The sequence below is a fragment of the Cnephaeus nilssonii genome (assembly GCF_951640355.1).
Source record: "Cnephaeus nilssonii genome assembly, chromosome: 17".
NCBI lineage: Eukaryota > Metazoa > Chordata > Mammalia > Chiroptera > Vespertilionidae > Cnephaeus > Cnephaeus nilssonii.
The window spans coordinates 12,619,484-12,875,384 of record NC_137088.1 but is presented as its reverse complement, the minus strand read 5'-3'; the positions used below and the strand labels follow the sequence as shown (position 1 = coordinate 12,875,384).

Here is a 255,901-nt window from a genome sequence, read left to right as displayed (position 1 = left end):
AACCAAGGTACATGCCCTTGACCGGAATCGAACCTGGGACCCTTCAGTCCGCAGGTCGATGCTCTATCCACTGAACCAAACCGGTTTCGGCTTAAAGTAGGTTTTGAAGGCTGAGTAGTTTTCCAGTAAAAGGGAGTTGTGAGCAATAGTAGAGGGACAGTCTGCCAAAGCACAGAGGTAGGAGACAGAATGCAACTACTGGGCAATATTTGAGCAAGTGCCCATTGAGCAAAGGCAACAGGCTGGAGGCTGGACAAGTGAGTCATTGCTGGAAGGCTTAGAGGAGGCCAGGGTTTCTAAGCTGGGATTTGAAGAGGGAGATTGCCACGGATGCATGAAAACCATGTATTACACACAGATGGAAGGAATGTCTGGTCCAAAAGCACAGAGGTCAGCAATAAGCAAATCCCAAGGTGAGGGCTGGTAAACACCCTGGAGCCTGGGAGTCTGCACAAGGTGGGGTTGTGCAAGGTGTTTGCTTCTCACCTGAGCCTGCGTGCTTTCCTGTAAGACTTCAGCCTGGAGTCCCATGGTCAGGAAGAAGAAATGCATATTTACACAGAGGGGATTTAATGGAGGGATTTAATTGGACAGGTGATGGAACCCAGAGTTCAGCTAGAGCGGGAAACTGCTGACACTCGTTGGCTGGAAGGTCAAAAAGGAGGTGATGTTAGCAGAACCCAGGGGTGGAGGTCACCTGCTAGAAGATGAAGCCACAAACGGCATGAGAGATGTATCCACGGCTGGAGGCTGGTGTTGCGACCCAAGCCAGAAAGAGAAGGGGAGAAATACCATGGCTTTTCCCTTCTTCCCATTCTCCACTCAACTGCCAGCCTCCCGTTGCCCAAACCCAGCCAGCAGCCAATGACGCAGGAACCCGGGAGAACACTACTAGACTCAGCTCCTCTTGTGCTTCAGAGCACAGAGGGCAAGAAACAGATCTGAGCGCACTCAGGCCCAGAAGCAGCCCAGTTAGGACTTCTCCAGAAGTTGTTTTCTGTCCCAGATGTAAACTGCACAGTCCTTTTAGTAGTAGTAGCAGTATACACTCATTCAATCTCCCCAGCATTCTGTAGCTCAGGAAATGGTGCCACCATTTAACCAACTGCTCAGGCCAAAACGCTGGCGTTACCCCCACGCTCACTCTTGAGTTTCTCTCATTAAATCCATCAGCAAATCTTTCTGGTTTCCCTTCCTTCCTTCCTCTCTTTCTTCCTTCTTTCTTTTCTTCTTTCTCTTTTTCTGTCTTTCTTGTCTTTTTCTTTTAAGATATACTTGAGCCAAAGCAACCTTTAGAAAGAACAAAGCTGGAAGCATCACACTCTGTGATTTTATTTTATTAAATATATTTTATTGATTTTTTTACAGAGAGGAAGGGAGAGAGATAGTCAGAAACATCGATGTGAGAGAAACATCGATCAGCTGCCTCCTGCACAGATGTGCCCGCAACCAAGGTACATGCCCCTGACCGGAATCGAACCTGGGACCCTTCAGTCCCCAGGCCGACGCTCTATCCACTGAGCCAAACCGGTTTCGGCCACACTCTGTGATTTTAAACTCTATTACAAAGCTACAGTAATTAAAACAGACACATAAATCAATGAAATCGAATACAGAGCCCTGAAATAAATCCACACATACAGTATACGGTCAATGAAGTTGTGACCAAGGAGCTAAGAATATACAATGGGGAAAGGATAGTCTCTTCAATAAAAGGTGCTGGGAAAATTTGACAGCTGCAAGCAAAATAATGAAACTGGATCACTAACTTACACCACAAACCAAAGTTAACTCAAAAATGGATTAGACTTAAACATAAGTATTAAAACTATAAAGCTCCTAGAATACAACATAGGCGGTAAGCTCCTTAACATAGGTCTCAGAGATGATTGTTTTAAATCTGGCACCAAAAGCAAAGTTAAGAAAAGCAAAAATAAAAAAAAGGGGGGACTACACCAAACAAAAAGCTTCTGTACAGAGAAGGAAACTATCAAGAAAATGAAAAGGCAACATACAGAATGGGGCAAAATATTTGCAAATCATAAATCTGATAAGGGGCTAATACCCAAAATATATAAAGAGCTCATACAACTCAACAGTAAGACACACACAGACACACACACACACCACAATCTGATTTTAAAATGGACAAAAGATCTGAATAAACATTTTTCTAAAGAAAGACTTAGAGATGGCCAGCATCACTAACCATCACTAACCATTTGCATTTGGAAATGCAAATCAAAACAACAAGGAGAACCCTGCTGGCACGGCTCAGTGTTTGAACATCGACCTATGAACCAGGAGGTCATGATTGGATCCCAATCAGGGCACATGCCCAGTTGAGGGCTCAGTCTCCAGTGTGGGGCATGCAGGAGGCAGCTGATCAATGATTCCCTCTCATCACTGATGTTTCTATCTCTCTCTCCCTCTCCCTTCCTCTCTGAAATCAATAAAAAATAAAACAAAACAGCAGCCCATCCCCAGCTTTGGCCTCCTGACCCAGCTTTGCTTCATAGCACTGATCACAAGAAACGAATACACTCCACCTTCATTTATGTGTGCACTGTCTGTGTCCCCCTTCAAGGGAGGGACTGAGGCTCCCTGCTACATTCCCAAAGCCTGGCACACAGTAAGTAGGTGCTTAACCAATATGTGTTCATTGACCGATTTCACCTGTTGCCTCATTTCCTCACTGTATTACCTCGGGTAAATCACTCCTCCCGTCATTTGGCAGGTAAGCTGGAGGCCGGCCGCACTCACATGTTCATTAGTTGGCCATCCGTCAGGGGCGGTGGGTGAAGGGATTAACTGGGCCACATGTCTCTCATCCTCCAGCAGGTTGGCCCAGGTGGTCACAGGGGTTCAAGAGCAGCAAGCGGGCAAGCTCCAAAAGCTCAAATGCTTTCAGGTTTCTGCTTCTGTCACATGTGCTACTGTCCCATTAACCACAGCAAATCAAATGACTTCTGACCCGGGGTTATGGAAAAGCAGTGGCCTTTGATTCAGCCTCTAAAAGATGCGTGGATTTAGATGGATGGAGATTGAGGGCAAGGACATTTCAGATGATAGAGGATCAAAGTGTGTGGAGGGTAAAAGTATTACTGGTAATAATAATTATAACAACATAGGTCACTATCATTTTCTGAGCTTGATCACGCACCAGACTGAGTTACTGGTAAGTGCTTTGAAGGCGTTATCTCATTTAATCCTCACAATCATCCAGAAAGCTAGGGTCTATTTTCATTCCAATTTTATAGAAAAGGAAAACAAGGCCTAGAGAAAGGTTGTTTAGATACAACACTAAAACTACAATCCATAAAAGAATTAATAAACTAAACTTCACGGAAAAAAAATTTTTTTTTTAATGGAACGCTTCACGAATTTGCGTGTCATCCTTGCGCAGGGGCCACGCTAATCTTCTCTGTATCGTTCCAGTTTTAGTATATGTGCTGCCGAAGCGAGCACAGCTTCACGAAAATTTAAAATTCATTCAAAAGAGAATGAAAACACAAGCTACAGATCAGGAGAAAATCTTTGCAAAGTATGTATCAGATAAAGGGATTATACCCAAAATATATAAAGAACTCTCAAATAATAAGGAAATACTCAATAAGAAAAAAACAACAGCCCTAACTGGTTTGGCTCAGTGGATAGAGAGTCGGCTTGCGGACTGAAGGGTCCCAGGTTCGATTCTGGTCAAGGGCATGTACCTTGGTTGTGGGCACATCCCCAGTAGGGGGTGTGCAAGAGGCAGCTGGTTGATGTTTCTCTCTCATCGATGTTTCTAACTCTCTATCCCTCTCCCTTCCTCTCTGTAAAAAATCAATAAAACATATTTTTTTAAAAAATAAAAAAATAAAAACAACCCACTAAAAAAAGGCAGAAGCTTTGAACAGACACTTCACTAAAAATCTATGGTTTGCAAATAAACACATGAAAAAAATGCTCAACATCATTAGACTTAGGGACATGCGAATTAAAACCATAACGAGATATTATCATACACCTATTAGAATGGGTAAAATTAAATAAAACACAAAAATGATCATAGAAAATTTTGGTGGATAAAATTGAACTCTTATACATTGTTGGTGGAAATGTAAAATGATGCAACCACTATTTAAAACCATTTAGCAGTTCCTTGAAAAGATAACATATACCTAGCATATGATCCAACCATTCCACTCCTAGGTATTTTTCCAAGAGAAAAGATATACTTGTCCATACAAAGACTTTTTAAAAATATATATTTTTTATTGTTTTTTTACAGAGAGGAGGGGAGAGGGATAGAGTTAGAAACATCGATGAAAGAGAAACATCGATCAGCTGCCTCCTGCACACCCCCCACTGGGTATGTGCCCACAACCAAGGTACATGCCCTTGACCGGAATCGAACCTGGGACCCTAGAGTCCGCAGGCCGACGCTCTACCCACTGAGCCAAACCAGTTATGGCCATACAAAGACTTTTATATGAATGTTCATAGCACCCTTATTTGAAGTAGCCAAAATTTGAAAAAAAAAAACAACCAATGACCAACAGGAGCATGAAGCAACAAATTGCAGTGCATCCACACAATGGAATAATATTTGGCAATAAAAAGGAATGAATTACTGATGCACCAGTATGGATGAATCTCACGGTAATTATGCTGAATGAAAGAAGTCAGATCCCCACCCCGCAACCCCCAAAATGTACATATTGTACAAAAGAACACATATTATATGGTTTCATTTATAGAAAATGCAAACTAATTAATAGTGACTGAAAGCAGATCATGGTTGAACGGGATGCGGTTGAATAGAGGGATTATCAAGGGTCCTAAGAAAACTTTTTTTTTTTTAAACATCTTTATTGATTTCAGAGGGAGAGAGATAGAAACATCAATGATGAGAGAGAATCATTGATCGGCTGCCTCCTGCATGCCCCCTCCTGGGGACTGAGCCCACAACCTGGGCATGTGCCCTGACAGGGAATCGAACCTTGACCTCCTGGTTCAGAGGTCGATGTTCAACCACTGAGCCACACCAGCCAGGCCTAAGAAAACTTTTAAGGGTGATGGAAACATTCATTCTTGAGTGTAGTCATGGTTTTATGGGGGTATCCATATATCAAAACTTACCCAATTGTATACATTTTTTGATAAGTTTTACATTTTTATTTCTTTTTCAATTACAGTTTACATTCAATATTATTCTGTACCAAATTGTACACTTTAAATGTGTGTAGTTTATTTATTATGTGCCAATCATACTTCAATAAAGCTGTTTAAAAAAATAAAGAATAACTTTAGGGACTTAACCTGGCACAGCATATAGGGTAGGCTGGAGTGTGAGTGCCCTAGTTATTGCTGTGTAACAAAAGACCCCAAAATGAATGCTCTGGCTGGGCAGCTCAGTTGGTTAGAGCGTCATGCCAATACACCAAGGTTGTGGGTTCGATAGCCCAGTTAGGGCACACACAAGAATAAACCAATGAATGCATAAATAAATGGAACAACAAATCGATTTTTCATCAGTGTTTTTCTCTCTCCACCCTTCTTCCTCTCTCTCTCTAAAAATCAATTTATAGTAGTGCAATGGAAGGCACACTTCTTTTTATTTTATTTATTTTATTTATTTTTTAAATATATTTTATTGATTTTTTACAGAGAGGAAGAGAGAGGGATAGAGAGTTAGATCGATGAGAGAGAAACATCGATCAGCTGCCTCTTGCACACCCCCTACTGGGGATGTACCCGCAACCAAGGTACATGCCCTTGACCGGAATCGAACCTGGGACCCTTGAGTCCGCAGGCTGATGCTCTATCCACTGAACCAAACCGGTTTCGGCTAAAAATCAATTTAAAAAGACCCCAAGCCCTAATCGGTTTGGCTCAGTGGATAGAGCGTTGGCCTGTAGACTGAAAGGTCCCAGGTTCGATTCCGGTCAAGGGCATGTACCTTGGTTGCGGGCACATCCCCAGTAGAAGATATGCAGGAAGCAGCTGGTCGATGTTTCTCTCTCATTGATGTTTCTAACTCTCTATCCCTCTCCCTTTCTCTCTGTAAAAAAATCAATAAAATATATTTTTAAAAGACCCCAAAATAGAGTTCCTTAAAAGGACAATCATTTTGTTATATTTCACAATTTTTGTGGATCAGAAATTTGGGCTGGCTCAACTGAGTGATGCCCCATGACACCAACCTGGATGGTCTGGAGGTCCCAACATGCCTTCATTCCCAGGCCTGGCGCCTTAGCGGGGATGGCGTGGAGGCCGGACCCAATGCACCCCTTTCCCTCTCCATGTAGACTCAGCCACTCTCCCAGTGGTTCTCAACCTCCCTAATGCCGCGACCCTTTCATACAGTTCCTCATGGTGTGGTGACCCCCAACCATAAAATTATTTTCGTTGCTACTTCATGACTGTAATTTTGCTGCTGTTCATGAATCGTAATGTAAATATCTGTGTTTTCCGATGGTCTTGAGAACCGCTGCTGTAGAGCCTAAGACCATCGGAAAACACAGATATTTACATTACGATTCATGAACAGCAGCAAAATTACAGTCATGAAGTAGCAACGAAAATAATTTTATGGTTGGGGGTCACCACAACATGAGGAGCTGTTGAGAACCACTGCTCCATGTGATCTCTCCACGTGAATGAACATGGTGGTTCAGTCCATAAGAGATCAAGGTGGAAGCTGCTAGTTTTCTTAAGGGCTGAGCCCAGACCTGGCATAGCATCTCTTCTGTCACATTCTATCTGTCAAAGTAAACCCAGCTAGCCCAGACTCTAGGGTGGGGGCAATAGACCCTCTGCTCAGTGAAAGTCCTGGGGCTGGGAAGAGGCTGAGTTAAAAGAGTCAAGGCCAGGCAGAAAGCATAACAGGTCCTAAGCAGTTGAGTTTGGTAATATATGGGTGGTGGGCAGGGCTGTGTGGAACAGTAATGGAATAGACTTGGGACAGAGCAGAGAGGTGCTTGGCCGTCAGGTTAAACAGTGTGAGTTAACCTTTTTGAGGTAAGAGGAAGCCATTGAAGTCTAGAGCAAGGTGGAATGAGTGAGGGTCAAATCAAGGTCAGGCTAAAACAGGGACAACGTGAATGGCATAGAGTCTTTCAGCAACAACATGAGAGAGCATTTGGAATAAGAAGCTGTTCAGTCTTAACAGTATGTACTGATTTATATATCTCGATTTTCTGCTATTTTTATTTTAAGAACAACTTTTTATAGTTTTTGCCTCCTTACTATAAAAGACATTCTTGTTCCATTTAAGAAAATTGAGGCTCAGATTGCCACAGTGGGGTCTTGAGGTGAGAGTGAGAGGTGAGATTACAACTCTCTATTATGGATGGGAAGGAAGATGTAAATGAGTGTGTGAGATGTGAAGGTTCAGTGAAGGGTAGTGACTAGGCAATGACAAGGTTAAACGGGTGGGCAGGCAGTTTGGGAAAACAGTCTGTTGATTATGCTGAATAAGGATAATTTCAAAAAGAAAGAAGAAACAACAACAGAAAGCTAAGCCCTGGCAGAATAGCTCAGTTGGTTAGAGCATCATCCAGATATGCCAAGATTGTGGGATTTAATCTCTGGTCAGGGCACATACAAGAAGCAACCAATGTATGCTTAAATAAGTGGAACAATAAATATGTGTTTCTCTCTCTCTCTAAAAATCAGTCAATAAAAAATATATTAAAAATAAACCTAGAGCCCTAGCTGGTTTGGCTCAGTGGATAGAGAGCATCGGCCTGCCTACTGAAGGGTCCCAGGTTCGATTCCCGTCAAGGGCACATGCCCGAGTTGTGGGGCTCGATCCCCATTGGGGGGGCGTGCAGGAGGCAGCCAATCCATGATTCTCTCATCCCCCTTCCTCTCTGAAATCAATAAAAATATATATTAAAAAAAACACACCATACACCTAGAAAGCTAATTAGATGTGTGCTTGACATGTGATTGATACCATACCAAGAGTGTACATTTAACCCTGATGGGCTAGGTACGTGTATCAGTCATATTATATGCATGGGAAATCTGAGGCACAGAGAAGTTAAGTAACTTACCCTAGGTCACCCAGTTAAGAGTGATGAAACTGGGATGTCAGCCTAGCTGAGCTCTGAACGACTTTTAACTACTAAAGCTGGATATTGACTTTCAGCTTTCATAGGTGCAATTCAAGTTTCCCTACTGTAGTTTCTAGAGATCCAGGCGGCTAGCGCTTACACGTTATCATCTGACTTGCTGCTATTCTGACTTCTGGGATGTGGAAGGCACCTGACACACTCCCGTTCATGATTCCAAGGGCCAGAGTTAGGGCCGAGTCAAGAGCTGGCCCCAGTGTAGAGCTCTATCCCCCCTCAACTGGCAGGATGATGCAAACCACGATTCAACGGTTGTCTATTAGGCTGGTACCCACCCATCCTCATGGTTCAAAATAGTCATTGTGATGGAGTATTTGTTGAATGTTTTCAAAAATACTTGGAGAGTTATGCTTTAAAAATGTATATGAATACACTGGAGGATGATGGTGAAGGTGCAGTTTTGACATCAAAACAAGCAGGTGCATCAGATATTTAATGAAAGATCAGCTGAAAAAAGCAGATGCAAAGTCACTCTGATGGAAATAGGGTCTAATCCCCAACCCCAGGTCTGAGAGCAGCAGGGGAACAAAATATGGTTACAGATGAACTGGAGAAAGAATGCAAATTTATTGCCTACATAATGATTTCAGGGCTGGTTTCTTTTAAAAGGTGGTTATTATTAAAATACAAAATGATTTATGTTCAGGATTCGGGGAGGTATAGGAACTCCCTTTCTCACATTAAACTTGCAGAGAGAAAACTGGAAGGCTGTATGCTCCTCCCTTGCTAAGAAAGGGTGTTTATTAGCTAGGATGCAATGAAAATTTTAATACTAGTTTATAGCAGGGGACTCTCTCTGGCCTTTCATCTGGATAGATGGCTTTTGTTCCTCTCCTGGATAAGGCTAATTAGAGTCTAATCCTAATTTGTTATTTATCACTATCCAATATTTAAAAAAAAAATCGTAACTGTATTTCTGTACAATTAGGATTAAATTACTAGCTTTAAAGAGTTCCCTCTTTCCTATCTGTGGTACATTAAGTCAATGGAAATTAGGAATGTGCTAATTTGACAACTTATACCATAGCCCTGTTTCCCGTCAAATGTATCAATTTAAGAAAGGAAATATATTTGATAAAATCAAAACCTTTCTTCCCTCAACCCCCCTACTCTTTTTTTCTTTTTCTTTTTGGCTTATTCTGAAGCAATTGTTCCCAGGAAATTAACCCACCAACCGCTGTCAAGTCTGATTCCTCTTTCTGGAGTTACAGCCTTCCTGCCCCTCCATGATGTCTCAGCTGACTTCTCCTCTCATATCCGCTATCCACTTGCTGGAGATTTGAGAGTTAGGATCTGCAGGACTCTTCAACACCGTCCCACCCCCAGCTCCACCCATCGTCTTTACATTTTTTAAAGAAACCTTTTAGATGCTGGTGGGTGGGGCCAACCAAGAGGGAGACAGCAGGTCTGGCCCATCCTTTTTCTGACCCTCTGGGGCCATCTTCCTTCTGGCAATTCTCTTCCCCCATCTGTTTTCCTTTTTCTTTTTCTTTTATGGGGGGCGGAGGGGATTAAAAAACAATCAAAGAAAAGAAGCCAACCCCCCAAATACGTACAACACCTCCGAAGCAAGGCCAGTGTGGTAGAAAATTCTATAGCCCCGTGTAGAGTCATGTGTGACTGTGTGTGCATGTTTACACGCAGGTCTCAAACTAGGAAACGAAGAAACCCGTAAAGGCAGTAAATGGTAGCATGAGACGCTTGCTTCTATTTCATTGGCAAACAAGGAGCTGTTTTGTTTTTCCATTTTTATTGAGATATAATTGGCATGTTTTGCTTTTATTTGAGAGTAATTGCTGCACTCCCTACATATTTCAGTCCATGTTCACTGAGCTCCGATTGACTCCAGGTGTGGAGGACAGCGCTCCTGAGGGCAGCTGAGGACTTGGCCCTTCCCGGTGGGGCTGCCAGGCTCAGCACAGCACTTGGGGCCCACAGTGGCTTTGTCCCCTTAGGGAGAGGGAGGCGTTTCTGCACTATGGGATGTTCAGCACATTTATCCAGCTGGGTCGCTTTAAGGGCTCTTTCCAAGTTGATCTTTCCCTGTAAAACTCCCCAAATTCTGGTGAGCAAATTTAGAGAAGCTGGGGATATTTACATGGCTGTGTGTATTTTTTTTAATCTTTATAACCCATTCATGGTTATTCAGAGTGGACACTAAATTATTTTTTTCTTTCATTTTATTGAAACATAATTTACATACAGTGACCTGCACAGATCTTAAATGACAAGTTTTGACAGATGTAGACACCAATATATTTCTATATATATAATTATCCTAAGGTTCCCTCATCCCTGCCCTCCCAGTCAATACCCCCCCCCCCCCCCCCCCCCGCCACGGGTAATTTTCTTATCTCTAGGGCTTAGTTTTGCCTGTTCTATAATTTCCTGTAAATGGAATCACATAGTATGAACTCTTGTGTTTTTGGCTTCTTTCTCTTAACGTGATGTTTTTGAGACTCATCCAGGTTATTGCCTGTGCAAGTAGGACCCAACATGTCACTAACAGCTTGACTGCGTTTAGACCGGGACAACTGTTCAGCCCATTGGCCATCAGACCAGACCCCCTCTAAATCCTGGTATGTGGTCCTATCTGCTCTCCCAAGTCAGTCTCTTTCCAGGGCCAAGCAAGTTCCTCTCCCAGAACCGCCCAGGCAGCCTGGGGCACCACCCAGATGGCCGAGGGGCCATCGCCCGGGCAGCCTCCCCTGAACAGCTGCCCTCTGCCCCACACCCCTCATTAAAACTCAAAGGAAACTGGCCCCTCCGGAGATCAGAATTCAGGTTCGTTTAATTCCACCCATCCAACCGCACACAACGGCGTGATGTTTTAGTGTTGATCCCAGATATGCAGTCCTTAAGAAAACGTTAAAAGATAATAATTCCAAAAAAAAAAAAAAAAAAAGGTGGGGGGGAAAACACCCTAGGTTTCACGGGCAGGGATATCAGCTTCTGTTGAACCACGATTCCGAATGAAATATTTTCCTTTATTTTTTTTAAATAAACGGAAGAGTCCCTCTCCGCTCCTCGCTCAGAAGGTTTCAAAGGTCGTCACACTGAAGCCTGGGGGCGTTCGTCTCCCCAGCGGCCACGAGAAGGGAGGAGGTTGGAGGGAGGAGGGAGGGAGCACACAAAAGCGAGCCATGCAGAGAGGGCTAATGTTTCCTGTTTGCCTGGAACCCCCTCCCCTGTGTCCCCTCCCCCAGCCCCCTCCCAGCACTCGGGCGGAAGTGAGTTTGCTCCTTTGGAGATTAAAAGGATTCCGAATTCCGATCAGTCCCAATAACCAGCGAACTAAGAGGAGGAGGAGGAGGAGGAAGAGACGGCCAAGCAGAGAAAGAGGGGGGGCTCGCACGCGCGTGCACGCCCACAGCCCGAATTGGGGGAGTTGTGCAAAGCCCCAGGAGGTCAGGGCGCGCGGCGTGAGCAAAGCCCGGTAGGCGCAGCGCGGCCGGGGCCACCCTAGTCTTGCACGGCGACTCGTTTCTGAAAGATGACGCTGGCCGGCGGCGTTGGCCACGAGGCTCCCGAGCTCACCGCGCTGGGCCGTTGCCGGTTCCACTGATTCCTGCGCGCCCCAGAGGAGGCTCCGTCCCCGCGGCTTGGGATCGGAGGGGGGACTGAGGCGAGGGCGAAATGGCCCGATGACAAAGGAAATGTGATCCCCCTTTGCTGCCAAGGTTTCAGAGAGGACGGACGTGAGGAGGAGGAGGAGGGGCGCGGGGCGCGCGCGGAGCTCGGATAGCATTGCACGACGGCTCGCGCGGAGCGGGCAGCGGGTACATCTAATATCTTCCTGCCGATGAATAATTCAGGACGGCCCGCGGGGACCTGCGGCCCCGCGCTGCAGCGCGGCTAAACCGGAGGGGAAGGAGCGCGCGGGAGGCGCCCAGGCCGGGCGAGGCGGGGCACGAGGGCCCTGGGCCGCGTGGGGCGCGCGTGCGTGTTGAGCGCCGGCAGCCGCGGCCAGGCCAGGCAGGCGCGCGGGAGACTCGAGGCGCGTGGGACGCGCGTGCGTACTGCTACACGCGTGCGGCCGCGGCCCGGCCCCTACGACCTGCAGCTGCTGCGGGGCCGACCGTCCTGCAGGGGAGCCCGCGCCCGGCCGTGCGCAAGCCCGAGCGCAGCACGCCGGGCCACCCAGGAGAGTCCCTGGCCGCCGCGTCATGCGGTGGGGCGGCCGGCATCGCGCGGGGGGACACGGGCTTGGCGTCGCGCCGCTCCCGCCTTTACTAGTTTGGGGGAGCCATTCTCTCCCAAGAAGAGACTAAAACTAAATTCATTTCAAGAAAAGCAACGTACCAAATACTCGTCGAACCAAATTTCGCTTCTCCCGCCCGGACTGGGATTGCACAGCGGACTCTACTTTGGAGGACTTCCCTCCACGAGCGAGAAGCTAAGCTCCAGCTGCTCCAGGGAGTCCTCTGACCTCCCTGCCCCCGCTCTCCCCTCGCGAGTCGGGACTTGTTCCGGCGCTCCCGCTCTGCAAGGCACGCAGCCCCCACGTCCTCCGGGGAGAATCTGTGTAGCCTCTGGATAGTGGCATTTAATGCCCGCAGCGTCGGGAGTGGCAGCGCGCGGGCCGGACGCGGCGAGGCCAAGAGGGCCGCGCCGCTCTGGTGCGGGCTCCTGGATTGCAGACCTAATCGATGCATTTTTCTGAGTGAGTCGGCGGCTCCCCACCCACCTCGTCGGCGCTCTCCTCTCCTCCTCTTCCTCTCTGGTCTCCTCCCTCCTCCGGGCCTGGTTGCAAATGGCTTCGTTCCCCGAGACCGACTTCCAGATCTGCCTGCTGTGCAAGGAGATGTGCGGCTCGCCAGCGCCGCTCTCCTCCAACTCGTCTGCGTCGTCGTCGTCCTCGCAGACGTCCACGTCGTCGGGGGGCGGCGGCGGGGCCCCCGGGGCCGCGGCGCGCCGCTTGCACGTCCTGCCCTGCCTGCACGCCTTCTGCCGCCCGTGCCTCGAGGCGCACCGGCTGCCTACGGCCGGCGGCGGCGCGCCGGGAGAGTCACTCAAACTGCTTTGCCCTGTCTGCGACCAGAAAGTAGTGCTGGCCGAGGCGACGGGCATGGACGCGCTACCTTCGTCCGCCTTCCTGCTCAGCAACCTGCTCGACGCCGTGGTGGCCACGGCCGACGAACCGCCGCCCAAGAACGGGCGTGCCGGCACCCCGGCGGGTGCGGGCGGCCACAGCAACCACCGGCACCACGCGCACCACGCGCACCCGCGCGCGCCCGCCTCGGCACCGGCGCTCCCGCAGGCGCCGCCGCCGCCGCCCGCGCCTTCCCGCTCCGCGCCGGGAGGACCTGCCGCCTCTCCGTCGGCGCTGTTGCTGCGCCGGCCTCACGGCTGCAGCTCCTGTGACGAGGGCAACGCCGCCTCGTCGCGCTGCCTCGACTGCCAGGAGCACCTGTGCGACAACTGCGTCCGAGCGCACCAGCGCGTGCGCCTCACCAAGGACCACTACATCGAGCGCGGCCCGCCGGGGCCCGCCGCCGCCGCCGCCGCCGCGCAGCAGCTCGGGCTCGGGGCGCCCTTCACCGGCCCGCCCTTCTCCATCATCTCGGTCTTCCCCGAGCGCCTCGGCTTCTGCCAGCACCACGACGACGAGGTGAGTGCGAGGCGAATTCCGAGGGGGCTTCCCGGGGCGGGGGGGGGGGGGTCGCGTGTGTGTCTTTCCATCCGGGAGGCCTCGCGAAGGGCCGCGGGACAGTCCCAAAGCGGTGAGTGGTTGTTGGGTGGGGGGGTGTCTTCTCCTTTCGGGATGTCTTGTTTTCCCTTTGGCTCCATGGCGGTCCTCGCTACATAGTAGTAGGGCTATGTGTGTGTGTGTCCCAAAACGTGGATCCCCAAACGTGGAGTTACTCCCTTTTCCTCATCTTAATTTTCCGTGGGACAAAACGTGGCAACCGCTTTCTCTAACGAGGCATGAGCAGGGAAGAGAGAGGTGTGTGTGTCAGTGTAGACCTGGTTTCCTAGCGCGAGGGTTTCCGCCGCCCCCGTTCCCGAGGACCCCCCCTCCCCCTTTTTATGGATTTGATTTCCTTATTTGTTTGACAAGGCGAGCATGCTATTGTTTTAAGGAAGACCCGAGAGGGGGGAAGAGCATGTGCTGTGTGTCTGGAGATGCGGTTTCCTTGTGCGGGCACTGCGAGAGGCCTCCCAACGTGCTGAAGTGAGGGCTCTCTCGTAGCCTCTTTCCTCCTTTTTCGTAAAATTCATAGCTGGTGGCTTTTCAGTAGGGCGCATGAGCCAGGAGGAGATGGATGGCTGTGTGGGTGAGGAGTGGAGTGCGCCTACGTAGACCTGGTTTCCACGTGCGCGTTTCTAGGGGGAGGACTCTATTTTTTTGTTGGGACCCGGTAGCAGTCCTCTCCTGGTGTTGTATCTGAGAGCATCTGGATCTTTGAGGACCCAGGGGGGCCCCCCCGGTCTAAAGCGCTTCTCTTCTGCGCTGTTGTTTTCCCCGCACTGGAAAAAAAAACGTGTCCTGCTGCCTGAACCTGCCCTCCTGCCCTTCGGTCGTGGGCCCAGGTTTGCGCCTAGAGAAGCAGAATTGGGGGACTGTACCCATTGCCCTCTCCCAGCTGGAAGTCCCTTGGGCCGCTCCAGGCTGCTCCAGCTTTGATCCCTACTGGAACCGGATTGAGGGGGGGCTCGACTTCTCTTGGGGGGGGGGGGAACGGACCCAGCTGCACGCGGCTAGAACCTGAGGGTTCGCCAAGTCCGAGGGCTGCACTGCACAGTCTTTCGGGCTTGATTTCTCTGTGTGGGCTGTTAAATTAAAGCCTTAGTGTGACACCTTCCACTCCCCTCAGAGCAAAGGGCCGAAAGCTCTGTAAAGGTGGTCGGTCACCTACGCTGTGTGTACTTGCTCAAGTCTTTGCCTTGGACGGAGAGCAGGAGACGGCAAAGGCGTAAAAATCCTAGTGGGAGTTGCTTGCCTGCGAGTTGGAGTGGGCGTGCGTGCTGGTACCGAGCTGGGCAGAGGCTTGCAAAGCGCTGCCTTTTCCTCTCCTAACCTGTTATTTGGGGAGGAAGGCGGAGCTCGATTGCCTGATGTCCTTAAGCCGGCTTCTCCTAGTGGGAAAAAGTTGAAATTTTAATCCACTTGTTGTAGGTGCCTCACTTCATAAAGGTTTATTCTTCTAGGTTTGACGCCGGGGAACAGTTATTCTTTTCCTTTGTTTTTAAGCTTTGAATGGACTCACCTTTAAAGTTTTTCTACACATTCATGGGTGAATGTTTCTCCAAGTATGTTCTTGCGTCACTTCTAGAAAAACGATTGAGCTAAAATATCAATCCGGATCTCCGGAATGGAAAGGTGGGGATTAGGGTGAAATGGGGGTCGGGGGAAGTGTGCAGGGAAGAGGGCAATTCGAATCCACCATATTTTCCTCCTGGGATGCGTGTTGATTGAACCCTCCTTCCCAGCAGTTGATTTTAAATGTCAGGTTTTATTTATACCCCCAGTTAAAGATCCACATACGATTTATTTGGGCTAAAACAGTGGATGCTTAGTGTCACCAGACTTGTAAAAAGGTTTATGCACTTTTTAAATTATAAAACCATTCAGATGGGATGGGAGAGTGTAAAATTCCAAGTGACGCTCCTCTCACCCAGGGAGGTACCTGGATGCCCTGAAAAATCACTTTTCAACATGTGCCTACACTAGGTTAAAATTGTTTGGCAAAAGTGTTAAGATACTGCACTGTTAAACTAAAGGTCCTTTAAAAACATGGAACTTTAACGTTTTGAGCAAAATCTACCTCCCACTTTTTCCATTTTTCATTACAAAAAAAATTGGACATGAATTTTTTTCTGAATTTAGAATGCTAGAAAATTTGAGTTTAAAGATGGCAAACCAGTGCTGTGAATAGAGGAGTAAAGTGACAGACACCATGTTCTTTCATGAACATGGCCTAAATTCTTCCTTTCCTTCTAAGGAAGTGATGGGTCACAGTTTTTAAAATACTGTTCCATTGAAAAGTCATGCTTTTGACTGGCAAAGAGCATGGGGGCACTTTTGGAGGATGGCTGTCCTCTTCTTTGATTGTGACGGACTGAACACACAAACCCAGGTATTTGACTGTATGGACAAGTCTACCTTGATTTTTAAAATGTCACTGGAGGCAACTCAGCAAAGCAGCACAACAGGCTCCATTAAATAATTCAGGGTGCTCTAGCCTTATGGTGACTGATGCCACCTGACCTTGGGAAGGAGGGTTGACGCCTGGCTTTTCTCCTTTAATTTTAGGGCGGGTGTACCTCCAGCAGTTTGTCCCCTCAGGGGTGTGGGAGGCTTTTCTCAAGCACCCCCCACTCCCCCAGCGCAATGGCTCCTCTGGATTGGCAAATTGTTGTTTTGAGCGCTTGATTCAAAACAACTTTAAAACCTAACATGGGGGGTGGGGGAGTTGGGGTTTCCAACAACATGGTAAGAATTGCTTGCTTTCACGCACTTTGGCTCATAAAAAAATAATAGTTTGGGTTTTCCCCTAGTTGTGTGTCTGGATGGTCAGCCTTCAGTCCAAAAGGCGGAAGGCCTGCAGGCCCCGCGGCCCTGCGGACATCCAGGCCTGGAACTGGGCCGCGTTCCCAAAGAGGCCCCCAAGGTAGCCTGGCTGTGGGCTGAGGGCCTGCCCCTCCGCCAGCCTGGCGCCCCCAACCCACCTCCGCTCTGGTGACGCTGCTGGACCTGTGGCCGCTCCTCACCCGGCGGACACCCTAGGAAAAGGGTCTGCAAGGGTTCACGCGTGTTTGGGGTGGGGGAGAAGAGTGGCGGGGAGTTAAGTGGGACTTGAGCGCCTTGATCGCCCTGCCCCAGCCACTCCCCAGTTGCCCTTTAATGCTGTGTTATTGGCACTTAGGATCCTAGTGAGCCCTTTGCTGCCGTGGAGGTGACACTGGAGCAAAAAACTAGGGGGACCAGGGTGTGTGTGTTGTGTGTTAAAGGGCTGGGTGTCAGGACTCTGTAAATGGTGGGAAGCTGAATGTGGTCTAAGTGTGTTCCGGTTTCCAGGAAGGCCCTGTCACTAATTGTGTGTGTGTGTGTGTGTGTGTGTGTGTATGTGTGTGACACGCTTGCATCTTAGCCAAGACAAACATTGTAGCCCATCTTAATCGAAGATGGCAATGTTGCTTCCAGTTAGGCAGGCCAAGTGTGGGGTTTTCCTGAGTCCCCTGGATAGAAAACGGGGTGCAGATGTTTATACAGTTAATATCCAGTCCCCTCCTTGGGCTTAAAAGAAAACCCCACAAACTTTGGAAAGAGAAGTTTTAGAATTCCAACCAGATAAGATCCTGGCTATTGAACCATCTTAGACTTGGGGACTACCTTTCCCTGGGAAACCTTCAAAAATCAGCCTCAAACCACTTTGAGGAAGGCGGGTTTGCTGCCTAAAGTAATTGGATGTGGAATAAATTCTTGTTTTGTGTCTTATTTGGAATAAGTCACTGTGAGTGGGGGATATACCTGTGTTGGCACCAATATGCGTATTTTTAAATTGTGTATCCACAGTGTCTGAGCTTTTTCAGGCACGCATACCCAGTGTATGCATGTTTGTCTTTAAATTATATGTGTAAATTATAAAACCTATACCAAAAGACTTTCTGTGAGAACAGGAGAAAAAGTCAATAGAAGTGCGAATTCTGGTATTTCTGCACTACATTTTTGACCTGCTGTACCTATAGGAATTAGGTGGACATGTCTGCTTAATGCATACATCTCACCTATTTGCCAGGAAACCAAACTTTTCGTAACTTGGAAATACACTGGAGGTGGCTGCTCTGAATTGCGTTCAGCAGGTTTGTAGGTGGAAGTCTGTTGAAGGAAGAAAATGCTCGATGAAAAATATATGGAAGAGAAATGTTACTGATTTCTTAATTTCTTATCCTTGAAGGCATTCTGTTTGTGGGCTTTTAAAAAGTCACGTTTGAGCTGGGGAATGTGCCCGCGTAGTTCATTAAAGTGCATAGGGAATGATCTTATCAACATGGATCCCGGCGAAAGTGGGCCTTGCTGAATTTGGCAAACCTTGGCTCCTCAGGTTGCCTTGCAGGCAGGCATAACCCCAGCCTCGAAGTGTGCCGGTAATACCTGAGATTGCCGGTGCATCAGCACTGCCTTGGGGGACCTTTTGTGACTTTTCCCTCTTACAAAGAGTCAGCTACATTGGTTTTTCAGGTTGCATAGACTTCCTTTGGGTCTACAGGACTTTTATTTCCAATGCTAGGAATATATATTTTGGAAACCATGCAGATACTTTAGGAAGAAAACAGAGCAGGCACTTTCTCCCAGACTTCAGTTCTTCATTTGATATTACTACTATATGCTCTCCAGGATTCAGATGTGTTCAAGTTAAGTAGTTGTACGTGGAACAAAGAAGTCTTGACAGTGTTTGCAGAGTGAGTAAAATTTCCTTTTTGCACCAGAGTTCTTCCTCCCATTTTAGCTATTTATAAATTTCAGGACACTGAAACCAGCATTAAAATGTGTAGTTTCTTTAAAGCACTACCTAAAACGGAAGCAACTTTTCTCTTCATATGTAAAATTTTCGAGCGGAGCTGTTTCACTTTTTGTTTGAATTTTTAAAACTTTGCCTATATATATATATATAGGGAGTTAGCTTTTGGGCGAAAGCTATGAATGAGGTGAAGTTGTTAAAATTTATCCTCTCCAAATTTTTTTTCCTCTGGTGCTAACCTAAAATCTTACCATTTCTCCATCCAGTTACACAGGGCCAGATTTATTTTAGATGTATTATTCTTAGCGAATGAAGGACCCCTTGGTGTCATTCTTCATGACACTTTTAAGCAAAAGGTTGAGATGAATTCTACCAGGCAGGCGGTTTTCCAAGTGTAGTGTTCCCTCTCCACTCGCCCATAGCCCATAACGCTGACAAAGAGTTAAAGGCTTGGCTCACGGAAGGCTGTTTTTTGCCATCTCTGTTATTTTGGAAGAGAGCAAGAGGAAGATTGATAAAGGATTACAGTTGCCTAAAGGGAGCAGGCAAGAAACCACCCATTGCAGCCCACTCGGTTCCCCCTTCTCTTGACCTTTCAAGCATTGTGACTTGCAAGAGGAAGCTTGATCCATCTTTCCTCTTAAGTTGATGCGACCTCGTGCTTGTTCACTACTAAATTATTCTCCTCCCTTTGAGGTTTTGTCTGTACTTACAAACGGAGTTGACTGGAAGCAGATTGACTGTTTTGACTGACAAGACTCTGACTTGTTAACAGAAAAACTGGGAGGGGCGGGGGCTGAGCAATTTACATTTTTGAAACTATTTGATGTAAGCCTTATTCCACTGTAATTCCTTCCCACCTCAGATGCCATCTCCAGCTGCCCTCCTGTTTAGTAAGTGCTTGCAATGGGCGTTGAAGGTAGCCTGAAATGAAATGGGGGAAGACTCCAGCTCCTCCTGGGTCTCATCTCCCACTCAAATCCTATTTTGGGAAATCCATACTTATTATTTTTTTGTTATTAATCCTCACCCAAAGATGTTTTCCCGTCGAGTTTTAGAGAGAATTGAAGGGAGGGGGAGAGAGAGAGAAACATCGAGATGAGAGGATTGGTTGCCTTCTGCCGCTCCCTTACCAGGGCTGGGGATGGAGCCTGCAACCGAGGTACGTGCCCTTGACCAGAATCGAACCCGGGACCCTCCAGTCCGAAGGCCAAGGCTCTATCCACTGAGCCAAACCAGTTAGGGCGTGAAATCTATATTTAATCTGAAGTTATCAGGCCGGTATTTTGTTTTGTCCTCCTTAATGTAGAATTTCTTAAAAACTAATCCCAGACCTTTACCTGAGCACCAGTTCCCACCAAGTGAGTTTTTAGTTCATCTGTATAATGCTCCCAGATAAATAATCACTAGGTACAGCACCCTAAGAGAGTGGTAATTTTTAGTGATAAAGTTACTGCTTTCAGCAAATTGAAAGTTGTCCATTTTGGGAAGGGGGGGAGGCTTGATAAAGAAATATGAGGATAATTTTCAATTGTGAGTATTTACCTGGACAGGCTCCTGCAGAATAGCACATGCTGTCAACTTAAATGGAATTGGAATGAAGCGGAGCAGTATACACAAAAGATAATTAAGTCAGTCAAGGTTCGTAAGACTGAGGGCATCCCCTTATAGCTTGGCCACCCTGGGAATTTTGAGGCCCCTGAGTGGGCTTTGTAGCCTGAGCTGGTTGGTGAGGAACCCCTGGGAATGAGAGAGGAACCCCTGTGCCTTCCTAACATGTGTCAACAGCTGTATCCTTTAGTTGTTACTTCTGGGAAGCCTGGCCAGCCGTTTCCTTCTAGCCTTAACCATTTGCAGTTACACATGTTCTTCTTGAAATGTCAGTGGGCTTTGGGAATGTCTTTCCTATTCTGACTTAATTGGGATAATTATAAAAACTCTATTATATATATATAAAGAAACCCGCACTTAGATTTTGTTGCTAAACATGGATCAGATATGACTACTTCAGCACAGGTGTTTTAAAAACGAGAATTGTGAATAAGTGGCATCAGCAGGCATAATTATGATGTGTTCGGACCATGTCTGTAAATTTTTGGTCTGTGCCCTCTGTTTCTTTTGAGATCAATATCAGAGGGAGCTATTTCTTTCTCACTTGGGATCATCTATCTATAGGCTTGTACTGAAGACACACACACATGTGTGGGTAAGTGTTAGCAGAAAAGGATAAAAGAAAGTTTTAGTAGTGGTTGGAAAAAAGGTTTTTGTGATGTTTCTTATTAAAGGTGTCTATTTAGCTTTCCTGGAGCAACTCGGACAATGTGATTCTAGGTTGCGTTCTTGCTCTGCCTCAGTTTCCTCATTTGTAAAATGGCAGTGCCACTTTTCAGTGTTCTAGGGATTAGCGGTAACGCGTCTCAGCAGTGTCCCCTCATAGAAGGCAGTTGTCAACATTCATAATAGTTTTATTACTCAGCTACATATTAGGGGGTATAGAAGCAGACCCTTCCCTCCCTCTCCCCTCCTCTTTCGCTCAAAAGGGAGTGTTGTAGAAGAAAACTAATTTTCAATGGTGGACATTGTGGCTGTGCCTTTATCAGTTTACCAGGATCTAAATCAGGCTGGGAACCTTTTTTTCTGCCAAGGGCCATTTGGATATCTATACCATGAGGGCCATTCAAAATTATCAGCTTACTGGTAAAAATTAGCCAGCAGTATTTGGTCAAACATTCAATTAACTCACCCCTAATGCCTTGGCAGGGCCAGGCCAAATAACTTTGTGGCCTTATACAGCCGGGCGTTCCCCACCTCTGATCTAAATGAAAAGATAGGTAGTTCTTCCAGGTGATAGAAGGTGTACTGGAGAAAAATGCATAAACCCTGTTTCACTTTAGAAAAATTGGGTGTAACTTTTGGTTTAGACCCGTGGTCGGCAAACTGCGGCTCGCGAGCCACATGAGGCTCTTTGGCCCCTTGAGTGTGGCTCTTCCACAAAATACCACGGCCTGGGCGAGTCTGTTTTGAAGAAGTAGCGTTAGAAGAAGTTTAAGTTTAAAAAATTAGGCTCTCAAAAGAAATTTCCATCGTTGTCCTGTTGTTATTTGGCTCTGTTGACTGATGAGTTTGCCGACCACGGGTTTAGACCATTTTAGGGTTATAAGGCTCCGCAAACTGAGGAGAGAAGTTGGGTGCAAGTGTATTTAGAGGGTATACTAATGCCTTGAGCTTTTTTTTTTTTTCTTTTTCAGGCGGAAGGCCAGTGTACATTTTACGTATGATGTATTTGAGAACCATTAATCTTTGAAGCCATGATATATATTTTTTTTCCTTCCCGAAACTGTAACATATCAAGGAAACAGGTCACCTTGCTTAAGGGAAACAGTCTGATTTCAGGGACTGAAATATTGTATAAGCTTTAATTTCACGGGATTATCAGGTGTGTGTGTGTGTGTGTGTGTGTGTGTGTGTGTGTGTGTTTGGGGGAGGCATCTGAAGAGGAAACACATTATTACACGTTATTACAGGAAAGGCTTAAATCACCACAGGAAAAAAACGGCTACTCCACAAGCCAGGGATGGAGGTCAGACTCTTGTCACATTGCTCTTTACTCACGATATTTGTCAAGGTTAAGTTATTGAAAGTAGTCCTTAAACCATCGGCTATTTAATATTAAGTTTATTGGTGGACGATTTTAGCTGCTTGTGTTTTATTTTCTTAATTTTTTGATCTTTTCCAAGTTGTTACGTAGAAAGTTAAATATCATCCATAATGGGCCCTGACCTTGGGCAGAAACGAGTGTGACATCACTACTATGTGTCTCATTCCAGAATTAACTTAATGTGTGAAGTGATTCTCAGAACAATAATTTTGCAAGGATGCGGTCTGGAGTCTTAAGTTATCCTCTTGAAATTATTATTATTATTTTTTAAAAAATATATTTTATTGATTTTGTACAGAGAGGAAGGGAGAGGGATAGAGAGTTAGAATCATCGATGAGAGAGAAACATCGATCAGCTGCCTCCTGCACACCCCCCACTGGGGATGTGCCCGCAACCCAGGTACATGCCCTTGACCAGAATCGAACCTGGGACCTTTCAGTCCGCAGGCTGATGCTCTATCCACTGAGCCAAACCGGTTTCTGCTATCCTCTTGAAATTATAACTAAGTCTCAAAAGAGATCTCTGCAATATCAGTGAGAAGAAGGATGCTTCATCTACCAAGCCATTTATAATAGGCATGTTCTATTCTGGAGGCCACACCTCCTGCCTCCCCGACCCCAATTCCCCGGCACCCTGGCCTCAACACTTCAAAGCAAGCACTTTGGCATTAGTGGGTATGGGCTCTTAGATCTGGTCTCTGCTGATGTTAGTGGATTTAAGGACTAGTTCCAGAAATATTTTGCCCGATTTTCAGTGGTGATTGATGCAAATTGGGTTTGACCTTCAGAAGATGCTCATGTTGCTGCCATTTTATTCCTTTTGCCAGGAACAAAGGAGACTTCTTAGTTTTCAAGCCAAAAATGGAATGCCCTTGAAAAGAACTAGGTTTTGAAAGTTGGACCTTTCACATTATATAGATGGGAAGGGGAAATTTGGGGATGAGAAGGGGAAACAGAAAGTTGAAAAATGCTTGTAGCTTCTCAGTATAAAGATAAGAGCATGAGCTTTAGACTAAAAAGACCTGGATTTTAAGGCCCAGCGTTGTCCTGAAGTGGCTTTGTGACCTTGGACAAGTCATTTAATCTCTTGATCTCTGACCTTTTAGATGGGAGCCCTAGGAGTGGTTTCATAGGAATGGTTTTATAGTAGAGACCTATCTGTGGGGAGGAGCTGTAATTTACATGAAGGTGCTTTGAAGCAGGTAGAATTCGAATTTTAATCATACAGTAGATGCACATAATTGTGTAAATATCCTGGGGAAAGTTTTGGCTTCAGCTTTTCCTGGTGAAATTTCTTTTTCATGAAATTAAATATGCTGCTTATCTTGGTTAAATATTTCCTGGTGGATGGCCAAGCCATTATTTGATGTCACAAAATAATTTGGGCAGTTCCTCATTGCTGATAAGACCCTCGATGTGTTAAGATTTGTCATCAGATAGTTGAGTGTTAGCCGCCAGGAATTGTGCGCCCTGCTACAGATGTATGAGGGCAGTCTGCAACCTTGTCCCCTACCTGGGCTTGTGGCCTGTCCGTCTGAGAAGACAACTGAAAGGGAGAAGGTGAATGGAGGGGGGGGGATTCTCACCTTCTCTGTGAGGCTGCTTTACGTGTCTTTTAAAAAGGATCAGATGAAAGCAGTGTTAAAAAACTCAGGAAGAAGTTCCAAGGGGAAGATGAGTTTGAGCTGAAAGAAGAGGGGGTTTCTTGGAGAATTGTGGAATTTAGGGCAAAGGTGTGTTGATCAGGCAGAGTAGTTTCTAGGAGCCCAGAGTGGATGGGTCCATCTGTGACCTTATTTTTCCTAATCCTTTCCACATCCCTCAGGAGGGTGTTAGGGTCACCTCCTCTTACCCCCCTCCTAGGGGGGGTGGGTGGGATGGGTTACTGATAGGTAGAGGAAATAATTGGTGTGCCCGGCAGGAGCCAGAGCCACATGTATTTCTTGAATAGGTAATTGAATGCAAAGAATTGTTGACTGTTACAAGAACACTCGAGTATCTGGGAAGTAGCAACTGTGGGAAGCAGCTGCCATCCTGGGGTTGGGGGATCAAAAGGGAAGAGGTTGGGGTTATTAATACTTTCAGGAGGGTTCCTGTGGGTCTGGCCCCTCGGGGTGGGGGTGGGGAGGCAGGCTGAGAAAAGCTGGTTCCTCCACTGAAATGACCCCATGCTGCTGGGGCGAAGAGAAGTCTTTCCGGTGTGACCCAGGAAGCCGTGGAGAAAAACCAAAATCTTTCTTCCCTTAGCATATCCCCTATTGGCTGAGTAACTGTGACCCCGCTGACCACGCCGAGGTGTGCTTTGCACAGTCTCCGCTCCCCTTCCCCCAGGCACAAAGGGAGGGGGCAGGAGGAGGGTGGGTTTGCTGGGAAGATGGAATCCCATTTGGGCCACTGGCTCCCCCTGCCAGTACGACCTGGCTTGATTCCGTTGAAACTTCTCATGAAAATGTGGGGGGCGACCTCAGACGGATGAGAAGCAGAATGTGTCCCACGTGAAGGGAGCAGTGCTGTTTCTCTCAAGGGCCAGGCTCGGCCTACCCAGCCCTCCCCAGCCCTCTGCCAGCCCCTCTCCTTGCACCCAGCCCTCCCCAGTGGAGCTGTGCGCTTACCAAGAGAGATCGCTGTGTCCGTGTGTTGTGCTTGCTCACCCAATTGCACAGTTTATAAGGGAAGATGAAATGAGTGCAGGAAATGGTCATTTCAATGAAAACAGGCCTGAATTTCTGCGGGGAACCAATTTAGTGTCAAGTAGGAGGCGCTGGGAATACAGTAGCAGGCAAAATAGCCCCACATCCCTTTGCTCATAACCGTTGTGGGGTTCACGTCCCCGTCTTCCCGAATGGTTGGATTTGTTTCTGGCCTCAGAGTGGGGGCGGCTGCTGATCCACGGAGGGGACATCTGTGCACGGCTGCCCGTGGACGACCCTGGGTATCTCCCCGAGCCTGCACGTTGTGGCTGTAATCTTGGGAGTGAGCTGGGGAGGCTGGGAACCCGCTGTAGGAAGCAGCTCCCCCTCCCTCTCCTCAGCCTTGAGGTGGCCCGCCGCCCTTCCCCCATCCCACCGAGCTTTGTCCTGCCCCGCAGAGCGAAGGCCTCGCCCGCTCCTACTGGTTGGGGGCGTTTTTTTCTAATTTGTTTTTTGTTGAGGTATCGTTTTCATATTGCAAAATTCACCTTGGTTAAGGGTACAATCATGCACATTTTTAACACGAGTTTTACAAAGGCATAATTACGACAGTCAAGACAGCCAAAATGAGGAGGAACGGTTCCATCACCCCCCGAACGCCCACCCCACCCCAGCCTCAGACAGCCACCTCTTACTACAATTTTGTCCTTTCTGGACTGTCATAGAGTGGACCCAGGCGGTGCTCACGTCTCTCTCTCGGTTGGTTTTTTTTCAGTTGCCATAATGCGTTCAGGCGTCATCCCTGTTGGAGTATCAGTAGTTCCCCCTTTTTATTGCCGAGTAGTTTTCCATTGTGTGCGCCTACCAAACTTAACACATCCCCCCACATTCCCCCGTGGAGGGGCACTGGGGTTTCCTGTTTTTTGTTTGTTTGTTGTTTGGCGATTGTGAATGTCTCTTTGAATGCCTGGAATGCATTGGTGGTCACTGACTCATCCTGGAGTCCCTGCTTTGACCCAACACACACTCTGTGTCACGTTGAGCCTCAGTTTCCTCATGAGCCTCCTTGGTGTAGGCAGCATTCTCGTTCGTCGGCCTAGGGCTGACTTTTTTTGTTGGAAAATCAAGTGAAGTATTTCCTGATGAACGTTTTGCCGTGCGCCCCGTGTATAAATGTTAAGTGAAGAGATGGAAAGCGAAGGAACTGACTTGGGGCCTGTGCTGCAGGGGGTCGGGGAAGCACCTGCTAGTCCCACTCTATTTTAATAATCGTCCAGAGAGATTCCCCTTGGTTGGTTCCCTCCTTTGGTTCCTGTTGTTAAGTTTTATCATAGCTTTCAGGGATTTAGAGGGATGTTCGAAGAGGAAATTTTATTTCACCGATTTAACTAGATTTTTAAAGTATCACATGGGCTCTGGTTAGCTGTGGACCCAACCCAGTTATCTGGAGCTTTGAAGGGAGTCTTGGTAAAGATTAGTGTGGATAGAGGAAGGTTTGAGTTTCTCTACTTTTAAACCGAAGGTTAGTTCAGGAAGAAAAGGGTTTTGTGTTAGGGTTTATTTATGGTGGTAAATGGCAAACCTTTTATGAAGGGTAGCAAAAATCCTCTCTCTCCTAGGCGAGAGATAATGTAATGGTTACTTCTGGACAACCTTTGGGACTTGCCCGCAACAGCTACCAGTTTTTTTTAAAACCTTTTTCGTCCTTAAGTGTATCGTGCAATAAATAGATGTGCCTCGGTGACTGAAAACCTGACATTATTACCCGTTTTTCATCTGTAGCATCTTTCTTTACTGTTGGTTATCGGTAACTAAATGTGTGTTGGTTGTTCATTATACACGCAAAGAGAGGCACTACCTATATTTGGGCATCTCAGACTGAACGGTATGCCTCTAATGCAGAATAACTTTGAGAACCAACATTTCCCTCTTTCTCGAAAGGAGGGCTGGTGTTCGCATTTGGTTTTCAGCATATTAGAGCGTTTTTTTCCTCTGTTGATTGTTTAGCACAGAATTTGTCTGAAATTTATGACAATCTGCCTAGTTCCGTGGTCGGCAAACTGCGGCTCGCGAGCCACATGCTGCTCTTTGGCCCCTTGAGGGTGGCTCTTCCACAAAATACCACGGCCTGGGCGAGTCTATTTTGAAGAAGTGGCGTTAGAAGAAGTTTAAAAAATTTGGCTCTCCAAAGAAATTTCCATCGCTGTCCTGTTGATATTTGGCTCTGCTGACTAATGAGTTTGCCGACCACTGGCCTAGTTCATCAGTGCTTATTTTTTCCAGCCCCATAAACATTTTTTTTCAAGTTCCCTTTGTTTGCTTTCTAGGATGCAAAACAAATTTTCTTCTTCTTCACCAAAAAAAAAAAAGGGGGGGGGGAGAGGAGAAACAGGTAAATAAATGGGGATAAAATTAGAAAGCCATGGGTAAGATCAAATTATGCAGATGAGGAGGAGGTGGGCCAAAAACTAACTTGGAGGTAGGTCCCTGTCCTGCCTGCCAGGACCTGCAATTCCCTGACTTTGCAGGCAGCACTTACAAATGCTGTCACCGCGTGAGGGTTCCCACCCCCTCTGGATGCTAAAGGTAGACAGGTTTGCCCACAGTGAACAACAACAAAAAAGGAACCAAAAGAATGAGTGCTTCATAAAAACTATACAAGATTTGCAAACACTTGACAGGGATGAAAGGGGGGGGGGGAGAGACGAGGTAACAATTTTTGTATTACATTTGTGTTCTTTTAACAACATTTAAGTTTTTTTTTTTAACTGACATTTGGTTTGATTCCACAGCCCTTGTCATTTTGGGTTGGATTTTTTTCTAAATAGATACGTGCTTGTGTGACTCTATTTATTTGGCCTTTCATTTCTTCCTCCACCATCCTCAGCTTGTAGTTGCTGGGAGAATGGAAAAAAATGAGATTTTTTTTTTCCCCCTCAGGGTTACCTTGTATTCCCAGCAAGTAACCTGGACCAGTTAGCTCTAATCCTGCTATAATTATACAAGACACAAATATATCTTTGGATTACCTGTAAAAAAAAAAAAATGTGTGTTTCCCCCAGCCCTACTTCTTTCCAAATTATATGATCCTAAAAAACAAAACAAAAAACTAACAAAACTAATTATATGATCGGGGTTTGTGCATTTTCTATTAAACCTTATCACACACACACACACACACACACACACACACACAAATATGGTCATTTAAAAAAATTCTTTCAATGATCTCTTCTTTAAAAATTAGGTTTATTGGGACGACACTGACCTATAAGAAATAGTTTTAAAAACGTGGATGTTTCCCTGTACTGACGTGCTTGCTGGTCATTACTGCTCCGAACTTGGTGTTCATGCTGTTTAGCTTGGAATGTATTTAGCTGTTCCCTCATTTGGGTTTTCTCAACATTTGGCTACTGCCATTATCATCCTTCAGGTCTACTTGTCCCTGTTACTTCTGGAGGGAAGATCCCTCTCCACCCCCAGCCAGGGAATAGCTAGGAAGCTGGAGAGATGCATTTGAAATGTTAATTTTGCTCCTGAGAGCTTGCCTCCTACCAGCCACACTTCCTCCCACCGCACCCATCCTCGCTGCCATCAATTTAAAGGAGAAAAATGGCTCGAATGCCTCCGTCCTGTTGTTTTACTTTGCATTTCCGTGATTGTGGCTAGGTGGGCGTCCTTTCATATGTTTATTGGCCATTTGGGCTTCCTCCCTGGATTGCCTTGGTTCCTGGGCCTATCTCTCCTGGTTTTTTTTTTTTTTTTAAATCAATTTGTAGGATAAACACAGTACTAAGAACTAGCTGTTGCAAAGGATTTCTCTGAATCTGTGGCTTGCCTCAATTTCGTTCAACTCAGTCAACATTCCGAATTTCAGTGTGGTCGGTGATCATCATTTAAAAAAAAAAAAGATTTTTCTTTGCCCTCTACCAGTTCCACCCATCCCTGCCCGCCTCCCCTCCTCCCCAAATCACCACACACCACACTCTTGCCCACATCCATGAGCTCTCTCTCTCTCTCTCTCCTCCCCCCTCCCTCTCTCCCTCCCTCCCTCCCTCCGCCCCTCTTTCCCTCTCTCTTTTGCTCAATCCCTCCTGATCATTTACTTTCTCTATATCTTGAGTCTTTAATCCCTATTTTTGAATCTATTCTTGGTGTATCATATAAAGCTGTGTCTAATTTTATTTAGAGCAAATGATCAACCTAATGCCCTAACTGCTAGTGAATGGTCTCATTTCCCCTTTTTCTCTGAATCTCACATTTCTGGGAAACAGTTCTGAATATAGCTGATGGCTGGGGGAGAGGAATGGGTGTATTAAGGCCTTTCCCCTGTGGGTGTCAACTGGCAATACAGTTGAATGCATATTGCTTTATGGATATATACCAGTGATCTCTGGGAAAAAAAAATCTCGATACTTGGTAGCTGTTAAGGAAATAGATTCTCTGCAGATGTCCAGTTATTCTCAACAGATCAGTGGCAATGCTTATATTGATTGGTCTAGACCGGTTGCACACCAGTCCATTCTTCAGCACGTGTTGCACTGTTGCCTGCTGTATACCAATTACTGGTCAGGACCATACAGACCTGCTCTCATATATATATATATATATATATCTGTGGCTGCCTTTTCTCCCCTCAATGTTTCATCTTCATTCGATTTTTCAATTTCAAGAGAAGTATAGTCATTGTACCACAGTCAAATTGCTAAGTAGCTAAAAAAATACATAACGTGCTAAGTTCATTCCCTGGATGTAACTATTGTTAATAGTTTGGACTGTATCATTGGTCATATTTCCTATGTCACATTAGTTTTATGACTATCGTTTAATCATGTACACACTGATGATGATAAAGTTTTGAAATATATTTGTGTCCTGCAGCTGTAGTTCTTCATTTTGCTTGGTTACTTAAAGAACGAATCTGGCACACATCCTTTCGTTGCTTTTTAGGATGTAAAACTAATTTTCCTCTTCAAAAAAAGGGGAGGGACAGATAAATGGGAATAAAAGTAGAAAGCCACGTGTAAGATCAAATTATACAGATGAGGAGGAATAAAAGTAGAAAGCCACGTGTAAGATCAAATTATACAGATAAATGGGAATAAAAGTAGAAAGCCACGTGTAAGATCAAATTATACAGGAGGACTTGGTGTTTAACTCTTGCTTTAAATGAATCTGGCACATGCTTGCATGGCAAATATACACATCTATGTTGAGTTTAGTTTAGGCACAGTCAGACACTCATTGTAAGCACATAATTTGTTGAGTTCTGCCAAATTTATACACACGCACACACGCACGCACACATGTCATTGACAACATTTCTAGCATCCCAGGAAGTTCCTTTGCTGTAGTTCCTTGTAGTGCTGATCTGGAGAATTTGGCCTACTACGCTGGTCTTGGATTTTGAGAGGATAAACGGAAACTATGGGGCTTTGGATGTGAATGAGTTTTTACTGATGGGACATTGCCATGTCTGGTGTCGTGGGTTTTTGCGGCTGCAAGGATAGCTATGAAACCCCCTAAAATCTTTACCTCCGAGACATTTCAGCCTCTGTTATGAAGGCCCAGGTCCCCGCCCCCCCCCCCCCCCTTTTAAATATTTGCTGTCCCAGGGCCACAATGCAAATGGCCAGGGCACATTGTTTTCTAGTGAGCAGATGCCTGCTGGGAGGCAAATTCCTCAAGGATTGCTTGGAAAATGTGGAAGAGAATTCCGTTCAATCAACACACTTCCCATTGAGCATCTGCCGTAGGCCTGGCTCTCTCCTGGCTCTCTCCGGGTGTTTGGGGACACAAAGGACTAGAACAGAGGTTGCCTCTGGGGGACCCTTACATCACGATAAAGGGAAATAGAATTACGGGCACTGGGTCCTGTGCTGAATGAAGTACATGTAAAAGTACTAAGTTAATTTTGATTCTGTATGATAGGCTTTAAGAAAAAGAAATTCAAGGTCTCAAAAAATGGTGTATGCAGTATTGAAGTTCTAGGGACAGGGTGCCAGCTTTTCCTGTGTTCTTCCTGGGGCGTGAGTATAGGGGAGCTAAAGCTCTCTTGCCCTTGGGCCTACTTGGAGCCAAGGCCCGTGGTGGTGAACACTTCTGAGAAAGTTCATCGCTTCCCTGGCCTGCCGGGTCCCTTGGAGTTGACAGCTTTGGTGGCTTCCATTCCGAAGACTCTCTCGGAGACATTTTGGTTTTAAGTTTCTTAGAAAATGTTAGTTTATGGGGGAAATGCCACTTTGGGGTCGCGGGGAGTTCCTTGCATTGGACCAACTATTGTTATATGTCATTCAGAACTGCCTTTCGCTGATTGACGTGTGACCCCCCCCTCCCCCCAAGCCTGAGAACTTCACCCTGGGTTTTGGGCAGTTTCCTGTGGGCAAAATGGTTGAGACCTCAGGTTAGAACTAAAGGTTGATTATTGAGCGTTGTTGTGGGGGGAGGGTAAGTGCCCCACACTATGAGGATTCAGCATTGGTTTCTCCACGTTCCCCCACGTCAACTCTTTTTCGTGTCCTCTGGCCCTCGGTGGGAACTGGGTCTACTGAACAAAATAGCGGGTTGCCGAGCTGGAACGGAGTAAGGGTTGGACGTAAGCACACCGTTTGGGGGGTGTATGGGGAGAGAGAGGATCTCTAGTGGTGCTTCAGGAAGAAAGACCGGGGAGCCTCTGAGGAAAGCACTTCACTGAGGACCTACCTCACTGGCAGATTAGAACTTTATCTGCAAAGCAAATGTTCAACCCGTGTTTACGGAGTTAACGCAAACAGGCTCTGCTGGGCCCCATTGAAAACCTTTGGTTGGGGATGATGAAGGGTGCTTTTCACCCTCGGACTCACCTCATCACCCTCGGAAGCACCTCGGCCTCCCAGCAAAAGACAACCTTGAGTTGTAGTTGAGTAAGCCTGTCCCCACACTTCTTTACCGAGGCCTTTGAAAGCCCAAGTCTCCAGCAAAAGGGACCTTTGATTGGGACCTCCCTGAAATAATCTCCTATGCTAATGTAGAAGCTGCAGCTGAGAAACACACACACACACACACACACACACACACACACACACACACAAGCCAACAAAACCCACCTTCTGTGTTTGGAAAGACAGTAAAATGTTTGCATTGGTTTTACAGTAAGAGCCAGTACATAGCATGCATACAAAGAAGACCCTCAAGATAAAGTTAATGATTACATTCAGAGGTTTGGCTTGTGTCCTGGAGAGATTTCTCTCTCTCGAACTTTACTCCATTGCAGTTAGAGACTCAGCCCCCAAATTGCACGCCACATTGATAGGGTCCGATTTTAATATCCGTGCGGGAGCTGTGCCTTGGCCTCCTCATTCCTCTGACTTGGAGGGAATGGGCTTCTTAGGGCTCCGGGGCGGGAGTGGGGTGGGGGTGGGGGGGGGCACGACACTTTTTTCTGCCCAGTTTTGTTTGGATACCACCCCACCCCCCAGGCTTGGGGCAGCAGGAATTCCTCCCCGGGCTCTTTGTTCCTCCTGAAGGGCGGGAATGGCGGCCTCCTGGAATGTTGATCGCCTAGGCTTGAGTGGCGAGCACCCTGGAAGCCTTCTGTCTCCTGTTCCCGGGGAGTTCTCCGGGCTCACATGGGAGCTGGGATGGATGGGGGTCAGCCCTGGCCATGACTGGTGGCTTCCCCTCTCAGTCACCCCCTGGGCTGGAGTAAGAGCGAGATTTTGTTTTAACCACAGTCAAACTAACCTCCCCCATTAAGAATGGTTACTAAGACGATTGGTGCTTATTCCTATTCATTGGCTTAATAAGTTTATTGAAGTTCGGGACTTGTGGGGTCTCACCTAACTGGGACCCCCCAGGATTCACCAGGAAGCCTCCGACCAGCATTGCCAGCTTTAGTCCTTCCCCCTCCGTCTCACCCAGTTCATCAACAGTAAATACTTTTTTTAAAATATTTTTTTTATTGATTTCAGAGAGGAAGGGAAAGGGAGAGAGAACCATCGATCGGCTGCCTCCTGCACACCCCCTACTGGGGATCGAGCCAACAAACCAGGCAAGTGCTCTTGACTGGTTTCGAACCCAGGACCCTTCAGTCCGCAGGCAGATGCTCTATCCTCTGAGCCAAACCAGCTAGGGCAACAAGTAAATAATTTTTAAAGTATGATTATGCCCCATGAGTATTTGGTGCCGATTTATACTAAAAATGGTCTGAAATTTTAACTGGGAAGTGTTGTTGTTTTTTAATGGTAATGCTAGCCTGACAGTCCTATCGAGACTGACATCCCCCCCATCCCTGCCCATGACTCTGCATTTGGGTCCTACAGACCTTTTGTAGGGTTCTTTGTAGGTGACAGCAATTTGTCACAGGACACTATACCTGGAATAGGACCCCTCTGGCTCTCTCCAACCCTAAACACCCCCCTTCCCCCCCCCCCCCCCCCCCCCCCCCCCCAGTCACCAGGTTCTGGTAAAGGAAGGGAGGGTGTCCTGGCTAACAATGGGATGGGGAGATGGATGCTCACCTTGGAAACCGAATGCCAGCCAGGAAGGGAGCAAGCTCCCCAATTCCAGGTCCATTGCTGCCAAACACTCCGTGGAGTCTTAGTGTCCCACGGGCCAGTGTGTTTATGGGGGTGGCGTGTCCCATTAAGACACCCCCCCCCCCCCCGCCCCATCCTAGTCCTGTTCCCAGGGTTTCTGGAAGAGGGTTTTTAGGATGCACACCTCCTTTGGTTCTGGGCACAAGAAACATTGTTCCTGTAGGGTTTTTAGCAGGGCTTTCCACAGCCCAGAGAGCAGGTTATATCTGTGTGTTTCTAGCTGTGTGTTTGGGGCTGCCCAGGAGCGGTATTTACTACTCTGTAGGATTTGCTGCCAGGAAAAAGCATTGGCTCTCTAAGGGGTGGTTTGACAATGACATAATTGTACAGTGTTGCTCATTTTGCTGTGACTGCCAGGAAGCTCGGGGCCAAACTCATGGTCCCAGCCTGGGAAGTCTCATTGGCATGTTTTTCCTTTCCTGACCCATGCTTGTTTCTGCGTGTGATTCGGCATCCTTTGTAAGTTGTTCATCGTTGATTTGATTTGGGTAGGAAAGTTGCTGAAATTAACTTCAATATAAAAAAAACAACAACGGAGTGAAAGATGACGGGGGTGGGGGGGTGGGGGGTGGGTGGGTTGTAAACTGCCCAGAATAGTGACAGTTCTCCATCCAATCAATCTGGCCTGATGAGTATGTGGAAGAATCAAGCCATTGTGCCAGGGCAGTACTTGTCAAACAAACACGTAATTCTCATGCACGCTCTGTCCCTCCCTGGACAGAGTCCAGACCTGTGCCGAGGGGCAGCGAGCAGGCTTGGCTAGAATGTGCCTTGCAGAGCTGCTGGGGCAAAGCCAGGACTACAAAGCCCCATCTGTAAAAATCAAAGCCATTTGAGAAACCCCAGGGTTAGTCCTGTCCCCCGGTGTAGAGGTGTAGGATCTTCTGACCCGACTCCCCACCCCCCCTCCAGGGAACCCTCTCTTCTGCAATTTGGTAGAGCCTGAAACCCCTTCTTGAGGGGTGGGAGGAAGTGGTTAATCCCCACTTCCTTCCCTGGGAGTTTTATGGGCCTCTGGGAGCCTGCCTCACTCTGGCCTTAATGGTCATAAATGACCCTCTCCCAGGGCAGGGGCTAGGCCCCTAGGAATCTTTGCCCGGACTCTGGGCAGTTAGGTGCTTAACAGATGCTTTTCTTTGGTGGGTGCTCTCTCGGTCTTCTGTAATTGAGAGGTGGGGTGGGAAGCTTTGTGGGATTCCCTGGCCTTGGTGGCTCAATTCCCTCCAGCCTGGTTTGGGTTTGGAGACGCTGACTGGGCAAGGTTGGACAAGGTGGGACGGAATTTGTATGGCAGGGGGATCCAGGAGGGGCAGGACCCCACCCTCCTGGGGGAACCCTCTGCTTTCTGTCCCCCAGATGTGGGCTGCGGGGATAGTGTGGGGAGAAATAGGAGGGGACCCTAATTAATGGCTTGAGTGATTATTGCACGTCAGAGGAAACTCTCTGCCTACCCAGTATCCATAGCTTCCTTCATTGGGAGTTTTAAGCTTAATTTTTAAAAAATAATATTTTTAGCCAATACCGGTTTGGCTCAGTGGATAGAGCGTCGGCCTTCGGACTGAAAGGTCCCAGGTTCGATTCCGGTCAAGGGCATGTACGTTGGCTGTGGGCACATCCCCAGTGGGGGGTGTGCAAGGAGGCAGCTGATCGATGTTTCTAACTCTCTATCCCTCTCCCTTCCTCTCTGTAAAAAGTCAATAAAAATACATTTAAAAATATTTTTATTTATTTCAGAGAGGAAGAGAGAGAGAGAGAAACATCACCGATGAGAGAGAATCTTTGATTAGCTGCCTCCTGCACGTTGGACGGAGCCCGCAACCCAGGCATGTCCCCTTGACGGGAATCGAACCTGGGATTCTTCGGTCCGCAGGATGAGGCTCTATCCGCTGAACCAAACCGGTCAGGGCTAAGCTTACTTTTTTTTTTTTTTAAATGAAAAAGCATTTCTGGGTGCCCAGCTCTTGGGAACAGGCTTTACAGAGTGGCCTTTGCCCAGGCATACCGGGATCTGTCTCAATGGGATGGATGGATGGATGGATGGATGGATGGCCCTGGGTGCTCAGCACGTTTAATCGTGGTTGAGCGCAAAGCCTCTGGGAAAGGAAATCTCGGGGGCAGGCATCACCTCTGCTAGCAGCTCCCTCCTTCCCCTAATCCCCCCGGCCTCCCCTTCTGCAGGGTCTTAATTAACTGTGTTTAATCTTCCCCGGGAAGTGGGCTGCCCCGCTGGGTTTTCTGTTCCAGCCCAGCCAAGGACAAGTAACATTCTGGGAAGGCGCATTAGAACCTCCCTGCACACTCTTGTCTCTGCTTTCTGGGGAGGTGGGAGGGTGCCGGGGCGACCCAGAAAGCCACGGGTCAATCCTGGGCCCTGCCCTCCAAACGCTCCTTAAATCCTCCCGGGTTTGATGTTATGCAAATAACTCCAGATAATGCCTTTTTAAAAAGGTGCCTGGAGGTGAAACAAAACAAAAACAAGTGTCCTAAACTATTAGCAGGAGTATTTTATGCCAGAAGTATTTTTTTTTAGTGAGCTTGCTGATGTTTTCTTGTGTCATTATTTAAGTCAACCTTTCCCCATTTTAATAATGATGGAGGAGTCGGTAACCCTTGGGACTCTCTACCCCACTGAGATTCAGATTCTTTAAAACCCGGGTGAGGCTCAAATTTGCATTTTTAACAAGCACCTAAGGTGGCCTCTGAGAAATAGATTTAAATGGTACCCTGGGGAGGGGATTTAAGGTCGCTGCAGAGTCCCAAGCAGTTTTATTTTTTTATGTTGGCATTTAACCCCCCAATGGTCAATCATTGAATATCTCTATTTCACTTACCTCTATTTAAGTGAGTGCATCTGAGTTGTTACACCTGTTTATCGTCAGATGCCCTGATTTAAGCAGCCCTTGATAATACATGACTTAATTTGTGATAATACATGATAATACATGATAATACTTGACTTATTTGGTGTTTCTCCATCCTTAAGCCAAAACTTTATTAGACTTGTAGCCACCCCTTCCTCTGAGCCACCTTTGAAAGTGGGTCCAGGTCCTAACCATTTGGGCTTAGTGGATAGAGCATCGGCCTGCGGACTGAAAGGTCCCAGGTTCGATTCTGGTCAAGGGCATGTACCGTGGTTGTGGGCATATGCTCATTAGGAGTTGTGCGGGAGGCAGCTGATCTACGTTTCTCATCTATGTTTCTAGCTCTCTATCCCTCTCCCTTCCTCTCTGTAAAAAAAAATCAATAAAATTTATTTTTTAAAAAAATGAAAAGAGGGCCCAGGAGGAGGGACATTATGTTTCTAAGATACTACTACTCCATAGCCCCAAAGTTCTCCAACCTTAATGACCCTGGGATGAAAATCCAAGTTAGACACGTAAATGAAGGCAAGGCGTTTTATTTGGCCTGCATTGGAGCGAAACTCCCAGCGGTCATTGCATGCAGAACTCTGCTCCACACACATAAAAGCAGCTGGAACTAGGTTAGCTGCTCTGGGACTGGACACCGGTGCCAAATTCTCTGTGTCCACACAGTTGCCTAGGGCCGGGTCTTCAGCTGCTGGTCTCGCTGCCAGTTGGCATCACCTGTTAAGCTGTAGGGCAGCTACCTGGAGGCCTTCCAGGTACCTGTCTGTAAGGCATGGGGCCCTCCCTGGCCCCTAGGAAGTTTTGGGAGGAGGACCTGGGGGCAGCTCCTAGGAAGGTGGAAAGGTAGGCATCCCTCTGACTGGGGGAATGATGGTGGCCCCTCAAAAACAAAACAACAAAAACCCCAGACCTTACTCGCCCACCTGGATAGCGTAGAATTCATTTAAATCCTTTTAGAGCTACACTATTTTATTCTACCCTGGAGAATTGTGTACTAGCCATGGCCAGTGTGGCTCAGTTGGTTGGAGCGTTGTCCTATACAGCCAAAAGGTCTCAGGTTCAATTCCCCAGGTGGGGCACCTTCTGAGAGGCCACCGATCAACGCTTCACTCTCACGTCGATGTTTCTCTCCCTCTCCCTTCCTCCCCCCCCCTCTCTCTTTCTCTAGTAAATAAAAGCACATCCTCTGGTGGGATTTTAAAAAATTATTAGGAAAACACTGTGCACTATATCCCAGTATTATTTTTATCATCCCCATGTTTCCTTGAAAGGGTAAAAGTCAGTAGTATTATTATTTCTTCCCTGTAAGTCCTCTGATGTCATTTCATTTAAACTCCAGTGGCAAAGGCCGCCTTGAATTAATCTTACCTCCCCTTCTCCCCAGCAGCCTTTGAAAAATGAAAGGGGAATGCTCAAATGCGACTCATCTCCCCCAAGTATCCCTTTTCACTTGAAGATTGTATTGAAACAGCTGCTACTGTGCTATGGAGGGAGGAGTACAATAATTTTAAGCCAGGGCTGCCATTCACTGTCCAGGGTGACACGTGGGAGGTAATTGGCTCGTACCCTGCTCCTGATGCAGAACTAACCCACAAAAACCTCACAGAGATGTAGGAATCCCCAGGAGCTCCGGCGAACGGCTCTCATCGCGTTCCAGGATGTCCCCAAGCCTTCGCCTGGCTGAGCAGCTCCTGCTACCACTGCAGGCAGCAGCCTCCCTCCTCCCCTCCCTCCATTCTCCCTCCTTCCCTTCTTTCTTTCCTCCCTTCATCCTCTTTTCAGTCCTGCCTGTAAAGCAGGTAGCGCTAGTAGAAATCCATTTGTGTGCCTTTTGCACACTCCAGCAGATCTGTAGGGAGTTAGTTGTTTGGGTTACTCGCAGATACAATCAAAACTTTGCATAAAAGCTGTGGGCACTAGATAGCTGAGCAGAATAGGAGATTATAGACCAGTTGTGCCTATTGTGGGCTAATAATGTTAACTGGCCCAGCCCTGTGAGAGAATCGAGCGCCTTGGGGGTCTTTCATGAGGCTTTTGTGTTAAAATTGCTCACCAGTCATGTGACCGGACAAGACTTCCGTTTCCACCACCACCCATCGGTAACGTGGTGATGCGCCCTATGGTTCCTTAGGTTGTGCTTTTTAAATATGACGGTACAGGGAGGCGTTCAGCTCGGCACCTAATGTACCACACCAGCCCGTTTGGCCAGCATACGAGGTGTATCTACGGGCTCAGCATAGTGCCGTGTTGAATGCAGCCCCTTCCTCCTGTGACGGATCAGTGTGCTGACGGCCGAAGAGGTCGGCCCCCTCCCACACTGGCCTCCATGGGGCTCTGTTCTTTTTAGTTGTGAGAGCACACCTTTTGGAAGTACCGTTGACTCTCAAACAACTCTGAGGTTAGGGGCACTGACTCCCTCCCCCCATGCCTTCAAATCCACGCATAACGTTTGACTCCCTCAAAGCTAATAATCTGTTGACCAGTAAGCCTTCCCCAGTAACCCACATTTTGTATATATATTCTATGTATTACATACTGTATTCTTTTTTTAAAAAAAATATATTTTTATTAATTTCAGGGAGGAAGGAAGATGGGGAGAGAGAGAGAAACACATCAATGATGAGAGAGAACCATGGATTGGCTGCCTCCTGCACGCTCCTCACTGGGGATTGAGCCCCCAGCCTGGGCATGTGCCCTTGACCGGAATCGAACCTGGGACCCTTGAGTCCGCAGGTCGACGCTCTTATCCACTGAGCCAAACCGGCTAGGGCCCATACTCTATGCTTACAATCAAGCAGGAGGAGAGAGTGTTACTGGGAAAATCGTAAGAGAAAATACACTTACCGTACTAGGCACATTTTTTTGAAAATGTCCATGCGTAGAGGTGGACCTGCGCAGGTTAAACCCGTGTGGTTCAAGGGTCGGCTGTGAGGTGCTGCCTGGGTGTACTTTTCTACCAGAGTGTCAAAGAGCACGGCACCACTCCCTGCTACGTGACCTTGTGCAAGTTAAAGTTAGTTCCTCTCTCTCTTTGCCTTAGTTTCCTTATTTGTTAAAAAGGGAGGATGATAGGCGCACTCCTCTCTACACAAAGCTGAGCTGTGTGTTTTGTCAGGCCCACACCCCAGGGTAGGGTGCCTCTCGCCCTGCCTTCTTGGTTCTGCAGGGCCTAGGAATCCTGACAAGGGCGTTCCACCAGATCTGGCCCATAAACTCTTATCATTGTCTTTCCAGAAGTCAGCTGGTCTCCTACCCCTGATTCCCTGGAGGGATGGGGGCCTGAGTCATCTGGTCATGGGGCTGCTGGAAGCGCCCCTCCAAAGACACAGGGAGATGGTTTTTGCTAATTGTTTGCTGCCTCCGTCATCACATTTCCAGAAGACTGCTGCTTTTCGTGCTCCTTTGGGGAAGCGAGGCTCAAAAATCTATTTTACTTCACTCATGAGCAGACGTCCGCGGTTGCTTTTCTGTTGCCAGGCAATGTTGAAATGCCCCTGTCTTCTTCATTGTTGCCGCCTTTTCCCGCTTGGCCCCTCGTCGTGGCTGTAGGAACCTGGGGCAGTAGCCAAGCTGAGGTGGACCCAGTGGAGATGGAGCTGGGACTCAAGTTTGCAAGAAAACCCAGAAAGCCAGGCAAGCCTTCTGTGGCTCCATCACCCTGCAGTGCGATGGGCCGATGCCCAACGTGGGATCCATATCCCCAAACCCCAATCAGTGAGCTCCCTGCAGCCATAGTGTCTGGGGGTGGGTAAGGGTTAAGATGCTACTTCAACAATTCTCAAGGAGAATTTTAAAGAAATGGATCTTGGGGACACTAACCCTGAGAGGTTAGGGGGGCCTTAAGTATACAGCTAGGCCAGTGGTCGGCAAACTCATTAGTCAACAGAGCCAAATATCAACAGTACAACGATTGAAATTTCTTTGGAGAGCCAAATTTTTTAAACTTAAACTTCTTCTAACGCCACTTCATCAAAAGAGACTCGCCCAGGCCGTGGTATTTTTGTGGAAGAGCCACACTCAAGGGGCCAAAGAGCCGCATGTGGCTCGCGAGCCGCAGTTTGCCTACCACGGAGCTAGGGGAGTGAGCATGATAACTGCAATTTAAAAGCCATGCGGGTTAGAAAATGGGCCACCCGTTTGGATGGACAAGGTCAGAAGGAACCGGATCGTGTGTGTGTGTGTGTTGGGGGGGAGTGCAGTTATGAAGTCTTGGTTAAACATACTTTTTTCATGGGGGAAGGCAGAGCCAAGTCCTCTTTACCTGCCTTAGATCATAAACCTGGCATTGTGGTTCCCTCAACCCTCACTCCCTACTAATTTGTCAACACCTTAATTTGAGGCCCACGTTCTAATAATCCTTATTCCTACGTTAACCCATGCCTGTTTTACCAGATAAACCTGCCTCTTTCCCCTTCACTTACTTTGGCTGGTGGAAGTGGCAGAGTGGAGTGCATTGTCTGTGGATTTTAACTTAAAAAAAAAAAAAAAGTCAGGGACCAGAAAGGTGTGCACACACAAATTGAGGGTCGCTCCCCCTCAGCTTTTAAGGTTTTGTGGCTTAAAGCATTCTTGGGGGATGTCTTCAGTTACTTTTAAAGCAAGATAGTCATCTGGTCATCTGGCACCATTTCCATTTTGAAAAGTGGACCAGAGCAGGCCCCCCAGTCTGGATGGTTGTTTCCCAGTTGAGCCCCTGTGGCTGAGACCCTTGGTGGTGAAGTCCCTGTATCTGCGTCTTGGGGGATGAGGTAGGTAATGGGGCAGAAAGGTGTTGAGGCCGTGCTGAGCTGGTTTAAATGCCAGCCCCGTGGCAAATCTGGGATTTGTAGTGGAGAATGCAGTGATTAGAGGGTGGAATTTGCATCCGTAATTAGGCGGACACATTTTTTTGCCTGTGGTTCCCTAGGAGGCATTGGGGAAGGAGGAAAGCTAAGAGGAAAATTGTTTTCCAAAGGATTTTTGTAAGGCATTCCCCCTTCCCCCTGCTCTTGTGTTCTGACCCGTTTATGTACTTTCAGAGTGTTGATGTCATACCATTTCAAAGGGATATTGTGTGCCTTAACTGGTAACTTCTTTTAAGTAGGCCTAAAATATCCCCATCTCCGTTAATGATCGGCGGGTTCCCTCTAGTAATGGGAATTGTCACAGAGTGTCGGAGTCATCCAGATGACTGGAGTCATTCTCCCTCCTGCTTAATTCTGGACCCCCTTTGGCAACACCCGGAATGTTAATGGGCAAATAAAAATAACCTCTAAGGACAACGAGCTGGTGCAGATTAAAGATCTTTGGATTTCAAAAAATGTGTTTGAAGATGAAGTCCCGAGCATGGGTTAGGGGAGAAAACCCTGCCATCCAGACTATCTGTTGACCTGTTAGTGGGGGTTTTGTAGGGAAGCCATTCCCTGCCCCATCCGCCTGCCTGTTTCTCTTGTGGGATTAATCATTTCCTTTTGACCTTGCGCTCTGCCCCTAACATGTTGCATTGATCAAATCCCGAAATCTCAAGTCATTTCTCCTCCCCCACCACCCAACCCCATCAAATTAGAAGTCCCTGAGGTGCGAGTAGGGGGGAGGTTTTAATAGAGAAAGTATTTATCAAACTACACAAAATGAAAAAAATGAATGTTTAAAACAATCCTCTCTACCTTTCTGTGTGTGTGTGTGTGTGTGTGTGTGTGTGTGTGTTTTAAGCACTTTTGTTGACGGGCCATTATAAAAGCTTCCTTTCCCAAAACGTGACTGGAAATGTCAGTAGTTCAACCTCCTGCATTTTAAAACCTTCTTGACCATGTTTCTTGGTTGGAATGGGGAAAATTTTGTTTATTTTTGATAAATGTTAGATTTCCCTTCCCTCCCCACCCCCACTCAGACTTAAAAAAATTCCCAAGTGGATCCTGAAATTTAAATTTCTGCTTACAATTACCTGGAGGATTACAATTGGTAATAAGATGACTCCAATTAGTAATAATGCTGAATACAATTAACAGAAAGAGCTGAATCAACAATAAGCAAATGCAGAATCCACTTTGATGGTATGCCTTCCTCCTTAAGGGAATTCACTCAACTTAAACACCAAGTTTTTCAAAGTCTCTTGGTGTTAACATCTTCACCTTTTATTCCAATTAGTACTGATATTGGAGCTGTCACCTTTGAGAGGGATGGGGAAATTCTGGTTCAAATGAATTAAATCTTATGTGACAATCAGAAAATGTAATTTGGGGAACCATAAGGATTTCAGGGTGACAATGGGAAAGAGGGGGGTCTTGAATCAAAATTGCGGAAAGGGGAAAAGAAAGAAGGGAAAGCTGATTTTACCAGTCAGGCACGGGGAAGGAATTTTCTGCCCACTTCCTGCTTGCAAGAAGCTCTTCAGTGGGGGGAGAGAATGTGCCTGGACCCAACCCTCTTGCTGGAGCCTGCTTGCAGGAACCTCTGAGAACAAAAGGTTCTGTATTGGACCAGCTGCCATCTTGGACCCATCTATTATACGATTGGCTGTAAGCCTTGGACTAAATTGATCACAGATCCCCTGGGAGGAGGAGGGTAGCCTTTTGGATTGTGGGGCCATGAGTGAAATTAGGGACAGGGACAGTGTTGTGGCCTAAATTGGAGCCCCTGGGGGCACATCCTGGAGAAGGACATTGAGAGCTGTGTTCCTTCCCTCTGATCAGAGGGGGAGGTGGGGGACGGGAGGCAGATAAATAGGTTTTTCCAGCCTCACCACGTGTCCACTGCTGGGTTATGCCTGAGGGGGTTGTATAGAAATGTGAGGTATTAGGAGCCCAGATGAGTGGTTGGAATACGTGCAGTGTAAGGGGGTGGGTAAGAGGCTCCTAGGAGGAGGGTGGGCCCTCAGAGGTGAGCACTTAGGAGCAGGGGCCCCAAAATAAGATGAGAACATTTGGCCAGAGGTTTTAGCATACTAAGTTCATGTTATAGTGCCCTGGGAATGTGCTGTTAAAGTCAGACATGTTCAACTCAACGAGTTTATTCTCAACCTATAGGTAGGCAGTGGGGAGCCATCGAGGGTTGTTGAGTTTGGGAGTGGTGAAAAAAAAATCAATTGGAGGACACTTGTAGTGATTGTTGTCACACAGATAAAAATGCCTACCCACAGATTACAAAACCCTAGCCGGGTGGATGGAGGTAGAGGTGAGTATTTCAAAGTGGTGGGGGAGGGAGTGTTGCTGTTAGAGCCAGCAAAGCCTAGTGGTTTCTACAATAGACTCTGGAGCAGATTCTGCCACTTTCTACTTGTGTCCTGTCTATGCCTCAGTATCTTCTTCTGTAAAATGAGGATAATAGCAGCTACCTCAGGGCTGTGAGGAGGATTAAGCCAGTTAATAGGTAAAGCCACCTGCCTTTGGGCCTGATCCTAGTAAATTTAATGTTTGCCATTAAATTCCTTCTGGGTCTGACAGAGCTTGGGTAATGAACCTCCTCCAGGGGAGAGCCCTGTGCTTCATTTAAGCCCACCATGTATGCCCTCTATGGAAATTTACAAAATACTAAAGAAGATTGCATTGCTGGTCATCCTAACTAAGAGATAACTATGAACAGTTTTATATACATCATATTTTGCTTTTATCTAGTGTTGTTATTTATTTAGCATAAACAAATGTGTAGCTTATCTTAGCAAATATTTTAGGAATGTGAAGGGAATAGCCAAGTATTTGCCATTTTGTGAAGTCCCAAGTTACGACATAAACACATCCCAGTTGGGCGTGAAAAGTATTCTATGATATCCAAGCCACACCCAGGTATCCCTCTATAGATTTTGGTTAGCAAGAAATACTTGTACCCAATTTTTTCCCCCCTTTACACAAACAGTAGCATTCTATGTACATTACTCCTTGCTTTTTCCATAATCATTTTGTCGATCATTCCACGGGCCCAGAGCAACTTAATTCTTTTGTGGGGTACCCAGTAATCAATCTATTTAACAGTGATTTAGCCAGTCCCCTCTTGACGGACATTTAGTTTGCTTCCCATCTTAAACACGGTGCCATAAATCATCGGTCGTTTCAAGGAAGTGCCTCATTCCTAGCTGGGTGGCTTGAACATGGAGAGATAATATCCTGTCACTTGTAAATGTTCTTGTTTACCGGAGAAAAGGGACGCCCTTTCTTTTTCCTGAGAAAACGTGGAGGTTAAAGCATTTCCTGAGATCACGTTGGGCCGGTGGTGATGGAAGAGATTAGAGCTCTGGACCACGGACATGTCCCATCTGGAGTTGGGTTTGTCCCAAGTGCGTGGGAGAGACAGTGGCTTAGGGGAGATACCCGTGGAAAGACCTCTTAGGCCTGGGCCCCTTGGAAGCTTACTGGGGATTTAACACTCTCCCCTCCCCATTTAATGGTTTTGTTTTCCACCACATCCCACGGGTAGTTATTTCTGGAGAACCACCTGGTTGATAGATACAGTCTCAGGCACGGAAAAGGTGCTTCCACGCAGGCGTCACGGGCTGTTGGGTCACTTTGAGAGGTTGACACCAGCTCCTGGGGTTTCGGAATCTGATTTTTCCTCTGGCTTTCCCTCCATGGCTGCTGCCTTACCAAGGCTCTGGAATTGAATCCATGAATCAACTTTTTATTTATTTTTTAATTTAAATTTTTATTTATTTCAGAGAGGAAGGGGGAGAGAGAAACATCAATGATGAGAGTCATTGATTGATTGCCTCCCGCACGCCCCCTTCTGGGGATCGGGCCCACAAGCTGGGCATGTGCCCTTGACTGGAATCAAACCCAAATCCACATGCCGACACTCTGTCCACTTGAGCCACACCGGCTAGGGCCACGAATCAAGTTTTGATGGAATTAGACATGGGCTGAGCTAGGAAGGAACCTTGAATATCCTACACTTTAAAGAAAGGGAAGGATTAGTCAGCAGGAAAACCTAGCCCTCAGCTCCTATACTGCAAAAAGCTGTTTTATCTTTTTTATTTTTTATTTGTATTTTATTGATTTTTTACAGAGAGGAAGGGAGAGGGATAGAAACATCGATGAGAGAGAAACATCGATCAGCTGCCTCCTGCACGCCCCTTACTGGGGATGTGCCCAAAACCAGGGTACATGCCCTTGACCAGAATCAAACCTGGGACCCTTCAGTCCACAGGCTGACGCTCTTATCCACTGAGCCAAACCAGTTAGGGCTGTTTTTTCTTTTTAAAAAAATATATTTTTATTGATTTCAGAGAGGAAGAAAGAGGGAGAGAGAGATAAGAAACATCAATGATGAGAGAGAATCATCGATTGGCTGCCTCCTGCATGCCCCCCACTGGGGATCGAGCCAGCAACCCGTTCATGTGCCCTAGACCGGAACCGAACCCGGGACCCCCGGTCCGCAGGCCAACGCTCTATCCACTGAGCCAAACCAGCTAGGGCTGTTTTATCTTTTTTAAGTAGATTAAATAAAAAAGATATTTTTCTTACGATTCTATAGGTAGATGGGACTCAGCCCTGAGAGAGTCTTTTGTCCTATTTGTTACTGGAATAACTTTTACCATATTTGACTAGGCAAGGCAAGCTGCAAAACCAGTCCAGATTCAAGGGAAGGGGAACAGACCACACATTTTTTGTTTGTTTGTTTGTTTGTTTGTTTATTGATTTCAGAGAGGAAGGAGAGGGGAGAGAGATAGAAACATCAATTATGAGAATCATTGATTGGCTGCCTCCTGCACAACCCCTACTGGGGATCGAGCCCGAAACCTGGGCAATTGTGCCCTTGACTGGAATCAAACCTGGGACCTTTCAGTCCGCAGGCCGACGCTCTATCCACTGAGCCAAACCGGTTTCGGCCAGACCACACATTTTGATGAGCAGAATAGCAAAAATGTGCAGCCATTTTCAGTTGACCGCAGGTGGCTTTTCTAGAAGTTCATAAACTCACCCAGATGGGAATTGGATTTCTGTTCACAATTTTAGAACTGCAAACTCTGGAACATGATTTTCTATCATACCTCCCACCCAGCCTCCCATTTCCATGTTTTGTTTTTGGGTGTTTTTATGGGGAGGGGGGCGGAGAAGGGTGGGTATTTTTCATCCGGCACTAGTGAGATGGCTAAACAAGAGCCAACGGGGAGCCAGAACCTCTCAATTCACCACTCTGGAGATTTCCTACAGAGCTGCTGATAGATTTAGGCAACGTTACCTGTCACTTTTGTAGCCACGGTTTTTATCTTGGTGGGATCCAATGCTAATCGCCACCTAAATAGTTATTCACATATTTATTGAGCCTCCACGTGCCAGACACTCACTTTTGGGGTCTGGGAAGTATGCACTGAACAAGACAGAAAATTCCTGGTCTTTGCAGTGCTTTTACATTCCAGTGAGGAGACTGACGGGGAACAAGCGAACAGGAAGGGCAAAGGGGATGGACCCAGTATGGTACTACCAGTTTAGGCAGCCAGGGGAAGTGTTGAATGAAGTGACGGAGGGTGTGTGTGTGTGTGTGTGTGTGTGTGTGTGTGTGTGTGTGTGTGGTGTGTGGTGTGGAAGAGAATATGGTCAGCAAATTTTAGCTTGTGTTAAAGAAAGGAAGGCGGGCAGAGTGTCCTCCTGATGGGGCGCCGCTGGAGGGCTGTAATGTAAGGAGGGGGGGTCCTACGATCGGATCTGTGTCTGCCTTTTTACAAGGTGCTCTCTCTGCATGGAGAAGAGGCCGGTAGAAGAGCAATGGTAGAATCAGGGAGACCCTGGGAAACCCAAGTCCCAAGCCCGCTGGTGGTCTGGAAAGGGGTGGCATGCTTAGGAATGACGAACCGTCTTGTCCCAGAATAAAAAGGTTCAGGGATGGTGGTTGGGGGAACACAAGCAAAGGTTCTGGCTGGGGGTGGGCGGAGGGGGAGGAAGAAGGATGAGCTCAGAGGGACACATGATTTTAACAGGGGAGGGAAGGGATGCTAAGCATCAGGGGACTGTCCCATCTGAGCCACGGTACATCTGGACCTTCCATCTCACCTATTCCTATTTATACTTTTCTACTACACTCAAAACTTTTCTTCCTCCAGGAAGTCTGCCCAGATTAATAGCCCGGGCCCAGTGCTCTCTGATTTCCTTACCCCGATCCTGAAATTGCGTCCCTTAGTCATCCCTCCTACTGGACTATCCTCTTGGGAGGCAAGGGCACAGGGCCAAGCATGGTGCAATGTGTGTATTGGGAAATCCTGTTAAAAACATATAGTGACATTAGTTGGTGGTGGAAGCTAAAAGAGGCTGATCTGACTGGTCATGAGTTGGAGGGGCAGAGGTTGTCATCCAGTACACTTTTCCCACTCTTGATGGACTCTCTCCACGTTCTTTTCAGCGGGCAAATAGCCCCAGAGAACGCTGGTCCCAGAGGCAGCTGGGGTGGCTTTGTAGCCGTTGTCACACCTGCCTGGCATCCCGCCTGCAAACGTGTCCCTGGAGTTTGATTTAAGTTGCCCTCCACTCACCACGCCGGAACCCTTGGACAGGACACCCCCCTTTCTACTTTCTGTTACAACCGGCCAACCTTCGGATTTCCTACACCTAAGAATTCTTCACCAACACCACCCACTAGGACCCTGGTCGGCAAACCGCGGCTCGCGAGCCACATGCGGCTCTTTGGCCCCTTTGAGTGCGGCTCTTCCACAAAATACCACGGCCTGGGCGAGTCTATTGTGAAGAAGTGGCATTAGAAGAAGTTTTAAGTTTAAAAAAATTGGGCTCTCGAAAGAAATGTCCATCGTGGTACTGTTGGTATTGGGCTCTGTGGACTATTGAGGTTGCCGACCACTGCCCTAGGAGATGAACTGTATTTATCCCCGTTTCATGGGTAGAAACTGAGCTCAGTTAGCCAACGCACCCCAACAAGCTGGGGACGGAAGGGGCCCACGTCACTGTTTCGAACACAGGTTTTTCAGCTCAACACAAGGCGGCCCCAGGCTGTGCTCTGGTCTCTCCGTGTCTAGGTGACTGGAACAGGCACTGTCATCTTCTGTCCTCTCCACACCACCCAGGCACCATGTGTATGCCCCTGGCCTCTCCCATTTCCCGCCTGGCCCCGAGCTTCCAGCTAAATTCCCTCCAGTCGGCTCCAGATTCTTCTCCTACCCTCGGGCCCAAGAACCGTGTGCTGCTTTGCCTTTAAAGTCGTTCCTTTTACGTGGATTTGTAAGTCTTCTTTCTACCTTAGTCCCCCTTTTATTCCAGTCTTAGAAGACACCTGCCCACCCCCCAGGCCTGCCTTGGGGGGACCACAGTAAATCGCAGGAAGTTCGATATTTTTCTGGATGGCGGATTTTCCTATCTGCCTCTGCCCTCATGCCTTTTGGTTAATTCCCCATTTGTCTTACTGATCCTCTCCAGCAGGTTTCCAAAACTGCCGTATTTGAGAGTGAATAAGGGTGCTGTCTATAATAGTTCCACCCTGACGGCCCCCAGCAGACGGCACCTCCCCAGTCTGACCAACCGAGACCAGAAACTTCTCGAGTTGTTTTTTAATCTCTCAAGGTCCTTTGCTCAGAGCCTTAAATCCAGTGTAAACAGTTTTTTAAAAAGAAGAAAAAAAAAATAGCAGTAAACACAGCACCCTTGATAAGGATGTTGTGGCCTTGTATATAAGAGCTGAATCGACTGCATGAAGTTGACCACCCAGGAGGGAACTGTTGGGAGAGCCAGGAGGCTCCCCACAGCTGACCACAAAGTGGCCAGGTCAGCTCGAGACCCCCAGGCCAGCGCCTCTTGGAGGAAGGCCCTTTGAGTTTAAGGTGCAGTGGGATCAATGTTGCAGAAGGACCAAAAAAAAAAAAAAAAAAAGCCACAGGAGGCCAGAATTTCAAAACACACCTATTTGAGGCTTCCTCCTAGTCAAATATTTCTATTTCGCCCGACTTGTATCTTCTTTTTTCCTGGTTTAGGTGCTAGCCAAAGTAAGGGTGACTTTTTTTTTTTTTTTTTTTAAATCAACCCAGGGCCAGATGAATCAAGTGTGGAATTTTAGGACCAAGCAGAGACCTGATCACACCTTTATTTTCCTCCTGAAACTTTAGATGACGTGACTGTATAATGTGATTTTTTTCCCCCCCTACCCCTATCAAGTCTGGCTTTTCTCATCGTTTTGAGGTGATCCTTGAGTATCTGCTTGGGTGCTGGTGAAGCTCTGTAGAAGATGGAAGTCGGTGGGGGGGGGGTGTCCCCGATTTCATTACCTGCGGAGTCGGGGTCAGCAGGCCGCCCATTAAGTCCTGATGGGCAGTGTGAAGAGATGCCTGCCTTTTTCATTTGTTGGCACGAAGTGGGATTTCTGAGAAAGCTCCACGTCTGAGAGTTTGAAATGATCACTTCTCATCCACCACCATCTTCTTATTAGAGGGAATAAATAAACAATGTCTGATGAATGGTCCGGGGAACGCAGGCTTTCTTAAAGGCATTCGACTCCCAGGCTTTTGCCTGCAGTGTCCCCAAACGTCGACCTTTGTTTTCTGGCTCGTATCTTATTACTAGTTAGTTGGCATTTTTTTTTATTTTTTTTTGCCTGAAATCCCGTTGGCCTGGGTGTGGGGGTTCCCTGACTCCTTGCCAGATCCGGCTGTAATTAGTGCTCCGTTAAGACCACAGCTGTTAAGAGCTGTGTGCACTTGTGGGAAGAGGGATGGGTGAACTCCCAGGGACCGGGGCTTCGTTTCAGGCGTTAGCGGGGGGGGGCGGGCCCCCGAGACACAGTTCCTGATTGTCTGGTTTGGCAGCTGAATTGATCCTTCGCAGTTGGTGGGTTTATCCCGGTTTGTCCCTGGTGATTCCAGAACAGGTTGGGCCCTTCCTCCCCAGGTCACATCACTTAAGATCGGAATGCAGCTTTTCTACCACCCAGTTCTTTTCTCTCGGCGGGACCAGTTTCTACTGGTTTGCCTAGGCTTCTTGTCCCACCCTTTGTTGAGTTTGGTTTCTGTTTCCCACACCCTTCTTTTAAATAAAGAGGGGGGGGGCGGGGGGCCTTTTAAAAAAGTGCTAATTGTGCTTAATCGGAGATGTCTTGCTTAGTATTAGTGTCTTCTTGCCCTGTTATCCCCACCCTACCTAGGACCCCCGAGGTCCCTACTAGGTCTCCGGACTCTCTCCAGTGTGCGTTTTTCTCTGGGGTGGGGCGAGGAGGAGGGGTAAGACCCACCCTGCAAACTGCCCGCACCATGGAACAGCCACGGGGCTCCTAGTCCTCTGGTGACTCCCAGGGAGGGCGACAGGTGACTCTTTAAAAGCTAGTCTCCAGTCTGACTCAGTGACTGGTGTCCCTTTGGCATTTGTGTGTGTGTGTGTGTGGGGGGGGGTGGTTGAGGAATTAGGTTTCCTATTGTTGGAGTAGAGGAATGTGATAATTTTAAATTAATTGCCTAACAAACCACTGGCTTGAAAAGGGTTTAAAAAAAAAAAAAAGAAATCCACGGCTTGATAAGACCAAGGCCTTTCCTTTTGGCTCCCAGCTGTTGCCCTAGAGATTGGCTCGGAGCCCCCCTCTGCTCTTGCTCATTTTGCCTTTTACTCCACAGAGGAGACTTGTTGAAAAGGCTCTGCTGATTTTCTTGGAGGGGGAAAGGAGGTGCTGTCAGGAGTGTGTCTGTTCTCTATGTTGCATGCGCTCCTCGGTGGGGGCAGTTTTGAGGAGCGCTGGGGCTTGGCCGCAAATCCCCAGGCTTCACAGGCACACACGGCCCGCGCCCCCAGCCCCCTGCCGAGGAGGTGGGCCCTTGGTGGCCTTGAGAATTCACAGAGGCCATCGACGGGCTTCCTTGATTGGTCGCCTCCCCAGTTTAAATAAGTCCTGCCTGTGAACAAGATTTCTGCAGCAATAAATACTTGGTTAACCTCTTGATTTGCAGGCAGTGCTTGGGAAGGTAACCTGCTCTTAAAATTGTCAACGGATGTGACAGTGTATGTAAACTTGGGCCACCTGGAAGGCCAGAACACGGGGACCCTTTTCTTGCCCGCGGCGGAGGGCAACTGCGAGCATAGAACTTCAGCTACTTGAGAGTGGAACTTGCTGGGATGGGGAGAGAAAAAGGAAATTTTTATTGTGTTACGTTGGAGAGAGAAAACGCCTAGAAATGTTTTTAAAGCTTTTTTTTTTTTTTTTGGTGCCCTGCTGGTGTGGCTCAGGGGCTGAGCGTGGATCTATGAACCAGGAGGTCACTGTTCGATTCCCGGTCAGGGGACTATGTCTAGGTTTTGGGCTTGATTCCCAGTGGGGGATGGGCTTCGGGGGAGGTAGCTGATCAAGGTTGTCACTCATCATGGATGTTTCTATCTCCCTCTCCCTTCCTCTCTGAAATTGATAAAAAGATATTTAAAACATTGTTGTTATTGATGTTATTCTTTTCTGTGTCTTATTTCTGCTTCCTTCTCAAGACAGTCTTCCCCAGGTGTGAGTGCCTTCCCTTGCTTAAATCACCTGTGCACGTCATCTCCGCCACACAGGCAACCGAAACCCCTTTTGCTCCTTTCGAGAGCAAAAAGGTTTCAGGTGCACAATGTTGCCCACTGTTTAAGAGGTGAGGGAGGACTGAGTTACACGGCCACCTACAGAGTCTTGCCTTTTTTTTTTTTTTTTTTTTAAGCCAGGCTCCCAGCGACCACCGACTCTTGTCCAGAACACAGCAGATTAAACCCATGCCTGGCTTCCGTGACCTCGGAGGCAACAGGAAAACTGTGTTGTCTGTGTCAAAAACCTACCTTTTCGGGTGCTGTTTAAACATCTATAATTTCCGTGGGCCGTGAGCTCCGTGTTGGGAACAAATCTCAATTTTATTTGCTGCTGGAAGCGGCCTGGGCCCCTCATTAGTACATCAGAGGTCAGATGCATGCAGGGGCGGCAGCTGGGACACTAATGATTTCATACGGCTTTGTATGACCGCCGGCCGCCCGCGGTGCTGTAAATCGGACTCGGGGCTCTTAATTTTTTTTTTTTCTTCAAAACCTCCAGGGAGTGGGTCAGAGACCTGCCTCTTGTGAGATAGAACTTAAGATAATATTTACAGTGGAGGGCAGAGGAGAAATAATGCCTAATGTTGGGAGCATTGTGGGAAGAATGGTAGCAACCTATTCGAAGTAAATTACATCTGGCCATTGGAGTAGCTCATTTATGGGCTCAGCGAGTATTTATTAGGTTCTTAGCTTAGGAAGAGTGCCATGCCGAGGCTAGGCTCCAAACTTCGCCCCATCAACACTAGGTTGTCATCGTGTATAGTCCCTCCCAACCCCCCCCCCCCCCAATTTTTACAATTTTTTTAAAGTCCTCACCTGCAGGTATGTTTTTAAATTGATTTTGAGAGAGAGAGAGAGAGACAGAGAGAAAGAGAGAGGCTTCTATTGCTTCCTATGTGGGCCTGCCTTGACTAGGCATTGAACCTGTAACCTGGGTATGTGCCCTGACTGGGAATCGAACCCGCAACCTTTTGGTGTATGGGACAACACTCCAACCAACTGAGCTACCTGGCCAGGGCTCCCTCACCCTTTTTTAAAGATATAATTTTTAAAATTTACATAAAATAAATAGATTGTAGCCCTGGCTGGTTTGGCTCACTGGATAGAGCATCGGCCTGGGGACTGAAGGGTCCCAGGTTCGATTCCGGTCAAGGGCATGTACCTTGGTTGTGGGCACGTCCCCAGTTGGGGGTGTGCAGGAGGCAGCTCATCAATGCTTCTCTCTCATCGATGTTTCTAACTCTATCCCTCTCCCTTCCTCTCTAAAAAATCAATAAAATATATATTAAAAAAATAAAATAAATAGATTGTAAATTTGCAGTTTGAGTTTTGACAGTTGTATATACATCTGTGTACCCATCAAGATATTAGGGCAGCCGAAACCGGTTTGGCTCAGTGGATAGAGCGTCGGTCTGCGGACTGAAGGGTCCCAGGTTCGATTCCGGTCAAGGGCATGTACATTGGTTGCGGGCACATCCCCAGTGGGGGGTGTGCAGGAGGCAGCTGGTCGATGTTTCTCTCTCATCGATGTTTCTAAATCTCTATCCCTCTCCCTTCCTCTCTGTAAAAAATCAATTAAAAATATATTTTAAAAAAAGATATTAGGGCATTTCCATCACTCCAGAACAGTTCCTTTGAGTGCTCTCCAGTCACTCCTGTTTTTACCTGCAACTTCTCTGCTTTTTTTTTCTTCCCACCTCTGATTAGTTTTGCCTTCATATACATGGAATTATGCAGTCTGTTATTTTTTTATTCTGGCCTTTTCCACCAAAGCATATGCCTTTGAGATTTTTCTGCGTGATTGCAGCAGTCCGTGAATTCATTATCAGTGCTGGAAAATAGTCTGTTGTGTGGGTATATCATCCTGTTTTTCTGGTGTGGAAGTTTTTATTTCTAGACTGGAAGAATGTTTTAAACACCCAAGTTTCATTTAAGTAAGTAAGTTTATTTGATAAAAGGTAGCGTTCGGTAGGCAGTAATCCGAAACACAATTCTGGCATGTTCCACGTGCCCCTCAATGGTGTCATAACTGGGATCGGTCCGAGTGCATGTGTGTCTCTTGGCCACTGTGGGCCAGTGTCAGAGCCTTCAAGAAATGTGAGTGAGGCCTGGCCGGTGGCACTGCAGGAGGCAGCCAATCACCAATCGACGTGTCTCTCTCACATCTGTGCTTCTCTCTCTCTGTCCCCCCTCCCTTCCACTCTCTTAAAAAAAAATCAATGGAAAAATATCCTCAGGTGAGGATTAACAACATCATCAACAAAAAATGTGAGTGAGACTCCAGGCCGTGGGCGGCAAACCCTGCTGGCCTTGGTGGGCACGGGCCACGATGGGGCCTCGGGCTGCATGTGGTGGGACAGAGATAAGAGGCTCCAGCCTGAAGATCAGAATCGGCTGGAGTGAGGGAGCTGCTGCGGGGCTGGCTTCCCCAGAGGCAGGCACTGGGGGCCGGGATCGGGAACTTGTTTGTCAGCAGCGGGGAAAGGCAGGGGAGGAAGCAGATGCAGGCCCAGCAAGGCTCTCTCACTGCCGGCAAAATGGAATGAGCTAGAGGCGGAGCTCTGTGTCCCCCCGCCATCCTGGGAGTTGCCGTGTATATTGTCTCACACTGGGTATTTGATGACACGGTATTTATACTTTAAAAATTAGATGTTTCTTCTTAGGGCTTCACAAAGGCTCTGAGAAAATGCTGTCTTCCGCCCAACTCCCCCTGCCCCTCCCCACCTCCACCTCTGCCCTTTGTTCACCTGGTGGGTTTCTCTTGTCCGCTTACACTAACCGCAGCTCCCTGAGTAGCGCCGAGCCTGCAACCAGTTTACATACATGTCCTTGACCGGAATCGAACCCAGGACCCTTGGGTCTGAGAACCGACGCTCTATCCACTGAGCCAAACCGGCCAGGGCACCACCAGGTACTCTTTGATTCTTTCTGTTGCTTGGTGAGGCCTGGTGATGCATTTTACTTAGCGAGCTGGCCAGGCAGGTAGTAATGTGTGCCCTTGGGATCAGATGTGCTTCGAAATTTCTGATTTTAGAAAATTTTGAGGCACGTCCGTGGCGTTGTTACTAAATAGATGCATCTACATGCATCTATTTAGTCACAACACCACAAAATAATGAGTATTAGCGTTGCTTTAGTAAATACATGAAAACTCACAGTCACTGGTAAAAATCATATATCATTTTCAGGTTTTGCTGCCCAGTAGCTTACAGTCTTCAGGTCTGGGACAGTAGTCTCCTTCGTCTCTGCAGCAGCCACGACTGCGGAGGCAGAACACAACCAGGCCTGCCTTCCTTCTTGCCGCTCCTCTCCCGAGCGGTTCCTTCCTTCGCTCCCAGTCCCATCACTGGCCACCTCGCTTGGCGTCCCCCTGCTGGCTTTTTGTGTACATTGAGTCTTGTTGGGAACGGGAACAGGAACTTGCTAACCTGTGTTCCTCCCATGGATGGAGGTTGAGCTGACTTAACCTTGTTAAATTCGAGAATCCTTACTAGCCACACTGGACACGTAGATGCTTCCCCGATACATCCAGTGACATATCAGTTGGAAATGTGGCCAAGTTGAAAGTTTTGGGTTGTATAAAGAACAGGGGTAGTCCCTGCAGCATTGCTTGTGATTTAAAAAAATAAAATAAAAATCAGGACTTGCAGCCATTCTTAAGGCAGGCAGCTTGACCCAGGACACTCTCCAAGTTGAATATGGTTCAGTGAAAAAAAAAAAAAAGTCGACTATGATGTACCCCCGTTGGTCTTCTAAAAATTCCCATGGGTAGAATATAGCGTATTTTTGGAATGATTATGTAAATTGGGAGATTTAAAACTGTGTCTTCCTATCTAAATTTTTTCAGACACTCCCTTTCCCCACACAAAAAATTAAATTTGTCCTCAGCCCAGCTCTGCTATTTTGAGCTGGTGGTGCTTGTGCTGGGAAAAGGGTCTAGATTTCTTTCCCCTCTTTCCGGGGGTCGGGGGAGGGGTGCAGGTCACAGCAGCAGCACGTGGCCAGGGAGACAGGAGGAGCCCACCCCCGCCTGCCTGCCTTGGGTTTGGACTCGGTATTCAGTGTATTTCCCATAAATCAAGTAAAGCTTGGTTTTGGTGTTCGTGAATAGACTTCGCTTTGTGGCTGGGACTTCACTCCTTGAACTTGGCTTGCCTACTTTTTTAAAGAGGAGAGCCCGCCCCGTGGCACACACTGATAAGGCTTCTGGTTGTCACCAGTCATTCTTCATCCACTTCGTTTCTATCGTGGGAAACGAAGCAGCCCTTTTTGGGTGGGTGGGTGGGTGGGGACCTCTTTCTGTCTAAGCCGGAGTTTGTGCGAGGCCAGATGTCCCCAGTCATTTTAAGAGATGTTAGGGCGGGGGGGGGGGGGGGGGACAATCTCCAAGGTAACTTTAACAGCGGTTAATATATTGTATTTCATTTGTGGGGTATTTTGCCTACGCGAGGCCCGTCCATCCTTGGCGCTTGCATTCTTCGCTGATGCGGGCGGTTGTCTTTAAAACTAGAAGCTCGTTCTTACAGAGGTGCTGCGGTGTGGATGAATTCCTTGTGGGATCGCAGGTATTAGAAAAAGTAGGTTTCCACTAAAGGGCGCGCGCGCACACAGCGTCTCGTTCCTTAACAAAGCGCTTTATTTAAGCTCGGGCTAAGGTAAACCTGCCTGCTTGGTATTTTTATTTATTTATTTTTTCTTTAACCTCCCCCCCTTCCTCCCCTGCTGGGCCCACATTCCTGGGTCTTTGTCTCTGCCTGGTATTTTAGAAATTTTGGGAGAGGAAGGCAGTGGGTGGGTGGGGCCTCCTGGAAGCTGGGGGCAGGGAAGAGGGTGGTCACTTGCAAGGTCAGAGGTCGAGCCTGCTCCATTCAGCTGGGGCAGCCAGATTGTCGCCATGCAGGGGCGGAGGGAGGTGGGGGTGGGGGCGTGTCTGTGCATCTGCCTGGGAAGGCCCAAACTGGCAGCCCCAGGCCCTGGAATTCCTCCCACCAGAGGCCTGCTCCTCGCCCGCCCCCCCAACCCCACCCCCTTCCTGGAGCCATAGTTCATGGCCTCTGCTACATTTCTGGCCTTGGACCCTCCACACAGCCCTTTCTTTGGAAGACGTGGGTTTCCCAGTTTGCTCTGTTAAAAATAATCTTGCCGCTGATTCAGAGAATTGCACCCATGTACACATCCTTACCTATTGATCGTGCTTCACAGGCTCTGAAATATGGTGGGTTTTCGACCTTAGACATTTCAAGTAGATGAGATGCGGAGCTTCTAAACGGGGAGTGCGAAAATCTTCCCCAAGTTCCACTCCAACTTTTTGTTCGAGAGTTTATCTAATGGATCGCGTTTTCAGTATTTGGACAACCTGTGTTGTTGTTTTTAACGTCAGTGATTTATTAATTACAAGCACCACGCGGCCGTGGTTCTGCTCACCCACAGCTTTTTATGACCAGCTGGCTGGGTGCTGCCCACGCCCCGCCCCAGCGTGGCCTGGCGCCGCATCGATCCCATGTGAAATGGTGCCAAGTGGGATTGCGTCCAGGGACCCGGGACCCCCTTTGTCCATTTTTGGAGGTATCTGGGCTTTCCAAGCCTGCACATGGGAGGGGCCTGGTGCCAGGGGCTTCGGGCACCCTCCCCATCCCCCCGTCCCCCCGTCCCCCGCCCCGCTCCTTCCACCCTCTGACCAGGATTTCTTCTCTGGCCACTTCACCTGCAGCATTCTTCAGCACCTCTCACTTGTCGGAGTCACCAGGTTCCCCTTAATTCCTGGCAGTTGCACAACTGGCACCTGGAGCGGCCCAGAGTTATTTCCAAGCCTCTTGGTTTCTGAGGTCGAGACCCTAGAGGCACGGTTCTTGGGGTCAGGGTTCTTGGGGTCGAAGGGGTCTCCTGAGGCACCTGGTCAGCCTGGCTAAGGTTGCCCCATGACCAGGTCGTGTCAGGCTCAGGTGAACAGCCTAAGGTTCTTTGTCACTCAGCTGCCTGTGCAGAGAGATGAGCTGTTGCCCAGCGATAGCTGGTCAGTCCACACAGCTGTCGGGGACAAACAGGCTACTCCTGAGAAGAGGTAGAGAAGATTGCTTTAACTGTGTGGCAGGAGGGGGGCAGGAGACGGAAGGCTGGCCAGCATGCCTCCTCCTAATTTGAAAGGAACCTTCTGAGGGGAGTTTTTCACACTTGCCATTAGCATAGGGGTGATCCCTTTCTTCCCATGACAAATGGAGGGAGCAAAGGGAAGCAATGTGGCTGAAACCTGTGGGCGAATTGCTTTAGCATCACATCATTAAAAAAAAAAAAGAGAGAGAGAGAGAGAGAGACCCCAGGAATTTACCCCAGATGCATCCAGCGTCACGTCTTGTGGTTAGTATTTAAGGTTAGGTAGAGAATTTTGGGTTTACCAGATTAGAAAGATGAGCTCACCTCCACATGGTGGACCTGCTTTTCAGAATATGATGGGTCTTGAAGAAGGCAAGTTGCCAACAAGTGGTTTTCAGTCTACCATGGCTCCTGAACGGCATCTCGCTGGATGGCAAAAGTGGTAGAAAACTAGGAACCTGACCGTGGTCTCCCTCCTGTAGTATAGACTCCATAAAACATGCCACGTCAGAGCCATTTCTTTCTTTTTTTTAAAATATATTTTATTGATTTTTTACAGAGAGGAGGGAGAGGGATAGAGAGTTAGAAACATCGATGAGAGAGAAACTTCGATCAGCTGCCTCCTGCACACTCCCCACTGGGGACGTGCCCGCAACCAAGGTACATGCCCTTGACCGGAATCGAACCCGGGACCCTCCAGTCCACAGGCCGACACACTCTATCCACTGAGCCAAACCGGTTAGGGCCAGAGCCATTTCTTAAAAGTAGGAACGGAATATTCTAAATCTTTGCCTCTAACCCAGAGTGGAGCAGGCCTGTCGACTGGGCTGAGCCGCTTGAGACATCATTTCCTAGTGGGTGTGCTTCATGCCAAGACTTGGATGGGCCAGTACAGTGATCTGGAAAAGGAGAGAAACAGCATTCTCCCTGTCTGCCTCGGGGCTGTTTCTGTGTGGGACTTTCAGCCTAATAGGAACTTTCTGGCTTCAGGGCTCCCACCAACCCTTTCTCCCTCCTTATCTCTGTCTCCCTGTCTCCGCTTCTCAGCCTGGATGAGCTCTGGAACCCCTTAGACCTCCAGGGGAGACCTAGCAAGGTGCCGAGGGCTCTGCATGAGGAGGCCAGGACCAGGCATGGGTTGGAAGCAACTCTTGAGAAGTCTCCGGTCACATGCAGTACCGTGTACAGATGGCGTGTTGTAGAATTGTGCACTTGAAACCTGTATAATTCTGGTAACCCGTGTCACTGCCATGAATCCAATTAAAAAAAAAAAGAAGTCGTAGGTTGGCCTCCTTGCTCTGCCTTTGCTAGCCGTGAGGCCTTAAGCACCTCAGAACCTCTTGTCTTCATCTGGAGATGACGTGCATGGAGCATTGTGTATGTGAGAGAACCCCCTTCGACGCCGCTCCCCTGCCTCCTGTTGCGTGTTGGCTGGCTTTGCCTCACACCCAAGTGTACCAGAGGCAAATTTAAGCTCTGCTCTTGAAAGCAGTCCAGCCAACATTTACAGAGAGTGGTGCTAAGTACCCTGCTCTGTGGAGGGGTACAAGACTGGCCCAGTTTCTGTGCCAAGGGGCTGTCGCTCTTGAGAGCTCCTCATTTATCAGCAGGTGGAGGCGGTGCCAGCCCTTCCTCTCCCTCCCTCCCGGCATGCTGGGCCCCAGGGAAATACAGAACATCGGCTCCCTCAGCATGGGCTGCCTCCCAGGGTCAGCGCCTTCCTTGGGACAACTTGGCAGGAAGAAGAAAGACAAGAAGCTGGCTGACCTTACCCACTAGCTTTTTGCCTTCGTTCCAGGAGCTTAAGCCCTTAGCTTGCTCGAGTGCCTGGAGAATCATGCTCTGCATGTTGTGCTAACCTCCTTGACCGGGGGGGGGGGGGGGGGGGGCGGGGTGGTGGTGGTGGCAGCAACCTGTGGTGTGAGGCTGGCTGATATTGGCCTCGAGCCTCGCTTCACACGCCCCCAGAGGCAGGGGAGGTGAGAGAAAATTTCTGGTGTGTTCTTTCATTGGGGCTACCAATCTCAGATCAGGACAACATCATCTTCGAATATTTCTGGGTAATTAATCTGAGATACAGGGTAATACACTGAGTGGCCAGATGATTACGATCTCTGAACGCATAATAATCTGGCCACTCAGTATATATACACACACACACACACACACACACACACACACATATATATACATATATATATATTAGAGGCCTGGTGCATGAATTTGTGCCATGGGTGGGGTCAGGCCAGCCTGGCCAGCGGGAGGGGACATGGGCGGTTGGCCGGCCTGCCTGCTGGTCGAACTCCTGGTCAAGGGGGACAATTTGCATGTTAGCCTTTTATTATACAGGATATACACTGAATGGCCAGAGTATTATGCGTTCAGAGATCATCATAATCTGGCCACTCGGTGTATTATTGCCTTTGAAGCGTCTCAGTTTTGTTTCTGAATGAGACTGGAGTGGAATGATGGTTGTCTTTTCTTTTGACCGGGCGGGATGGGAAGAAGAGCAAGTTGGGCTCACAGTTGACTGCACTGCTCCCTGCCCTTGTTGGGTGTGTGCTAGGTTATTGGGAGTGGGGAGAGGTTGGGAGCCTGGGATCCAGAGCCCCTGTTGCTGTCCTCTCTGACTCCAGGCCCGCGGCTCTCAGTAACGCCTGTCCCCTCTCTGGTCCCCAGGTGCTGCACCTGTACTGTGACACTTGCTCGGTGCCCATCTGTCGTGAGTGCACAATGGGCCGGCACGGGGGCCACAGCTTCATCTACCTCCAGGAGGCACTGCAGGACTCCCGGGCTCTCACCATCCAGCTGCTGGCTGACGCCCAGCAGGGCCGCCAGGCGATCCAGGTCAGTCCTTCCCCACACCCTTCACCTACTTCCTTGTGCATAAAACCTTCCCCACTACCTTTCAGATGGCGCGTGTAGATTGCTGGGCAGACGCCAGTGTGTGGGGGCCCTGTCGGAACAATGACCCAAGTGAGCTCATGTGATATCCATGCAGCAATAATCCCTGGGGCTGGGGCGGGAGGGGTGGGGACCACCTTGAAGTCTTGTGCAGATTAGGATGTGGCCCAAAGTTAATGGCTGGTCTAGGCTTGTTCCCTTCACTTAGCCTGGGCCCCTATCACATCATCTGTCTGTTTCCCATCCAGCCCCTCCCCAGTTCCAGGTGGACGACAGAAGGACTGGGAGCTTGACGCTTTTCAGACAGAGACCTTTGCTATTCAGATTTATTTATTTGTTTATAGGTGAGAAAGAAGCAAGCATGGGCAATTTCCCATAAGATTCAGAGTCTCAAAACTCTTTCCTGGGTGGTCAGGTCACATCCTGGTCATTAAGACTCTTGTTTCTGTTTAGTTTCTAATCTCTTTGGGGTTAGGGACACATGTAACTTGGGGGCATAGCAGCGTTCTCTCCCACAGTCAGGTAATATTGTGTGCCTGAACTGATTTTGAATCTCCTTGCCTGATCCAGGTTTTCGGAACACAGAAACACCACGAGATGTTAGCCTTTGTTCTGTAGGCTAAGCTGGAAAATCAGGGCACACTGCTAACCCTTGAGAAGAAATTGAATAGGAAACTATTGTTAGTTACACGCTAGAGTATTTGAGTAAGTGAATTGTTAAAAAAAAAAGCATCTTTTAGCCCTGATCGGTTTGGCTCAGTGGATACAGCGTCAGCCTACGAACTGAAGGGTCCCAGGTTCGATTCTGGTCAAGGGCATGTACCTTGGTTGCGGGCACATCCACAGTAGGGGGTGTGCAGGAGGCAGCTGATGGATGTTTCTCTCTCATCGATGTTCCTAATTCTCTATCCCTCTCCCTTCCTCTCTGTAAAAAATCAATAAAATATATATGTATTTTAAAAGGTATCTTTTAGCCCTAGCTGGTTTGGCTCAATGGATAGAGCGTCAGCCTTCGGACTGAGGGGTCCCAGGTTCGATTTCGGCCAAGGGCACATGCCCAGGTTGCAGGCTCGATCCCCAGTGGGGGGCGTGCAGGGGGCAGCTAATCAATGAATCAATGATTCTCCCTCATCATTGATGTTTCTCTCTCTCTCCCTCTCCCTTCCTCTCTAAAATCAATAATATATATATATATTTAAAAAGTATCTTTTAGGAAAGTGGTTGAAGAACTGACTGACTGTGTGCTCTAGGGAAGATGGTTTAAGGATGGTTTAGATTTTAATATATTTCTCCATAGCCGTCACTTTCCCGGGCGTGATATTGAAGTAATCTTTCTGATGAATCAAATTGTCTGGTATCCAAGTCCTAACATTGAAGGTTTGAGAGTCTGTTTCCGGAATGATTTACTCTGTCGTGTTCTCATTATGCCTTCAGAGTGTCTCTGTCTCGTGGCTGCTGTTACATCGCATGTGTCCGCATCCTCACTGGTACATATTCGGTTTTATTTCTATTCTCTCTTAATGACTGTGTCCTGAATGAGGTGGTTTGTGGTTTCCATTTTTATGCCACTACAGTTAGGACCTTTGTCAAGTGCTTGTCCCGCAGGCTTCTTTCTAAGACACCGTCACCTGGGGAGTTTAAAGAACCACCGATGTCACCCTTGCTGGTGTGGCTCCTTCGGGTGCCTTGCCTTTGTGCACCACAAGGTTGCCGGTTTGATTCCCCTTCAGTGCACATTCCCGCGTGGCAGGCTCAATCCCCAGTAAGAGGGTGTGTAGGAGACAGCCGATGGATGAGTCTCTCTCGTTGGTGTTTCTATCTCTCTCTCTCCCTCTCTGAAACCAATAAAAATATATATATACATTAAAAAAAAATTAAACATGATCACTGTTCATGTTAAAGCAAGAGTAATAGCTATTACACCATTTTGCACAAAAATGAGAACTGAGCTTAATGTCTAAGCATAATTGTTTTAGGTTGTACAGATGAAATGTTGAATCTAGACTTTTGGATTAACTTTATCCCTTATCTCCTGTTTGTCTTTTTTTTTTTTTTTTAAATTTCTTTATTGATTAAGGTGTCACATATTTGTCCTCATCCCCCCATTCCCATCCCACACCCCTCCCCTTGGATGCCCCAACCCTCTGTTGAACTTAAGCATTGGTTAGGCTCATATGCATGCACACAAGACCTTTGGTTGATCTCTCCCCCCTCCCCCCACCCTCCCCTATCCTCCCTCTGAGGCCCGATAGTCCGATCGATGCCTCCTTGTTTCTGGTTCTGTTCTTGTTCATCAGTCTATGTTGTTCATCATTTCCCCTAGATGAGCGAAATCATGTGTCACTAAAGATATACTTATAAGAATTGAATGTGCGACGAGCAATAATAGTTATGCTGACAGGCAAATGAATCAGTCTGTAGTGAGTTTCTTTCTGGACCAACAGTTCTTTTGAGACCCAATATCAATGTCCACCAGTTCCCTATGAGTACATGTCGGCACTGACCCCTCAGCTCTGGATGGTGGACAAATGGTGGTAATGCAGGTCCGACTCCCTCTGGTTTGGTCTCGGCCGGACCCAGGGGCACTGCTTCACCCGGATCCAGGGGCCCACGGCCTCACCCGGACCCAGGGCCAGGCCCACCCGGATCCAGGAGCCCACGGCCTCACCCTGACCCGGGACCCAGGCTCACCCGGATCCAGGGGCCCACGGCCTCACCCGGACCCGGGACCCAGGCCCACCCGGATCCAGGGGCCCACGGCCTCACCCGGACCCGGGACCCAGGCCCACCCGGATTCAGGGGCCCACGGCCTCACCCGGACCCGGGACCCAGGCCCACCCGGATCCAGGGGCCCACGGCCTCACCCGGACCCGGGACCCAGGCCCACCCGGATCCAGGGGCCCACGGCCTCACCCGGACCCGGGATCCTGTTTGTCTTTTATCATTTCTTGGATCATCCTAAGAGACTAAGGTCCCCTATGGACACTCCTACTTGCCGTGATGGAAAGTTGCCACAGCTATGCTGAGAATGCCTAGTCTCTCTTGTGAACTAATTTAAACTATCCCCAAAAGTAGATCAAGGAAACATTGTTTTTTCTATTATAAATATCGAAACGGGAGAACAAAATTAATTGCTCTGCCCAAGCAACCAGACCTCCTTAACCAGGGGCCTTCCCTTTTCTTCAGTGAGGACCAGCAAGACCTGTTGACTGGGCTCCTGCTTTGTTCCAGGCACTGAAATAGGTGCTTTCTGCATACATAGGAGTGCTTTTATGGTGTGGGTGTCCTTCTTTCCATTTTGCAAAGAGAACGCTTTGCTCCAAAGAAATTAACCTCAAGTAACCTGCCAGAGGCACACTAAGGGTGAATAGAATTGCAGTTTGAGTCCAAAACTAACAGACACTGTTTCTCATTTGGGAAGCATGGGAGCAGGTATCCTCTCTCTAGCTCCCCAACCCCCTCTTATGCATGTGCAAGCCCCCCTCCCCATGCAACCCCCCCAAATACGGAGAAAAAATCGTGGTTGAAGAACTTGAATACACCATGACCTAATTTAAAAATTTCCCATGCTGTCTTAATTAGGACTCTTGGTTGCAATGGACTAAAAGGGAATGAATAGTCTCAGGTGACCAGGTAGAAGAATATGGATGGATCAGGCTTCAGGTATCCAGGGACGCAGACCTTGGTGCCAGCACTGTCAATCATTTAGCCCTGTCCCTCTCTCCATGGTAACCTCATTCTTGCTACTGGACCTGGGCTTATCCATGTAGTGCTGAGAGAAAGGTGGGCTTAAGTGGCGATCGCTTCAGGCAGGCCTACACCGTTCAGCAAGCCACCCTCAGGGAAAGAGTGGGTATCCTTTCCCCCCCTCCTCTTCCCTTTTGGGGTGGGGGGAGGAGGCTGGAACATCCTATATAATAAAAGCCCAGTGACCGAAACGGCGGAACCATCAGAGACCAGAAGGACCATGGCCCCTTGCCCCGCCCCCCAGCGAGTGGTTAGGGGCGATCGGTCGGGCGATCAGGCAGGTGGGTGAGCACTTAGGAGCCAGTGGTCCTGGATTGTGAGAGATGTCTAAACCAGCAGTCAGACATGGCCCGAGGGGTTCTGGATTGCGAGGGGGTGCAGGCGAAGCTGAGGGACAACCGACCCCCCTCCCGTGCACACATTTTGTGCACCGGGCCTCTAGTCCATATACAAAATCCCAGGGAAGGGCCCTTGACTGGCCTGTCTTTTTTTCATTCCTCCTTGGGCACCGTGGCTGGGGGCACTATGATAGGGAGTTCCCTTTGGAGCAAATGAATGAGCATTTAACATCTCGAAGTAAAGGAGACTAGGCAGCCACATCTGCAGGTAGACAGGTAGTAGATTTAAGTCCTTCTTAACTTCACACCACCTTTAAATGAGTATTCGTAACCCAGAAATATATTTTACAACAGTGGGCTCAGTACAGTTTGGGGCGGGGGTTGTTTTAATTTACATTTAACAGCTTTTGCTTAGAAAAACTTTTCAGAGAAAACTCCATTCCCTTTCTTCAGTCAGAGGATATTTGTCTCACTGGTTTCCCCTCTGTATTTGGGAGATAATAAAAACTCACTAGAGGCTCAGCAGCGGTGTTTTTACCTTTTTTCAGGTCACTTCTGGGATCCTCGTCTATGTGTTTGTGTTGGGGCCAGAGGCTTGAGATGTATATTGGCTGCTCTCCTGTCCTTCCTTTATAATAGAAGGGTAATATGCAAATGACCAAACCGTGCAAGGACAGGTCACTATGATGTGCACGGACCACCAGGGGGCAGGCGCTCAATGCAGGAGCTGCCCCCTGGTGGTCAGTGCGCTCCCACAGGGGAAGCGCTGCTCAGCCACAAGCTGGGCTGGTGAGCACAGCGGCCCACCTCTGGCAGCACTAAGGATATCCAACTGCTGCTGAGGCTTCAGCTTCGGCTCCACGTGAGCCGACCTAAGCCGTCAATTGGACATCCCCTGAGGGCTCCCGGACTGCAAAAAGGGCCCCCCCTCCCCCCCAGTGCCTGAATGTCGTGCACCGGGCCTCTAGTAATAAGTAAGCCGCCGTGCCCTGTAGGCAGTTTGTGTATTAATCTTCCTCATCTCGTCTTGAGCACCTTCTTTTTTTAAAAAAAATTTTAATATATTTTTATTGATTTCAGAGAGGAAAGGAGAGGGAGAGATAGAAACATCAACGATGAGAGAGAATCATTGATTGGCTGCCTCCCGCACGCCCCCCACTGGGGATTGAGCCTGCTACCTGGGCACGTGCCCTTGACTGGAATCGAACCCAGGACCCTTGAGTCCACAGGCCAACGCACTATCCACTGAGCACCTTCTTTTCCTCCCATCCTGATGTCCTCATCAGCTTCTTTTCAAGATTAGTTTCTGTGTAAGCTTCTAATCATTCCTGAGTGGGAAGAGTATACATAAAAAAAGACATCTCTCCCATTGACTGTTTGCTTGTGTGTTTCTTTAAAAAAAAAAAATCCAGTGTTAAATTACAAGTGTTGGATGTACAGTGGACCATGGACCACAGTCCCCAATATTTATAAAAAGCACCCAGAAGTCAACCCTTTGATTAATTCTAGACAGCCCTGTAAAGGGAATTACCCTGATGAGAGTCTAGAGTTGCCCATAACAAAGAAAGCATGGAAGATGCTTGTGGTGTTACCTCATCATTTTTATTGCTTTTTAGAATATTCTATTACTTTGATTCTTCCTGAAAATATACATCATTCTGGTCACCTGTGTAATTAGAGGGTTTTATGAGGTGCACTGATTACCTGGGGGTATTCATAAGCAGGATAGGAATATGGTTGCTCTCCACAGAAGAGAGCCTTGATTTTTTTAAAAACTGTTTTATGTCTTTTATCACATTTAAGATGCCATTGGGTGTAAGATGCACATTTATTTTATATACAACGAATGAAGGAAAAACTGCTGACTTTTTTTTTGTTAATCCTCACTTAAGGATATTTTTTTCCATAATTTTTTCTTTTAAGAGAAAGAGGGAGCGCCCTAACCGGTTTGGCTCAGTGGATAGAGCATTGGCCTGCGGACTCAAGGGTCCCAGGTTCGATTCCAGTCAAGGGCATGTACCTTGGTTGCAGGCACATCCCCAGTAGGAGGTGTGCAGGAGGCAGCTGGTCGATGAATGCTTCTCTCTCATCAATGTTTCTAACTCTTTATCCCTCTCCCCTCCTCTCTGTAAAAAAATCAATAATATATATATATATATTTTTTTTTTTTTTAAAAAAAAAAGAGAGGAAGAGGGAGGGAGGGAGCGAGGATGAGTGAGAAGAAACATCAATGTGAGAGAGACACATCAGTTGGTTCCTGCATGCACTGCACGCTCCCCGAACAGGGTAGGGGAACAAACCTGCAACCCAGGTATATGCCCTTGACCAGGAATCGAACCCTGGACCCTTTGGTCTGCAGGCCAACGCTCCAACCACTGAGCCATGTACTGACAATTTTAAGATAAATCGTAGTTTCCAAGCTCTTAAGTGTGATTACAATTATATGAGTACAGTAGAGTATTTTTCATTATCTGCTATCGTGGCCTGCACATTTATGCACTTTTGTTACCTTCTGGTTATCGGCGCACTTTAAATACCAGCCATTAGGCCACCCCAGTTCTCCATGGCAGACATCACTAACCGCTCTCTGCACTCCGCCCTAGGAAACCCTGTATGGCCTCAGACTCCTCAGTACTAAGTGGTCAGCTGGCACGCACAAACCGGTTTCGCTTGCCCATATTGAGACCCTCAATTTCAGATGTTTGATTGGATCTGTGTTAACAATTTAGAAGATAATAACATTTTTTCTCTCAAGCCCCATGCTTGTTGGTTGTTGTTGTTCCCCCCATTTTAACTGCAAATTGTGTTTCTGTTTTCAAAGTTGACTCAGCCCCTTCCCCACTGTCATCCTCCCCAACCCACCTGCCTCTTGTCTCCTTCAAAGGCCCTGCTTTCAATAATGGGAACGAGTTCAGCAGGTCCTGGCTGCGCATCTTGGAATGCGGTGCTTGACTGGTTGGTGCACGATTTAGAAAGCAAAGATCCATTTTGTCTGCAACGCGGCTTTTACGACTCTCAACCCTAGGATTGATGTTATTCTTGCATGCTTTTGGGGGGTGACTGAGATTGAAATAAGAGCTTTTCACCCCTTCCACCTGCTTGAAAAATGGAAGAAACGGTCCTTGCTAGAGAATGGGAGTTCCAAAACCCAAGGGCTTGGCTTGTAGGGATCTGGCAGGGCCTGAGGGAGCAAGCCTTGCTAGGGGACAGTAGGGGAAGAGGTGAGTAGAGTCACACCGCACCCCACCCCACCCCCAAGCAAAGGAGGTGGTCGTTGCTTTCCCAGCCAGTTCTTGCCCTAAAGGAGTGTTGTTGGCCTTGTTATTTTCAAATCCTGAGATTTTTATAGAAATCTGTTCGGTATGTAATGAATGGCATTGGTGAAAATAGCAAGCAGTTTGCCACCTCTGCTGACCATTGAGGAAACATGAAGAAACATTTGGCTGGTGTGGGTCAGTGGTTGAGCATCGACCTATGAACCAGGAGGTTATGGTTCGGTTCCGGGTCAGGGCACATGCCCCGGTTGCCCGGGTTTCGGGCTGAATCCCCAGTAGGGGTCGTGCAGGAGCAGCCAATCAGTGATTGTCATCATTGATTGTTTTGTTTCTCTCTCTCCCGCTCCCTTCCTCTCTGAAATCAATAAAAAAGAAATATTATGGTCCAACTAGCATAGCTCAGTGGTTGTTTCAGGGCAATATCCCCAGCTTTCGGGCTCGATCCCCAGTGGGGGGTGTACAGGAGGCAACCGATCAATAATTCTCTCTCATCATTGATGTTTCTATCTCTCCCTCTTCCTTCCTCTCTCTAAAATCAATAAAACAATATTTTTTTTTTAAAAAAAGAGATATATAGACACAGGCTTGGTTGTGTCTGATATTGACACCTCTGTGCTAATTAATAACCAACACACCTGAAAACAGGGTGTGCCCGGCGCTGAGTTCTCCTCTCCCGCCCTTTCTCACCTGCACCACGTGAAGCTGGGGCTGCAGCACTCCCTTCCGGCCACTCCCTGGAAGTGGGAAGAAGGGACTCGCTTCTTCCTCTTAACTTCTTATTGTTATCAGGGGCGTATTTTCATCCTGGCTGCAGAAGTTGCTTCCAGTGTCTTGCTTTTGCCACTCCCAGGTTGAACTGGAAAAACCCCAATTTCTTCTCTTTGTTCTTGGGAACTCCCGAGGGGTCGGTGGCCACTTCCCCCAGTCACTGTCTATCTCTAATCCTCAGCGTGCCCTTTGTCCTAGCCCTGCTCCAATTCCTTGTTAGCCAGAGCCTTTACCTTAAATTGTCTCTGTTTCCATGTCTAGTGAGGTCTCTCTTTTTCCGAATCAATCTTGACTTGACAGCCTGAGACATTTGAAATCTACCAACCCCATTCTATCTGCTTGTATGCACACTTGCTTTTGTTGGTCATTCATTCTGGTTTTTTGATCGCAAGGGATAATTTAGACAAATTCACCTGCTTCCGTTTGTTGGCTACTTGTTAGTTTCCTAGAGCAGTGGTCGGCAAACTGCGGCTCGCTAGCCACATGTGCGGCTCGCGAGTCGCGGTTTGCCGCTCTGTTGACCAAAGAGTTTTGCCGACCACTGGACTAGACTCAATGCTACCGTGTAGTTGAAAGCTGTGAGGATTAGGCAATGGTGGCATATTGTGTGCAAAGAGGTAAAGGGTAGTATATGACAGTGGACGGCAAACTCATTAGTCAACAGAGCGGCAAACCGCGGCTTGCGAGCTACATGTGGCTCACGAGCCTCAGTTTGCTGACCACTATCCTGGAGCTACTTCAACAACTTATCACCACCTGGGTGACTTCAAACAACGGGAATGTGTTATCTCACCGTTCTAAAGGCTACAAGTCCAAAATGAGGGTGTCAGCAAGCATGCGCTGTGCTCCGACGGGAAGTTCTAGGGAAGAACCGGGGCTGGCCAGGTGCTGTGGTCAGCTCTTTCCACGTGTTCCGTTGCATTTTCCTCGCAGTCCTCCTTCATTTACCAAGGTTGGAGGCTAGGAACTCGTCCCAAGGCCTTTCAACTAGTAGGCGGTGGAGCCAGGATTTGAACCTGGTCACCCGACTCCTGTGTTGATCATCAGCCTGGTGTGCCCTGGACCGCCCCCGGTTTTTGACGTGTTCCATATTCTGGATACTCCTCGGTCCCCAGGGTACACGGATGGTTGGTCACCCAATTCCTGGGCCCAGGTCAGGCTCCAAACTCTTGCTGCTTCCCCAGGCCCCTCCTGGTTTGGGATGCTGGCTCTAAAACCTACTGCACCATCAGCAGTCAGTTTAGAACCCCTGATTTAATACCTCGGTGTCTCGGAGAAATCCTTTTGAAGACGTGTCATGTAATATTAATGAAAACACGAGGCCTTCTGTCTGGATTAATTTTTTATGAACAATAATACGTCTGATTAAACTGGCTGATTTACTAGAGCTGGTGGTACAGGGTTGGGTGGGGGGGTGGGGGTGGCGGTGTTGATGGTCTCTATCCACAGGGCACGGTTTCTGAGGTGACCCGTATTCCCAGTATGCATGTGGGGTTGGTTCTGGCTGGAAATGGCATGACAGGAAGGTGATGGATAACTGGTGGCTTGCAAGCCTGTTGTACACCCTCACGTGTGAGATGGGCCCAGCCTTCAGGGTTTCCCCCAGGTGGGCAGTAAGGCCAGACAGTCTGTGGGAAGGAAGTTGTTCGCGTGCCCGGGGTAGTACATTTCACATCTGATCCCTATTCCCGGTTTTCGGCTGCGACCCAGCTACACTGGTTTCACTGTTGTCAGAGTAGCTCTTAACAGTCCTGACATTCACCGGGTAGGTGCCATTTCCCATACAAAGACGTCCGGCGCTTGCCAGCAACTCCTTCAGTTACATGTCGGACAGATGCCATTCTCTCCCTAAGTGCCTGCTTTCTTTCCAAGGAAGTGGAGCAAGCGGTCTGGGGGGCCCTGGGAGTTCGCTTTTCAGGTCTGTGGCGTGGGGGGCGGGGGGGGGGGGCTTGGGGGGAGCAGACTTAAAACGTTTGTTTGGAGGTGTGTGAAGGTCCTCCTGATGCCATGCAATGGTTTCTGGTTTTCCAGCTGAGCATCGAGCAGGCCCAGACCGTGGCGGAACAGGTGGAGATGAAGGCCAAGGTGGTCCAGTCGGAGGTCAAGGCCGTGACTGCAAGACACAAGAAGGCCCTGGAGGAGCGCGAGTGCGAGCTGCTGTGGAAGGTAATGGGGGGGAGAGCACGCCCACCCCCAGGCCGGGCCTCCTCGGCTGGCCAGCATTTCTTCCGTGAACCCCGTGTCCGATCCTGGACCCCGGCTCTAAATGCAGATGACTTGGTAGTTTTCCAGAGTTCCATTGGCAGAAAAGCTCAGGGGGTCCCTGGAACCTTGTGGGGGTGCTCTCCAGGCAGGAAAATAACAAGAAGCCTTTTCAGAAGTGGTCGGGTACCGAGACCGGAAGGATTCCCGCGTTTTTCTGTGGCACAAATGCTCCGAAGGACGCTGAAAGGACGGACGATCGAAACCCTTGTTAGGAAAGCAGGCTGGTGGGCAACATCCTTGTGTTTGGTGTCCTGGCTGGTTACGCTTCCTGAACCCTTGGGGAAGGCCAGTTTTCCACTTGGCGAGGGCAGTGAGCGTGTGCCCTTTCTTCCTGTTGGAGCGGGAAAGCATGCTGAGCGCACTGGTGTGCTGTTTAGATAAAAAATCAGCTGGAGCCCTCTCTGGTTTGGCTCAGTGGATAGAGAGCATCGACCTGCGGACTGAAGGGTCCCAGATTCGATTCCGGTCAAGGGCACATGCCCCCGGGTTGCGGTAGGGGGTGTGCAGAAGGCAGCCGATCAATGACTCTCTCATCATTGATGTTTCTATCTCTCTCTCCCTCTCCCTTCCTCTCTGAAATAAAAAATATATATATTTTAAAAATCAGCTGGAAAGCTGGCTCTCCCTACCCAAGTCACCATCCCAGCATTTTCTTGTCTGATCTTCCCTCTCCCTTGTGAATGGGCCTGTGCCACACGCCAGTTCCACTATAATTACATTCTCTGAGCACGCAAGTGAGGCCGCACACCAAGGGTGAGCATAGGTGTGTGCATGCTTGTTTGATCATCAAACTATATGATGGTAGCGAGGTGGTACCTCGATTTTCGCAAGTGGCCCCGAAATGTCTCTGGGAGGCTACCTCGGATCTTGGCATGCTCCCATTTCGTTCGCTCCTAATCCGCTGCTTTCTGCTTCGTCCGACCTCTCAAGGAATACGGCTCAAGTTGCTTTTTTTGACAAGAAGAGAAAGACTCCATGGGAGGAAAAAAAAGTCCCAAGATTTAATTCAGCCCATATTTTACGTAGGGCACCTCTGTGGCCCTGACACGGTTATCAGACACTCCGATGCCCCCGTGGCCTGTCAGCCTCCTGCCACCCACGACTGTTCATTATAACGGAAAGGGGCCCTCTCCTTGCAACCCGAGAGCGCCGTGGTGAACTCTGCCTCAAACCCGCTCTCCGGGCTTTGCCGATGAAAAGGCCTTTGTGTGTTCCTGCGTATCTCACCTACGTTCTCATCCTCCCTCCCGGGAGGCTGACGCGCCGCCTCCTCCAAAGGTGGTTTTCTTTCAGGAGGAATGGAAAGCCAGTTTTGACTCTTCAGAGAAGCAAATTTTGGGAGAGGAGGAGAGAGAGAGAGAGAGAAAAGAAAAAAAGAGTCCATTCCTTTGTGCAATAAATGTTATTATTTCTCCTTGCCCAAGAACTCATTCTCAGATTCCCTCATTCTGGACACGCTCCTTTATCTTGACTTTTTTTGCTTGGTACCTCGCCCCCACGTCATGAGGGACTTCACCCCTCTCTTTTATCGATGACGAATTTTTCTGCCTGGGCACCTCTTTGTGATAAGGTTTTTGCCTCTTTGCATCTCAGTTATTGTACATGGAGATACCGGAGGGGCCAGGTGAACCACCTTTCACGCTTGTGGCTTACGCATTTCCAGGGGAGGTGGCTTCTTCCTCTTGGGGTTCGCGACAACCACCTAGCTAGCTGAGGGGTCAGAACCAAAGCCTGGGAGGCTTGCTCCAGTGCAAGACCAAAGGACAAAGCCTCTCTCTGACCTGTCCCCACAAGGTCCTCTCTGCACATACGTGTCCTGCTTCCAGGGCGGGCAGACGGAAAAGCATGTGAACGGGTCAGGAATCACCTCCTCACTCCCCAGGGGAGAATCTGATGAAAATCCAAGCCTCCCCCGCATTCTGAAACGGGCTTTCTGTAGCTTTCAGGGCGGTGGGCATTCACTGTCCTCTCTGCAAAGCAGGGCGAGCTAGCTGGGTGACCTTGGTGCTCCCGTCCTGGGGGAAATCACTTCAGATGAGAGGACTTTTAGTTCGTTAGTGCGGAAGAAGGGAGCAATGACTCCCGTTTCCTTGGTCAAGCAAAAAACCCCACCTTCGAGGCAGGGATTCCTGCGGCAGATCTGAATCCAGGTTTCGTATAGCGTTTTAGATGTAGGGGGCTCCTTTCTCCAAATTTTGTGGGTACGGCCTCGCGGGCTTCCTGTGGAAGGTTTCCAAAACCTGTTCTTCAAGGTGAGGAGAGGAGACCAGGGGAGGTGCCATGTGGAATTAGGTCCTCACCCACTCCCTTTGCTCTCTCTGGATCTTTCTTGTGTGTGAGGGTGGGGGTGGCGTTTTCTCCCAGGCCTTGCAGGCTCTCCGGAGCAGCACTGACAGTTCAGTCTTTTGGGAGCGTAAGGCCGGCCCCGGCTGTTGGGAAGCCCCGCTGGTCCTGCCTCTGGCATCCTTTCTGCCCCTTTTCTCTCTCTCCACCTTCACAGCCACCACTGAGGTGCCATCACCCCTCTCCTGGGTGCTCGCTGGTCTCTGCTTCCTCCCTTGTCCTCTCCAATACATGGTCCCTGTAGGTTATATCAGAACATAAACCCACTCACGCCTCTCCCTGCGTAAAACTCGCTAGTTTTTTTGTGTTGGTTTTTTTTTAAATTCCAGGCAAGTGCCCACCTCAGGGTCTTCATGACTATTCTTTCCTCTGCTTGGATCACTCTTTTTAGCCCTTGGCTTGTGAAAGGAGGGGTCTCCGGCATCCCTCTGTCTAAATCCGGCCTCCCTAGGATCGCATCTCCCATCTGTACTCTCTAACACCCATCATCACCAGAAATGACCTGACCTTGTTTCTCTGTGTGCTTGCTGAGTATATGTCATTGAAAAGGATGACCTCCTCTGAGGGCAAGGACCACCCATGTTTTCAGTTGGTCACTGTACCTCCAGTGCCTGGCACAACGTAGGTACTCAGTAAACACTTGTTCGAGGAATGTTTTTTGGTTTTATTTTTATTTTTATTTAGTTTCTAACTTACAGGAAAGTTGCAGGAGTTAATAATAAAAGAACCCTGTATGTCCTTAATCCGAATTCACCAGTTATTTATATTTTGCCCTATTTTCATCACTGTCTCTCTATATAAAAAGGCTGGATCTGACTTGAGAGTAAGTTGGTGTTGGAGACACGATGCCCCTTTATCCCCTAAGTTCTAAACTGTTTATTGCCTCTGCTCAGGAACATTCTCATAGCCCTGACCGGTTTGGCTCAGTGGATAGAGCATCGGCCTGCGGACTCAAGGGTCCCAGGTTCGATTCCAGTCAAGGGCATGTACCTTGGTTGCGGGCATATCCCCAATAGGGGGTGTGCAAGAGGCAGCTGATCGATGTGTCTCTCGCATCGATGTTTCTAACTATCGCTCTCCCTTCCTCTCTGTAAAAAATCAATAAAATATATATATATTTTTTTTTAAAAAAAGAACATTCTCGTAGCTAAGCACACAGTTCATTAAAATCAGGAAGTTAAATCTCAATCCTATCCTAGTATCTACTCCTCAGTCAGTAGTCAAATTTCAGAAATAGTATTTTTAGAGGCACAACTCCACTCTCACCCCCCACTCCTTCCTCTCACCCCCCCAATCCAGCATCACTCATTGCATTTAGTTACGTCTGTGTAGTCATCCCCTATACCTGGAACAGTTCGCCAGCCCTTTTTTGCCGTTGGATTCTGCTGTGTTTGAGGAGCGCAGACCCAGTTGTTTCTGTGGATTGTCTCCTCAGCACGGGTTTGTCCGAGGGTTCCTCCTGACTGGTGTCAGGTGATGTGTTTTCTATGCTTGGCTCTAAGCCTCTGTGTCCTCTCTCCTCTATCCTCACCTTTCCCTCCAGGTAGAGAAGATCCGCCAGGTGAAGGCCAAGTCCCTGTACCTGCAGGTGGAAAAGCTGCGGCAGAACCTCAACAAGCTGGAGAGCACCATCAGCGCCGTCCAGCAGGTCCTGGAGGAGGGCCGGGCGCTGGACATCCTGCTGGCCCGAGACCGCATGCTGGCCCAGGTGCAGGAGCTGAAGACGGTGCGCAGCTTCCTGCAGCCCCAGGAAGACGACCGGGTCATGTTCACGCCCCCCGACCAGGCGCTGTACCTCGCCATCAAGTCCTTCGGCTTCGTCAGCAGCGGGGCCTTCGCGCCGCTCACCAAGGCCACGGGCGATGGCCTCAAGCGGGCCCTCCAGGGTAAGGTGGCCACCTTCACGGTCATGGGCTACGACCATGATGGGGAGCCTCGTCTCTCGGGGGGCGACCTGATGTCCGCCGTGGTCCTGGGCCCCGACGGCAACCTGTTCGGGGCCGAGGTGAGTGATCAGCAGAACGGGACTTACCTGGTGAGCTACCGGCCCCAGCTGGAGGGGGAGCACCTGGTGTCGGTCACCCTGTGCAACCAGCACATTGAGAACAGCCCCTTCAAGGTGGTGGTCAAGTCGGGCCGCAGCTACGTGGGCATCGGGATCCCGGCCCTGAGTTTCGGCAGCGAGGGCGACAGCGACGGCAAACTCTGCCGTCCTTGGGGCGTGAGCGTGGACAAGGAGGGCTACATCGTGGTCGCCGACCGCAGCAACAACCGCATCCAGGTGTTCAAGCCCTGTGGCACCTTTCACCACAAATTCGGCACCCTGGGCTCCCGGCCGGGGCAGTTCGACCGGCCGGCCGGGGTGGCCTGCGACGCCTCCCGCAGGATCGTGGTGGCCGACAAGGACAATCATCGAATTCAGGTCTTCACCTTCGAGGGCCAGTTCCTCCTCAAGTTTGGCGAGAAGGGCACCAAGAACGGGCAGTTCAACTACCCTTGGGACGTGGCGGTGAGTTCCGAGGGCAAGATCCTGGTCTCGGACACGCGGAACCACCGGATCCAGCTGTTCGGGCCCGACGGCGTCTTCCTGAATAAGTACGGCTTCGAGGGGGCTCTCTGGAAGCACTTTGACTCCCCTCGGGGCGTGGCCTTCAACCACGAGGGCCACCTGGTGGTCACCGACTTCAACAACCACCGGCTCCTGGTTATTCACCCCGACTGCCAGTCTGCACGCTTTCTGGGCTCAGAGGGCACCGGCAGCGGGCAGTTCCTGCGCCCGCAGGGCGTGGCCGTGGATCAGGAGGGGCGCATCATTGTGGCCGATTCCAGGAACCACCGGGTGCAGATGTTCGAGTCCAACGGCAGCTTCCTCTGCAAGTTCGGAGCTCAGGGCAGTGGCTTTGGGCAGATGGACCGTCCTTCCGGCATCGCCGTCACCCCCGACGGGATGATTGTCGTGGTTGACTTTGGCAACAATCGAATCCTCATCTTCTAATCACATTTTCTAGGCTTTTGTGTTTGGGGTGTGCATCGCTCTCTCTCGCTCTCTCGCTCTCGCTCTCTTCTCTTTCTCCTTTTGAATTTCAAAGAAGAAACAGTCTCAGGGAAATTTCTTTTTTTTTCTTTTTGTTTAAAGAGAACAAGAAAAGTACAACGTTGCCTAAGTCCTACCTCATCTTTATTTTTTTACAGATGAATGTACTTACCTTTTCTGCAGGGATTGAGCCTGTGAAGTGATAATTTCTATCTACCTCATAAATCTTTACATTTCCTTCTCCAGCAGGCCCTCAGCTCAGTGGAGGTCACGTGTCCCTCTTCCCCTGCGTGGGACGTGACATGCACAAGCCTATTGTCTCTGGCTGGGAGGGCACTGGGTGTGTGTGGTGGGCTGATACTCTGTAGATTGAGCCAAGGAAACACGGAAGAAACTACTAAGTTAAAAAAAAAACAACCCACAAAAAAGTATAAACCGTGGGAAAATAGGATTTTAAATGCTTAATTATAGAGTATTTGTGTTCTTGAGAATACTGTGTTTATGGGGTTAGATTGTGTTGTGTGATCTTGATCTTTTTTGGGGGGTAAATTTTTTTTTTTTTTTAAATGCTGCAATGGAGAACTTCCTTACGTTCTCCTTTTGTATCTCAGTGTGTCTGTCATCCTGTTCAGCATCTTTTCTTGTTCCTAGAAGATGGGGCTGTGGCTTGCTAGCCGCGAAAAGCAGACTCCCGATTCCTAGTTTAGGTTACGTCACCTATGTCTCTTTCAAGGCAGGGGCGTGAGTGTGAGGACGTCTTCCATCAGGTTAATGACGCTGAAGGTGATGCACAACCTCCCAAAGAACCTTTCTCTTCCTACTTTAGTTTCTAAAAAGTAATAAACGTAGCTCAGCATTTTTGTTAAAAGTGTCCTCAAACGTGAAGTATTCTTAGTTTGCTGTTGGTTATAAAGAGTTCAGCAGTCGGAAGAAGAAAGTGGACCTCGTTCTCAGAAAAGAGGGTTTTGGACATGGCGTGGTGGGTGCACACGCGTGTCCCGAGGTTAGTCTTTTGGGTGGGAGCATGAGAATGTAAGCAAGCCACCCCCAAACTCTTCCGGACTTTGCAGGAGGGTTGGGGTTGATCCCCGATCCTCGATTGAATGTTGTTCTGTTCATGGAAGCATGCCTTTTGCTAAGAAGAGCAGTAGGCAAGGGAATGAACTTTTATGTTTAAAAGCACAATTTTTTTCCCCTGCTTGGGAAGTGCAGGGAAAGAGGACGTTTTGAAAGTCAGATTCATAGGAACAGCCCATCCTTCACCCTCTGCTCCGGTCTCTTTTACAAAGCGGTCTGCTCCCCGCGCCCTACCGTAGGACCTCAAGGTTAACGTTGTTGTCCGTCCGTCCCCCTGTGTCCCCCCCCCCCCCCCCGCAGCCCCCCCAAAGGCCTTTGAATGTAAAGAAAGGATCTGTAAACTTAAATTGCCCCAACCTGAAATGTAGGACATAACTATCTTTTGTGAAACCTCTATCTCGGTACCAAAGAATGAACATTGAAGCCGGTCTCCACTGCAGAACTGTGGGACGGCATCGGTCACTTTACAGGGTCGGTTCGTAGTAACCTGGACTTGGGTACAAAACCTTGTGCTTCTGGGCATTCTCTGTCTTTTAGGCGGGAAGCCGGTGGGGCTGATGATACCCTGCTGGGCAGAACCCACACGGGTGGGTCCCTGCACTTCCCGCAAACACGGAAATAAGAACCAGATTCGAGACTTGCACAGCTCAGGAGAAAAACAGGCTCTCGGAAGCCAGGGGCTTCCAGGAAGAGCTCTTGTTGAAACAGACGAACGGGTCACTTTCTGTTCCTGAATTTAAAAGAAATCCCCTTTTGCAATATGGATGTCGTTTTAAGTGAACAGAATAAACTGACAAACGAAGCAATTTGTCATCCCCCCCAAAGGAAAGATGTCGGGGACACTGTTAACAAATCAATCAAATTGCTTTTCTGGACATTTAATCTACCAGTTCCCAGTTCCCATTGCTTTGGTTCTAGGGTTTCTGAATGACCGAATTGGGGGGGGGGGGGGGCACCTCATTTCTTGAAGAGCTTCAGTAAAGTATCCAGAAATTAAAAAGAAACTTGAACCTGCTGCCTCAGCTTGCTGTGTGACAGGGTGGGGAGGTGACAGGAAGTCTCATTTTGTAAGAAAAAAAAAAGCCTTTTCTTTTATTGAAGAATTGAACAGTGAATCCTGCCTCCGTTTCTATTCAGTTGCCTTTTATTTTGTCCCTAACATCTAAGTTCTTTGGTCAAGAGCTCATAAGGAAACATTTTTATTTTGGAATAACTTGGTGCTGGTCATTTCCTCACCCCCAGCCCCACCCCACCTTACCCAACAAATCACCCTTTTAAACACCAAAGACAACTTGTTTTAAATGCTTGAAACATTTTTTATTTTTATTATTATTGAAGAAATGCATCTTGCAAGTTCTTTAATGTTCCCAGAAAACTCTAGGTCATGATAATGGCTGGGATGACGTACCAAGTGTGGTTATTCCCTTTGATTATTCCGTGTTCAATTTCATCATCATCTTCGCTCTCATCTTTTCTTCCCAGTCTCCCACATGTGGGGACATCCTGGGATCTGAGTGGGGAGTTTTCTTGGTGAATGGCAGTAACTAAAATTGCTTATTTACCACTTTTCTATGGATTTGATTGTAAAGCCAGAGTTTCCACACATGGCTGAAATGACCAGGTCTTATTTTAATCAATAGACTGACCAATTTGCAGGCTTTAAAGCTCTAGTAGAGTCTCCTTGGAATGGGGCTAGGTGGGTGGTGCTGCCTCTTTTTACTCTCAGTGGGAGTATATCTCTCCTTACCCAAAATGGTGCATCACTGCCATTTGCAAAAACATGGTCACACTGGGGAAAGACGTTGTTTTTAAAACATTGGCCTCTGTGGCCGCCCACAACTGGCTCCTGATCCACAGGGATTGGTGCGAAGCACTTTGGAATGTGTTTACTGGACAATGTGGAATGCTCCAAATCAAAGAAAGAGGAGAAAAGCCAATATTTGGAACTCTCTAGTGTGAGTGAGGCTGTTCAAAATTAGGTGTATTTAAGTGCATACCTCCTGACCGATGTGAGGTGATGCTAGGGGTGGGTAGGAATTGTGTCAAAAAGGGAAGTCTTTAACACGGTGAGAGGTCCTAGGTGCCGGAAGGGAGGAGAGTAAAATGTTTCTATGGAGTACATGTGATGCTTAGACAGTAATCCCCGTGCATGTCTAATCTGGTCAGGGGGCAGGGTGGGATGTAAGGTCAGCTTGTGTTTGGAGATGCCAATTGGATTTGAATATATAGGTTTGGGTATTGAGATGGCTAAAGGAAATCTAAATAACGCACATATTAAAAAAAAAAACAACACAAAAAACACTTTTGATTGTCACTGACTTCACATCTCAAAAGTGTTCTTCATCTTTTGCTTTAAAAAAAAAAATAAAAATCATTCCTTCACGAGAGGCAATGCGCTCTCAGCCTGTGCTGTATGGCAGCTGGCAGGTGGCTGGAGCCCAGGGCCCTGGGCACTGCCCCACGTGCACGAACTCTTTGACTGATGGATGCCCTTTTCAGTGTAATTTATTTAGGGAAACACAAGGGTACCATAAACAGAATCTAAATTATGTATTGGGCCAAAAAAAGTTCGCCAGACTTAAGGCACTTTGAGTTGGAGCTGTTAAGAGGAGAGCTCGAGATTGGCTCGGTCTGTGTACTTCTAGTTAAGCCAAAGCTTAATGATCTGAGGAGGGATGTCTTTTAGGCTTGAAGCAGCAGCATCCTGTTTGTCTATGTGTCGTCTTCCTCTCTGGGAGATTCGAGGATTGCTGTGTTCTGGTAGATAGTGAAAGAAAATGCCAAAGTTAATAGGCTTGTGTTTTTTTTTTTCTGTTTGGGGAAGGAAAAAAAAAAATTCAACGGTGCCAAAAAGTATTTAGGGTATTTATTGAAAACATCACTCTTGCGGTTCCAACAGTCTGGGGCTGTAGCAAAGTCGAACTCTTCTGTTTGTGTGATGAGACCATAGAGCCACAGCTCTCGAGGCTCTGCGACTCTCTCTCTCTCTCTCTCTGGCGTCCTGCAGGCCAGGAGCACAGGGCACGCACACCACTCACTCCACTCCACTCCACACCGGGTGTTTTGTTTCGTTTCTACCTCACTTTTGGCAAAAGTCACCTACCTCATGTTAGCATCTGACGGGTCTCAGAATAGTATTAAACCACTGGGGAGTGGGTGGGCATGAAGCTACCTCTAGAAGAAAATGTTTTCAAGAATCCAGAACTGATCTCTCCTGGGAGAAACGTCTGATTGACCTTGACCAAGAAATCTTGAAAACCAAATATTCCTTCTACTCAGGCAAACATAATCAGAAATCCAAGTGTTCCTTACCAACGTGACTCCCCAAACCTCCCCCCCGCACCCCCCCCCCCCCAAACTAGGAATTACGCACACCGTTACCATGTTGTTCAGTATTATGGAACTACTGGTTCATCTGACCTATTTGAGGACTTAACTACAAATAAAGACCTTTAGGTCTTTTTTTTTTTTTTTTTCTCTTCAAGAGAAAAAATATTTTATCTGTATTTTGAATGCCGGCAAGTATACCCTTTTAGGAGCAATTCTAAGGGTCTTGTTGGCAACATCAACTGTTTGAAGGGAATGAGGATCTTTAGACTTCTTGATTGTATTTGTTGCTCTCCTAGACCCCACTGGATGTTCATCTCCGCGACATTGCAACAATCGCTGTCTTACTGAGCTGCGACTGGTAAAGTGTGTGTTGCTCTTTTTGTTTTGTGTTTTTAAAAAAATATATATATATTTTTTTCCTACCAAAGGTAACATGTTGACGGGTTGTTCTTTTCCTCTGCTTGTTTATTAAATACTTGATAAAATTGAGAAGCACATTATCACGATATACTGTACTGCCTCTCCACCTCTTCCACCTCTTCTTCCCCTCGTTGAGTTTTGTTTTGGTTGGAGGAGAGGGTCCTAAGACCACTGTTGTAATGATTGTGAATTGGGTTTTAGATGTCCTGGTGAAGAAATACCTCAATGATGTCTATTTTTAAATTGATCTTACGGGTTAACAAGCCAGCCTGGTGGGATGTTTTCCATCGTCATTTAACCAGTAATGGTTCTAAAAGTTTCGTGTATCCACATGGTCTTAGACCTCCTTTTAATGATTGTATTAACTTACAAGCTCAGGTAGTATTTTTCTTAAGGCTCTATCTCGGAGCACACTGACTGAATGTTAATGTGTGTAGCAAAGTGTTTACTTTCTTTTAAATAACCAGCTCTGTAATAATTCTTTATGTTTTCTAGGAGTCTGTGTAGGTTTCTCACGTTTCTGGGGTTTTCTTGTTTTTAGGGTGGTAAGGTTTCTTTTCTTTTCTTTTTTTTTTAAATTTTTAAAATTTGTTTTTCTTCCCTAAAATCAATGCAGGTGAAAAGGGTGGGTGGGGTAAGGGCTGTTGTTTTTAACTAGCATGTTAGATATACTCAGGGTGGGAGGGAGGGTTGTTAGTTGTTGTTTTTTTGTTTTTATAATGAATCTTGTTTAATACTGCCCATTAGCTGTCATGCCCGGTCAGCAAAATGCTTTTAAGTGTAGAACACATGACTCAGTTCTGAGTTTGATTTTTTTTTTCTTTTCTTTTGTGAGAAAGGTAAATGCAGAATGCAGAATTGGAGAAATTAACATGGGCATGTTTGTTGCCTGATATTAGACTAAGTGTACCTTTTTTTCCCCCCCAAGGCAGACATGCGTAGGTAAGGGATATGCACCCCCAGCGTAACTGTCCGGGCCACTATCTCCAGGCCCATCTTGGGGTGCCGTCGGCCTCTGGACACTTTTAAGTGGGCATCGCAGCCGTGGTGCAGACCCCATCGATTTAAGTGGGGAAGGGGGAACACAGGTTTTCCCTCCGGCCTTCAAAGCGGGTGTTTGCTTGGGGTGGGTGTTTTCGTTTTGTTCTGTTTTTTTCCCCCCCTGTGGATTTTTACTTTAAATCTTAAGTGTTGTACTGCAGGCCGCAGGCATGACAGGCAATGAGCAGGTGAAGAACCAATGGATAAGTGTTCAAAAACTCCTGTGTTGGCTAACGGGCTTCTGAATGTATCGCTGTGGTCCACAGAGAAGGCTGGAGAAGGTAGCAAGGAGATGCTGTATCAGCTACCGCAGCCTTAAAACAAAGTTGGTGTCTCTTTGGACTTTAAAATTGTTCCTATGCAGCTTATTTTATTTTTTGTTTAATCAAATAAACAAGAGGGTTGTTGTTTTTTTCCATGGAAATAATGTGTCTGTGTGATCCTTGAATGGAGAATAAATAAGGGGTGTGTGTGTGTGTGTGCCGCCTGTCGTGGAAGAGGGAGTCTGGGAGGAGGGTGGGCCCAGAGGCTGTGCTCTGGCTACTGGGCCAGATTTCGAGGAAATGTTCAAGAGTCTAGATATTGTAAAACCGGGACTTAACGGAATTTGGGGGAAATTTCAGGTCTGGCAGCCCCAGGCCTACCTTTGCCCAAGGAACTGAGTAGCTGATGTCCCTTTAGAGGGTCAAGAATGGGATGTCTCAGTTACCATGTTCCTCTTCCCCTCTAACTCCCCCTTACCCACATGCCACCTCCCTAGTGGACACTGGCCTTGTGTGTATGTGTGCGTGTGTAGCCCTTCTGCCTGGGGTGGGGCCCTTCTGGGGATTGAGCCCACAACCTGGGCATGTGCCCTCACTGGGAATTGAACTGGTGACTTCTTGGTTTCTGGGTCGATGCTCAATTGCTGAGCCACACCCGGCCAGGCCTAAGTTTGACCCTTGAATGAAGAGCTGGCAAACTAGCGATGACCAGTACACACTGGATTTCAGCGTTCTCAAGAGAGCAACATCAGTGTGAGAGAGAAACATCTATTGGTTGCTTGCCTTCTGCACATGCCCCAATCGGGGATTGACCCACCACTTTGTGGTGTATGGGACAATGCTCCAACTAACTGAGCCACACAGGCCAGGGCTCAGATGTTTTTAAATTAAATTCACTGGGGTGACATTGGTTAATAAAATTATATAGGTTTCAGCCCTAACCAGTTTGGCTCAGTGGATAGAGCGTCGGCCTGCAGACTGAAGAGCCCCAGGTTTGATTCTGGTCAAGGGCATGTACCTTGGTTGCGGGCACATGCCCAGTGGAGAGTGTGCAGGAGGCAGCTGATCGATGTTTCTCATCGTTTCTAACTCTATTCCTCTCTGTAAAAAACCAAAATATGTTTAAAAAAAATTATATAGGTTTCAGATGTACAGTTCTATCCTTCTCCCAAACCCCCTTTTCCTCGGGAGCAGTTTTAGGTTCACATTAAAATTGAGAGGTGAAAATGTTGTAGAATCAGGTCGTGGTGATGGTTTTACAACCAAATGGTATATTTTATGGTATATGATTCATCTCTATGAAGGAGCCTCAGGCAACAGGTAAAATCAGTACATGTGACTGCATAAAAAACTTCAATGAAAAGTCTGATTGCCTATTTTCGCCTCTGTGTTTTGAGTATCTTGTGACTAGTTCTGCCTGGTGGGTTTTGAGCAGCACTGATTTGGTGCCACTTCCTAGCTGGAGTATTTCTTTTTAAAATACATTTTTATTGATTTCAGAAAGGAAGGGAGAGGGAGGAGAGAGAGAAAAACATCATCAGCGATGAGAGAGAATCATTGATGGGCTGTCTCCTGCACGCCCCACACTGGGGATTGAGCCTGCAACCCCGGCATGTGCCCCGACTGGGAATTGAACCATGACCTCCTAGTTCATAGGTCGACACTCAACCCCTGTGCCATGCCGGCCCGGCTCATGAGCCTTTCTTAGGTTTGGCTGGGTTCCCCCGAAGCAGACCGTGAATGAGGAATTCTATGAAAGCGTTTCATCAGGAATTGTTCCCAAGAAACACTGGTAGGGGATTAGAGACACAGGAAGGGAAAGAGGCCAAGCAAGGGTGCAGTATCAAGGAAAGTGCCACAGGGGACAACTGACTTCACCCCACAGAGGGGAGCACTGAAGAGTGTGGGGCACACTCAGATTTGTCCTAAAGAGGAGAGAGGACACCGGGGTATTGATGCCCTGTGCCAGTCCATCATTGGTTAAGGAGGTCTGTGCTTCATGACCAATGGCTTGTCTCCACCAGTGAAGACCCGGTCATCATGAGATCTGAGGACCTTGCAAAGCATTTTCTTGTTTAACTACCAAAACAACCAAATAAAGCAATTACGTGCTCATTTTACAGGCGAGGAAGCAGAGTAGTAAAGGAACCTGCTTACGGACACAGAGTTAATAAGTGACAGAGCCAAGGATTCTACCTTAGCTCCTGCTGATGCCAAACATTCTGAGGTTTCCATGTCGCCAAACCAAACAAATGCCTCCAAGCTGGCCAGAGTGCAGGAGAGAGGCGAGGTTATCTGGGAGTCAACTTTTGAGGAGGGGAAGTTTGCTGTGAGTTTCTAGAAGAAGTTTATATAAAGAGTAAATGTTAATATGACACCTTAAATTGTATTATACCTTTTAAAACATAATGTTCACATAATTTTCTTATTTTTCTTTTCATATCCACCTTTCAAGATAAGTTGCCACAGCCCGCCAAAGGTAGAGAGAATCCAAGCCCAGGACAGTGATTCTCAAAACCCAAGGCCAGTGGTCAGCAACCTCGTTAGTCAACAGAGCCAAATATCAACAGTACAACGATTGAAATTTCTTTTGAGAGCCGGAAACCGACTTCTGCGCATGGGCCACGAAGTTTCAATCGCACTGTACGTGCGCGCCCACACGTGGTATTTTGTGGAAGAGCCACACTCAAGGGGGCAAAGAGCCACATGTGGCTCGCGAGCCGCAGTTTGCCGACCACTGTCCAAGGCTATGATTGCAAAGATACGGCTCTGGACTGGGAGAGATTCTGGAAGGGGTGGGCAGTTTATGGAAAGAATGGGTATATAATGACCTCATGTCTTTTTTTAAAAAAATATTTGTATTGGTTTTAGAGAGGAAGAAAGAGGGAGAGAGAGAGATAGAAACATCAATGATGAGAGAGAATCATTGATTGGCTGCCTCCTGCACACCCCACACAGGATCAAGCCTACAACCCTGGCATGTGCCCTGACCGGGAATCGAACTGTGACCTCCTGGGTCTTAGGTTGACACTCAATCACTGAGCCACACTGGCCTAGCTGATGAGCTCAATTGGGGGCGAGGGCTGGGGAGGTATAGGTGGAGAGGAACTCAATTTCTTTTGAGCCAAATTCCTGCAAGACAATTGGGTTCTGAGAGAGGGGAGAGGAGCATTAGAGCTCATCTCAGTGGTTTGACTTCAGTGGGTGGGATGATAGGGAGCAGGGATGGGCTGAGAGTTGAGGGACTGGTTCTATGGCAGGAGGCACTAGATGCTGGGATGTAATTAACAAACAAATCCTTGCACGTCTTCTTGGTAACTGACAACTACTTTTAAGTTGGAACACTTCGGTTCTGATCATGCTTCTGTTTTATATTTTATTATTGAACGATATTTCAATTCTACTACATACTTAACTGCTTTCCAAGTTACACAGTCTACTCTTGTTTTATTTGGTTGGTTTTAGTTCAGAAATACATATTTACTTATATTTTGCTCCATTGTTGATTCTCATGCCTCACAGAAGCTTTCATGATAGTCATCATGAAATTTTGATGTTTTATTAATGAAATCGAGAACTTTTTCTCTGTGAAGGAAATAATGCATTCACTGAGAAGCTTTAAGATAATATTTAGATGCTGAGTTCCAATGGATATGAGTTTTCTTTGTTGAGCTATTCCTTCATGCTCTCATAGATTTAATAATGAAAAAGGAAAAAGATTGATCTTTAACCATTTCTGAAAAGTGAGCTTTATTAAATTCTAGACGTAATTCTTTATGTAAATGTTTCAATTTTGTAGTAGTTCCAGTTTGTATAACATGTAAAGTTTGTTTGGTTTAATAAAATGACAGGATCTCAATGCTATTTACTGTTCTTAATATTCTGGGTGACAAAATGAGAGTAGGCCCAGAACACTAAGATATGATGGTTAGGTTAAGAAAAAGTTCTTGGCCCTGCTGGGTAGCTCAGTTGGTTAGAGTGGCATCCCAATATGCCAAGGTTTTAGGGGGGATACCCAGTCAGAGCACATAAAAGAAGCAACCAATGAATGCATAAATAAGTGGAACAACAAATCGATGTTTCTCTCCCTCTCGCTCTCTAAAATCAAAAGTATTTTTTAAAAGAAAAAGTTCTTGTATAACTGCTTGAGCTGTGCGCAGAAATTCTCTTATATATTTTAAAATAAGAAATGTTCTCTTTGAGATAAGTTTATCATGAAATCACTAGTATTTCCTAAATCATGGCCAATGCAGATTTGAAAAATGCTGCCGTCCCTGCTGCCATCTGCTGGCAGGTTTCATTTCCTGAAAACAGTGATTCTCAAAGTGTGATCCTTGGACCCCTGGGGGTGAGAGAAAAGGTCCCTGTGACCCTTTCCAGGGGGTCAATTTGTGCTTCCACTTATTTATGCATTCATTGATTGCTCCTTGTATGTGCCCTGGCCAGAGATCGAACCTGAAACCATGCTGTATGGGGATGATGCTCTAACCACCTGAACTAACTATCCGGCGAGGGCATTCCTTTATGTTCTTTTTTTTTTTAATCTTTATGGTTGAAATATTACATATGTCCCCCTCTTTCCCCTCATTGACCCCCTCCAGCCTGTCCCTGCGCCCGCCTCCTCCTCTATGTTCTTAATGTCCTAAGGTTGTTGTTTTTTAAATTTATTTTTTATTATAGTTGGCACACAATTTTTTCTTAGTTTCAGATGTGCAACCTAGTGATTAGACATTTATGTACATTAGGAAGTGATCACCCTGGTAACTTAGTAACCATCTTATTACAACATTATTGCTTTTCTGATTTAATGCTTTCAGAAGGCTTTTCTCTTTTATTCTGCTAATGTCATGATTTGCCTTGATAGGTTCTCTAACAGCAAACCAACTTGGCATTTCTGAAATGAGCTAACTTGGCTAGTATGTATTTTTTCAACGTTGGTTAATTTGGTTTGTTAATATTTTATATAGGATATTTGCATCAATATATTCCTAAGTGAAATTGAGTAATTTTATTTTTTCATCTGGTTGTTATCAAAGGTATATTAACTTCTTAAAATGAGTCTAGGAGTATTGTTGTTGTAGTTGTTGCTGTTGTTATTTTTTTACATGCTTAGAGGAAGGGAGAGAGAAACATCGATAGGAGAGAAACACATCGATTAGTTGCCTCTCCCACAAGTCCATTCACGGCTGGGAATCGAACCCATGACCCTTCGGTGCTGGGACCAATGCTCTTAACTACTGAGCAACACTGTCCAGGGATCAGTTGCTCCTTTTTGAGCAGCTAGGTCCATACCACAATCACTTCCCTTAATAGCTTCTCATTATCTGGGGACCACTATGCATACAAAATGATTCGAATTAACCAATCAGCGGAGAACCCAGGAAAATAATTAACCCCATCCTGCTTGCCAGACATAAGCTGACCCCTAGAGTGCCAGCTTGCTGTAACCCAGTGCTGCCCTGCCCCTGGATACAGCCCCCCGAGGGACCCTGCCTAGCAGCCTTCTCTCATTTTAATCTGTGACAGATCTGGCGGGGTGTCTTTGATGCTTTTCCACCACCGTTCTGCAGGCCTTGGGATGTATGGCTTCCAACGTCAGGTATGCTGGTCCCTGTGGGTTGGTGGGTAGTGTGGCCTGGGGAATGCATGTGTTTTGATGTCTTTGGTGTTTAAAATAAGGCTTGGTAACACCAGGGGGCGCTGTAGTCTCGTGTTACTGCTTTCCTCCTGGATGCCTGTGCTGGGCTGTGTACCTACCACCTTGATTTGGGGGAGGGTTGCCCTGGGAGTATTGTTGGCCTGCTCCTGTTTGTTTAATCAGGTTTTGGAAACTCAGGCCAGTGGAAGCTGTTGTCCGTGAAAATGTCAGGAGTGCAGGTGTTAGTCCTGACGGTGTGTGTGTCTGGCTGTTTGCCTTGCGCACACCAGCTCTCCTCTCGGTTCTTATGTCCCCATCTATGAAGTAGGCATTGCTAAAAATCTGATCCTTTGGGGGGAGGGGGTGTATGTGTGTTATTATTTAGTTTTGAAATCCTTAAGGGAGGGAAAACCTATTTAGTGTTTCTCCAGGACAGTCACGTTATTCCTTTGCAAACCTGAACACTGACCTGGGCAAGCTTGAAAACCTGAAACCTGCTTTTAACCTGAATCTTGACTCAGAGCTCGAATGTGGCCCACTGAGTCGAAGTCCATATATTTCCTGGTTTCCTAGTTCTGGCTAAGGGAAGAGTGACGGGGGAATAACGACCCGCCCCGATCCAGAATATAAAGGTCATTTCTACTGCGGACAGCCAGTTAAAAGGAACGTTAAGGATGTAGCAAAAAAAAAAAAAAAAAAAATTTTTTTTTTATGTGTGTCTTTTTAAAAAGGTACTTCAGCCCTAACCGGTTTGGCTCAGTGGATGGAGCGTCGGCCTGTAGACTGAAGGGTCCCGGGTTCGATTCCAGTCAAGAGCATGTACCTTGGTTGCGGGCACATCCCCAGTGGGGGATGTGCAGGAGGCAGCTGGTCGATGTTTCTCTCTCATCGATGTTTCTAACTCTCTACCCCTCTCCCTCTCTGTTAAAAAAAAAAAAATCAATAAAATATATTAAAAAAATAAAAATAAAAAGGTGTACTTCATTTTTCTCCTTCATCTACCAGAGAGTAAGCCTTTCTCAGCTTTCGGTTTGGGGAAATGAGTGGCTAAGAGTCATTTTCTGATTCTTCTGTTAAGGAAAAAAAAAAGCCCGCTTGAAGTCAGCACAGAGTAAGAGAGAGCACTCACAGGAAGACGCATGCCCTTCAAAGGCGACTGTGGGTCCTAGCGCTGCTTCTGGAGCAAGCCTGGCAGAGCCTCGCAGACCTTCTTCAGAGCCACGTGCAGGAGAGCAAGGTAAGTGGGGTGGACGGGGCCGTGCTCCGGGCTCCAGGCCGGGTGCTGGTTCCTAACAGGTGCGAGGACGTGGGAAGCACTGGGAGCTGCCAGTCGCTCACCCCGTCCCATCACTCGGGCATCTCGGTCAGTCTGGTGCTCACAGGTGGCTCCTACCTTGGAGGTCACACGCGATCTACCTGGACCCACACCCTCCGAGCCCTCATCGGATGAGTACTCATTTTTGCACACATCTCTGGCCTACGTCCACACACTTAGGATACACAATGTTCATTAGACATATAAACTTCCCTGCTGCTTGCTTTTTTGAAGACTCCCAGGCCAAGAAAGACCACACAAATCGGGACTACAGAAGAATTTCAAACATTTACCTACGGTGTTTACTTTCGTGTGTTCTCCTGATGACAATTTCCTAATTTCTTGGCCTCTTTTACTGTATTGAATTTTCCACTGGTAAAATGGTGCAGAAAGACTAGAATTGTTTAAAGGGAGTTGCTATTCATTGAATACATTATTTTTTCTTCTTTTTCTGGAGACCCTGAGATACACCGGGTCTTCAGCCTTTGTTTGCTGGAGTAAGTCAAGGTCTCTCTCTTGAGAAACAGAGTTTAGGTGTTTGGGTGTGTGGTGGTGAGGGTGGGAGGTAGGACGCAGCTGTGCATTACTGAACAACGGGTAAAGGGTTTTAATAGGGTGCCAATAAGAAGGAAGCAAGAGGCGCTGGCCAGGTGGCTCTGTTGGTTGGAGAGTCTCCGGTACACCAAAAGATTGCGGATTTGATTCCTGGTCTGGGCACATGCCTAGGTTACGGGTTTGATTCCCCATTTGGGGTGCATATGGGAGGCAACCAATCAATGTTTCTCTCACATCAATGTCTCTCAAATCAATAGAAACATATCCTCAGGTGATTATTTTTTTGATATTTTTTTAAAATATATTTTTTATTGACTTTTTTTACAAAGAGGAAGGGAGAGGGATAGAGAGTTAGAAACATCGATGAGAGAGAAACATCGATCAGCTGCCTCCTGCACACCTCCCACTGGGGATGTGCCCGCAACCAAGGTACATGCCCTTGACCGGAATCGAACCTGAGACCCTTCAGTCCGCAGGCTGACGCTCTAGCCACTGAGCCAAACCGGTTAGGGCTCCTCGGGTAATTTTTTAAAAAGAAGAAAGAGGAATATAGTCAATAACATGGTAATAACTATGCATGGGGCCAGGCAGGTATTGAAATATTGGGAACCACTCTAAAGTATATGATCATGAAACTAATACACAATAATACTGAATGTAAACTATAATTGAAAAAAAAGAGAAGAAGAAGAAGAAGAAGGAAGCCAGGGGAATTGGCCTTGAGTCAGAAAGCCCTCATCCCTGAATTGCTCTGATTTACACATGAACATGTGTGTAACTTTAAGAAGGTTTTAACCTCTTCATCTGCTAATTTAGATAGGAAACAAGGTAGTTGGGGAGATCGAGATTTTATTTCTGGCTTTGATGTGTCTTTTCTAGATCTGCCATACCATTCCCATTCTGATGGGATTGATTTTCATATATGGTTTTCATGAAAAGACCAAAAATTTCCCCCAGTTTACCCAGCTAAGTACTGTAACCTTCCGAGGGGCCGTGAGAACAGATGTGGTGTGTTAGTGTCAAACTGGCTGGGGGAGGCTAGCCACCCAGGCCTGGGAGGCCAGGCATGTTCCCACCTGAGATGATGCTCTAGAGCCGTGGTCGGCAAACTGCGGCTTGCGAGCCACATGCGGCTCTTTGGCCCCTTGAGTGTGGCTCTTCCACAAAATACCACGGCCTGGGCGAGTCTATTTTGAAGAAGTGGCGTTAGAAGAAGTTTAAGTTTAAAAAATGTGGCTCTCAAAAGAAATTTCAATCATTGTACTGTTGATATTTGGCTCTGTTGACAAATGAGTTTGCCGACCACTGGCCTAGAGCGACCATGAAACTTGGCAGTGGTGCACTGGAGCCCACCAGCACCAACTCTCACGAGCTGATTGTTAAACAGGAATTCTGTGAGGCAGTCGTAGCTTGACCTTGGCCATGGTGGGAGTACTTGCATCATGCATGGAAACCATCAAAATCCATAGGTCAGAGCCCTCCCATCTCCAAACCCCCCAGACTTCCTTTACCAGCATATCACTGGCACTTGGAGCCAGAAGAGTAAGTTCTGAACAAAGCTGTGTGGCCTTCAGAAGTCACTTAACCTCTCTGAATCTATCATGAGGTATCTACACCATGGCTCAGTATGCTTGATTGGCTTAGAGTGCCAGATTTTTGTTGGGATGGTGGGGTGCTAGGGACAGGAGCATTGGTCTGGGACAAAACCAGTGAACATGGTTTGAAATCTATAGAGTGCAAAGTATACAGGAGGAATTAGAATTTTTATACAGCCCTGGCCACTATGGCTCAGTTGGTTGGAGCATCGTTCTGTCCACCAAAAGGGTTGAGGGTTCGATTCCAGGTTGGGCCACATACGTAGGTTATGGGTTTGATCCCCGGTCAGGGCTCCTACAAGAGGCAACTCATTGATATCTCTCTCTCTCTCACACTCTCTCTCTCTCTTCCTTTCCCTCTCTGCAGATATATGAATATGTCCTCGGGTGAGGATTAAAAATTTTTATTTTATATATAAAGGCAAGTGACCAATCTGCCTTCCTTTTAGCTTAATGATTATCTGAGCAATTACTGATTTTTTTGGAGTTACAATCTAAAGGGGCAATGTGGGTAGATTTTTAAATCTCTTTTTTTCTTCCTTTTTTTAATGTGGGAAAGGCCCTCGGTGCAGTGCTGTTGGGGATAGCTGCTGGTCTTTTCCTTCCTGCAAGTGATCTCAGTAACCCCAGACTATCTTTTAGAAACATGTCCTTAGCACAGGGGTAAGAACAGTGGCGGAGCTGGAATCTGGAATCTGACTGCGAATGGCAGGATTATTTCATTTGGCTACGCTGCCCTCCGGGGAGCTGAGCCCTTCAACTTGGGAAGGTGGGAAAGGATGTAGAACGGTCGGAGCCAAATATTAAGCCGGTGTTCTCTGCATTCAGCCCTGTTTTGATGTGTTTTTGTTCTTACCAAACTCTTGTTTGCTCTTCTCCTCATTAGCTTCCTCTGGTTGGCCTCCGATCTGCCTTGAGGAGCCTGTAGATTTGAAAATGAACACCACGAATACGACAGACCCCACCCTCACATATGAAAGCATCTACAGCAATTACTACCAGGATGACTATTTCCCCGAGCCTTGCACCAAAGAAGGCGTCAGGAAATTTGGTGGTCTCTTCCTGCCTCCCCTGTACATCTTGGTCTTTCTGTTTGGGCTGCTTGGGAACGCCTTGGTGGTTCTGGTCCTGTTCAAGTACAAGCGTCTCAGGTCCATGACGGATGTGTACCTGCTCAACCTTGCCATCTCGGACCTGCTCTTCGTGCTCTCCCTCCCTTTCTGGGCCTACTACACGGCAGACCAGTGGGTTTTTGGACTAGGTCTCTGCAAGATTATTTCCTGGATCTACTTGGTGGGCTTTTACAGCGGCATCTTCTTCATCATGCTCATGAGCATCGATAGATACCTGGCGATCGTGCACGTGGTGTTTTCCCTGAGAGCCAGGACCGTGACTCACGGGGTCGTCGTCAGCTTGGCCACGTGGTCAGTGGCTGTCTTCGTCTCCCTGCCAGGCCTTCTGTTCAGCACCTGCTACACGGAGCGCAACCATACCTACTGCAAAACCAAGTACTCGTTCAACGCCACGCAGTGGAAGGTCCTGAGCTCCCTGGAGATCAACGTGCTCGGCTTGGTGATCCCCTTGGGGATCATGCTGTTTTGCTACTCCAGGATCATCAGGACCCTGCAGCACTGCAAAAACGAGAAGAAGAACAAGGCGGTGAAGATGATCTTCGCCGTGGTGGTCCTCTACCTGGGCTTCTGGACGCCGTACAACGTCGTGCTCTTCCTGGAGACGCTGGTGGAGCTGCAGGTGCTCCAGGACTGCACCCTGGAGAGGCACCTGGACTACGCCATCCAGGCCACAGAGACGCTGGCTTTCGTCCACTGCTGCCTGAACCCGGTCATCTACTTCTTCCTGGGTGAGAAGTTCCGCAAGTACATCGTCCAGCTCTTCAAAACCTGCAGGGGCTCTTTCGTGCTCTGCAAACACTGCGGGCTCCTCCAGAGTTACCCCCCCGACGCCCCCAGCTCATCTTACACGCAGTCCACCCTGGACCACGAGCTGCACGACGCACTGTAAACCATGGAAATGCAACAACAACAAAAAAAACCTAACAAACCAGAGTTAATATCCTTCCCGAGTTAAAAGTTTGCCTACAATTGTGTCCTAGGAAGTGTTCCCCCGGGTGAGGGAGAAGATGTACATCCACTGCAGAAAGTGGGGCTTCTCGCCCTGCGGCCAGCTGTCCTCTTGCCACGTGCAAGTTCAATGCGGCAAGAGATCATGCGGCCCGCACCGGGCGATGGGTGAACCCGAGGAGAATTCTGAGCAGCTTTTCAAAGAGAAGCAATATTGGAAGTCATTCATTCCCTTCTAACCTGGACAGATGGGGGGGTTCTCCTGAGGGAAGAGAAGAGAATTGACTGGTGGAGGAAATCGCTAACTTCCTGCTGAGGAAAACGGGCTCTTTCATGAATTTCTAGCTTTTGCAGAAAAATACAGAAAACTTTGACAGGCTGTGCCAGTGTTTTTTTCTAATAACATACCTGAAGCCAGGTGTATGTGGAAATGAATAGCGAAGTAATGAACGGAGATCTTGGTTGTTTGAATGTAAAGGATTGTTTGTTAAGGGACGCCAAACTTTTTATACTGATTCCAAGTAGATGGAGATGAAAGGGTTAGTATGGTCTGATTTCCAAACATGCTTGTGGAAATTCAAATGTTTTGGTTTAATTGTAACAGAGGAACATTCATATTTTAAAAAAATAATACACTGTCCCCGATACTTTTATTTACTTGTACTTGTTCACAAACAGTGCCTTCAAAACTAAAAACAACAAGGACCACTGAAGTATGATGGTGCTTCTTTGTCCTTTTGAAGTGCCTGCTATCGAGGAAGGCAAGAATAATCAACTAAAAGTTATTGTTGATGTGACACACAAAAATGACTGTCAGAAAACGATGAAATTTTGAAAAGTGTCATCCTCTCTTTTAAAATATTAGCCCCGGTTCTTACATTTTGCATGACTCAAAAGTTAAGTCATTTCTTATGTCATTTTAACCATGTAATTAGTCATCTCGCACCATGAGGAGAAATCTCTGTTCTTACTCACAGGCTTAATTAACCACAATTCTGGAAAGACTTTAACGAAGTCTGGGCATAGTGGTCATATAGGGATACTTAAAAGCCTTCCAGAAACAAAAGCCTATCTTGCAAACCATTCACCGAATTACGCAGTCCGAACCGCTTCTGTCAGTTGACACGTTTATCGCATGCTCTGCATTTAGAAAGAATGCATTTCCAGAAAGTTTACTTTCAGGAAAGCGATTTGAAAAGGGTACGTGGATGTTGCCTTCGTAGAAGAAAAGGAAATAAAGTAAATGTGTACATAGTCCCACGGAGCCTCTTTTCCTGGTCATGTTCGGGTTTGGTCTGATGTGGATGAGGATCCAAGCTGCTGAGGTCCCGTTGCCTCGTCTTCCCCTTGTCAGCCTCATGCCCAGGATGATGTGGGTGTGTCCCGGGGGAGGAGTCGGAGGGTTTGCTGTTCGGCTCTCCCCTGGGGCTGGGGAGTGGAGTTGCTTTCTTCCAGTGCCCTTGGAGGTCAGAGTGGGTAAGAGGGAGGTGGCCAGGTTCCTCGGTAGAGCTTCCTTACAAAACCTGCACATGGTGTGCGGACATCTGCCACCTCCCAGCTTCGCATTCCTTTGTGAGCCTGTGCACATTACTTTTCTCTAGGAGCCTCCGTTTCCTCTGAGCTGTGAAGCCGGATATAGTTTGGAATGCCTGAAAGAAAGAAAAGAAAGGAAGGGAGGGAGTGAGGGAGGGAGGGAAGGAAGAAGACGGTTGATGCGAAGCGCCCATGTTCCCAGGTTGTAGAAAAAGGTGGTCTTGGGCCCTAACCGGTTTGGCTCAGTGGTTAGAGCGTCGGCCTGCGGACTGAAGGGTCCCAGGTTCGATTCCGGTCAAGGGCATGTGCCTTGGTTGCAGGCACATCCCCAGTAGGAGGTGTCCAGGAGGCAACTGGTCAATGTTTCTCATCGATGTTTCTAACTCTCTATCCCTCTCTCTTCCTCTCTGTAAAAAATCAATAAAATATATTTTTTAAAAAAAATGTGGTCTTGGGTTAGCCCTCCCAGTGGCTGCCTCCCCTTTCCTGGTAGAGCTGGTGACGTCTGTCATTCACTTAATCTCAGTGAGACGGACATTTTGGGACACCGAAAGACCAAGACTGGCCAGAGGGGTTTTACTGTCCCTCATCCCCCATCATATCAGTGCTAAGCAAGGGCAAGAGGCAGACCGCACCGCTTCCAACCCTCCGCCTGGGGTGGGGTCATCCATCACCTCGAGTCACTCAGGGCTTCCCCCGTTCCAAAGCTGGGGGGTATTTCCTCAGGATGGGACTGTAGAACCTCCAGTGCCACCCGCACACGGCAAAGGAAGTGCCTTCCCGTTCAGTAACAGAAACATGGAGAAGCAAGCCAGCATGATTTCCACACAAAGGTGGGTTACGCCAGTAGTTTTTCAGACATTAGATCCATTCCTTTCTTGTTGTCACAGGCCTCGCTTCTGGAAAACTAGGTATAATTGTTTGAAGAACAGTAAGGGCAGGGTTTGCTTTGGGGGTGAGGTAAAGGTTTGGGGACTAGATAGAGGTGACGGCTTCACAACTTTGAGGTGAATGTGCTATATGCCACGGAATTGTACTTATGTATTTACTAGAGGCCCAGTGCATGATTTAATCATGCACCTGGTGCACCAGCGGGCTGTCCGCCGGTGCCCCAGGCCTTCCGAAAGCCTCCGGCGCTGCGGAGGCTTTCGAAAGGCCTTGCGCCGGAGCAGAGAGCCGGCCAGGTCCCCCGCTTTGGCCTTTGAACGCGGGGTCCTGTCTGGCTGGCTGTCCGCCGGTGCCCCAGGCCTTCCGAAAGCCTCCGGCGCTGCGGAGGCTTTTGAAAGGCCTTGCACCAGAGCAGACAGGCGGCCAGGTCCCCCGCTTTGGCCTTTGATCGCGGGGGACCTGTCCGGCTGGCTGTCCGCCGGCGACCGGCGCTGCGGAGGCTTTCGAAAGGCCTTGCGCCGGAGCAGAGAGCCGGCCAGGTCCCCCGCTTTGGCCTTTGATCGCGGGGTCCTGTCTGGCTGGCTGTCCGCCGGTGCCCCAGGCCTTCCGAAAGCCTCCGGCGCTGCGGAGGCTTTCGAAAGGCCTTGCGCCGGAGCAGACAGGCGGCCAGGTCCCCCGCTTTGGCCTTTGATCGCGGGGGACCTGTCCGGCTGGCTGTCCGCAGGCGCCCCAGGCCTTCCGAAAGCCTCCGGCGCTGCGGAGGCTTTCGAAAGGCCTTGCGCCGGAGCAGAGAGCCGGCCAGGTCCCCCGCTTTGGCCTTTGATCGCGGGGGACCTGTCCGGCTGGCTGTCCGCCGGCGACCCAGGCCTTCCGAAAGCCTCCGCAGACAGGCGGCCAGGTCCCCCGCTTTGGCCTTTGATCGCGGGGGACCTGTCCGGCTGTCCACTGGTGCCCCAGGCCTTCTGAAAGCCTCCGGCAGCCATGGTACAGACGCTGAGCTCGCGGCGCCACTGGCGCCGCGAGCTCAGCGTCCTGCTGGCCCAATCAGCTACCCGGGCCACCCTGAGTCCCGCCCCCTGCGCCTCCTGCTGGCCCAATCGTGGGCGTAGCGGAGTGATGGTAATTTACATATTACCATTTTATTATGTAGGATTTTTAAATGTGTTTTTATTGATTTGAGAGAGAGAGAGAGAAACATTGATTGGGGATCAAGCCTGCAATCCAAGTGACTGGGAATCGAACCAGCAACTTTTTGGTGCATGGGATGACATTCCAACCAACCGAGCCACACCAGCCCAGGGCTTGCACATTTTTAAATGGTTAGTTTTATACTACGTGAATTTTACCTTAACAACACCACCACTAGCAACAATAAGAATAATAGGCGATTCCCCTAGCAGTATTTGTCTCATAGTAAGCACTCAAATGATTTTGAATAAATAAATATAACCTATTTCCCCCAAAAAATATACACAATAAAATAATCCCGAAAAAAAGAATCTGTTTCCCATGAGAAGGAGAAATACAGGGTGATACCAAAGGGTCCTCAGACCTTTAGGGAGATTTTCCCTAAGAAACTCATAGAATTTGGGACATTTGATGTAATTACTTCAGATGTGTTGAGTGCCTGTTTGTGCCAAGCAGAATGCGAGGCTATGGAGAGAATAATGGGATAAAGGAGGAAGGAAGCTCTCCACTCACTGAATTTACAGTCTAATAAGGGAAAGCACAAACACAAGGTCCACTCTTATGCAAGCAGGGCAGATAGGATATAAGAATTGGGAACATGCTTTTGGAACCCAAAGGAAGGAGAAATTGATTCAGTTTCAACTTTTTATAATACAATTATCTTTTGAAATAGGCCTTGTTTAGAGGAGCTTGATTTTTAAAAAAAAATTTTTTTTGAATTGATTTTAGAGAGGAAGGGAGAGGGAGAGAGAGAAAAACCTCAATGACAGAATCATGCATTGGCTGCCTCCTGCATGCCCCACATTGGGGAATGAGCCTGCATCCCGGGCATGTGCCCCAACCGGGAATCAACTGGGAATTGAATCGTGACTTCCTGGTTCATAGGTTGATGTTCAAGCACTGAGTCACACCTGCTGAGCTTTTTATTTTTAATCTTAAATTTTTAAAAATACATTTTTATTGATTTCAGAGAGGAAGGGAGAGGGAGTGAGAAACACCAAAGATGAGAGAGAATCATTGGTCGGCTGCCTCCTGCACACACACACACACCCACACTGGGGATCAAGCCCACAACCCAGGCATGTGCCCTTGACTGGAATCGAACCGGGGGACCCCTCAGTCCGCAGGCCGACGCTCTATCCAGTGAGCCAAACCAGCCAGGGCTTTTTCTTTTTTAGAGAGAGAGTGGGAGGGAGGGGGGGAGACAGACAGAAACATTGATGTGAGAAAGCGACATTGACTGGTTGTTTCCGCATGTGCCAGGGACCAAGCCTGAAACCGAGGTACATGCCCTTGACTTAATTGAACCCAGGATGGAATCGATCCTGGGACCCTTCAGTCCTCAGGCCGGAGAGGAGCTTGATTTTTAAAAAAATACATTTTATTGATTTTTTTACAGAGAGGAAGGGAGAGGGATAGAGAGTTAGAAACATCAATGAGAGAGAAACATCAATCAGTTACCTCCTGCACACCCCCTACTGGGGATGTGCCCGCAACCAAGGCACATGCCCTTGACCAGAATCTACCTGGGACCCTTCAGTCTGCAGGCCGACGCTCTATCCACTGAGCCAAACCGGTTTCAGCTGAGGAGGAGCTTGATTTTGATGAATGGAAGGGAGAAAGGACATTCTAGACCAGAGGTTGGCAAACTCATTCGACAACAGAGCCAAATATCAACAGTACAACGATTGAAATTTCTTTTGAGAATCAAATTTTTTAAACTTAAACTTCTAACGCCAATTCTTCAAAATAGACTCGCCCAGGCTGTGGTATTTTGTGGAAGAGCCACACTCAAGGGGCCAAAGAGCCGCATGTGGCTCGCGAGCCGCAGTTTGCCGACCACGGTTCTAGACTGATGAAATAGCATATGCAAAGGCAGGGTAGTGAGAGCATACTGTGTGTTCAGGGAGCGGTGAGGAGGTTTTTGTAGTTGAAGTGATTATGTGCAGGGCGGGGAAGAGGAACGAAGCAGGGAGAGATGAGAGAGACCACAGAGGCTGCAGCTCTGAGCTCCTGAGTCAGCTGCCAGCCCATATTAGGCTTGAGAAGACGTTAGTGGGTGCTGATGCGTGCTGTCCATACGCCCCCTGTTCGGGACTGGAGCATGCGTTCTCCAGCACCTGGAGCCCTGACCGATGACACTCAGCTCCTCTCTTTTCAGGACTGTCCTCCCCGGGTGCAGCTCACATCCAGTGACCAGATAGTGACGGGAACAAAACACTTACCTTCTTGCCTTAATTTGGGACAACTCTGAAGAGCCATTTCTACTCCAGAGCTCCCCGTAAGATCAGCCGAGCCCTCTGCTGTAATGACCTTGCTGTTCAACTAACTTTGCCTGCTGTCTAGTCCTGCTTCCTTCCTGCCCTACAGGTGCTGTTCCCTAGAGCAGTGATCGACAACTGGTGGTCCATGAGGTCTGAAAGGTTGGTGACCGCTGCCCTAGAGGACGCCCCATCAAGTCTCCTGGATGCTAAGTTTTGCGTCTCAGAGTCTGTTTCCAGGAACCCCAATCTAAAAGGGGACTTTTGGATCACACAGGGGGACAAGTGGGCGCCTAATATAAATGGAAATTGACCTCAAGTGTGGAAAAATGAAGAGGCATAATCTTTGCATTAGGAATGTCCTTCACTCATTGCCCTCTGACCATCAACCCCAATTTGACTCTTGGTCCCCATGCTTCCATTAGTCAGTCTCACGTTTGCTCCCATAATTTGTCTGTCTCAAGCCCTGAGGCACCTACACACTCTCTTTCTGTCACGTCTACCGTTGGTCATGCCTCGGTCACCTGACATCCTACATCCTTCACCGATCAGTGACTTCTTCAGTTTAAATGAACCAGACACAGCTCCAACCATTTTTGGGGTCACAGTACTCCATAATCCTTAAAAGTTTGCAATGGCTCCAGATTACCCTTTCAGACAATAAGATTCACTAAGTGCATTCATATGTTGAAACTCATTTCAGCCTCTTCTTAAAGTAGATTAATTTGGTTTCATTACCCCCAAGAAACTGAGGTCCAGGGGAAACAAATATATATATACTAGACGCCCGGTGCATGAAATTCATGCACAGGAGTGGGGGGTGTCCCTCAGCCCAGCCTGCACCCTCTCCAATCTGAGACCCCTCGAGGGATGTCCGACTGCCCGTTTAGGCCCGATCCCAGTAGGATTGGGCCTAAACGGGCAGTCGGACATTCCTCTCACAATCTAGGACTGCTGGCTCCCAACTGCTCGCCTGCCTGCCTTCCTGATTGCCCCTAACCGCTTCTGCCTGCCAGCCTGATCACCCCCTAACCACTCCCCTGCCAGCCTGATTGATACCTAACTGCTCCCCTGCCAGCCCATTTGCCCCTAACTGCCCTCCCCTGCAGGCCTGGTCTCCCCCAACTGCTCTCCCCTGCAGGCCTGGGTCCCCCCCAACTGCCCTTCCCTGCAGGCCCAGTCGCCCCCAACTTCCCTCCTCTGCCAGCCTGGTCACCCCTAATTGCCCTCCCCTGCAGGCTTGATCGCCCCCAACTGCCTTCCCTTGCAGGCCTGGTCCCTCCCAACTGCCCTCCCCTGCTGGCCATCTTGTGGCGGCCATCTTGTATCCACATGGGGGCAGGATCTTTGACCACATGGGGGCAGCCATCTTGTGTGTTGGAGTGATGGTCAATTTGCATATTACTCTTTTATTAGATAGGATTCCTCACTGTAGGATATTTTTTCCATTGATTTCCAAAGAGAGTGAAAGGAAGGGAGGAAGAGGGGAGAGAGATAGAGAAACATCGATGTGAGAGAGGCACATCGACTGGTTGTCTCCCACATGCACCCCTACTGGGGGCAGGGAATGAGCCCGCAACTGATGTATGTGCCCTTGACCGGAATCAAACCCCTGATCCTTTGGTCTGCGGGCTGACGCTCTAACCACTGATCAAAACCTACCAGGGCAGGGGAAACAATATCTTAATCATAAATTAGAATAATTCCTAACTGCCTGGCAAGACGCCTAGCACAAAGCAGTTTTTCAATTGTTCTTTTTACTGAATGAGTGAATTTCCTTATCTCTTAATCAAGTTCTCTACACCGGCAACCAGGTTTCTATTTCAGCATGCAAAGTTCACCAGTCCTCGCTCCAAAATCCCCATTATGTTTCTAATAAAACTTTATGTGACAGAGTTCAAAGACTGAATTGCCCCCTAGTTCCAGAAATTAGTGGGCGGTCTTTGGGTCAAAAATTACTTCATTAAGACTTTTTATGAACATAGCTGCAGAAATCTGCATTTTCACCTTCTCTGGGAAACTGTAAAATAACAGCAATAAAATAACAGCAAGAAGAATGAATTAAAAAACCCACAAATTCCATTCCAATGAATGCATAGATAAGTGGAATAACAAACCAATGTTTCTCTCTCTCCATAAAATAACTTGTTTAAGAATGTTCATAACATCAGACTTAATGGTGAAAGACTGAATGCTTTCCCCTGAAGATCAGGAACAAGACAAGGATGTCTGTTTTTGCCACTTCTGTTTGTATTGTACTAAAGGTTCTTGGTGAGGGTGGGGTGGGGGAGGCAAGAAAAAACACACGTTCAGATTGGAAAGGAAGAAGTAAAATTATGTCTATTTGCCAACAACATGACCTTTTATGTAGAAAATTCTAAGGAATTCATAAAAAAAACTATTAAAGCTAATAAATGAATTCAGCAGATTGCAGGATACAAGATCAATATATAAAAATCAATTACATTTCTCTAGAGTGGCAATGAATAATCCAAACATGAAGTTAAGAAAATAATTCCAGCCCTAGCTGGTTTGGCTCAGTGGATAGAGCGTTAGCCTGTGGACTGGAGGGTCCCAGGTTCAATTCCGGTCAAGGGCACATGCCCGGGTTGCAGGCTCCATCCCCAGTGTGTGTGTGTGTGTGTGTGTGTGTGCAGGAGGCAGCCAGTCAGTGATTCTCTCTTATCACTGATGTTTCCATCTCTCTCTCCCTCTCCCTTCCTCTCTGAAATCAATAAAAATATATTTAAAAAAATAATTCCATTTATAATAATATCAAAAATAAAATACTTGGAAATAAAATTAACAAAAGAAGTGCAAGATGTGTACACTGAAAGCTAGAGAACATCACAGAAATAAATTAAGAGAGACCTAAATATGTGGAAAGACATTCTGTGCTCATTGATTGGGAGATTTGATATTTTAAAGATGGCAATACTCTTTAAATTCATCTCTAGATTCAATAAAATCCTTGTCACAATTCCAGCTGGCTTAAAAAATTTTTTTTGTTGTTGCAGAAATTGACAAGCTGATTTTATATGGAAGTAAAAGGCATACAGAAGAGCTCAAATGATCTTGAAAGAGAAGAACAAAGTTGGAGGAATCATACCTCCCAAATTCAAAACTTACTGCAAGGCTACTGTAATCAAGACAAGGTAAAATGGCATGAGGATAGACACATAGATCAAGGGAATAGAATTGAGAGTCCAGAAATAAACCCTCATGTTTATGGCCATTAGATTTTTGACATGGGTGCCAAGAGAATTCAATGGGGGAAAGACTTTTTTTCAGCAACTGGTGTTGGAACAACTGGGTATCCACATGCAAAGAATGAAGTTGGACCACTACCTCACTCCAACACAAAAAGTTAAAATGGATCACAGAACTAAATGTAAGAGCTAAAACTGTAAAATTCTGTGATTAATACATAGCTATAAATCTCATGAGCTTGAGTTAGGCAGATTTATAGAGACAAAAAGTAGACTAGTGGTTGCCTAGGGCTGGCAGAAGAAGGAGCTGGGGAGTAACTACTAATGGGTATGGGGTTTCTTTTTGGGGTGATAAAAAGGTTCTAAACTTAGATTGTGGTAAGGGTTGCACAACTCTGTGAATATACAAAAAACCATTGAATTGAAAAATTTTAAAAATATATATTTTATTGATTTTTTTACAGAGAGGAAGGGAGAGGGATAGAGAGCCAGAAACATCAATGAGAGAGAAGCATCGATCAGCTGCCTCCTGCACACCCCCTACTGGGGATGTGCCTGCAACCAAGGTACATACCCTTGACCGGAATCGAACCTGGGACCCTTCAGTCCCCAGGCCGATGCTCTATCCAGTGAGCCAAACCTGCCAGGGCTGAATTGTACATTTTTAATGAGTACATGTTATGGTATGTGAATTATAGAAATGTTTAATATTGTTTGTATTATTCAAATAGCCAGAAAATGGAAATAATCCAATTGTCCATTAGCAGGAGAATGGATAAACAAACTTGGTATATTCATGCCATGGAATCTACTCAGCAAGGTAAATGAAGGGGTCACTCGCATCCGCAACAACATTGATATACTAGTGCCTGAGAAAGGTTATGTTGAGCAGAAGAAGCCAGACACAAACGGGCACATTTTGTATGACTTTATCTAGCTGAAGTTCTAGAGCAGGCAAAAACTAACCTAGGGAGAAAAAGATTATAATAGCGGTTGCCTCCGGTGTGGGGTACAGTGTTAATGGTAAAGGCATACAGAGGAATAATCTGGGTGATGGAAATTTCCTACATCTTATTGGGTGTGGGTGACCTGGGTAGGCATATTTATCAAAATTTATTATATTATACACTTACAAACCTGCATGTTTTATGGCATGCAAATGACACTCAATAAAAAATAATAATATTGCAGAAAATAATGGGATTAAGCATCTGTGAGGAAGAACCACATTAGGGAGACAAAAACAAAGAGGAGAGCAAAGCTGAGACCTCAGGTCTGCTGGGTCTTAGGGCCTGAAGCTGGCGGCAGCTTCCAGCAGCTCAGATCCTGTGGGGTAACTGCTCCAGACAGCATGGAGGAGGCAGGGCAGGGCTACCCCAACTCTGAGAGGAGATGGGAAAACTGCTGGTTGGCAATTGTAGGCCTCATTAGGCGGGAAGATAAACACAAACTCACAACTAACATTTGAACCATGATTCAATGATCAGATCTGGGATACTCCCAAATCACTACAGGACTTGAGATCCAAACCACTAACATCAGCCCTATTTACAGGCAAACCAAAATTCCATCATTCAAGAAGAAAGGTAATTCTATCACAATGAACAAGATTAACCATCAGAACAAGCGCTCACTTGAGGCGAACTCAGTATAATATAATAGTGTGGAAAATACTTTAAAATAAATATTCTGGTCTATTTTGAGGAAGTAATAACACCCCCTAACAAAGAACAAAATATTTACTGATACCAGGAAGGGCTCATCCTACCCAAAGGTGTTAGGAGTGATATTATGTGGGTGTCAACAATCTAAAATTTCTCCTAGAACTGAAACTTAATTTTTTATTTTGAGACCCTGGTTCTCCCGGGAAGAAGAAACCGAATCTCAGTCAATTCACTGTTTTACCCACTCCCCCTTCCCTCAGTAAATTTGGTGTTACAATTTTGGGAGAGGACTCTGGTCTTTGTCATCATGGATGCCAGCAGCTGCTGACAGGCACCTCACCCTGTCTGGGTCTCAAGCACCAGTCCATGAAGTGACCTGCTGAGTTGATCCACACTCACATACGGGACTTCCACAAGGCTACTTCTCCGATCCTATGGCACTCCTCAGGACACAGGACACCGGGTATAGTCTCCTGCTCTCCTCTGTGGTCTCCAAGGGCTTAGTGGGGTTGTCTAGAGCCTTTGCTGCTTCATGATGCTCTAGCTCAGTGGTCGGCAAACTCAGTAGTCAACAGAGCCAAATATCAACAGTACAACGATTGAAATTTCTTTGGAGAGCCAAATTTTTTAAACTTAAACTTCTTCTAACTCCACTTCTTCAAAATAGACTCGCCCAGGCCGTGGTATTTTGTGGAAGAGCCACACTCAAGGGGCCAAAGAGCCGCATGTGGCTCGCGAGCCGCAGTTTGCCAACCACGGCTCTAGCTGGTATGAGAGACCATCTACTGCTCTCCACTCCATGTCTGCCTCATGGGAACCCTTGGTCCATGTGCAAACATCCATGCGTGCTGTCTCTATACTTGCATCCAAATGGGGAACTCAGGGATCTTGCTTCCTCCTCAAGCTTGACCTTGGGAATAATGGCTCAAAAGCCCTATTTGCTTAGATCTCAAAACCTTACTGGGCATTCTACTGTGCTTCCCAATCCTGAGGGCTAGGCCATGGGACTTGTCTTGAGGATGCTCACTCTGACTCCTCTGACTCTTCTCTGTTAGCCTCATGCCTCTTGGGGCCCCTTCCTAAGAAGTTGGACCGGGTGGAGAAAGACGAGCATGTGTCATTTCAGAAATACTGATAAGACATGTTTAATTTAAAAATGATTAGAAATTCAGAGGAGGGAATGGACAATGAAGAGGAGAGAAGCGAAGATAAGAGAATGGCCAAGCAATGTGGATGATGGTAGAATGTCTTGTAAAAATTGGTACATCTGATGTTTAATACCATCAAGCTTATGCTGTTGCAATGTAGACCGCCCCTCACCCCAATCTCTTCAAAGCTTCTGTCAAGTTCTAGAGATAAAAGGCCCATTGTGGGTGAAGATTTTGTGAAACTCAAGGGACTCAGTTCCACAATTCAGTCAAGCTGCTGCAAAAGAAATGTGTGGGATGGTGAGATCATTCATGAACTGAACAATTCAGTGGAAGCAGAGGCAGAATGTCTAGCCAGAGGAAACTGAGAAAGTAAGCCTCCCCCACCCCTCAAGGGTTCACAGAAGTCTTGGGAAGGTCTTAACGACAGATCTTATCTAGCTTTTTAAAGAGAAGGACACCTCAGCTGAAATCTGTGTTAGACACGTCTAAAAGAATGCGGGAAACACATGGACCCGCTCTCACTCAGTCTGTGAATGTCATCACAGAAACATGCTTTATGCAGGAAGCATTGATTGAGGACCTACTGTGGGCTAGATGTAGTAATTCAAGGGAACGAGAATTAAAATCACATGAGACTTGTCATGAATTCTCTCTGCGTCAGTGGTGAACACATAACTACAATATTGTGAGCTGAATGCAATAGAGGGGGATGTAACCTGAGAAAGAAATGAACAGCCCCAGCACGAATAAACATCAGGAGAACGTAGCTCTAGGAGGCCATGGGAGAGTTTGCTCTCTGTCCTATCCATTTCTTCTTCTGCCATCAAGACTCTCAGAATGTTTTTTCAACATTGGTCCTAATCCACAAGTCTGAATTTCTGACACAGTGTCCTTTGCCTAATTAAAAAATGTAAGTTTCTCTTTTTAGAAAATTATTGTTGTTATCATTAACTATTGCTTTGTGAGCCAGGACTACACTGCAGATGCTCCACCATCACCACTTTACGATGATGTAGGTAAGCTATAGTTAAGCTAATGAGAGCGTAAGGGTAAAACATTAGAACTGGTATCACAACAACAGGAAACTGCCCATTATCTCAAAAACCTTTGGGTGAGATCACTGCCTTGTCTTGATTTGCATTTTCCATCTTTTAACTTTCAACCTTTTGGCATCCTTATGTTTTCATTTGCTTTCTTGCAGACAACATGCAGTTAGGTTATAAAGACTCATTCTGGTGATTTTGCTCTTTTAATTGTTGTATTTAGCCAGTTTATAGTGTGATTATGGATATATTTGTGTATAAATCTTATTTCATGGATTCTACTTATATTACCTATTACAGGTTCCCCCCCCCCCTCATTTCTTGCCTTTTTTTGAAGAGTATATTTAACATTTAGAAGTTTAAAAGAAATCATTTACCTTTGACCTTATTACAGATATTACCCAAAAAAAGCCTCCAGACCAACCACAAAACTAGAAGACTTTATTTATGTTGTTCCTGTCTTATAGTTGTTTGTGTGTGTTGTAATTCAATATTGTGAGACCCACCAGTCATTGTTGATATTTGTGAGTTTAATATTTGTGTACATTTATGAATGGACTTAGCACTCTTTTTTGTTCTTTGCTCTTTTTTTTATGTTCTAGACTCGCCTTCTTTAGTCACTTTTCTTCTCCCTCAGGTATATGCTCATATATATATATATATATATGTATATATATATATATATATATTTTTTATTGATTTCAGAGAGAAAGTGAGAGGGAGAGAGAGATAGAAACATCAATGATGAGAGAGACACTGGGGATTGAGCCCACAACTCAGGCATGTGCCTTGACTGGGAATCAAACCATGATCTTCTGGTTCATAGGTTGACACTCAACCACTGAGCCATGCCAGCGGGCTATTTTTTAGTAATAGTCTCTGTTTATGTTTTTCAAAAGATGTCTTAATTTTGCCAACATTGTTGAAAGATAACTTCATTGGGCATAGAATTCTAGATAGTTAGAATTCGGTACATTGAAGATATTATTCTATTATCTTTGGCCTTTTATTTTTACTTTTGAGAATCCCTCTTTCAGTCTATTGCCACTCCCCAGAAGGTAATCTTTATTCTCTGACAACTTTTAATATGCTTCTATTTGTTGCTGGTGTTTTTTACTATGATATGTCTAGATAGAAACTTTTGTGTAATTTAAATGTGTGGGATTTGTTGGGCGTCTTGATTCTATGGACTGGCACCTTATGATGATTCTAGAAAATTATCATCCATTATTTCTCCACATACTACCTCTGCTGCATTCTCTCTATCTTCTCCTTTTAGAATATGTTAAACCAGTTCACTCTATCTCCCATGTCTCTACTCCCCACCATGCTACATTCTGTATTATTTCTTTGGGTCTATATTCCAACCCATTTCTCTTCTACTATGTCTAACCAGCATCCAAACCCTACATTGAGTTTTAAAATTTGGTTATTTTATTTTGAAGTTCAGAAGTTCTGTTTAGTTCTTTTGTAAATGTGTGATGTCTCATCATAGAGTTTCATATCCCTTCAGATATTTTCAAGGTTATTTATTTGCCTTTAAATATTGTAGAATATTTAAAGTATATCATAATGTTAATATCCAAAGCCTGTATTGGTCTTTTTTAAATTTATTTTTTAAATATATTTTTATTGATTTCAGAAAGCAAGGGAGAGGGAGAGAGAGATAGAAAATCAATGATGAGAGAGAATCATTGATCAGCTGCCTCCTGCATGCCCCCAACTGGGGATCAAGCCCACAACCCGGGCATGTGCCCTTGACAGGAATCGAACCCGGGACCCTTCAATCCACAGGCTGATGCTCTATCCACTGAGCCAAACTGGCTAGAGCTGGTTCTTTTTAAAATATGTATATATATTTTATTTATTTCAGAGAGGGAGAGGGATCGAGAGATAGAAGCCTCAATGATGAGAGAGAATCACTGATGGGCTGCCTCCTGCACTCCGCACACTGGGGATTGAGCCCACAACCAGGGCATATGCCCTGATAGGGAATCAAACCGTGACCTCCTGGTTTATAGGTTGATGGTCAACCACTGAGCCACGCCAGCTGGCACTCCCTTTCTTCTGATAGCAGTCTCCCCCTTTTCGAAGGAACCTCCTCTTCCATCTTCGTCTGCGTCCATGTTTCACAGCAGACTGTCTCCTTCACCGTTGCGTCCTCAGCCCTGCACAGTGGCTGGTCCGGAGAAGACCCAAGTTGTTGAACTGAACAGAAAGGGGTGCGGGAAAACGACGGTGTGCCTGTGTGGTATTTCTTCTCCCTTCGTCCCTCAGGTTCCCCCACGATCCCTTACCTGCTTCTGGGGAGGAATGTGACAGGGAAGAATCACACTCGCATCCAGTAAGCACCTACTAGATGGCGAGGTGAGGTGCTTTCATGATTCCTGTACTTGATTTTTTAAAAAACCCACACTTAGGAAATGGGGAAATTGAGGCTTATAAGTGAGCCAGTTACTCGAGATGATGCCAATGGTAGGTGATGGAGCAGGAACCTGTTTCTGTCCCCAAGTCTGTCCTGTTTCACGTGGGGACACAAGGCTGCTGGCTTGGGAGTGGAGAGGACTGAAGCTGTGGGAGGCTTCCTCACACGTGGGAAAGCCCCTTGGAGGGTAAGTAGAGCAGCTATCTAGTGGGTAATCAGCGCAGGATCTTCCCTGGGCACTTACAGACAACCAGACGGCTGCCCGTGTCCAGTTAACAGACCTCGGGGCCAGACGGCTGGAAGGCAAGGGACAGCCCAGAAAGGACTGCTCAGTCAGACGGAGAGCAGGGGCGGGCTCACACCCAGAGCCACCCACGGCAGCGCTCTGGACACTGGCCGGAATGCCCTCTCAGCCCACGCGCTGTTGGCTCCGCTAGCTGTCTGTTCTGCCACAGACCAGACAGAATCCCTCACCCTGACTAAAAGAGTGATTTCAGAAAATGACTTTTTTTTTTTTCTCATCAGGCAAGAAAACAAAGAACATACAAGATCATTTCCTAGTGATGTCATCTGACAAATGTTGCTTGTTGGGGAAACAATGAAAAAAACACACACCTAAACGCAGATTAGTGGTAAACAATTTCATTCTGAATAAGCTGGATTTGCTGAGAAACAAAGATCCACAGACAACAGAGACAAAAAGAGAGAGGCAATGAACAGCCTGAGGCAGGGCAGGGAAAAGAGAGAGGAATGGAGCGGGCTCCGCAGCTCTTTCTTTCCTCAGAAAAGATGTTCTGAAATTGTTCAGCAGTTTCTTCAAAAGTTAAACATACAGTCTGGCCGGTGTGGCTCAGTGGTTGAGCATCCTCCTGTGCACCGAAAGGTTGCTGATTCAATTCCTGGTCAGGGCACATACCTAGGTTTCAGCCTCAATCCCGTCAGGGTGCAATTGTGCGGGAGGCAGCCCATCGATGTTTCTCTCACACAGTGATGTTTCTCTCCTTCTCCCTTCCTCTCTCTAAAATCAATAAAAACTGTCCTGGCTGGTTTGGCTCAGTGGATAGAGCGTTGGCCTGCGGACTGAAGGGTCCCAGGTTTGATTCCAGCCAAGGGCACATGCCTGGGTTGTGGGCTGGATCCCCAGTAGGGGACGTGCAGGAGGCAGCCAATCAATGATTCTCTCTCATCATTGATGTTTCTATCTCTCTCTCCCTCTCCCTTCCTCTCTGAAATCAATAAATATATTTAAAAAAATAATAAAATAAAATCAATAAAAACATTTAAAAATATATATTTTATTGATTTTTTTACAGAGAGGAAGGGAGAGGGATAGAGAGGTAGAAACATCGATGAGAGAGAAACATCCATCGGCTGCCTCCTGCACACCTCCCACTGGGGATGTGCCCGCAACCAAGGTACATGCCCTTGACTGGAATCGAACCTGGGACCCTTCAGTCCGCAGGCCGACGCTCTATCCACTGAGCCAAACCGGTTAGGGCAAAACATTTTTTTGTTTTTTAAAGAGAAATCTGGAGGGACTAAAAGCACATCGTATTTTGAGAATGACATTGTAGAAGGTATGCCCTCAGAGGGAGTGTTAGACAGCTGACACTGGTTGGGCGTAGAGCCCAGGGTGGTATTTATGTATCAAAATCTTGTTTTCCAGAACATGACATCCTGGCCAAGGGGAGTCATGGTGTTATAGAAAGGGAGGAAGCCCAAAAGATTGCCTCACGCTGACAAGACAAACCACTCTGGCTTTGGATGGGGACAGACCAGATTAGAACCCAATTTGCCTCTTGCTGAAGCTTTAAAAGTTTCCATCTGTTGAACGGAGTGGATCCAGAGACATGGAAGCATGGGACACAGTGCGGAATCTCGGCGGGAAGGCGGGGGAGAGTGGGTGGTTGGGAGGTAATCAGCCAAAGACCTCGTCTATATAAATGCATGACCCATGGACACGGACAATGAGGTGATGAAAGCCTGGGGCGGGGCAGAGCGGGCTGGAGGGGGTGAATGGGGGGAAGGAGGGGACATATGTAATACTTTCAGCAATAAAGATTTAAAAAAATAAAGTTTCCATCTGTAATATGGGCTTACTGCTGCCTCCCTTACTGTGGTTCTGAAGATCAGTTGATAGAGTGTCGGCCTGCGGACTCAAGGGTCCCGAGTTCGATTCCGGTCAAGGGCATGTACCTTGGTTGCAGGCATATCCCCAGTGGGGAGTGTGCAGGAGGCAGCTGATCGATGTTTCTCTCTCGTCGATGTTTCTCTCTCGTTGATGTTTCTAACTCTATCCCTCTCCCTACCTCTCTGTGGAAAATCAATAAAATATATTAAAAGAAAAAAAAAAGAAAGGGAAGTGCATACTCGACGTGGTGGTCCCGCTCCATGCCGAACCTTCTGGAGACTCCACGCCGGCCTCTGAGTCAGGGGAGGTGCAGTTTACCTGCATACTTAATGCTTTAAAAGGAACCATCTCTTTCTTTCCAAAGCTATTACTGCACACAGTTCTTAAGCATCATCACTTTACACATTGCTGGTAACTTAGCGGTGGAAGGAAGAGTAACGAAATGAGGCCTGGGTCCGTTTAGCACCTCCTTCACCCAGACGCTGTGGAAAACAGCCCTTCATCAAGTGTCAGTCTCAGTTTGTCTCAACTGCTGAGCTGGCGCACCCAGTTGCCAGACTCCCCGTTGACCCCCAGATCTTCGTTACTGATGGCCATGAGGCAGGGAAACCTATGCCATCATGAAAATACGTTGTAGATTAGTCTCAAAACCTTTCCTCTCTCCCTCCCTTAAAAAAAAGTACATCTTCTCTGTAAAGGATTTAAAACACAGGTAAGCGAAAAAGAAACAGCGATCAATCTCTCAAACAGCACCCAGCTAGGATTATATTAACATTTTCGTTTATGTTGTCAAAATCCTTTCCTATGGGAACATAAGCCTGTATGGATATATTATGTATGCAATGCATGTCTGGACACTAGAACCAAACAATCTGGGTTCAAACCCTTTCTCTACCACTTACAGCTGTGTGTCCTGACAAATCTGGGAAGATGACAGTACATTCCTCAGAGTTTTTGTGAGGGACTAGTGAATTCAATATGTAATACTAGAGATCCAGTGCACGAAATTCATGCACGGGTAGGGTCCCTTGGCCTGGCTGGCGATCAGGGTCAATCGGGGCCTTCTAGCTGCTGGCCAGGGCATTCCTTCATTTCGCACCGCCCCCTGGTGGTCAGCACACATAATAGTTAGCAAGCGATCGAACTCACGGTCGAACTCCTGTGGGGACACTCTGCGTATTAGCTTTTTATATATATATAGGTGCCCAGAACTGGGCATGGAATAGGACAGTGCTCAGCAATAGAGACCTACTGTGCTGGGCAGGACACACAGATTATGCAACATCTTGTCCCTGCACATCTGTGTGTGCACATAGCCCATGCACTCATGTGTATGCATGTCTACAGACGTCTACAGGCCTGTGTTAGTGTGTGGATAGGTGCAACTGCTACATCTAAACACACAAAATGAGATCAACCTTTAAGTAGGGATCCGAGAAGCAGCAGTCCACTAGATCAAACCGAGACGATTTTCCATGCCTTTGAACCCCCAGTGAGTGAAGTGGCTTCTTCAGCCCACTCAAGTCTAGTTATGATTTAAATCAGAACCCGTAATTTAATACCTGCCCAACGTCAATAACAGTAACATCATGAATGCAAATTTTATTTAACAAAAAGACATGATTCTTCCAAAATAAAAATCAGAGACACCTCGAAAGCTTCCGTTCCAACTCTGCAGGTACACCTGTGTGCTACTGGGCTCCCACCCCCCACCCCCGGCCACGGCGGCCCTTGGCAGGGGTGGGCCAGTCACTGCAAGGCTGCAGGGAAAGCTCAGGTGGAAACGCACAAGCGGGATCTATTTCCCAATCGAGCTCTGCAGGGAACATGTGAGGTATGTGGAAGGCCCGGTCCCAGGCTTGAGTCATCACACACGGTCCTGTCAGGAGTCTGGATCGGGCAGGTGATGGAGGAGATGGCTGTAGGTCACAGCGGCACTGATGAGCGGCTTGTCCACGAACTCCACGGTGCACGGTTCGGGGGGATCGTCACCGCAGGGCGCCCGCTCCAGTTCCAGCACGACGATGGTGTTTGGGGCTGATGTCACCAGGATGTGCTGGGGCACAAACAAGGTCATCTGGGGGCCCCGGGCTGGCCAGTAGCGACCAAGGTTAAAGCCATTAATCCACACCTGACCCTGGAGAGAGAGAGACAAAGAGAAACCATTAACCCCAGCTGCCCGGATCCTGGAACTAGGAGCGCCTCCATGCACGTGGGCCAGTACGTGGGCCAGCACGTGGGCCAGCACACGGGCCAGCACGTGGGCCAGCACGTGGGGCAGCACGTGGGCCAGCACGCGGGCCAGCACGTGGGCCAGTACACAGGCCAGCACGCGGGCCAGCCGGCAGCCCGCAGTGGCTCTCCCTCCACAGCCCAGGCCTGACCGCCAGGCCCAGGCCAGCCTGGGTCCCCGCATTCCGCTGGGGTGACTGGCCAAGCGGGGCAGGGGCTGGGTGGGAGAGAGAACAAGTTGCCCCAAAGAGCCACTCCTGCTTCAGGAAAATCCACGTTTGGCCCCTCTGACTGGCGTCAGCAGCCACACATCAGTGCTGGACGGCCCGGGGGCAGTTTCGCCAAGTTCCTGCATTTCGTCCTGGGCCCCGGAGGGACTGCCTGTCTCTCCACGCCAGCCTCTCCCCGACTCTTCCGCACACAGAGAACGGCCGAGCGGCCCCTCGAGGAGGTGAGCTTTCCGTCTGTGTCCTCTGCTTCTAGAGGCGGGTTTTGACCACGCTGTCTTCACACACAAGGTGAGCACAGGCCTGCAGCCTGGGAGCACCCAGGTCCTGGGAGCTGTCCCCAAACAACCCCTCCCCCGCCCCCCCCCCCAGCCTGGCCCGCGTGGCTCAGTGGTTGAACGTTGCCCTATGAGCCTGGAGGTCAGAGTGTGATTCCTGGTAAGAGCACATACTGTTGGAGAGTGGGAATTTTTTAAAGTTTTTTTTATTTTTAAAAAATAGGTTTTATTGATTTTTTACAGAGAGGAAGAGAGAAGGATAGAGAGTTAGAAACATCAATCAGCTGCCTCCTGCACACCCCCCACCGGGGATGTGCCCACAACCAAGGTACATGCCCTTGACAGGAATCGAACCTGGGACCCTTCAGTCCGCAGGCCGACGCTCTATCCACTGAGCCAAACCGGTTTGGGCGAGAGTGGGAATTTTTGAGCATGCTTTCAGAGAGGCCGTGGACTATGCCCCAGACAGAGTTGTCAGAGCTGACACCAGGCCAGGCCTTGAGATAGGGTCCCATGGCCCCTTCCCAGCACGTAGGCCTTCTTTCACAGAACACTGTCAGCTTTCTAAGAACAGGATGACCCTGTGAATAACATGGTCGTCAATGGTCAATGGCATGACTCTGACGTTGCTTGGGAAAAACTGTTTTGTCTTGGGTTGCTTGTTCTGCAAAAACAGGATGTGGTTAATGTGCTTACAAGTGGTCTTGGTCAAAGGGTCGCTGCTGCTCTCCGGACTCCCTTACTGCCAACAGTGTGGAGAATGGCAGAGCAGTCGCCCGGTCGCCCAGCCGGCTAACACAGGCTCCCTAAATTTTAATTTGGCTCCAGTGGTCATTCACTCGCCTTCGCTCCACAACAATACCTGGCTCGATTCCCAGTAAGGGGTATACAGGAGGCAGCCGATCAACGATTCTCTCTCATCATTGATGTTTCTACCTCTCTCTCTCTCTCTCTCTCTCCCTTCCTCTCTGAAATCAATAAAAATATATTTAAAAAAAACAACAACACTCAAAACAACACCCCCGCCCCCCAGAAGGATGAGGGGCTTGTGGGAGGGAGAGACAGGGGCCCGCCCAGTAGGGTGTTGACTGCAGGGTTTGAATGGTTTTCACACCAGCATCAGGTGAGAGGGGCATGTGTGCTTCAAGGAGCAGAGGGGGCCCTACAAGCTGCAGACAAGTTCTGTGAGTAGGAGAAGCCGCTTCCGCTTCAAAACGGAGAGCAGAAGAGAACCTTTACCGGGAGGGCTGGTGTTTGGGTGTGGCCGCAGCCTCCCGCAGGTGCTAGGCCTTCCCAGTTGGCTGGACAGATGGAACCTTCTGCCACGAAGAAAGGGCAGAGGAGGGGAGATCACATACAGGAGAGAGAGGGTATGTGGGAGAAGGAAGGAAGGAAGGAAGGAAGGAAGGAAGGAAGGAAGGAAGGAAGGAAGGGAGGGAGGGAGGGAGGGAGGGAAGGGAGGGAGGGAGGGAGGGAGGGAGGGAGGGAGGGAGGGAGGGAGGGAGAGAGGGAGGGAGGAAGAAGTAAATAAATCATTCCCCACCGTGACCCAAATACAGACGGTCCCGAAATACAACTTTACGAACTGTGCAAAAGCGATCCATATCATAAATTACCCAAGATATGATAAAATAGGCTTTGTATTAGATGATTTTGCCCAACAGTAGGCTAGGCTAAGCTATGATGTTCGGTAGGTGAGGTGTATTCAATGCATTTTCCACTTACAATATTTTCAACTTGCGATGGGCTTATTGTAACCGCATTGTAAACGAGGAGCACCTGTATATTGGGGGAGAAATCCTGGAGGGGGCTCGGCCATGGCTGTCCCCTGCTGAGCCCCGATCCCCAGCATGCTCCATGTCACAGCTGCGGTCACTCACCTTAGAGCTACGCAGTGGCTCAGCTTTGAGTATTTTTTTCAGCCCCTTTATTCAAGCTCCCTCTGAACTTCCTAGCTGGGTTCCAGTCTTAGTCCCACCACTTACTGGCTCCTCCCATTCCTGTGTAAGGTCTACTCCTAGTGACTATTCCTACTGGCCCCACCTCCCGGACTGCACTGTGACTGACAGATATTACCTCAAACTGTGGCTCCTAGTTATTGATCGAAGTTGATAATTATCTTTCCCCTAATTACTTCCTTAATTCTGGACACTACAGGATCTGTTCTAGTTATTCTTTCCTTCCCCAAAACGATCACCTGTGGCCCGTTCTGAGGCTTTGGCTGCCATATGGACTCTGCCTCCTGACTCACCGGAACGACTCTCCAGTTTGGAGATGGCATGTCTCTCACCTTCCCTCTAGCTTGCCCCAAATTCAGGGTTACGTCTTCTCAGGCCTCGGTTATGAACTTCTTCATAAACCATGAACTTATGAAGCTATGAACTTCTTCAGGACAACATTTCCCTCCACTCTCAGCTCTTAACAGGATGAGCAGTAAATGACGTTTATGGCAGTTTGGTTGCCCTTCCAAGAGAAGGGGATGAAGCATTTAGAAAGAACAGACCAGCCCTAACAGGCTTGGCTCAGTGGATAGAGAGTCTGCCTGCGGACTGAAAGGTCCCAGGTTCGATTCCGGTCAAGGGCATGTACATTGGTTGCGGGCACATCCCCAGTAGGAGGTGTGCAGGAGGCAGCTGATCGATGTTTCTCTCTCATCAATGTTTCTAAATCTCTATCCCTCTCCCTTCCTCTCTGTAAAAATTCAATAAAATATATTAAAAAAAAAAAAAAGATAGAAAGAACAAGCCATAGGCCCATAGCGGGGAGTCATCACCATTCAACAGAACTTTTGGCAACGATAGTGTGTTCTGTGCCGCCCCACAGAGCAGCTGTGTGCACTTGAGCATGGCTACTGAGCGCTTGAAATGTGGCTTGTGGGAAGAAGGAATTGAATTTTCCCTTTCAACTGATTTAAATTTAAAGGTAAATAGCCACAAGTAGCTAGTGGCTACCAGACGGCTGAGGTAGGGTGAAATGAAGGTAACTTCATGATCAGATCGCAATCTCTCCGCTTCTCTCCACCCCCACGGCCAGCCTTCTAGAGCAAGTCATAACCAATGCTGTCTCAGTCTCCTCACAGGTCTCCCGACTTCCTCTGTTCACTCTAGAACCCCAGGCTCCACATAGCAGCCAAGTGTGTTCCTGCTGCTTACCGCCTTACCATGGCCCTCAGGCCTATGCCTTCTTCCTCCCCACCCTGTCTCTGCCACTCTGCCCCTTGCTCGCGCAGCTCCCCCTGAACTTGCCCCACCCCCCTTTTTAAAAAATATATTTTATTGATTTTTTACAGAGAGGAAGGGAGAGGGATAGAGAGTTAGAAACATCAATGAGAGAGAAACTTCGATCAGCTGTCTCCTGCACACCTCCTATTGGGGATGTGCCCGCAACCAAGGTACATGCCCTTGACCGGAATTGAATCTGGGACCTTGCAGTCTGCATGCTGACGCTCCATCCACTGAGCCAAACCGGTTAGGGCGCCCCCACCCCTTTTAACACAGCAAATGCTCTCCATCGCTGTTCCCCCAGACCTGATGGCTCAGGTCTCCATCCATCACCACCTCTTCAGAGAGAAGGGCCATGGACACCGTCCTTAGTCCTGGGCCTCCCATTCCAATCACTCACCACCCCTTTACTCTCTGCTTCTTTTTCTCTAGTTATTGTCACTGTTGGGTACTTGCATCCTTTGTTTGAGTAGTGGGTTACCAGCTATTTCCAGCATGGGCTCTATGAAGGGAAAGGCTTTGTCCCTCTTGTCCAAGGTGAGATTCTCAGCCCAGGGATTTCCGTCTACACCTAGCGGCACTCAGTAAATACTACTCAGGCTGATCATTCGCCTGAGAAAAGACTCACCTGCAAGGAGACACGAAGCTCTCCTGAAAGAATGCTTCATGTGCCTCTGCTCCTGGCTTAGGAGTTTTAGAGAACAGTGTTTACTGGAAGGAAAACGAAATGTCTGCACTCCTTGGTTAGCACTGTGATTTAAAAATATATAAATATTCTGGCTTTTGTTTCTCCTTAAGAAGTTATGCTGAAGTTACTGGTGGAGGGGGGAGTGTGCACATGTTGGTAAATGCCATTTAAAAGTAGACATACTGCCCTAACCGGTTTGGCTCAGTGGATAGAGCGTCGACTTGTGGACTCAAGGGTCCCAGGTTCGATTCCGGTCAAGGGCATGTGCCTTGGTTGCAGGCACATCCCCAGTAGCGGGTGTGCAGGAGGCAGCTGATGGATGTTTCTCTCTCATCGATATTTCTAACTCTATACCTCTCCCTTCCTCTCTGTAAAAAATCAATAAAATATATTTAAAAAATAAATAAATAAAAGTAGACATACTCATGCCCTAGATGGTTTGGCTCAGTAGATGGAGCATTGGTCTGCGGACTGAAGGTTCCTGGGTTCGATTCCAGTCAAGCGCACATGCCTGGGTTGTGGGCTCAATCCCCAGGAGGGCGCGTGCAAGAGGCAGCCAATCAATGATGCCCTCTCATCATTGATGTTTCTATCTCTCTCTCCCTCTCCCCTCCTCTCTGAAATCAATAATATATATATGTATATTAAAATATAATTATATAAAATATAAGAATATATTAAAAAATAGAAGTAGACACCCTTGGAAATGAATATAGTGAGCGCCACAGGGGCCAAGCCTTTGTAGCGTGAACCTCGGTGGCTCCTGGGGCTTCCCCGGGCTGTCCCAGCTGATATTTCCATGACAGTGTCTGACTTTCTCTGACCATAGCTTGACCCTTGGCAGACTTCCCCTCTTGGCTATTATTACTAAGGTGATAATAGAATAAATGTTAGGTTCCAGGAAATGGTTGACCTACTTCATTAATCAGGCAGATATGTATCTGTTTTAAATTCTTTAGATAAATCAATCCTCTCATACGAATTTAAAGCAAATGTTCCAAATGCTGTTTTAAGTCACAGTTTCAAACTTTTCTAATTTGGCTAAGAGTTCATTTAAAACAACAACAAACTCGGATCCAATGTTGATTTTGTCACAGTCTGAGGGAAGACATTTAGACACTCGGAGAACTTAAAATGGGAAAGACAGAGGTCCGTTTCTCCAGGTTCAAGGGCTCTCACCACACATAATTCATGAGTAACTGTCATGCTAACTAGGGAGAAAGAAAAAAAAATTATTTTTAAAGGAAAACTAGTGAAGGGCTTGCTTAGATAAGATGTTAAATAAATGTCACTGCAGTACACGGGAAAAAAATGAAAAATCTTCTTCCCTCCGACCTAAAGGGGTCTGAAGCCAATGCAAACCACACCTCTTTGCTTCCTCCTTGATCTTACAGTAATAACGTTAACTAGCTTTATGGTTTCTCTGTATTTTAGACCCAAACAGAACGGAAGCCATGGAAACCTAAAACATTAGCATAAAAGATGCATCACTTCCTCCCCTCACAGAACCCCAAGTATAAATTCCTTCGCGACCCCCAAAAGTCCCATTTCTTGACCGCTTCTGTGGAGTACCCTGCCTAACAGTCATTGTACCACCTCCCATATCTGGACCAACGCTAAGAACTGATGAGGGCAAACTGCCTCCAGGCAGCCGTATCATATCTGTTACCAAGTCCATGCCCTAAAATCTGTGGGAGACGCTCCTTCACTCAGAGCCTCCTCACTCCCGCTTACACACAATTTTCACAAGTTTTAGCTACTAAATGAATATATAGTTATAGAAAGCAACCTGATTATCTAGTTTTCAAGTTCACAGGACTTGTGACAAGAAACAGCAAATCAGATGGAAATGGTAGGGGGTAAGAATAACTGTAAATCAGGCCAGGAACGTTTAAAAAGCGTATCAAATTCAGAATGAAAGTAGGGCCAAAGAGTACTAAGACCTGTGGCAGACTGCAAAAATGGCCACAATTCTCGGCAGCTCCTCCTCTCAGGAGTCAGAATCTGCTTCCCCATCCCTTAGGCCAAGACGGTCTAATGACCTGTACTGGCTAAAGAACGTGGAAGAAGTGGCATGTGAATTCTAACTTGAGCCTTAAGAAGACGTAGACATTTGTATTCTTTCTTTGAATCCTGCCAGTCACCAGGTGAACAGGCCTAGAATGGCTCACAGGACTCAGGGGAGTATTTTACTTGCATTCATAGGTGTATTATAAAGGGTACAACTCAGGGATGGCCAGATGGAAGAGATGCACAGGGTAAGGTATGGGGGTAGGGTGCAAGGTATGGGGGTAGGGTGCAAGGTATGGGGGTAGGGTGCAAGGTATGGGGGTAGGGTGCAAGGTATGGGGTAGGGTGCAAGGTATGGGGGTAGGGTGCAAGGTATGGGGGTAGGGTGCAAGGTATGGGGTAGGGTGCAAGGTATGGGGGTAGGGTGTGGAGCTTCCAACCCACTTCAGATGTACCTCCCAGCACCTGGATGTGTTCACCGACCCAGAAGCTCTCCAAATCTTCTTGTGCTAGAGTTGCTATAAACCCCCATCTCCAGCCCCCGACCCCAACCCTTCCCCAGAGGTTGGGGGGATGGGGCTGAAAGTTCCAGCCCTCTAATCACGTAGTCTTTCGGGTGACCAGGCCTCAGGACAGGACTGGTGACAAAAGGGATTTTTGTCAGCTCTTTGTTATAAATTCTTTTATTTCATGATTTATTTATTTTTTTACATTTCGAAAAAGGTGATGTTTGCCTTTAAAAAAAGAAAACTGGTTTTAGCATATTTTGATTCTTAGCTTTTCAAAGCATAATTCTGGTTGAGGAAACGTGGGACATGCTCTGTTATACACCCAAGCCTACAAGTGGCTAAAAAAAAAATGCAGGAAGGCTGCAGAGGACATTCATATGCGGTTTATCCACACCCGTCTGAAGGAGAGATAAGCAGTACAGATGCCACTGCATTGGCAGAACACAGTCAAAGCACGGCCTCTCTTAGGGAGTTTGTGGTCAGACGAGAGTTCTGGCCGGTGTCTCTTGGCTACAGCAAAACATGCCCGACCGCTTCCCACCAAAATCCCAGCTGACGTTCAGGCATTTAACCAGAAAGCCACATCCGACATAAGCAGAGCCAAAGTGATCAGAAGAGATTTTTTTTATCTCATGAATCACTCTTACCAGTGGCTTCATTCACTAAGTCAAGGTAGTTTCTTTACAGCAAGTGAGGAGCATAAGCCAAGAGGCTGCAAGCAAGAGCCCTGTCCGGGCCGCCCTGATGGAGGAGGGCTGGGGTGCCTGGAGACAGAGTCTTAGAAAGGGTCATTGCGTCCATCCTCACCCCACCCCCCACCGTCAGCACTCAGCGCCCTGGGGGAGTGGGATCTGTCTGTTCTGTGCATGCTGATCAGGAGCTGGCCAGGGGCAGTCCTCAGCACCAAGGACCACTGCTCGCCAGAAAATGACAGAAAACACAGATGCTCCATTTTACGTCTGTTGTATGTATGTCCTCTCATCTCAGACCTGCACAACCAGGTCCATGAATCCTGTGGATTGGCGTGTGTGTGTGTGTGTGTGTGTGTGTGTGTGCACAGCTCTGTAGTATACTAAAAACCACTGCACTATACAGTTTAAATGAGTGAAATTGTATGGCTGTGAATTATATCAAAATAAGGCTTTCCACGCACGTGCAGAAAGCCTTATTTTGATATAATTCACAGCCATACAATTTCACTCATTTAAACTGTATAGTGCAGTCGTTTTTAGTATACTACAGAGCTATGCAAATGTCACCACAATCAATTCTAGAATATTTTCATCACCCTGCACCCTTTAGCCGTGAGTCCCCATCCCCCACCCCAACACTCCCCTTCTCCCCTTTCCCTGCTCTAGGCAACCAGGAATCTTCCTGTGTCAATAGATTTGCCAATTCTGGACATTTCATATAAGTGGAATCATACCAAATGTATGGTTTGTGACTGGCTTCTTTTATTTAACATGTTTTCAAGGTTCATCCATGTTGTACCATGTATTATTATGATTTAAAAAAAATATATATATATTTCTTTATTGATTTCAGAGAGGAAGGGAGAAAGACAGAGAGAGATAGAAACATCAATGATGAGAGTGAATCATTGACCGGCTGCCTCCTGCACGCCCCTTACTGGGGATGGAGCCCTAAACCCAGGCATGTGCCCTTGACCAAAATCGAACCTGGGACCCTATCCACTGAGCCAAACCAGCCAGGGCTGTACCATGCATTAGTACTTCATTTCTTTTTATTGCCGAATGATAGTCCGTTATACAGATATACCACATTTTGTCTATTCAGTCATCGGTTGATGGACATTTGGTTTTTCCATCTTTTGGCAATTTGGGATAATTTTTGGCTGGTATGAACATTTGCATACTAGTTTTAGAGTGGACATATGGACTAGATGGACTTTGGGGTTCTGAACCCTCTGACACATTCAATAATATTGTGTATATGTGTACTTTAAAAGCATGAAGATGCAGACCATTCGTCAGACTGATGAAACAAGTCAAGAGCCTAGAGGATTAGCACAGGCTCTTCATTGGTCTTTGAGGCCTTGTTCAATGCCGCCTGCCTTTGCACGTGGGCCTTCAAATCAGACAGACCCGGGGCTCAGGGAGCTGTTCCACCACCTACTTCCGTACCTCACACCTCTCTGGGCCTCTATCTGCTCATCTGCAAACGAGATAATGATAGACATCCTACCGCATGTGCCACTCTTGATGTTTATGGAGATAGCATCTCTAAAGTTCCGAGCAGAATGCCTAAGCAGAATGACACCTTTATGACCTGGCCAGGGTGAACCCCCTCTGACCTCCAAAATGTCCCCTGCTTTTCCATTTCTGCACCTTAGCTTCTATTATTCTTCCATCTGAAAATCCCTTCCCTGACAATTCTGATGAAGGGCCTTCTGTCCTTCAGGTCTGTTTCAAGCTCCATCTGAGCCACCCAGTGCTTCTGGTAATCCCTGTAACAGACATGTCCTTTTTCTGATTTGCATCTCCGCAAAATTCTTTCTCTTAAGGCACTAAATTGATACCACTTGGTGAGCAATGATTTGTGTTTGGGTCTTCTCATTTGCTTTAGCCCTGTATCCATAGCACCCAGCAAAGTCCCTCCTCACTCCCATTTGCTTTCTTCCCAGGGTTCAGCAACACAGGCATCTGTGCACCTTTTTAATCTAAAAGCAATTACAGCCCTAGCTGGTTTGGCTCAGTGGACAGAGCATTGGCCTGCGGACTGAAGGGTCCCGGGTTCGATTCCAGCCAAGGACACATGTCTAGGATGCGGCTCAATCCCAGTAAGGGGGTGTGCAGGAGGCAGCCGATCAATGATTCTCTCTCATCACTGACATTTCTATCTCTCTCTCCCTCACGCTTCCTCGCTGAAATCAATTTTTTTTAAAAAATGTAGCTCTTGTTCATGATTGCAAACATGGCAATTTTTAAAAAATATACTTTATTGATTTTTACAGAGAGGAAGGGAGAGGGATAGAGAGTTAGAAACATCGATGGGAGAGAATCAGCTGCCTCCTGCACACCCCCCACCGAATGGGCCCGCAACCAAGGTACATGCCCTTGACTGGAATCGAACCTGGGACCCTTCAGTCCACAGGCCGATGCTCTAGCCACTGAGCCAAACTGGTCAGGGCTGAAATCAATTTTTAAAAATATTAAAAAATTAAAAAAAAAAAAAAGCAATTACAGAGTGCCCAGGCCCAGGAGGAGGGCAGGGTGGTGAATAAGCAGGGCACTTAAAAAATCCCCCTCCTGAAACTTATGACTCAGTGGGTGAAATCGAGGTCCTGACCTACGTGGGATGAAGCATCGTGATGGAGTCCAGGTGGGGCACAGAGGGCCTCAAAGGAGGACGGGACCAGTCCTTTCTGGACTAAGGGTCTAGGAAGGTTTCATAGAGGAGTTCATGTCCGTTTGACAGATGAACATGTGACGGCTAGGTGGGCAGAGTGAGGGAATGAAAAAAGCATGAACAAGGCGAATATAAGATACAGCAGAACACCAAGAGGGAGAAGGGGAAAAGGAAGGGAGGAAGGGAGCGAGGGAACAAGAACAAGCCTGGTAGCTAGAGTGGGTACACCCAGGGAGGGCTCTACTTGGTTTTTAGGTCCTGGAGAACCCAGATATCACTTCTTGGCTGCAACACAGGACCTGGCAGAGGAGAGGGAAAGGCTGGCAAATGTAGGGGGAATTATGAGAAGGGATCTAGGCCTGGAGGAATGTGGGGAGGGGATTCAGAGCTTAGACTTCCTCCTAGAGGCCACTGGGCAGGAAGTGAGGGTGGAGGCAGAGAGATAAGAATGACAGGAAGCTGAGGGAACAAAGGAGTCACACCTGACAGCAGACAAGGAGGGTGAGTCCTCCGCAGAGGAGGTGGGAGGAAGAACCAGGTGGCCTAAGGAGAGGGGTGAAGGTTAGCAAGACCAGCTGAGGAGGCGGGAAGAGGCTGACTAGGGACTCCTGGGCAAGCTGAGGGCCTCCAGAGGCAGGGAGAGTGAGAGGACCGTGGCCCTGATGAATGCACTGGAGAGGTCCCCAGTAGTCCCCCAATGACTGCGAGCCAGTAAAGGCCAATGGTAGACCCAGTCCAGATGGAGGATGAACATGGAGACAAGGGGGCCAGTGGATTGATGGATGGCTCTTAGAAAAGGATAGTGGTGATGTCTGGACTGGATAGAAAGCAATTGCAGCCTTAATGGTGGAAAGTTTCAGGTCAGCAGTAAAATCCAAGAGCAGGCTGGGGAGGCCTGAGAGTTTGGGGGATAGAAACATGTGGCCAGAGAGAGGATATTAGAGCTTAAAATTCCAGAGCTACGCACACCAAGATATACCATATGCTGGATCATAAGACAAGTCTCAATACATTTAAGAAGATTGTGGCACCATCACCACAATTGAATTTTGGAACATTTCCATCACCCCAGAAAGAAACTCCATACCCATGCAATCACCCTCCATTCACACCATCAGCCCCCTGGCAAACATTAATCTACTTTTTGTCTCTGTCGATTTGCCTTTTTTAAAAATATATATATTTTATTGATTTTTTACAGAGAGGAAGGGAGAGGGATAGAGAGTTAGAAACATCGATGAGAGAGAAACATCGATCAGCTGCCTCCTGCACACCCCCTACTGGGGATGTGCCCACAACCAAGGTACATGCCCTTGACCGGAATCGAACCTGGGACCTTTCAGTCCACAGGCCCACGCTCTATCCACTGAGCCAAACCGGTTATGGAATCGATTTGCCTTTTCTGAACATTTCATAGAAATGTGTTCTTTTGTGCCTGGCTTCTTTTACATAGCATAATGTTTTTCAGATTTACCCATGCTATAGCATGTGTCAGTAGTCTGTTCCTTTTTACTATAAGACTATTCTATTGTATGGAATACATTGTTTATCCATTCATTAGTTGATGGACATTTCAATTATTTCTAGTTTTGGGTTATTATGAATAATGCTTCTGTCTTCATTTCACTTCTCCTCTCAGCAGCATGAATGCCTGTTTTCCTCCTAGTTCTTTGGTCTCCCCCCCTCACTCTCTGTCATATTTGTGTCTCTCAAAGATCAGCCTTAGACCCTCTTTCCTCCTTCTGCATCCTCTCTTTTTAGAGGACCTCATCCATCCCACATCTTCAACGACCACTCATATGCAAATGATCTTGTATGTGTATTTCCAGCCCAGATCCCTCCTCTGAATTCCCAACCCTTGGACCCAATAGCTCTCCTCTAGCATCTTCTCAGAGCTGTTCTCAAAGGCTCCTCAAACTTCGTTTGTCCAAATCCAAACTCCTGAGCTCACTGTCCCAGCCCAAGTCCTCTTCTGAAATTTCTTCTTTTGGTCAATGGTACCATCTGTCCAGCTGCAAGCCTAAAACCTAAGAGTCATCTGGGATATGCTCTTCTCTTTAAACCCCCATGTCCAATCCATCATTACATCTTATTGACTTCGAACATCTCTCGAACAGTTGATGTCATCTCCATCTTGGCTACCACCAAGGAGACTGTGATCCCACCTCCTGGATACTTTCCCTGGATTCACACATACCCTCACCCAACCCATTCTGCACACTAGGGTCAGAGAGGCTTGGCACACCACAATCATGTCATGTCACTCTCCTGCTTCAATGGCTCTCAGCATAAAGACAAAACTTGAATGTGATTTAATTGGCTAATCCAATCTGGTCTCTACCCACTCCCACTTTCTAGCCTCTTCCCTGAGCCACACTCCCTTTTCTCTGTGTTTCATACATTTGGGTCCTTCCTCACACTCGCCATTTTCCCCTCTAAGCACATGGCCTTGGCACATGTTACTTCCTCTGCCTGGAATATGCTCCCCTCCCCTTTTTGCCATGTTAATTCTTACTTATCCTTTATCTCTCTCAAGCATCACTTCCCCGAGTGAGGCTTTCCCGACCTCCCTGACAGGGTCAAATGCCCCAGTTATTAACTCCCAATAGCTCTTCTTAGCACCCATTGCAGCTACAGTTTTCCCACGTAATTTGGGTTATTATATAATTTGGTCTTCCTCCCCAACTAGACTGTTCCATGAGGGCAAGGACCATAAGTGGTTTTATATAAGAGGTGGAGCAAAAGTAGGTTTACAGTTGTTTGTATGGAGAATAATTAATATATAATAATACAAAAATAAACTCTGTTTTATATACTCACAATTGCAAACCTACTTTTGCTCCACCCTGTATTATATCCTTAGTGCCCAGCACAAAGTTTGACATATAGTAGCCACTGGAAAAAAAAAAAAAAAAAGCTTTGTTGAATGAATAACTGAGTGAAGGTAAGGTTATCTAAGATGAAAAGAGGACTTGAAGTGGAGAAAATGACAGTGAAGGAAGACACACTAATGTCTCCAAAGAATGAAGGAGAGGGACTGGGTGGTAGAATTGCGAAGAAAGAGTTGAGGATCATGTAGACTAAGGTGAATGCCTCAGGGCATGGGCTGTATGAAGGTGGGGCATTATGGGAGTATGAAGTTAGGCATGGATGAAAGAAAAACAGGCTTTCCCAGAGATCCACCCCTTTGCCTGGGACATATTTTCTTCAGATTAAAGAGGAAATACCCATCATAATCAGTAGCCAAAGGCACTAAGAGTTTTCTTAGAGAAAGCAGAAAAGCCATCACTCCCTAAAGGAAGTCAATGAAAATGGAGCAGATGGTGCCACCTCCAAGCTGGCCACTGAACCCTGCAGATCTGCCATGGCCCCACTTCTGAGGAATGGGTAAACTAACACAGAAAATCCTCCACTCCCCAAGCTGCCACGTGGCATCTCACAAGTAGCTCTTTTTTTTGTTTGTTTTTTTAAATCCTCACCTGAGGATATTTTTCCATTGATTCTTTAGAGAGCGTAGAAGGGAGGGGAGACACACAGACAGAGAAACACTGATGTGAGAGAGGCATATTGATTGGTTGCCTCCCACATGCCCCGACCAGGGGATTAAGCCTGCAACCGAGGTACATGCCCTTGCCTGGAATCAAACCTGAGAACCTTCAGTCTGCAGGCCGATGCTCTATCCACTGACCCAAACCGGTTAGGGCTTTATTAAACACTAAAAACCAGATACTTGAGGCTTGAATTCAAACACTTTCTATGAAGACACGTACCTTGGTCCACCCAGGAAACTGGATAAAGGTGTCCTGGGGCAAGTCTGGGATTCCGCTGGGAATGGAGAAGTTTCCCACATAAAAGGCCGGGAGTGTATAGTTAGATGAGTGGGCACAGCCTTCACTGTGGTGGCTTCCGTCGCTGCCATGCCAGCCACCCATGTGGCACACAGCATTCTCAATGTCCAGCGGGAAGATCATCCAGTCTGTGAGGATACTGGAGTTGAGGGTCAGGTTAGAAATCAGACCCTGCAAAGGAGAAACAAGAGCAATGAGCTGGGGTGGGGAGGAAAAGGCACTAAGTGTCTGTGTTCCAGCCCTGAGTTCCTGGGGAAAGCAAACTGGGATATGAAGCACCAACAACAGTAAACGAGACTCAGACAGTGCGTGCATCCAAGTGACACAGAGCTGGCTAGGGCAGAAGCACATCTCCTTGGAAAGATGTATGTTTCCCAAACCACAGCTTTCTCTCTCCTTTGCAGGCCAGATGGCCCCGCAAAAGGCCCAGAAAGGGGGTTGAGCTACTAGAGCTTTCAACCCCAAGCCCCCAATCTTCAGTGTTTGATTCAGCAGAGCCATTGCTAGAATGGAAGAGAAGATGGAATCTGAGGAATGCAAAAGCACATGCAGCTCACTGTGGACGGAGGGAGGGGACAGTGAGTTATATGTCTGGCCCTGACATATAACCTGGAGTAAGCAAGTCTTGACCTTGGGCTCCTCAGCAGCACCTACGAGGATGATCACATCTGAGTCCACTCACCTGGTGTAAGGACTAGTAAATGAGATACTGTACATGAGAACACTTTGTTGTTCCAAGGCCCTCAGCAGATGCCTGAAACCGCGGGTAGTATGTTTTCCCCTATACATACATACATACATACATACATACATATCTTTTCACTTAAAGAAAGCACTTCGGCCGAAACCGGTTTGGCTCAGTGGATAGAGCGTCGGCCTGCGGACTGAAGGGTCCCAGGTTCGATTCCGGTCAAGGGCATGTACCTTGGTTGCGGGCACAGCCCCGTTGCGGGGTGTGCAGGAGGCAGCTGATCGATGTTTCTCTCTCATCGATGTTTCTAGCTCTCTATTCCTCTCTCTTCCTCTCTGTAGAAAATCAATAAAATATATTTTAAAAAAAAATTACCATCAGTGTGGTACTCCATGACCAAAAAAAAAAAAAAAAAGAAAGCACTTCGGGGCTTCTCTTTGGCATATCAGAATTGCCAGCATAAATACTTTTGTGCTTTGGGGCCATTCGTAAGTAAAATGAGGGTTACTTGAACACAAGCACTGTGATACTACAACACAGTAGATCTGATAACTTAGCTGCTACGTGACTAATGAGCTATAGGTGTACAGCGTGGAGATGCTGGACAAAGGGATCATTCCAGGCAGGATGGAGCAGGACAGCATGAGATTTCATCACACTACTTGCAATTTAAAACTGGAATTGTTTCTGGAATTTTCCATTTAATATTTTTAGACCATTGGTTGACTGTGGGTAACTGAAACTGTAGACGTGAAACTGTGGCTACTGAATCCATCAGGGCATAGAAAGAGCAGCGGTGATGGTGGCGAACCTCAGAGGTGTATTCTGAAGCTGCTCTGTTTGTCCAATGAGGGCAGGGGGCAGGTGTCTAACTTCCCCTTCTTGGCCTTTTATGTGGGAGAACACCCCCATCCCCAGTGAGACCCCAAGTCTGTCTCAGACATCTCTCCATAGCAAGCCTCAATGCTCACAGAGTAATTCAACGAACATTGGCCACCTGTGTGCCGGGCTCTCGGCTGGGTCCTGGGGACCCGGAGACTACGTTAGCATTCCTGTCACTCCATGTGTCAGTGTGGCTGCTGAAGGCCACTGATTATAGCCTCTAACAGGGACATTTCTTTAAAAAAAAAAAAAAATATATATATATATATATATATATATATATATATTAGTGATTTCATAGAGAGAAACATCAATGATGAGAGAGAATCATTGATCAGCTGCCTCCTGCATGCCCCCTACTGGGGATTGAGCCTGCAACCTGGGCATGTGCCCTTGACCAGAATTGAACCTGGGACCCTTCAGTCCACAGGCCGATGCTCAGTCCACTGAGCCAAACCGGCTAGGGCACAGGGACCTTTCTATTGGAGACAAAGGTGGCCCCAGCATGGCCATTCCCTAAGGCTATAATTGCCTTCCCTCTGAGCTGCCACATAGAGAGACAGGAAATAGCCCCAGACACCTGTCCTGTCCTAGACCGGGGGGCGCTATCATTCCCTCCGTGCAGGCCTTCTCTCTTCTAGCACACGGTGAGGTAGCAGAGGATCTATCCCAACATCTTTACATCCCCAAAGCACCTTGCAGAGTGTGAGTTTAACAAAGGTTTGTCGAGTAAATGCTCTAAACATGTGTGAGAGAAAAACATATTTGGCCTAGACACCTGGACATTGTAACCGGCAGAGGCGAGAGGCAGGGCACCAAGGGTTTGCACAGTTCAAGAGTGTCATGGATGGTCCACACCCAGAAAGCAGAGCAGACCCAATGCTAAGCTGACTTTGTTGGCAAGTGAGTGCCTTTCGAAAGCCGGGTGGGTTTTATAAGCAAAGGAAGAGCACAGTGGAGTGGTTTCCTCTTGCTGTTTCTTTCTACAGGATGACTGAACTCAAACACAAGGGAAGGGTTCTGTCTGCAGAGGAAAACAGGTCTTCAAAATAACCCAACTTCTAAGTTGCAAAACAAATCAGGGCAGGTTCATTCATCCAAGTTGACTAAGTATGTGTGCCTTTTTTTTTTTTTTTTTTAGAGAGAGAGAGGGAGAGAGAAAACATCCATATGAAAGGGAAACATCAATGGGCAACCTCCTGCACACCCGCTTCTGGGGATCAAGCCAGCAATCCAGGCATGTGCTCTGACTGGGAATTGAACCGGTACCCTTTTGGTATGTGAGACAATGCCCAACTGAGCCACACTGGCCAGGGCCAAAGTGTGTGTGCTTTTTTTTTTTAATCCTCACTCAAGGATATTTTTCCACTGATTTTTAGAGTTAAAGAGAGAGGAAGCCCTAACTGGTTTGGCTCAGTGGATAGAGTGTCTGTCTGTGGACTGAAGGGTCCCAGGTTGGATTCTGGTCAAGGGCATGTACCTTGGTTGCGGGCACATTCCCAATAGCGGGTGTGCAGGAAGCAGCTGATCGATGTTTCTCTCTCATCGATGTTTCTAACTCTCTATTCCTCGCCCTTCCTCTCTATACAAAAATCAATAAAATATATTTTTTAAAAAAAAAGAGAGAGGGAAAGACAGAAATATTGATGTAAGAAAAACACATCGATTGGTTGCCTCCTGCACATGCCCGACCAGGGCCTGTGTGTGCCCTTGACCGGAATCAAGCCCAGGGCCTTTCAGTCTGCAGGCCGATGCTCTATCCACTGAGCCAAACCGGCTAGGCCAGTGTGTGTGCTTTTAAGAATTGCTTCTATGTTAACAGAACTGAAGGGAAAGAATGTGAGAGCATATTTAAATAGATTTACAAAAATTTCCTCAGGTGGCTTAGGCACAGTCCTGCCAACCTTTGAACCTCACTCCTAACAGCAAGGCTGGTCCTACCTTATAATCATTGATATAATAGCCGTAGTTCACACGCCCCATGTTCTCCACCAGAAGGTCCAGAGTGGCTCCAGCTTTCCCTGTTATGTTCAGAGTGGTCACATAGTTCCGGTCAAGGACTCCCTGGGGGACCTGTGGGTTCAAAGCCAAATGAGAATTACCTAAGGTGAGAAGAACCGCAGAGAGGCAGCTCGCTGTTAATTCAGCAGCATTTTCCTGCCTTGATGAGCCACTGGACTTGGGAGGAAATGCTTTGATGGCCCCTTAGTCCAAGTCACCGGCCAGGTGGTCAACTTCCTCCAATCACTGCCTTCTTTCTAAACAGCTGTGAGCAAAGAAAGGTCTACACTGGTTTCCTCTGCTCTGGAATTTTCCCTTCGTGTCTATTTTTAATAGAAAGGGAATGGAGGCAAAAAATTCCAGGGGAGGATTCCCATCACAGGAACCTCTTCGTGTTCTCATAGCGCAAAAGGCAGTCATAAAAAACTAGCTTCTAAACAACATGGTGAGTTGAAACAAAATCAGATAAACAAGATAAAAATCAGAGTTAGGTGGAGTGCTCTCACCTCAAAATACCTGATACCACGAAAATTATATAATAGAATGAACGGAAACAACAGGCATGTTAGCAACAACATATTCCTAATTTTTTTTAAAAAAATGAGATTTAAAAAAATTAATGTTCCTGACCATAATTCACTAACACAACTCCTAGATTGAAATCCAAGAAACAATTGCCATCAGTATACACACGACATCCCAGAAACTTGCTCCCAATGAAAATAAAGCCGCGGATGACAATGGAATGGAAATATTTTAATTTGAAATTTTCTGAACGAATTTTCTTGGTTAGGAAACTCTCTTCGTGTCTTCTTTCACATGAACGTTTCACTGAGAGGAATGGAAACCCTAACGTGTATCTTTGTTATGAAACAAAGTTCTTTGTGGACTGTAGCTATAGTTGTCATGAGCAATCCTTCTTCAGAATATTATTTTTCATAAATGAGTCACCACTCTGGTGTCTACAAAACGGACCCCGTCCTCTAGAAACCAGGAAGACATGGGATGGCCTTGGGCTGGGGAGACCAGAAAGGTTTCCGGGAAAGGGGGGCTTTTGGGGGGGGGGCCCTCCAGGTTAAGAAGGGTGAGGGGGTGTATCAGGCAGATGGAGCACGAGGGAGGCCATGTCAGCAAATGAGGGGCACAGCTGAGGGACAACAAGGAGAGGGGCAGAACCTAAGGTTGAAAAGGTGGACAGAGGTCTCAAACGCCATGAAACCAAGTGCAGACCACACATCCCCCAGTGGGGCAGATACACCGTCCGGAGACCACGCTTACCCCATCCACGGAGACGTAGGCCCGGTCGTGGACGCCCCTGTGGGGTGAAGAGAGAGGGGTTGGCTCGCTGCAGTCTTCAGGAAGTGTTGTTCGGTACAGCACAAACCCAAAATACTGTGAGAGAAGGATGAAAGACAAATCCATCACTTTGGCAGTTCGTTTTAAGAGAACCTGGTCACCCTCGATCTGCGTGCAAGTGGCGCTTCTAAAACCATAAGGAATTGAAATGCTTCCTCAGCCTCTGGGGAAAATTTAGTCTGAAAGAAGGGAACTGGCTTGAGTTATTTATTTATTTACTTACTTATTTATGTGTGTATGTTAATTCTCACCGAGGATATTTTTTCCATTGATTTTTTTTAGAGTGAGTGGAAGGGGGAGAGAGAGAGAGAAACATCGAGGTGAGAGACAACATTGGTTGCCTGCCACATGCATCCCGACCAGGGCCGGGGATCGAGCCTGCAACTAACTGGGTGTATGCCCTTGACTGGGAATTGAACCTGAGACCCTTCGGTCCGTGGGCCGACTTTCGAATCACCGAGCCAACCCAGTTTTTAGATCCCGGAATAACCATCACAGGAGTAAACTTCAGGGAACCCTGAAGACTCTTTCATCCAACATCCTTTTCCACACGAGGAAACGGGACCCTGGAGTGTGTTCAGTGATTTGCCCTGAATCACTAAAGGGGATCCTATCCCATACATCTAAGGTGACTTGTGGCATCTCAAAAAACAAACCAAAGAAACAAACAAACAAAGGAGACAAATAACCACCATGCCAAGAATGTTCGGCAAAACGTTCTCCAGGTTCTTGGGCTGAATCTGCCCTAACAGACAAAACAAGAGTCAATCAGAAACTGTGTAAAGTGGAGGAGTGGGGGAAACGGAGATAGTGAGCGAAAGGGGTGTAGCCTGCTGCTAAGCCAGAAAAGACTTTTAGGTGCTGGTACCCCTGCTCCAAAGGGAGGCCCCAAGCAGTCAGCCTCAGCAGCAGCAGTACTCATGGCCCAGAGTGACCTTCCTGCTGTGCACATTAGCCCGGGTGAGCTGGACCAAACCCTAGGTCAGTGGGAAGAATCCAAATCCAAATCCTTCCTGGACCAGAGACCAAGTTCCTCGCTCCCAGGGCCCAGCAAGCAAGGACGTGCACCTCGGGCAACAGGAAAAGTGATTGGAGGAGCTGAAAACAGTGTTAACCATGTTCCTGTGTTGCAGGGAAGGCCTGAACTCAAGAAACGCCGCTGGTGTCGCCACTGAACCTTGAAGAACGCCTTCCTCGGACCCCAAGTCTCCATCTGTCTCTTGTAAGTCTTAACAACTCAGAGGCTGGGAAACCTTGGGGAGGCTTCCTAGAGGGGAGCAGAAGCTGTGATGCTCCCCACGAAGGTGGAGCTGGGGCCTCTGAGGCTGGGGGTGGGGGTGTACCAGGGCGGCACCCCACTCCCCGCAGCTGTGGCCTCCATGGGTTTCGCTGGAAATAAACATGTGTGGGCTTGGCTCAGGGCACCCCACCCAATCCGGGAGCGCTGCCTTGGTCCAAGATCAAAAAGCAGAGGGGCCTGAGAAAGAACACAGCGTGAGTGTCTACGCGTTAACCTGGCGCTCACGTCCCAGGCGCCGGCTGCTCTAGCGTCCGTCTTCTCCCAGGTGCTCCACGCCCTGCCAGGTGGAGAAGGCATGTTCTGATGTATAGATGGAGACATGACCACTCAGCCAGTGTGTGCTCAAATGAGAGAAAGAACTCTATCCAATGGGAATGACAAACCAGGGGGTGGGGGACCTTCATCATTCACTTTACTTATCACACACCAGAGTTGCTGGCACAAAACGTTCTTGTAAAATTTCACAAGTGTAAAAATGGTCACCTGTAAAACATTCTTGTAAAACTTGTGAAACGTCACAAGTGCAGGAAGAGTCATTGGAGGCAAAAAACACACTAGGCTAAAATCAGATTTGCTATGATTCTATCATCTGATCGTTCAGACGCCTTCCAGAAGGCAATCGATACAGAAAATCAGAAGGGCAGACCCCATTCAAAAAATGGGGCTGAGATCCTAACTGAGTGGTCAAACTTAGCAATGGTAACAAAGGGACACGCTGACCTCATGGGCAGCCTGAGCACACATCACCTTTGTTGTGTTTGTGCCAAAAATGTTTTGCTGAATCAAATCAGTGAAAGGCAGTCTACCAAGCAACTGGGCTGAGCTCTTCAGAAAAGTTCATGTGATGAGAGAGAGAAAAGAAAGACGTAGGAACTGTTCCAGATAGGACTAAAGAGGCACTGTCACTCAATGTAATGCACGATCATGGGTTGGAAACTGGACTGGAAAAAGATAAGCTATAGAGGACATTATTGGAATAGCCAGCGAAACCTGACTATGGAAGGCCTATTAGATAACTGGATTGCATTGATGTCCAATTTCTTAAGTGTGATCATTATGTTGTGGTCCTGTAGGATAATATCCTTTTTCTTAAGAGATACATGCTGTAATGTCTATGGGTGAAGTGTCATGATGGTGACAACTAACACAAATGGTAAAAAAAAAAAAAAATAAACAAAAGAAAACAACCAAACCAGCAGTTGATGACCTACACACACAGAAAGATAAAGCAAGCGAAGCAAATGTTACCACTTGGTGAGTCTAGGTGGAAGCTATATGGGTGCTGGTTGTACTATTCTTGCAACTCTTCTAGATTTGAAATTTTCCAAAACAGAAAGTTGAAAAAGCTCTTAAAGATGGGGCAGCACCTAGAGATTAAACACACATACAGACAGACAGACACACACACACACAGACACACACACACACAGACACACACACACACAGTGCCTGCTTTCTGTTCTCTTCAAAAGCCAGAAAAAGAATCTCAAAAGAACCTAATCTAGTAAGAACACCGTCCTTACACTTCGCTAACTAAGGACAAATGACTGAGTTGTCGTTTCTGAGTATAAAATAGCGGTTTCCCCACTGGAACCTAGTAACAAAGATGAACTAGATGAGAAGTGCACTCAATGAATAGCTTGTACAGAATCATGCTGAAGCAGGTTGAGCTACAACGTATTTGAGTGAGAAGGAGAAACGGGGGAAGCGTAGGACAGCTCAGCCTAATGCGCAACATCACAGCTACAGAGAGCCCGGGACGCTGCTGCTCGATTCCGTGGGTCTGATTTAGCCGCTAACTATTTTGGTCCCTGTGCTCAGAAGAGACACTGCAGGGCAGGGCAGAACACACATTTTCCCAAGTAGAAGAAAGGCGAAGCATTACCTTTGAAGGCCTACCTGTTTCACCTGGATAAATGTCAAGGGATAAAGGCTTTTGACAGGCCCCTTGGGACACAGACTGTTCAGCGCTTCCTCCACCGTCTTTAACTGAAAAGAAACAAAAGCGGCGTTCACTCACTGCCACCCCTCCCTGGTCATCGGAATGAAGAATATCATTTGCAAATGATCCAAGATACCAGTGGGTATGGCCAAACCCCTAAATAAACCTAAATGGTTCAAATTCCACTCGGTCCTGTTCCCCAGTCACCTTGAATCATCTCTCGCAGTTCCCTAACTTTTGATGAACAGTAACTGATGGGCATCTTAAAAAAGTGTTTCAAACATACCTGCTTGCAAGGACAAACCTCCTGTATAGAAACGGCCCTTAAAATAAACGAAAGCCTAGGCTCGAGGCTGCCTCCTCTGAGGCCTCCCCCAGCACTCCGAGGGAAGTAACCCCGAGGGCGCCCTCGGAATTTGCCTATGGCACACCTTCTGTGTCATTTGCCAGTTGTATCCCTTTACAGACTGACACCACCCCAATGCCCAGCGCACAGGAGGCACTCAACAAACACACACATTCAATCCAAACGATGGTGTATTCTTGCAACGCAGGATGCTCATTCTGGTGCGAGAACAACAACGGGAACAGCTACCCAACAATGGGTGCCTAGCAAAACTCCAGGGGCGGCAGGACTGGACCCACACACCTCACTGAACCCTCACAACTACCCAGCGAGGCAGGCCTTCTTGTTAGGGACTCAGAGAAGCTCACCTGAGCAATGGCAAAGCCAGGATTTGCAGCGGGGTTTGGCTCCAAACCCAGGACTTTGCATGGCACGGCACCGGTTGGGAATGGTATAAGCCCTTCCCATGGTTACCTTGCGGATGTGCAGCACCGAGGAGACATATCTTACCAGGTAAATACAGTTCTATCCATTCAGCCACGCACAAGGATGTTTTCCCACTTGGACAACTCAACTCACGGTAAAAGGTTTGAGCCCACATAACGATATTCCGCATACATTTAACTCAGTGAGATGCCGGTTTGCTCTCTTCAGTGTTAACAAGGAAAAGTCATTTCTGCTCACACAATTTTCTTTCACAGAATGTGCTGTGGGTACCGAGCTAGATTTTTTTTAACAACGTTGTAGGAAACAGTTGCAGTTATTTTCTGTTGTATAAAAAAAAAAAAAAAATCCTCATGGCTCTAGACCCCACAAATGAACTTTTCCTCAAGTAGCAACGGCCATGAAGGAGAAGATGCTCCCTTTACAAGTGTGATTCTCGTTTGATTAATCTAACGCAGTGGTCGGCAAACTCATTAGCCAACAGAGCCAAATATCAACAGTACAACGACTGACATTTCTTTTGAGAGCCAAATTTTTTAAACTTAAACTTCTTCTAACACCACTTCTTCAAAATAGACTTGCCCAGGCCGTGGTATTTTGTGAAAGAGCCACACTCAAGAGGCCAAAGAGCCGCATGTGGCTCGGGAGCCGCAGTTTGCTGACCATGGATCTAACGAAAGATGCCTATCAGGCAGAGAGACCAGCCACGTCCTCTGTAGAATGTAACACACGCATCTGACACTAGGTGGAAAAAGTTACAAGAACTCAACCCACCATAGTATCAAAGGGCTTCATGAATGGAAAAAATCATACAATCATGTTTGGCATTTGGCTTAAAGATAAAAATGTATGATGCTATTTTAGAATATCAAGATTCTTAAGAACTGTGCAGTTGTTCATGTTTTTGTGTGTGTTTTTTTCTTGCTTGCTTGTGAGTTATCATATGTAGGAGTTAGGGATTGTAAAAGGGGAAAACCTCAAGACAGAGATGGTCAAAACAAACTGACTTTGGCTTACGTCAATCCTGACTGTTAAACGTAACCTCTCTTCCTTTTCTCTTTTCCTGGAATAAAAGGTCCCTAACTCTTATTTATGATTGATTTCTGGCTTTCCCCCCTGATGTCTCATTTACCATATAAACTACAGACCACAAAAATTAGGACGTGATTTTGAGATGGGAGTGTATAATTAGGGCAAAGCCCTACCAAAATGTCTGTGGCTTTTGAGAACCCCCTAAAATAATAGTGAATTATAAAAAAGAATCTCACCAGCCATAACAACAAGGTGTCATGTCATTCCACAGAGGCTCCCGAGACTGCTTTGGGCAACCGATAATGGAACCAAAATCACGTGTATGATCTAGAACACCTCTCTACTCCAGCTCATACCCATTTGCTCACCCAGTCAACACGCATCCACATCCTCTCGCCTCCATGTCCCTGCTTTCTCAGAAACACCATCTTCCACATCAGTCTCACAGAAAACAAATTCACAGAAAAATAACGAACCGACTCCCCAGCCTAACACTTTCACTGACTTCTAAATTCCATTTCCTCACTTTCAGTGTTTCTGTCATTTTTTTCTTACCTTTTTCAGAGCAACTTTTCCATAAGCAAACTTTGGTGTGGATGGAGGGATAGGGCCTTCTGGTACTTTTTCAAACTGTAAACCAGAGTGGAAAAAAAGAAAAAGACAGAAAAGAAAAGGAGCTGTTAAGCCCTCAGAAACACATTTAATTCATTTTTAAATTAAAAACTTAATTCATTGAATTCATTTTTCCAAAGGAGGGTCAGAGACGGAAACCACAGTGCCAGCGATGTTTTGGAAAGGCCAAGGAACAAGACTTCCTTCCAAGACAGGATCTGGGTAAGGTTTTACTTCGAAGTGTGTGTCTGTGTGTGTCTGTGTTTTCAGCTCCAGGAATCATTCAAGTAATGATAGAACAAAGACCTCAAAACAGAGAGCAACAACAAGCAGAGAGAACGAGGGGGGCAGCAGAAAACGAGTTGGGGAAGAAAAGGAAAAAGGTACAGCATCTGAAGGGAGGGAACCTAGATAGAGTAGGACAAATATTATTTGTAGATTAAATCGTATTGGTAGATTAACATGTTGTATCCATGTTAAAACTGCCATGGTTACATAAAAGCATATTCCAACCTATTCTAATGAAATACACACTGAAGTGTTGAGGGATAAAGGGTCATGATAGACGCGATCCTTCAATGGTTTGGAAAACACAAGAGGGGGCCGGGGGTAAATGATGAAGCAAATAGAGTGAAATGTTGACATGGGTGAATCTGGGTAAGAAATACACAAGTGTTCTCAGTACAATTTTTATTCTTGAAACTTTTAGGTAAGTTTTAAAATGTTTATGAAGTTATTTTTAAATTAGAAAAAAAAAAACCCAAAAATAAAAATAGCCAAACCCTATTAAATATGTGTGCATGCACACATATCAGCATCAGGAAATATGAGTGTAAACCCTAGGTCTTAGCAAGGTCTAGGTACATCTGGCATCTCCAAGTCGATTGCATTATGATCTTTCAGGATCCTTACATTTCTTTCCTTCTTGCTTGCTTTCTTCTTGTTTACCTTTTTAAATAGTAATTTTTTAAAAAGAAGAGGATAAAAGACTCGTTAAGGAAAAGCAATAGTCTCCTGACTCACCACCACTTTTTTTTAAAAATATATTTTATTGATTTTTTACAGAGAGGAAGGGAGAGGGATAGAGAGCTAGAAACATCGATGAGAGAGAAACATCGACCAGCTGCCTCCTGCACACCCCCTACTGGGGATGTGCCCGCAACCAAGGTACATGCCCTTGACCGGAATCGAACCTGGGACCTTCCAGTCCGCAGACCGACGCTCTATCCACTGAGCCAAACCGGTTTCGGCCACACTTTTTAAGAGAAGGCTATTCACATCCTTCCCTGAGCTCTCCTCCCTACTCCTGCCTCCAAACCATCAGCTATACTTTCACATTGTCAAGGTTAAAACAGTCTGTGCTGTGGCCATAGGTCCTCCCTTGATCTGTATATTGACTCTAAATTCAAAATCAATCATTCTTTTATGACTCAGTCATAAAAAAGAATGAAAATTTTGCCATCTGCAACAACATGAATGGACCCAGAGGGTTCACCCTCGAGGTCAAAGTGTTAAAACCATGTCTGGTTGAATTTACCCACACCAAAGAGAGTACATTACAAAATGCAAATGTCATGAGCTTTGTCATGTCTTCAAGAGTCATATGCAAAGGGCCCCTGGAACTTCCATCACTGAGACAGGCTTGTTCAGCCTGGTGGGAAATTATCATCCCTGGGAGTCCAGGTGAGGGAAAGATATTGTCCAACACCACCCAACTAACTCTAGAAATGGATTAGAGAAGAGATACATTCCACTCTGTAAGTCTCTGGTAAAGGTAAGAGGCAGGGAGAGCTAGATATGGGGGTACTTATAATCCCATTGTTTCTCTCGATGCAAGCCAAATATTTTGAATATCATTTAACAAACCAGCTAACTGACCCATCTACAAAATCTCAGAAGAAAGAGCCCACTTTTAAAGTAGTTTATTTCTCTCTTCCAAAGTTAAATATCCAAGAGGAAAGAGGGAAGAGACGACTAGAGGTTAAGTTATAATTTATGATAAACTATTGAATTACATTCATTTCTGAAGTCTTTATGTCCTTTATGGGTTCACCTTGCTGTGGCCCCTGGTTATATGGTTGGGATCCCCGGGTTTGTCTTTTGCTTGGCCCACCACCCTTCTTGCTCAACTCTCCATGTCCAATCTCAGCCTTCTCTGGACTTGAGCCTCCACTTCCATTGCTGACCCCTGAATCTGAGCCTGTCCTAACCACTTCTTTCTGGAGGTTCTGGAGAGACACTTCCACCTGGATGTCACCAGGGGCATCTTGAGCTGAACAAGCCCAGGACTGAATTTGCTTCCCCCTCCCCATCCCCAGCCTGTGCTTTCTCTGCAATCCTCTATCTTAGTTACTGACCCCAGTACCCACTCAGTTAACCAATGAAGGTTATAACCTGGACAAATCAACAACTCCTTATTCTTTCACATCTGCATTAAGCCAGTTGCCAAACCCTACTTAATTTAATTCCTAAATATATGTATTTTTTTAATCCTTACCTGAGGATTGTTTTTATTGAGTTTTAGAGAAAGAGAGAGAAAGGAAGGAAGGAAGGAAGGAAGGAAGGAAGGAAGGAAGGAAGGAAGGAAGGAAGGAAGGAAGGAAGGAAAGAAGGGAGGGAGGGAGGGAGAGAGAGAGAGAGAGAGAGAGAGAGAGAGAGAGAGAGAGAGAGAGAGAGGAAGGAAGGAAGGAAGGAAGGAAAGAAGGAAGGAAGGAAGGAAGGAAGGAAGGAAGGAAGGAAGGAAGGAAGGAAGGAAGGAAGGAAGGAAGGGAAAAAGAAAGCAAGCCATCCCTGGCTGGTTTGGCTCAGTAGATAAGAGTGTTGGCCTGTAAACTGAAGGGTCCCAGATTCGATTCCGGCCAAGGGCACATGCCCAGGTTGCGGACTCGATCCTCAGTAGGGGGTGTACAGGAGGTAGCAAATCAATGATTCTCTCTTATCACTGATGTTTCTATTTCTCTCTCCCTCTCCCTTCCTCTCTGAAATCAATAAAAATACATTTTAAAAAATAGTTGAAAGAAAGAAAGAAAAAGAAAGAGAGAAACATCAGTTGATTGCTTCCCAAATACACTCCAACAAGGGACCGAACCTGCAACCTGGGCATGTGCCCTTAACTGGGAATCGAACTGGTGTCCTTTTATTGCATGGGACAATAATCAACCTCCCAAGCCACACTAGCCAGGGCAAGCCTTTTGTGTTCTTTTTCCTTCCCTGAGGTTTTGAATTGCCTTTCTTTTTTTCTTGTCTGCATTTAAATTAATACCTCTTTAGGTGGGGCAAATGTAGGTTTACAGTTTTTACAGGTTTTTTTATATGAAAAAAATACAATAATTAGTAACTAATAATACAAGAATAAACTGTTTCACACAACTGTAAACCTACTTTTGCTCCATCCTGTATATGATATCATACAGGACTACTTGCTCCAAACAAATGCAAATATGTTAGAAAACAACAAACTAGTCAATTGTGTAGTGTTTAATAATTGAAAAACCCACTTCTGAACATTTCAAGGGTCAAAGAGAAATCAAAATAAGCATGTTTAGAAGAAAACTATAAGAAGTATATTACATCTTAAGATTTATGCGATGGAGCTATAGAAGTACTTGAAGGAAATGTATAATCTTGACTATTTATAGTAGGAAAGAAGAAAGGCTGGATTTAAAAAGCTAAGCTTCAAATAAAGGAAGGGAATAATAAAGATAGGAACAGACAGCCCGAAAGGGAACAGACCTACAAGAGAGAGCTTGGGAGTCATCGTTACAAATTCTGCAGTGATCGAGCCCATCATAAAAACACACGAGGAACATTTTAACCAGACACTTGAAAGTTTAGATGACATAGACAAATTTTTAACCAGACACTTGAAAGTTTAGATGACATAGACAAATTCTTAGCTAAGTATAGAACACATTTTTCTATATGTTTAACGTATTACATAATTTCATATAGATTTTACTATGTAGGCTTAAATGGAGACAGCATACTTAAACAAACAAACAAACAAACAAAAACAGAGAAAGAAAGAAAGAAAGAAAGAAAGAAAGAAAGAAAGAAAGAAAAAAAAGAAAGAAAGAAAGAAAGAGAAAGAAAGAAAGAAAGAAAGCCAGCCCTGACATACCATTTATAGGCAGAAAACCTGTGTTTTTTTAACTTCAAAACTCAGGTGACTGAGCAGAAAAACTGCGGGTTGTTGTTTTTTTTTTTAAACCCACAGTAGAGACAGGAAACCCCACCTGGGTGCTTTAGATGCCTCAAAAGGTCACAGCGTTAGCAGGACTAAGCAGTTCAGGTGCCAGGCCAGAAGAAATAGCACCCACTGTCCCAGATAGAACAAGGAGGGGTTGCTGACAGCTCACATTTGCACCTTGCTTCCACTGCCCACGGATTTTTCTCTATGACACATTTTGGCTATTTATTTGGACGTACATGTTCTTACCTTTAGTGTAAATAATAGTAATGGCTACCACTTAGTGGACCACATGAGCCTTCCATAGGTTCTTTTCCATCCTGACACCACACCCAGGTGCTGATGGTCCAGTTCTACAAATGAATAGACGAGTGGAGCAACTTGTCTGCAGGCTCACTCTCCGTCAGGTTGGGGCCAAGACTCAAGGCCCCGTCTATCTGATGCGTCCCTGCATCCATCCTTCGAAACCCAGAGGCTCTAGGAAGTTGTCTACAGCAGCGGTCGCCAACCGGTGGTCCACGGACCACTGGGGGTCCGTGAGGTCTCAGAGGTCTCTTTCCTTGGCGACCGCTGGTTTAAGGAAACCTTTGGAGCAGCGGTTGCCAACCCATGGTCCGTGAGGTCCCAAAGGTTGGCGACCGCTGGTCTACAGAGCACAGTGAGCCCAAGGCAGGCTCTGCCCTAGACCAGCCCACCGCAGTCCGGACAGAGCACCCACCTTCCGGATAACATCTCGCACCGCGAAATACTTCTCGGTGAGGTCCCCTGCCTCACTCAGGGGGGCGTCATAGTCGTAGCTGGTGGGCTGTGGTTGGAAGGGCATGTTGGCTCCTAGAATGCAAAAAGGTGCCACTGGTTACTCCTGGAGGCCCTGGGCTGGGACACATTCTTTGGGATTCATGAGCTCAGCATTATGGAGGGAGAAAATAAAGGACATGTTTGAACCAATTGCTTTCTCTTTTTTAAAAAAAAATGTTTTTAATTGATTTTTAGAGAGAGAGGAGAGGAGAGACAGAGAGAGAAACACCAATTGGTTGCCTCCTGCATGCACCCCGATTGGGGATCGAACCAGCAACTCTTTGGTCCACAGGGCGATGCTCAACCAACTGAGCCACACAGAGGTGGCCTTCTGAATGCAAGGTTTAGAGAAATCAGTTTCTTGCTACAAGAGACCGTGGCCAAGCACCGTGGAGTCTGCAGAGCGCTTTCCCCATCTGCTCTCAGCACAGCTCACCGTTGTGACCCCAGCAGATCTCAGTGCCACGGGACAAGCAGAGAATCTGAATCGCTCTACACAACTTGCTCAGCACAACCAGTCATGGCAGGGCTTATGGCATGACCTGCATCTCTGACTGCTAACCTTGCGGTCTTTTGCATAACCTCGAACTGTGTGGCCGAGAAAAGGTCAGTGGTGAAGACACAGGTGACTTGGCCAAGGACCAGCAGAAAACAACGGAAGGTTATCAGACCAAACAAAGTGGGAGATGACTGCACACAGATGATGGACCCATAGAGACTCTAACGTGACCTTGAGGCCTCTGCGAAGACTAGAGAGGATGCCTGGTGTGCCTCTCCCATTGCCCTTCAGGACTAAGGCACTCACTTGTTCCCCAGCTGCTGGGAGTGTTGGCTGCTGGCGGCTCTCAGATGGGGCCCTCTCTGGTCATGGGCCCCTGCTGGGCTGCCCTGCTCACAGTTACAACCCTCCCAGGATAGCCCATATCTGACAATTGACCAATGTGGAGATATAAACTTGGTCCCTTTACCTCCAAGAGCCATCCCAGCTCCAGCCAGAGCTCCCTCTAGAATCAGCTAAACCACTTGTGAAACCACATCACAGCCTAGTGCCGCCCTCAGCTCGGTCCTGCCACCTTGTCACACATGTTAGTCACCGGTAGGAGACTGTGTGCAGCTTTGGCCGTGGCCATATGCCAGGACTTAGAAAAGTCACCCAAGCCCGAAAGTCACATGGAGAGCTTGTTAAAACAGACCCCGCCTGGGATTCTGACTCAGCAGGCCTGCGGTGGGACCCGACTCGGCATTTCTATCAGGCTCCCAGGTGACAGGGACCCTGCTGTCCGAGGACCAGCCCGGCTCTGCGCCTCCCCTTCCTCTTCTACACTAGAGAGCCATTTGCAATGTCAGTGTGTGAGAAAAATGTTATTTTTAAACACATCCAACCTAAGTGTTAAGTAAATGAGGCCCCAAATCCAAGAGTTCACCTATGATTTAGTAACAAATCCTTCGAATGGTCCCACAGCTCACCAACGATGGATCCGCCCTGGGTGATCCTCCGGGCGGTGGAGTTGACACACGAGCCAGGCCAAACTAGTTCTCATTAGTTCTCTGCACAGAATCTGCGTTTGGAAACACCTAAACCAACTGAATCAGTCCCCTCATATTACTTTCCCTCATTTCTTTCTTTTTTTCTTTTTTTCTTTTTTTTAAAATATATTTTATTGATTTTTTACAGAGAGGAAGGGAGAGGAATAGAGTTAGAAACATCGATGGGAGAGAAACATCGATCAGCTGCCTCCTGCACACCCCCCACTGGGGATGTGCCCGCAACCAAGGCACATGCCCTTGACCGGAATCGAACCCGGGACCCTTGAGTCCGCAGGCTGACGCTCTATCCACTGAGCCAAACCGGTTTTGGCCCCTCATTTCTTTCTTTTTAAAATATGTTTTTATTGATTTTAGAGAGAGGAAGAGAGAGAGATAGAAACATTGATGAGACAGAAACATCCATCGGCTGCCTCTGGCACGCCCCCTACTGAGGATGGAGCCATGTCCTGGGCATGTGTCCTGACTGGGAATCAAACCAGCGACCTCTTGGTGCATAAGACGACGCTCAATCCACTGAGCAACACCGCCAGGCACTCCCCTCACTTCTTATTAATCAGAGACAGCTGCCTGCAGCAGGTCTGCCCGCCTCTGGGGAAACAGATGATAAAACACATCCTTTGCCGTGAGAAGCAATGAGAAAGAAAACCACATCCCTTTTTGCAAGGAGCTCACCTTCTCCTTTGTGGTCCCTTCTCTAGTTCTCAAGTGGCAGTGGTTGTGCGCTCGCTGCAGAGGAGACAATGCGTGCACCTGAGACGTAGGTGTGGCCTCAGTGCCCCGGAGGGGCCTCCCCACCCTTCTCGGGGCGGGAGAGGAGCTCTCTGGGTTGGACAAGTGTGCCCTCCCAGGCTGGGAAGCTGTCTGGTGGGTTCAAGGATGGACTGGCAAAGGAGGTCTTTGTTCCGTTCCTACCAGCAGAACATTTCTCCGGACGTCTTCAGACCAGCCATGTGTCATAGAGAAACTGCTAACTCGAGCCTCTTCTCCACGTCAGGGAGTGCGAGTGAGGAAGGCAAAGAAACGGCTCTCCACGTGGTGTGAGACAGATAGGACAGCCTGGAGCCCGCAGGAGCCCCTCAGACAGACGGGGACACACACGGGCACAGAGTGTGGTGCACACACTTGCACATGTATGTGCACCTGTGTTGGGTAGGATGAACAGTGAGCTCATGGCGTTCTTCTCTCATAGCTCTCCTCTGGGAAGCTGGCCTGAAGGACAGCGGCTAAGAAGCAGAATGGCTCTCCCGCATGTCCCCTAAGAGACCAGGCCACACGGCAGGTCAGAGGCCTGGCGTTCACGGTAGGGCAGGGGCTTCAGACTGCAAGGGGTTATCCCAAGGGCACTGACCAGCTTTCCGAGACCTGACTTTGAGTCCAGGCTCCACCCCCTGCAAGCTGAGGGGGGAGACCTGTGGACTTGTTGTGTCCCCTGCTTTCCGTATCGATAAAGTGGGTCGGTAATGGTAGCCCAGCTTAGACTGCGATGAGGACTAAGTGGGAAAGCAGAGGTGGAAAAGAGGCTCTCGTGAATTATGGCAGGGTAAGGAGCGAGGGAGAGGATTAAAGACAAGTTCTGTTTTTCTCAGTGGTAGTTTTCATAATGTCTAATTTTTAAAACTGTATTTTTTAAGCAGAACAGTAAGATATTTAAAAATATATCATGGCCCTAGCCGGTTTGGCTCAGTGGATAGAGCGTCAGCCTGCGGACTCAAGGGTCCCGGGTTCGATTCCGGTCAAGGGCATGTACCTTGGTTGCGGGCACATCCCCAGTAGGGGGTGTGCAGGAGGCAGCTGATCGATGTTTCTCACTCATCGATGTTTCTGGCTCTCTATCCCTCTCCCTTCCTCTCTGTAAAAAAATCAATAAAATATATATATATATATTTAAAAAAAATATATATATATATATATCATGAATAGTAACGTTCCCAAATATATCCGTCTTCATTCCTGGATCTGCATTCCATGAATGGAAGCGAGGTGGAATTCCTAGCTACTGAATGAAAAAGGATCCCAAAGTCTTACTGTTTCTAATGAGAAGACAGAGATACAGAGAGACGACCTAAAACTTCAACTACCAATCTTGCACATTATTGTCTTTCAACCAGCGACATTCGAGTTTTGCAATACCTCCATTTCTTGGCTCTAACAATAGTAATAACATTGATAATACTTGGAAGCTAAGCCTTCTCTTAGCCCACCCAACCCTTCACAAAGACAGCAGTTCTAAGGGGGAAATTCATTAAGAACAGATAGTATACAATCAGAGATCTTAGGAGATTTAGGTCCAAACTAACCCTTCAAAACTCAACAGTGGAGCATCCTTAATGATTCAGAGAGAATGATTTATACAGATATAAAGAGAGGTGGGGAATGAGGCTTAGAAGCATTGTATGTCTTTGTAAAAATTAATGGCAATGAAGATAATTTTGTCATAATCTTCCTACCAAAAAAAAGACTATATAGAAATGTAAAATGGTTCAGCCACTTTGGAAAACACTATGGCAGTTCCCTCATAGAGTTACAGCCCGGCCAGTGTAGCTCAGTGGTTGAGTGGCAACCCATGAACCAGTAGGTCACAGTTCAATCCCTGGTCAGGGCACATGCCCAGGTTGCAGGCTTGATATCCAATAGGGAGTGTGCAAGAGGCAGATGATCAATGATTCTCTCTCTTCACTGATGTTTCTATCTCTCTTTCCCTCTCCCTTCCTCTGTCTGAAATCAATAAAAAAAAAAAAAAATATATATATATATATATATATATATATATATATATATATATATATATAGAGTTACAATGTGACACAGCAATTCTGCTCCTAGGCACACACACACACACACCCAAATTGAAATGGATTCAAACAAATATTTAAGCATTAATATTCATACATTGTTCAGAATAGCCAAAAAGTAGAAACAACCCAAACACCCATCAGCTGATGAATGAATAAACAACATGTTGTAGTACAGCCATACAATGGAATATTACTCAGCAATAACAAGGAATGAAATACTGATGCATGGATGAACCTTGAAAAGATTATACTAAACTAATAGCCCTGCACTCAAATCCGTGCGCCAGTAGCTCTCTGCAGGGCCTGGCCACTCGGCGTCCACTGCCCAGAGGCTCTCTGCGGCCCAGAGGCCCATCCGTGGCCAGGGTGCCTTGTTGCCGTGGCGATGACACAAGCGTCCCTCCCCCCCCTGCCCCGCACGCTGCTCTGTGCCTGCTGCCCAGAGGCCCTCCATGGCAGGAGTGGAACACTTGCCTCTTTGTCGTGGCAATGAAGCAAGCATTCTGCCAGGCCGCTCACGCTGCCTGCTCTCAGCGGCCGCCCCCCCCCACCCCCGGGACTGGGTGACTCTGGCGGGGCTGAGAGGACTGGGCGCTGCCATCTTGTGGCTATGGGCGCCGCCATCTTTGTGATGGAGTGATAGTTAATTTGCATATTACCCTTTTATTAGATAGGATAACATAAACTGAACACAAAAGACTATATATTGTATGGTTCTACTTATATGAAATGTCCAGAATAGACAAATCTAGAGAGAGAGAGAGTAAACTAGTGGTTGTCAGGTGCTGAGAGGAGGGAGTGTGGAGAATTTCTTGGGTATGGGGTTTCTTTGTGAACTGATAAAAGTGTACTGGAATTAGGTGGCAGAAATGGCTGCACAACTTTGTGATATACTAAATACCACTGAATTCTACATTTTAAAATCATGCATTTTATGGTATGTGAATTATATTTCCCCAAAACAAAATGTAAAAAAAAAAAAAAAAAAAGACCACGGCAGAACATATATGCCCATGTGAGCTATAGCCAGGGACTGTGACCGAGGCCTGCCTAGCCAGCCTGCTTTAAAACAATAAGGTTCCTAAATGCATAATTTATGACCCTTAACATTTTTTTAAAAAGAAAAATGATTTCTTAAGTTATATAGGCAATTCTTTATATATTAGAAAATATAGACGACAAACACAAATAGAAAATAAAAATTGTCTGTAGGCACCTCCTCTCCCCCAAAATCAAGCACCAGAAAACATTTTAGCAGAAGCTTCTACAAACAGATGTTATATTGCTCTTACCATTCCAATAGCCAAAATTGGTCCCACCTATAAACATGTACCTACAAGGAAACAGAACAGACAGTACTTCACTGTCAGCTGACAGCAGTGGGGGGACGCCCTCAACCTCCAGAAATGAACACTCACAGGTTCACATTCGCCCCTCGGGCAAGTATATCCTGGAGGGATGATGCTACCACTTCAGTCTTGACTGTTGAGTGAGGTTGGCCCCAATGGTCTAACCAGCCAGTATAGAATTCAGAATTGATCTAAAAAGAGAAAGGGAGGTGGAGGTTAGGCTAGAGTCATGACCAGCAAATGCTGGGGCTATTGCCCTGTAACTGTTGCTCCAGGTTCCCCACCGAGGGACTGGTAGAAAGGGGAGTCGACATGCGCTACTTAACCCAGAGCTGGGGGACCAGTGAAGACAGCATTGCCCAAACTCAAAACTCAGGCACTGACGAAATGGTATGTCTGGAAAGTTATATACCTGCATCAAAATTTTATTAACCCATCCCCAGTTTAAATACAGTAGGGAAGTTTATTGGGCAAAAGAATCAGATGGCAAAATATTGTTAGAATCAGCTCCAAATGGACCCTTTGGTTTTCAGCTCTCAGGTTGACTTAAAGTGAGGTCAACTCGTCCAAGCATTCTGCAAAGCAGGCCCCACGCCCTCATGGCTCTCCTGGGCATGACCCTGCCAAGCCCTTGGTCTAGAGAAGGAGAAAGAAATCTGGACATGTTCTGGGGCCTCCTCATCTCAGGAAGCAGCTCCACCCAAACTCTGTGAGTGCAGCTTCTGCCCTGCTCGTTGAGCAGAGGCCAGTTTCAGAAAAGGCTGTTTGTACCAAGGTCTGAACACCGGTGGCCAACACAGACCTAAACTCGGATCCTGGCTCTGCCACTCTCCAGCTGTACAACCCTGGGCAAGTCACATGTTCTGTGAGCCTCACTGAAAAGGGAGGCAATGATACTACCTAGGAGAGTGCCATGAGGACAAGTGAGGTGAAGTAGGCAAGAACACGGAGCCCAGCGCATGGCAAGACATTTGCGTTAGTCCCCATTCTATTCCGCCCCAGGGCAGGGCCTCAGGTCAAGCAGGAGCATTGCTGCTGCTGTCACTCATGTGTCCAGAGGGCTATGTCCCCACAATCCCAGAGCCAGAAAAACCATGGGTCTGCTCCCCCCATCTACTGCACGTAATCTCTCAACAACCGTAATGAGGTTGGTACAAGCAGTCTCTCCACATTCACCCCCAATTCTTACCAAGGGTCCTTTGGGTTCATACTTCCTCTGGATTAGGAAAGCTTTTGTGATGTTGGCACCTGAACATGACCAGAGGGAGAAGAAAGGTCAGTCATGGGAATGACAAGAAGTCAGATAAAGAGCCCTTGAAGGATTTGAACCTGAGGTTCCAGAGCTTCTCAACACTCCCATGGGTCTGGAAGACCTGCAAGCTAGCTTTAGGCTGCACTCAGACCAATGGATGTCTGGGGACCACAAAAGTTGCTTCCTCTCTGAACGGGTGCCCATGGCCTTTCCTGACTACACTGCCTGGGGAGCTCAAGTCACAGGCTTGACTTCTCCACCTGTCTTTCCCCACAGCCTGGGCATGTCTTACAGGATTCTCTCTTCACAGAAACACCTGGTTGACCCAGGTGCTCCCCACAGGATAGGCCTGCTCTAAAGATAGCAGTACTTCCTCTACAGCAATGGTTGCCAACCAGTGGCCCACAGACCACTGGTGGTCCGTGAGGTCCGAAAGGTTGGCGACTGCTGCTCTATAGTGCCATACACAATAATAGTGACACAAATATTTACCAATTAATTAACAAATGAATGTGGTCTAATTGTGTCTATCCCCAAATAATGGAACATCCTCTGAATTTTACTTTGTACATCACCAGCCACTTGCTTCTCCTTCTTTCTTTCTAAATATTCCGTAGGATGCCTATGTCTTGTCCTCCCATGTCTTCGCTTCTCCCTTCCTCCTCTAAAAGGAGAAAGAATTTCTCCACAGAGAGGTCATGGTTGCCTTGGATAGTGTCTCTCCAACCAGAGCAGAGGACACCCTGGTCCCAAACGTATGGCCCAGTGCCCACAGCAGGTGTCCCAGAGTGGAAGTGACACCAGCCAAGACCTCCACATGACCCCTTGCTCTCGAATGGGTCTTGGATTCTCCGTAAGGCCACGTTTCTGAAGAGAATGTGCTGATCAAGAAAGATCCCTTGCTTATGGCTGTAAATTTCTCACTATGAAGCAACAGGTGGCATTCAGATCTTTTGTTTCTCTTCTCATGAGCCTCCTCCCATGATCTGACCCTCAGCCAATGCCCCACTTCCACACAAACGAATGAAGTTGCCATGAGCCCACCTGCCCCAGGTACACTGGCCTTGCAGTGGTCTGTCCTTCAACCCACAGTAGCAATCGTGCTGTCATCCCACCTGCAAAGAACGCTTACAACACACTCGTGATAATCTTCCATTTGTCCCTCCCAACAGAAGCCTGTGCTTTTTCATCACTGTGATGGAGGTGTGCCAGAGAAGGAGGAAGCCAGCATGCCACTTCCTGTGCAGCTCTTTGCAGATGAGTTATCACCAAATGCTCTGAGCAGTGTAGCCGTTTCTAGAAACATGCAATTCACTTAAAGCCTGTTCTTCTTCTGTTTGGGTAATGTAGAAGAATCTCTTTAAAAACGCAATTACGCCTGACCAGTGTTGCTCAGTGGATAGAGAGTCAGCCTGTGCACCGAAGGGTCTCAGGTTTGATAACTGATTAAGGTCTCGTGTCTGGGTTGCAGGTTTGATCCCCAGCACTGGTTATGGTGCATGTGGGAGGCAACCAATTGATGTGACTCTCTCACATCAGTGTTTCTCTCTCCCCCTCCTCCCTTCCACTCTCTCTAAAAATTAATGGAAAAAATATCCTCTGGTGAGGAATAATAAAAAAAATTTTTTTAATACAATGAAATCCTTCTTTGGTGAAGGCAAGTATTGGACAGGCAACATGCATGGAGTGTCTTATTCCTTGGACAGAAGAACAGTGAGGTCTTTATGCTACTTGAAGAACTGGTCTTTTTTTGGGGGGGTGGGGGGTGGTTAATAACTTTTTATTTTGAAATAACTGCAAACTTAGAGTAAGGTTGTAAGAATAGTACAAAAACTGATATTCCCTTCACCCAGATTCTCTAATTGTTAACATTTTACCACATTATTTTATCAATTTATTTCTCCATGTAAAAATATACATATTTTGCCCTGGTGTGGCTCAGTTGGCTGATTGTTGTCCCATGCACTGAGAGGTCACCGGTTTGATTCCCAGTCAGGGCACATGCCCAGTAGGTGTGCAGAAGATAACTGATCAATGTTTCTCTTTCTCTCTTGATTTCTCTCTCTCTCTCTCTCTCTCTCTCTCTCTCTCTCTCTCTCTCTTTCTCTCTCTCTCTCTCCCTTCCTCTCTCCTAAAAAAAAATCAATTAAAAATATTAAAAATAAATGATTCATATTTTTAAAATTTATTTGAGAATAAATTGCAGGCATGATGGCCCTTTACCCCTAAATACTTCACTGTGCTTTTCCTAAGAGCAAGGGCATTCTTTAAATAAACACAATACAAATATTAAAAACCAGGAAATTAACGTGGATACAATACTATAATCTAATTTATGTATAATCTAACCACATTCAAAGATTTCAACGGTCATAATAATGTTCTTCATAGCAAAAAATAAAGAGAAGAAAAAAATTCAGTCCGGGATCCTTTATATCATGTCCCTTACAAAAGCTGCTCTCAACCTAAATGAAGATTCTTTCGTTACAGCCAGAAGTATATTATATCCAGACGCATCCTCGCCACGCTGCCCCTGAACTTTCATTTGTGGGACCTTACAAGGCACTCATGAGTCAGGTAAGACCAGTTTTGTAGCATCCACCAAACCACCTCCGGCCCATGACTGCTCATGGGGTTATGAGCTATGCAGAGGTAATGAAAGTTACTTTCCGCACTCCAGGGCTGACAGGCCAACATACCCAGCCGGTGGCTGACCTCAGAGTTCACTGTGGCCACAACAGAGCCCAGAGCATCCAGTCACGACTGGGGGGGCCACAGAGAGCAGAGAAGAGCAGTGTGTCCCAGTTGGAACCTGAACAGCAACTGCCTCAGGGTAGAGCTTCTCCCAGATGAACAGCTGCTGGGCCAGCCAGCACCTGAGAGGACAGCCCTCCAGGTTCCAGGCCAGGCCTGCCAGCGCTGAAAACGGAGGTCCTGTCCTAAAGACCAAATCAACTGAAAGAAAATAATGTTAGCGCCCAGCCAGTGTGGTTGAGCACTGAACGATGAACCAGGTCATGGTTCGATTCCTGGTCAGGGGACATGCCCGGGTTGCGGGCTCGATCCCCAGTAGGGGGCGTGCAGGAGGTAGCTGATCAATGAATCTCTCTCATCACCGATGTTTCTATCTCCCTCTCCCTTCCTCTCTCTGAAATCAATAAAAATATATTTTAAAAAAAAGAAATAAAATAATCTTAACAACTCGATAAAGGGAAATGTGAGGAATCTCGTGCAATAGGCCCCTGCCGCTTAGCACAACAGCTGCCCAGAGCGATCAGCTGAGTCAAAAGCCCAAGCCTGCGTGCATGGCCTCAGCTGGGTTTTCTGTTGCTACAAACACCAACCTGGTCCGAAGTCCACGGTGGCGTACAGCCCCTGCAGTGCCCCACACTGCATAAGCTTCTCCATTTCGCCGTCGGTGGTGAACAGAACCACGTCATTACCCAGGTGGTAGCGGAAACGCTTCTGCAGGAAACGCAGGTAGTCATAGTCACAGGAAAAGTAGCTGCCATATTCATTTTCAACCTGCAAATTAAAAAAGAGGAGGATGGGGAAAAAGTCAGAGATCCCATTGAAGTCATTCTAACACCAAAAATATCCCCTACACTCAGTCCTCAAAATTCATTATTTATTTATTTATTTATAATATATTTTATTATTTTTACAGAGAGGAAGGGAGAGGGATAGAGATTTAGAAACATTGATGAGAGAGAAACATCAATTAGCCGCCTCCTGCACACCCCCTACTGGGGATATGCCCGCAACCAAGGTACATGCCCTTGACCGGAATCGAACCTGGGACCCTTTAGTTTGCAGGCTGATGCTCTATCCACTGAGCCAAGCCAGTTAGGGCGAAAATTCATTTTTTTAAAATATATTTTTCTTGATTTCAGAGAGGGAGAGGGAGAGAGAGAAACATCAATGATGAGAATCATTGATCAGCTGCCTCCTGCACGCCCCCTACTGGGGATAAGGATCGAGCCTGCATCCCAGGCATGTGTCCTCCTGGTTCATAGGTCAATGTTCAACCACTAAGCCACGCTGGTCGGGCTCAAAAATTCATTTTCCAAAAAGCAACTCAGCATAAAAATGTACCCCGCCCAGGAATAAGAAAAAGAAAACAGAAATCACAGTGCTAGTTTTTTGGATTGTAGTGATGTTCTATACTGTTGTAGATAATCCTAATAATAAAAGGAATGAGCCTAACCAGTGGTTAAGGACAACAGGGGGGTGGGGGCATGCGTGGGGAGTGGTGTGGGATAGGAATGGGGGGATGAGGACAAATATGTGATACCTTAATCAATAAAGAAATTTAAACAAAAAGAAATAAAATAAAAATAAAATAAATAAAACTAAAAGGCTAATATGCAAATCGACCGAACGGCAAAACGACAGGTCGCTATGATGCACACTGACCATGAGGGGGCAGATGCTCAATGCAGGAGCTGCCCCCTGGTGGTCAGTGTGCTCCCAGGGGAGTGCTGCTCAGCCAGAAGCCCTGAACTGGGCTCACAGCTGGCAAGCACAGCAGTGGTGGCAGGAGCACTAGGGATGTCCGACTGATAGCTTAGGCCCGTGGTCGGCAAACTGCAGCTCGCGAGCCACATGCGGCTCTTTGGCCCCTTGAGTGTGGCTCTTCCACAAAATACCACGGCCTGGGCGAGTCTATTTTGAAGAAGTGACGTTAGAAGAAGTTTAAGTTTTAAAAATTTGGCTCTCAAAAGAAATTTCAATCGTTGTACTGTTGATATTTGGCTCTGTTGACTAATGAGTTTGCCAACCACTGGCTTAGGCCCATTCCCGGCCTAAGCCATCAGTCAGACATCCCCCGAGGGCTCCCAGACTGTGAGAGGATGCAGGCTGGACTGAGAAACACCCCCCAGAGTGCACGAATTTCATGCACCGGGCCTCTAGTTGTAGATAATACTTAACTCTGCTATTGTAGTGCGTAAGCAGTCATAGACACTCTATGAATGAATAGGCGTGGCTGTGTTCCAATGGATTTTTATTTACAAAAACAAGAGGCAGGCCAGTTGGCTCACGGGCCGCCATCTGCAGGTCCTAGTTCTAGAGTAACTATGTCATCCTGTACGCTCCTTAGTGAAGCAACAAGGCACCTCGGACCTTTAAAGTGGTTGATCTTCCACAGCAACAAGTAAGAACAGGGCTATTACCTCATGATGACTACTCCATACACTGGATGAAGCAAAGTTGTAGGTGGAAGGTCCTACCCCTAATTATTGTCACCTGGGATATTAATAGGTGTTTGTGGCTTTCCTTATTTTAGGTGTGGTCTTGGTATGAATTGAGATAAACATCCACATGAGTCCAGTTCAGATGGTGCTGGTTTAGAGAATATTTGCACCTGTGGCTGAATCATAAGGATGAGTCAAGGTCCAGGCTGGGCTTCCTGCAGCTGTCAGACAATGGTGTTGAGGGCCCTAACCACCTGCGGGCAGGGATCTGAGCCTTCTGGTAGGAATCGTATTTTGTCCCGCCTGCAGACACAGCTCCTTGGTGGCCTCTTCAGGCTCTCGGGGCACTCAGAGGAAGCGCCAGTTTTGCGAACTGAGTGAACTCATCCCTACGGCCCTTGGCCTGAATTAAGACAGAGATAGAAATCAGCTTTCATAGAAGCTTCCAGTGAAACACTGGCTACTGAAGCTAGCCCCTTCCTTCCTTCCTTCCTTCCTTCCTTCCTTCCTTCCTTCTTTCCTTCCTTCCTTCCTTCCTTCCTTTTTTGCTGCAGAAAGCTTTATTGTTTCCATTCGGTCCATTGCATGGAAGAGGGTTTCAGGGTGGTTCAAAGACTGGCTAGTAGGGCGTGACTCAGTGGTTGAGCATCGATCTATGAACCAGGAGGTCATGGTTCAATTCGAGGTTAGGGCAGATGCCCGTGTTGCAGGCTTGATCCCCAGTGCAGGGTTTGCAGGAGGCAGCCAATCAATGATTCTCTCTCATCATTGATATTTCTATCGCTCTCTCCCACTCCCTTCCTCTCTGATAGCAATAAGATATATTTTTTTAAAAGAAAAACAAAAACGAATGGCTAGTATTTCAGGGAGAGGCAAAAGTCAGACACCAGGGGAATGCAGAGGGGCCCCTCAAAGGCCTCTGGGCTCCAAAGGCTCCTAGTCGTGATTGAGGGTGAGTCTCTTGAGATCCTCGCCCAGCCCAGCGTGGGGGTCCAGCGTGGGGGCCCAGCGTGGGGGCCGGCCAGCCTGCAGAGGTGAGTCAGGTGTAGCCCATCTTCTTGATGAGTTTCACCCGGAAGTGATTCTGTAGGAAGTCCCAGAGATGAGGGCCTTCGCAGGCAGAACCCAGGGCCTGCAGCTCCACAAGGGCCTGGTTCAGTTCCTCTCCAGGCCAGGGCGGCTTCCATGGCATCCTAGTTTTGCGCACTCATCCTGGGAAGCTTTCAACGCATCCTGGAAGAGAATGCGGCCACCGCGCTGGTTTTGCGTCTTTAGGAGACACTGGGAGCCCTCGCGCTTCTTCTCCAACTCCCGAAAGAAGTGGCCCACGCCCTGGAGGGCCACATCCTAGCGGTGGAACTAGAGGCCCAGAGAGAGGTAGGTGCGGAGGCCCGCAGATGCAGGTTGGCCAGGCGTTGACCGCAGCCTCCACCTCAGTGGAGTAATTCTGACGAATCTGTGAGCTCGTGGTTGTTCGGCAATAAGGAGTTAAGGTAGGAAAACAACCGGGGTGTTGGCTGGTCTCGGAGGTGGTTCTGAAGGTGGTGACTGGATAAGATGCTGGAGAGTGGTCGGAGGCTAGAAGATGGGGTGTCCCTGGGTCTGGGGCGTCCAAACACTGTTGAAGCAAGAGACAGATCCAGGACCACCGAGGGCACTGTCGCCAGCTTCTTTCTTATCGAGCCCAGCCGCCTCCATTCGATTCCAGAACCACTGGGTAGGCGTGCGGTGTGTCTACACCAGTGATGGGCAACCTTTTGAGCTTGGTGTGTCAAACTTCGCCAAAAAACTGAGCATAACTCGGGTAGTGTGTCACTTTGAGGAAAAAACATTATTTCGCAAATGTTTCATCCTCAGGAGCAGCAAATGTTTCATCCTCGGCATGCGGCCGCCTCAGCGGCTGAGTGTCATCAGAAATGGCTACGCGTGTCAGTGCTGACACGCGTGTCATAGGTTCGCCATCACTGGTCTACACGCTGGATGTGACCTCCTGGCGGCCAGGCAGAGGTATGGGGGGTGGGAGAGACCAGAGATACACCTGAGCAGGGACGAAGGTCGATAAACTTCCTCAAATGCTTCACGAACGGAGGCGCTAGCTGGGTGGCATTGGCCAGGTCACTTAATCTCTTTGGAAGTCTTCATTTAAAAGAGACAGTGGGTCGAAACCGGTTTGGCTCAATGGATGGAGCGTCGGCCTGCGGACTGAAGGGTCACAGGTTCGATTCCGGTCAAGGGCATGTACATTGGTTGCGGGCACATCCCCGGTAGGGGGAGTGCAGGAGGCAGCTGGTCGATGTTTCTAGCTCTCTATCCCTCTCCCTTCCTCTCTGTAAAAAATCAATAAAAATATTTAAAAAAAAAAGAAAAGAGACAGTGGACCTAGCCAGTTTGGCTCAGCGGATAGAGCGTGGGCCTGCAGACTGAAGGGTCCCGGATTCGATTTCGGTCAAGGGCACATGCCCAAGTTGTGGACTCAATCACCAGTAGGGAGCATGCAGGAGGCAGCCAATCAATGATTCTCTCTCATCATCGATGTTTCTATCTCTCTCTCCCTCTCCCTTCCTCTCTGAAATCAATAAAAAATATTTAAAAAAATAAAAGAGACAGTGGCTGGAATAATTGAATGTCATTGGCAGGGCATCCAGGACAGAGTCTGGTATATAGCAGGCATTCAAAAAAGGTAATACCTCCCCCCCCAAATGCAATTTAAATCAAAGCACCATCTGTGGCATTGCCTCTCAGAGAAACAGACTTATGCAGCTCAGGCCTGCACCCCTCCTATAAATACTGTGACTGGATGGAAGCCTTCGCGCCCCGCCAGCCCATGCTCATCTCCATGGTTACCTGCACCGTTATAATCGGCCCTCCATTCTGATAGAGGAGAGGCTTCATCTTGGGCAGAAGGACTCCCAACCACGTGTCCACAGCTGCCAGGTAGTCTGGAACGCAAGACAGGTTTAACACCATCACGCACCTTTTAGCACAAATAGACACAACCCGGCCTTATTACTCTGGGGCTGCCAGCAGAGATCACAATATGCTGGATTCAACAACTACCTTCTGAAACGGGGCAGCTACATGTCCCAAGAGTCAGATAAAAGTTGTCTTGCAAGGAGCCGTCTCCTCAGCTGAGCTCCCTGTGGACAAGGGGCAGTATGCCTGGTATCGGCCCCTGCAGCTAGGACAGAAAGCCTGGAGCATCCTGCCAGTGTGTGTGACGCGACAGAGCCCTGGCTGGTGTTTCTCAGTGGTTAGAGCGTTGATCTGCAGACCGGAGGGTCAAGGGCATGTACCTGGGTTGCAGGTTTGATCCCTGGCCCCGGCTGGGGTGCTTGCAGGAGGCTACCAATCGACGTGTCTTTCTCACATCGATAGTTCTCTCTTTACTCTCTCTCTCTGTCTCTGTCTCTGTCTCACTCCCTCTCACCCTCTCCCCTCTCCCCTCTCCCATTCTCTCTAAAAATCAATGGAAAAAGTATCTTCTGGTGAGGATTAACAACAACAACAAACAACAAAAAAGAAATGTTTCCTAACTGGTTTGGCTCATTGGATAGAGCGTTGGCCTGTGGACTCTAGGGTCTCAGGTTCGATTCCACTCAAGGGCATGTACCTTGGTTGCGGGCACATACCCAGTAGGGAGTGTGCAGGAGGCAGCTGATCGATGTTTCTCTCTCTCATCGATGTTTCTAACTCTCTATCCCTCTCCCTTCCTCTCTGTAAAAAAATCAATAAAATATATTAAAAAAAAGAAAGAAAAGAGTGACTGAAGGGTGTGTCCTCCTCTCTGTCACAGTAGGTTTTTTTCCTTTGTACAATTAAGCTCCAATAAATTATATATTTACATTGTCTGATGGGGATAATATAAAGTGGCCGGCCATGTTGCCGGATTAAGTGAGATAATACATATGCAAACACTAATCATATACTAAGGGTGCAAAATGGGAGGGGAATACACTCAGAAGGAAATGTGCCCAGAGCACCACGCACCGGCCTTTTCCACAGTAACCTTAACCCATGTTAGCTGCTTTTATGACCACCTTCATCACCACCACCACCACCACCACCAAGAGAAACTGAAGTCGTCAGGAGATAGAAATGCAGTGAGTCAGGGCTTACAGCTAAAATCATATCTAGTGGTTTAAAAAGTCAAGAACGAAGACCTTTCATTTACATCTGCAAATGGAGATAAAGGAATAGAGAGCATCTTAGCTACCGAGCAATCCAGTGACACCTTTCCAGATACTGCGCCTGCCATGGGGATCAGCTAGATGCTATCCCCAGCCCAGCAATAGTCTAAGAATGTAGGAGGAGAAAGCATTCAAGTCAGGCGGTCAACCGCAAACAGGGCCCATTGCCAATTCAAAGAGTTATCAGTTTGTCAGCAAGATCTGGTCAAGTTCAAGAAAGCCTATTTCCTACACATGCAACGTCTGGCGTTCTGCAGTGGATAACGATAAACACTTTCACTAAACTTTCAGAAGTGTCTGCACAGAAGTCCCCCCAGCCTTCAAAATACCTGATTCTCACGATATACGTTGTCTACGCATTCATCAATTCTCTCAAGGCATCGGTCACAACTTACCTGGATCAGACGAACGAAGAACAATATTTTCCTTCTCTAAGAGCCACGCAGGTAATCCTCCCTAGGGGGTGGGAAAGAAAAAAAGAAGCCAATGTAAGGTCCATTTCATGAAAGGCACTCGGGGGAGACAGAAATGACTGCTAGCAGTGAGGGAAGAAAGGTTCCATGGAGAAGGGGTATTTTGAGTTGGGCTTTCTAATCCGGAAACTTTCAGGGAAATTAGGAATTGTAACATGGTAAAAATAAGGTCACTCTTTTTAAAAAATATATTTTTATTGATTTCAGAGAGGAAGAGAGAGGGAGAGAGACAGAAACATCAATGATGAGAGAGAATCATGATCGGCTGCCTCCTGCACGCCCCCCACTGGGGATCAAGCCTGCCACCCAGGCATGTGCCCTTGACCGGAATCAAACCTGGGACCCCTCAGTCCGCAGGCTGACGCTCTATCCACTGAGCCAAACCGGCCAGGGCTAAGGTCACTCTTGACGAATACGAATGGTCTGAGAATCAAAGCCTTCGCTATAGGTTAATTCCACTTAACTTCACAGCTAGCCTGTGAGGTTGACAGAGCCCCCACCATTACCTGCTTTTTTTTTTTTCAGATGAGGCAACTGAGCTGTGTGAGTGACCAGCAAGAGGAGGACCCACACCTCTGGCCCTTACCTGTTCCTCTCTGCTTAGGCATCTCCCAAGGGAAAAGACACCTGTGTGGCTACTGTCACAGGCTCCATGCTATCTGGAACTAGAGGCTTATTTTAAACTGCTTGAACTCCCTTCCCCTTGGGTCCCTGCCTGCCAGCCCACCTGGGTCACACCCAGCAGGCGGGCCGGGCCCAGCCCAGCCACACTCACCATCTCCCACTCGGCACAGATGTAGGGTCCAGGCCTCAGGATAACCAGCAGCCCCAGCTCGTGCGCCAGCTGAATAAAATGCTCCACGTCATGCTCCCCGGAAAACTGGTACTGTCCTGGCTGGGGCTCGTGGAAGTTCCAGGGCACGTAGCTGCCAAGACACACACAGCCCCTCCCTGGAAACAGCTCAGAAATCCAGGTGTCCTACGTGAATTTCTGCAGAGCTGTCAGCTTGCAGGATGCACAGACCTCTCCCTTAGGCAGCCTCTCGGGAAACAGGCCTTGTTTCGAGTTTTCACAGCGGCTACCCAAGCGAATCAAACATGGGGGGAAGGGGGAGCACACTTTCAAGTTTATGACCCACAAAGAATGCCCATTCCTGTTGACTGCCTGACTTTAAGAAAGACACAGAATTATATGAACACGAATTATTAATATGTAAAAGGTACATATACCTGTGAAAAGCTTAGGAAAAATGAAAATATCTGTGCTAAAGTAATAAGATATACATTATATATACTAGAGGCCCGGTGCATGAAATTCATGCATGTGTAGGGTCCTTTGGCCTGGCCGGCAATCAGGGCCAATCTGTGGGGACCAGCAGGGCAATCAGGGGACCCCTGCTGGCACCTGCCTTGGCTGGCCTGTCACCACTCGCTCGCGGGCCCCGCCCCCTGCTGCCGCCACTGGTCGCCTCCCTCTGCGAGGCAACTGGGGGGCCACCCACTCGTCGGCCCTACCCCCTGCCACCACCCCTGGTCACCTCCCTCTGCAGGGTGATCTGCAGGGCGATCGGGGGGAGCCCCCCACTGGCACCCGCCTTGGCTGGCCTGGGGCCTGTGGGCTGGGGGCAGCTCCAGCATTGAGCGTCTGCGCCCTGGTGGTCAGTATGCATCATAGTGACCAGTCATTCCACCGATCGTTTTGCCGTTCGGTCGATTTTCATATTAGGCTTTTATTATATAGGATTTATATATATACATATATATATTCAGAGCCACATAATGATGGGGATAGGTTCTGAGAAATGTGTCATTAGGCGATTTTGTTGTTGTGCAAACATCATAGAGTGCACTTATAAACCTGGATGGTCTAGCCCAGTGGTCGGCAAACTCATTAGTCAACAGAGCGGCAAACCGCGGCTCGCAAGCCACACGTGGCTCGCGAGCCGCAGTTTGCCGACCACTGGTCTAGCCTACTGCTCCTAGGCTACAAGCCTGTATAGCAAAACCACATGTAATTAAATCAAGCAGGAGAGAACCTGATGCAATCAAGAGACACGGTAGCCCTAGCCAGTTTGGCTCAGTGGATAGAGTGTCGGCCTACGGACTGAAGGGTCCTGGGTTCGAATCCGGTCAAGGGCGCATGCCCGGGTTTCAGGCTCAATCTCCAGTAGGGGGCGTGCAAGAGGGAGCCGATCAACAATTCTCTCTCATCATTGATGTTTCTATCTCTCTCTCCCTCCCCCTTTCTCTCTAAAATCAATGAAAAAAATTTTTTTTAAAAAGAGAGAGACACGGTAAACACGAGATGGATGAGGCTGAGGCTGGGATAACATGGCATACTGTTTTACAGCAAACTCTTTTTTTTTATAAAGTAGAAATAGTACACCCTAAGATAACAGTAAAAAGTATAGTATAGTAAATACATTCACCAGTAACATGGCCACTTGCTATCATTATCAAGCATTAGGTACTGTACATAATTGTATGTGCTACACTTCCGACTGGCAGCGCCATAGGTGTATTCACACCCGCATAACCACCATCACGCGAGGAATGTGTTGCGCTTCAACGTGGCAATGGCTATGACGGCAATGGGTGACAGAAATTGTATAGTTCCATTATATCTTGTGGGACCACTATCATACAGGAGATTTGTCACTAACCGAAACATCATCATGCATGACTACACGTATTTTGTGAAAAGTACTTTTTAATAACAATGGAGAAAGCTTCAACCCCTTTGTCCTCCTGACGGAAGACTTTGTCAGGGACACGACGCAGGAGGGAAAATGACAAAAGTCCCTACGGGCATCCCTGACTGCCTACAGCATGGAATATACATTTAAATAGGAAGCCACCCATGGCCATCACAGAGGTCTCTCTGATGACCCTGGCTGTGTCCTTCTTTTTAAATTTTTAATATTGTTATTGATTTCAGAGAGGAAGGGAGAGAGAGAGAGAGAGAGATGGAAACATCAATGATGAGAGGGGATCATTGATTGGCTGCCTCCTGCACGCACCCTCCTGGGGATCGAGCTCACAAACCAGGCACGTGTCCTGACCGGGAATTGAAGCGTGGCCTCCTGGTTCATAGGTCGATGCTCTACCTCTGAGCCGCATGGGCTGGGCTGGCTGTGTCCTTTTTCCACCATCCTAAGCTTTCAGGGGCCCCTGCAACGGATAGTCTTGGTTCCCTGGAACACAGGGTTGAAACTGCAGACAGACCCCAGTGGCCTTCGAACCAGAAAAACAAGTGGGGTTCCCCCTAAATTATCTGTCCCAGGAATCTGCCTCTGGGTTTTTCTCACTCTCTAGTTTTGCAAAGCTATCGGCAATTCACATCAGCAGTGCAAAAACCAGAGTGGCCAGCCACCCCGGTTCTTCCCAATTAGTCACCTTGCAACAACATGAAGAGAGATGAGGAGAGATAGCGCCTGGGGTAATTCTACAACCCCAGGCCCTAGCATGAACCCTGAAAACAGACTGGGTTTCTGGAATCTACCTAACAAGGAATGTTCCCCTGAGAGCTGAGAGAAGTTATAACTACTTACAAACACCCTTATCTTCAAATCCTAGATGGATCTCTGGCCAAAAAAATACGTGCTCGGGCAAATTTCAGTGTCACCAGCTGCACATGGGAATGGTAACACCTTGAAGAAATGGAATCATTCATGTCAAGTGCCCTGCACATGGTGAGTGCTCAATCATTGATACTTCCCTTTGCCTTTTTAAGCTGATACTCAATGTATGATTTCTGTGATGACGTTCAAGATTGGAAGAGGTGGTGAATTACCTGAGGAAGGGCCAGTCACGCTCACGAGAAGCCCCTCCCAGAGCACAGGACAACACTGTTTCCCGCCCTGAGCAATGAAATAGCCGCGCTGAGAAACGCAGCTGTACCCTCTCTCCAGGTGTGGGTGTCCGGGCCCAGTGAGAGCCCAGGGCCCTCCTACTTACATCTGGATGGCGTTCAGCCCAGCCATCTTCATCTTCAACAGCCGGTCCTCCCAGTAGAAGCGGGGCACGCGGAAGTAGTGGATGCTGCCCGAGATGTAGCGGAACGGCTGGCCATCCTTGCGGAAGCAGTTGTGGTTGTAGTCGATCTCGAACGTCCTCCGGGAGGCATTCTACAGAGCAAGGGTGAGACCACGTGAGAGCCTGCACCTGCAGCGTTTTTGGGGGTCGACACTTTGAGAGGGGCAAGTGTCTCCTTGCCTATTCAATTTGCGTAATAGGTTGATGGAGTGAATGTTTGGTTTCTGGGCTACAGAACAAACCACAGCTAAGCCAGGTAGGCACTCGGGTAACAGAATCACCAAGCAGGACCCACACGGGCAGGATTCCACAGGGCTCACCTTCCAGAGTCCAGCACCGATCTGACAGTCGGTGGCTGAGATGCAGGAGTTCTATCTCCAAAGGGAAAACCCTGCTGGCAGTGTAGCAAAGCCCAGTATGCCAGGAATACAATACACAGACACACACAGACACACAGACACACACACACACACACACACACACACACACACACACACACACACACACAAACACGCATCCCTCCCTCCCTATGGCTGTGACCTGCTGGAGCCCTGGATGTACCTCACCAGTAATGTCACTGGGCTGAAAGCAACAGATTGGAAGTCCTGAAGCCTCATCCTAGGTGTTGCTCTAAGTTCCCCCTGGGTGGAACCTGGGCAGGTCCCTCTCTACTGCCTCCTTTCATCCAAAATAGGCAGGATGTCACACTAAGTGAACTCTAAAGCAATATTTCTCCCATTGTGGGCTGCGACCCAGTTTGTGAGTCAGGAACTCAGGTCGAGTGATGATGGGCACCTTTTGCTAATAAAAGAGACTAGAAAATAGAGTGTATTGCACGTAGTCAAGACAAGTATTATTTTATGAAACTTTTATTATGTATGTATATATAGAATTGCATATGTACGTAGGTCTCTACGTGGTTGCAATGTAACATGTATCTAGCAGTCAAATCAAATTTTGAGAAACACATGGCATGACTTCATAGAGTAGAAATGCTGGGATTTGAAAGGGAAGGTCTCAAAGGAGAGGCCAACAGGCAGAGGGAAATACTGTCCCCTGGTGGATGAAAAGGGTAGCAACAGGCCACAGGTGCCACCAGGACTAGGGCTACAAGAAACGTTGGTAAGATTCCTTGTGCATTTTTAGGCTTTCAAAGGTCACAATACGAACTTTTAAAAAAAAGCTTTTTTTCACAGCAGCATCACAGTCAGTAAGAGCTTTTTTGGGGTGGTGGTGGTGGTCTTGACATCATATCTGAAGTCCAACAAGGGCATCGAACTCTGTGACTGTAAGATAAAACACTCCAAGTAGATTGCTTTGGGACAAATGGAAAGCTTTACTGTATGTGAATTACATCTCAATAAAGCTACCCCAAAATAAGAACACATAAATAATCATAAAATAATCATTTTAATGGCAATTTATTCTTCTAGTAAACCAAGGCTTTAATTTCCATTCAAAGGCAAGATACTCCTCAAGAAACTCACAAAATACAAAAATAATTTGATATACCAGGTGCCCCAATTTTTAAAAAATATTTTTTTATTGATTTCAGAGAGGAAGGGAGAGGAAGAGATAGAAACATCAACGTTGAGAGGGAATCATTGATTGGCTGCCTCCATTGATTGGATCGAGCCCGCAACCCAGGCATGTGCCCTTGACTGGAATCAAACCCTGGACCCTTCAGCCCGCAGGCTGACGCTCTATCCACTGAGCCAAACCAGCTAGGGCCAGGTGCCCCAATTTTGAAAACATTTTCAGTGCATGAATATGGCGAAGTGTCAAATAAGGATTTCTCACAAGTTCTCTGAGTTCAAGGGTGGCCTAGGAGTTGGGAATGTTCTTTGAACAAACAAGTCTGAAGGAAGTAATTGGGAAAAGGAAAGGGCTGTTTGAAGTCCACATGTCTAGGAGAAGGGATTCAGAAAAGCCAGAGAGAAGTTGGCGAGATATTATGTTGCTGGATGATAGAATCTGGCTTTCATCTCACACAGTGGAGCCCCATCCTATATTTAAAACAAACTCAAAATCCAGCCCAAATAGCTCCCTACCATCCGTTTAGAAATATTACCAAGTACCTACTGTGTGCTAAGTAAGCACAGACCACACAGATGTGATCACAGCCTACATGCTTCCATCCAACAAGGAAGAAACCCGAGGGTTAACCTAGCGAGGCCTAGATGATAAAGATAAGACCATCACGTTGTGCACCTTAAGCTTACACAATGCTATCCATCAGTTATCTACACTAATAAAAGAGAAAGATGCAAATTGACCGTACCTATGCGACACCCACAAGCCAATCAGGAGTATGCAAATTAATCCAACAAAGATGGCAAGTTAATTTGCATACGCAGGCGCAGAGCAAAGACTGAAGGCTCTGGCCCAAGTGAAGACGACTGAAGACTGAAGACTGAAGACTGAAGACTAAAGAGGCTTGGCTTCTCTGCTGCGGCTGGAGTGGAGAAGCCAAGCCTTGCTGCGGCCGGAGCGGAGAAGCCGAGAAGCCAAGCCTCGCTGCGGCCGGAGCAAAGAAGCCTAGCCTCGAGGCTTAGCTTCTCTGCTGCGGCCAGAGCGAAGGCCTGGGTCCTGGGTGCCGGAGGAAAACCGGTGCCAGCAGCCAGGGGAAGGAAGGCCTATTGCATGAATCTTCGTGCAATGGGCCTCCAGTATTTCAATAAAGCTAGAAATAAAAAAGGATCTGAGCAGAATGTTACAGCAGTACTCAATGACATGTAACCCAGGCATGGGGGGTGGGGTGGGGGAGAAGTGGCAAGGGAAAGTTTCCCAGAGGAAGGGACACCCCAAACTGTGGTTCTCAACCTTGGCCACACGTCAGAATCACCTGCAAAGTTTTTAAAATAGCAAAGTCAGGCCTCACGCTCCAGCCATTTAGATTTTAATTGATCTTAGGTGGAGCCCAGGCACTGGTATTTCTTAAAACTGCCCCAGATGATGTAATGTGCAGCAGAGTTGAGACCTACTGGCCTGCCTGCCGGCCGGTGTAGCTCAATAATTGAGTGTCAACCTATGAACAAGGAGGTCACCGTTCCTGGTCAGGGCACATGCCTGGGTTGCGGGCTCCATCCCCAGTAGGAGGTATGCAGGAGGCAGCCGATCAAAGAGTCTCATCATTGATGTTTCTACCTCTCTCTCCTTCTCTCTTCCTCTCTGAAATCAATAAAAAAAATAATTTTTTTTAAGAGAGAACTACCGGCCCTATCTGGTTTGGCTCAGTGAATAGAGCATCGACCTGCGGACTAAAGGTTCCCAGGTTCGATTCCCAGTCAGTGCACATGCCTGGGTTGCGGGCGATCCCCAGTCGGGGGTGTGCAGGAGGCCGCCAATCAGTGATTCTCTCTCATCATTGATGTTTCTCTCTCTCTGTCTCCCTTCCTCTCTGAAATCAATAAAAATATATATTAGAGAGAGAGAGAGAGAACTACTGGCCTAAATGAAATCCTAGGATGAAGTAGCGTTGACCACAGGGAAAGGTGATGTAGGCAGAGGAAACTGTGTGTGAGACTGGCGGAGGGGGCAGGCTGCAGGGAAGGGAGAGAACTGCAGACCTCAGTACAGACGGAGCATGACAGCTGCTGAAACACAGATGGGCAGGGGCCAGATGGAATGAGCCCTGAACTCCAAGTTCAAGGGCCTGGACTTTATGCCAAGAGCTATGGAGAGCAACTGAAACAGAAGAATGGTAGGATCCAATGTGTGCTTTCAAACATTCAGGACTCTGGCCTTTTATTGAAGTGGCAAAACAGAAAGCAGATCATGGTGGTGACAAGGGGGTGGGCAGTGGACAGCAGGGAGAACCACAGGACCTGGGGCTTGGTTACGTGTAGGACATAGGGCTGAATTGTAGAGGCTCCACTGCCCCCAGGTGGAAATATGTGAGCATTTTTTTTTTTTTTTGAGAGAGACTTAAGAGACATATCAACAGGAAAAAAAAAGATTGTATGGATACTAACAGCTATGAGTTTGTAACAATACACGGGAGGGGGGGGGGAATTCACTGGTCATCTTTGGAGATCGCTAGATTACTCATTACTCTGAAAAATGATCTTGGCAGAATCATGGCTGTTGTGTAGAGTGAGAACCACAACCCATGTCCTCATATAGGCTTTTGCTTCTTTCCACCTGTCCCTCATTTCTGCACTCTTGAGTCACTTCTCAGACCACCTGCACCGGAGCCCGTTTCATGTTATGCTTCCAGAGGAACCCAAATGAAGGTGTGGCCTACACAGCAGATGCTCAGGATGTGAGTCTGTACCTGGATTTCTCATATATGTCAAACAGCAGCAAGGACCCTGCAGCTGGTGCTACGTGGGTGGTGATGCAATGCAAATACTAAGGCCCTCCCCTGTGCTGGACTTGGAGGAGGTACAGGCAGAAGGGGAGGGATGGCATCTGCATTAGCTCTACCCCTGGAATGGGGTATGTTACTGGTCATTGTAAGCACTGTGAGGTTGCCTGGCTTTTGTAACAGACTTGAAAGCTTTGAAGAAAGAGACTGGCTGACAGGCTCATGTAAGCCATCCACTCAGAGCATTCTGTGAATGCCAGAGGCTTCCAAGGCAATGATTAGAGACCTACATCTCCTTCCAGAAAAGTAAGGCTCAGGACTTAATCGCGGAGACACTGGTAGTGCATCTGGAGGGGTCAGAATAGAAAGCTGGATAGAGGGAAGTTTGCTGGCATGGTGCACTCTCCCATGACGTGTGAGATAGCATCTTGGTAAAGCACCTTAACCCGCCCTGTGCTGTGAGGATGGTTCTCCAGAACCTGGACCTGGTACTGGCCTGCAGGAAATGAGCTGGAGATGCCAGGACTGCGTTGGCATCCTGAGGAAGGTATGAGATGGCTCACAAGTCACCATCTGACTGTACTTCCCCAGGACACTCCCTTCAGTGAGGAATGCCCCAGGGAGGAGGAACCTGGCATTTCTGAGAAGCCGATGAGCATGTTGTCCTCTGTAGGAAAAGGGTGATAGAAGATATTTGCTTTGGCCCTGGGATCCCTATGTTTGGGGATTATGAGATTCTGACCATCAAAGAGGGACCATCTAACCATCAGGAGCAGGTGGGTATCATGACAACAATGACCAGCAAGGCCAGAGCGGCAACCAGGTGTGCTGGCCAATAGCCATCTTAAGCAATGGCTCATAAACCATAGCGTTCCTAGAGGGTGAGATGGTTGGGCAACCAGCGAGGGAGCGGCTTGATGTGTCTAACAAGAAAAAACAAATCAAGAACTCATGAGCCAAAGGCTGGTGTCAGCTCCTGCATTGGAAAATTGATCCCTTCCCCCAGTTGCCAGCTCTGACAGCCAATTGACTGAACAAAGGGCTGGATGGATTCCCATCAGGGAGGGCCCTGCGATGCCACTCCAAGTACTATACACGCAATAGTCCCCAACCCTTCCCCAGTGCGACTTAGGGTACCCGAGTCCTAGGGAAAGTGGCACCCCCAGACCTTCTGAGGATTGTTGGGTATGGTCTGAGCTGATACTGATACCAGAGGACCTGAAACGCCATCACTCTCCCTTATCGCTCTTCGGGAGGCCAGGGGGGAGAGGGAGTCTTGGCGCAAGTCCTTCTCACAGTGGGTCCAACAAGTCAGAGGACCCACCTGATGGCTACTTCACTGGTCCTGAGTGTACCTTGCCTAACAACCCCCAGAGCCCTCACCATGAGTAAGAGCCACTATGAAGGACAGGGCTGAGTGGAGGTCCTGGAACTGGACACCCCCTCCACTCAAGACGAATCGGAAGCAAGACCACAATTCTTCCTGAAATAGCAGATAGAGTGTCCCCTCCACAAAGACTCACAGGACATCCCCATCACACGCCATGCAAATGACCTGTGAGCCCCAGTGGAAAACAGATCCTGGTGGATGATGTGGCCACCTACCCTGTGGGTGCAGATAGGGTTACCAGAAACAGTCAACAGAGCCTTTGGCATTTGGTTTGTGGCTAATGTTCTAAACTTGTCAAAACTATCAATAAAAAGGACCAAATGCAGTCTGTTTGTACGTGAGCAGGACAGCAGGACACATTCTCTCTTGCCCCAGGGCCCTACTGACTGCCCCACTTTCTCCCAGAGACCTTGACTGTGAGGACATTCCATGGGCTGTCCCTCTGGTCTGATATACAAATGACAACATGCTATTTGGACCTGGGAAGCAGTGACAAGTCTCTGAAACTGAAGCTTAGAAAAGCAGGCAGAGTCCTAGCCAGTGTGGCTCAGGGGATAGAGTGTCGTCCTGAGGACTGAAGGGTCGCAGGTTTGATTCCCAGTCAAGGGCACGTATCTAGGTTGCAGGCTCAATCTCTGGCGGGGCACGTGCAGGAGGCAATCAATCGATGTGTCTCTCTCTCACATAGATGTTTTTCTCTTTCTCTGTCTTTCCTCTTCCCTTCCACTCTCTAAAAATCAATGGAAAAATATCCTTGGATGAGGATTAACAAACAAACAAAGAAGAAAAAAAATAGAAAAGCAGACAGAGAGGATAGATAGGGAGAGCCACAGGAGCAGCATCACCTAAGAGACAGCTTCCAATTGGTGACTGTCATGGTCAAGGTTAACAGGGAAAATCCACTTCATGGCTCCACAATGACCTTTAAGGATATTAGAGAGGGGTCAGCATCCTTAATATCTGTGCACTGTGGCACCACCAACAGAAGGAGATCAAGAAATGTGAGGGAGGAATGTAGAGTCCATTCCCCACAAATGAAAAGAATGTAAAATTTGCCCTGTGTGCAAATTCCACCCCTTCTAAATTAATTGGCACTGGGACAAAGTGCAGAAGAGCCAGTTTTATTTCACACTTGCAGGGGTGTGGTAGCATCAGTACTTACAGTGCATGAGACCATAGAAAACATGTAAAGAAAAATCAATCCCGAGCAAGGCCAACCCCACGTCTTCCCAGGGTCCCTCATGGACATAATACATATATTACTGGAGGTGAAAACAACAACACAGCAGTATCAACAAAATACCCTCAGGCCAAATACACATTAGGGACTTAATACTGCCCAACATAACATTTTCAAGTTATTTATTGAATTTAGATTCTTTCAGTAGTAAATAAGCATTAAAAAACAAACCAACCATTAAACATAACACTGATATTTACACCATCAAGTAATGTGAACATTCCCCAAGTTTCCTAACCCTCGGGAATAACAATACTATATTTGCATTACTTGTGCACATTCCTCAACTAGAATGAAGAAATGAAAGGAGCTCTGTGATGTCACAGGTTATGGGTCATGCCGATTATGTGAAGATGTGTCCTCTATTCCCTCCCTATGATGCTGGTAAGCACTTACTCAATGGATCTCCATCCCCTAAACCCTTTCAACTCACCCTACAGACCCAAAAGCCTACAGAGTTCCTGACATGAACTGTTCAGCTCTAAGGTGACAGAGCCCAAAGCCTCCTAGACTGCTAACACGTAGGGTTGACAGGAGAGGGATTAAGGGGAGAAGATAGGGGTGGATGAGTCTTTATACACCATGGGCTTCCCAGACCCTTCAGTTCACAGAACAAAGAGAAAGAGAAGGGATATTTCAGATGACTAGAACACAAACTTGAATTATTTCAGATCTATGTATCTTTCACACATGAAATGTCATGGAAACACCATTACATAAGACAGGCTAAAGAAGCAAAACCACCACAGGGAATGGTGAGAATCGATATGGATCTGGAAAATTTGTAGATGAGCTGCTACATTCTATTTTTATTCATTTCGTTTACTAATTTATGTCTGTCTTACTCTGCAAAGATTTTTGTTGAGCATCCCAAAGGACTGTGGGTAAAGAGTGTAAATTACGATGGAAGAGGAGGGGAAATGACAGATGGAGGAGAAATGGGCCCAGTTGGGACCAGTTCCCAATCCTCTAGGACTCACAGACATTTGCAGACTTAATTCTGCCCCTTCATCTCAGAAAAAAAAAGTGTGTAGTTTTTATTTTTAAATAAAAAAATTAAATATAAAGTATTTCTCAAATGATCTTCCACAAGGTGCCAAGACCATTCACTGGGAAAAGGACAATCTCTTCAACAAATGGTGTTGGGAAAACTAGATATCCACGTGTAGAAGAGTGAAGTTGGACCCTTATCTTACATCAGATATAAAAATTAACTCAAAATGGATCATAAGCTTCATGATATTAGACTTGGCAATGATTGCCTGAGTACGACAACAAAAGCACAGGCAGCAAAAGCGAAAACAGACAAATGGGGCATCCCTAAAAACTTCTGCACATGAAGGGCAGTAGAGGGGAAAGACAATGTGTGGACGAGAGAAAATATTTGCAAATCACCTATCTGGTAAGGGGTTAATATACAGAATAGAAAAAGAACTCTTACAACTCAACAACAACAAAAAGTCAAATAACCTGATTTTGAAATGGGGAAAAGACTTAAATAGACATTTCTCCAAAGATGATATACAAATGATCGAAAACATATGAAAAGAAGCTCAACACCACTAATCATTAGAGGAATGCAAATCGAAACCACAATAAGTTATCACCTCACACTACTAACAAAAAAAAAACCCCAAACAATAACTAGTTATGTGGAAATGGAGAGAAATCAGACCCTTTGTGCACTGTTGGTGGGATTATAAAATGGTTCAACTATGGAAAACAGTATGGAGGTTCCTCAAAAAATGAAAAACCAGAACTACTATATATTCCAGCAATCTGACTCCTGGGTATTTTTCCAAAAGAATAGAAAGCAGGGTCTTGAAGAGATATTTGCACTCCCATGTTCCCAGCAGCATTATTCACAGTAGACAAAAAAAAGGGGGGGGGCAGCAGAAGCAACCCAAATGTCCACTGATGAATGGATAAACAAAATGTGATATATACATACAAAGAAATATTATTCAGCCTTATATTATTCAGTCTTGTCACATGCTACAACATGGATGAACACTCAGGACATGATGCTAAGTGAAATAAGCCATCACAAATAAACAATGCATGATTCCACTTATATATGGTACCCAGAGGAGTAAAATTCATCAGAATGTAAAATGGTGGTGCCCTAGCTGGTTTGGCTCAGTGGATTAAGCGTCGGCCTGTGAACGGAAAGATCCCAGGTTCGATTCCAGTCAGGGACACATGCCTGGGTTGTAGGCTCAATCCCCAGTAGGGGACTTGCAGGAGGCAGCCGATCCATGATTCTCTCTCATCATGGATGTTTCTATCTCTCTCTCCCTCTTCCTTCCTCTCTGAAATCAATAAAAATAGATACTATTTTTTTTTAAAAAAGAATGTAAAATGGTGGTTATTAAGAGCTGAGGGAAGGGGAAAAGAGGAGCTATTGTTTAATGGGTATAGAGTTTCAGATTTGCAAGATAAAAAAGCTCTGGAGACCCGTTTCACAACAGTGTGACTATACTTACACTACTGAACTATACACTTAAAAATCATTAAAATGCTAAATTTTATGCTGTGTGTTTACCAGTTTGGGGGAGGGGGAGGTGGAGACAATTCAGATAAGCAGGAACAACTGACTCTTTAGAGTCCAGGGGTCCTCAAGCTTTTTAAACAGGGAGCCAGTTCACTGTCCCTCAGACCGTTGGAGGGCCGGACTATAGTTTAAAAAAAACTCTGAACAAATTCCTATGCACACTGCACATATCTTATTTTGAAGTAAAAAAACAAAACGGCAAAAACACCCGCATGTGGCCCGCGGGCCGTAGTTTGAGGACGCCTGCTTTAGACAGTAAACTGTATTTGAATCCTGTTACTCACCTGTAACAGATACAGTTGCTTAACCCTCTGTGGAAAAAAAAACACTTGTATTGAGAAGTAGAAAACCTGGCTTCTAGCCTCCAAACCTCCTACTAGATAAGATAGTAGATGATGTTAAAGAATTACTGTTAGTTTCCTTGGATATATTAGCATTATGTGTATACTTTTCTAGAAAGGACTCATACGGAAGTATTTTTTGGGTAAAATTATATTTTCTAAGGTTTAGCTTAATATTGTCCAGCCAAGAAAGAAAAACAGTGTGGGACAGGGATAAATGAGAAAGAACAGCAGAACAGTCACAGTTGTTGAAGCTGGGTGGTGAGCCCATGGAGGTTCAGGAAGTTGTTCTGTGTACTTTATGAATATTTTAAAATGTTCACAATAAAAGGTTTTCAACAAAGGAAAAAAAGATGGAGGGATGTTTGGAATGGATGACAGTGGGACTAATGTACTGAAGTTTTACAGTAATAGGATCACACTACACATGCCATTGTTAATTTCTTAAAAGCGTTTCATTTTAACTTGCATTTACAGATTTAAAAAAAAATTAAATTAAATTGAAAGAATTTTCAAGCTCCCACTAAATATTTCTCCCCACCTCCTCTAGCCATAAACAAAGAAGAAGGTAAATGGGGGAAGAACAGAGGTGCAGACGGTGCCTTGGCGAGCGACCCTCCAGGGCCCTGTCTGGGCGGTAACGGAGACGTTTCTGCTGGGAAACTCCCACCGCACCATGGAACACGAGCCACGCATGACTACTCCTTGGACAGGTAAGGTGGGCCTGTTGTGTGTCTAACGGAGAGGAACCAGTCACACTGAACTGGAAGGAAGGCTTGCTGTCAACACTTTGGAAATCAGGGTGGCCCTTCAGGATCCCATGATCCACCAGGCAGAGCGTGCCCAGGAGAGATTAACACAGGCAGAGGACAGCAAACCCCACAAATCACTGTGCCCAGCAGCAGCAGGCGACACGGGACCCGCTCACACCCCCCAGGTTTGTCTGCTCCATAAACTCCTGGGGCCCCCGCACCCAAACACAGTTCCTTAGCAAGCCCCACTGTGTTTACAAATTAACAACGCCGAGTGCTTCCATTGTGACTGTGCCACGTGCAACTCACACGCCAAGTCTCAGGGCCCTCCCCACGAGACAGACTTGAGGTAGATATGATCATTATCCCCATTTTAGGGTGAGGGAAACCGAGGCTCAGGGAGGTCAAGTCACCTGCCCAACTGCCTGGCGGTGAGCAGCAGGGTGGGCCTCTCCAGTCAGAGCGGTGTCTGTGGTCCCCGTCGGAGAAAGACTCTCGGTCAAAAAAATGTCAACGCTGGGCCCAGGTCCTCAGTCTCCTCAGAGAGGCCTTTCCTAACAGGGGCAAAGGGTCTCTTGGTTCTGGCACCAGGGCCAGTCCCGGGAACCTCTGGTTGTTTTCCTGTGGGTCCAGTGGCCAGCAGGGATGGCCCTCTGGTTCTGTGGCCAGAGTCCTAGGACAGTTCTATTATCAGGCCAGGTAACGGGTAGGAAGGATGGTCCCAGCACTCCATAGCCAGGGCCCAGCAAGAGGCAAGGCCTCAAGGCCCTGCTGGAGCACAGGGGCCTGCCACTCCCCATGCAACTTCCCCCCTGGGAGAGAGAGCCTGTTTCCCACCAAAAAAAAAAAAAAAGACCCCAGCCTGGGGTGGGACTCCAGTTTCCTGACTCTTCCTCTAACACAAAAAGGCATCCTACACTGAACTGAAACTAGCCCATGTAGTTACTTACACAAGGGAAGTGGAATTAGCCTCAAGCAAACCACTTTGAAAGAACATCAGGTTCTAGGTCCTTGTTCTCCGACGTCTGGTGACTATCTAAATCCTGAACCACCAGATAGTGAAACGAACACTTTCTTTGGGAGGTATTAGGTGTGGTTTCTACCCGAGAATCTCCCTGTCAGGTTGCCAATGCCCTTTGCCTGCTTCCTCATCTCCAAATAGGGAAAAGCAGCCTGTCCCGTTACCTCACCCAATGGTATAAAAGGAGGCAGACACCCTGAGTCCCCATGCAGCACTATTACCATCACCTACCGAGGTGCTGTTTCTTCCCACCCCACCCCCCACCCTCCCCAAGGCCCAGGAGCAGCCGACAGTAATAGCATCACTCAAGGTCTGGAATAAGGTGAGCTCTGTATTCCAGCAGGTTTTGCTAGTTCTCTCAATAGAGGGGACTCTGAGAGAACCAAGGGGGAAATAAGTTATTCTTCTCCAGCAGCCAGAGGGGCCTCCATCTCACCTGCTCTCCCAGATGACTAGCAACATGCCCCCTACCCAGAAACCTCTGCATCAATGATTCTGGCAACTGCCTAAGTCCTAGGAGGGTTTGAAAGGCACTCAGAGTTCCTTCCCTACTCTGCTTTCTAGAGGCATCCCTTGCAAGCAACCCCATGTTTCTTTTAGTTTATTCCTGGGAGTTCTGCAGAGAGGGGGGGTTTACTCCACATCATCTGGACAACAGATGCCCGTTCTTACGCATGTGACTTGTGACCTCACAAATGCATATAAGAAAGCAACTGGCCATCTACAGAGCTAACCTGCCAGGCAGCCCCACGACAAATCACTGTTCAAACCAGGCTGTGGCCAGGGTGTGTCCGCAGGGCTGGGCAGGAAAGGCTGGAGGGGGAAAAGCAGGCAACCCGCCCCGAAGAGGGACAGAGAATGAGGGCCAGGGCAGAGGATGAGGGCGGGGCCAGGTTCAGGGAGCCCGCTGCAGGATGAGCTCTGTGATCTCTGCTCTGCTCCCCAATCTCATGGGGATCCCGTAGTAGGCCGTGCCTGGGCTGACGTATACAAACGTGGTCTGGGCCACTTGGTAGAGACCAGCGAAGAAGGGGTTCAGGAGATAGGCCGCCACATTCAAGGGGAAGATTTGCCCAGCATGGGTGTGCCCAGAAAGGATCAGGTTGATATCCGGCCGAGCCTGAAGGGCTCTCTTGGCAGCCAGGGGCTGGTGAGCCAGCAAGATGGTGCTGTGGTCCGGGCTGCAGCCCCCCAGCGCCTTCTCAAGATCCATCCCGTGGCCAGAGTAGTGCAGGATGTCTGCCTCAATGTCATCCACGCCAGCCAAGCAGATCCAGTCGCCATCCTCGCCACCCCCAGGCTGGGCCCGGGTGGCAGAGATCTTCACGTTCTCGTTGTGCAGGGGCCTGACATTCAGGGACTCCAGCAGCGCAAACCAGTTGCTGACATCCGACGTGTAGTACTCGTGGTTCCCGGTGACGAAGTAGGTGCCCAGGCGTGAATGAAGCCGGCCCAAAGGCGCGACAGCCGTCCGCAGGACTGAGGCTTCTGAATCGCAGAGGTCCCCCACGATCACCGTGACATCCGGTTCCAGCACGTTCACCATCCTCACGAACATCTCCATCTTGGTCCTGCCCACGGTGGGGCCCAAGTGAATGTCGGAGAGGAGCACGATCTTGAGGCGGTCCATCGAGGCGGGCAGCTGATGGATGGGCACCTCCACGGTCTTCACCGCGGGGGGCTGGGCAGCATTCAGCAGCCCCGCGATGCTGAGCACGGCGGTCACCGCCACGGCCAGGGCCGGCCTGAGCGCCAGCCTCCTTGTCTTGTCCAGGCTGCCCGCGACCCTACCACTGCGCCAGGCCAGGAGCTGGTAGGCCTGCTCCATGCCGCTGAGGGTACAGAGGAAGAAGACCATGATGATGTACGCCCCGAGGCAGGAGTAGGCGGCCAGGGAAAAGAGATAGGGCTCCTCGGCCACCAGAAAGAGCATGGTGAAGAAACTGGAGTGGGCCAGGGCCAGAAAGGCCACGACGGCCACCTTCCAAAGACGAAAACAGGCCGACTGCGAGGCTGGAGCGTGGCTAAGGCTGCCGACAGTGCTGCGCCAGATGTAGAGGGAGCCAATCAGCATGAGCGAGTTGGCAAACAGGGCAAGCTGCAGGCGGAACAGCCAGCGCCAGGCCCTGACCTCGAGGCTCTCAGACAGGTAGGAGCGGGAGATGATCATGGACACGAAGACGGTGCCGGCGGCCAGGGCGGCCTTCCCGCCCAGGGAGAGCTGCCTGAAGATGACCATTTTCTCAGCTCCTAAGAGGGTCCCCTGGCAGGTCTGTGCAGGTGAGCTCTGGCAGGTGAGTTCCTTAGAAAGGACTGTGGCCAAGGAGAGGGTTCCAGGTCAGGTCAGGTCCGCCTGCAACCAGGAACCCGCGTCAGCTTTGTGGAATGTTAGAGCGTCCTTGTCCCCATTCAAAACCTGAAGGCCACGGACACGGGCCCAACCTGCCTAGAATCCACACCACCAATCCGTGGCCACACTGTATCACTGCAGTACAGACACCACGGATTGTAACGTGATGGGCAGTTTTCACTTTCTTCTTTCCAGTTTTCTGAATGCTTAATGTTTTTTCCACAAGGCGTATGGAAGTTCTCTTACAATAAGAAAAACATGATTCTAAATCAGCGGTTCTCAAAGTGTGGTCTGCGAGACCCTTCCAGGGGTCCATTTAGTTAAAAATTGTTTTCATAAGAAGACTAAGCCATAACTGCCCTTCCCTTTCCCATTCTCTCATGAGTGCACAGTGGAGCTTTTCAGACGCTACGTGACGTATGCTATGGCAACACTGAATACACGAGCAGTTATGAGACTCTGTCCTCAAGACGGACACGAAAGAGATTTTCAAAAGTGAAAACTAATACCACTCTTCATCCTAAATTTTGGGGAGAAACATTGTTATTTTCCCAAAAAAACGTAAGTTTCTTAACATGTCATAGATTAATAAATATTTTTAATTTTAATTTCTAGGACAGTTAAAAGTTTGAGAACCGCTGTTCTAAATAAATGTAAACGAGGGACCTAGCTGGTTTGGCTCAGTGGATGGAGCGTCAGCCTGAGGACTCAAGGGTCCCAGGTTCGATTCCGGCTAAGGGCACATGCCCGGGTTGCGGGCTCTATCCCCCGACAGCAGGGGGCGTGCAGAAGGTAGCCAATCAATACTTCTCTTCCATCATTGATGTTTCTATCTCTTTACCTCTCCCTCTTCCTCTCTGAAATCAATTTAAAATATATATATATATATATATATATATATATATATATATATATATATATATATATTTAAAAAAGATAAATGTAAACAAGGGAATCACGGAAAGCTGGTCCACTGGTAGCTTTCTTCAGCTCCAGGCCCAGGGAGGGACACTTAGACATGGAAGAATTCCCGGGGGGAGGCCGGCCTCCCAATGCGGGCCTTGGCACGGCAGTCGGAGGGCACCCCGCTGCTGAAGGATGCTGCACAAGGATGAGCAACCATTGCCCAGGGGACCGCCCTGCCCACCAGGTCCTCACCCATAAACCCACCTCTCTCCCTTCCCACAGCCCACCTAACCATAAAGGTCTGTCTTCCCGGCACACATCTGTCTCTGCCCCTGTTCCCCCCATGGTTCTCACCGCGGGCTAGCTCTCACCTGGGGCGCTCCTCCGGGCCTCCTGGCCAAAATATCTGGGGCACAGGAGCCACGGACCCCAGTAGACAGGGCAGTAAATACTCCATATGCGGTGGCGTTTTCCCAAGAGGAGCTCTACATTAAAATGCGTTCAGTAGGCGTTTCCAAATACTTAAGATTCTTCACCTCTAGGTTTTATGGAAATGTGTGGCTTTGCTCTAGGCAAGTTACTAGTCTAAGCCTTTGATCAAAGGGTATGATTTACCAGTCCATGGGCCCGAATTTCACCACTTCTCCTTAAAACGTGCCCCGCACTCGGCCCACCCAGACTCTGGAGGAACCGCAGTTGGTTGGCGGACCGCGCAGAGGGGCTGGTGCGGTTTCAATTCCCTGCGGTTCTTCTCCCGTCAGGCGGGTCCCCCCTCACCTGCTCGCTCCCGCAGACCTCCCCGCAGCCGCTCCGGCTGCCACCTGCCACCTGCCGCCCGCCTCCAGCCCGCCCTCGGCCTCCACCGCCTGACCCTGAAGGTTTGGAAAATCCAAGCCAAAAAGAGGAGGCGGCGGGGAGTGGCAAGAAGGGCACGAGGTGTTTGGAAAGAGGACGTCTCGAAAGCAATGAACCCAAAGTTCCCATTGCGGGGGGGGGGGGGGGCCTCCCCTGACCCCATTTTCTCCTTCCGGAGCGCCCCGCAGAGCACACACTGGGCCAGGGAGGGCGCCCCAAGCCAGAGCCCAAGACTTCCTCCTCTGACGCGCGCTATTCAGAATCCACCCCCCCCCCTCCTGGAAAACTGCGAAACTGGAAGGGTGTGGGCGCACCTCGTCTCACCCCCCTCCTCGTGGCACCTTTGGGGACCTGGGTCCCAGCGAAACCGGCGTCCGGAGCGGAACACACACAAGCGACCGGCTTACCGGGAAGGACGCGCGCCCCGCCGGGCCCGCCCCCGACGGGAAGGCCAGTCTACTGCCTGCGCCCCGCAGGCTGCCGGGCAGCGGAGTGCACCCCGGGATCCCAGGACCGCCGCCCCGCAGGACCCCCTCTGGGCCGTGGCCTCAGCCCAGTCCTGCGCCAGCATGTCCCCCTGTCAATGCATCCCCGCGTGGGGACGCTGTGGACTTACACGAAAGCTGCGCGCCGTCCCTGGCAACAGCGACACCAGCAGCAGAGAAAGGATGCGATCGACCCCCAGCATGTCCACCCTCCAGCTTCGGGGCTCCGCCACAGTCGGCGCCGGGGCCAGCCGCTCAGCGTCACTCCACTGAGGACCCGCCGCCTGGCCCCGCCCCTCCGGTCCTGCCCGCTGTCCCCGAGCCCGCTCCGCCCCGTGCTCCGCCCCGCGACAGCTGACCCGGGGGCGGGGGAACCTGCGCAGGACAAGCCCCGAGGCCACGTGCAGCCTTGTGACACAGGATAGTGTTATCTGGCCCTAGTCGGCCTCAGACCTTTTGCAAAGGCAATCTGGAGGCCCCGCTGTCAGCAGCTAGATAACTGGCCATGGGTTGGACTTTAACCAGGGTCTCCTTGCCCCCCCGGCTGCCTCAGAGGACAGAAGGGGGAAGTTGAGACCGGATAAACCTGAGTGCACGAGATAGAATCCTAACCCTGCCCTAGGAGCGCACTAGATAGAAGCCCAGCCCTCGGATTCTCGGGAAAACTCTAAACTAGGGGTCAGAACATTGTAGTCCCTGGACCAACTTGTATACCTGGAACTTGTTAAAAATGCAAATCCCAGGGCCCCACCCCAGGAACTTTCCATCAGAAACTCTAAGGATGAAGTTCAGAAATCTATATTTTTACAAACCCTGCAGGTTTTTTGTGTTTTTTTTTTTTTTTTTTGGTGCATGCTAAAGTTTGAGAACCGTTCTAAGAAATGCAGAGGTATGGTTCAGCTATGGTAAAATCATTCCAAATGCCAACCTTCAAAGCACCAGGATGTGCAGAATTTGTATTTCATTGCGGGGTTTTGAGATGAGAGCAACACCTCCCACCTTTTCATTTTGCACTCGAGCTTCTCAATAGCCCTGTGACGCTGATGTAGGCAGATCTATCAAATCAGCGCAAAACACAGCCATGTATGTGCCCCTTAAGGAAGAGATACAGTCTTAGAAATGCAACATTAGCCCACACGGGTTGAACATTGACCCAAGAACCAAGAGGACTCCAGTTGGATTTCTGGTCAGGGCACATGCCCAGATTGTGGGCTTGATCCCTAGTAGGGGGCATGCAGGAGGCAGCCAATCAGTGATTCTCTCTCATTGATGTTTCTATCCCTCGCTCCCTCTCCCTTCCTCTCTCTTTCTATTGTTTCTTCAATTTTTTTTCAAAGTCTGAATTATTGCAAAATAAAGTTAAATTTTAAAAAATCTTTAGCAAATGGCAGAATCAATCTTTCCCACCTTTCCCCCGCCCTCCCTCTCCCAGCCTGTAGACCCCAGGTGACAATATGCAGCAGGCATTTTTAACTGAATTGAGGCAGGAAGTGTTTCGCACAGGATTGTGCTAAACAAACTAAAGCTGGCAGCTCAAATCCGGCCTGATGCCTGTTTTTGTACGGTCTGTCAGTTAAGAGTCATTTTTACATTTTTAAATGGTTGAAAAGTTTTCAGAATAATATTCTGTGATGTTTGAAGACAATGAGACTGAAATGTCCGTGTCTATGAATAAAGTTGTGTAAGAACACAGCGTCTCCACATTCTCTACATGTTACATAGGGCTGCTTTTGCACTACAGTGGCAGAATCGAATAGCTGAAGCAGAGTCCTTTTGGCCCCAAAACCTAAAATATTTTCTCTCTGGCCCTTTACAGTAAAAGCCTGCCCAGAGACTAACCACATAATGTAGTTTGTTTCTGAGATTTTAGTATTTGACTTTGTATTGTAGTTGAACTAGCAATAACAATAATGGCCATTGATGGGTTGATTGCTTTACCATCAGTGTGTCACTCTGCCTCAAGATCCAAGTTGCATGCTATTATCCACATTTCACAGATGAGAAAACTGAGGCACGGTGGCGTTAAATGACTTGCCAATAGCCTCAGAGCCAGGAAGTAATCGAGTCTTGAAAGTCACATGGTCAGACTTTCAAGCCTGACTTTTATGTTTACAAGGCCATGCCTCTTTCTGCTCATACTTTTTTAGTTCCTGTCCAAATGAAGGGTGCATATATAGTGTGTCGGATGTAAAGCCTTCTGTTCCACATTGTGGGGGATATAGAATGACCATGAGGAAGCTGTTGCCCTGTAAGGATCATCTTCAATGAAAACGATGCTCAGGTACACAATTATAGTACATGCTCTAATAGAGACCAGTGCTACTCCAACTGTGGTCCAAGGACAGCGATAGGAACAGAAATTCAAAGTAGGTATTTAGAAACTTGTAGCAATTTGCAAAAGCTTGTTTTGTTTGTTTTGTTTTGTTTGTTTTTAAATATATTTTTATTGATTTCAGAGAGGAAGGGAGAGGGAGAGATTGAGCCTGCAACCTGGGCATGTGCCCTGAACTGGAATCAAACCTGGGACCCTTCAGTCCACAGGCTGATGTTCTAGCCACTGAGCAAAACCGGCTAGGGTGCAAAAGTTTGTTAAATCTAATAATGAAAAGGTCTATTTTAAAAAATATTTTTTATTGATTTGTAGAGAGAGAGGAAGGGAGAGGGATAGAGAGATAGAAACATCGATGAGAGAAAAACATCATCAATTGGCTGCCTCTTGCATGTTGGGAATCCTGGGCATGTGACCTCTCCCTTCCTCTCTCTCAAATCAATAAAAATATATATTTTTTTAAAACTAAAAAAAACAACAACCCTAAAGTCTTGGGCCTGCTGAAGTGGACAGTTGGGCTGTGCAGCAATTCCAAATCTTTCTCACGTCTTCAAGTTTTCTGACACAGAAAATCCTGAGACCCGTGTTTAGGAGTTAAGTTGTACAACCGACTTAATGGTTATGGTTATGAAAGAATAAAAGGATAAAATTGTGAAATACTCAGCTAACAGTTTCCCCATAGCTCCAATAAAAGTTAGCAGCATGCCATATGACAGTCATGAGTGTTAGGATGTCCTTGTCCCCATGTTCTCATAGGGGCAAGAGCATCTCCCTTGTCCTAGGGACAAGAAATTCCCTTTCAGTTTCTAAAAACAGGTATGTTTTTCAGGTAAGTAAAAATATAAAATATCCTAAGTGAGGCTTGCCTTAGGTGGAAAAAAACAAAAAACAAGGACTTTGCTTTTGTTTATTTTCTCAATAATTTTTTTAAAGCCTTCACCTGAGAATATGTTTATTGATTTTAGAGAAAGAGGAAGGAAACAAGAGACACATCAATGTGAACCAGCAACCTAGGTGTGTGCCCTAACTGGGAACTGAACTCATAACCTTTTGCTGTACTGGGCTGTGCTCCAACCAACGGAACCACAGTGGCCACGGTGAGGACTTTATTTTAAACATTCTCTCCTATCTTCTTTCTATCACCTTGCTATCACCCGGGTCTCTCAGCCACATCTTTGCAAGGTTGTTGTTGCTTTATTGGACATTTCTGTTTGTGTGTCTGTTTTTGAATTGGGGTGTTTGCCTTTTTCACGTTCTCCACACATTCGGGATATCAAGCTCCAAGTAAGATGGCCATGGATGCTCTGGGCAGGAGGCAACCGGGACCCAGGTAAACTCTCCCCCGAACTCTGCCATCTCGACAGGCTCCTTCTCTCCATTCAGGTTTCTGCTCAAACATCACCCCCTCTTGCAACCTTTCTCAACTCCATCCCACTTCCTCATTTTATTTTCTTTATATCACTACTGCAATTGTTTCCCTAAAAATGGTTTTAAAATAACAACTAAGTATAAAATAGTATCTTAAAAATACCTGTATGGCATAGAACATGAAACAGGGAGTGTCCTCATACTCACTCCCATCCCTTCTCCCTCAGGGGACCCTCTCCCAATTCCATGTCCTTCCTTCCACCCTACAGGAAATCACTATCCGAAGTGTCTGCGTGGTTCCTTCTTCATCACAGGGAGTATTATCCTGCATGCTTGTAAGAGGTAAGACTACAGTATTTACATTCCTAAATAATATTTTGTGTGCTTTGACATACTTTAAAACTTTAGACAACTGAAGTTATTCTCTTTTTTTTTTTTTAGATTGAACTGTGTGTTATGTGTAGCTATAATTCTATCATTTTCCCCTGATGTAAAATATTATTCTCTGTGCATATATTCTCACTTAAAAAACAACAGCAATCCAGCCCTGGCTGGTGTGACTTGGTTAGAGCGTCATCCCATACACCAGAAGGTGACAGGTTCGATTCCCGGTCAGTGCACATACCCAGGTTTCAGGTTCGATCCACAGCCAGGGCGCATGAGGGAGGCAACCAATTGATGTTTCTCTCTCACATCAATGTTTCTCTCTCTCTCTCCCTCCCTTCCACTCTCTAAAATCAATAAAACAAGCAAACAAACAAAAACAACAACAACCCCGTTTATGGACAGGCTATTTCTGCTTTCTGCTATTAAGAAAAGTGCTGCTATACACCAAAAACGTTTACTAATTACAAAAATAATGAAGTGGCGAAAGCATGACCTTACCAAAGTAGTCAACATTAACCTCACTGCGAAGAGGCGGATACTGTGTTTCTCCCATGTGACACCAGCGAGAGATGCAATAATGCTCCTGTGGTTTTCTGGCCAAACGAACTTATCTGAATCTAATCCTGAGGAAACATCAGAGAAACCCCAAATGAGGGAACTTTTTAAAGATAACGGCCCTTATTCTTTTTTAAAATAGACTATTGTAAGAGAAGTTTTATTGGCAGCAAAATTGAGCAGAGCCCAGCTGGTGTGGCTCAGTGATTGACTTCCTATGAACTAGGAGATCATGGTTCAATTCCGGGTCAGGTTGCAGGCTTGACTCTCATCACTGATGTTTCTTTTTCTCCCTTCCTCTCTGAAATCAATAAAAACATATATATTTTTTAAATATATGTTTTCATTGATTTTTTACAGAGAGGAAGGGAGAGGGACAGAGAGTCAGAAACATCGATGAGAGAGAAACATCAATCAGCTGCCTCTTGCACACCCTCTACTGGGGATGTGCCCGCAACCAAGGTACATGCCCTTGACCGGAATCGAACCCGGGACCCCTCAGTCCGCAGGCCAACGCTCTATCCACTGAGCCAAACCGGCTAGGGCAATAAAAACATATTTTTAAAAAAATTGAGCAGAGATTTCTGGTATGCCCCCTGCCACCACATACACACAGCTTTCCCCACTATCAGAATCCCATACCCAATGGTACATGTTACAACTGATTAACCTACACTGACACATCCTAATCACCCAAAGTTCACAGTTTACATTAGGGTTCGCTCTTGATGTTGTCCATTCTATGGGTTTTGACAAATGTATAATAAGATTTATCCGCCATTATAGGATCGTACAGAATAGTTTCACCTCCCTAAAAATCCTCTGGGTTCTGCCTAGTCATCTGGGTGAAATGGGTGAAGGGATAACGTACAATTTGGTTAGTTACAAAATAGTCCTAGGGATCTCAGCACAGGGAATATAGTCAATGATGTAGAAATAACTAAGTATGGTGCCAGGTAGGTACTGGAAATATCGCGGGGAGGGGGGGGGAGAGAGATACATTTTGTCAAGTATATGATTGTCTAACCGCTCTACTGCACACCTGAAACGAATACAACATTATATTGAATGCAAACGGTAATTGAAAAATGAAATTAAAGAGATCATTAGAATAAAATTCTAAGTCATATATATAAATGGAAACCCTCAGACTTGCTAAATCAGAAACTCTGGGGGTACAGCCCAGGCATCTGCGTTTTCACAAGTCCTCTGCGTGATTATGAAGTTTATGATCCATTAGGGCAGCGTCTGGCTGGCAGGCCGCGGTCCCCCAACCAGTGAACAGCAGAGCCCCAGCACCGGTTGGACAGTGTAGGGACCTGAAGGCAGCGGGTTCTTCCCGGGGCACCATCCCCACCCCGGCAGCTGCAGGGACCCTCGGTCCGGGCGGGGAGGGGCGGCCGGACGGGGCGGGCCAGAGGCTGGCGTCCCCGCCTCCCCGGCATTCCGCCCGCTGCCTGGCGCCGTCCTCCTTCCTTCCCTGCTCGCTCCCGTCCTTCCTTCCTTCCGCCCGGCGCGATGGAGCCGGGACGCGGGGCGGCCGGGGCGCTGCTGGTGCTGCTGTGCGCGGGCTGCGCGCTGCGCTCCGGGCGCGCCCAGTACGAGCGCTACAGCTTCCGTAGCTTCCCGCGGGACGAGCTGATGCCGCTCGAGTCGGCCTACCGGCACGCCCTGGACCAGTACAGCGGCGAGCACTGGGCGGAGAGCGTGGGCTACCTGGAGATCAGCCTGCGGCTGCACCGCCTGCTGCGCGACAGCGAGGCCTTCTGCCACCGCAACTGCAGCGTGGCGCCCCAGCCCGAGCCCGCCGCCGGCCTGGCCCGCTACCCCGAGCTGCGCCTCTTCGGGGGCCTGCTGCGCCGAGCGCACTGCCTCAAGCGCTGCAAGCAGGGCCTGCCAGCCTTCCGCCAGTCGCAGCCCAGCCGCGAGGTGCTGGCCGACTTCCAGCGCCGGGAGCCCTACAAGTTTCTGCAGTTCGCCTACTTCAAGGCAAGTCCTCCCCGCGCCGGGCCCCGCCCCCGCCCCGCCCTCGGCGCAGGCCCCGCCCCCTCAGTGCCGGGCCGGGTTCCGCCGCCCTGGCTGCACCCAGCTCTCGGGCGCCCCACAGCCTTGGCAAAGGACGCCTCCACATCACGTCGCCCTGACTCATCTCAGAGATGGAAATACCTTTCCTGAAGGGTTGTTCTGAGGCAGAGAATACGTGCATAGAACATCTAGCGCAATGCACTGCCTGGTCGTTGTTACCCATTATTGGAAGACAGATTCCGCTTTTCAGTATGTGCCATTCAAGTCCCTTTCAGTAACAGAGGACCTGAGGGGCTGCCTAGTCCCTTTAAAAGAGGAGGAAACCGAGGCCAGGAAAGGGGAGAACAACACACCCCTGCCTGGAGGAGCAGAACTTAAGCACTGATTCATCAGCGTTTGGTGCTCTCTGATGTCTGTCTTCTAGATTTAAATTTAACACAGCTGTCTTTCTCCTTTTTGCGGCTGCTTTGATTCTGTCTGTGATTGCTGGCTAAAAATAGCCACAAATTGCAGTTCTCTATCCTTGGAGACCCGCAAGTTTTAAGAATGGGCTGAATTCCCTGTTACTGGATAAAGAGGCGTTAACTTTGCGGGTCTTCTCTGGGTTTTGCCAAGAGAGCCCAGATTCTGCTTTATCTATTTGGAAACGATTTTAAAAACAGTATAATTGCATTTCTTTTAATGACTGCAAAGTTAGATGCATGACATGTGCCAGACTCTGGAGTGTAGAAGTTGGTTGTTTTGTTTAACTTTGCTTTGAGTGTTTGGCCTGCAAGATCTGTTTTTCATATTTCCACCGAAACAGCCACATGAGCAATAAAATAGCACTAAACCCCAAATAAAAGGAAAGCTGGGTTTTATTATTTTTTAAATATATTTTAATTTATTTCAGAGAGGAATGGAGAGGGAGAGAGAGATAGAAACATCAGTGATGAAAGAGAATCATTGATTGTCTGCCTCCTGCACACCCCCTACTGGGGATCGAGCCCACAACCCGGGCATGTGCCCTTGACTGGCATCGAACCCTGGACCTTTCAGTCCATAGGCCGGCGCTCTATCCACTGAGCCAAACTGGCTAGGGCGAAAGCTGGGTTATTTTATGCTCAAGTATATTTTTATATAACACTAGAGGCCCGATGCACGAATTCGTGCAAGAGTAGACCTTCCTTTCCCTGGTGCCAGCACTGGCTTCCCTCCGGCACCCTGGACCCTGGACCCAGGACCCAGGCTTCCCTCGCAGCCCCAGCTTCACCCGGAAGGTCCGGTCTAATTAGCATATTGCGCTTTTATTACTATAGGTATCAGTTTTGTGACTGTCCTGGCAATAAAAAAAGTTTTAAGATGGAACCGGGGATAAGATTAATAAATTTACAGGACATTGAAAAATGAGGGCTGGTTCATTCAAGCACTGTTTTTTTAAGCTAAAAATGACTTGTTTAATTCTCTCTCTTTTTGGATAGCTTTTGGCAAATGCAGTCAGAACCAAAATTGAATCACATAATCAAAAGGGGAAACACTTCATTTTTAAGACTTGAGAATAGCAAAAGCTCTGATTTCTTTAATGAATAGATGAAATTGCATCAAGTGATGTAGGGAGGAAGGGAAGAGCATTTTACTCAATGGGACCCTAAGGCCTGGGTTTTCTCCTTCATCTTGGCATCCTCAAAGGTCAGGAAGTTCATAGCTCCTCTTCAAAACCCTTTAATATTCTCGTAACACTCACTTAAAAGTCAGTAAAATACCATCATAGTATTTTGAGATCTCTTATAGAGCAGAAAAACATTAAGAATTTTATTAATAAATATGAAGAATCTTCATTGCTTCGACTGAAAATCACAGATTTTAGGCGGTGATATTGTATGGTGTGTTTTTTTCTTTTTTTTTTTTCTTAATGATGTTTATATTTTCAAGTTTTGTTTCTGGGTAGAGAGAAAACGACGGTTGACAGGCACCTACATTCTACCAGACACCTAAAGGCTAGAGACAGGATTTGGGTGGATGCTTCTGTGCCAGTCTGATTGGTCCCTGTTTCAGTGATTAAGGACGCATGTCTGATCTGAACACACGGGGAGGGATGGTGAGTGCAGACTGTCAGAGAGAGGTGAGGAGGCGTGGATGTGTGATCTGTAGAGAAGGTGCCACCCTCCAGGCGTGTAGCCCTCAAGTCCTCAAGCCCTCTATGGATTTCATGTCGCCAGCCTCCCTCAGGTTTATATCACTCGCTGCGGGCTCTCTCTGTGGCCACCCTCTCCTTGAAATGCTCGTCTTCCGGCGTGGCTCAGTGGTTGAGCGTCAACCTATGAACCAGGAGGTCATGGTTCCATTCCCAGTCAGGGCACGTGCCCAGGTTGCAGGCTGGATCCCTAATAGGGGACATGCAGGAGGCAGCTGATTGATGATTCTCTATCATCATTGATGTTTCTCTCTCTCTCTCTCTCTCTCTGTCTCTCTCTCTCTCTCTCTCCATCTCTGAAAGCCATAAATATATATATATATATATATATTTTTAAATATATTTTATTGATTTTTTACAGAGAGGAAGGGAGAGGGACAGAGAGCTAGAAACATCGATGAGAGAGAAACATCGATCAGCTGCCTCCTGCACACCCCCCACCGGGGATGTGCCCGCAACCAACGTACACGCCCTTGACCGGAATCGAACCTGGGACCCTTTAGTCCGCAGACCGACGCTCTGTCCACTGAGCCAAACCGGTTTCGGCCATAAAAATATTTTTTTAAAAAATGCTTATCTTCCCCACAGGCCAAGGAAAAAGTGGGCTGCAGTGCTTTGTCAAATCCTTAATGACTCTGAACTCTGAGCAGAGAGAGCTGGCCACCTCGCAGGCACCACCCTTTCCCAAACTCGGAAGGCCTGCCACCACACCGACTTAGGAGTGGCTCGTTAGGCAGGTGGGGGGGCGGGGGTCCTCTCATGCAGGAGGTGGCTGTCTCTCTCTTAGGAACCCATGGCAGGGAGCTCCCACCCACCTTCTCCAAGACGCGGCCTCTGTCCCAGCCGGCAGAGCTGAGTTAAAGTGAGTAAGCACCCTGTGCTCTTCAGAAGGGGGTTCCGTTTTGTGAACTCAGGTCCCAAGTGAGAGGCCTTAAAAAGGCCCCTCTCCGCCCCTCTTTCTAGGTGCTCTCCTGAGAATGCGAGCCTCATTCCACTGACTCATCTGCTTTTGTCAGATGAGTCATTTTTGCATTCCGACCAGAAATTACCTCCCCGTGAAGCAGTAAAACTCAGAGTCAGGTGGCCACTGCCTAACCGTGGAGAAGAGAAAGGGAAAAAGAGAAGAAACTGGGAATTGGTTTTATGACAATATTATGTAGTCATAATGTCAAGTCCAGTCACTGACCCTGTGTCCTGCCTTGTCCCAGGAGGTGTGCCAGGCACGAGGTGAAAGGGCTGCATTCAGGCCTCCTCCTCCCCTCCACTGCCAGGCTGGCCTCTTTCCGGCCAGGACTGTAAAACTCCGCAGAACGCTTTCCAGCGCAGTCCCACCACCGGCCACTGACTGGCGTCCTCAAAACACCCCCACCCACCCCTTCGCTACTACAGCCACCAACGTTGTTTCTGAACAACTTGGCTCCAATTCTGGGGGAATTTCGTACGGATATGTGCTACCCTTTGATTCTCAGGAATCCAAGTGTTCCAAATAACCCTTTATTTTCTCTCTCCAACCCCAGTTCCCTAATCCCTGCCTCTGAGTGGCCCTTCAGATTGGCTGAGGACTCTCTGGGCACATGTACGGGTGCCTCCCCTGCGCCCACCATGATTGTGCCATGATTCCAGGGGAGGCCAGAGCCAGGACATCAATCTGGGGGGGCTCTCTGGTTGTTGGTCACGTGTCCACACAGGGAGGAGTCCATATCGCTATCTTCCTGCCGTCTTGAGCACCCTGCCCCCCAACACATCATTCCTCCCTGAAGACTTCTGCCCACAAGGGTGCCACGCTGCAGCCCCAGGCCACAGACCTTGCTTCCGCAGATGCCAAGGGGGAACTTTTTTCCTAGTCTAGGGGACTCTCTCTTTGTCCTTCTTCTTCTTTCAGGCCAGCCAGCTTCTGCCCACAGCTCCCTCTCCAACTCCCTTCATTCCTCACACTTGCCAAGTTCTCTCACGGGCATAAGGAATTTGTCAGATGAGTCATTTTTGCATTCTGACCAGAAATTACCTCCCGCGAAGCAGTAAAACTCAGAATCAGGTGGCCACTGCTTAACCGTGGAGAAGAGAAAGGGAAAAAGAGAAGAAACTGGGGATTGATTTTTATGGCAATATTATGTAGTCATAATGTCAAGTCCAATCACGAACCCTGTGCCCTGCCTTGTCCCAGGAGGTGTGCCAGGCACGAGGAATGCAGACAGGAATGACACTGCTGGGTCCTAGCAGGATCCTAGTGTGGAGGGGGAGATGGACACACCAGCTGAGCCCACAGAGAGGTGGGAAAGGCGGGAAGACAGAACACAGGCTACATAATAGGCTCTTAATCGAGGTTGCTGGGAGATAAGGAGAACTTACTTAAATGTACGGTACATGAAGACAGGGACTCACCTCCCTACCCCTATTTTTTCCCTTGTTACTTTCTAGAACATTGCCTAGCATGTAGGAGGCTCTCAGAAAATACTTGCTGAGTGAAGGGACGAGTAAGTGAGCAGGTGGTGACAGTCATTGAGAATGGTGAAGTCCAGCCGAGGTGGCTCGGTGGTTGAGTGTTGACCCATGAGCCAGGAGGTCACAGTTCAATTCCTGGTCAGGGCACATGCCTGGGTTTCAGGCTCAATCCCCAGTGGGGGACGCGTAGGAGGCAGCCGATCAATGATACTCTCTCATCATTGATGTTTCTATCCCTCTCTCCATTCCTCTCTGAGGAATAATCAATAAACATTATTTAAAAGAGAGAGAGAAAAAATGGTAAAGCAGAAGGTTCTGTGAGAGACTCAGGAAAATACTGATGTGTCAGAGACTGGCCGGAAAGATGTGGTGTAGTCATTTGGGTGATTGGAGGGACATTTGTTAATAAGGCAATTACTTACAGAGGCTGGTAACCGTGGAGTGTGACCATTCCTAGGCCAAAGAGGCAAAGGAAAGAACCTGGAAGGAGAGAGTATGTATATATGGAAAGGGTCACCTTGAGAGGAGCTATGACCTTCAGTTAAGGGATAACAGCAGCCCGAGGTGACTAGGCAGGGAGGGAACCAGGAGACTAAATAACCCAACCTCACTCTTCCCTTTCTTTAGTCTTCTATTGGGGTTCCTCATTGATGAATCCCACTGGAATCTAGAGGGCAAAGGAGTCTATTTTTGTTTATTATTATCATTATTATTTAAAATATATTTTATTGTTTTTTTATAGAGAGAAAGGGAGAGGGATAGAGAGTTAGAGACATCAATGAGAGAGAAACATCCATCAGCTGCCTCCTGCACACCCCCTACTGGGGATGTGTCCATGACCAAGGTACATGCCCTTGACCAGAATCAATCCTGGGACCTTTCAGTCTGCAGGCCGACGCTCTATCCACTGAGCCAAACCGGTCAGGGCTGTTTTTTATTATTTAAATATATATATATATATATATATATATATTATTGATTTCAGAGAGGAAGGGAGAGGGAGAGAGAGATCGAAACATCAAAGATGAAAGAGAGTCATTGATCGGCTGCCTCCTGCACGCCCCACACTGGGGATCGAGGCTGTAACCTGGGCAAGTGCCCTGACCAGGAATCGAGCAGCGACCTCCTGGTTCATAGGAAGACACTCAACCACTGAGCCACGCCGGCCAGGCAGGAGTCTATTGTTATGGTCCATAAAGGCCAGCCTTTTGGGGTATGGAGCAGGATGGAGACAGGGGAGAGTAGATTGTGAAACAGAGGCCATCTAGTCACCTTCAGGGAATAAACACTCACCCAGAGTAGCTGGACCAAGTCTTAATGGGCCATGGAAGTCTCTGAACCCTAAGCTGGGAACATTGTGTAGAAACACTAAGTAGCTGAAGATCCAACAGACCTTCTAGTTTTGCAAAAGTCATTGCTCACCATCCACTGAGTGGCTTTCTTCTTTCTACTTTAGGCAAATAATCTTCCAAAAGCTATAGCAGCTGCCCACACCTTTCTACTGAAGCATCCTGATGATGAAATGATGAAGAAAAACATGGCTTATTACAAGAGCTTGCCTGATGCCGAGGACTACATCAAAGACTTGGAAACCAAGTCATACGAGGTATATTTGGAGTTTTACACACTGGTCAGTCTCAATGTGAATTGTTGAAGAAGTGTATCTCATTGAACAAGTGTAGACATCTAAGGACTTCTGGTTACTTTTGATCACGTTTGATGAATGTCATGACAATAGAAATGATTGATTTTTTAAGTACAAATCTGATCCATTTATGAATGAGATTTTATTTATTTATTTTTTTAAAATATATTTTATTGATTTTTTACAGAGAGGAAAGGAGAGGGATAGAGAGTTAGAAACATCGATGAGAGAGAAACATCGATCAGCTGCCTCCTGCACACCCCCCACTGGGGATGTGCCCGCAACCAAGGTACATGCCCTTGACCGGAATCGAACCCGGGACCTTTCAGTCCGCAGGCCGATGCTCTATCCACCGAGCCAAACCGGTTAGGGCACGAATGAGATTTTACATTCCATGATGCTTTTAACACCACCTTTCCTTTCAATGCTACATTTTAGAAATATGGTCAGTTGATTATTCAGTTTTAAGATGGTAAAATAAAGACAAGTCTTGGAAATCATCCAAAAAATGACCAAGAACACAAGAAACAGAAACATAAGTTTCCATTTCTGATGAAACTGGGAGACATATTTTTAAACACAAATTCCCTCTCCCTCTCCCTCTCCCTCTCCCTCTCCCTCTCCCTCTCCCTCTCCCTCTCCCTCTCCCTCTCCCTCTCCCTCTCCCTCTCCCTCTCCCTCTCCCTCTCCCTCTCCCTCTCCCTCTCCCTCCATATATACCTACTAGAGGCCCAATGCACAAAATTCGTGCAAGAGTAGGCCTTCCTTCCCCCAGCTGCCGGCACCGGCTTCCCTCTGGCACCCGGGACCTGGGCTTCCCTCTTAGCCCCGGCTTTGGCTTCATCCAGGAGGACGTCTGGTCTAATTAGCATATTACGCTTTTATTATTATAGATTAAAGTGGAAAGGGAATAGAGAGGCTAGGAGGACAGACTTGACAGGTGAGAAGCTACTTAGATCTATGCATCTGCAAAGAGGAATGCTGATGAGAATTAATGAGGACAGTGAGACGAGGAAGACCCTGGGCCTGTTGGACTCAGGCACTGGGGACATGAATACCAATGGAAGGTAGGGCAGGATTGAAAACACAGGGATATGTTGAAAGTATCTCGGGGGAGCCAGGGGAGCCCAAGGTCTGACTACAGGGTTGCCCACAGTGTGACCAGCCGGCCAGCTCACTTTTTCAGTAGTGGTGACCCTCACACGTAGTGTGTGAAGTCTCTTTCCTGGGGTCCCCTTAGTTTTCCAGGAGAGAATGCCCCTCCAGGTTAGCAGGTCTGTGCGTGTATCCGAGATCGGTATTTATTTCCTGTGAGACCACGCTGCCTCCTCAGCCCTCGTCATTTCTCTTTTACCCGATCTGGTCAACAATGAGCAGAAATTCCATGAAGTTTCTCCTGTCTGGCACAGGCTGCCCTCCCCAGTAACGGGTGCTGGTGCATGGCCTCCCTGTTTGTTACTGCATTGTTAGGGGACGGGTGTTCGACTCCTGCTCTCAAGCTTATATCTTTTCCTGGATTCAATTTTTTTAAAAAAATATATTTTATTGATTTTTTACAGAGAGGAAGGGAGAGGGATAGAGAGTTAGAAACATCGATGAGAGGAAACATCGATCAGCTGCCTCCTGCACACCTCCTACTGGGGATGTGCCCGCAACCAAGGCACATGCCCTTGACCGGAATCAAACCTGGGACCCTTGAGTCCACAGGCTGACGCTCTATCCACTGAGCCAAACCGGTCAGGGCATGGATTCAATTTTTAAGATCAGCTTTATTGAGGTATAATGTATCTAAGTTTTAATTACAGATTCTAAATGTACAGTTCAATGAGTTTGGACAAATATATGCAGTCCTGTAACTCCCACCATAATCATGACACAGACTATTTTCATCTCCCCTAACATGTTCTCTCATGTTCCCTTTGCCCCAAACCCTGACCCCCCCTGGGGACTGCTGCTCTGATTTCTTTCACTATAGTTTCCTCTTTATCCTTGACTCGAACTTGATTTTATTATTAAGCACCTGCTACCTTTTGAATTAAATGAAATAAGAAGCGTGCCATTGGCCCAGCCAGTATGGCTCAGTGGTTGAGCGTCGATCCATGAACCAGGAGGTCAGGGTTTGATGCCTGGTCAGGGCACATGTCCAGGTTGTGGGCTCAGACCTCAGTAAGGGGACATGCAGGAGGCAGCTGATCAGTGACTCTCTCTCATTGATGGTTGTTGGTTTTTTTTCCTCTCCCTCTCCCTCCCTCTCAATAAAAATATACTTTTAAAAAAAGGACGCGTACCATTGTACGCAGGGTAGAAAAAGCTAGACAGAAATAAGTCATTAACTGGCTTCCTATTTATTGACGGCTCAGTGTGGTGTCTTCAGAAGGAATGAGAATAGAGCTCTGTGGTGGTCTGATCCCTCTGGGAGGACAGGGCCCTTCAGATTGGGGGTTTCACCAGCTTCTCCTTGCTTTCCAGAGCCTGTTCATTCGAGCCGTGCGGGCGTACAACGGAGAGAACTGGAGGACGTCCATCACCGACATGGAGCTGGCCCTTCCCGACTTCTTCAAAGCCTTTTACGAGTGTCTCGCCGCCTGCGAGGGCGCCAGGGAGATCAAGGACTTCAAGGATTTCTACCTTTCCATAGCAGGTTGGTGGGGCTTGAATCCTGGATGTGAATGGGGCGGCTGCCCGTGGCCTCTGAGAAACTTCGGAGTGTGGCCGACACCTCCACAGATCAGACTTGGCAGGGCTTCTGGAGAAACAGTGCGTCTAACCGTTCGAGCACAGACCTGCAGAGGAGGTCGACCGCATCAGCCCTGCCCCGTGACAGAGTCCCCACAGGCTCCTGGGAAAATAAAAACGGGCCCAGGAGTACCTCGTGCCTCACGTTCCTGAGATCACTCTCATAGTGGGAATTCTTCAGCACAAACAAAGGCAGAATGAAGAGTATAATGAGCCTCTTAAGTAGTGGTCACTAAGATAACTTTTGGAAAGAAATGGTCTGATTATAAAACAGTGCATGTTCATTAATAGGAAGCTTAGAAAACACAGGAGAGAACGAAGAAAGAAAATTGACATCACGCAGGGTTGGCTCAGATTTCCCGAGGGTTTCTCTTGAACCTCTAGTGGGCAGCATCGCTCCAGAAAATGGGAAGTGGCCATAAAAAGGTTTCCCGAGTTGGTTTTGGGAACACTGAGCCTAGGACGGCACCTCATAGAAAGGGTGCCCTAGTCAAATAAGTCTGGGACAGAGCTGAGCACTGTCTGCCCCTTGGAGAGTCTCTGTGCACTTTATTAGTTAAAGGCTGTAGAAATCTTGTGGTTTGGCAATTATTGAATCTAGGGTTTTTTTTAATCATCCCCCCCCCCCCTCAGGCTCTTTTTCCACTGAGTACCTTTTCTCTTTTCTTTCTTTTAAAATATATTTTTATTGATTTCAGAGAGGAAGAGAGAGATAGAAACATCCATGATGAGAGAGAATCATGGTGGATCGACTGCCTCCTGCAAGTCCCCCACTAGGGATCGAGCCCACAACCCAGGCACGTGCCCTTGACCGGAATCGAACCGTGACCTCCTGGTTCATAGGTCGACGCTCAACCACTGAGCCACGCCAGCCGGGCAGGTTCTTTTCAGCTTCCAGTGTCTCCACAATATAATTACTATTTTTCCTTTTGAGATTAATAAGTAATTTGTGGAGAGGTACAACTTGCTCTCTATCAAACTCTGTGTCTCCCCCACCACCCCACTCCTCTGATTTAGCATCTGTTGAGGATTCTTGCCTGAATCATTGTTTTTCTATAAAGGTTCTGTATATACAAATCTATTTCCTTCCTATTTTTTTGGCTGCTTCTTTCCTATAGAATAGGTACCATATTTTATACACTGTTCTGTTCTTAGTTTTTTCCACTTGACAATGTATCCTAACGAGTATACAGAGATTGTGTCATTCTTTTTTACTGCTGCCGAATACTTCATTGGCGTGGGGAGGGGGGCGATATACTACAGTTTATTCAATTATCTGATGGACATTTGGGTTTTGCTATTACATATAATACTGCAGTGGGACATTTTAGACTTTTTATTCTAATTATGGAGGTGTCAACTTAAGTGGGATTGATTGCTAAAAGAGTAAACGTTTCCATAAATTATTTAGTATTTTGTTACCATTTTGTACACCTACCAGCAATATAAGAGAGTGCCTTTCCAACAAGATGTGTGCCGTTTTTCTGGAGTCTTTGCCTGAGGTTGCATGAAGGGAGAAAAGGTAGGGGGCTAAGTATTACTTAGAGATTTTGGGGAACCAGGCCCAGAAATAGCATTTATTAGTTGTTGCTATTCACATATCATTGGCACAGCTAGTCCTATAGCCCCAATTCAACTGCAAGGGAGTCTGGGAAATGTAGTCTTTGATATCTTTCTATGTTATTATATTTAGGTCCTCCTAATCTCTTTTAAAGTCTATATAGATTTATATGTACCATAATTTATTTATTTTTATTTTATTTTTTTTTAAATATATATTTTATTGATTTTTTACAGAGAGAAAGGGAGAGGGATAGAGAGCCAGAAACATCGATGAGAGAGAAACATCGATCAGCTGCCTCCTGCACACCCCCTGCTGGGGATGTGCCCGCAACCAAGGTACATGCCCTTGACTGAAATCGAACCCAGGACCCTTGAGTCCATAAGCCGATGCTCTATCCACTGAGCCAAACCAGCCAGGGCTATTTTTATTTTTTAAAATATATTTTTATTGACTTTTTTTTAGAGAGGAAGGGAGAGGGATAGAGAGATAGAAACATCAATGATGAGAGAGAATCATTGATCAGCTGCCTCTTGCATGCCCCCTACAGGGGATCAAGCCCGAAACCCAGGCATATGCCCTTGGCCGGAATCAAACCTGGGACGCTTCAGTCCGCAGGCCGACACTCTATCCACTAAGCCAAACCGGCTAGGGCTGTACCATAATTTATTGATCACCATCCTGTTGATTGACATTTAGGTTATTTCCATGTTTGTTTGCTGTTTTGAACAATGCTTATGTGTGGCTCTGTCTAAAGAAAATTTCCCGGAACTAGACCATTGGGTCAGAGGAAATGTGCATTTTAACCTTTGATAAGTTTTGCCAAATTGCTCTCTGAAAAGTTTGTTCCTGTTTTGCTTCTACCAACAGAATATGAGAGTGTAAGTCTCACCATCCTCTCCCTAACACTGGGTGCCATCATATTTTTAAATTTTTTTCCAATATAACAGTTTAAATGATCTTAGGTGGGGCTATATTTCTTAATTATGAGATTTAGCATCTTTTCACAATGTTTATTATTTATCATTTCTTCTCTCTTCACATCTTTTTGCATTGGTTATTTGTCTTTTTCTTGTTAATATTTGAGAAACTTGACATGTTAAAGGTTTGAGTCCTTTATCATAAGTGTTGCAAATATGTTACCTTCCTCATTTATCATTTTTACCTTTATCGGTTGGGAGGTGGGGCAGAAGGACCATTAAGAAAGTAATGAAAAAAGAAAGAAAGAAAGAAAGAAAGAAAGAAAGAAAGAAAGAAAGAAAGAAAGAAAGAAAGAAAGAAAGAAAGAAAGAAAGAAAGGAAGAAAGAAAGAAAGAAAGAAAGAACGTTTGTCTATTCTTTCAGATCATTACGTAGAAGTTCTGGAATGCAAACTCCAGTGCGAAGAGAACCTCACCCCAGTTATAGGAGGCTACCCCGTGGACAAGTTTGTGGCTACCATGTATCATTACCTGCAGTTTGCTTATTATAAGTGTAAGTCATCCTCTTCTATGGAGATCTTGCGCAAGGGACCTAGTCCTTCTAAGACTCAGCTTTCCCTTCTGTACAAGAGAGGTCATGACCCTTACCTGTGGTTTTGGGAGACTCCATCGAGGTCCCATCATCAGTCCCATAATGCATGCTTCGCACAGAAAGGCAGCATGCGTGGTGACTCCGCCCACAGACCCTGGAACCAGGCTGCCTGCGTTCAGATTCCAGCTTTGTCACTCACTCGCTTCTCTGTGTCTCCGTTTCCTCATCGGCAAAGTAGACGTAATAGCCCTAACCTCATACGATTGTGGTGAGGATCAAGTCAGTTGCTAGACATGGAACGCTGAGGGTATTCACACACCGGCACAGAGCAAACTCTTTATAAATGTGTTTGTCCTTTTTGCCGTTAACTCCCCTCCCTCCCCGTCATGGGCCTTACTTTTCTGACTGTTACAGTTTCCTTCCAGTTGGTCCTCCCTTCGCCTGAAATTTACCAGTCAGAACATTTCCAGTGGACATAATTTTACCTGCCGCACTCATTTCTTGAGTGCTGGTGTTGTTACTTACACTTGACCCCTTTCTGGGCCTTGTGAAGAAGTGGCTCATAAAAGCCTGGTTTTAAAGTTGTCGTTACCAGAAACAGCCACTAGGCGGCACGATTTATTCATACCCAGAGCTTTAGCAAAGGTACTGGTAGTGTTCCTGGGTTGTAAATTGGGCGGAATGTGCCTTCTTCCTTGTCCCCAGCCCCAAGACAAATCCCAACCTCTCCTAAACTCCTGTGCTAATGAAAGTGCTGTCGAAGGTGGGGCAACTCTAAGGCTGGAGGGAACCTTGCTTCCAGGAGATGAAAAGACCAGGTGACTTTTTTTTTAATATATATATTTTAATTGGTTTTAGAGAAGAAGGGAGAGGGAGAGAGAGATAGAAACGTCAATGATGAGAGAGCTTCATTGATCAGCTCCCTCTTGCCATGTGCCCTGCCTGGGAATCAAACCATGACCTCCTGGTTCATAGGTCGACGCTTATCCACTGAACCACACTGGCCGGGCCCAGGTGACTTTTCAAATCTCTTCCAGCCTGGAGAGTCCACCATCCATTTGGCTTTTCTAGGTTTGGTTTAGCTATCGGAGGGCCCACCTGAACCTGGAGGTTGTGGTTTCATCCAAATGGGACCCAGGCCCTTGAGGACCCCAATGGGGAGGCTCATTTGCTAAGCACATCCTCCCTCACTCGCCTCAGCCCCACAACCTTCTAGGCCTTGGGCCCCAGGCTTCTCTGGTTCCAGGGATGTGAGACCAGCTCAGATGAGAGCCTGAGGTAGAAGACAGTAGGCATTTCTGCAAAGGTTCCTGCCTAACAAAGAACGTCCAGGTTTCAAAACTCCAGGCTGCCACGGAGACCCGGTCTGTGACCTGCCCAGCCAGGGGTGATTCTGGTTGGTTGCAGGCTTTCGGAAGGAGGGGCTGCCGGAAGGGGCTCATGCACCACCTTTCCCTTTAGGAAGCTGCACTTGAAGGAAGGGTGGCAGGTGAGAGCAATTGAAGTCCTGTTCCTCTTTCTCCCTAACCCCAGTGAGTGACCTGAAGAACGCAGCGCCCTGCGCGGTCAGCTACCTGCTCTTTGACCCCAATGACAAGGTCATGCAGCAGAACCTGGTGTATTACCAGTACCACAGGGACAAGTGGGGCCTGTCGGATGAGCATTTCCAGCCCAGACCAGTAAGTGCCAATGCACCGGGCATCACATTCCTTTTCTCCTTTATCTATCTATCTATCTATCTATCTATCTATCTATCATTGTTAATCCTCACCCAAGGATATTTTTTCCATTGATTTTTAGAGAGAGAAACATCCATGCAAGAGAGACACATCAGTTGGTTGCCTCCCTGCAGGCTCAATGACCAGGGCTAGGGATCGAACCTGCAACCCAGGTACGTGCCCTTGCCTGGCAATTGAACTCGAGACCCTTCGGTGCGCAGGCCGGTGCTCTAACCACTGAGCAACCAGTCAGGGCCTTTCCTCCTCTTTAGTCTCAGGAGACTGCTTTGCACCTGAAGCGAAGGGGTTATTTGGAAACGAAAGGAAACTCGTTTTATTTTCTGTGTTTTGCTCTCTAACGTTTTTCTGCTGTATTCTGATTTTTAAACCAGTAAAAAGTCTACAGATTTTAAGCCATTACAGAAACATTTTACTCAGAATGTAAAAGTATTCCTTCGTCACTCCATACTTCCTCTTTACCCCCTGCCTTATAGCTGCACATTTAGTCATCTCTACAGCCCGCATTTATTTATTTTTACAGAAACAGGCTCACACTTCACATACTGTTTTGCAGCTTGCTTTGTCTTCCTAAAAATTCATGAACATTTTCCATGTCACACCTATACACCTGCTTTGTTATTATTTTTAACAGTTTCATGGTAGGCTCATTTACTAATGGACCATCATTTAATCCCCATGCTGGACAAACTCAGCCTCAAATTGTGTTAGGGAACTCCAGGGATTATATATTATATTCAAAAGGCCTTTTCTAAGTGATCTTTGTTCTTAACTTGTACTTCCATTGGGATTTATGTATGCGGTTCTGGTTTGCCATTCATACATCTTCCTTCACACACACACACGCACACACACGCGCACACACACACACACACACACTCATTTTCCTTCACTCCTACACACATACCTACAATCTCTCTTTCTCTCTCTCTCTCACACACATACACACACACAGTCCTATATCTTCCTTCACACCTACACACATACTCACACAATCATTCAAGGGAGGTTGGCTGCTGTTTTTTTGTTTGTTTTTTAAAATACATCTTTATTGATTTCAGAGAGGAAGGAAGAGGGAAAGAGAGATAGAAACGTCAATGATGAGAGAGAATCATTGATTGGCTGCCTCCTGCATGCCCCCCATTGGGGATAAAGCCCGCAACCCAGGCATGTGTCCCTGGCTGGAATCGAACCTGAGACCCTTCAGTCCACAGGCTGAGGCTCTATCCACTGAGCCAAACCAGCTAGGGCTTATTATTATTTTTTTTAAATGAGATATAATTTAAATACAGTAAAATTCACCCTTGGAAGGGGCACAAGTCCTGGTTTTAGTATATTCACAGAGTTGTGCAACCATGGCCTCGCTACCTCATTTTAAGTATTTCCATCACCCCCAGAAGAAACCCCATGCATGCCCTGTTCCTCCCACTCCCAGTCCTGATATTAAACGGTGGGTCCCGCAAACTGTTCCCTGTCTGTGTCTGAACAGGAAGCAGTTCAGTTCTTTAACGTGACGACGCTCCAGAAAGAGCTGTATGACTTTGCTCAGGAAAATATCGTGGATGATGATGAGGTAAGTTTTCATGTTTAGCACACGTCTGGCTAAGAGAAAATATTACTCACATCTTTGCTAAAATCACTGGAAGGCGAGTCATCCCTGAAATAAGAAACAGAAGGGGGCCTGAGACACGGGTGTCCGTGGGCGTTTTAATGGGAGTCAGCGCTGCCCTGGGCAGAGCGGCTTTCTAGGAACCCAGGCTGCAGCACGCTGGGTGCTCCAGGACCCACCACGGGAGCCTCCAACCATCTTTTTGTTCTTTTTTTTTTTTTTTTCCTTTTAAGGGGAAATTGATGAGCCTTTCTTCTTCTTTTATTGTTTTTCCTTTCTTTTTTTTAATTTGTTGATTTGAGAGAGAGAGAAACATTGACTTTTTGTTGTTCCACTTACTGATGCGTTCATGTGTTGATTCTTTATTTTTTTTTAAAGAATAAACATTCTTTTTTAAAAAATACGTTTTTATTGATTTCAGAGAGGAAGGAAGAGGGAGAGAGAGATAGAAACATCAATGATGAGAGAGAATCATTGATTGGCTGCCTCCTGCACGCCCCCCACTGGGGATCGAGTCTGCAACCCAGGCATGTGCCCTGACCGGAATTGAACCTGGGACCTTTCGGTCCACAGGCCGATGCTCTATCCATTGAGCCAAACCAGCTAGGGCAAGAATAAACATTCTTTTTAAATATTTTTATTATTTTTATTTTGATAGTGGGAGTGAGGGAAGGAGTGGGGGGTATGGGGAAGAGAGAGAGGAGAAACATTGATGTGAGAGAAACACATCATCTGGTTGCCTCCTGACCGGGTCTGGGGATTGAACCTGCAACCAAGGTACGTGCCCTTGACCGGGAACAAACTCACGAACCTTCAGTCCGAGGGTCGAGGCTCTAATAATCACTGAGCCAAAACCAGCCAGGGCCATGGGTTGATCCTTGTATGTACCCTGACAGGGGATCAAAACCACAACCTTGGTGTATCAGGATGAATCCACTGAGCTAGCTACCTGGCCAGGGCAAATTTTGTTATTCTTGATGCTAATTGAATGGCGTTGCTTTCTTATTTTTATTTTTCCATTATTTATTGCTAGTGTATAGAGAGACAGTTGATTGGTAATATTGATATTGTCATCCTGCAGGTCACTCTAGCTTTCTGAGGTTGTTTCCTCACTTGTGACATGAGCGAGCTTCCCTGAATCTTCGTGATAAAAATACCCAACCAAGTAGGACTAGAAGGGGGACTTCCTCCACTGACAAAGGGCACGACAAAAACAAAACAAAAAAACCCCACAGCTAACAACATACTAAATGCTGAACCAATACTTTTCTTCCAAGATTGGGAGCAAGACAGGTGTCCACTCTCTCCATTTCTATTTGACATTGTGGTGGAGGCTTTAGCCAGGGCAGTTAGCGAAGAAAAATAAGTAAAAGGCATCCAGATGGAAGAAGAAGTAAAACTACCACTGTGTTCCTAGGAAACGGGATCTCGTCGCGCCCTTGGCAGGTTGAGGCAGCCCCCCTTCTATTCCTACTTCGCTGGATGCTTTTGTCATGAAGATTCAGTAAAGCCCTCTCATGTCACCGATAAAGAAACGTTAAGAAAAGTAACCCAGGTCTTGGCCCCCAAAAGCCCATGGTCTGGTGAGCAAGGCAGACAAGGAACGGATCGGAAGTGTTCGTAGGTAGCAGCTAACGGGAGAGGGAGAGGAGTGGGGAGGAGGCACAGAAGGGGGCACCGAGCAGGGTCTTTTGGAGGGTGGCTGGACTGCCCACCTCGCACAGGGCATCTGTGGGGGCACTTGACTCCACGTTCACATGGAGTGGGAGCCAGGTCCCCTCCCAGGGAGAAGCCAGGTCCCCTGGGCCCGAGGGCAGGGGCGAAGGGCTGCTATGGCCTCAGCAGGCGGCTGGCAACGGCCTCTTGGGAACGGTCTCTGCTCCCCGCACCTTAAAGCCAGGCAGCCCACTCAGCGGAGGCGTCCTGTTGTCTCTTGCAGGGAGAGGTGGTGGAATACGTGGATGACCTCTTGGACCTGGAGGAGACCAGCTAGTCCACAGGAGACACGGACACTTCCCTTCGATGTCCAGGAAACACAGATTCTTTGTCTTCCTTTTCCCAACTGCCCACGTGGTTGATACCTCAAAGCCTTCTCTTTGCTCTGTGAAGTGAAAGGGAAGCTCCGCCTCTCACTACATATAACAAGGGGTGAGCCTGCCTTCCCCGGGACCACACCTGCCCCCCCCCCCATCTTCACACCGGCTTCCCCTGTGTTCACACCGGCTTCCCCTGTGTTCACACCTGCCTTCCCTGTGTTTGCACCATCTTCACACCTGTCTTCCCCATAGTCACACCCGCCTTCTTCATATTCATTCCTATCTTTCTCACCAGTCTTTCCAATTCCCCCCCACCAGAAAAAACCAATACTATATTTTAAATAAGAAAAATACTCCTAAAATATGATAATTGTGAAAACCTACTTTGACCTTCCTGCTCTTCCAGATTTTAGTCTTTTTTTTTTATTTTCTTTTATCCCCATGAGCAATGAGAATCCCACCAGGAGGACTAAGAAGGAGCTACCTTTGAGGTCGGAGAAAAACAGGAGAGTGTGGGGTTCTGGAATCTGAGCTTTTTACATTCAACCTTCTTCCCTCCTCCGATAAGCCACTTAGTCTGGTTGGGACACGCCGGGGATGGAGGCAGGAGACAGGACTTTCCCCACAACGGCCTGGGAAGGAATGAAGGGGCATTGAGTTTGGGGGCTTCGGTGTACGGATGATTGGCTGGTGGTGGAAAACACATTTTTGCTTTTGCAGCTTCCTTTCCCCCATCTCACTAGTCCAGCCTCTGGGAACGGGATGTCCCCTATTTCTCCTGCGGTACTGTCCGTCCCCGTTTCCCCTCTCCCGAGAGCACTTCCTTTTTTACCTACATGAAGTCCTCATGTCAAGATCTAGGCTACTGCCGAAACCGGTTTGGCTCAGTGGATAGAGCGTCGGCCTGCGGACTCAAGGGTCCCGGGTTCGATTCCGGTCAAGGGCATGTACCTTGGTCACGGGCACATCCCCAGTGGGGGGTGTGCAGGAGGCAGCTGATGGATGTTTCTCTCTCATCGATGTTTCTAGCTCTCTATCCCTCTCTCTTCCTCTCTGTAAAAAGTCAATAAAATATATTTAAAAAAAAAAAAAAAAAAAAAAAGATCTAGGCTACTCACCTCAGGACAGCAACCTGCTCCTGTGGCCGTGGCTGGATTTGCCCACATCAGCAGGGTCTGTACTCCCAGGGGGCAGCGTGGCCAAAGGAGTCCGTGTTCTTGGCATCACTGACGGCTGCACCCCCGCTCATGGGATGCGGGGTTCTCCTTTCTCCCCTTGTCCCACCCTCGGCTCCACCAGAGAGACTTCCCTTGGAAGTCCGTGGGGGAGAGGTCATAGGACAGGACTCCGAAGTAGAGGGGGACCCAGGGAGTGGACGCCCAGCCCCAGGGTTCCTGAGTCATGGGGCGGGGGTGCACCCAGCAGCTGTTCAACTCCCCCGGGGCTCCTGGCTGCCGTGGACCTTCCCAGTGTGTGAGGAGATGCACAGGGACCACCACAGGGCCAGGGCTGGGCTGGGGGTCTGCCTCACTCCACCTCTGTGGCCTGCAGAGCTTCCGTCGGGCCCTCTGCCTTTGCATCTGAGTCTGGGCTGAGCTCTTTGTGGGTGATGTTTTTCCGCACAGGGTTGGGTGGCGGTGGTGGTGGTGGTGTCCTCATTCCCTCTCTGAACTTGGCCTCTTTTCACTGGGGATTGAAAATCACCCCCACCCCCATCCTAGCAATGTCCCCTGAGGAAGAAACGCAGGGATAGTAGGATCAACATCGTCAGCACCTCGGTTGGATTGAAGGCTGTAGAACCGAATTATTAAACTGTTTAACTTCAAGGGAAACAACACCAATCTTTAAAAACAAAAAGGTGAGCTGATTTCTCCAAGCCTACCATAAAACCCCAGTGTGCGGGCTGCACTCCATGACCTCCACCCAGCGCCTCCCTGAACGGGTTTCTTATGTGAGCCCCTAGAAGATTCCTGGATTGAACCTCAAGGGTTCAGCATCGGTCTGCTCTGTCTTTTGAAAACAAAAAACAAAAAACGAACACATTTGTGAGCTGTGTGAGTTTCCAGACTTGCCCACGATACCTCACTTGCCCTCTGACCCACCAACGGTTCTCTGTGTGGTGTCCTCAAGCTGGTCCACCCAGGGAGGCCGCCCACCCCAGGGGCTCGGGGGGACGGGGGGAGGATCTGTCCAGCCCCATCACTGGTCTGGTAACCCGGGCAGGGTACCCATTGGGCGGGTCTGAGGCGACCCGCTGTGGCCCCTGTTCACGTTCAGACATTGGCAGTGAGTGGCTGAGGGTTTGTGTGTGTGTGCACATAGGTTTAAAAAAGGGACTAATTGTCTGAAATGTCTCCTATATCAACATATCCAACGTACTAATATCTCTCCGCGTCCTGAGACTTTCTATTTCCTGCCACGAACCTGGTGTCCTCGCCCCTGGGATCCCGGAGAACCGCGGGGTCCATGGCCCACAAAGGCCGCCTTAGGAGAGGTTGCTGTTAGGGGTTCTTGCGAAGGGAACGTTAGGAGCACAAAAATTGTATTGAACCAAACTCGGTGGCAAACAGAAAATGACTTGTTAGATTGTCAGTGGGAAAGGGTTTATTATGACTGCCGGTGGGATAAACAGCGGCCGGTTTCTGCCAACATTTATGGAAATAACGTTTTTAAGTTTTAAATGTGAGCTGTAAGCCTAAGCGCCTTCGGTTTAAAAAAAAAAATAAAATAAAAATAAAATAAAATTTCAATGCTGGAGCTGTGGGGAGGAGGTGGATCAGTGCCAGAGCAAACATTCTCAGTTAATAGTGTTTGCACATGGAGCTACAACACAGTGTGTAGCGAGGCCCTGAGAAAAACCCACAACTAATCCTTCATCGCAGCTGTCTGAACTCTTGATCATCTGCCATCGCCCAAACAGCGCCTTCTTTTTTCTGGTGGCTCCAGGCTTGAATGACTTAGTGTGGAGCGTTTAAACGAGATGCAAGGCGGGGAGGGAAAGGAGGCTTAAATGAGCCTCAGCCAAAGGTTTTGTGCGTTGGACTTCCTGTGCCTGCAGCCGGGGCAGGGCTGGTCCCCACCCCGTCCTGGGCCATCTCCCCGAGAGGGAAGAGGCCACGGCAGGCCCGCTTCGCCTCGACTGACCCTCTCCTACCCCAGAAGGGAGTCAGGAGCGGCTGGGGTTTGTGCCACAGGAGGATGCTTCTCTCCCTCGGGCCGGCCTGGGAGCCACCAGACCTTAGCTCCTGACATCGCCCCACACAGATCTGGCTTTGGGGCTTGTTGAAGAAATGAATTGGCTCGCTACCTCCTTGCAGCTGGTAGGGTAACATACTGGTGCCTCTTTTTACCAGAAAAGAATAGGAAGAAAGTAAGAAATGGGGCCTCATCCTAACCGGGTTGGCTCAGTGGATAGAGCGTCGGCCTGCGGACTCAAGGGTCTCAGGTTCGATTCCGGTCAAGGGCATGTACCTTGGTTGCAGGCACATCCCCGGGGGAGGGGTGTGCAGGAGGTAGCTGATTGATGTTTCTCTCTCATCAATGTTTCTAACTCTCTATCCCTCTCCCTTCCTCTCTGCAAAAAATCAATAAAATATATTTAAAAAAAGAAAAAGAAAGAAATGGGGCCTGGCCAGCATCGCTCAGTGGTTGAGCATTGACCTGTGAGCCAGGAGATCATGGTTTGATTCCCAGTCAGGGCACATGCCAGGATTGCAGGCTCGATCCCCAATGTGGGGCATGCAAGAGGCAGCTAATCAATGATTCTCTCCCTTCATTCTCTCTCTTCCTCTCTGAAAAAAAAAATAAAATAAAAAATAAAGAAAAATGTGGCAAACAGGTCCCGGAGCAACCACAGAGCTTCACTGCCCACTTGAGGGTGGCGGTCGGTAGGCCAAACTATGAAGGTTGCTGATGTCTTTCCATCCCTCCTCCCTTGGGAAGGGCAGTTTAGACAATCTCGCTCTTGTGGGAAATTGAGAGCCTAGAAAATTATTAAAAACTGATGATTTTTAAAAATCACATTAATATGTCTTATTTTGCGTATTCTTTACAGTTTTCATTCTCTATCTGATGGATGAGACTGTAACCACACCCGGTCATTCTGGGCTGCCTGTTCTAATGAGCTCTTGTTTTCCCAGGCCCGTGAGATTTCTGACATTGACTTAGCAAAGCAGAGCCCTTTCCCCAAGGACTGTCAGATCTCTCGCAGCAAGTGGTCCTGATTAGCCGTGAGCAGGCCCGGGGCCTTTCAGGAGCTAGAGGTTCACTCTCCCAAGGAAGGTTCTCGTTCAGAGACCTGGGGTCACATTAGGAAAAACTTTTTTTTTTTTTTAATTGATTTTTAGAGAGAGGGAAAGACAGAGAGAAATATCGATGTGAGAGAAACACAATGATTGGTTGCCTTCTGCACACGCCCTGACCAGGGCCCAGCAACCGAGGTACATGCCCTTGACCGGAATCAAACCCAGGACCCTTTGGTCTGCAGGCCGACACTCTATCCACTGAGCCAAACCGGCTAGGGCAGGAAAAATATTTTGAATCCAGGCCTTGCTTTGGATCTGATGAGTTGTTCCCTCCCTGCCAAGGTCTGAGAAGTGACAGAAGAGTCACTATTGCACACAAAGGACCGAAAACACCTTCAGGCCTGACCGCCAACAGCCACCATGGTCCATGCCTGTCTCTAAAGGCCAGGCAAGGAGAAAGGAGGGAGTAGAAGGAGGCAGATGGAAAGAGTGAGGAGCCAGCCAGTGCAAGAGCAGACCCACGGCAGCGAGAGTTCCAACACCCCCTTCCAGAAGAAGCGGTGGCAGACACAGATTTTATTGATGTCGGCCCAAGAACTGTAGAGGATACAGTGGGAAAGTTTGGATTGAGTAGTGGCGACATGGGAATAAGAGTTTGCGCGTTGACAGATGTCTTAGGTCTGGATCCCCTGAAGCAAAGCCTGTGAGAGAGGTGAGTAATCTCTGGTTGGGTGAGGAAGAGGGAGGAGGATAACGAGGAGGGGGCAGGAGCTCTGCAGAGTCCCCTGAAATCCTGCTGTGGGGAGAGCTAGGCTTAGAGAGGTAGCTTAGACACAGCAAGTATTAAGACATTATTTTCAAGCTAATCTTTTTTTTTTTTTTTTTAAAGCCATTGTGAATGTAACCTAGATATAAAATACATTAAACAACTATTTAGGGAAATATTTATTTATTTTAAATATCGCAGAAGCTTTGTGTTAATAGAACCCCTCCCCCGATTTTCATGAACATTACAACATTTGCTAGTCTCAAAACATGCAATAATGACAGCGTTTTAATCATTCGCTTTCTACATGCTTTTTAGATCCTCTAGCATTAATTTTAGATGACACCAAATCAATGGAAACCTAAAAACTTATGTGTTGGGCTTATTCTGCAGTTCGTGTCTAGGAAATAATACATTTACGTGTATTAATATATTTGTAATAAATGTATTAATACACCTGTATTAATATGACCCATTTTGGGGTTGGTGTTACGTGAACGTTCTTGGATTATTAACATATAGTTGGATAACACAATCCCAATGCTGAGACGGAGGTTATTTTACATAGTTAAAAATAGAAAAGCTATCTTGTAATAGATTAGAAAAGAATCTAGTTTATAAATATATACAGTCTCTGGCTTTTATTCTGTTGTGTTTTGCTTTGGCTACATGCAGAAGGCATTTCGTTCCTATTGTTCTAGGTTTCATCTGACACATAGGTAGGCATTCCATTTGGTACCTTCAGGTCTTCGTTTTGCCCAATATGGAGACGAAGGTCTTTCATTTTGCTGTGCTGCCTTTTTAGCCACTTAGACTATTATTTTTCCAAAGCTTGTGCCGAAAAGAGGTGGCAGGGTAGAAAACACGTTGCAAGAATTCTTTTTATCCTCGGGTACAACACCACCACCAACTTTTCACTTGTAAAGCAGTTCAGGATCCCTCTTACGACACACAAAAACACTTGGACTCTTAGAGTCTCAAAATCCAGGTATGCCTTCATCACTTTCTACCAGTGAGAACGATTTCTAAGAAGGTGATTCGTATTAGAAAAGTGTGATGTGTTTTGTTCCTGTGCCAATACCAGGAAGCCGCTGGAGATGGTGTTGCAGGAGCTTCGAACGCTGCCTCAGTCACACGTTGACTTCCGTGCAAGACAAACCACAGGTGTTATTCATCTTCTGGCCTCTGGGCTTCAGTGCACCTCAAAGCTCATCATAAACCAAACGGTTCTCAAACTTGAGTTGCATTTAAATCGCCGGAGGGCTAGTTGAAACATAGAGCCAGGCCTACCCACAGGGTTTCCGCCTCCTGAGTCTGGGCTGGCACCAGAAAATTTGCAGCTCCAGCCTGATTCCAGGAGAAGCTGATGCCTCTGATCCGAGGACCCTGCTCTGAGAACCACCGTCATAAACAGTTCTTGCTGAGCCACCATAAGATGATCTAGACGCTATGAAACGGCTCTACAGCCAGATGAATCCATCCTGGGCTCATGCTGTTTCCATGGAGCTCACGATTGTCACAACAGAGTGAAGAACAGATGGGCACAGGTCATTTCACATTTTCAGTTCCTATGTTTTCTCCATCAAGTAGGTATCCATACCTAATATCCTAGTCCTTAGCCCTCTTAAAACTTTTCTTCTCTCCCATGTCATTCCCTTTTACTGGAGTTCAGAGAAATGGCTAATCCGGAGAGAGGAAACCAAGGACTGAGCTCTGTTAGTCCTGGCAAAAATTCTAAGACATTCCTAGGCACAGACCGGTCAAGGACAACTATGCCATTTCCGAGAGGAAATAGTGCTTACCGGTACAAAGCTGACCTTATTTTTCAAAACACGATGGGCTGCCCCACAGAATGGAGGGAATAGACACGGATGTGTGTCCGGCCACTCCTCACCTTCCCCTTCCCCATCTCCAACAAAATACCAGTCTTAATTCTCTCCAATTTCAACAAACAAAAGTCTCAAAGCTTCCAGACTATGTCCTGGTTCTTAGCTCATTTGCCCTCAGCAACATCACTTTAAAAGGAAATAATCCATTATTCTTCTATACCCCATTCCCAACACTTAAATATCTGTATCCTAAGTGACACTGCTCTCAAATGCTCCATTTATTGTGCCTATTGCAAAAATTCCAGGTCACGGAGGCAGTCATTTTATTTCTTGAAGACAATAGTATGATGAAGCAAGAAGTGAGTTTTGATCTCGTGGTGGAATTAGGGACCCCAGCCCAGGTCTGGGGATGAGTGCGATTCATTCCAGGGCAGATGGCTGAGGAGATACCGACATGTGTGATGACACCATCAAAGCTGTCCTGCCAGGTACCTCAGAGATACTTCTCAGCCTAGAAAACAAAGACCTGAGAGCAAAAGGCAAGCCCTAGTCCACCTGTTTCACGCTCTAGTGCACGATCGGTGTTTACCAATGTGATGTGGCACCGTTCGTTTTCCTACCAGGTGGCTTTGGGAGAGCCCACGCTGAAGGTGGCTAGACCTTCTCCATCTCGATCTGCTGGTGGTAGTGCCGAGCCTGCCGCTGGCCGACGTTCAGCTTGTACACGGAGCTCTTGTGCTGGCACCTGCGGTAGCCCCACACGGCCGCCACGCCTGCCAGGAGCAGCAGCAGGCACAGGACGGTGACGATCGTGGCGATGACGGGGCCTCTGCTGAAGCTGGGACACTCGTCTCCTACACATGGCTCCATGGTTGGAAGGAGCTCCTCAGTTGCACCTGGACCAGGGCCTTCCTGTCCCAAGAAGTCCTCTGACAGCAGGTATGGGAAGTTATCCTGGACCTCGGGAGCCGTGGTTTCCATGGCAACCTGGGTGGCTGCCATGGTAGTTGAGGGAATGTGGTTGGGCGTCTTTGGGACAGCAGTTGTTACTGTCTCCAGGGTAGAGCTGGTGAGGTCATAGGGTAAGGTGGCCACAGGAGACCTCTCTATGGCAAACCTCCAAGGGACAGTTGACTGGTACCTGGTCAAGCCACCATCTCCCTTGCTGGGACCCTCGGTTTCAGACACACTCTTGGGTCTGAGAGCAGAAGCTTCGGCATCTAGCGTTTGAGATGGAAGAACTGAACTGTGGGTCGTGTCCTCATTCGGTGTGAGGGTGGTACTCCTGGGCTTATTAACCTCCACGAGAACGGGCTGATGGGAAGTAAATAGCGCACATTCTTCCAGCCCTACTGACCCATCCCCCTTGTCCCCATCTTCTTCCACTTCCTCCTCTTCGGCCTCTGTCTTCCTCCAAGCCCCATCGGTCACAGGGTAGCCGTCTAACCAGGACTCGTCGCTGCTGCTCACCATCGGGTCCCCTGCCTTGCTATCATTCCTGCCTACATATGGCCCCGAGGCTCCCCCAGTGCTGCTGTAGGTCACCTTGGTTTCAGGGTCACCTGGGGCCAACGTTATGCCACTCTGGTTGTCTCCAGCAGGAAGCCGCTTTTTGGTGTCATCATCCATCTCCTTTTCCAGCTCAAGCTTGTGGAAGGTCTGAGCAGGAAGCCAGAACAAGTACTTCCCTTTCAGTACCGATCCTGGCAGGTCTGTGGGAACGCTGCTCCCAGCGCTGGGCAAGCCTGTCGTTGGCCCAAAGGCTGTATCCTGGGCTATGTTTTCTCTCCCCGCAGAAATGGAGACCAGACGGTCCTGTTTTGGGGCCTCCTCGGGGGCTTCTCCTTGACCCCTGTCCTCCTCGGCCTCTGTCCGGGAATCCTCCATGAGCTCTCGGAATGACACAGACCTGTCATCAGGGAAATTATCTTCATAGTCAATATGTGCCTCCGCCTCATCTGGAAGGAAAGGGAGGGAAAACTGTGTTAGGTCCAAGGTCACAGAGCCCGTGTAGAACACGAGAAAGGGAAATAGAAAGGATAGGGACTGAAACAGATGAAATAAAACTCTCATTCACAGATGATATGACTGTGTACGACAGATTAACCCAAAGAATCTACATATAAAAGCTGTTACAATTAGTATGTGACTTTATCAAGAGCACTGGGTCTATAGTCCATATAAAATATCAGTTGTATTTCTATATACCATCAATAAACAGAAAACAACAATGTAAAAAGATGCCACTTGCCATAGCGTTAAAAAAAAAATCAAACACCTAGGAATAAATCTAATAAAAGACGTGCAATATTTCTAATGGCACAAAATATTGCTGAGCAAAATTAAAGAAGACCTAAATAAATGAGGGGATGGACCATGTTCATGTAATGGAAGGCTCAAAGTGTTACCAAGTCTGTCCAAATTGATCTGTCTAGATTTAATACAATCCTAATAAATCTGAGACACTGACAAGCTGATATTAAAATTTATGGAAATGCAAAAGGCCAAGAGTAGACAAGGTATTCTTGAAAAAGAAGTGAAAAGCTGGAGGAGGTACACTACAAGATCTCCAGGTTTACTATAACACTGGAGTACTTTTTAGGACTGTGGTACTGGCCCAAAAATTGATAACAGGATTACATGGACATTATGAACTTCTTGTTCATCAAAGACACCAGGAAGGGAGTCAAAGGGCAAGCCACAGAGTTGAAGATATTTGCAATACATATAATCCTCAAAGGTTCGTATCCAGAATGTATAAAGAGCTCCTACAAACGTGTAATAAATGGACAGAGAAACCTTCGCAAAGTTGGCAAGATACTTGAATTGGCACAAAAAAGAAATCTAAACAGACATTGAATGTGTAAAGATGCTCAACCCCAATCGTAAAAGAGAAATGCTAATTACAGCCATGATGAGATACCATTACATAGCACCAGAATGGCCAAAATTCAGCAGGCTGACAAGGATGTGCAGCACCGTCGGTGGGAGTGAGAATTGGAACAACTGTTACGGAAAACTGGGCTGCTGAAACTGAACATGTCTGTGCTCTGTGACACAGCAATTCCACTACTGAATATACACTCAACAGCAATGTGTGCACATGGGTACCGAGAGACAGGCACCAGAATGTGCATGATAACCCAAACCTGGGAACAATTCAAATGTCCACTAGCTGCAGAACTGACATATACACCGTTGTAGGAGGGTGGGGCAAAAGTAGGTTTGCAGTTGTTTATATAGAAACTAATACAAGAATACAAAACTCTGTTTTGCATACTCACCACTGTAAACCTACTTTTGCCCCACTCTTTTTTAAAAAAAATATATTTTATTGACCTTAGAGAGGAAGGAAGAGGGAGAGAGTGACAGGAACATCAATGATGAGAGAGAATCATTGATCGGCTGCCTCCTGCACGCTCCCCACTAGGGGATCAAGCCCGCAACCCAGGCATATGCCCTTGGCCGGAATCAAACCCGGGACCCCTCAGTCCGCAGGCCAACGCTCTATCCATTGAGCCAAACCAGTTAGGGCTGCCCCACTCTTTATTCACACAATGAACATGAACCAACCACCACGCCGACAAGGGCACGGATGACTCTCTCAGCCGCAATGTGGAACAGAAGAAGCCGGGCACAAAAGAACACACTCTGGGTGATTCTATTTACATAAAGTTCAAAAACAGACAAAACTACTCTATGATGTTAAAAGTCAGGATGGTGGTATAGGAGAGAGGGGTGATGCTGAGTCTGGGCATAAGCAGGGCTTTGGGGTTACTGGCAACGTTCGTTCTACTTCTTGACTTGGGTGGTGGCTAACATTCCTTGTTTCTTTTCTGATAAGTTATTGATCATTCCCTTGTAATGTGTATGTTATAATTAAGTAAAAATGCGCCTTTTGATTTGCTCTTTTAAGACTACGCTGTGAAGTCTTCTGAATCCCCTGAGGAGGCATGAACGGAGGCCCCAGTCAGGAGGCCCCGAAAGTAAGGCCAGCGGCTCAGGACGCTGTGTCCTCAGAAGAGAGCAGCCTGCTGGGCTTTCCCATTCTCTGTGGTCTTTACAAGGCAAGTTCTACAGGAAGACACACTTAACTATTACAACAGAAACCCTCCCTAGGATATTGGGATATACGAAACATAGATGTGTCTTTGCCCCTGGTTCCTGGCATGAGGGCCCCTAAAACCCTTGGAATTTCCTGAGGGATAAGAGTGATAAGCACAACTTTTGTTATTCATAACAAGCTTCTTCACCATAGAGGAGTTTATGGTAATGAGGTGACTTAGTGGGCCCCTCGATAGCTTCAGGATGGTGGGGGGCTGGTTGTCAGAGGAACCAACCATGTGATGAGAGGGTTGGAACGATCAGCCCCCATTCCCTAACCTCCGGGGAGGAGGGAGGAGGAAGTAGGGAGGAGCTGGAGACTGCGCTCACTCCCAATGGCCGCGATTTCATCCATCATGCCTATGTAATGAAACTTCCATGGAAACCCAGAAACCACAGGGTTGGGAGAGCTCCAGGTTGGTGAATGCATCCATGTGCCAGGAGGGTGACTCACCCCAGCTTCACAGGGACAGGAGCTCCTGTGCCCTGGATCCTTCCAGACCTCTCCCTGTGCACCTCTTCCTCTGTATCCTTTCTAATAAGCTGGTCATTGTTCTGTGGGCCATGCTAGCAAATTATGGAGCCCGAGGAGGGGGTGGTGAGAACCCGCAATTTAGAGCCAGTCAGTCAGCAGTATGGGAGGCCCCGGACTTGCGGTTGATGTCTGAAGTTGAGGGGAGCGGGGTGCGGGGGTGGGGGGCAGTTTTGTGGGACTGAGCGCTTAACCCGTGGGGTTGGCACTAACTCTAGGTAGTGAGTGTTAGAATTCAATTCAGTTGTAGGACACCCGGCTACTGTCGGGAGACTCGGAGAACTGGTTGTTAGTGTGAGACCCCAACCTTCCCCGTCAGATGCACATTTTTGGTGTCAGTGTTCTGTGGGCAGAAACAGGTCTTAGTTTTTCCCACTTCACTTTGCACCTTGGAAAGCACAGAGTGTAAAGGTCTCTGGAACCAAGGTCTGGGGGGAATGCTGAGGCGTTGTGTGGCACGTTCCCCGGCTCCGAGACCGGATTCGTGGGCATTTGGCTTATTTCAAATGTCAGCAAAAGAATGTCCAGACCTATAGAAAAGTTTCACCAGGGGCGATCGGAGCCAAAATTTTGAGGACATGCCCGGAAGCAACATCTCAACAGGCTGAGAAGATGGCCCAGAGGATGGCAGTTTTGCAGCTTATTTTACACTTTAGAATCAGAGGAGAAGGCTTAGAGAGGGTTACATGGAATCCATCGGTGGCAGATTAAGGAGGCTGGAGAAAGCACAGCAGGGAAGTCTCTAGAAATGGATAAGAAGTGAAATGGAGAAGCGCATCCTTAGTTAATTAACATTCACTGCACGTAGAGATGGTATGCGGGGGAACAAGATAACAGTGAGGGGCTCTGTGCTCTGGTGCCTGCTCTTGTGCCCTGAGGGGTCTAGAGAAGAAAACCACTCTGTCATTTCACAGGTATGTTATCCTCGATGCATAAGAAATATGTACAGGGCTCCCTTCAGGGCAAGACTGACCTTTGCTAAGGAAGCTGTAGGCCTGGGAGGTGACTGCCCGCCGTGACCTGCCCAGTTAGGGATTTATGATCAGAACATCCTGTGTGGTTGGTTACTTTTGGTCACTGAGCTTGTCAGGTTCATTACACTAATAAGACTCCATGGTGCTTATTTGATGACTTGCAGAGTTATAAACAACATTTAAAATCCTTTCTAATCTGCTCCTGAAATTTAAGCCCATTCACTTTACTTGTGTCCTCAGTCAAAAAAGAAACAGTGGCTAAAGAGCAAACACTTCTGATAAATGTAAAATGCATGTATGTTTTATGCTCAAAAAAAGCCCAGTTATCATTTTAGGAAACCCTTCACCCCATGATGTCCTGTTCACAACCCCCAGACAAAAGCCACCTCAGATGGCTGGACCGTTCTTAGGTCTCATAGAATTCAAATGCGGGTCCCAGGGCTCGGTCAGGCTGCCCTCCTGCACACTCACTGTGTGTCACTGCCTCGTTCTCTGTGCCACCATCATTCCAAGCACTGCATTCATCTACTCCCTCTTCCAACAAACCTCACTTGAGTGCCCACTGTGTGTCTGATGGGGCTTGGGATCACTGGTGACTAGGACAGACAGTCCCTGTCCCCATGGAACCTGTGGTACAGAACCCATGCTCTTGAGACTGTCAGGTGGCGTTGCAAAGCTTTGGTGTGCACAAGTTCTTACCCATCCTGCTGAGTAAACATTAGGTTTTGCATGGAAGTACCTCCCTTTCTTAAAAGCACAGCAGAAAATAAAACAAAAGCCACTATGACAAAACTTTTCTCTAAGATTTACCAGTATTTATAGACAATCATCCTGAATCCAGATGGAGATTCAAAGCCATGACTTAAATCTTTGACTTTAAGATAATGTGGTTGGATTGTTTCATGTGGTTTCTCTGACTGGTTGTGATAGACGGATTTAAAAAATGGCCACAATTCTCCGCTCTCCCCCACATTAAGTCCTTTTGTAATGTGATTGTGTAGCTTTGGACTTCAAGAAGTGGGGCTTGCCCTAGCCAGTTTGGCTCAGTGGATAGAGCGTCGGACTGTGGACTGAAGGATGCCGGGTTTGATTCTGGTCAAGGGCACATGCCCTGGTTGCAGGCTCGATCCCCATTAAGGGGCGTGCAGGAGGCAGCTGATCAATGATTCTCTCTCATCATTGATGTTTCTATCTCTCCCCCCCTCTCCCTTCCTCTCTGAAGTCAATAAAAATATATATTTTTAAAAGTGGGGCCTATTTTACCATTTCTTTTATCTGGATGTGTTTATGATATGATAATTCGATGAGCTCTATAACCTTTGATTTTTGAAAATTCTATATTTATGTTACTTTTAAAAATTTAAACAAATGATAAAAAACACACACTATGTTCCAGTAAAAACGGACACAGAATTTAGCTACTGAATGCTCAAGTTTAAAGGAATAATTTAACTGATAACCAGGCAGAAAAGGCAAATCATGAGCAAGAACAAAAATTAAATCAGGCGTGCCTATAATTTCTCCTCAGCATTCCATAGAAGACAGAAGAACAATGTCTGTAATCTTTGAAGGAAAGGAAATTCAACAATATTATACTTTGTTAAGATGTCATTCAATTATAAAGATAGTAGGCATTCATTTTTCTTAGGATGTTTGTACTTTGAAATGTTTCAAGAATCCACTGTGTGATACTGCCATTAAGCTGTAAACCAGTTGCTACCAAATAAGAATTAAAATTGAGGAGCGTACAGCATTTCACCAGGAAACACACTCTCTAGATGTGGCTACTACAAGTGCTTCTATTACCTGTATCTTTTTAAAAAAAAATATATATATATATATGTTTTTATTGATTTTAGAGAGGAAGGGAGAGGGAGAGAGAGAGAGAAACATCAATAATGAGAGAGAATCACCAATTGGCTGCCTCTACTGGGGATCAAGCCCACAACCTGGGCATGTGCCCTTGACCAGAATCAAACCCGGAACCTTTCAGTCTGCAGGCCAACACTCTATCCACTGAGCCAAACTGGCCAGGGCTATTACCTGTATCTTGATCAAAAACATTGCTTTGCTAATGAGCACCCTGAATATCTAACATGGCTTTCTATTGGTGACAATAGTGGCCTGATAAGTACGATGATAACCACTAGAAATGAGTTGTCATGGGTAAAATGAAAGGTATTTATGATATGAGGATTGGCTAAGAATATTTCAGAGACACTTCTTACCTTTACACGGACAGGGTAAAACCAAACTAGACCTTGATGCTTGACACATAGATCTTAAATGGTCTCATTTGGGAGGAACGTGTTACTCACCGGAACTATGGGGACAGCACCCATCTGTGCTGGCAGTGACCTGGCACTTGACATGCCACCTTGACACTGCACACCTGCCCAGCTCCCCTGCCCGGGGAACTCTGAGAACAAGGACATGTCCCCTCTGCCTTGTGTTCCCAGCACACAGCCTGGCGCTTGGCACGTAGCAGACACTCCAGACCTGTCTGCTGAATGAATAAATGAGTGAGTGAAGAGGTGCAGGAGTTTTGATACAGCTTGATTCAGTCTGGGAGTCCATCAGCCGGGGCATTATTTGCTTTGTGATAGTAGCAAAGAATAGTAAAGGACCCCTTAATTCTAGTTTTGAACAGAATCCCTGCCTGCTAAATTCCTTCTCGCATGCCACCCATCCCATGAGCTTTAATATGTCAGAGTCAGAGGTACCTGGAGACTGCGGGCAGGACATGAGCCATATTTTCCTCCCTCACGCAGGAAACATTGGCCTAACATACACTGAGTGGCCAGATTATTATGATCTCTGAACGCATAATAATCTGGCCACTCAGTGTATAAGGTTAGAGCTGAGAATCTGGAAAGGTCAGCCCACTGGCTATGGGGAGGCCTGCCTCGACCTGGACCCTTACGGTCAGTCTGAGCTCAGGGTGTGTGTATGTTTGTCTGTCTGTTGTCTGAAAGTTTTGTCTCCACAGCTCCCTGAGCCAAAAGCATCTCTGGATGGCAGCCCTGGACCCCGAGCTAAGCTCTTCTGATCTCCCCAGGTTCACAAGTCAAGGTTCTGGCTCAGAAACAGGTTCTCACTCACTGTGTCAAGTTTTCCCCAAACCTCAAATGAAGACAAGGACACCGAGTGTTTAGAAATAGTCTGCTCATGAAAAAGTGTCCCAAGCCTGTTTTTCTCCTCATGAGTGACAGTCAAGTTTGTGACTCACTGAATTTCAACCAACAATGGAACTCCATCCACCAGAAGCAGGAGCCCAGCTCCTGGCCAGCTGAGGTGCTTTTTCTCTCCGCTCCCCTGGCTTTCCTGGGTCCCCACTCTCCTTAATCCTCCAGCCATCCTTCCAGCCCTCCCCTCCCCTCCCCTCCCCTCCCTCTCCCTGAAACCTGTGCGAACACAACACGGGGCCTTGTGAGTTAGACCAACAGGTCCAGGAAATGTAAACTTCGTGGGTTCTCTTGGCAAAAACCAGGCCATTCCCTGTGTGTTTCTACCTTTAGGAAAACAGAGGACCACAGAGAGACAGAGCTCGGGGGAGGGAGGAGAAGGCTCACTTGTGTGTTGTTTATCCGGGCGTTCCAGGGTCAGGGGTGAAGTACACAAGGCCGGAGCCAGAAGCCTGGCATGCTCCTCGGGCCGTCATCTTTTCTCATGCTGTTGCATAGCTGGAAGCCCACACGGACCTTCTTTTTTTTCTCTCTCTCTGGTCTTGGCTACACAGCCTTTAAAAATAGTAATTTTGAAAAAGACAACCAGACAAGCCAGAAATAACCACTGGCTCGATGAAGCTCTGAACAAATATGGCAATATTGACAAGGAAAGTCTGAATTCGGCTCCAGTCTCATGTCTTATTCTGTAAAGGAAGTCAAGTCCAAGAGATGAAGAAAAATAGAAACGGGAGGTAATTTAAGGAAACAAAAGGAGAGCTTTAGAAATGACAGAAAGAGCAGAGGAACTCTCTGAGGGAACAACCCGTGTGCAGGGCGAGCCGAGGTGTAGACGCCCCCGGCGGAAGCACAGACCCGATGCAGATGTTGGAGTGAGGCCTGCCTGGCTTTCTGTCTTGTTTCTGCTTCTCTCTGGCTGTGTGGCGCAGGCAAATCACGGAACCCGTCCCGTGCCTCAGTTTCCCCATCTGTACATTGGAACAAGCCGTTTCTACGTGTGAAGATTAAAGGAGAAGTCAGCTGTGTAAGGCTCCTCTCCTCGAAAAGGGCCCAGGAGGCCCGGGGAGGGTGGGGATGGTCTTTGTTGTGGCTGTGGTGGTGGTTCGCTGGGTTACACACCTGTGACAGCTCAGAGACTTCTATACTTTAAATGGGTACAGTCCACCGGGTGCCAATTACGCCTCAACAGAGCTGATCAAGAACGGAACAGCAAAGTCCCAGGACAGCGATGGCCCGGGCGCGTCTGGCCTGGCTGACGGCCACTCTTTTCTCGGGGCCTCACTGGGGAAGGTGCCCCGTTTCTACAGCTGCGACAGACCTGGAAAGGAAGCGGCCGCCTATTTGCTGTTGAGCTCAGAGGTAGTGGGGCGGGTCGGGTGAGGTGTCACTCACGTTCCTGACATTACAGACTAGGAAGTGCAAACAGAAGCCATGGGGTTTGGGGTGGAAGACCTTAAAGGCCTTTCGGAGCCTTCGTCAGGGCGAATTTTGAAGAAAGAACAGAGCAGATCACAGAGGAAGAGCCTACGAGTCTCTCACTCCTGGGCTGTCTGTCTTATGCTCCTGTTCTCTCCCACCCCAACCACTAAGACGGGATACAGAGCCTCCCCGCCAGCAGGGGCAGAGGCCACGGGACCCCTGAGTTCAGGAGAGAGCAGGAGTGTTGAATCCACGTGAGGCCAGGAGGGTGGCCCCGGGGGTAGTCAGGACGCCGCGGGACCACGCCAGCTCCTTAGGAAGGTTGCAAGTGGGACTCCTGTGGACACTGACGGTGAGATTATGTGGCCACTTGGGATGCTGGGAGATCAGAGACTCGTCTTAGGGTGCACGCAGCCAGAGAGAAAACGCGGCCTTGAAGATGGACATGGAACTTGGCAATAGTAAGACGCCCAAAGAAATCCACACACCGCGTGGAAGTCTGCTGCATCCACGCTTAAGGGGCAAAGCATCCGATTTTTTCTGTAATTAGAGCAGCAACCCATTCTAGTTAGATACTGAGAACACCGGAGAGGTACGGCAGACATTCTGTGCTGCCCACCTGGGCGTGGACATCAAGACGGTGCATGGATTTGGACCGGAGAATGGAAAACTAAATGGCTAGAGTCAGACTCAGACTCTAGGAACCGAAGCTAGAGAAATACTAACCCAGAGAGGGGAGAAGTTGGCAGTTTAGTAAGTCCTCAGCCACTTAGGTTAATGGTCAAGGCTAAAAAAGTCCCACCTGAGGCTGGACCGTGATGTTGTGGTGGACATACAGCCCGTGCTGTGTGGCTGAGACCCCTCCTCCACAATCCACTCCACCACCACCCAGGTGTGGGTGCCCCTATGGGATCAATCCTGCTCATCATTATTAAAGTCTAAATTTCAGCAGGCTCACTCAGGCAGGCTCCACCTGACGAATGGATTTTTGTAAACCCCGTGCTCCGCTGAACTGATGGAGCAACTCAGTTCTCCACGGTAGTGGACGCTGTTGGTGTCCCGCCCACGTCCCCTCTCCCAGGCCAGTGCACGCTCCATGGTCAGCATGAGAGCGAAAGGAGAGAACGAACATTCATTGAGCCCACGCCGGTTCCCAGGTCCTGTTCTAAGTGGTGTACTTGCAGGAAGCCCATGGGGGTGGCTCTAGGTGGAAACCAGTTTCCATGTTTTCATATGAGCACATTAAGGCTCCGGGAAGTCAAGGAAATTGTTGAGGGTCCCCTTCGCTTCCAAGCCTTCTCAGTGTCATTGAAATAACCTTAAGTCTCTCTCTTCTTATAAAGGGAACAAAACAAACTCCCACGACCTCTTGGGCCCCTCGGTCCTCTTCCAGGTGTAATATTTGTCTCTTTCCTAGTTCTCTTCACGGACAGCAGACGTTCCAGAGTGGGTTGTCTGCCCTTGGCTGTCTTCCCTACTCTACCTGGTTCCCGTACTCACTGCAGTACGGCCCGCTCCCCATACACTCACTGAAAGCACGAGGCCGTCTGGACCTTCTCAGACTGTGAAGCCAAAGGTCGCTGAGCACTTCTTCCGCCTGCCAACACACACTTCCTTTAAAAATGTTGCCCTAACCAGTTTGGCTCAGTGGATAGAGCGTCGGCCTGCGGACTCAAGGGTCCCAGGTTCGATTCTGGTCAGGGGCGTGTACCTTGGTTGTGGGCACATCCCTAGTAGGGGATGTGCAGGAGGCAGCTGATTGATGTTTCTCTCTCATCGATGTTTCTAACTCTCTCTCTGTAAAAAAAATCAATAAAAATATATTTTAAAAAAATGTTGCCTTCTGCGACCCCTCCCCATCCCTTCTACTTCATCATCTGCTGCTTTTCTGTCTCCTTTGAGGCAGCCGGTTGCTAGAGTTTTCTTTAGGGTTGGGGCACTCTTGCCCAACTTTGCATACACAGCAATGAGGACTCTGCCCAGCGAAGGGATGTGGGGTGAGTGAATGAAGGAACAGCCAATCGGCCGGTACCAGGAATGTTGTCATCCAAACCCAGGTGAGTCCAACTGCAAAGCCCTTGTTTGACCCACTCTCCCAAGGTGACTTTTCTCCAATTTCAAACAGTTCCCTAATCAAACAAGGTGATGTTCCCTGGAAAAATGCATGCAAAGTGGAGTGAAATACCTGGTGATGATATTCTTGTCACACACACACACACACACACACACACACACACACACACACACACACTTCTTATAATGACACGAAGACGTTAACTGTTAAACCTACAGAGTATTGAAAACTGTAACGGTCTGTATACTCAGCCAAGTGTAGAAACCAAGGTTCCTGCCCAGCAGCTGAAAGCTCTAAAACCTCCGCTTTGCAGTGAGAAAATAAACACCATTTCAGACACACAAAACCCGCATTTAGTTCTCGCTCTGCTGGGCCAGTAAACATGTCATTTGGCTGGTAGGTGTGGCTCAGGGATGGTGTGGCCTCGGTGCCTGACGAGAAGAAAGCCAGCTCAGGAGCCATCTTGGGGTGAGGATGGGTGCGCTTTGAGGGGATGCAACAAACAGGAACTCGGGCTGGGCCTGCTGCCTGGTTTTCTGACACAGGTGAAGGATCAGAGCTGACGAGGAGCTCCTGCCTGCCACAAAGGAAAGTGCTAGAAGATCGCTCAACTCATGCTTCTAGAACTTGTCCCAGTCGGTATCCTTTTGTTACCGATACGCAACAAGGCAAGTAGGTACACCGAGAGGAAGCTTCTAGAGGCTTTTTAAAACAACATGACAGGCGAGTTTTATTCTTTTAATTTAAGCAAAAAATTGAGCTCATATTTTGAATATCTTTGTTCAATTTAGTTTTATATTATTTCATTTTTATTATTTCATTTTACTAAAGTATCAGTCTGCCAATGACTCGGAAAAAAATGTAATGGTCCACAGAAAATATGAGAAGTAGCAAAGTAGACAATAATAATTTAAAAATTGCCCTAACCGGTTTGACTCAGTGGATAGAGCGTCAGTCTGCGGACTGAAAGGCCCTAGGTTCGATTCCGGTCAAGGGCATGTACCTTAGTTGTGGGCACATCCCCAGTAGGGGGTGTGCAGGAGGCAGCTGATCGATGTTTCTCTCTCATCGATGTTTCCTAACTCTCTATCCCTCTCCCTTCCTCTCTGTAAAAAAATCAATAAAATACATTTAAAAAAAATATTCATTAAGAGACACAACAGAGGAAAAAGCCATGGGAGAGAATATTGGCAACTCATTCATTAAGAAGGTTTTATGTAAAAAAGAAACCCTACATTATGTGAATAACCAATTCAAATCAAGCTGATCAGGTGTTGGAAGTTCAATGCCCATCGGAAGCCTTTTTAGTCTTACCTCAGTATGTGGACTCACATGGCTGCCACAGCCTACGGGCCCGGTAGTAGCCCAAGGCTGAAGGGCAGCGGCAGGCAATTCTTGCCATGGGGGGCAGTCCACACAGCTGTCCTGGAGGGATTCTCCCGGCTCCACCCCGGCACCCCTGTGACTGCTCCGGGGCCAGGGAACAGGCCCTGCACGCATGGCTGCGGACTCACCTGGTTTCCAAACCCCGGGCCCCACAGAGCCAGTAGCTCTTGTCAGGGTCCCCACAAGGTCACACCCCGTGCCAAGAGCCACCGCACTCAGGGAAGCCACAGCCGGGGCTCCTCTCCTGCGTTCATGACAGTCCTCCCGGCCCGGTCCTCCCATCAGGCCTCAGTTTACCATAAGGTTGTTGCTTGGAAGCCCAGCTGGCATTCCCATCTGATCGGGTTCCCAGGGAAAATAAGCCAGAAAGTCAACCCAAGGTCAACCCTGTCCGTATGGGAGAAGAGAGGGCTTTATTCCCTGTTACCCCCAGCACCGAAGATGAGGAGCTCAGGGGTGGCTACCCTGCGCTGGAGATGCTGCAGGAACACCCCCGGGGCCATGCCCCCAGGTCCCGAACTCGGGGGAGAGGTCTGAACGTGCTCTGCTCGCCACGCCAGGGCAGGTGGAGGCCCGGCCCGGCCCGGGGCGCTTACCTTTCCCGCAGGCCTGCACCAGGCCGTACCACTCCCCACAGCTGTTACACAGCAAGGTGAAGGCGCTCTCGCGGTGGCCCGTGACGTGGCCCGGGGCGCACACGTACAGCAGCTCGTCCCCCATCTCCAGGCCCGTGCGTCCCTGCAGGATGGTGTGTGGGAACGAAGGCGGGTCTCCACACGGCTTCTCTGCGGAGGAGGAACCACCGTTAGCGTCCCCCAAACTATGCAGACCTTGTGCAGCTTGGGAGAAAACAAACTTAAAAGACAACTCTCCCCCTCCCTGGGATCACGGGGGGCTGGTTCCCCTACATTCTGGCATCCCAGGGCCTGGCAGAACGCCTGGCACAGACGAGGCACTCGAAAATATTTGTTGAATGAATAATTGTGCTTTTAAAATAGGTATGTTCTCAGTAATACATACATGTATTTTACTGTTCCAGGCAACATTCCCCTGTCATGTCCCCTTGAAAAGGAGGAACCAGAGACCAGCAAGCACCCCCCCACACACACCCCTTTTTTTATTGACTTCAGAGAGGAAGGGAGAGGGAGAGAGAGAGAAACATCAATGATGAGAGAGAATCATTGACCGGCTGCCTCCTGCACGCCCCACAATGGGGATCGAGCCCACAACCCAGGCATGTGCCCTTGGCCAGAATTGAACCCTGGACCTTTCAGTCCGCAGGCCGACGCTCTATCCATGGAACCAAACTGGCTGGGGCCAAGCTCCCCTTTTTGGCCTTATTTACGTAAGTGAGTAGGTTCTCCTTGTCAAAAGCTAAAATGTTACAGACTATAGGGTACTCTCTCGTCCTCCAACCTCAGCCCTGATGGCAACACTGGGATCAGTTGGTATATACAAATACATACAGACACAGACACATACACACACACACACACACACACACACACACACACACACACACACAGGTGGATAGATAGATATAGTTGTGTGTGTGTGTGTGTGTGTGGTTTTTAACATAAATGGGATCATATATGTGTTACTGAGAACATACATTTAAAAAAACCCAAACTATTATTAAAGCATTTTTAGGTTCCCAGCAAAATTGAACAGAAAGTACAGATGGTTCCTATGTCGCTACCCCTACACATGCACAGCCTCACCTGCTATCAACATCGCATACTGAGTGACACATTTGTTCCAATTGACGAACCTACACCGACACATTATTATCACCCAATAGCCAGCTTACATCTGGGCTCACTCTGTGGGGGAGCCTTACTCTTGGGTCTGAAGATGGAGAAGAGTCCCCACCTGGCCCTGGAACTTCTTCCCATGCCTGCCCTCAAGCCGGCCCCGGAGTCAGTCCTGGGGGACACAGCCCGTGCCTCCTTTGAACTTCCTGCCCTAGTTCTCCCGTGAGGTTTTTACTGGCGTGAATGCAAAAGGGACTTTGCAGTAAACCTGACAAGCTCAGGGGGAGCCCACGTGGCAGGCCTTACAAACTCGGTGACCAAAAGTAACCACACAGGATGTTCTGATCCTAAATCCCTAACTGGGCAGGCCGTGGAGAGCGGTCACGTCCCAGGCCCACAGCTTCCTTAGCAAAGGCCAGTCTTTACCTTAAGTGAGCCCTGTCCATTGTTCTTATGCATCGAGGATAACATACCTTTGAAATGTCAACTAGTTTTCTTTTCTAGGCCCCTTTGAGGCACAGCCGCAGGCCTCAGAGCACAAGGCCACCAGGTCACAGAACCCCTCCGTGTTAGCATGTTCCCTGCATGCCATCTCTATGCGCTGTAAATGTTCATGATTAACCATGCTGAACCCTCCAATGTGAAAGAAGTATGTGTTTCTCCATTCTGCTTTTTATCCACTTCTAGAGATTTCCCCCGGTTGGCTTTCTCCCGCCCTCTTAGTCTACCACTGAGGAATTTCACGTGACTCCCTTTATGTCTCCTCCTTTGATTCTAATGTGTAAAATAAGCTGCTATTCTCCTGAGCATTTTCTCACTCCATTGAGATCTTGCTTTGCGGCATATCCTCAAAAATTTAGCTCAAATAAACTCTTATAAACGTTTCTTTTTAAAAAAATATATATTTTATTGATTTTTACAGGGAGGAAGGGAGAGGGATAAAGAGCTAGAAACGTCGATGAGAGAGAAACATCGACCAGCTGCCTCCTGCACACCCCCCACCGGGGATGTGCCCGCAACCAAGGTACATGCCCTTGACCGGAATCGAACCAGGGACCTTCCAGTCCGCAGGCGGACGCTCTATCCACTGAGCCAAACCGGTTTCGGCATCAAATTGCTAATATTTTGTTGAAGATTTTTGTATCTATGCTAACTTGTATTGCTCTATAGTTTTCTTATAATGTCTTTCTCTCACTTTGAGCTTAGGGTGATGCTGGCCTCATAGAATGAGTTAGGAAGTATTCCCTCTGCTTCCAATTTCTGGAAGAGATTGTAGAAAAATGGTGTAATTTCTTCCTTAAATATTTGGTAGAATTCACCAGTGAACTCATTCTGCTTTAGAAGGTTATTAATTATTGATTCAATGTCTTTCCTTACAGGCTAGACCAGAAACTCAAAGTCATTTTCCCTCTAATATTTTAGCGGCCTTTCCACATTAGAACTACAAACTACCGCAGTCTTTTGAAAGGCTACATTATCACACACTATTATTTAATCATAACACTGACATTTATGCTGGTTCCAAGTTTTCACTGTTATAAACAATGCTACAGTGGGCAGCTCAGATGGGCAGTTTTGTACATATCTTGTTTCATTAGGAAAAACTTCTAGAAGTGGAATTGCTGCATCAAAGTGATGCACTGAGACCTTTTTCAAAAAAGGAAATAATATTAAGTTCAAATTTCCTCTTCTGGTTTTTATCTGTTGGGAAGGAAGTCCTTATGCAGTCGAGTTACCTAAGCAGCATATTGCTTGAAGGAAGATATGCTAAGAAAGGATGAAAATAGAAAACGGGACTCGTGCTTCAAGCCACCTGATTGGACTCACAGCTTGTGGTTCGGGTGGCATTTTCTCAGAGAGCCATTGCTCTGCATGTCCTTTAACTGGAGAGACTTTGAATGAAGAAGGGCGTGGTTGTGCTTTAGGAAGTCAGCACAGAACGTTGTGTTTTAACCAAAACTGCCTTCTTGACTGTCGCCCAGGAGATCAGCTATTTATCCCCTCCACGTGGCCAGGAGGAACAGGCAGCCACCTGAACCGTGCCACAAAGCCGGGGGCACCCCACTGAGCAGAGATGCAGGGCATTCTGAGAAGAGTGGACCAAGGTCAAGAGCCTCAGTCAAATAAGTTTGAGCCAAAGGCCAGCTGGTGTCTCCGGGGCAAAAGGCTCTGTCTCTCTCTCCAACATCCTCGGCCACCTCCAGCTCACGTTGGACGTCCCAGTCTTTTCTCCTCGTATCAGATCCAGCTTAGGAAACAGTAGGCTCTTCATCAAACACTCACTCTCAAAGGACTAGTACGTACTTCCATCCTCCACCAACTCTTTGGAAGGAAAAGCCAGGCGCAGGGTAACAGAGTCAAGGAGAACTGGCCAAATCTGCACCTTCGCAGGCTCCCGGGACCTTCTCCCTCAGATGTCATTTCCAGGACGGCAGGGGCTAGATTCTGGCTCAGAAAAACCACAGCAATGCTCCTGAGTCTGGCCACACACCCCCTATGTTTCTGGATTTCCCACAAATGCCGGAGACAGGAAACACGCTGCTTCTTCGGTGGTGGGACTTCAGACGCTCCAAGATACCAATTCCATGCCTTAGCCCAACCACCCGAGTGCCAAAACCGCCACCCAAGGCCAGGTGCAACTTGAATTGGTTCCTTTCAGGAACCTTCCCACCTTTAACCTCACGAGGGAGCTATGGAAAACAGCTGACTCGATACCGGCGCCTATTCTCCTCTTTAGGAAAACTGGCATTTGGGCCCTTTTCACCGCTATGGTCAGGTATTCCACAGATAGTGACTGGAGTTTGGGGAGTCTCAAGAGCTGGGTTTCAACGGAAAGAGCAATCTCTATTACATTCCCTTTCAAGGAATGAGATTTTTTTAAAAATATATTTTATTGATTTTTCTACAGAGAGGAAGGGAGAGGGAGAGAGTTAGAAACATCGATAAGAGAGAGAGAGAGAGAAACATCAATCAGCTGCCTCCCGCACACCCCCCACTGGGGATGTGCCCACAACCAGGGCACATGCCCTTGACCAGAATCGAACCTGGGACCCTTCAGTCCGCAGGCTGACGCTCTATCCACTGAGCCAAACCAGTCAGGGCAGGAATGAGATCTTATAAGAGATCTTATCTCTCATTTTAATAGATAGATAGATAGATAGATAGATAGATAGATAGATAGATAGATTTCAGAGAGGTAGGGAGAGGGAGAGAAAGAAACTTCAACGATGAGAGAGAATCATGGATTGGCTGCCTCCTACTGGGGATGGAGCCCACAACTCAGGCATGTGCCCTGATCCGGAATGGAACCATGACCTTCTGGTTCATAGGTCCATGCTTGACCACTGAACTACGCCGGCTGAGCAAAGCTCTTGTCTTTCAAACAAATAGTATTAATGAACAATGACTCATTTTCCATTTTTATTTTTTGTGCTTCCAAGTCCTTTATTTGGTCTTCCACGCTCTGAGGCCTGCATCACAGGCCGTGCCTTCCCTGCCTGCAGCTGCATTATGTCGCGGGGTCTCTGAGCTGGTCCCCGCTCGCAGGGTCCACCGTGCCCTCCCGCATCAACCTCTCCGCGCCCTCAAGGTGACCATGCCCCAGAGGCCCGCAGCGCGGCGCAGGGCGGGGCCGCCCGGACGCCCGGTCAGGCGCCCACGTGGCGTTCCCGGCGCGAGGTGAGCCCGCGTGGCCCACGGAGCCTCTCCGAGTGGGAAACGCGCAGGCGTCGGGTCGGACGTGCGCAGAGGCTTCCCTCGGTGCGCCCCGGCTCCTCCCGCTCAGTGGCTTGTCCTCGGGGGTCAGCGACGGGATCCAGAAGCTGGGCCCGGGCTGGGCAGCATCTGGGCCGGTCCCCAAGGAAGTCTGGGGCGCGAAGGCGCGGAGGGCCCCGCTCAGCATGGCCGCCTCCTTCGCCAGGAAGCCCCGCGCCTGGTCCTGCGCTGCAGCTCTTGGTGCTCCTCCCGCCGGGCGCCCGCCGCTTCTGCAGGCCTTCGTCTGCCGGCATCTCCTTCTCCCGGTGCAGAATGGCCTCCGGGATTGCCTGGCGCGCACACAGGGAGCCATCCGGGGTGACGGCGGGGTCATGGCCGGGCTGCAGAGGCAGCAGCAGTCCGAGGGCTTGGCGGCATCCGGCTCAGTCCAGGGCTCTGCGTCCGCCACCTGAGGCCGCCTCCTCCTTCTCCTGGTAAGTCATCCTTGAAAGAGACCTGAAGTTTGCCTGCAGAAGGGGGTGTCGGCAGGGGTGTGCCTTCGGAGTCAGTAGGAGGTGGTGGGAGGAGTTATCGGCTCCTTTCCCTTGGACTCCTTGTTCCTTCCCTGATTCGTAGACTGCCTCATTTTCCAGTTAAGTGGGGACACTTGCTTGCCATTCAGATCTTCTGAGAGCCAGTTCCCACAGAGTTTAGAACGCATACAAAAGTTGATGCTTTCATTTTGAGAACGTTTAAGACTTCCACCACGATTTTTGAAGGTCTCGAGAGGAGCCCGCCACCCCCATGATCATTCCACACACCAAGGAAGGAGAAATTCCAACACAAAGCTCCTCCTTCCCTACGCTATTTGAAGAAGCCGACTTTTGTGACCACCCGCCCAGCTCCACCTTACTCCACCCAGCACGCACCAGCATTGTCTTCCCCATTCCACCCAATGTTATTTGTTCTCAAACTCACTCTCGCTTCCCAAAATATATATATGGTTTATTGAGTTCAGAAGGACGTGTAACACACATTCTGCTGTGTGTTTAAATATATATATATATATATATGGTTTATTGATTTCAGAGAGGAAGGGAGAGGGAGAGAGAGAGAGAAACATCAATGATGAGAGTCATTGATCGGCTGCCTCCTGCACGTCCCCTACTGGGGATTGAGCCCACAACTGGGGCATGTGCCCTCAGTGGGAATTGAACCGTGACCTCCTGGTTCATAGGTCTATGCTCCACCACTGAGCCACCAAGGCCGGGCACTCTGCTGTGTTTTTGAGTTTGAGTCAATAGGCCAAGGTTAGGGCCTAAGAATTTGCATTTATAATAAGTTCCCAGGTGATGTGAATAGTATTGGAGGACGAATGCTCTAGATAACTATCACACCCTCAAAAAACAGGCGAAGTTAATATATGGTGACGGCGGGCAGAACAGAAATCGCCTCTGGCTCTGCTGGCACGGGGAGAGGAGAGCAGTTGTGGAAAAGCGGTCCCGGGAACCATCTGGGGTGAAGGAAATGTTCTACATCTTGACTGATTATGAGTGATTTCCTCTTTCTTTATACTTGCTATAACAATGGCCGCATGCTCCTGTTTATAATTAGGAAATACATTAAAATATAAAGTGGAGCCCTAGCTGGTTTGGCTCAGTGGATAGAGCGTCAGCCTGCGGACTCAAGGGTCCTGGGTTCGATTCTGGTCAAGGGCATGTACCTTGGTTGCGGGCACTTACCCAGTAGGGGGTGTGCAGGAGGCAGCTGATCGATGTTTCTCTCTCATCGATATTTCTAACTTTCTATCCCTCTCCCTTCCTCTCTGTAAAAATCAATAAAATATATTTTATATCTATATATCTATATATCTATAGATATAGATATAGATATAGATATAGATATAGATATATATAAAGTGGAGCTAATGAAACCCATCTCATTAGGTTGTGAGCAGAATTAAATGAGCTTATGCCTTGCCCAGTGCCCAATAACATGCCTGGAACTTAACAGGGACGTAAGTAAATATGAGTTCCATTTCCCAAGTAAGTTGAAGACTGCTGGTCTTTTGAATCATTCTTCAAGCAATGATGACAACTGAATGCCCAGTTCCCTCAAACCAAATGCAGCCAAGCACACGTTGGCTGAACAGGAATTGAGGGAAGAAGGGCAAAATAAAATGGCTGGTCAGATCCATCAGAACACGGACCCCTTGGCACAATTTCTCTGGCTGCTCAGACACCCTGTGTTCCTAGGAATGGGCTGTTTGAGTGTCAGGACTGGTCCAGCCTAGGTTTTGGGGAAGGAAGACCTGATCCTGTCCGGCCTGAGGTGTAGGCGGCAGAGGGGGGTGGGCCTCACTGCTCACTGAGATGGGGATGACTTAGGCTACCTCTGAATCCACCTCGGGCATGCCCAGCAGCTACTCAAGCCACTGGGGATGTTCTGAATCCAAGTCAGCCTCCTGAAACACGAGTACTGTGGCTGTCCCAGAGCTAGTCTCCCCAGACCATTGTTCTCCCTCCCTGCCATGTCCTCTCCTCCCTTCCCTAATAATTATTTCCAGGAACAAAATCTTCAAATTCCACCTCAGATGCCATTGACTCAGGAAATCTGCTAATTACCCTCCTCCTTTGTGTCAGGAAACATATTCAACTCTTACTTGTACTGTCAACTCCTTGAGGGTGGGAATGAGACCTCTATATCCAGCTGTCTGTCTGTCTATCTATCTATCTATCTATCTATCTATCTATCTATCGGGAATGAGACCTCTATATCCGTCTGTCTGTCTGTCTGTCTGTCTGTCTGTCTGTCTGTCTGTCTATCTATCTATCTATCTATCCATCTATCTATCTATCCATCCATCCATCTATCCATCCATCCATTCATACATTCATACATCCATCCATCCATCCATCCATCCATCCATCCATCCATCCATCCATCCATCTATCCATCTATCCTTCCACTGAATAACCCACAAGTCTGAGTACTGGACTTGACACCACCCTCGGCAAATAAATTGCCAAGGTCAGGTCAATGGTAATGAGCTCAGAACCTTCCACACGCCCTTGGGAGACCCTGAACTAAATACGTTCTATCAGGTGTTCAAAGCATTGCGGTTGATTTCAGTCACTTGATTGCAGCCAAATAATTTTCCCCAAAGCCAATCCTGAGGACTGGGGCCTCCTCCAGGGAGACCTGAGAATTGGTTACTCTCAAAATTTCCTCATCGCTCTCAAGATGAGCATCCAGTTCTCTTCTTGATGACATAAAGAAGCGAATGATTCCACTTCTGTTTTTAAGGGAAGTACAGGCAATAGGTAAATATGCAAGGGCGGTAGAACATGGTGCTAAGAAGGTGGGGTGGGTGAGGTGGGGCGGTAGGGAAGAGCAGCCAGCCAGCCTGGCTTGGGAGGTGGTGGACAGAAGCACACTCAGAGTGGAACCCTGTGGGTGCACTCCAGACCCCACACGTTGACCCCAGACCAAGTGCCAAGAGAAGCAGAGCCAGAGAACCCGAGTGGAGGCAGCTTATTTCATCCACATCCCGTTGGTTAAAAATAACTCCACTTATTAGTTTAAGTGAGATCACCGCAGGACTGGAAATTCACTCTCGGTGAGACAAAGTACTGGAAGGAAAATGAGAAAAGTCTACATTCATGAAGAACTTTATTTCAAAAAAGGAACAGAGGAGGAAGCTGTCTAAATGTTCCACGGGCTCTGTTTTCCTTCTGGGCTCTTTATAAGGAAGCCGCCTGCCGTTTTTGGAGTTGGCACGCACAGAGCTAACCAACACAGGGAGCAGCAGCATTGGGGAAAGGCAACCTTTGGGGAAAGGCAACCTTTGGAGACAGTACCGTGCCGGGTGGCATGCTGGACCAGACCTCACGGACACTCACTCCTGAGGGACCACAAGGAGCCACCTGTCTCAGCTTCTGCTCGGGCACCACGCCTTCCTTCAGCACAGATTTCCCTATTGACTGCGCTGTCAACAAGGGCTCCATGAAGCAGGGCGGAGGACCATGTGGGAGCAGCTTACATGCTCTTCCTAAAGGATGAAAGGCGGAGGAACAGGAGCTCTCCCTGAGTGCCCAAGAGAGCAGCCCTCGGACCTTAATCCCACCTCCGCATTCCTGGGTCCCCTTCACGGCCCGCCTGAAGCCTCCTCACAGATCAGGCCAGAAGGACTAAGACTCCAGTCTTCTCCACACAGCCTCTCCCGTTGACCTGGAGGTGGCCGGAGGTGAGGCTCAGACCTGCTCTGGGATGCAGGGCTCTTGAGCACTTGGACTCGAATGATCCATATTCCGTGTATTTCACTACAACGGCATCAATCTTCACATACACTGATCGGCACCATGAATTTCCTTCACAGGTTGGCTCTTCATGACACAGGGATTACACACACACACACGCACACACACACACACACACACACCGTTGTCATTGTTATAGTTGTGTTGTTTTTAGGAGTATGTAGATCATTTTATTTTTTTGACGTTTCTTATTTTTATATAATTTCAAAGAAAAAGTGTAAGACTAAGTAAGGAACTCCCATAAAACCCTTTATCCAGATTCATCAGCATGTTTTCATTTGGCCCCATTTGCTTTATCATTCTTCTTTCTAGATAGATAGATAGAGATATGTATAGATATGTTATCGGTATCTATATAGAGAGACAAATGTATGGAATGTGTATGTATGTGTATCGATACCTGTAATTCTTTCCGGGACCATTTGAGAGTAAGTTGTACATAAGACGTCCCTTTGTCCCTATAAACCTTGGAATGTGTTTCCAAGAACAAGGATATTCTCCTACATAACTGCAATGAGCACTTACCAAAATCGGGAAAATATAAACATTGATGCAATACTATTATCTAATTCATAACCCATATTCAGACTTCATCAATTATAGCTATTTTCTCATGGTCCAGGATACAATCTAGGATCACAAATTTCATTCTGTTGTCAAGTCCTTTTAGTCTGTTTTAACCTAGAAGAGTTGCTTAGTCTGTCTTTGTCTTTCTTATCCTTATACATGTTTTTAAAGAGGATAGGCCAGTCATTTTATAGGATGTTTCTTAATCTGAGTTTGGCTAATATTTTCTCGTAATTATGCATTTGGGGCAGGAATACTACTGAGTTGAAGCTGTGTTCCTCTGAGTGCAATATAGCAGGAGGCACATTATATGGGCTTGGCGATTACTCAAATTTGGAGTCACCATCACGGCTTTGACCTTGGTGCCCTATAGGATGTGAATGGGTGTTTTCTACCTCTGGCTTCATGCACTACCGTTCTAGGTAAAAGGGGCACACACTTGCATACACACAACCTATTAAAGACCTATGAAGTAGGAAGCCCAGGCTATCCTATTGGACGATGAGAAACACATGGGTCAGTCACCCCCAACACCCCAACCAACAGCCAGCCCTCTCCCCGAAGCAAGGCCACCTAACTAGCAACTGACCTTAAATGCATGAATGAGCCCAGGTGAGACCAGCAGAAGAATACAACTTGTTGGTGCAAAAAAAAAGTGAACTGAATAAACAGTTGTTGTTTTAAGCCACTACCTTTGGGATGATATGTTACACAGCAAAAGCTAACTGATACCTCTTGTTTATCAGGGGAAAGAGAGAAGACCCAGAAGCCCTGCATATTCACTTATAAGCGCTAAAGAATGAAGGACATGCTGTTTTTCTTCTGGCCCTGTCTTGTCTCCCTCAGGGATCTGAACCTTTGCCTGTTTGGGATTCATTTAATTTACCTATGTGATTTTAGAAAAACAGCAATCCGCAAATACAGACCTTCCTGGAATAAAACCCCGGAGCGGCAGAGAATCCTATCACTAACAAGCATCTAATAAGCACCAGCCAGGGCCTTCAGCCCCAAGGTGGCTCCTTGACTTTTTAAAGGAGGTTAGAATTTGGTGCCTCTAGGGTGCAGCCTGAGGGTTTGTATCTCTAAGAAGTTCACCTGGTAACTCCCGTCATCAGAGAGATTTTGGAAACTCTGCATTAGAGAAGTAGCTCTCAAACTGCTCGACATGTTAAAATCACCAGGGAGCTTAAAAAAACACAAACAGAACATTTATATCAGATTATCGAGGGCTGACATCCGGGCATCAGTATTTCTTAAAACTTCCCAGATGAGACCAGTGTGCAGCGAAGCAGTCCCTGTGCTGAGGTCTATGACTGATGGGTAAGCAGCTGGCTTTCTCTCCATTTGCATGAACATTCCCTTCAGGCAGCTTGAGTTTCTGGTAATGAACGCGGACTCATTTCAGGGCATACAAAATGCTGCCCTGCAGACTCCTTTATGGTTTTTCTCCCCATCACTCAGCTCATCTCCCAGGAGGAAGTCGAGTTGTCCTTCCTACGATCAGTTTCCTAAATCCTATACATTCCATTTTGGGGGAAAAGGAATGTTTTTTTCCTTTTCAGTGTGCTGTCCACCATGAAGAGAGACAGAAGGGTAGGCTGTATCTGTGACTGTAACAGACACGTTCAGGGGTTGCCCACATTCCCTAGTTACCTGCACCCTGCCCATGCACTGGGGGTCCTGGTGGGCACCTGTGCACCTGGGTTGGAGGGTGGCACCCAGGCTACTGGAACCCTTTGCCTGTGCACATCAAAAACCAGAGGAGCCCAGGAATCCACACCTCCCTGAAGCAGCCCTTAACCAGTGACTGACAGGCGCGTTGGGATGAATACCCCTGCTCTCTCACATGAGCCACCTCCCATGAGTTACCCCCGAACCCCCACCCCAACGCCACCGTGGACTCTGCTTCGTATTTCACTATGGCTTGGTCTGCTTCCTTTTCCCGATCCCTTCTCCGCTGGATTATTGGCTTTTCCTTGGAAGTCTCCCTGATAACGCCATGTTGAGTGACTCCTCACCTCAAGGTCGGCCTTCTAGAGAACACAACCTAAGGTGGCAAACCCCACCGGCACCCCCTCCGGAACCTTGACAAAGGCCCTGGCACTGACCTTCATCCTTAATACAAAGGGCATTGTATGTGCCACCGGGAGCCGGGTTGCTCTCAATTCTCACGTCCACAGCTTTCATGATGTGCTGCTCACCACTCCCCTTGCTGCACACGGTTGTCCTGAAATAGACAAAGAAGACCAAAAAAAATAAAAAATAAATAAACGATGAAAATTTTAGAAGAAAGGGTAGGAGAACTGACAGGTTGGAAGCAGCAGATATTTTTCTGATTCAGGAGCTTTGGCTGAAAGCATCAGAAACATTCTCCCCAAACAAAGGTCTAAAGTCAGGAAGACATAGATGCTTAAGTTGAGGTCATTTGTATGAATTCAAGTTTCAGAGGCTATAAATACATTGTGTATCTCTTGTAGTATATGTGTGTTTTTTTAAAAAAAATTTCATACAATTGTGCTCTTCTCTTTTTGAGGGGGTTTTGTTTTGTTGTTCATATTTCTTTAGATGAATCATTAGTCATGAACCTTAAGCCTTTTTCCTCTTCTAACAGGAGCGTTTAAATGCTTTACATTTCCCTCTAGGTATAGCTTTTTGTAGCATCCCATGGGGTTTGAGTATGTTGTATTTTTAATATCATACACCTTTACTTATATGCTAATTTCCATGATAATTTATTTTAGTCCCATGGTTTATTTAGGAATACTGTATCTTTCATAAACAGCAAATAGTAGAATTTTTTAAAAATTCAAATTATAATCTTTGTTTTCTAATCCGAGTATCTCATCTACTTAATTTAAGCACAGATCTCTTGGAATTTCAATCTGCCATCTTCTATTGGTTCTGCCCATTCTTTCTTCCTTTCTCCCTCTTTTCTCTTCCCCATTTTGATTGCTTTAATTATTTCCTTGGCATTCTCTTTCCTCTGTATTGGTTTGGAAGTTATATATCCTTTTACTATTCTTTTAGTAGCTACCCCAGAAGTTTTAACATGTTTCCTCTGCTTACTAAAATTTAACATTACTTTTACTTTCTTCCTCAATGACACAACTTAAGATACTATGTATTAACATATTTAAAATACTTCCTGGCTGATACACCACTTTTTAGTGTTTAGTATTATTATTACTGCTTTATGGGATTATGGAATTTCAGTTTAACAACCCCCCGCCCCCACCCATTTAGTCTTCCATTCATCATTTTTTTTGCATCTGCAGCCTCCCACCTGCAATTATTTTCCTCCTGCCTTTAGTGTTTCTTTTAGTGTAGGTCTGATTTGATGAATTTTCTCACCTTTTATATGAAAATGTCTTTATTTTATCTTTGTTCTTAGAAAATATCCTCAGTGGGTATAGAATTCTAGGCTGGCAGTAGTTTTCTTTTAACACTTTGAAGGTATCATTCAATTATCCTTGGGCTTTTATTGTTGCTCCTTTGAAGTACTTTTCTTATTATTAGCTTTAATATTTTTTCTTCATATTTGACTCTAATCAGATGTGCCAGGTTGTGAATTTCTTTTTGTTTGTCCTACTTGGGCTTTGTAGGGCTTTTTGAAGCTGTGCCTGGATGTTTTTCTTCAACTGTGGGTAAGTCTCATATTACTTTTCCTTCTCTTCTCCTTTTGGAATTCAAATCACATACATCTTCTTTGCCTTTTACCCTTTCTTCTAAAAATTTCATCCTTTTTTTTCTGGGTTTTTTTTTTTTTTTTTTTTTTGGTTTGTTGTTGTTGTTCTGAACATCTTCCTCTAAAATATCTTCCAGTTCACTAATTTTTTCTTTGGCTCTTTTTAATCAGCTGTTAGAACCATCTATTACATTCTTAATTTCAGTGATTGTATTTTTTCATTTCTAGGGTTTCCATTTGGTTATTTTTATAGTTTTCAGTCTTCTGCCAAAATTACCCTTCTTGGCTCTGTATCTCTGAACACTTTAAAGAGTTATTTTGAAGAATGCATCTACCACTGCTAATACCTAGATTTTCTGCTGGCTATTTTTGTTCTTGTTGGCTTAGCTTCTCATGAGACTGGTTATTTTATATTGTGTGACAAACCCTATGCTTGCTAAAATTATTTGTGGAAATCGACTGCCTAGGATAATGTTTTCTCCCTCTAGAAATGATTTTTAAAATCAGTTCTGCTAGCTACCCGGGGCACTGGGACTCCAGTATCATCTTAACCCCAATTCATGGATTAAGTTATGAGGATTTAAAACTATGCTGCAGCTCCTCTGAGGACCTGTGTGCTTCTTGCAGTTTACTCTTACAGCCTTGCAATGTTCCAACCCAAAGCAAAGGACTCCCCAGTCCCCCACTTGCATAAAACCTGAATTCAAATTTCGGTCCTCCTCGTCCTACAAGGCTATTGAAACTACTAACCAGCTTTTCAGCCTCCCTTTATTAGAATGTGCAATATCTCCTAGGAGACAAGTGGTCCAAAATTTTGTATTCTCTAGACCTCTGTCCTTCTCTGGATTTATGTATACACTCAAAATAAATTCATGGAGACACAGATCCTATCTACTATATGTCTACTATGCCACCAATTGCAGGATGCACTGTGCATTGAACAATTGGTTTTTGGTCGGGGGGGGGGGGGTGGCTGTAACTGAAAAACCCACAGTGAAATGTACATACTAATGGTTAGATACTTCTTGGTTCCAGTAACATTAAAATGGAAAACCTATTTTTAATATGTTATGAAGTAAATATATCAAGTTAAGTATGAGTGCTTTATAAGAATTATCATCGTAGCAATGTAGAGATCTGCCAAGATGCCTTAACACAGGCGTCCTCAAACTGCGGCCCGCGGGCCACATGCAGGTGTTTTTGCCGTTTTGTTTTTTTACTTCAAAATAAGATATGTGCAGTGTGCATAGGAATTTGTTCATAGTTTTTTTTAAACTATAGTCCGGCCCTCCAACGGTCTGAGGGACAGTGAACTGGCCCCCTGTTTAAGAAGTTTGAGGACCCCTGCCTTAACACTTTACAGCAAATCCAGGGAGAATGGAGCTTTCCAGTGACTCAGTCCTGACCTGTACTGCCTGGGAGACCTGAGCCTGGCTCTGAGCGGGCTCTTCAGAATCGCTGAATACCCCGGTTATCTGATGCGATGATGGTGACAGAATTATGAAAAATACCCACACTTGACTACATACTGGAAAAATGCATGCACAGGACATATTTTGTCTATTTAGGAATCTGGATGTGAACATATAAGGCAGAGAGAGTCACAGCTTCAGATCCACGGACAAGTTCTGGAGGAGACCTCATGTGTCCTTTCTGCTCGATTGCTGCTTCACATGTAGCTCATGGAGGCGTGAGTCAGCGTGGCTGTGTGTGTTTTCTGTGGCCATCTGCCAGCCAGACATCTTCGGGGTCATCGTCTACCAAAGTAGGTCTTGGAGCCCATTCCTTTCTCAGTGGAACGGCTCCTGCCTCCTCTCCGTCTAAAGAAGCCGTTAGCAGCATTAACGGGACGTTTTCTCCTAGCTGACCACAGGAATTACGTCTCCGCAAGGACTCTACGGGTCAGGAACTCAGACAGGGCACAATGAAATGGCTTGTCTCCCCTCCATAATGTCTACGAACCTGAGCTGGGGAGACTCCTAGGCTGGTGACGACTCAACAGCGGAGGGCTGGAATCACCTGGCATCTTCCCTCACATTTCCGGCAGTTAGTGATGGCTATTGGCCAGGACATTGGTTGGGGCTCTTGGTGACAGAACCGCTTTGGGGCATCCGGTCTGGGCTTCCTCACAGCATCTCAGGATAGTCAGACTTCTTACTAGTACGTGGCATCTCAAAAGTGAGAGTCCTCAGAAACCCGGACATGGCTTTTTCTGGCTTGATCTCAGACGTCACATAGTATCACACCTGCTGTATGGTATTGCTCCTGGCCATACTCCGCTGGGCCTGATTCTAAGGGAGAGGACACAGACCCCACTTCTCAGTGGAAGCAACGAGCAAGAATCTGTGGCCATATTTTCACACCTCCATACCATCTTCCCATCCCTATGTATGTAGATGCGTACGTATCCACAGAGAAAAACAGATAAAGAATATATACCAGTTACCTCTGAGGTGGGGAAGAAGGGTCAAACTCACTTTGTACTTTATACATACCTGTATTATTTGAAAATTTTACAAGCATGTATTATTTTTGTAATTTAATAAGGAAATTCAAAATAACCAAGTCAGGGGGAATAAACTGACAGAACTGGGGGGAAAAATATTTTTTTTATATGAGAATTCAAAACAAGAATGCACTGGAAGCCACTGCCCACTGCATTTTGCCTATCCTGACACCTGATTAAAGCAATTATTTAGCCCCCATAGGAGCCCTGGTGGGGCAGCCGGGTGAGTAGGATGGACAGTTGGACGGACAGCCAGCCCGGCTGGCCTGACTTACCCCAGGGTGCCGTCGGCCAGCCAGCCCGCGGCGCACACCGCGGAGGTGCACTCCCGCACCACCCTCCGCAGCTCCTCCGCAGACGCCAGGTGGGCACCCCTGCTCCGGCAGGAAAGCCGAGCCGCCTCCAGGTCCAGCCCCTGAGAGCCGTTCTGAGACTCCAGCACAAAGAGCTTCCCTGCGTGGAGACAAGCACGGACACAGGCTGACTCGGGGATCCAGGGAATGCAATCTCAGCACACTTACTCTAGCAGGCACCCGCTACAACTAGTTCTCTACTTGCCCGAAGACCCAGCTGCAGCACCTACCCCATGGCACGCATCCCTGGGACTAGGTGTTGACAGTCACACTGGTGTTTTGTTTTTTTTAAAAATATATTTTTATTGATTTTTTTACAGAGAGGAAGGAAGAGGGATAGAGAGCTAGAAACATCGATGAGAGAGAAACATCGATCAGCTGCCTCCTGCACACCCCCTACTGGGGATGTGCCCGCAACCAAGGTACATGCCCTTGACCGGAATCAAACCTGGGACCCTTCAGTCCGCAGGCCGACGCTCTATCCACTGAGCCAAACCGTTTCGGCAGTCACACTGGTGTTTTAACCCATTTTTCCCTCTTCTCTTTTAAAAAGGGTTTTTCTGGATAAGCCCTTCAAATATTCTTTTTTTAATTTTATTGATTTTTTTTTTACAGAGAGGAAGGTAGAGGGAGAGAGAGTTAGAAACATTGATCAGCTGTCTCCTGCACCCCCCCCCCCCCAACTGGGGATGTGCCCGCAACCCAGGCATGTGCCCTTGACCGGAATCGGACCCTTGATTCTGCAGGCTGACGCTCTATCCACTGAGCCAAACCGGTTAGGGCTCAAATATTCTTTTTTAAAAGGTTGGGTTTGTTTTTTTTAAAATATATATTTTATTGTTTTCAGAGAGGAAGGGAGAGGGAGAGAGAGAAACATCAATGATGAGAGAGAATCATCGACTGGCTTCTTCCTGCATGCCCCCCACTGGGGACCAAGCCACAACCTAGGCACGTGCCCTTGACCGGAATCGAACCCAGGACCCTTTAGTCCATAGGCCAACACTCTATCCCCTGTGCCAAACCAGCCAGGGCTAAAAAGGTTGTTTTAAAAACACCACGTGGCAAAGCTCAGTGCCCTGTTTCCCTGAGTTGGGTTACTTGGTTCCAGGGCACTGATTCGGGCCTCAGCTTTGCCTTCTTTTGCCCGCCCCAGCCCTGGGGTGACCGCATACATAACAGGTTGCTCCCTTTCTGTCTGACCACGGCCTCTATCACATGTCCCATTTTCTCTGCCACTCAGTTTCTTTGCACACGCTTCTCTCTACTTAGACACTCTTTCTTCCCTCTCCTTGACTAGTTATACTTACTCATCTTTCAGATTCTCCTACACCAAGTCAAAATCTCCTAGTATATGCTCTCACGGTACCTCTGTCCTTTAATCTTATGTATCTAAATTGCAATGTGAGAGTAGGAGGATGTTGCACGGACATGCTCCCAGGAACAAGCTGGAATTACAACAGAAATATGGAAAGGCTTCCTGAATAATCAATGGAAAACTCACAGGAGAGAACCCTGATACCCAAGAACCGAAGGTGGAGATGCATAGAGACTGGTAGGAGGGGCGGAGGCATGAAAGGGCTGGCTGAGCACCCACAGATGGCAACTGAATTCCGGAGAGTTATCCCAGCTGTGGGGGGTAGGGGGTGCCACTGGGAACTCTGGAATCTAATCCCAAAGCTGGGCTCCCCAGCAGAGAGCACCAAATTGAGGAGGGTATCCACATAACATCTAGCTGTGAAAAGCAATGGGGTGCTGTCTGCTAGGGAGTGGCAGCTGAAAGTTCAGGCACCCTCTTAAAGGGCCAACGCACAAAAATTCCCTGTGGAGCACAACAATTCCCCCACCCATCTTGTGCTCTGGCAGAGGGAGGGTGAAGTGGACTGGAGCTGTGAGAGCAGAACCCAGGACTGGGGACTTGGGGGATAGAGCTCAGAAGGCAGACACCCCAAGTTTCCTGGCCTGAGTCATTCCCTCATCCAGGGGAGGACATCTTTCTCACATAGACATCCGCCTTGCCTGGGGGGGAAGACAGTTGACACACCCTATTGGAAAACCCTTGCCCTGAGGTCACTTAAGAGATTAAAAGAAACAATTAGTCTCTAGGCAGAAGGAACTGTCCCTACCTGTTGAAAAAAAAACTCTCCCTACACCTGAGGATGATTGCCTGGGGCAATCCAAGTTGGAATCCTATCTGTCTGTAGACAGAAGCAATCTCTGGAGGCTTTGAGTCTTTGCCTGATCCAATTAGTCAGAAACAGCATTTAACACTGTCCTGCACTAGAGATTGAGAGGTATAGAGGACCTACCTAAAACATAGTCACAAACCAAAACAGACAACCAAAATGAGGAAACAAAGAAACAACCCCCAAATGAAAGAACTAGAGAATTCTTCAGAAGAAGAGATAAATGAAGCAGAGATAAGAAATTTATCTGAAACAGAGTTCAGAGTAATGATGTTAAAAATGCTTAACAGTCTGAAAAAAGATATAGTAACTATGAAAAAAGAACAGTCTGAGATAAAGAATGACATAACACATTGGAAGGAATACACAGCAGATTAGGGGAAGCCAAAGATTGAATCAGTGAATTAGAAGACAGAGTTGAAAATATCACTTAATTAGAGAACCAAAAAGAAAAAACAATTAAAAAACAGGAGGACAGCTTAAGGAAGCTGTGAGACAATGTGAAACATAACAATATTAGAATGGTAGGTGTGCCAGAAGAGGCAGAAAGGGAGAAAGGAATAGAGAAGGTGTTTGAAGAAATAATGGCAGAAAACTTCCCTAACCTGATAAAGGAAAAAGTCACACAAGTTCAGGAGGCACAGAGAACCCCAAACAAGAAGAACCCAAACAGACCCATGCCCAGACACATCATAATTAAAATGCCAAAAATTAAAGGCAGAGAATCTTAAAGACAGCAAGAGAAAAGAAAACTTACCTACAAAGGAGCTCCCATAAGACTGACACCTGATTTCTCATCAGGAACTCTACAGGCCAGAAGGGAATGGCATGAAGTACTCAAGGTAATGGAAAGCAAGGATCTGAGACCAAGATTACTATATCCAGCAAGGCTATCATTCAAAATAGACGGTCAAATAAAGAGCTTCCCAGACAAAAAAAAAGGCTAACGGAGCTCATCACCACCAAGCCAGCATTACAAGGAATGCTAAAGGGATTCCTGTAAGGGATTGCTGAGAAGAAACAGAGAGAAATCTAGCCATACAGAATGAAAATGGCTCTAAATAAGTACCTCTCAATAATAACCCTAAATGTAAATGGATTAAATGCTCCAATCAAAAGGTGTAGGGTAGCTGAATGGATACAAAAACAGGACCCAACTATATGCTGTCTGCAAGAGACCCACCTCAAAACAAAAGACACACACAGGATGAAAGTGAAGGAATGGAAAAAAATTTTCTATGCAAATGGAAAAGAAAAAAAACAAACACTGGAGTAGCAATACTCATATTCGACAAAATAGACTTTAAAAGCATCATGCTAAGCAAAATAAGCAAGTCGGAGAAAGATAAATATCATATGTTCTCACTCATTTGTGGAATATAATGAACAACATAAACTGATGAACAAAAATAGAGCCAGAGGGGGGAAAATATTCTAAAATATAATAGAAGTAATCCTGTTATTTGCAGATTTTTAATATTTCCTACAACTTTTGTGATATCATACTATGTTAGTACAGTTTTGGTAATATTATACTTAAAAAACCTTTAAAAAATCGCAATGTCACATTTCATTCATATAATTATTTGCTTAATGCCTCTCTCTTCCATTGGATTTGATGTTCCCTGATAGCAAGAACCTGTTTCTCCTCACCATTCTATCCTCAACAGCAAGGACAGTACTTAGCATATAGTAGATACTCAGTAAATTACCTGTTGAATTATGAATCTTTTTCTGTAATCATTACCCAAATAGTCATTTACATTCAGTTCATATGAAGATTTTTCAGTTTCAAAAGTATTTTAAAAGTACAGTGGCAGGTCTCTTTTATGTATCAGATGCATATATAAATTAAATGTTTTTCATTTGAATTTATCTCATTGACTTATTTCTTAATAAGTCAATGTTTTAATAGTCCATAGAGTTTTTGATAAGCCCAGTTCTCTCTCTTCGAATGTCTGTAAAGCATCACAGGTGGTTTTTTTTTTTGTGGTTTTTTTTTGCATCACAGTTTAGAAGAACATTTCTTCGTCCTCCTTTCATTACTGTTGAATACAAATTAAATGTGGAAAGTGGTGGTAGTTAGGCATATATTTAGTAAAGAAAAGAATCCTTTCATAATATGGGTTATAATTCTTCAATGGCTCTACTATAAAAGTTGGAGCTCAGCAAATGGAGTTTCTTGAAAGCAAGTGTACCTGTAACCTCCCACTAGGGAAGGGGGGAGAAGGAAAGACGGAAGAGGGGAAACAGGCATTTCTGGCAAGTGGTGACAAGGAAGCGTGCTTGGGTGCTGTTCTTACTGTCTCCTTGTCCAATGATATTTCTGCCTTCCATTTTCTGTGACCCACATCCAGCCAGATAGACACAAAGTATTGATCCATATCCATCTAGCATTGCACTTAAGCAGTTATAATGGGGTGAAACTCTAAAGCCTTGTAGATTGCAGAAATATTTCTTTAAAAGGAATTAAAGTTGGTACAATAGTATACATTGTTCAAAAGTTAACATTAGCTCCAATTTATTCCACTTGGATTCTTTAAAATCAGCTTAATTTTCACGACTCAATGTCAGGCAAAAGGAAAAAATACCAGAATTAACAAAGGATTGACTGCTGATATGGGATTTTTTTAAATGAAATTAATTTTTAGGAATTAGATAGTGGTGATGGCTGCACAACATAATGAATATACTAAAAACCACTGAAGTGTACCTTTTAAAATGGTAAGTTTTACACGAATTATATCTCAATTAAAAATCGACCGTGATCACTAGGAGCCTTTGAAGTTAAAAATGTTTCCTAACCCTTTCTCTGAGGACATGGAGAAAAAAGACATTCATTCTCAATTATGAGCAAAGAGTTCGTCAAGTTAGCACTTGGGACCAAGAGCACCAAAAACTCTACGAAAATATCGGGAGGTTTTTCTTGCTTTCCTCTTCCCTAAACGCCATGCTTCTTTTTGTCATCTAGTTTCACCCAACACTGTTTGCTAAACACCGATGACATTTAAACATATACAACACATCCTAAATAAGCCAAGGACTCTTCTCCTGCATCAGTCTGATTTGTCTCAAGCTTGGGTTTACTAGAAACCCTTCATGGCTTCTTTTCTTTCGGACCCTCCTGCACCAAATCAATGGGGTTTTGTTCCAAAATTAAAATACGGTTGAGTTAGCTTTTGAAACTGAACTGATACAAGGCTGTGATCCTGCTGATTTAAGGGAACTCCTGAAAGCTGAATTCAGTTCAGAAAACAAACAAACAAACAAAAAAACAAACAAGAAAAGGTGGGCCAGTAACCTGGTCCTTACTTATATGGAGCCTCACGTTCAACGACATCCTCACCGCGCAGTCTGGATCCGGCCGCTCCATCATTTATCCCATTTCCCCTGCCACTCGCAGCACAGGGACTTTGCACGTGCCATTCCCTCTACCCCAGGCCACTCTTCTCTCCCCTTTGCCACGTTGATGCCCACTCATCCTTCAGGTCTTCCTGGACCAAGCTAAAACCACCCGCCTTGCCGTCAGGAGCACATTTAATCCACGTGGAAAATTACCTCCCTGCAGAGGAGGGTCTAGGGCACCCCAGACGTGATTTCATGTTAGAGACCTTTCCTGGAGATCGCGGGAAAGCTCCTGGCGGGACTGCAGGACCAATGCTCTGGCTTTCCCCGGGGTGTGATGGAAGGATTCGGGGGCCAAAGGGAGGCGTTTGGGGAGAGCTGAGACTCGGTGGGCCGGCAGAGGATGCAGGGGCGCAGGACCGCCGCTCACCTCGCTCTCTCCCAGGCTTGAGGTTTTCCGGGCTCGGCCGGATGGGCACCCCAGCGAGCTTCGCTTTCCCAAACCCCACGCGCCACCCCGGACCCCGCCGCCTCCCGGACACTCACCATCCGCCCTCACCGAGAGGCGCGGCAGACCGAGCAGGAGCAGCGCCGCCGTCCAGAGCCGGGCGCGGGGGCCGGGTCCCTGGGCGGCCATGGTCTGGGCGGCCACGGGCGGGCGGGCTCGGGTGCGGGCGCCGGCTGCCTGCGATCGGGGCTGCCTGGGCTCCGGGCTGCCTGGGCTCCGGGCTGCCTGCGATCGGGGCTGCCTGGGCTCCGGGCTGCCTGGGCTCCGGGGCTGCCTGGGCCACCGCCCGGCGAGCACCCCTCGGCTCTGCGCGCTGCGCGCTGCGCTCTGCTCGCGCGTCTCAGGCTTCGCGCCCGGCGCGTGGAGAGGGAGGAGCGCGGACAGCCCGGGAGGCTGGGGACGCCGCCGGAGCCTCAGGGTTGGGGCCACGAGCTCCCGGGGGTCCTGTCCGTGGCGCCGGGGAGGCGGCTGTAGCCCGGCTCCGCCTCCGTGCTGGGCACCTGGAGGCCTCGATGCCAAAAGGGGCTGCGCCGGACAGCTAGCTCCCAGGGCGCCGCCGGGGGCGGAGGGTGAGGGCGCGGAGAGCAGAGTCGCCCGGCAGGGGGGACCCTCGCCGGCCTGGGGGACCCTCGACGGGAGGGTGACGCAGCCCCAGAGGCCGAGCTCCTCCCGAGGACCGTTAGGAAAGGGATGCCTCACTCCGTCCTCTGCCTGCTGACTTCCCAGCCGGCGTCCTGTAGGGGAGGGAGGTTTTTATGAAAAAGAAGAATCAGGCTTGCCAACCTCACTCTAAGGAGCGAGACCGCACGGAATAACGAGACTCTTCCCTAAAAGCATAGCTTGAGAGTCGCTCCCGTAGGGGCATCCTCGGGACGCTTCCTTCTTTCTGACCTTTCCAGGTACCGGGTAACATTCTCCCCCATCCCCCGGCCCAGAACACCAGGAGCGCGGGTGGGGCTGGCACCTTCACGCCACATCCCACACCAGGGCTGCTTGACCTAGAAGCGGGAGGGGGGCGAAGTTCGGTTCTTTCTGTCTGGGCTGGGAAACTCCATTCTAAACAAGTGTCCTGCTGAATTCGGCCACAGGGGCCCCTGCCAGGAATGGACTCCATCTTCCATCTCACCCGGCCCCGACTCCCCCAGCATCGGCACCATTGGGCGAAGGGAGGCATTCTTCCTAGGTAGAGTGATCAAGATCCGTGCTGTTATCACCGGGACACCGGTGGCAAGCAACAGTTTATACACATATCTGCTGGGTGCCCACAGCGTGCCTGCCCCGGTGCTAGCTAGACCCCAGTGGGGCTATAATCCGCCCTAAAAGCGCTCCCACTTAGATCAGACAGACCGGACAAGGGATTGGTGCTAAAAGGAGCAGATGATTGTCCACATGAGAATGATGGAGGACACAGACATTGGAAAATTATCTACTTCCTTTCTAAGGTAAGAAGGGAGATTCGAACCCACATCTGATTTCCCCGCAGGTGTCGTTTCCAGCTCACCCAATTTTTTTTTTTTTAATATTTTTTATTGATTTTTTACAGAGAGGAAGGGAGAGGGATAGAGAGCTAGAAACATCAATGAGAGAGAAACATCGATCAGCTGCCTCCTGCACACTCCCCACTGGGGATGTGCCTGCAACCAAGGTACATGCCCTTGACCGGGGTCGAACTTGGGACCCTTCAGTCCGAAGGCCGACGCTCCATCCACTGAGCCAAACCGGCTAGGGCGCACCCAATTTTTTAAAATATATTTTATTGATTTTTCACAGAGAGAAAGGTAGAGGGATAGAGAGCTAGAAACATCGATGAGAGAGATACATCGACCAGCTGCCTCCTGCACACCCCCCACCGGGGATGTGCCCGCAACCAATGTACATGCCCTTGACCGGAATCGAACCTGGGACCCTTCAGTCCGCAGACCGGCTCTATCCACTGAGCCAAACCGGTTTCGGCTCACCCAATTTTTGAAGTGTATAGAAAGCTGTCTCCTCTCCTTCTTCCTCCCCAAATGTCCACCACAAGCCTAGTGCTAGTAATTCATTCCTTTGTAAAATAAAAATTGGTAAAAAATACAAATACTCTATAGAGTGTTGGATGCGGTGAGGCCTGACAATCATTCGCACACGAGCGTAAGTGAATTTACTTCGATGCTTCTCTTCCAGCAGCCAGCTGGTGACCTAAGGGATGGGACTCCTGGGTCTGGGTTGCAGGGGACTTTTAAAGCCTGGTTATTGCTGAGAATGGAGGGGAGGGGCCAGAAGGCAGCTGCAAGAGCTGCTGACTGACACCCCGGGGAGCTGCGCCTGCTGTCTACTTTTCACATGCTGGGTCTCCTGGAATCCTTCTCTGATCTTCTTTTCTTTTCTTTTCTTTTTTTAAAATATATTTTTATTGATTTCAGAGAGGAAGGGAGAGAGATAGATAGAAACATCAATGATGAGAGAGAATCACCGATTGGCTGCCTCCTGCACGCCCCCCACTGGGGATCGAGCCCACAACCCGGGCATATGCCCTGGCTGGGAATCGAACCGGTGACCTCTTGGTTCCCAGGTCGACGCTCAACCGCTGAGCTACACCTGGCTGGGCCTTCTCTGATTTTCTTATTTTCTCTCCCCAGGGTTGTGAGGATGCCTGAATACATGGCACCCAACACTGGAGAGATGAGACCAATGGCAGTTTAATAGCCACATACACTCAGAGCCTAGGGGAGGAGGACTCTGCATGCCATGCAGGGCCATGCAGGGGTTACACTTGGGAACAGAGGGACCAGCTAGGGGCTCTGGAATATAGGCTTTGCAGTAATAAGAAGGCCAGGTGAACTCTGGTTCCCGTGGGAGGATGTGATTGTCTGGTTTGAGTAATTCCTCAGGATGGTGGGGAACTGGAGCCCTTTTACTCAGAAAACACACACACACACACACACACACACACACACACACACACACTGTGCCTGGTCCCCATGCTAAGAAGGGTTGTTTGGCTAGGGGACCTTATCGGTGGGAGCACAATGGGGAGAAGCTCTTGAGGTTAGCCCTCCGAGGCCCTTCTGATTTTACCAGGTGTCAGGACCTCGGGGAAACAACTTAAGAGCTGAGCCTCACATCCTTGTTTGTTAAATGGGGATCCTCATACCAGCCCCACAGTGTTCTTGCTCTTTTAAGATGAGAGGTCCCAGCATACTGTAAACACCGTGAAGTAATGGGTTAAGCAATAGGTTCATAATTCATTCTCTTTATTACTTGGGCGACACCACCAGGAAAGAAAGAAGGTGATCAGTCAAATCCCTTTTTTAAACATGTGAACGACAGAACTTCTAGCACACAAACTACAATGGTATTTGCCAACAGGAGACTAATCCTTGGAATGCTTTCAGAAGAATGTACCCGGGTGTCTAGGGTTGCTTGTGGCAAACCAATCCGTAGTCTATGGATTTCTGAGGCATGGATGCCTAGAAATACCAGGTGAGTTAGGTAACCGTCTAAATAGACAGGGGAGATATCCCATGACTCAAATGGCTCCTTGTGTAGTAGGTGTCACTGAAGTGTAGACAATAACCAGTTATGTGAAAAAAACCTATAATGTGATAGAGACCCAACTAGAGAAACAGGAAATAAGAGCAATCTAGAAGAGACAGAGACGATGCAGGGGCAAGAAAACTTCAACACAATAACCTCACTGCCCTCAGAGGAAAGAGAAGATACTACATTTAAAAAATAGAATAAGGTGGTGAGCCAAAAAAAAAAAAAAAAGGAATATTCAGAGTGGAAAAAAAAAATCTTGAAATGTGAAATATGAGACCAGAAATAAAAAAAACTCAATAGAGCCGAAACTGGTTTGGCTCAGTGGATAGAGCATCAGCCTGCAGACTGGGGGGTCCCAGGTTCGGTTCTGGTCAAGGGCATGTACCTTGGTTGCGGGCACGTCCCCGGTGGGAGGTGTGCGGGGGGGGGGGGGGGGGGGCGGGGGGCGGGGAGGCGGCTGATCGATGTTTCTCTCTCATCGCTGTTTCTGGCTCTCTATCCCTCTCCCTTCCTCTCTGTAAAAAATCAATAAAATATATTTAAAAAAAGAAAAGAAAGAAAACTCAATAGATGAGTTGGAAGATAAAATTGGGAATATGTCCCAGAAAATAAAGCAGAAAGACAAAGAGGTGGAAATGAGGGGAGAAGAAAATAACACCCAGGAATGCCCTCTCTGCCTGCAACCCGCCTTGACCTCCCCACGTGACCCCTCGAAGCATACCATGTACCCCCTCCGGGAACCTGAGTAATAAATTCCTCTATTTCACTTTCCCTTCCATTCTTTTGTGTCTCTACTTAACAAATGTTAATATAACAAAGCCACAGCATTCTGTGAAAAGTCCTAAGTCCATCCAAAGGTTTCTGAAAATTTCTGACCTATTTGAGTTTCAAATTCCTGCCCCCATTTCTGATTCTCCCTTTATTTCTGCCCCCCGGTGACCACTCAAATGTGGAATTCAAGTTGGAGAACCTTAAAAACATGTTTTTAAACCAAAACTCTATTCATTTAAGGCTTTTACTGAGGAGACAATCTTTTATCAAAGGTTTTAGGAAAGTGGTGAGGTTTTGTTTGTTTGTTTGTAATAATGCAAACAACTTAAAATGGAACACAGCAGCCCTCCCCCTTATCCATGGTTTCTAGTTCCATGGTTTCAGTTATCCACGGTCAACTGTGTTCTGAAAAGATCACATTGAAAATTCCGGAAATAAACAATTCCTAAGTTTTAAATTTCACATCATTCTGAGGAGCATGATGAAATCTTGCACTGTACTGCTCCGTCCTGCCCTGGATTTGAATCATCCCTTTGTCCAGTGTATTCATCCTGTATACAGGACGCTCCCGTGAGTCACTTAGTAGCTCTCTCCGTATCAATCAGATCGACTATGGTAGTATTGCAGTGCTGTGTTCAAGTAACCCGTATTTTACTTAATAATGGCCCCAAAGCAGAAGAGTAGTGATGCTGGCAATTTGGATATGCCAAAAAGAAGCCATAAAGCACTTCCTTTAAGTGAAAAGATGCAGATGTATAGGACAAAATATAATATGCATAGGGTTTGGTACTACCCACAGTTTCAGGCATGCACTTAGGGCCGTGGTCGGCAAACGGCGGCTCGCGAGCCGCCGTTTGCCGCTCTGTTGACTAATGAGTTTGCCGACCACTGGCCTAGCTGGCCCCATTCATATCTTATTATGTCCAGACTTCTCCTGGGCACAGAGAGTCAGATGCCTTACTATTGATCATAGTTATTTAACAGTGAAGTAATGGATAGTGATTGTCCTAAATAAACTTAACATAGTACTTTGGAACTGGAAATTTACTTCACAATGTTATATGTCCACTAAGAAGTAATTACCTTTTATTGATCACCTATGATAACCAGGAGCTTTAAATCTATATTTTTATTTGTAATCCTTACAACTCTATAGTCAGCTTGCAGATGAGAAATGGCATTTTTTTTTTGGTATGGTAAAGGTGGAAATTTATTGAAGAACAAGTACAGACTCCCACATGGGGAGGGGGAAAGAGTCCCACTGAGTCCCTTTTTCCTACGGTTTATAAAGGCTGCAGATCTTTGTACCTTGATATCCCCTCTGATTGGTCACCTCCCCTTCTGATTTGGTCACTGTAGCAACTCCTGAGCGCAAAGGTTGACCTCACATGGGACACCTGAGGCTCTCCTCCCTCATTGTTCTCCTGTTCCCTCTGGGCTTTCTTCCTCCTTCCCTTTATTCTGTAAATGTGTACCTTTTGCTACTCCCAGCTCCCTTATCTTATAAAAATGTAACTTCTGCTGCTCCCAGCTCTCTCGCCTGATGGAAATGTACCTTTTGCAGCTCTGTAGCCCCTGTGATTTTTCCATGGCCCCCTTGATTTTTTAAAATTACCTAAACCTGCTCTAACTGGTTTGGCTCAGTGGATAGAGCGTCAGGCCTGCGGACTGAAGGGTCCCAGGTTCGATTCCCGTCAAGGGCATGTACCTTGGTTGCAGGCACATCCCCAGTAGGGGTTGTGCAAGAGGCAACTGATCAATGTTTCTCTCTCATTGATCCCTCTCCCTCTCCGTAAAAAATCAATAAAATATTTTTAAAAATTACCTAAACCTGCCTATTTCACCCCCAAAACTCCCATTTTACCCCAAAATCTCCTTTCAGTCCCCCCCTCTGATTAGGAAACCCCAACTGCCGGGTCTGTCAAGAAATGGCACTTTTTTCTGTGTAGGTTCTGCAAATTGCCCGAGGTCACACAGCTTGTATGGCCTAAGTGGGATTTGAACCCACCTGTATATGATGCTAAAGTCTCTACTCTTACCTTCACAGAATGCTGCCTGTTAGATACCCTGTAAGCATTTCTTCCCATTAAATTAGGATTAAATTCTAGAAAGGCAGACTCTTATGCTGACATTCTGTGTCCAGGGGCGAGAAAGAACCCATAAGTAACCTCTTGAACACCTTGTGACTCTACAGCTTAGGGCACTGCATTATGATCATTTATTTATGGGTCTATCCCGTCCTATGGGGGTAGGAGCAGGGTCTTACCATCACTGGAGCACCAGTGTCTACCTCAGCCACTATTCAGTGTCTGGCACATCGTAAGTCCTCAATAAATGTCTGGTAAGTGAACGAAGGAGGTATTTTCCATGGTATTGCAGACATTCCACTTCCCATAGTCCATCTGGCTGAACACGTGCTCATCTTTCTTGCCTCAATACTAGCACCATCTTCTCTGTGAGGCCTTCTTTATGATTTAGTCCAGTCTCTCCACTCTCCCCTTTGTGCTTTCACTGTACCCTGAACAGATATCTTAGGAACTATTGTTCTACAGATCTGACTCTCCCTCTAGTCTGAATGTCGTTGACGGAGATCCTGACTTTTATTTTTTTAAAATATATTTTATTTATTTTTTTACAGAGAGGAAGGGAGAGGGAGAGAGAGTTAGAAACATCGATGAGAGAGAAACATTGATCAGCTGCCTCCTGCACACCCCCTACTGGGGATGTGCCCGCAACCAAGGTACATGCCCTTGACGGGAATCGAACCTGGGACCCTTCAGTCCACAGACCGACGCTCTATCCACTGAGCCAAACCGGTTAGGGCGAGATCCTGACTTTTCTATGATTTTTCTCTCTGGGGTCTTGAGAAGTGCCTGGTTCATAGTAGGTTCTCAACCTATGTTTGATAACTTAATAAAAAATTAACCCCTGATCTGTTGGCTTAACTCATCAAAGGACCCCAAGGAGAGAGCATGTCAAGGATCATGGTATCGCTCTCAGTAAAATAAGGAACTTGCCTAGGGGGTCATATGCCTCTCTCCTCAGCATCTTCTTTTTAGAGCAGCGACCATGGCCTTTTGTGCTTTTCTGTCTCTGGTAGCTAGTACAGTGCCTAGCACACACACACAGTCAGCTGCGATGAATGGAAGGAGGAATAAATGAGCCTCAAAAGCAGTATATACCAGCCAATGTAGGATTTCAAACCTGATGGATCTGAAGCCGTCTCACAAATCATCTGCCACCAGCCTGAGGCCACAGAGCTGAAAAACCACTGCACAATGTAGCCTTTACTTGCAGGCTGCCTTCGGGGCTGTGGAGGTTGTGGGCTGGGTCCTGAGTAAACACGGGCTGCACTGAAGAGCCATTGTGGGCGCTGGTAGTTCTTTCAAGTTCCTCTGGGGTCTGCAGTTGATTTGCAGCTGGAGCCAAGTCCCTGCCAAGGCCCTCTCCCTTTTTGCAATTGAATTATTAGCTAAAAGAGAACCTTCCAGGGTGTAGGAGTTAGCAGCGGCCTGCCAAGGGTAAGGAGCTTTTGTTTACCCAGAGTGTTTGCACCTAATCTAATGAAAAGTAGGAATGAGCCCTCAGAAAGCAATTCAGAAGTTCTGGCCACAAAGAAAGACAGGCTTTGGACTTTGGCAGGAAGGCAGTTCAGGGCAGCCAAGGACTGGGGCTGCAGGTCTTACACCCCCCCGCCCCCCCAGGATACGACTTATTTCCAGGTGGG

General features: G+C 47.4%; 6 protein-coding genes across 8 annotated transcripts; 3 read left to right on the top strand and 3 right to left on the bottom strand.

Annotated features, from left to right (window-relative positions):
* Positions 1–11,354: 11,354 nt before the first annotated feature.
* On the top strand, positions 11,355–81,960 carry TRIM71 (tripartite motif containing 71). Its single transcript, XM_079794444.1, has 4 exons — positions 11,355–13,734; positions 60,527–60,694; positions 70,911–71,045; positions 75,031–81,960. Exons 1-4 carry the CDS (start codon positions 12,877–12,879, stop codon positions 76,480–76,482), a joined length of 2,613 nt encoding a protein of 870 aa, XP_079650570.1. The 5' UTR covers positions 11,355–12,876; the 3' UTR covers positions 76,483–81,960.
* A 10,726-nt stretch (positions 81,961–92,686) lies between these two features.
* Positions 92,687–93,777, top strand: CCR4 (C-C motif chemokine receptor 4; the record flags this gene model as incomplete). Its single annotated transcript, XM_079795719.1, has 1 exon — positions 92,687–93,777. Exon 1 carries the CDS (start codon positions 92,692–92,694, stop codon positions 93,775–93,777), a length of 1,086 nt encoding a protein of 361 aa, XP_079651845.1. The 5' UTR covers positions 92,687–92,691.
* A 19,139-nt stretch (positions 93,778–112,916) lies between these two features.
* GLB1 (galactosidase beta 1) lies at positions 112,917–180,648 on the bottom strand. The gene is made up of 16 exons (XM_079795304.1): positions 180,473–180,648; positions 164,061–164,230; positions 160,879–161,029; positions 160,026–160,086; positions 158,288–158,382; positions 153,593–153,773; positions 150,186–150,244; positions 149,066–149,187; positions 148,940–148,980; positions 143,225–143,337; positions 138,261–138,335; positions 135,841–135,930; positions 132,564–132,677; positions 131,226–131,357; positions 127,634–127,882; positions 112,917–113,466 (listed from the first exon to the last, which is right to left on the bottom strand). Exons 1-16 carry the CDS (start codon positions 180,542–180,544, stop codon positions 113,212–113,214), a joined length of 1,980 nt encoding a protein of 659 aa, XP_079651430.1. The 5' UTR covers positions 180,545–180,648; the 3' UTR covers positions 112,917–113,211.
* Positions 170,943–180,351, bottom strand: TMPPE (transmembrane protein with metallophosphoesterase domain). Of its 3 annotated transcripts, XM_079795308.1 has the most exons (3): positions 180,171–180,351; positions 179,373–179,486; positions 170,943–178,098 (listed from the first exon to the last, which is right to left on the bottom strand). In XM_079795308.1, exon 3 carries the CDS (start codon positions 177,982–177,984, stop codon positions 176,641–176,643), a length of 1,344 nt encoding a protein of 447 aa, XP_079651434.1. In that variant the 5' UTR covers positions 177,985–178,098; positions 179,373–179,486; positions 180,171–180,351; the 3' UTR covers positions 170,943–176,640. The 3 variants fall into 3 exon arrangements, with proteins under 3 accessions (XP_079651434.1, XP_079651432.1, XP_079651433.1); XM_079795306.1 differs by lacking the exon at positions 179,373–179,486 and having other exon boundaries at positions 170,943–178,615; XM_079795307.1 differs by lacking the exon at positions 179,373–179,486.
* A 5,783-nt stretch (positions 180,649–186,431) lies between the features above and the next one.
* On the top strand, positions 186,432–205,246 carry CRTAP (cartilage associated protein). Its single transcript, XM_079795626.1, has 7 exons — positions 186,432–186,969; positions 193,077–193,226; positions 195,735–195,906; positions 198,907–199,035; positions 200,608–200,753; positions 202,300–202,383; positions 204,359–205,246. The coding sequence occupies exons 1-7, from the start codon at positions 186,499–186,501 to the stop codon at positions 204,410–204,412; spliced, it is 1,206 nt and encodes a 401-aa protein (XP_079651752.1). The 5' UTR covers positions 186,432–186,498; the 3' UTR covers positions 204,413–205,246.
* Positions 205,247–209,540: 4,294 nt separating this feature from the next.
* SUSD5 (sushi domain containing 5) lies at positions 209,541–248,010 on the bottom strand (the record flags this gene model as incomplete). The annotated part of the gene is made up of 5 exons (XM_079795305.1): positions 209,541–213,252; positions 225,565–225,753; positions 237,410–237,528; positions 241,768–241,945; positions 247,920–248,010. The coding sequence occupies 5 exons, from the start codon at positions 248,008–248,010 to the stop codon at positions 211,949–211,951; spliced, it is 1,881 nt and encodes a 626-aa protein (XP_079651431.1). The 3' UTR covers positions 209,541–211,948.
* Positions 248,011–255,901: the final 7,891 nt, after the last annotated feature.

Excerpts from the sequence above, each read along its gene's own strand:
- TRIM71 (XM_079794444.1), top strand. The coding sequence starts at position 12,877 with ATGGCTTCGTTCCCCGAGACCGACTTCCAGATCTGCCTGCTGTGCAAG. Across the intron at positions 60,695-70,910 it reads AGGGCCGCCAGGCGATCCAG|CTGAGCATCGAGCAGGCCCA; the intron begins GTCAGTCCTTCC and ends CTGGTTTTCCAG. Across the intron at positions 71,046-75,030 it reads AGTGCGAGCTGCTGTGGAAG|GTAGAGAAGATCCGCCAGGT; the intron begins GTAATGGGGGGG and ends CTTTCCCTCCAG.
- CRTAP (XM_079795626.1), top strand. The coding sequence starts at position 186,499 with ATGGAGCCGGGACGCGGGGCGGCCGGGGCGCTGCTGGTGCTGCTGTGC. Across the intron at positions 186,970-193,076 it reads TGCAGTTCGCCTACTTCAAG|GCAAATAATCTTCCAAAAGC; the intron begins GCAAGTCCTCCC and ends TTTCTACTTTAG. Across the intron at positions 200,754-202,299 it reads AGCATTTCCAGCCCAGACCA|GAAGCAGTTCAGTTCTTTAA; the intron begins GTAAGTGCCAAT and ends GTGTCTGAACAG.
- GLB1 (XM_079795304.1), bottom strand. The coding sequence starts at position 180,544 with ATGCTGGGGGTCGATCGCATCCTTTCTCTGCTGCTGGTGTCGCTGTTG. Across the intron at positions 131,358-132,563 it reads CCTACGTCTCCGTGGATGGG|GTCCCCCAGGGAGTCCTTGA; the intron begins GTAAGCGTGGTC and ends TTGAACCCACAG. Across the intron at positions 127,883-131,225 it reads ATTATATCAATGATTATAAG|GGTCTGATTTCTAACCTGAC; the intron begins GTAGGACCAGCC and ends TCTCCTTTGCAG.
- TMPPE (XM_079795308.1), bottom strand. The coding sequence starts at position 177,984 with ATGGTCATCTTCAGGCAGCTCTCCCTGGGCGGGAAGGCCGCCCTGGCC.